The sequence below is a fragment of the Homalodisca vitripennis genome, chromosome 8, assembly GCF_021130785.1.
Source record: "Homalodisca vitripennis isolate AUS2020 chromosome 8, UT_GWSS_2.1, whole genome shotgun sequence".
Classification (NCBI taxonomy): Eukaryota; Metazoa; Arthropoda; class Insecta; order Hemiptera; family Cicadellidae; genus Homalodisca; species Homalodisca vitripennis.
In genome coordinates, this window is record NC_060214.1 from 79296846 (window position 1) to 79585203 (window position 288358).

Sequence of the window (288358 nt, forward strand, 5' to 3'; positions counted from 1 at the left end):
TCATTGGACTTAGTTCTTAAAAAGTTTTCAGCTGCTTCCGGAGTAACAGGATATTCAGGGTCAGTAGAAGTAGGGGTTCGCCCTTTAACGATATCTTATGAGGACTATATATAGCACTATTTTTATTAATTACTTTTGAAGAAGAATGTAATTGTTCCTTCCTCTTCCGGCCAATATGTGAGGGGAACACGTACTCTCTCATACATATGCTTTAGAAACCTTTAACTCTAGAAAATGACCCACTTCACTCCATTTTCAAGATTGTGGAAATAATATATACAATTCCTAAAGGACTTCTCGGGAACTGTTGCTTCATCTTAACCGGACACATAGCGGTTAATAGCGCTCGTAAAATATGTTACAGAAATAATATAGTTTAAACCGATTCATACCATCGGATATTTAAATATTTAATACTATGTGTTAGAGTAATAGAGCCGTTAATATCAAAAACGTTTTATATCGTTATTAAATTAAATTGCTATCGGAAAAGAATATTGTATTCAAACACTGTATTTCTTTTGTATCTCCATTATTTTTTACGGTTTAATTCACAATGATAACTGTTTATTGACTTTACATGTTAATATCACAAGGAAATGGACAAATGTTATATTTACCTGATTTCACTAATCTGCTAATTAGCTGAGAGTCAGTGAAGCCCAACCGGGTGACTGAAAACTTTCCACTTTTTTTTTAAATATCCGTAAAATATCCTGAGAAAGAACTGGCCTCATCATATACTTGATGTTTTTATAATGTTATAAAGGCAATATCGATATCGGACGATAGTTCATGTCACTCCATGCAATTTTGCTAAGCGTCATTGACATTTTTACATTGTTCATATTGGTAAAAATGATGGCAGACGAAAATTTCGCAGAGTAAGTATAGTTCTAAACAAACTAATAACCATACCGCATATCAACATGTAAGTAATATCGTATGTAGGAAATACCTATTATCACATACTACAAAAGCCATCTTATAAAGCCTGTTACTTGAACTTTGGTGTAGCTTACTTTAATTTTTTACAATAATTATTATTTAATCACATCGTGGGTAATATTGTTGATTCCTATTTTAGACTTATCCCCACAGTAAAGAAATAGACTCATAAACTAATATTTTGAGAGGCGTATAGTTTTGTAACGAATAACGTAGAAAGTATTTTAAGTAATGTAAATTTCTCAGTTTTACCTTAGTGTATCTCGTTTAACATTGAAATTTCAAAATGTCATCAATTGTTACATTTCTACATTATAGAATGGATAAAGCATATCACTTTGATCTGAAATAAATATATACAACACGATATTAGAACGTTTACTATGTTTCAGTGAGATAAAAATATTTAAATGAAAAACAATTATCACAATAATTGCTATTTTAATTGTAAAAATAGACAGCTGAAATATGGTGCTAGATACGGAAAGATATATAGAATGCTTATATATTTTTTAAAGATGAAAATGCTTAACGTAAATTTTATAGTTAGTTAACACACTGTGTGAAGCAATATACAGTCAAGATAAACTCCGAGTTGATATATGTCAGTTGATGAACTCACATGAATTGCCGTTCTGGCAGCTGACGGTTCAAGATAGATCTCAACAACATCTGTCACCAAAGTGATCATCTCAAAAATATTCTATGTTCTATGTATCTTTTGAGCACTTTTTAGATATGGCGGTAAGGATTTTAATTTTTTTTCTCATTATTTTGTTTATAAAACCCTTAATTATAAATCATTGCAGGTAATTAAATGAATCTAATGTAGTATTCTAGTATTAGCCAATTTATAATGTATAAGGAAGCAAGCTAGTCTTAGAAATAGAGAAACTATTAAATAAATGTTTTCCATTAAGGGAATTGATCGTGGTATATATAAATAACTGGATGTAATTCAAAATGTAAAGATATAAAATTATATTTCATTTTTAGAACTTTTTTCGGTAAAAGAATTTAAAGGAACGAAGAGACACGTAATTACTTCTTTAGCTTTCTCCTAATAGTTATATCAAAGTTTAATTTCTAAATTATCGAGAAATAGAATTTATATGCAAAATCTGTTTATTTTAATCCAATAATCAAAACTATTGCTAATTTTATCTGTATCTCCTTATTTTTTATAATGTTTTCATAGTTAATAAAAGTCAAATTTTTAGAAAATTCTATTATTAAACAGAACATAAAAATTTTTGGAAATCTTATTTGGATGAGTAAAAACCAAATTATTTGTGAAATTAGGATTTCTATGAAATATAATTCTATGAGAATCTAAAACAAAATACACAGGACTCAAACACGTGGCTTTTATTTTCTCTTCTCATATAGCTTTGTCAGTAATAGGTATAATTCCTAGATAATCCGATTGGTTTAATTTATTATCTAAATAAGATTAACCCCTACTGTATACGGTAGTTTTAATTTTAATTTATACAAGTTTTTAGAATTAAAATACATTATTATGTATCAATATCGACAACTGTTTTCAGAAAGGATATAAACCTAAATCACATCTGGTTGGGATTTTTGTTTTTAAATGTTATAAGATAGGAAAATCGAACATGCGTTTCGTAACAAACTTTAAGATACAGCAATTCTGGAGAGTAATTACATATGTTGAGTCACATGTAAAATGTCATATGATTGAACCGAGTTCACTTACGAGTCTGATATTACTTCGATTTACAACCTTCATGTTTGTACATATTACTCGTACTCATTTAATAATGCAGACTAACACCCATCCTAATAAAAACTAATGATATACACTATCATCGAGTGTGATATTGCCTAATAAAAAATAAATTTTCCTCCAAATATCTTATATCTTTAGAACATTTTTTTCTTAAAATACCGTGCAAACATATATAAAATAAAAATTTAGTTGCCCTTTGTGTGATGGGCTTTACTACTGTTTGGCTAATGCAATGTATGAACTATAGCACCTGCAATATAACCGTCAGAAATTCTACATCTGTGATTACTTAGACCATTTTCAACACTCGAGAATGGGCGAATAAAATGTAACAGTTCTATTATGATAATTATTATAAATTATAATTTACAGAAAATAAGCAGTACTTTTAAGTATTATTCTTAATTCGTAACTTAAGCAGCACTTGCAAACTCACCAGTTTTTAAATTCCAGGTAACAGTAAACTAGACAGTGTACTATCAGGGTTAACTCTTAATTATAACAAAGGGCATAACGAACAATTTTTTCTCTATTATCCGTAAAGATAACAAAGTAAACAGTTAAATATATTTATGCGATTTAATCACTTTAATTTAACAAATATTAGATCTATCGAATCTCTTATAAACCTATTTAAGTACGATGTTATTGTATTTTTAGGATATATTTGGGATAATCCAATTTTTAGAATAGGGTAGGGCGATTTCAGCAAATTTGACTAATAGTGTTGATAAATTGCGTTTATTTATTTTACCTAACTAGATACTATATATATATATACATATATATATATATATATATATATATATATAGTATATATACAGTATCCAATCATATGTGAGTAGATAAGGTTATAGTAATGTCCAAACTGATCGACCAAACACTTGGTTCAATTAATTTTCTTGCAGACCTTAAGTTTCTTGTATTTACATTTTTAATACAATAGTGAAATAATGTTTCTGTCTAGTTTAACAAATCCTCTGGTTAATTATACATCTTCATGTACTCGACACGTCAGTGAACTAATTCGTGGTTGGTAACCTAGTTAAACTATAACTATACCATGGATCAATTTAATCGGATCAAAAAACCTTTCCTGGTGATAATCAATTATTTGTTTTGTTTCCTTTTAAATAGGTAAGTTTTAACCCTGAAAAATTAAAGTAAAAAATCATTTGATCTATTGGGATTCATCCTAACGTAATAAATCAATAGTTTAGTTGATAAAAACAATCGTTATGTTGCCAACTGTAAAGGCCATAATTAAGTTTATAAAACTCTCTTTATTTTTTTAACATATTATATGTTATATATCTACGTTTGTAAAAACAACATGTTATAGATTTTATGCTTTACCTACATGTGTTACTAATTTCTCTGCTTGTGACAATATTAATTCTTCAATATATTCCAATCCAGAATTAAATAAGATATTTAGTATCTTTTTTTATAAGTTTTAACTATTGGCTAGTGGTGGATGTGAACAAGTTAATTCATTGTTCCGTTCCAGAAAGAATATGATTTGCTGAACAAAGCGTAAAGGGATTACCCAATCGGAGGTATAACAGCCAGATGTGCAGTTCACTACCGATAACACACACGTGTGCTTGCCAAATATCTGCGGATATATCATACACGTTTTGGTGACTATAGTTTGCGTTTTACTGTGGTTTACGTAGTTATTGTACATATCTTGTATAATAATATACAGGGTGGAAAAAAAAGTATGGAAACGCTTTCACTAATTTTGTATGGCTTCACTTATACAAATTAAATTTTGTACATCATCACTTGTATTAAGAACCTAGTTTTTGAGACCAGTGGGGACATTTTATCTTTTCAGGGGGACGGTCCGTGAGGAGTCGGAAGAAAATCTTAAATGTAAGCATAGGCCGAGTTTGGTATCAAATTAAAGGTCTAGTAAAGAGAAACTCATTACCGCAAAACCACACTTAAAAAGGTTGACCTTATCCAGAATACGGGTCGTATGAATTTCATGACAAAGAAATTTAGTAATTTTGTCTTGTGAAGTAACTAATTTACTTTCAGTAGTATGTTTTATGTCGGTTATGTAAATTTTAAAAACAATTTCCAACAAAAAAATTATTTTTGTTTACCTCTACATTTATTGGATAACAGTAAATAGGGGTTTTCCTGTCTTGTCTTCAAGAAACGGAGAGTATTCAATAATACCACCGTAACTCCTTATCAACATGAGGTCAAGGTCCAGTCCCTCCAGCCCTTTTATCTCAGGCAAACATAAACTGGTTTAGGCAATACAAACAGTACTGTCACAGAAAACTCCACAGTTTTGTATTTTTAATATCAGCTTGGTTTTTAGTCTACGTTATAATTTCGTCCACGTAAGATAAAGTTGAAAGTCTTCATTAGAAGGTACTGCGATAGTTATAAATTTTTTTACTTAAGTGTTTACATTTTATTCTACTAGTTTTTAAAAGCAATGTCGCTTAGTGAGTTTGAGAGAATCACGCTGCTTATGATGCGTGGGTATGGATATCTAGTTCGTCCCTATGAAGAAACAGTTTAATGTTTAATGACACTTTTCTTGATAGGCCCCCAATTAGTAAGTCAACAGTGTTTAAGACAGTAAAAAGATTTGAAGAAACTAGAACAGTCAAAGATCGCGAAAGAAGTGGCAGGCCTAAATCGGCAACAAATGAACAAAAATCTTTGGATGTACTCCAAACATTTGTTGAAAATCCCAGCACCTCGGCCAGAGTGGCTGCAGAAGATCTTGATATGAGTCATACCTCAGTGTTGAATGTTTTACACAAAAACAAGTATCACCCTTTTAAAGTAACCCTAACCCAAGAACTTGCAGAGGATGATTTTGATCGAAGGACTGAATTTTGCGAAATAATGATGAGAAAGTGTGAAGAAATTCAACATTTTTTAAGTTCGATAATTTTTCAGATGAAGCTACATTCTTTGTTAATGGACAAGTTAATAGGCATAATTGCCATTACTGGGCCGACCATAATCCACACTGGATGATAGAAGGCCACACACAAAGGCCTCAGAAAGTGAATATGTGGGCTGAAATAATAAACAATAACATTTTAAGACCGTTTGTGATAGATGGAAATCTAACAGGCGAAATTTATTTCAATATGTTGACAAATAACATTTTGCCAGCAGTGCGTGCTCTTCTTGGGGCAAATTTTAATGCAGTATGGTTTCAGCAAGATGGAGCACCGCCCCATTACTATTTTCGGGTGCGCAATCTGTTAGATGAAGTGTTTCCTAACCGTTGGATTGGTCGCAGGGGTACCGTTGAGTGGCCGGCTAGGTCACCGGATCTTAATCCACTAGATTTCATTTTGTGGGGCTTCTTAAAAGATAATGTGTATAAAACTAAACCAGCCAACATTGAGGAGCTGACAAATCGTTTATTAGAAGAAGCAAGAAGAATTACACCCGAGATGCTTCAAAATGTGACTGCAGTAGGTTTTTTTATAATAGACTAGCTCATTGCCAACAATTGTTCGGAGAGCAGTTTGAGCACCTCATTTAAAAGGTATGGTTATTTTTTGTAATACATAGATAATTTTTAATTTAATTCTTTTGGATAATTGTGTTCCATAAAGTGTCATTTTCAGTCAGAACAGTTTACTTGAGACTGTGAAATTGCGGAGAAGTAATAATTAATCAAACGTTACTAATGAAATTCAAACGGCCCGTACTCTAGATAGGGTCAACCTTTTTAAGTGCGGTTTGCGGTAATGAGTGTCTCTTTACTAGACCTTTAATTTGATACCAAACTCGGCCTATGCTTACATTTAAGATTTTCGTCCGACTCCTTACGGGCCGTCCCCCTGAAAAGATAAAATGTCCCCACTGGTCTCAAAAACTAGGTTCTTAATACAAGTGGTGATGTACAAAATTTAATTTGTATAAGTGAAGCCATACAAAATTAGTGAAAGCGTTTCCATACTTTTTTTTCCACCCTGTATAAAGGAATTTTCTGCTATGTTACAATCTAATTTTAAAATAAGTTATTGTTGTGTTTTTTTTTTTAAACGAATAGTCCTTCCGACTTGGTGGCAAGACGAATGCAGATTTGTGAACTGAAATATCATTAAATAATTTCTTGCGGTATTTAAAGTTAATCGATATTTCAAAAAAGGTAAAAGAATTAGCTGCTAAAATGGTTTGCAAGCAATTCAAAATACTTTTCTCAATGTTGATGAACTATACTGTGCTTTTTTTAAAGATTAAATGGCCTACATATTAAAGTATTAATCTGTAGAACGAGTTTAAAGGATTAAATGATTTACCAAGTTTCAACTTTATTTTTAATTGACGTTTATAGTTTCCGCAAGACGCATTATATAGCATTTATGTATATATACACTCTGGAAGGCCTGGGTGGTTTTCCGCTCTAGATGTTAAATTGTGGAAGTAAATATCATCTGATTCTGTAATATCTAGAACTCCCAGATAGCCAAATTTGGCGCAGTGTAGCGTGTACAATTAAGCCACGTCGAGCGTGGTTGCTGCTTCTGAACGATCCAATCCGCCTGTCCGGCCGTTGGTGATGCATAGAAACTCACCTTTAAGCCCTTTGATCCCAGTTTACGTCTTGGACAGGGCTTGTTATTCATATATTCATCAGTTAAAATAATAATATATGTTACAGTTTTACTTTACTTGATCTGACATCAGTTCTATCGATCTGCATTAAAAATCGATATGTTGTTCGGAATGATGTTCATACGAGGTGTAATCAACCTCCTTATATACCGTCAAACTTAGAGAAGCGGTAGTTAAGGTCGGATTCTGCAGGCCAGACATTGATGTTACTGCCAGTGTGTCCCCAAGTACTTCATCTCTTATCGCTTATCATTGATCCAACTAATAGTTCAGAGTCGAAACTCGGTTCCTTATTGCTAAAAAAATTAATTCTATTAAAAACCCAAATACATATCTTCCTACAGGAAATTCAAGTTGTACTTAAATATTTAGATAAATTTACTACTTCGACATAAAACCTTCAAAAGTCATATGAATGTTCTTCGTAAGTGCTACTATAAAGAACAAAAACAGTAATCTTCACAAAAAATTTATAACAGCTTTTGGATTAATTACTCACCTACGAGGGACATCTCATCGGAAAGCTCTTGTATTCATTACATGAAAACTTTGGCAAGTATATGTCTGGTGAGTCATGGTAGCTATAGAGATACTTCTATTTTCTTCGAAAACCCTGTATCAGAATTTCTAACGCTTTCTTAGCTCAGGCATTGTCTCTTCATTCTGTGTAACCAGGTGTACGGCTTCCTAGATACATAATTTCAGTCTTACCGAATTTAATAAACCTTTTTATATTATATTTATCTCGGATAACTTTGATGAGAGTTTATATAGCTCTTAAATTGGTGTTAATTTTAATAGTTATGTGTGCGCAAGGAAATGTTTCGTTTGAAAATGGACTTAATACAGTGCAAAATCAATTGTTTTATATTTGTTAGGAGAAATTTATATTCGACACTCAAAATATCTAGAAAATGTTTAAAAAAAATTTTGATTTATTTAAATTTAACTATTAATCTAGCTTTTTTTAAGACACACAACTCCCCATGTCTGCTGCGACCAATGGAGTGTCGGCTGTCGCCCCTCAACAGAGACTGAACCATCAGCACATCACCTACGCGGAAGCAGCTAGGGGATCGCCCACGTTAGGCAGTGATGTGCAAAAGGGACGCTCTCCGGCTTCAAAAAACTTGACAATGTCACACTGTACGAAGCAGACATAGGCATGACTTCGGATCCAGTCTTGCAGCAAAAAAATGACCAAAATCAAAATTTTCAAAAACCTCAAAAAATTCAAAATTCAAATTCAACCCAAAAGATTAAATTGGTTCACCAAAACGCACAGATTGCAACAAACAAAATTGATGAATTGGCTTTAATGTGCGTAGAGCAAACACCAGATGTGTTTATAGTCTCTGAGCACGGATTTTCCCCTGAAACAATCCACCTTTTCAAAATTCCAAATTATTTTTTGGCAAAATATTTTCTGTCGAACATGCTTCAAAGGGGGTGGTGTGGCAATCTTTTTGAAAAAATTTTCCAAATTTGAACCTTTCAAAAATTAACTGCAGTGCTGACATGGGTTTTGAAGCCGATGGCATCAAAATCAATTCCAATTATTTCGGTAAAATAACAGTCATTGGGATGTACAGATCCCCCAATGGCTGCATTAACTCCTTTTTTGAAAAACCTAGAACAGCTCATGAATTTTATTTTTTCAACCTCAATGAAGTTTCTCATAATCGGCGACCTCAACATTAATGTAATGGACCTCACCGACCCCCTCACCCAGCGGCTGCGCGATATTCTGAACTCCTTCAACCTAAATTGGTCTGTGAATTCACCAACACGGGTGACCGCTACGACGAGCACAGCCATCGACAATGTGATCACCAACATTCATGACACCACGGTCTCTGTTTTAAACACTGCGATCTCTGACCACTTTGCGCAGGAGGTCCTGGTTCATGGATGCAAGCTGGAAAATCAAAACCCAAAATATAAAATTGCAAGATCTGTCAATTTTAAAAACATTTGCCGACTGAATAAATTGCTGGAGCGCGAGTCTTGGGCATTTTTAAATGAGTTTGAGAATGTTGAGGACAGGTTTCAAGCTTTCAGTGATAGTTTCAATTATTATGTGGATGTTGCTTGTCCGTTTAAAAAAACTAAACAAAATCAAAAACCACGGAAAAATGGCTGGTTGACTAAAGGAATTCTTATATCTCGAGACAAGCTTAAATTCTACCACAACATTTTTATTCGAACCCAAAACGAAGATTTCAAAACTTTCTTTAGAACATACTGCAGGATCTATAGAAAAAGTCATATAAGCCACCAAAGCCTATGACATCAATAGAGCCTTAGGTAATTTTTCAAAAAAGAAAATTTCTCAAAAACTGCTTGGAAAATTATTAACAACCTTTCTCGAGATATAAACTCAAAAAAGTCTTCCCAACCGATTGCAATCAAAATTGAAAACAAAATTTACGAAGATCAATTTCAAGTGGCTAACCAATTCAATAAATACTTCTCTACCGTGGCTACAATGAACTCGTCATTTAAAGAATCTCAGTCACACGGAAGAGAAGTCAGTGATCCGGTTGCATCCATGGCCTTGGCCCCTGTGTGGGAGGGGGAGGTAGCAAATGTCATACAGAGGCTGAACACAAAAAAACCAGTGACGCCAATGGTATGTCAGTATGGCTACTCAAACGTTGCTATAAACACATTTTGAGACCGCTCACAAAATTGATCAATTTCTCATTTGAAACTGGAAATTTTCCATCTTCTTTAAAGACTGCCAAAGTCATTCCGATTTTCAAAAAAGACGATCCTTGCCTCGCAAGCAACTATCGTCCAATCTCAATTCTTCCTGTGTTCAGCAAAATTTTTGAAAAAATTATTCTATGAAAGACTGGAAAGCCTTCTAGAAAAAAACAAAATTCTGAATCCAGAACAATTTGGATTCCGAAAAATCAAATCCACAATTGACGCGGTGAACAGCCTTCTGGACAATGTTGTCGATGGACTGGAAGGTCGTGAACATGTGCTAAGCATATTCCTCGATCTTTCCAAAGCCTTTGACTGTGTGCATCACGGGCCACTGCTGCAACAGTTAGAAAAATGTGGCGTCCGGGGTCTCCCACACTTATGGCTCACGTCTTATCTAAAAGATCGAGATCAGCGTGTGATCCGTGTGAGCGTCGTTTCCAGCAAAATAAAAATAAAAATGGCTCATGGTGTCCCTCAGGGATCTATCCTTGGACCTCTCCTTTTCCTGATTTATGTCTGGAGATTGAACTCAGTAATCCAACTTGGGGCACTGGTTAAATATGCTGACGACACGACTCTCTGTTTCAAAAGCAATTCAAAACAAGACCTGGAAATCAAATCTTTTGTGGGATTGAACGCATGCATTCAATATTTCACAGAATTGAACAACAAACCAGTCAAAATCAAGTGTCATCAATTTTTGTCTTCGTCAGCATGATCATGCGATGCGACCTTCTGTCTTTGCGGATGATGCCCTTTTAGTGGATACAGATTCCACAAAGTTTCTGGGGATGTTCCTTGACAGAGGACTGACTTGGAATGATCATGTTGATAGCATCTGTGCTAGAGTTACCACAGGCATATTTGCCCTACGGCACCTAGCAAAGTTCTGTACCCTAGAGGTTCTAAAAACGGCCTATTACGGCCTAATCCATTCACATCTTGTGTATGGATTAAGACTCTGGGGAGGATGTGCCAAAAACAAAATGGAGCGGGTTTTCAGGCTCCATAAAAAAGCAGTCAGGATAATTTTAAAACTGAATTATAGAGAGTCGTGCAGGGCATCTTTCGTCCCCGAATGATGCCATCAATCCAGCTCCCGCTGGGATTGATGACATTTCCCTGCCTTTACGTTTTTGAGGTGATCGTGTACTGCAGATCGAGATGTGCCTTGATAAGTGGCAGGGACGTTCACCAATATGAAACTAGAGGCAGGAACAACTTGCGAACTCATCAACACAGACTGGCATTATCGCAACACCTCCCTCAGCAGGTGGGTGTCAGACTAATCAACAAGCTCCCTGAGGATATCAAAAACTCCAACAACCTCAATCAATTCAAAATTCGTCTCAGACGCCTGTTGGGTCTAAAGCGTTTTACTCGATTTATGAATTCATGACGAGCCGTTGGGATGATTGAAAATCATGGATCCGAAGTCTGTGTGATTGTGTCGTGAGAATGCTGTGATGTAAGTATGACTGTGAGTGAATGTGTAGTTAGGATATATTTTATGATGCATTTGACTATTGCAATACAATGTTACACATTGTCAAACATGCAATAAAGAGATTATGAATTATGAATATGAACAAGTTTAAATATTTAGAGATAAATGAGATTTTCATAGATTTATTAATGTATTTTCTTTTGAAAGAAAATTATTAATACAGGCCATTTTTATTTTCCTTTTATATATACGTACTTTTATATCTAATAATCATAAAATCTTTTGTATTTGTGTCTAAGCCTGTTGTGTTTTAATAATGCAACAATTTGTATGATAATAAAATTTCTAATTATTTCTAGATAAGTTTTTTGTTAAATAATTTAATTTCGGCAGTTAGGTCTAAGGTAAATGAAATGAAAAATTAAAATCAAACCAAACGTATAAAACCACACTCAGTATTATTCTTTTTTAAATATCCAACTCAATCTTCTTTTTTTTAATTTTGGACATTAGAAAGAACTTATTACAGTCCTAGTACTTTATACTATGCAATATACTGGGGTGTACTCCTGCTTTATGTATTTTTTGAGGCAGAATAATTTTACAACGTTACACACATTGTATATTTTAAAAATCGGAGCCCCAAGATATAAAATTTTAGTATTAGTTCTAGTGTGTAAAAAGTGATAAAAGTTTCAACATTTTTTCAATTTATCACATGACTTAATATGCCGGAGATTTCTAGGGGATAGGGGTTGCTAATATTTACCTGTCCAAAAGGACTATTAGTATATATTTATATAAATGTACTCTAAAACGTCCAATAAATTATGATATAACAAACATACTAGACATTTTAGTATCTATATTGTAAAGAACCTTATCTTTCACAAATTTTGTTTCAAAACATAAATTTTATCTTCTTAATTAAATCATTATATAATATTATACACATATTTTTAATCATGTAAGTAAAAGTTCATTATATTTAAATGGAAAGCTGTATTTTCCAATAAATTTACTAAAGAATAATTCAATGGCCTATATATCAAGCAAATATAGACATTATTCAGCAAAAACATGTGGTCTATTGTGTGCGTGGTCAGAGTTGGGAACACAACCTTTGATTCGCGGATAACTTTCTTCACTGACCGTTAATCGCAATTAATGTAATATATGTACGAGATATATTGTGCTTGCATACAGTTAGTTTTTACTATTCATTTATATTTATAAGATAAACCATAGTATTATCTAATAAATAATATGAAATTAAATTATTATATTAAAGTTTAGCAAATAGTTTTTTTAAATATATATAATTATAGAATTTTTATTATTTTCTACGATTTACATATTATGATCATTGCTTCACGTAATTACAGATAGACAGGAATTTTGTAACTATCATGAAGAATGATTTATTTATTATTTCTGGCATGCTAATAACAACTACCATTATTAATGACTTAATAATAGTAGTTATGTAATTATTGTAATCACATTATTTATACAATGATGATTGTTACAAACGTTTTTACTTGATTTTTATTTAGGCAGCTCGCCACTCCAATCTTTCTAAATAATCTAATGTATTATATTCGTATCTATAGTCATCTAAGAGAATCTATCTGGGTCAAGTACAGAGACAAGATACGTCCTATATACGTTATTTTATAATATTGCGTGACAATTTTTGCGCAATTTAGATAGCAGTACTCATTTGTTTTGATATTTATTTACTTATAGTTATAATATATATTACTCTGGCTTATTACAATATCCAAGAAGAGAAAAGATCAACTCCTGCTGGTTTATTAGTTGTAGGTGCACCTTCTGCTTTTAGCAAAGACGGATGTGTTTCTTAAATCTGGACAAACCTTTAAATGTTAGGGAACGTTACATAACTAAGCAAAATTTCGAGATATTTAGGTGAATGTTGTCTCCTGCCCGCTTTACTACAATAGAGCTAGCCTTAAATTTTTTCCAGGATGACATACACAGTAGCCTCTATCCCTCCTGAATAAATTTCTCAGATAACTCCTTTTCTCTAAAAACCCATCCTGAATGTCCTATTATTCAAGAAGCTTACATGACGATCACATTATAACTAATGACAGTGAGAGTTTACTCAGATTTTTGACCTAAGAACACAATGCAATAGTATGAAACAAGCCTATCAAAGTATCGCTTAGTATACCCTTGCCTTATAAGATCGTTAATTTATAGATAGCTAAAAAATTGTATTTTGTTAGTTTCTTGCTAATTGCTCTAATTATACTTGAAATGTGTAAAAGCCGGATTATTAGATACAGTTAAAGGTTATGTCTGAAAACTAAAACCGTAAAAATATATTATGAGACCTGTCACTTGTTGGAGTTGATATGAAGTACTAATGTTAAAGTTCAGCTCATATTTACCATTCCCTTAGTGCAACTTTGTATATCTGTGGACAGCGTCCGTCTGTAGAGATTCAATTCAAGTCAAGAATGAACTTTGTCAAAAGGAACTTTTTTAACGTTTTGGTATCAGACCTAGACAACAAAATCAAGTGCAATGTAGATGAGGGTGTTATAACTGCCAAATCAGATGCACAAGTGTATACACTAAAATATTTTAGTACGATCCCTAAACATGGGGAAGCAACTCATTTTACTACACATCATTTACTAGGTTAGTAAGGTGGGTTGGTACAAAGTAATGTAAAAGTTTATAAGTGATGTAGGAACATAGGAATAAGGTAAATTTTTTTACAATAAAATCCTTAATTATAAGTCATATTTTACATTTACATAGGTTATATAGAGCCAAACAGTAATAAAAATAGTATTGAACTCAGAAATGTGTATAACTTTTAGACAGAGTTCATTTATTACGCACTATTTAATTAACGGCATGTCAGGATTACTTCTTCAAGTCAGAAGAAACTGCTTGTAAAACGTTTTTTGTGACTATAAACTTTACCGAATCCGAGACTGAGGGTCTATTAGTAACGGGAGCAATAGAACGGGAAAGTAATGAAATATTAATAGTTTACGTTCTGAGGAGGCTCGTTAGGTGGTGTAAATGTGCCATGGCAAGTAATACTGTGTTACAGGATACGTGTAAGGTGTTCCATTATATATCTCAATCATAAAACAAAACAAGAACAGATAATTGTGGAGATTGAGTTTATGGCTTTCACCACCTATTTACTAAGTTTATAATCGATAATTTCTAATTATAAATAAAAATAAACAATCAATTTAATGAGCGAACGCCAGAATTTGCCTATATGCGATATATATTATATATATATATATATATATATATATATATATATATATATATATATATATATATATTAAGTTGAAACTGTAATTCCCATTTATATTGTATTAAAACACACTTGGTGTTTTTATAAAGTGCCACATCATTTATTTATGTATTGCAATAATAATTTTAAAATTAGACACACAAAAAATAAAATAGGCCATGTTCTTGTTTGTTTTTTAGAATAACGTAACTTATGGTGTAGCGTTTTATTATTGGCCTCTAATAAGGTTCTACCATAGGCTGAAGTATTATAATACGTTAGTATATGATTCCAGTGCTCTGTTTATAAAAAGTTAAATTGATTGCTATAGGTAATTCTACAAATTAATACTGAAGATAAATATATCTAAGCTGCCGACTATTGACCACGGTTATGAAAAATTAATTGGATAAGTTAAATGTCTGTACCGGTTTACGTGTTTATTTATGTCTTCTAATTTATTCTTAGATTTGAATGTTTAATGACCTTATCGAAAATGAAACTATCCAAGTAAGAGTATTAATATATATGGCAGCATCTAAAAATCTTTCAAGCTTTGTGGTTGTAATTGGAGATGTTTCATATTATTGGAGATAGAGGATATATTTTTGCGGTCAACCAATAAAACTCAAATAGAGCTAGAAGCTCAAAGGTATGATCTTCTCAACAGTCACCACCTTTTCTATTTTCCAAATGACTATAAATATACTAAAGAATACATAGATATTGATATTTTCACAGGCTCTCACTTTTTCAGTTGTACTCCATGCTCTTCTTCTACCTTAAATCTTAAGTAAAAAAAAAAAAATTAAAACTTGTGTGGATCTTGATCTATAGGGATATATTTTTATGTGTTACATCGAAGTGGGTTATGTGTTACATTTTCCATTAGAGAGCTCCAAAGTAAATCATATAAATGACAGAATTTTTCCCTTAATGCCAGAAAACCTACATTAATTATAGTATTTGTCCTTAATATTTTAACTATACTCGGTTTTAAGTAAAGTTCTCACTGACTCTTTGTTTAATGTTTCTAAGGAGAGTTTATTTACTTTAAGCTTTAAAAGTATTAGTTTGTATAAATTTGTAGGTATAAACTACCCGTATCTAGATGTGTCATCTTCTATATAAATGTCATAAATTAAGCAACACATTTTGCCATTCTTGATGAAAATACTCTTTTTAGGATTAAGATTTATTCACCCATTATTATATACGTAATATATTTCAATGGGATTACACGTTTAGTGCACTTTCGGCAGATCAAGAACTCTGGCAGGTTCCTGCCTCTGTGATAAACCAAGTGTGCAGAATCTACCATTGTTAAGAGCATTTATTTTATAAATTTCAGCATATCCCGTTACCTCTTTACTCGTCTATCTAGCAGAGAGTGAAATACACATTGCTCTTATACAAACAGACATCCATTAGAGAGAAGAGTTTCCACGATAGCAATAACTGTATTACACCAACTAAACATTATGTAAACATTGGCAAAGGGTTGCGTTTATTTTATATCCTTAGCATTCATACTATACGTGTAAATTTTTAACATATTTAAATTTTTTTTTTATCGAATAATTAGCTCGAATTATGTTGATCGTATTTTCAACATTTTAATATTATTTGTTATTAATTACTAATTGAAATAATGCATTTTTGCCAATACTATAGGATATAAATAAACAACAATTTTGACGCTACAAACCAACAAAAACAGCTCGCTTGAGTAGTACTTACGTCAAAGTATCTATAATGCTAGATAAAAATCCACAAATTTAACAACAGGTATATATTTAAAAATTACTAAATAGATCAGGCCAATTGTAAAGATTTTCGAAACTCACCAACATTTTTTTGGTACTAAGTCGACAACGAATCCACAACTCGACTAAGTTGTGGATCACAAATATATATGATTAATACACATGAAAATCTCTAATTTACCTGTTCAAAAAGTTATATTAACTCAATGATACATATGTTTTTACATAATTTCTATCAAAATCATAATAACTTGTCTGACCATTTCCCTAGATATTTAAAAAGAATGATAAGAGACTGCAAGCATTATTTTGTATATGACAGAGTTTATTAGGAATCTGATTGAACATATAAAAGTATATTATATAAAAGTAAAAGATAAAATTCACGTGTAACTTGAATTCAAAATATATATTCAATAGCAATATAAGCCAATTCAATAGTTAAAAACGAATATACATTATGTATGAACTGTATCTGTTAACTATTTTCTTGTATATTCAGTCACTGTATACGATCACGTAAATTTGAAAGTTAAAAAGAAGCTTTTAAACTAATTTTTTAAGCAATACAGATTTCATTTTCATAATGTATAATGTATTACTTCGAGTAAAATATATTACAAATGAATCAATAAAATGCTGTTCTATTGGTTATAAAACATTGATAAATATACGTACATTTATAAAACATTTCAATATTATCATAACATTTTTATTGCATAGTCTGAAGTACTTCAAACAATAAACGGTTCTGAAATATCACTATTAGAGCTCACTTATAATCAAAGTTAGCTCCTCTCTCAGGGGTATAATGGAGTTGACTTGTAATATCATCGGACCAACTGTTACTGACTGGACTATTAGAAACCGTAATTTATATTTTATTGTAACTAGACTTGTTGGATTTATAACATGAGCACTCCCAGGGTTTTCTTTACTATAAACAGTGTAATATATATATTATATATCTAATTGGTGTATGATTACACAAGCTTTAAGATAAAAACAGACTTTAGCATATACCTTTTTGATATAAATTTTAACTTAAACTTCAATTTTAATAACAATCCTTTTCATGTAGGCTTTATATTCTTGGAGAAGATGCATTTAGTTAAGTAAACTAGATTATTAGCCCGAAAATCGTTAAAAAAATCTATTTTAAGCAGTATTGCTTAATCTTTTTCCGAAAATAGAAACCTGATGTATAAAAGTAAAATGTACATTTGATTTTTACAATTTATATATATATATATATATATATATATATATTGTATGCAGAAAATAAATGCTTAGAGGCTTCTTTAAACTAAATTCAAAATTCAGAAAAGAAAAAAGATAAGTTTTAAGTGTCAACCATGTAAAGACAAACGATGTAACACCTGCAAAAATTATGAAATCGTCTAATTCTTTTACCGGTAGTAAACTAAGAAAACTTAACCTATTAGAGGAGAAATTAATTGCAAAAGTAAAAAATGTCATTTATCAATTAACATGTAAAAATTGTGCAATGGATTATGTTGGATTGACAACAAATCCATTGCACATAAGAATGAATAATCATCGTTGTTCGTCTAAAGAGTAGGATGAAAAATTGGTTTCACAACACGCATTAGGCCACCAACAAAATTTTGAACAATGCTATTCACTGAAAGGTATTTGCAAAGTACCCGAAGATGGAAACAAAATTTACGTACAAAATTTAGAACAGGCACATCAGTTAATATTAAAATCAAAAGTACCGTTCGGTCTGAATAAAAGATGAAATGATAAATTGTTATTATTATTTATTACTTGTTCTAAGTTCTTTTTCTAAATTCTTTCTCTGTTCATGATATTTCTCTTTGATTTTAATCATATGATCAAAAATCCATGTTTATTTATTTATGTACATTTTTATTTATTTATTTACTTTTGTAAAATTTTGCTTGCTGTGTTGTTATTTTTTATTATACCTTTTTGAAAACCGCAAAGGCGAAATATTAAAGGAAATTTATTTAGTTCATTTCTAAACGTCATAAACTAATTGGGAACTAACCACATTAAAAGACGTAACTGAGAGTGGTCATTTTTCACCATTTACTAAAACCAACAGATCGTGTCAAAGTAAATTGGCATAAAAGTATATAAACATACAGAATAAAACCTTTCCTTCGCCCGTGCTTAGCCAATGAATATTTAGTTATGTTATCTAACAACACAGTAAATGTGATACTTCTGGATTATAATACTATAATATTGTTATCAGTAAGTTACCAAATCTGTAATAAAGTACTTTTTTAGTCAATCACATAATTCCATTAGTAACCTGTATGGCTTCAATTCATAAAGTCATATTAAAGAATTTACATTGGTTTTAGTCCATCTTAAAATGCAATACTTAACATTTAAAATTTTGGCAGTAAATTTTATCTCAAAGGAATTACAATTTTATGCGATATATATTATAATTCAAATTTAAGGAATAAACGAGAATACACCTAACGTAGCTATAGAAGGAAGGCTTGATTCAATTTAATTTTGAGTTTAACTCCAGTTCAAATTCCTTTTACTGCAGCGTCTGGTATCTGACACTGTTTTCAGACCCTGACTGCTAAAATCTGGAGTCATGTTTGTCTGAAGAGATGCGAAAGTAGCTCAAAACGAAAAATTTACATCGTTTCGACCTTAAAGACACCTATAAATAGTTGAATTGGTAGTCTCAATTTCTCATCAGGTACAAAATTGTGTGCACTTCGATGTGATATACATGATCGCTAATCGTATGTAAACATCGCAATGGCATCGCAAGTATATTTATACTGTAACCAAGCATTTTCACTAAACAGTTTTCAGATTTGTGTAATATTATTTCATGTGATAATCTTTCTTGTTGAATCTATTTTTTAAACAAACCTAATTTATAATAAAATTTAAGAAAATATAGAGTATAATGTATGCACAGTTGTTGCATTGGTGGTATGTTAACGTGGGTGCTTTCTTTGTTTAATAAAAGTACCTCTAACAAGATGCCTGTCGACCATAAACTTTAACAAACAAGGTTTGTAGTTGGATGTGCGCCAGGACAAGCGCAGCAGAAAGGATTTAAAAGGACTTTTATAACCACGTTTTTATGAATACCTTCTTTTATACAAATTAAACTCAAAATTAATTGGTTAATTTGTATTTTTATGTTAATAAAAGGACGAAATAATATATCACAAAAGTATAAGTAGTAGTTATCTTCATACAAGTATCGTCTGTTTAAGCCATCTTTAGTCTATAGCTTATAGATTCAGTCCATGAAATTAATTATGTAACTTGCCTTACATCTTATAGTTTACGCCAGAAATAATACAATATAATATGCAATGGTTGACATACAACTAATATAATAACTCATTAAAAACCGTCAACTATATTTTATCTCTGAGACTAGTCAATGATGGAGAAAATGACGTCCTGTCAGTATGAATGTACAATAAGTGTTAAATGAGTTAAAACTTTGTGTGAACTGTATCACTCTGCTACTTCTATAACGGTATTGTAATGGTTAATGTCGGTCAATTTAGAGTCCCATTCTCTCTATGGGATTGACGTAGCCTAATCTATAAGGAACTAGTAAACAAGTGGACTATGACATAATCACATTAGCAATAAAGTATAATACAGTATAATGTTGTGTGTGTGTGTGTGTGTGTGTGTGTGTGTGTGTGTGTGTGTGTGTGTGTGTGTGTGGTGTGTGTGTGTTGGAACAGTTACTTTCGTAATTAGTTCATTTTTTGAAGTTTATTTTTGTCGATGGAGGGATTGTGAAGGAAACAGGATTTTTCCAGACATTTGCCATCATTCAGTGAAAGTTTATTTTAAACTAGTTTGTAATTATGTATTAGGTTAGTTCTTTACCTGAAGAAGAGATCAGATTGCAGATCTCGCAACGTAGTGTTACTGATTCTTGTTTCACTTCGTAATTAGCATATATTGCTTTAGCAAAACGTTGGAAATTATTAATACGGACCTCAAGTATTTTTTTTGACACAATAACATTTTAAATTTTTTTTAACTATAGTTCAATATTTGGTTTCCCGATTGATTTGGTTTGAATAATAAATACTGCTGTCGCACCAATGCATTGTGAGTAAAGAGATAAATGTATGTAAGCTTTCAAGAGATTTGTGTTCAAACAGCATTCAACATTTGTTGTTCCAAACTAACGCATGCTAGATCTGAATTACCGACATGAATATTTAGCTAGCTGATGAACCTTACATATCCAAAAGTTCTATAAACATAGGAAACTAAGACGAACTGTTAAATGTTGAATTAATTCGTGTATAAAAACCTTATAAATCTATAATTTTTATCTAAACTGATTTATAAAATAAAATGTTCTTTTTAACGGGTTTGTTTATTACATATATTAAATATATACATACATTTAAAATAATATTAAATGAAATAATACATATATTAAATAATATATACATGTATAACATATTATATTAGATATATTATACGTGGTCCTCGAATCACTTTCTTGATATTACATATACCGCAAGGTTTCATTAGTTATCTGTATATGTAATTCTACAACATTGTGTAATTTAAAACGCTGGCTACCTTATGATTTATCTTTGCAAAATGTAACAACAATAGTCGACTAGTTTCATAAACAAAAACAAAGAAACATTTTCCACATAAGAAGATTAATTTCATAGCATTTAATGTACTAATTTAATACGAGGATAGCTACGGAGGCCCTAAGATTACATTAATTTAAGTAATGGATATCATGACTTTTAGAATAGCTTTCTATTTAAACACTAAATCCAGTACTGTGATGTGTTAGATGTAAGATAGTACTACCTCTAGTCAATTGATAGATTGACTGATGAATCCAAATAAACTGAAAAATGTTAACTGCTGTAAGACTGTCTTTAATATTTTACCATAGGCATACAAATAAATAACGATATCACTAAAAAGAATTTTTATGCATTATAGTTTTTTGTTTATTACTTAGATATTAATATATAACTTTAAAAATGTCAAATACTAAAAAATTTCCTAAATTTTTTTATTTATAAGAAATTAAAAGTAATGAAACAGATCGTATCTTGCTGCGTCTGTTTGTTTTCTCAATAAAAGGCACCTTAACCGCATTTAAGTCAAAGGCGTTATACGGGACTAATATATAAGTTACATTGCTTCCTGTTAGTAAGTTTTTATCGTAACATATTACATAGAACTTAAACCTGTTAGTGTTATTTTAAAATCAGCAAATCAGGTATATCAAGTCACCATTTATATGTATTTGAGATACTAAATTAACAATTCTGTGTTATCAGGGAAGCAAGAAAATCGACACCGTTTAGTCAGAAAATGCATACCACAGCCACTGTGATTTCATTCAGAAAAATATTTTATGGTCGTATATATATTATTAGTTTTAAAAACCTTTCTTATTAAAGAATAAATTCACGTCACACAATAATATTAATAATAAAATTCTATGCCGATTAATAAAAGTAAATAATTTATTATTTAACATTAATAATAATAATGTTACATTCATTAAAAGAGACAAACCATTCTTCAACAATATTTAATTTGTTAAACGAAACATTTCGACATCCAAGACATCACTGTCAGGTGCGTGTCAAACAACTTAAACTGTGTAAATAATTTTACAATTTCAAACAATTATCAGCTAAATTAAGCTTAATCAATTATTTATATAATGATAAAAAAATATCAATGTGTGTTTAAAACTTCGGGTCAAAAAGATTTTAGCTGTATTTTAAAGGAAAGGTAAATTTGTAATCGGTTGAAAATCATTGTTAAATATTTTATTTTCATTTTTGTTTTATATATAGTATATCATATGCGGCGATTTCTTCTTATTTATATACTGACTTTAATAATATGATATTTTTAAAGGTGTGATTTGTTTCTAATGCGTGATAGGCAACGGATGATATTTTAGTTTGTCTGTATTTATAATTCATTGTTATTTACATTTAATGGTTCTTTTCGTTTCAATGTACATCTTGTCACATTCTTTGCAGTTATTACGTAAATTCTTCTTGCACTTTCATCTAAAATTTCTTTTCTTGGATTTTCAAGTAGATTATTTGTCTTATCCGTTGTAAAAAATTTATATCAACAAGAACGTAAGTTAGTAGTAACATTTTTATGTATTTATAAAATGGAACACTCTTTTTTTTCTTAGTAAACTGTCCATTTATGTAGTTGTTCATATATTGAAAACTGTCATGTTTTTAAAATTTGTTCGTTTATTCATTGCTTTTTAAATGTGTTGTTGGTAATCTGTTTAAAAACCTATTTTGAAAATAAAACTTAATTATTTTTGACCCAAACTATCAAACATGTATTAATGATTATTGATCTTTTAATCATACTAGTCTTTCAGTAAGCTTTACTAGTTTTTATATTGTACAAAACATTTATACTGTTTCTAATTGTTTGATTCAAACATAACGATGACATCTTGGATGGTGAAAGACATTGTATGGTAAATTTAAAGATATGTATATTTTTGTATTTCAATAAGGAGATCCTTCCTCAATGTTGAATATAATTTATATTTCCCTTTAAAACAGATATATTTCTATAATTTTTTAGTGAATCGTCAGGAAACCTGAAAGATATTAAACATCCTGACGGTTTCAAGAGCTTTTCCTAAAAATGTTACAGACGCCTTATTACAGCTATAAAAATAATTGAATGATGTAAGAATGAAAGTTGTATGAAATAAATTTTTTACTGAGTTATAAATTAAAATAAATGACTGAACCCGCTGTTATTAGAGGTCTGAACATTTTCACAGTTGTCATCAAGGTAATTTGCTTAGGAAGAGGTACGAGTATATTTTCCTGAAATTAAATTGGGAACTTTAATTATCTTGATCTTTTAAAATGACTTTATTCTACTGAGCATAGACGTATTTATTCGGCTTAGGTAAAAGACAGGTAATTGCACAAATTGTTATGGGTATTTTGTAACAATTATTATTATTCTAATAATCCGGGTAGGTTAAAAGATGTACAATTTTGTGTTATAACGTTGTTTTCCAATTCTATTGTCCATTTCCGTACATTTTTCATATATTTAATCGTTGAAATAATTATGTACGTTGAATTGTATAATTGTTTTAAATCTATTTTAACACTATTTTCCTTAGTAGGAAGTAATTTGTTAATTTAAGGTGGATTATTAGTTTATTTCTGTTAGTTTCATGAGAAAATAATTAGGTGTTAGGGTGAAAGTGATATTTATATAAACTACTAACATTTATAATTCCATTCCGTGTTCGAATTTAATGAAAAATTTTACTTTTAACTAATTATTTCACTAATATTTTTTTAACAGAGAAACGTATATGATATATATTCTTTTAGTAGTGTGAGAGTATTTTTTATCATTATTAAACGATGTTGAATAATAGTTTCAATAAAAAACATAAAAAGCCTCTTACGATTTAAGTGTGAATATATTATAATAAATCCTTTGTTATTTATTCATTAAAGTGAAGTTTTATTTAATTTATTAAAAGTAAATGTACTGTTTTGCCTTGTTTTTAGGTATAAACTAGTAAGAATTATTCATAAAATTTTCAGTCAGCAATAAAACAAACTTATTGAGGTAAAGCACTCCTATTTTCCTCCAGGAAAATGCTGGTATAACAGTAACAGGGTATATTCACGCACATTTAGTTCCTATAAATTCTTACAAGTCAACGAATTATAAAAATAGTTGACCCAAATGATCGAAATAATATTCAAACAGGCATTATTTAGTTGAAAAAATCACACACTATACATGTAGAAATTTAACAAACAGCAATAAAGGATTGAGAATAGTAAGAGAGATACTGTACACGGTGTCGGAAAAAGAACATATTTATTTTAAAATGCTATTTATTTTAATCACAAACATTTTAATAACACCAAAACAATCATCCAACATCCCGATGAGAATCCTAAGCAATTATTTTTTTTAAATAACATAGGAAAGATTATACTTCTGCCCTAATACACATTAAGATCTTCTCTTTGAAGTTCTCCATAATTGTTGTCAAATAGTCCTGTGATACAGGACCAACTGTACAGCACATAGTTTTTTTTATAAAGTCATTGTAAGATGGAAGTTGGCACGGTGATGTTTGTCTACTTAGAAAAATTATATATAGGTACAGCAAGTGGTTTTAATTGTAACCCGGTAATTCAATATTATTGTTAAATCCATATAAATAAGGAGACTTTGGTGAAGAGGGGTCTTTACTGTGGGTAATCAGTTTACTGATTTGTCTAATAAGTATTAACAGGATATATATAATCTCAACACTAATGACAAGAATTGGTGCATGAAAAATTTGTGTAACAATTTGGTATGTCAGCGTGGGTTACTAACCATTTTGGGTCAGCATAGTTGACTACCATTATTACTAAAATCACTGTTGCGGGTGCATATGATGAATGAGTACTACTTGCATAAATCTATAAATTACATCTAAACCATTGCTAAATTTGTCAATAATCAATTAGTTAATGACAAAATGTATGTCATTTGTCGTTTATTCTTATTATATTTGCAACCTTTTGAGTAAATTAGCAAGAAGTTTTCAATATAACTGAATAGGTTAAAGTTTCTTTTGATTAAACTTGCCTCTACTGTACTTGGTGGGGTTTTTTTCCACCTTGAATATTCAGTAAACGTCTTTGAAACACTTTGCATGCGATTGATTATTCAGTTAAAGTAATTTTCTCATTCCTTATTTAAAGAAAAATATACTATAGCTTTATAGACATTTTCCTTCGAAGTGCTGACTTTTGTATTCTATATACTTAAAAGAAACTCCAGTAGAATTCAAGTTGAATCGAGACAGAAAAGCAATAAATGTAACTATTGCTTATTTTATTGTAGCGCTCTTTGATTTTTCCGTGCTTGTTTTTACAAGCAAATTTTTCTTTGCAGCTAATTAGAAAAGCAATTAATAAAATACATTAATACAATAATATTATTTATCCTAATCCATTACATAAAGAAATATATATAATATATATATATATATATATATATATATATATATATAATATATATATAATATATATAATATAATATATATATATATATAATATATATAATATAATATATATATATATATATATTTATAAGTTTAAATTCTTAAATTTATAAAATTTAAAAAATTAGTAATTTAAATTTTCACTGTAGTACTGTAGTGCCAGGAAATTAACAGTAACAAATAAATTGGCAACACAAATTTTCAGTTAAGCAGTAATAATTAAACGCTATGATTGACTGTACCATTTAATAAATTACTGGAAAACCTATTACATCCTTAGATTTAAAACTCCTCGATGTAGTTGTGATGTATTAAGAGATAATTGTTGTATATTATGCGTTTAGCCCGTTATGGACTCACCCAATATTATCAACGTTTCGATAAATTTTACGGGTTATAACAGTAATTATTTAATTATAATAGAATCCAAATAAACACTATATATATACAGTTTATTTGCAGTCACATGTGTTCCAGTAAATGATCTTCTATAGAACAGAGTTAAAATTATTGTAATATATTTACACTTAATGTTTAACAAGTCTACATATTCAGCTATTTTTTACTTAACAATATATTTCTTCAGATATAAATTTAGCATTACATTAAGTAATATATTAAAACTTTTACGAAAACTTCTTTGTTGAAAATTCATTCAAGTATGTTTATTTATAAGTTTTGAAATAAAATCTATAAATATCACTTTTTTCATCAACATTATTTATTCAAGTTTTTAATTCGGCATTGTCGGAATGCTACACACCGTAAGTTACGATGTTAACTTCTAGATAAATTGTAATATGTGTTTACATATTAACCCATTGTGTAAAATGTTATACAGTTTAATTCAATTACGATAAATTACACTCATATTTATTTTTTCTTAATTGACTGATGATGAAACAATACATAATTAATGTTTTATACTCTCATTTGTGCAACCATTATTTGGTGAATTTCTGGATAGGCTAATTTGTCTTCCCGAAGTTAAACTTGATATGGGATTCCTTGGAGATACATTTGCATAAAAAATGCAATGGTGATGTACTGTATATCTTTTTACTTCTTTCTGAAATTGAATAATTTCAAATTACCCATAAACTGCATCCCTAGTTTGAGGAAAGGCAACTGCTGCATACTAAAAACATTTCCGTACCTAGGTAATTTATAAAAATATGGAATATAGATATATATAGATAGATATATATTACTTACGACAAACAATACAGAAAAATATATGGAAGGATTGGATACATAAATATATACATATTATATATATATATATATATATATATATATATATATATAATATATATATATATTTATGTATCCAAATATTACATATATTATTCTTTATAGGTTTGTGGATTATCACAATTGAAGCAATGTAATGATTTTATTTTCTTTCTTATCATAACAGTTATACACAAAATCTATTAACATTTTGTCACTCCTTTCTGGAATATTGAGTTAATTTTATAACATGAGGAAATATTAGTTCTCGGATCGATAGTTTGTGTTTCTCACTCTGCAGTGATGGATGATCGTGATTCATCTTATATTAAGTCGATTACTAAGTCGTTTATTAGAGAGCTGCTGTTGTTGGCGCAAGTTCGCCTGGTTCTATATGTTCCATGAAAAACTATGATGTTAGAACATTGTCGTTTATAAAACATAGTTTGTTTTTGTGTAAGGAATTCTTGTTATATTATTATATCCAAACTAAGTATATTGTATTCGCATAAACCGGTGGCATTGCACGTAATTTCATATTCTACAACTGGTATGTCATAAGCATTTCTTTTATAATAGTTTAATACTCTTGAAAATGATTTACTATCATTTTAAGTTATGCTCAACTCCTGATAAAATTCAAAACAATTAAAGGTAAGTTTATAGATCATTGTTTTGTTCCCTAAAGTTGGACTGCGAACGAATTTTTATGAGTACCATATAAATAGACAGATTTCTCTGAAAAATTCCATAATATTTTAAAGATTAGTTCCATAAACAAGACGAGAGTGAAGGAATATTGCTTCCGTAGCATTCTCAGTGCAGCACATGCAGTGTGACAGAACCTTATTACAATTTTGAATTTGAAGTAGACTTGTTTATGGTACGTATTATTTCAGCGTTTGTTGCAAAGTTCAAAAAGCACACCAAATTTCTACTGGTTCATATTTTTGGTTTACCATCTAGTGAATCATTCATTTTCAGATTAATTATATTTCAAACATGCCACAAGAGAGTTTCCTTAATCCAACGGCATAAAAATTATGTACATACTTGGTAATAAGAAGCCTACGTTAGTCACTAACTGTCTACTTCAGTCTCATGTGTCCATCTTCAAATCTACGTTATTCCAGGTGCCTAAGGAAACGCTTTTAACTGTATCCCCAATAAATATAATATCCGTTGTTTTTAAAAGTCTACTGAAATTAAAATTAATTTTATATCGGAGTTTTCAATATTCTACTTGCAATATAAGGATGTTTCTGACCAGTATTAGCGTTTGCATTTTTGCCCCGGCCAATATAATATATAAAAACCATGTTTAAAAAGTTTTCTTTGGTTAAAAAAGGCTTCCTGTATAATAGTAGCGTTTTTTCGTAATAATATACACACACGTGTAAAATTTTCACCTCTAAAATAAAGATAGATGTTTGAAAGCAACATTAAAGTTTTTTCTATAGATTTAAATTTCTTTACACCTCTACGTTTGGTTTTAATAAACATGATTACGTTCCCTATGTATAAAGCGACATATATTTAATATTTCATCTTTCTTTTATATATATGCAAATAATTTGAACCCCAAATAATTTATAATCTTTCATAGCAATTATTTATTTTGTTTGTTAAGAGCCTAATACATGTTGCTTAAAATTCATCGTCTTGGTACATCGGGAAGTTGGAGAAATAGTAACGAATGCGTGAGTAATTTAGGGGTTTGCTTGTTATATATATTTGACTTATACTAAACAACTGAGCTGAATAAATAAAAAGAATTAGGGATTAAAATACCTCCTCAGAAGTAAAATTTATTTTTATGTTCAAAATTTACAAAGCGTAGCTTTTAGAAGGACTTTAACTAAACGACGTTAGTCAGGTTTAAACTAAGTCATGTCTGTTTTTAAATCAAAAGATACATTAGGCATCATTTTTGATACGTGAAACCTAAAAGGTTTAATTTTAAAAACGATTCAAACATTTCATGTGTAATATTATTAATATAGGTAATTTTAGGTTTACCAAATAACACTGAAAATAAAGTTTCATTAAAAGAATTTTGAATTTAATTTACAAACCTTATAAAAAATTTCCGTCAGACGAAAGTAATTCAAGTTATTAAAAAATAAAATTTAAAATATTTCTATAATGAGAGTTCCAAAAACTTCAACCATAAATGAAAGTAATTAAAAGTTTTAGATATAAAAATAGTTTAGACAATTTAAATTTCCTTCTAAAAAACAATAGACATTTTAAACAAACGAAAAATATTGTACATTTAAAGATTCGATTGCTCTACTGAAAAATCTAACTGAATTTTCCAGTTCAAAAGCTCTTGTTGTTGTCACTGGCACAGCTGTTTAAACTGTATCAGCTGACATTGTTTCTGGTTGACACACGGTTATCTGAAGCCGTCAATCATCCATCCAGTCCCACTCGTGCAATTGAACATCGTGATACTGTATTGTCATTGGAATTCATAAAGGAGTGGTAATTAAAACTTTTTCTATTCCGTTCCAATTAGTCTTAAATATATAATTTGACTTTATTATAATCAAACAATCTAAATGGTTAATATAGCATACAAAAGTGTTTAATGCAGCTAACAAAGTAGAAAAAGACATATAATACTTTTTTAGTTCTTAATTGTAGTATTTTAATTAAAAATTCAGCTAGTTTATCTTAAGGTACTATCTAGGTTAGGGTTGAAAAGAATATGATTAACAATTCTGTCAACTAAATTCACATGTGCATTATACACTAGCTCGGTTGTAAACTTTGTACTTAATCTATACTAAAACTCTTATAAAAAATTATATATTTTTTAAAAACGTGTTTATAGTTTAGTGATATATTAGGAATAATGTTCACACTTTTAATAACTTCAAATTGTTCAAAATTGACATAAGTTGAATTTTTGCATACCTGTAAAATTTTTAAAATGTTCTCAGTGGTTTTGCATATGACCAGTATTATTGAATAGGTCTCTAATGCTGTTTTATGTTCGTTAAATTTAATTCCGAATACGCCTCGTTTTCTAATGTAGTGGTTCTGACATTGGTGGCATTGCAATATGCATAACTCACTCTTGTTACGTTTTTAATTTTGATATTGGTTCCTTGAATTACGTAACTTTTTATTATGAGGCCGAGATTATTAGTACAGGTTAATTTGGTTTGTTTATTTATTCCATATTGTTTACACTAACCTAGTAGGTACCTAAAGATGAATTCTCAGAATTTAAAAATGTACATAATAAAAATAAATGCGTTTTATATGTTTAAAATATAACCTCCATATATATAAATATATGTTGTGTCTTCCGTTAGTTTAAAAACACTTAATACTATAACTCAGCTTGCTAAAACATAATGTTGTATGCCCTGAAATGTTAAAGGGTAAGACCAAATAAGGCCATTTGTTTATCATACGTGATTATAATATTAAACTATACATTTAATGCCAAAAATTGGTCATAATTTGTCATTTATATATAATGAAACTTCAATCTTATTACTAGTAATTATTATATGTATCACATGTATACGCCAGCTGATATTACTTTAAATAAAATAAAATGGAAAATTCTAGTAAAATGAATAGCTATTTGGTTTTCTTTAATTTATATCAAAAATGTTCTCAGCGTTAAGGGTAAATACATACCGTAATTTAACTTGTGATGAATATAATATACAGAGTGAACCAGATCTGATCTATTACTGATTATAAGAAGGGTACAAAAGTAAGTATAGGAATTCCGTTTTCAATTATTAACTCCCTCCATCCTTTGTGATTAAATAACTACTTCATACTTAAAAAAATCTGTAAGTGGTAATTTTGGGAGTTTGGTCGATTTTACGTTTTTTTTATATGTAAACTTTGGTCATGTTGTACCTCATTTTAAAAGCTTTTTGACACAGAATTTTTTAATGCTATCAATTTATCCTACTGTAAATACCCAAGGTGTTAAAAAGTTTAAGAAATAAAATGCTTTAACGGGGTATTTTACTGTTACTTTATTGAACAACTCATGAAACTCTAAATTTAAAATAATATTTTGAGGACCTACCCTTTTAAAAACATTTTAGAAAGTTCAACTTCTGTTATTAATATATTATTTAAATTTAATAATATGTTAAGTTAAATCTAAAAACCTACACAGCTGTATATGTGAAATAAAACCATATAGTTAGCATTTTAACGATACAGTATGATATTTTATATGATGTCATAGTTTTTTTTTTTATATTCAATTAAAGGGAATATTTTCTGTAGGTATGGAGAAATGATATGGAAGAGATTAGAACTAAAGCTAGCATTTTGAATTCGTTAATTGAGTAACATGTAAAGGTAGCTCCATAAATGTTTAAATATGCAGAAAATTGCTTTAATTTTAAATTTACTCATAATAATTAAGTACAAAAATCACACAAACCAATGATATAGATAAGGAACTGGAACCCTTTAAGAAGGAATTAATTGAAAAATACCTGTTAAAGATTAGACATCCTCATGAAGTAATGTTATATTCATCTTTATTTTGTATTACGTATAAAACCTGTTACGGAGTAACACTTCACACCTTCCTTTTAACACAAGGTTTAACTGCTCCGACGCATGTACTGCTCTTGACGATGCCTTTCGCAACTAAAACCATTAATCTTTCGTTACTTTCCCACTCTATTGGTCCCGAGACTAATGGACCCTCACTCTCTGATTCGGTAGAGTTTACCTTCACAAACATGCTACTAAACGTTTACATTCACTAGCAGGATTTTTGCTCACAAGCCAAAAATGAATTGGATTTGTGGTAAGTAATACAGTTTATCACTCTTTAGTATTTCTATATACATCTAAGATAATTTTAATTAATATTATATTATTGAAATTTCATGTAAATTAATAAAAGTTAAAATTTATAAGGTTCAGTTCTGTTTTCTCCGAAGCCTTTTTCAAATCATGTCCAATCGCCTTTTATCAATTTTATCTCTTCAAAAGATACGAAACGAAGGTACTACACATATGTCTTTTAAATCGTAATTTAAATGAAACTTATTTATCTGCTATGGTCGTGTTTTATATCATAATCACTTCAGCTATGTATGGTAATAATAAGAGAAAGCCATTCTCAATCCAAAGCGATACTGGCATTAGGAATAGTGATAAAACAGTAATATTAATCTCTCACATAACTACTAATTAACAGAGAAGTTGTACTTGCTGGTATTTTCAATACAATATATTTCCATATTTCTTTGAAAGGCCAATATTAGCCTATTAAATATCGTATTCGCTTGTAGTCACTTTTACATAGGAGGGTAGTACGAGAAAACGTTAACCAACAAAGTAAATATTTTAATCCATGATATCTTGTTATGAAATAGATAAATTAAAAAGAAAACTATAGACATGACCTCGAGTAATTTGGTTTAACTGCTTTAACTCCTCAATCTTAGTCAAGAGTTTCACATACATGTGAAAACATACCTAGATTTCATCATATACTATATGATAATGAAATATTGATGTACCGTAAAAATTTGTAGTAGTACCTTACATCTTACCTTAACTTGCTCTTGCCAGAATTCAATGATGTATCATGCCAAATTTTAAGTCTATAGGTTATATCGTCGGGCATCCGAACGTCCAGTTCAATTGATTATTGATTTATTCACTTATTTCCTCGTAGCTATTGTGGGTACTTATAATAAGAATTAAAAATGTTTGCAAAAGTTTTATAAAAAATGGACAAACATCAAAAATCGCTAAACTCAAAGTTGCATACATACAATTCAAGCTTTATGCAACACTTCTATTGTAAAGACCAATTCTAAATATTATTTACAACATTTTATAAAACCAATAAGAAAAAACTGTAAATGTTTTCAAATAAGGTATTCGATACTGATGGGTTTCTTGGCTTTGCGATGTGGCACATTAACAGCGGTTTAAGGGAAAACGGAAACATGAACAATGACATACCTCAGCGAAACTTCTTTCCCAAACTACTGCCCTATAATAAGCAGAGTGATCTGTCACAAAAAAATTTATAAAATCGATGCTTTTCATTCACCAGAGATATCCGTGAACATTCTGTTTTCTTTATCAAGGCTACAACACAAATTCAGCTATGGCAATGATAATGAATGTTACCGACCGGAAGTAGACTTTATTTTACCGATGTAGCCTTTTTCAGTCCTACGTATGTACTATATATATTTATATTTTCTTCATACAGATTACAAGAAAAACTCAACTGTGGGACTGGAAATTTTTAGACCGAAAACATAAATCAAGGATTAGACTTTTGGCGATGTACGTTTCCAGACCTATGTATTTTGTCAGCGCTTGATTAATTTAAATCTTTCATCATAATCACAGCACTGATTATAACTGAGTGTTTCAACTTTGCTAATTGTTTATGAACCGTCTGCTATAAACTTTTATTATATGTGTTTAAAGTAATGATTTATAAAGATAAAAAACATACAATTCATATTTGTACAATAATTTATAATATTTAAAATAAATTTGTCTTGTGAGGCTAGTAATATTTAGTACTTGTTGATTATAATAAATTGTAAGTGGTAAAGTTGTAAATAATGTTTCAGTTTTATTATACTGTTATAGTAAATATTGATTTGTATCTACTATTTTATATGCACTATGAATAAATATATTTATTACATAAAGAAAACTCTGAAACTAAAATAATGTATTTGTATAATGTAGCATATATTTTATAATAATTTAAAAAGTGATTAATGGGAGCAATATGAGGTTAACTATGCCTTATATTCTACTCTGGTATGTTATGTTTAAAATATCTATTTCGTTAAATATACGCTATAATATGCACAAGGATCACGAAAATGTTCATATCTTCTTTAACAAATGCGAAACATGAAATCTCGGAGAATCCGACATCAAGGAAATGGAGTATCAGGTATAAGAGAAACATTCTCTGCATACCGCATTCTCTGGCTATTGTGATATGTTACGTTTATATAGAATCGGTGGAATTTACTTTTCTTCTTTCTTGACATAAACACTGAAATATTCGAGTATGTTACAGAATAGTAAAATAAATAAATATATATGATAGAATAAGGTAATTATAGGCTGAGTTAAATCGATATAATTTTATATCATGTTGACTCTTCAATATACTTAATTTTCATTCCGTAATCTCAAACACTATTGGACATTCTAAAATGTGTATATATATATATATATATATATATATATATAATATATATATATATATATATATATATATATATATATATATATAGTTAAATATTTTAGTGACTCCTTTATGATTTTAAATTATTTATTATTCTTGGGTGGTTTTTCAAGGTACAGTATGATCTTTACCACTTAAATATAGGTTTAAAAAAGTCCTAAAACAGACAATAAATTCTTATCCGTTTATTTTTTATGTCTGCTTTTATGATGACACCATATCACGAGAAATAAGTATAAAATTATTATAGACTTATAATCTTACCTGAAGCTTGATTTCTATAAAAGCAACATAGGGTTTATGACTGTAAATGTCACTCCATTAGAGTTGGCTGAATTTCGTCGTTATTGATATCACACAGTACCTTGGTTTAAAACCACAGCATAAATAACTGTTTAAAAAAATATTAGTGAACTAGTATAATGTTTTAAAATGTGAGATATTAAAACAAACAGCACTTTGAAATAAGCTCTCAATGTGCAGTTTTACATGCAAATTCAGGGAATCTGTTTTCAAAAACGTGCTGTAGCGTAAAACTGCTTTGTTTAAAATTGCAAAATTAACGTTTTACGTTATTTACAATGCAATATATACCAGGAATTCATTAATGTATTCAAAATTTAAATATTGCGCTATCAAAAAATGTAATTGTTGTTCGGTGTGGCAATACAATACAATTAAAATACTTTTACAGAAATGTTGACATGTATTCTGTTGTCATAAATTACTAATTCCATTCTCTCCGCTCGGTAGTCATGTACACATAATGAAGGTATTCAATACATGTATTATTTATTCTGTATTTGACCGAATTCTATTGCATTGGATCAAAAAATATGTTTATGTGTTTGATCTGTCTGTCTAGATATTTTAAAAATTATTTATGGTGTTATTTTTGTAAGTTTAACCTTTAGTTTATGATTATATACTTAAATGATAAAACGTTCCTTTTATTATGGGTGGTTTTTTCCTTTGTGGAATAATTTTGTAATATCTTTATTAATTTAATTACTTAAACCATTTTCAACAGATATGTTTTAATTTAATGCATATAAATAATCGAATTTGGATCACTTGTTTATTGGTAAGTAGTCTAACCACATGGATACAAAACATACTAGATTGTATGTAGGTTTTTTAGTTGAATTAACAATAAAAGCTGAAATCGTATAAACAAGACCAACTCTATCGGTAATCCCACCAAATGTAAGTTAAGTACTTTTATTCGTTTCCACCTAACAGAAAGGAATAGTGCCATAGAAAACCATCAGAGAATGCACCCTTTTTATGGAGAAAATACCATGCGTCATGGTGTTGTACACAAGTTGTGGAAAACCAAAGATACTGACTGACACAAAATCACCGAATGGTAATTTCTCGAATAGATTCCTAATGTCACAGTTGGTTATTTTTACATTTTTTTAACAAATGATTTTAAACATTTCAAAAAACTCAATAATTATCCAAATAGTTGCTGTTTAGATTTTTAACTAAATTATTTATATTTTTAAAACAGCTTTCAAATTCTTCAATAGGTAATACCTACAGACAAAGTTTAGTACATTTAAAATATTTATCAAAATATAATTTGATTACTTGGGAATCTCTCGAGTAATTAATTAACTCGCTACAAGGAGATGGAATTCTGCTATAGAGATTCAACTGGAATAATCTGCTTAACCACAGTACGTGGAATAGACTGAAAGGGCGCGTATTCAATAGCCATTCAGCTACTTCCTTGCTTTGGCAAGTTTTGGCTTGAATGTTCCCAGTCTATGTTCTTACATTCACAAATACTAATTTCTTCAATTTCATTTTCAAAATGGAAATGTAATATATAATTTTTACAAAACATTTTTTACCATTTATAACTATACTTATACTACTCTTTATATCTGTCTGTCAGCATGGTGACTCGAGAACATAATACTCGAAAGTCTGGATTAAGTTCCATAAGTATATAAGGTACACCTAGAACGATAATGGAGCAAGTCGCTCCCTAAATGTTCCTGATCATTGGCAAACATTTTAACATTAGTATTATAGGAGACTATACTATAATGAGAAATTTCAAAGACAGTTAGAATAGTAAACATGCTGATTGGAATCGTGCTTCATTTTAACCAATGTATAATACAAAATGTAGCTTTATGAAATGAGGAATATACTGGAATTTACTGATGGAATTCGTGGCCAAGCCTGTTCCACGACAAGGGCTGTGGAATATTCCTTCCTTCTCATATTTTAAAATCCAATTAAAATTTAATTAGTTAACTTAACAAAATGAATAAAGCAATATGATCCTATGGCCAGTTATTATTTAACTGAAATATATAATGAGTTGGCCTCCATAATGTATATCGTAATACTAAACGATACAATGAAATGAAATGAAAATTCCTTTATTTAAACAGGCAAAGTTAGGGCCTCATGGCCCTTTCTTACACTTAACCTGTCTGATCAATAATTATTCACAAATATTAACACTAATCTACCTTACTAAATACATTAAATTAAACATTAATCTAAACATTAAAAAATTATAAATATGATACTTCTAAATAAAAATATAATTATACAATCATAACACTCACACTCCTCACACACAATGCCAGCACCATACCCACAGACCCCTAGGACGGACCCGCCCCGACCAACCGTTCATGGTACAAACGTCTCAGTGCCGCCACAAACCACCGATCTCCCTCAATGGAAGTGATTTCTGGAGGGAGGGAGTTCCACAGACGACAACCCATCACTTGAAAAGATCTATCAAATACTACAGTCCTGTGTTGGGGCATTCTTAAGGTACGAGAACCAGAGCGAGTGCTTCTTACACTATCATGAGATATAAATTGAAAATAGTTTGAAAAATATTTTTGGAAATCCAGATTGTAAAATTGAATGAACTAAATTTAGTATTTTTATTGATCGTTGTTCTTTTAATTTCAAAATATTTCCTTGAATATAGTACGGTGTAATGTGTTGGTCTCGTCTCACATCATAAACGTAACGTAAACAGTAGTTTTCAGTCCTTTACAGCTTCTCACTAAGTGCTACCGTCATGTCATTCATCACAGAGTTGCAGTAATTGAAGTGTGGAAGTACTAGTGATTTTGTCAACAGTAGTTTGATCCGTTCAGGTAGAAATCTTTGTAAGCGTTTCAGTGAGTGGACAGATGCAAAGACTTTTTTACATATATCCCTCACCGCTTCCGACCAAGTCAATTTCGAGTTAAATGTCAAACCAAGATTTTTCACTGTTTCGTAGTATGGTAGAGTAGTTCCGTCAATAATTAAGGATTAAATAGTGTTCGGGTCCAAAAAGTTCCGTAAACGTGTGTGGCATATAAGTATTGGTTTGGACAATAAGTAATAAAGCCTTGTAACTGATAACCATTAGTATAAAAAAACTCAGTTAGTGACTTTAAATAACTTTAATTAAGATATTATGAAAACTATTCATGAAAAATGCTAGTTGATCATATAGTTCCCTCATACTTAAATTTCTCCATGGTGTCAGATATTTATTAAGGTTTCATGGTAGTGGCTATTCGAACTTTGGAAATGGAATGGTTATATATCCGTTATTATCATTTATAGCAGGAAAAAATATATATCTCAGATCATTTACAATAAATTTTGTTCCAACGTGTGTTTTATATCACGTCAAGTATTCAGACAACCGGCGCAGAGGACTTTAAATAGCATACAACTTTGTGAGATTAATCTGTATAAAAAATGCACCAGTTGTCGCATAAAAACTATTTGTAAAGATAACTATATATTTCCGTAAAATATACACACTAAACTTTATATATAGCATTTTTACGTAACTCATATGAGTTCCTTACTTAGTCTTACACTATATATGGTTTCAAGATGGCGGCTATTCGCATTTGGGATAATTCTTTATTAAAAGTATTTGTCAAGATAAATCAAAATTTATAATTTTAATAAAACTGGTAGCTTCAATCAATATTTATCATACTTATTTCTCTATAACCTTCCAGTTTTTAGCATAGTGGCCGTTTAGTTATAGAAGTATAAAATATCAGTGGATATGTTTAGAAACGAAATTTCCGATAAATTTTAAGTCCCAAGTTTTTACAAATAAATTTATATGGTTATGAAAATGTCTGTCTGGTCAGTTTTCAAGATTATGAATTTTCTAAATTTTTCTATGTTACGTTTGTATTAAAATTCAAACATTAAATTATATTGTCACATTAGTCAAATTAGATTAGAATCAAACAATAATCCCATAATACATCTTGAGTAGGACATTTTAGAGTAAAGTCTCGTATGAAATATACCTTTCTCCCCACTGAGCCGGAAGGGATATTGATATAAATTATGATTTCGTATTTATACATGAGAAATGTATTGTGGTTCATCCTTACAAAACCAAAATACTGTTTACATTAGCAATATACTTATCAGGAAACTTAATTGAAACCTTACGAGTGAAAATATTTTTATAGCAGCATTAATCAACAATATTTCATCAGTTTAATAATAAAATATTTTATAATGTTTAAATAGATTTTTGAAATCTTTAATGTAGTGTCAGTTAATTACAATAAATAGCCAGTTCCATGCCAAATATACTAAGAATTTGTCGTACATCAATAAAACTGTGTCTATAAATTATATGAATTAGTATTTTTGAAGAAATTAACTGCAAAATATATATACCACCTAAAATACATAGAACTTTTAAATAAGTATGTATTATTGCGTGTAATAATTTCTTACTTTGTTTCAATACGCCACTACATTTCTATCGCTTTTGTTATTGAAGGTTCAATGGAAGTAGGGCTATAGAACAAAGGCTCATATTATCGAAGCTATCCTGTATGTATGTGCCGCTAGCGTAGTGTAAGCTACCGAACCTGCAATATCCGCTATTCTGTTACACAATCTCTGTCACTTTGATCTACGATATCGATCCCTATGTATCATTACGCCTAGAGATGTAAGTTTACAAATGTGTATGATAGATTCTATTGACTTATGAGTGGATATATTTAAATCCTCCTATATAACAACTTTCAGACCAGCCGAGAACCAGAAAATCCACAAAGAACGTATTACGATATTACTTAACATTGTTTACATTTTATTTATAACAAAGGTATATAAAATACAGAATATTGAGCCTCTACACAGCATCTGAGATATATTAAAACCTATTTCGAATAGTATAATGGTTTATTTTATAAGAGTTGGTAAAAGATTTATCAATTTAGGACGCATATGAGTTTATAAGGTCAATTTTGATTACAGTTTTGTATATATATACATAACAAATTTATATAAATAATAAAAATCAATTTTACAATATTAAAAGATTATCATAACAAATAAATATACTTAAGAAAGCTAACCGCTATTTCTATCCACCAACCACAAGTGAGTTACGTACTTTTGAATATTTCAGGGACCTGAGACCATTTCAAGATACACTAACAGTTGTTTTGGTTACATTGTTTCTAGTTTTTGAAAACGTTGTTTATTAGAGTAGTCACGCCATTATACTTGATATTAAAACATCGTAAAGGGATGGTTAATTTTCCTAGTTTGGTTTAGGAAGATCTAACAAAATTATAAAAAATCTTCTTTAAAAACTTCACTGTGTTGAGCGCAGAGTAAGAACATATCCATACAGGAAATACAAAGTTTCAGTGACAACATACTTTTAACTAAATATAGACTATGCAGTGTTTGTGCAATACTGTAATGGAGATGTCAAAGATAAAGTTACTGCCTCAAAATTTTCTAAATTTGTAAAACTGACTAGATTTCTTTTATATTTTATCAGAACTAGGCTTTTCAGACCAGTGCATTGCATGTTTATATATTTCTTTGATCAGGGAAACAAGCCAAGCTCATTATGGGCATTACAAATACAATTTACTCGAACAAGAAGTGGTTGTACCTGTGTTGAGCCTTCGTAACTTTTTGTGAAGTTAGGGGTAAATTATATTCAGTGATAATTATAAAGTTTTGTATGTTAAAATTATAGCTAATATATTTTTTGCCTTTTAAAACATTGCAGATCGTTAACTGTAAAAGTTAAAACTTTTTTTTAACTGCCCTGAATATATCTATAAATTTTAATTTGTTTTCTGTGTTCCTTATACCCCCTAATTTAGTTAATGTTATATAGAAAAAATAATAAAAATATATTATTTATTTGATTACCGAAAAATTGCCAAACGTTTCTTGTTTTAAATGGCGTAACATGTTGTTTTTTTTTATTAGAGATTCTTAAACTCGTGATTGATATAAACTTTCTTGATAATTGCAGTAAAGAAGAATAACCTATTTCTAACTCTTCGCAGACTGGGAAAATTACGAGATAAACATTGTGAGATAAACTCTCGCAGTTCTTAACTTTCATTGTTTTATCCGTTGCCAATATTAAAGTAGCACTCTTTGTTGGAAGGTTTTTTCTAATTTTCACACACTAAAATATCTGGAAAAATACAAGCTTTTAAATACAGCTACAGATCTTTTTTAATAATGACTTATTTATTAAGAAATAGAGCAAATATTTAAAGCAGCTTCATTACGCTTTTATTGTTTCGTAACAGTTTTTTTAATGAGTACTTGAAGATATATTCTGTTATTGTTTTTTTATAAAGAAAAAATATTGTTCCTTCTTTTGCTAATTATTATGTTTGTTTTTGTTTTTTAAACTATGCTCTAGGATTATGTATTTGTTTCAGGTTTATTAAGTTATTTATACAAAATATTATATGTTGAACTCAGTACTGTGTTTAAAGTACTTTATCGTATCAATTTTAAAGTCCTAACCAAATGTTTATAAACCAATATAACTAATTCAAGAAAGCAATGAGGATCTGAATATTTTAAACAGTCTAGTTTTCGTAGTTTTATTTAATATTTTTAATAGGTATTTGTGGGCCTATAAAAGTACAATATAAACTTGTATTTAATAAAATAATTCTTTAAAGCGTAATAAATTAAAATATTACTTTTCAATTAAAACCCACCTTGTTTTCTAAAATTACATTCATCCAATGTAATAAACTCTTCAACATTTCTATTGGCATCATACTTTTATTAGACAATTTTTTACTTTGCTTTGTGGATAAAACTATATGGTAATCAATAACTTATAAATGGTTTCATTTGAACCTAAAAATATATTATATTCCAAATTCTATTTTTACTCGGTAACATATACAGGATGTTTGATTATGAAAATATAGGATAACAAGGTGACAAATATTTATGGGTGTACAGGTTAGTCTGTTATTAATTCCATTTCTTCTGTTATTATATTCTGTCTCAAACTAATACTTACTATTTCTACTTTAATATTCGTGAATATTCAGCATACAAATGAACGTTACATATCCAATAATTCTGCCAACGTTACAATATAATTCCCAACTGTTATTCAAATTATTAACAACTTTCTGCAGCTACGTATTCTGTAGTAAAGTGCATATCTTATAAAAGTGGATTTGTTTTGTTTGCATTAACAGAGCAAACATATTTAATTAACACACAAAGGGAATTATTTACTTAAATCAATCGTAATTTATTAATCCTTATGTTATAGTACATAACTTCATTCTATTCCAGGTTCTGTAGAAGTTGACTATCATAATACGTAAAGGTGAATACATAAATAGAAGTGAAAATTTGTAATAAAGTTAATATTATCTTGTTAAATTGCTACTGGATTGTTATATATATGTGTACAGGTATTCAACTGAGATTTTGTCACTGGCAACATTAGCACTACAGAAATATTAACGTAGTGTAATTTATCGGGACAGCCAAAATTAACGTTGTTTTGTAGCTGGTATATACTCGCCAGCCAGGTAAACCTACATTGGGTAAAACGGCAACAGTGTCACTCATACGAATATCCAGGACCTACAGAAAATTATGAGTTATTGGTGTAGACGCTTGGTTCAATAGGTTTAGTCTACTACAACGGATGATTGTTGGATAGGGTCATGCCTTATTATTTTTAAAGGCTGAAATCAGCTAGGCTGTATTTAAGAGAGTGCTGTCCTATGCTAGCTTTCACTGGAAGATGATTAAACAGGGATAGCAACCCCTTCATCCAAGGTGTTACTACATATATAGTCCGCTAACCTTCCTAATATTCTAGCAAAGATGCTCGCAACGAAGCTTAATTTAACTATCCTAATTATTCTGTCACTCCGAATGAAAGTTCAAAGTAAATTTTAGGACTAAGTGAAATGAGAGGTTGTCTTTAAGCTTCTTGTTCTAAATGTAAAGATGTTAACGGTAGTTTTAATGTTTATGTTTTAATGAACTTTTGGATGTACTTTTTCTAAAAATATGTGCCTTAAAAGGATGTACTTTTGAACCCGAATTTCACCAACTGGTATTTATACATTATATTTTCATCTTAAACGTTAACAATGTGTAAAAGCAAATTGACGTGTAAATACGAAACATGGAAACACTTTATTTTTATATGACGTAAAAAGTGGTTATACGAGAGCTGTTGCAAATAACTGTTGTGCAAATTGCAGATATCCGTAAAACTTCTAACTTCTCGTATCATCTATAATGTAAATGCACTAGAATTACCGTATTTTATGTAGAAATTTTACTTTTAGATTTGCTGTCAGTCAAATCAAGTTGAACAAACATCTTTTTAACGGGTAATATTCCCTTAAAATTATATTATAGTTGATTTACATTCATCAAAGGTTACCCTGTTTTATGAGCTACTATGATACGAAAGTATACAAGACTTCCATAAACGTTACTAAAAGTAATAACTAAAAGCTATAAGAAAATATGTTGAGTTTAACTATTAGAGCGGTTTAGCTCACTTGTCACACCAGACTGTTTATTATTCTTGGAAATATATTTACAGAAGCTACCATATTTTATATATCAATATCAGATAAGAAGGGGTGTGTTTCAAGCGTCATTTGAGTGATAATGTTGTATTTGTTGTAATGTTGTGATTTGTTGTAATGTTGTTGTAATGTTGTATAAAATGATTTTATATAACTATGGTAAGTTTCAAGGTCATCTTAAACTTCTACTACAGTAAAAGCATTAAGGACGACTACTGGATTAGGGCAGTGTCACCTCCATTGGCCCGCTGATAAATCAATAGTAGGCAATCTAATCCAACATGAGAACAGGCCAGATGCTGCAAAATCCTTACCTGGCCTGTACCCAAACGTAGACGGAGAAGAATAAGCAGTGTAACTGGTAAGGGTGTTTTTAGTGCTTGTACATTTTCTAATATTTAGCAATGCAATATATTTTAATAGTAAGAAAATAAAGGCGAGCTAATTCAGCTAATTATGAGAGCAAATAACTTATAATAAGATTTAAAATATGAATACAAATATATATTTAATACTAGAAAAGTACTAAAAACAGGTACAGAAACAACGATTTATTTTGTAACAAATCTTTTTACTACGATAGTCCCAAACAAAATAATATTGGTTTGTTTATTAATTTTTGAGGAAACAACTTTAATGGTCAGCGGCAATATTCTATGGAATTTAAAATCAAAACAATAGAATATCACACACACACACACACACACACACACACACACACACACACACACACACACACACACACACACACACAAACTTACATATATAATTTATACGTATGTTATATATTTCCTTTGTATTTTTTTATATCGTAACACCAATTAAGTTTCTTATATTTATATAAAGCAGTAATTTTTGGGGATTTTTTAAAGGTTTGTAAGTGATAATAATACAGATTTATATTGTAAATAAACATAATTTTAGTTACCTTTTGAAATGTGTGGTTAAATATTAGAATGGATCCCTGTTTTGCTTTAAGAAAATATTTATTATATTAATATTAACACTTTAATCATTACACATTTACATAAATTAAATATAAAGGCCAAATTAAATCATATGTCACATTGTTGTCTTCGCAGAGCCGTGAACATATCTTTGTTGTAATTCGTGTATGTTTCGTGAAGATGAAATTATAATGTATTTTTTTATAATTCAGTGATTAATCAAGCTGTCCAAGGAATGCAATTACCTATTTCAGACAGTTTTATAACTGGTCTCCGAGCTACCAACATTTATTAAAAAAACACCTTTATCTCTCTTAGTTACTAAGAGTATTGTAAACTTCCATCATAGGTTTAAAAAAACTAAACAAAATCAAAAACCACGGAAAAAATGGCTGGTTGACTAAAGGAATTCTTATATCTCGAGACAAGCTTAAATTCTACCACAACATTTTTATTCGAACCCAAAACGAAGATTTCAAAACTTTCTTTAGAACATACCGCAGGATCTATAGAAAAGTCATACGAGCCGCCAAAGCCTATGACATCAATAGAGCCTTAGGTAATTGTGAAAATTTCTCAAAAACTGCTTCGACAATTATTAACAACCTTTCTCGAGATATAAACTCAAAAAAGTCTTCCCAACCGATTGCAATCAAAATTGAAAACAAAATTTACGAAGATCAATTTCAAGTGGCTAACCAATTCAATAAATACTTCTCTACCGTGGCTACAATGAACTCGTCATTTAAAGAATCTGTCACACGGAAGAGAAGTCAGTGATCCGGTTGCATCCATGGCCTTGGCCCCTGTGTGGGAGGTGGAGGTAGCAAATGTCATACAGAGGCTGAACACAAAAAAAACCAGTGACGCCAATGGGATGTCAGTATGGCTACTCAAACGTTGCTATAAGCACATTTTGAGACCGCTCACAAAATTGATCAATTTCTCATTTGAAACTGGAAATTTTCCATCTTCTTTAAAGACTGCCAAAGTCATTCCGATTTTCAAAAAAGACGATCCTTGCCTCGCAAGCAACTATCGTCCAATCTCAATTCTTCCTGTGTTCAGCAAAAGTTTTGAAAAATTATTCTATGAAAGACTGGAAAGCTTTCTAGAAAAAAAACAAAATTCTGAATCCAGAACAATTTGGATTCCGAAAAAAACAAATCCACAATTGACGCGGTGAACAGCCTTCTGGACAATGTTGTCGATGGACTGGAAGGTCGTGAACATGTGCTAAGCATATTCCTCGATCTTTCCAAAGCCTTTGACTGTGTGCATCACGGGACACTGCTGCAACAGTTAGAAAAATGTGGCGTCCGGGGTCTCCCACACTTATGGCTCACGTCTTATCTAAAAGATCGAGATCAGCGCGTGATGATCTCGAGCGTCGTTTCCAGCAAAATAAAAATGGCTCATGGCTCAGGGATCTATCCTTGGACCTCTCCTTTTCCTGACTTATGTCTGTAGATTGAACTCAGTAATCCAACTTGGGGCACTGGTTCAATATGCTGACGACACGACTCTCTGTTTCAAAAGCAATTCAAAACAAGACCTGGAAATCAAATCTTTTGTGGGATTGAACGCATGCATTCAATATTCCACAGAATTGAACTTGACAACAAACCAGTCAAAATCAAGTGTCATCAATTTTTGTCTTCGTCAGCATGATCATGCGATGCGACCTTCTGTCTTTGCGGATGATGCCCTCTTAGAGGATACAGATTCCACAAAGTTTCTGGGGATGTTCCTTGACAGAGGACTGACCTGGAATGATCATGTTGACAGCATCTGTGCTAGAGTTACCACAGGCATATTTGCCCTACGGCACCTAGCAAAGGTCTGTACCCTAGAGGTTCTAAAAACGGCCCTATTACGGCCTAATCCATCCACATCTTGTGTATGGATTAAGACTCTGGGGAGGATGTGCCAAAAAACAAAATGGAGCGGGTTTTCAGGCTCCAAAAAAAGCAGTCAGGATAATTTTAAAACTGAATTATAGAGAGTCGTGCAGGGCATCTTTCGGGGAGCTGGGATTGATGACATTGCTCTGCCTTTACGTTTTTGAGGTGATCGTGTACTGCAAATCGAGATGTGCCTTGATAAGTGGCAGGGACGTTCACCAATATGAAACTAGAGGCAGGGACAACTTGCGAACTCATCAACGCAGACTGGCATTATCGCAACACCTCCCTCAGCAGGTGGGTGTCAGACTAATCAACAAGCTCCCTGAGGATATCAAAAACTCCAACAACCTCAATCAATTTAAAACTCGTCTCAGACACCTATTGGTGTCTAAAGCGTTTTACTCAATTGATGAATTCATGACGAGCCGTTGGGATGATTGAAAATCATGGATCCGAAGTCTGTGTGATTGTGTCGTGAGAATGCTGAGATGTAAGTATGACTGTGAGTGAATGTGTAGTTAGGATATATTTTATGATGTATTTGACTATTGCAATACAATGTTACATATTGTCAAACACGCAATAGAGAGATTATGAATTATGAATTATAGGTTACATGGGGTATTGTGTTAAATATATATTTCATACTACTGGTCTCATCTTGTTTTTAAATGTATTAATTCAGCAATTTTCCAGGTGCCATCATCGTTACTAATAAGACTAAGGAAAGATTTTAATTAACGCTCAGCCTAATCTTATAGTGTGAAATGAACCATCATCAATCTGATTGTTAATAAATAAAGCTTAATATATAATCTCAAATCTACAGATCTGTTCTACTTTGATATATATATATATATATATTTTGCTAAATTTCTCTTTACCAAGTTTTTTACATAAATTCGCTGAACTTAAATTCATAGTTTGATTCTTCCTAAACTTAAAATAAAATAATATACGCTTCATTAAAATACGATTTATATTAAGTATACGTACATTGACTAACTATTATATAATGAAACTTTTACTACCACAATGAACGTCTTATGCCACCATATTTTATGGCCTGACTTACAAAATATTCGTTCCATGTAGATATATTGGTAGACTCGTGTTTGAGTTTAATATTGAAATTTAGCAATTCTTTGTAAGTGAACATTTTACACTAGCTCAGTATTGTAATATAGAATAATGCTATATTACATAATATTACAACAATGTAATTTAATTATTATTTTTTTAATTTCTATTTCAAACATTTGGTTTTTTTATGTCCTTATCTTACACTAATGTATGAAGTACAAACTGATTAAATTAAATTTATTTTACAGAACATTTTGAAAACATACAACAAATCAGAGAAAATTATTGGAAAATTATATGTATCCTCACGCATGTATGTCTAAAGTTGTTTTGGTTATTATATCACAGTTTTAACCATTGCTAAGTCTTCAAGCAAACCTTAAAATATCATCTTTCCTCACAAAGATTCAAAATCATTGTAATGGTATAGTTTGCATATCCTAATAAATTAGTTTCAGTAAAAAATATTACTTTTATATCATTAAAGTTCTAAATGTATATAAGTCTTCAATAATCTTTAAGACCTTTGAGTTAAAACAGCATTCAACATATGTTATTCCATACTAATGCATGTTAGTGCTGAATTAGTCTACATGAATATTCAGTTTGCTGATGAACATCACATACCCAATAGTTATACATAGGTAGTAAACTAAGACCAACAGATACTTTGAACGCAGTTTTGTTGGATTTGAAACTGTATGAGTTTTGCACTTCAGGTTCAAAAACTTAATTATATTTCCGACACTAATTTTGAGTTTGAATTCTTCCTGCGATCAATAAAATATATTAAAAAGTATATAATGAGAGTTATTTTATTTTACCTACTCCGGTTTTAGTATTTTTTGTCTCAGGAATAACTTCTCTGATACAGTTTGTTTTTAAATTGTTTATAGCAAACAGAACTAAATCGGTACTAAGCAACAGGATTGTTAAGTAAAGTCACCAAGAATGGTGTCGTTCTAGTCAAAACATTACAACTTTACTGAGAGAGAATACAGTAAGTTTAAAATATAGAGGTCATGTTAATTTCCAATGTTTAATTTTAATTACACAGATTTGTTTATGTTGAGAGGAGTCCATTACCCTTAATACGTTTTCTAGAGTTAGACAATAGGGCCTATGTTTTATCAAAAACCCAAGAATGAGACATCAACAGCGAATGTATTGAGTTAATAAATTTCATCGTAACATGAATGTCGTTAATGCTGCAATATAATTAGGAAATAAGATATTATGCAACCTTTATGAACTCCGAGTTCCACTGATTTATAAAGGGACAAAAATAAGCCAGAGGAGTTATTTATCTGGGGTCCTTATTGTTCCAGATAAAAAAGATTGAAGCTAATCGAATGTAATTCCTCTTACGCCATTATGTGAATGTCTATTCAAGACAAATACTTTTGAATTATTCATTGTTTTCAGCGCAAACTCGTTTTAGAATAGAAAATTTAAGAAAGAGTGCGCATGCTCTTAGAACGAACTTTTACTATTATTGTAATACAAAAAGGACGTATATCCTTCATCGTATTATTTAACTTTAAATCAATTATCTACAATAAATTGTTTTTAAATACATATTCTTTACCTTAGATGTTATATTTTTTCAGGTAAAACTATTAGATTAGCTGTTACAGAGTTAATTATTTTAGGAATACTTATGAAAGAAATGGTGTGAATTTAACAAGAACACCGTTAACAATATTGAATTCAAAATATTAACATATATAATATAAAGCCTGTCTATATATAACTAAAAAATTAACCACAATAAGTTGCCTACACGTACATCCAGATCATTGCTATCACTGATTCAATAATTATATTTTTTGGCAACAAAATAAATAATTGTTAATAGAATATCATCAAGGAAGTACAGTTACTTCATGTGTCGTATAAAATTTTATTCGGTTGTGGCAACAAAGTAAAATGTTTTGCAACATAAAAATAAAGACAGAAGGTATTTTACTCTTTCTTTTATATTTCTTTTCTTTTTTGTAATGCACTACTTTTTTACATGACGAAGAGGATATACGTTAAACCTCTAAACGTCGTGTTCTAAATTTTCCAACGAATATCGTTGTCTAATGTCAAAAATCGCATTATCCTTTCAATATATAAAAGGTTTGACTTACAGCACAGTTCAAGCATCATCAATCATGAAGATTTAAATAAAAACTCAATCACGTACTCTCTTTTTAGAGGAGCAGTGGTCTAGAGCTAATCGCACTAGTGTTTATTCTGATAAGTCACATTGGGTTAGGTTTTATGGAGCGAAAGAAATGAAAACTTTTAAGTAACATATAAAGTATTTATTATCCTACTTTTGTCTCTTCTAAAAGTTTGATGCTAGCCAAAGATATGATATTAAAAATAAGACTGCCTTTAAAACTACATTGAAATAATCATCGAAGGATATTTTAGGTTATACTAATAAATACTCAGGATAAGTTTTGGTCACGAAAGTTGTGTTATTTTATCATGCTAATTTATTATAATAAGTAACTTAAAACCTTTTATTATAATAAGTAATAAATAAATAAAGTAAGTAATAAATAATAAAGTAAAAGTATATGGATAGTAAAAGTAAATAGTAATAGTAAAAACGCAATAGTAAAATTTAAAAAAAGTAAATAAATAATAAAGTAAACAATAAATAGTAAAAAATAATATAAAAATAATAAATAATTTATAAAGCTTTGTTCTAAAGGTAGAGGTAGAAGATATAGGCTTCTTTTTTTAATAAGTGTTCCATTTTAAAATTGTACTGTAACAAATCTGACTAAAGAATGTAGTTTAAAACGATTATTATACATAGAAATGTGATGTTGAACCATTCAGTAATACATCATTGAATTTATATTCCATTCCAAATTAATATGCAAGTTAGAACATTGGACCTAGAACACTGTCAGAATTTAATTAGCAAGTCTAGACCGCAGACAGTTTGGCAGTGTCATAGTGGTAGCGATAGCCGGAGAATTGGTGAATGTGGGAACAATTGCATTGCATATATGAGGGAACAGACGGTTTATTTAGTTAAATGTATGATAACTTATATAATTATCGCAGTGCTTTATAAGTCATAATCAAACATTTCTATTATATTTGATATACTTACTTTACAAAAATAATATGTCTTTATGAAGCTTTTTGTGTTCACACAACTTTCATTCTAAATCTTATATTTCTATTGTGTTAATGTTTCTCAGAGCATCTTTATTCCGATGATTTAAATCCATAACATGGATTATCTAAAGGGTTTCTATATTTTAAATATGGGATTAAAATGTTTCGAAAATATTTTCATTTGTTATTATCACCCAATCATTTTAAATAATTTTAAACAGTTAGTTAAACTGTTTATGTTAGTTATGTTAGATAAACTAGTTATGTTAGTAAACCATCATAAAATTCTAATAACATAACACTGAAGGAGTTTTATAATTTTATCTGATAAAAGCTTAATACAGTCTAAAATAACTACATTGCTCATGAAAGTGAATCTAATGAATGTAGTTAAAATTGTATCTTTCTTTATAAATTCCAATGGAAAAATGTTCGCGTATCAATTCAAATATCATTCCTTAACACACATGTAGTTCAAATTAAAAAACTACTTTAAATAATTGTTGTTCAAAGACAATTAAAAATAAAATATATCTCCTACGGCAATAATTTATAATAATGATAATGTAAGCAAATGGGTCGTAATCAAATAAATCATTTTAAGACACCATCTCAAGTCATATTGAAAAATGAGTTAAGCAATCGGATTACGTTCACGAAATGAACTGAAAATTTATAAACGACAAAATTTTTTTCGTTCTCAATTCCGAAAATGAATATTTAAAGTGAGTTAGCTCATTCCCCTTTAAAAAGGCCCGTCTATATAATTATGTTTTTTCTGTAACCAAACCAACCGAATACCACACAGAATGTGTGTAGCAGAATAATTACACAGAATGTCCTCGCGATAACCCATTATTGAGACCGGTCGCGTTTTCAGATCGTGATATGGATATGGACCATAAACAAGGCATATTATGTAAAAATTAACGGATTTTAGAATTGAAAAGTGCTTCAAGTAAAATTTGATCCAACTCTGAAAATGGATTATTTATTAGTTTGAGCAAGACAACTTCCTGGTTTTATTTAAAAGAGCCTTAGTTGCACTAATTTTAACAAGATGTTCATTTCATCTCAAGCAACTATCGTCCGTTGTTTTTTTTATTGTTAGTAAAACATTTAAAAAGGTTTTCGAGGCACTATTTTAAAATTTTCTTGACTGTTTTACCTGTAACAAAAAACTAGCTGTACACAGTTGGCTAGATGTAAGAGGCATCCAAATAATAACAAAAACATATCCTCTTACGTTTTACAAAGAATACATTTTTGTTCACCGTTTTTCTGTCATAGCTTGCTTCAACATAGGGCGAACACAGGGCAAAATATGAAGCGTTATAATCTTGGGCAATAAGTCTGCTGACCTAAATCTTATTACTCATGTAGCAAAAACGTCCAAAAGGAAGAATATAAACATCCTTAACTCATGATAATTATAAACTTAAAACCAGAATATACGCTGCAGTATTTTCAATGAGAGAAATACACTTTTCGCACAGATATTAAAAAAACTCAGCTATCGACTTTATGTTAAGCGTGCAACTGCAATAGGATCTGTATAACATTTATTATACAATCGTAAACATTGTTTTTGTAAGTATTTATAAATATTATTTGATTGTGTGAAGGTATTTTAAAACAAATATTGCAATTTAAACCCTGCTATATTTTTATACTCGCTGTAGCAGAAAAGACAAAATATTCGTCATTTAATAACATAAACAATGCATACCTTCCTTAAAGTTTTTATTGAATGCGTTAGTACCAGTTTCAGTGTAACTTATAACTATATCAGTAGGTATGGTTTGGTAAAATATTATATATATTATATTAAAATATATGTCCTATTCAGTAAATTATACTAAACATTTTCAGTGTGAAATATGTCAGCATTTTTATAGGTTAGTAAATTAAATAAAAAACGTACTGAAACCATATAACTTTACACTTTTACTCTTGATGTAAAATGTTGTTAATTTATCAAATTATTAGGATTTCAGTTTGATTAATCTTTTTATTTTTCGCAATAGTTGGTTCCATTTAAATGTTTATGTATAAAAAATAAACCATAATGTTCTAAATAAATTAAAAGGATCGAGTTAACCATTTTTAAATAGACACCAAATAATTTTATCTTTTTAAAGCCATTGTATTAAATATTACATTTTTATTGTTATAAATCTTGCAAATACATCGTTGCTTTTATATTTGTTGTATTCTAAAAATGCATTACAAAAAAGGCATAATTTGGAGGTATATTTTCTTATATTTAGAAGCCTAGGGAGAAGTCATAACACAGCACATTTCTTTGCCTTATCACCAAGCCAGATGGTAAAAGACAACGTAACATAAAAATATCACAATATTAGTATTTAAATATTACATTTTTATTGTTATAAATCTTGCAAATACATCGTTGCTTTTATATTTGTTGTATTCTAAAAATGCATTACAAAAAAGTCATAATTTGGAGGTATATTTTCTTATATTTAGAAGCCTAGGGAGAAGTCATAACACAGCACATTTCTTTGCCTTATCACCAAGCCAGATGGTAAAAGACAACGTAACAAAAAAATATCACAATATTAGTATTTAAGATTTAAGGTGATTATAGTCTCCACTTTGAATTGAAGATTAGGTTAATATTCAAATTCTAAAACAACAATTTTAAACTTAAATTAGATTACAAAAGGCGGACGTAGACGCATTTGAACAAAATGGTGAATTTAAACGCCCGAAAATAGGCACATTTTAATCAAAATAGGCTGTTCAGTCCTACGTATGAATATATTCTTCTTTATTGGGAGAACAAGGCAAAATCTATATGGTACTTGAAATATCTTAGAGAGGAAGTATATGACAAGGGTTAGAGGTAATCACTGTTTGTGATCTAGTAGGTTTCTGAAACCTATTCATTTGTATTTTTTTATCCGTGTAACTAAACAATCAATAATTAAGTAATATACCCGGTGTCCCACTAAGAAGTGTAAACGATTTTATACAAGTTGCAAATTTATGCACCGAACATTTAATTTAAAACTCAAAAAAATTCATTCGATAGGTTTAAAAATATTCTGTGGAACTTTTAGCTCCCTATCAATTGTTCAATCCAAATTGATGCATTTTGAAAAACTATACTTTAAAAAGAGTAGAACAGTATTTTTGGTTTTGTAAAATTATTTATTGTAATATTATAGAGAGATAAAGCATTTCAATCAGAAAATTAGACCATTACCTATTAAAAAATCTACAATTACAGTATAAAATTATGTAATCCATCCACAGCGACACACTGATAACAGCGTTTACACAATGGCAGTTAAATCTGGGGGTCGGGTTAGCCAATCTAAAAAAATCACTTCTACAAGTAATAAAACTGCCATAAGGATGGTCATTTACTAATCGAAAGGAAATAAGAAGGAGCACCATCTTGTCGGGAGATTTTTTTATCCATATCTGGATGAGTAAAATGAGGCAAGACTTGTTCATTTGAAACCTGTTCATACCTATTTCTATTCATTTTACTGTCTGAAATGTCGTAAGATAGCACCCTATTACAACTGACAGCTGCCCAAGTAATTCCTTTTGATTAGAGTAGAGTCTGTTCAAGAATGTGTGGATTACCGGTGTTGTAATACATTACATACTCATTACATACTGAAAAGAGTAATAATTTATAATTTAAAATATTTATTAAAAAATAACTTGTGTAAAATTAAATTATTGTTTGGTAGTACACTTATGATTTAATTTTTGTATCGAAAAATTTGAATTACAAAATGCACGTTGATACCATATACAGTAGTAGAAATCTATATCCAGGCTATAACCACAAATATTTAAAAAATACTCTTATATAACTAAAACACTTTTAGTAATTTATATTTAGATCCAGTTTAAATCAATTAATACATGCATTTAAAATTATAACAATCACATCTAACGAGTGATTAAAAATATAGTGTATATTAGAACTAACGTTCGGGAAGGAACTCATCGTTTAATGTTAATGGACTGTGATCGATTTCATGTTCTCTATATAAATCCTGAGAAGTTTATACACATGATATAAAACAAAAACCGAAGTAATTTAGTTGTACTCTTACTTTTAAGTTTTTTTTTTAAAGGAAGTACCTTTAAGATTTCAGCTCACCTTCTCATAATGATTTCTTCAATTTGTTATTACTTTTATACTTATTTTGCAGCAGATTCAATATAATACTGTCGAAAGTTTGACTTGTTATTACTAGAAATTTCTGAATGTATATAGAATTTAAGATTTTTATCACTATTAGAAACGACTTTTAGCAATTATATAGCAGGTAGTGAAAGTCAACCTTTATTTGAAAATCCTGATCATGTATTTTTACCATACACGAATAAAAGTGATTTTACCATTAAACCATGTCAAATAGCCATAAGTTCAAATCATAATATTGTATTAAAAATTTAAAGTTCCTAGGAACTAGATTTGATATATTTTAAATAAATTATTAACTATGTGATTATTAGCTAAGCATGGAGTACTTAATTTTGTGAAAATTTCAATTCTGTCTGTTCGTCCATATGACAGTTGAATAGCAAGCTGAACTTGGATTTAGGTTAACGAATTTTATATTCAACATACCAGTATGGCGTTATGATTTAGATATTATATAAAAATAATTGAACCATATTAGTATAAATCATTTGTACACTATAGGTTATAATTTTTGTATCTCATAGCAATAAGACTTGGTATAACGACATTAAACTTTTTTGAGTAATATTCCATAATTTATAGCGTCAGATTGAAAATTTAATTATTTGGTTAATTACTGAGTATAAAAAGAATGTATAACCAAAGGGAGGTATAACACCAGATCTGCAGTTTACTACCGATAACGTAAAGCTCCTGTTCATCCCAAACCCAGCGTATCATTCGGTGGCCATTTGCAGCATTTTGCTGTGATGTAAATATATATATGTAATAAATATATATAAATAAATATATATGTGATGTAATAAACCCTTAAAGTAATGAAACTAAATAATCTAAATAACAAGGAACTTTAATACCAAACCACCCCTGCACTATTTAAGATAAAATGAATATTATATAAACGAATAATTTTTTTTGTTATGACAAGAGATGGTACAAAAATTAAGGCAGGTTAAAGGGTTGTATAGTTCATGAATGCATTCACTATATATATGATTGCGAAGAAATCATTTTTGCGAAAAAAAGAAGAATTTAAGAAAATTGAATCGGATCTCAGAAGCAATGGATACCCTCAATTAGTAATTAATAAGTGCAAACGAACCAGAAGAATCATTCCTGAGTCAGAAAAACAGAATTGTGATAAATTTGCGTTTATGTCAATCCCTTATGTGCCGGGATTATCGGAGAAAATTAGAAGAGTAGGTAGAAAGTACAACATTAGAACCGCGTTTAAAACATACAACACTCTTAGACAAAGTCTCGTAAAAAACAAAACCAAAAAATGGCACACAGGATTCCAAAAACTGTGTTTACAGTATAAAATGTAGTTGCAATAGGGAATACATAGGCGAGACAAAAAGACCACTAAACGTAAGGATAAAAGAACACAAAGAAAACACGAGAAAGGGTTTCACAGAAAAGTCAAAAATTGCACACCATTGTTGGTCCGAAGACCATCATATGAATTGGGATGAAGCCCACATAATACATCGGGAACCACATTTCTTCAAAAGGAAATTAATTGAGGCAACATACATTAAATTGGCAGACCAACCAATCAGTCAACCATCAGTCGAGATTAGGCCGCTTTGGTTGCCAATTCTAAAAAATGAACTAAAGAGAAAACCAAAAGTATGAAACGGATCGGATATTTGTAATAAACCAATGCGGAGTCACAATATGGTTTTAAGAAGTTCATCTCGCATGAACCAATAATAACGAAAGGGCCCATTCCTGTTCCCCTTCCCTTGTATTTCCGCCATCTTGTTTTAGCCAGCCGTCACGATTACCATTGGCTAGTCCTTCTGGTCAGTCGTAGATGGTTAGTAGACGAGTGAAGACGTATTGTGACCTGTATTCCGTAGTTTAGTTAATGATTAGTGTTTTGTATAGTTTTGTATTAAGTGCATGTCTTTAGTGTTAGTGAAGTTGACAAACAACATGTAGGTTGTGATTAATGACTTAGGCGTGCCACAACGCTTTAGTAAGATTTGTTTATTTTAATCTAGTTTGTAATTATGTATTAGGTTGGTTCTTTACCGGAAGAAGAGATCAGATTGCAGATCTCGAAACGTAATGTTACTGTTTTCTTGTTTCACTGAACGATGGCAAATGTCCGGAAAAATCCTGTTTCCTTCACAATCCTTCCATCGTCAAAATAACCTTCAAACAAAGGACTTATTTCATTTTGAATAATTCCATATTGAGGATCATTATTAAGGAACGACAAAACGAATAGGATAGTTTTGTTTTAAGTACTGGAAGATATAAGGTTATATTTTTAAATGAACTACATACAACAACAAGAAAATTATATTTTGTAACTAATTACCATGTAATTAGATTAATAATGTCACATTTGTTTAATTAAAAAGTAGTTTAAAAAGTTTTTTCTTTAAATACAAATTAATAAATAATTATCATGCAATGCCTTAATTAATTTAATATTACGATATTGTTAAAAAAGTACTTTGTTAATTTATTGAGTATATGCTACAGCAAATATTCTTTTCGAAATTCACTAAAATTACTCTATGGTTTATTAAGTAAGCTTTATGTTATTAAGGAGTTTCATGTTCATTCATTTTAGAATGTCCGCCTCTACTTAACGAAGTGTTAAACGTAGAGTGAAGTTAAATTAACTACTGAGAGTTAATTGGATGCCCGCAGATTTAATTAAGTCTGAGTTGCTTCTTACATATCTTGGATAATAGAACTACTACTTACTATGTGTAATCTATGTTTAATCTTCCATAACACCTTTTTAAGGAAAAGCATTACTTTTCTTTAAGAGTAAGAAAATAACAAAATGTGCTTATAACAATTTTAAACTATTTTAGTTATAGGAAATACCTTTAACAAAATTGTATTGGATGTAAAAAATTTTTGATTTCATCTCATTTACAACAACGGGCAATTATACCACACCACGTTCCGTGTCAGGTTTTGCTAAAATTGCATTTCACATCCCAAATCTATAATTAATTTCATTTTCTAGTCATCTTAAACGAGGCTCTGCCTAATGTCAGGGTTGTGATAGGTTACGGCAAATCTCAGCTAACTACATATTAACCATGCTAGTGAGTATACAGATTTGTTTTGAAGAAACAGTAATTTTCTATATGGGATCAATTGCAAAGATATCATATTTTCCATATTATTATATGATTGACCTTAGGGATGTCAAACTACATTTTCAAGTGAGATTTCAAAACCAGGCTGTAAAGACCACATGCAGCAACGTTTTGGTTTGTAGGAAGGAAGTTCGTTTCAGGAAACAAAATATTCGCAATCCAAACCATTGGTCTTAAAACTTACCTTTTGATCCTAACTTCTAGTTGTGTAATGGTACTCAATAACATATCTTACACAAGCTGTGTAAGTACAGTAGTGTCAATAATATGGCCATCACTAACCTTACAGCTATTTAAAAAATCCAGAAAAATCATTGCTAATGATCATCTTCGTAAAAATTCCGATAGGCTGAAACAAAACCCTCTTGGCGCAATCGTCTAGCGATTTAGTTTACACAACTATCAGCTCTGCCAAAGTCACCCGGGGTAAAAGTAATGTACAAAATTTCATTCAGTCTCGGTTCATTTAGTTTGTTAATGTTCCGTTGTGAGTTAATATTAGAAAATTCAATAATTGAATTTTATTATTAGCTCTACCTAGCCAAGGGACTAGATACAGTCATTAAAGATTCTGTCTTCACTTCAGTATCCGGTACTGTTAATTGTGCATTATTTTTTTAATATTTAGGATACAGCCTACCCTACAACCACATACATCCTCTAAGAACTTGATTCAGATATATTTTAGGTTAACATAATATTCAAACAAAAAACACAAAAACAAAAATTATACGGGAAGCGTAATTAGTAACATTCATTAAAAGGTGGGAGGATACCAAACCCACAACATTACAATTCTATAGTTACGCACAGTATATTTACTATTACTATTTCTATATATTACTATTATTATCTATCTAATATTATATTACTACTTCACTTCCATTTTTTCTAATTGTACTGAGTTTGTTTAAAACGTTATTTCATCGATTTAGTTAAATTATCTATATTAAAATGAATCTGCTTGCAAAATTGTGTTGACCTATACTGTTCAATCTATACTCTGTCTGTGTACAGATTACCTATGTACAGACGGAAATAGTGTTTAATGATTTTAAGGGATCACTGGAAGTCCGAGATCTAGGAGTTAACTAAAGGATTTAATAAGAAGTCGGTCATGTGTTGTGTCGCCTTGTAAGTATTTTATTTACATTAAACACACATTAAACAAAATTTTTCCATACGACCGGAATTAAATTTGAACTGTTACTGTTTTAAGTAATGCAATAAATAGAATTTATAATTTTAAACCTTCATAATATATTTCAAAAATAGATAATTGTGATTTATTGCATAATTAGGAGTTATGAGGAAATTCTAAATAAAGTACTTATTAACATAACGAGCAGTAAGTGTAACCATTATTCTTTCACATTATCCAACACTACTCTACGGCTTGTTAAGAAAATAAGAAGTAATTAATGAGTACAGATTGCATACTTTTCAACTTGCCCGACGCTATTACTGTGACTTAATTAAGAGCCCGTAGATTTAATTATCTTTGGGACACGTGCCGTACATTTCTTTATAATACAAAGCGGGTTAAATCACTGATAGTCTAATTATGGTAATAAAAATGTTATTCTAAAATATTCTTCCTTTCTAATACCCTCTTCAGCTAAACCTTATGATAATCTTTTATGTTTTAAGAATAAGGAATCCATTTTTTAAAAAGGATTGATCAACAGCTTTTGAAATAGTTTATATATGTGGAGTGCTTTTTTTCTTAAAATAATGAACTTGTATGTTGACAGACACCCCCGCAAAATTGTATTATACTATTACAAATACATTATTATTAATATTTCTAGAATTATAAAAATGTATTCAAAATTTTACGATAGAAGCAAAATAATGTAGATAAAAAACAGTAGGAGCAAACGAAAGGATGTATAATACTTATTATATATACTATAATATTTACCAAATTAAATACAAATTTCAGGCTTTGAAAGCTGGTTCTCAAATAACAAAAAAACACAATCTTATGAGAGATTATGAAATAGATTGAGCAATGATATAAATTATTGGGAAAACAGTTTTAAACCATAAGTTTTTTATAAAGTAGAGATATTTATAAAAAAGACTTGGGAAAATATAATTTAGTATTTCTAGGGGCGGAAAAAAGTAATAGTCATAAAGCTATTGAGATAACAATATTTTATCTTTCCTTTGTAGAAGGCACTGAAAAAATATATAAAATTGCAATAGTATTTTGAACAAATTAGTACACACAAAGTACCAATGAAAGTATTGTGGATGATATTAAACAACAATTATGAATTCATAAGTCTAATACCATCAAAATAAATCAAATTACAAATGATATCAAGTCAAATAAGATTTCAAATAAAAAGAGAGTCCGAGTGAAAAATTATCAAATTGTTGTAAATGAAATAGCTGCTTCCTTAACAACCGTTATAAACAAGTCCGTAACACAAGGAATTCTTTCTGAGTTTTAGAAAACAGCTATTTTAAGACGAATATATAAAAGTAAAAGGAAATAGTTATCGTTAAATTCCTGTGTTCTCGGCTCTATAAAAGGTAATATGCAAATATGTTGCAGAAACCTGAACAATTACTTAGACGACATCGATATACTTATTAATAAACAATTAGGATTTAGGAAAGATTACACCTTAGAATTTTTATTCCAGATTAAGTAAGCGTAGCATACATATATACCGCGTTGCCGATACCTGAACGACTACCTTGTCACCGTTCGTTTATCACCACTGAGATTGCTGTGGAGACGTCATAGAAAAGTCTCTTTAAATATTGATAGTTACAATATAATAATTAGCTTGTATAAACAGAATATTTGAACAGTTTGTGTCAACAATGTAAACGACGAATATGTTACCGTACGATACATTTAAACAAGCACAATGTTTGTTATATTAACAGTAAATGTGTGTAACCTTTACTGACTACACTTATCCATAAAACAAACATTGTGTTCCTAACTCTGACCACACGCACAATAAACAAACGAATATTTACTGTATGAGACTTTTATTTAGAAGATATATGGATCAGCTATTTAATATGTGGTGGGTTGAAAATAAAACTACATCTACGTATTTTATTGGATGTGAATAATAACAGAGGTATTAAGCAAGGCAGTTAGTATTTTAGATTATTGTTCATAATTCGCAATTCCATCAGGAATAACTAAACACACTAATGGAACGTCTGATCTAAGTTTAATTGTGTTACTATTGTCTAAGTACTAGTGAGGGCTAATACTCGAAGTGATGAACAAATTTCATTTTTTACGGTATGTATACTGATAGTCGAACTGACCTATATACCTGTAGTTGTGCACGAAGGAGCATTTCTGTAAATTACAAATGTGTCAAATTTCCCCTTTCTAGGACAGCGGGGTGTTAAAAACAAAATATTTTTGATTTTGATTTTTAGTGGTTCCTATGACTCTTATTTTAGATTTGCCATGGGTTAGAGTATGTTTTGAATTGATAAATTCTTTTCATGATGGCAAAGTAATGTTTAAATCACTGCTAAGAACAAAAGAATCTTTAAATACGTAAGCCTGAAAAAGATCACCTCAGTTAAAATGCGTATATTTCTAATTCTTCAAATCTACTTCCAGTCTAAGACAATTAAGGTGCAGTAGTATCGTTTGCATTGTTACACCGATTATAAAAAATATACACTAGTATAGGTAAAATTATATTTCGCTCTAACAGAGTCGACAACATTCTTATAGATATATGAAAATAATTACTTAGAATTTAAAATATCACTATATTATTCAACATTCGTTTTAAAATAAAGTCAATAGTGGGTCTAATTTAATGTTTGTTATACGTAGAAAACACCATCGGAAAGTTTAAAATTAACAGTTCTTAGTGATTTCACTTTTTAACCCCAGTGCACTTTTAAGTAAAATGTCATAGTTAAAAATCCTCATGACGTTGAAAAACAAAAAGTACATTTCTCCTCATGCTCGAAAATGTATATTTCACGCCCTATGGTAGATTGAACTGCATTCAATCACATTTATTTCATTTGAGATCTTAAAAGACTATGCGTGTAAAATCTTGTAGTTGTAAGACATTGGAAAGCTTAAAATTAAAATATGTTTCTCCTAGGGTTGAAACCTCATTATAACCCCTTTGGGGATTGATATTTTAGGAAATTATTTCGTTTTTTCTCTTGAAGCAATTAAGAATATGTTTACCACATTTTATCTTCTTTAGATGTTGAGAGACCAATTAATTAAATCATGGTTTGCTGATGTAAAACACGTGATCGCATATATATATATAGCTGTCAACAACATGTCAACAACAATAGCTTTCTGGTCTGTGAATTATAGTTGGGTTGTTAAAATACTACTTGACTTGCCGGTCCATTAAGATACTACTAGTGCAAGAGGCCCCATATTTTGTTTTTCGATTATTTAAATAGGGTATATAAGTTTTTCATTATAATTTAATATAATAAAACTGCAACCTACAGTAGTGAACTACAATTCAGCTCAAATTAGGTAAAGAACTATCATGTTCAAACGTAAATAGTCTGTGTTGAATATTTGAAGCAATTAAAACTATATATTTAGTATTAAACGCATATTTTTTCCTTACGACCGGAATTATATTTGAGCTGTTACTGTTTTAAAGTAACACAATAAATAGAATGTTTAATTTTAAAATTTTATATGTTTCAAAAATTTATAATTGTGGCTTGTTTGCAGTTAAGATGGGTTATGAGGAAATTGTAAATAAAGTACTTATTAACATAACGAGCGGTAAGTGTGAGCATTATTCTTTCACATTATCCAACACTACTCCACGGCTTGTTAAGAAAATAAGAAGTAATTATAGAGTACAAATTGCATACTTTTCAAGTTGCCTGGTTCCATTACTGTGAGTTAATTAAGAGCCCGTACATCTAATTATCATTTGGATAATTGCCGTACATTTCTTTATAATTTAGAAAGCGGGTTGAACCAAGAATAGTAATTTAATGAAACATATATGACACACACAAACACAAACATAAATATGTGTGTGTGTGTGTGTGTGTGTGTGTGTGTGTGTGTGTGTGTGTGTGTGTGTGTGTGTGTGTGTGTGTGTGTGTGTGTGTGTGTGTGTGTGTGTGTGTGTGTGTGTGTGTGTGTGTGTGTGTGTGTGTGTGTGTGTGTGTGTGTGTGTGTGTGTGTGTGTGTGTGTGTGTGTGGAGCACTCTTTTTCAAGGAATAATGAAGTTATATTTTTCCAGACACCCCCCGCTAAATTGTATTATACTATTACGAAACCGTTATTATAATAATTTCTAGAATTATACAAATTTATTCAAGAATGTACGATATAAGCAAAATAACAGCTTGGATAAATAACAGTGGGTGCAAATGAAAGGATGTGTAATATTATATATATAGTATAATATTTAACAAGATGAATCAAATTAAATACAAATCTCCGGCTCTGAAAGCTGGTTCTTAAATAACAGACAAACACAATTTTATGAGAGATTATGAAATTGATTGAGCAATGATATACATTATTGAAAAACAGTTATAAACAGTAAGTTTTTGATAACTATAGAAATATTTAATTATAGAAATATTTATAGAAACTCTTGTGGAAATATCATTTAGTCTTTTTAGTGGCCGTAAAAAGTAATAGACATAAAGCTATATAAATTTAACAATATCTTATCATTCCTTTGTAGAAGGCATTGAAAAAAAGAATTGTACAAAATTACAATAGTAATGAAAAAATACTAATGAAAATATTGTGGATGAAGTTCAACAAAATTTGCGAATTCATAAGACTAATGCCATCAATGAAATACAAATTACAGACGATATCAGGTCAGATAAGATTTCAAGTAAAGAGAGAGTCCGAGTAAAAAATTTTCAAATTGTTGTAAATAGCTGATCCCTTAACTACCCTTTTAAATAAATCCGTAACACAAGGTTTTCTTTCTGAGTTTTAGAAAACATCTACTGTAAGACGAATATATAAAAGTAATAGGAAAAAGTGACATAGTTACCGTTGAAATTCTGTCTTCTCGACGCTATAAAACATTTATTATGCAAATGTGTTGCAGAAAACCTGAACAATTACTTAGACGACAACGATATACTTAGTAATAAACAATTGGGAGTTAGGAAAGATTACAGTAAATAAATGTTAATTCAAGATTAAGTAAGCTTGTCATACGTATATACGGCGTTGCCGATACCTGAACTACTGCCCGATATTCATCACTGTTTGTTTATCTCCACTGAGATTGCTGTGGAGACGTCATATAATTGTCTCTTTAAATATTGATAGTTACAATATAATAATTAGCTTGTATATACAGAATATTTGAACAAGTTTGTGTCAACAAAGTAAACGACTAATATGTTACAGTACGATAAATTTAAACAAGCACAATGTTCGTTGTATTAACAGTTAATATGTTTAACGGTTACTGACTACACTTATCCATAAAACAAACATTGTGCTCCCAACTTCGACCACACACGCACAATTAATAAACGAGTATTTACTGTATGAGATCTTATTTAGAATATAGATAAGTTATTTTTATGTGGTAAAGTTGAAAATAAAATTACGTCTACGTATTGTAATGGATGTGAATAATAACAGAGGTATTAAGCAAGACAGCTAATATTGTAGATTATTGTTCATAAGTTGCAATTCCATCAGGAATAACTAAACACACTAATGGAACTTCTGATCTAAGTTTAATGGTGTTACTATTGTCTAAGTGCTAGTGAAGCCTAATAGTCGAAGGGATGGAACAAATTTCATTTGTTACAGTATTTATACTGATAGTCTAGCTCACCTATATACCTTTAATTGTGCATGAACGAGCATTTCTGTAAATTACATATGTGTCAAATTTCCACTTTCTAGAACAACTGGATGTTTAAAAACAAAATATTGTTTTAATATTGGTTTCTAGTAGTTCCTATGACTGTTATTTTTAATTTTCCTTGGGTTTGAGTACTCGTTGAATTGATAAATTGTATTTATGATGGCATAGCAATGTTTAAATCACTGCTATGAACAAAAGAAACTTTAAATACGTAGGTCTGAAGCGTATATATTTTTAATTCTTGCAATCTACTTCCAGTCTAAACAGTTAAGGTGCAGTAGTATCGTTTCCATTGTTGCACTGATTATAAAATATATACACTATTATAGGTAATATTATGTTTCGCTCAAACAGGGTCGATACAAAATTCTTATAGAAATATCGACAAAAATTTCTTAAAAGTTAAAATATCTCTATATTATGTACCCTAACGTTCGTGTTAAAATATAATGGTCAATATTTATAGCGTATCAAAGCTATAGGAGTTTCTTAATTTTCTCTGCATCGCAAAGTCAATCCCTATGGATGTTTATAATTCTCTTAATTATTCCTCCCATTATCTTTTTAGACTTTAAGGCACGTGAGTCAAATTGAAAATCTGTTACACATAATATTTTTTTCTACGGGTTTTAATACCATCGGTAAGTTTAAAAAATAAATAGTTCTAGGGGATTTCACTTTTAAACCCGGTGAACTTTTAAATAAAATGTCATATTTATGGATCCTCATGACGTTGAAAAGCAAAAAATACAGTTCTCATTATATTTGCATAAAAGAATTTGTATAAACCCATTTTAACTTAGCTGCAATTAATGAAAAATACTCGATCCTGCAAAACTCAAAATAGAATCTCTCACTTGCCGGTCCATTAAGATACTACTAGTGCAAGAGGCATCATATTTTGTTATTCAATGATTTAAATAGTGTATATAATTTTTTCATTGTAATTTAGTATAATAAAACTGCAACCTATAGTGGTGACCTATAATTCAGCTCAAATTAGGTAAAAAACTTTCATGTCTACTAGGTTTGTGTAATTAGTAATGTTTAATTATTAATACAGTTTTCAATCAGGCTGTGACGGGAGTAATTAGCATACTAATAGGTAAATCAGAAACAATATAAACTTTTGAAGCAGTAAGGTAATTAAATTATACAGTGCTCGAGCCTTTCGGGTTGTTATATTCTACTAAAGGCCAAACTATGTATGAACTAAGCTTGACAGGTTTGTTATAATTTAACTTCTTGCTATTAACCCAATAAGCCTCCCAAATTTGAGAAAATTGTTGTAAAATAATTTATTAGTAAGTATAGCGCAATAGGTGTTAAAGATTTAGCCTGTTTAAACATACACTATTGTATTTATTATAACACAAACCTTCTTAAAGTGTATAAGAACATTACTTATCACTGTAATACGTAATAAATCCCGTATATATATTAAACGCAATTTTAGGTTCGAATGTAACTTCAAAAGCAAAGGCATTGTTATCTTGATTACTTGGAATCTCTAAGGAATGAATTTAAACCAAAATCGCCACGATAAAAACCAAATTTTATATAAGAAGCTCTAGAATTGCAAAGCCAAACATTTAATGTAATAGTTCAAGAGATCCTGAGTATTCATAAAAGTTTTTTTCCCAAAATGTTTATTGACAAGGGAAGACTTTATGCAGAAGCAATATACTATCCATTACCGCCACTCCTTTACTATTGCTCCCTCAGTTGCTCATATTCTAGTTTTCATTCTGTTTAAAACCGTATCGGATATAATATAATAAATATAAACATTGGTAAGGCGTTAACTTAAAGGTCCTGATAACTTGATTTTAATGGTATATAGACTTCTAAACAACTTAATATGTACCTTCAATGCGACAGGAGTTATTTACAGAGTTTGTGACAGTCAGAGTAGTAGGACGCAGAAAATATGTTGAACCTTTTCTGTAACGGATGCATCTACTAAATAAATTTCAGGGAGTAATTAATTTCTTGTTTTCATTATATCTTGAGCTAATATAACAATGTGGACGTCTAAACAATGTACCTAACCGTTTGTGTATCTATCGTTCGGATTTATCTTTGATCTTAAACACTAGTTATAACGAGCTATTGAAGTAATTTTATGCTATCCGGATCAAATATATTTTAAAACGAGCTATTGTGGCAAGGTTTGATTTAATGTGATGTAGAGTTTAGCTCCAGTTCACCTTCATCTTACATCAAAGTCTGAAATCTGACGCTCTCCCAGACTTTATTTCTAGAATTTGGAGTCAAATTCGTTTGGAAACAAAAAAGCATCATTGACGTATAAGCTCAGAATGAACTCTTTACATCGCTTCCACATCAGAGACACCTAGAATACAAAATATAGTATAATGTATAGGTATTCTAATTGGTTCGTCAAATACACAATTGATAATAATATATGCTCACGGTGTCTCTTTATTTAAGAATGAAAATTCTAACGTAATGACTTACGTATACCAATTTTATTTAATGCTTTTATGTTTAATAGTGTGTACTTTGTTATATTTACAACACTATATATGATCTTCAACCTAAAAAAACTACGAAATATGATAAGACTATCAAGAGGTCGATTAGCATTTTTTTTGTATGGGCTATTTATATACAGGGTGTTTTAGACTAGTAGTGGAAATATCATAGCAGCTACAAATTATTTTATAGAACTATTTTAGAGTATATATTATTATCACCACACCATTAGTATATATCATTTATCGAAATAGATCGTTTATGTTGGTTTAGTAAAATTTATTTGCGTAGGCTACTAATTTATGATATTATTTGTAAATTAAAATATTAAATTATAACTTAGATCCATTGCAATATTTTGGAGTTTTAACGGTTTTTAATGTATTTTACTAAATTAGAATAGTTTTAATAAAAATGTATTTATTAAGTTCATAATAATATAGTTGTTTTGTTACAAAAACCTCTGTTAATTTTAATTTAACTTTACATTGTGTTGTTATATGTCAAGTTTGGTTACTTATAAAACCTCACATCAACATAACAAGCTTATTTGGCCAAATACTGCATACCATATGGCATAGGGTGGCCATCATTCGTCTCTACAGTAATTTACCTTATTATATCAATATAGTTTTTACGGAAATGGTGTTTTTATCGATGAAAATAACATGATAATAACAGCTCTCATCACGAATCATCAATTTTATTTTAAACATTTATTATTGATTTTATTACGTATACAGGGTGAGTTTTAAGTCCCTTCCCCCCCTATTTTTTTTTTAAACCGTATAAGTTAGGAGGTTTAAAACTCCGTACATATTCGTTAGACCTAAATATCTTGTTTTTCATGGGTTCATTGACTCTCCACCTCCAATGTGGGACGGTCCACGAGGAGTAAGCCGAGATTCTTAAATGTAAGCATAGGTTGATATGCACATCAAATTAAAGGTCTCTGTAAGTAGAATACAATGCCGCAAAACCGGACCTCAAAAGGTTAATCCTAATGAAAATTACAGGGTTCATTTCAAAACAATTTTTCTATTGCTGTTTATTCTTTAAAAGAAACTTTATTTTGTTGTGTTTAATGATTTTAAGGGATCACTGGAAGTCCGAGATCTAGGAGTTAACTAAAGGATTTAATAAGAAGTCGGTCATGTGTTGTGTCGCCTTGTAAGTATTTTATTTACATTAAACACACATTAAACAAAATTTTTCCATACGACCGGAATTAAATTTGAACTGTTACTGTTTTAAGTAATGCAATAAATAGAATTTATAATTTTAAACCTTCATAATATATTTCAAAAATAGATAATTGTGATTTATTGCATAATTAGGAGTTATGAGGAAATTCTAAATAAAGTACTTATTAACATAACGAGCAGTAAGTGTAACCATTATTCTTTCACATTATCCAACACTACTCCACGGCTTGTTAAGAAAATAAGAAGTAATTAATGAGTACAGATTGCATACTTTTCAAGTTGCCCGACGCTATTACTGTGACTTAATTAAGAGCCCGTAGATTTAATTATCTTTGGGACACGTGCCGTACATTTCTTTATAATACAAAGCGGGTTAAATCACTGATAGTCTAATTATGGTAATAAAAATGTTATTCTAAAATATTCTTCCTTTCTAATACCCTCTTTAGCTAAACCTTATGATAATCTTTTATGTTTTAAGAATAAGGAATCCATTTTTTAAAAAGGATTGATCAACAGCTTTTGAAATAGTTTATATATGTGGAGTGCTTTTTTTCTTAAAATAATGAACTTGTATGTTGACAGACACCCCCGCAAAATTGTATTATACTATTACAAATACATTATTATTAATATTTCTAGAATTATAAAAATGTATTCAAAATATTACGATAGAAGCAAAATAATGTAGATAAAAAACAGTAGGAGCAAACGAAAGGATGTATAATACTTATTATATATACTATAATATTTACCAAATTAAATACAAATTTCAGGCTTTGAAAGCTGGTTCTCAAATAACAAAAAAACACAATCTTATGAGAGATTATGAAATAGATTGAGCAATGATATAAATTATTGGGAAAACAGTTTTAAACCATAAGTTTTTTATAAAGTAGAGATATTTATAAAAAAGACTTGGGAAAATATAATTTAGTTTTTCTAGGGGCGGAAAAAAGTAATAGTCATAAAGCTACTGAGATAACAATATTTTTATCTATCCTTTGTAGAAGGCACTGAAAAAATATATAAAATTGCAATAGTATTTTGAACAAATTAGTACACACAAAGTACCAATGAAAGTATTGTGGATGATATTAAACAAAAAATATGAATTCATAAGTCTAATACCATCAAGATAAATCAAATTACAGATGATATCAAGTCAAATAAGATTTCAAGTAAAAAGAGAGTCCGAGTGAAAAATTATCAAATTGTTGTAAATGAAATAGCTGCTTCCTTAACAACCATTATAAACATGTCCGTAACACAAGGAATTCTTTCTGAGTTTTAGAAAACAGCTATTATAAGACGAATATATAAAATTAAAAGGAAATAGTTATCGTTAAATTCCTGTCTTCTCGGCTCTATAAAAGGTAATATGCAAATATGTTGCAGAAAACCTGAACAATTACTTAGACGACATCGATATACTTAGTAATAAACAATTAGAATTTAGGAAAGATTACAGCTTAGAATTTTTATTCGAGATTAAGTAAGCGTAGCATACACATATATCGCGTTGCCGATACCTGAACGACTACCCGATATTCATCACTGTTCGTTTATCACCACTGAGATTGCTGTGGAGACGTCATATAAAAGTCTCTTTAAATATTGATAGTTACAATATAATAATTAGCTTGTATAAACAGAATATTTGAACAAGTTTGTGTCAACAATGTAAACGACGAATATGTTACCGTACGATACATTTAAACAAGCACAATGTTTGTCATATTAACAGTAAATGTGTGTAACGTTTACTGACTACACTTATCCATAAAACAAACATTGTGTTCCTAAATATGACCACTCGCACAATAAACAAACGAATATTTACTGTATGAGACTTTAATTTAGGAGATGTATGGATCAGCTATTTAATATGTGGTGGGTTGAAAATAAAACTACATCTACGTATTTTATTGGATGTGAATAATAACAGAGGTATTAAGCAAGGAAGTTAATATTTTAGATTATTGTTCATAATTCGCAATTCCATCAGGAATAACTAAACACACTAATGGAACGTCTGATCTAAGTTTAATTGTGTTAATATTGTCTAAGGACTAGTGAGGGCTAATACTCGAAGTGATGAACAAATTTCATTTTTTTACGGTATGTATACTGATAGTCGAACTGACCTATATACCTGTAGTTGTGCACGAAGGAGCATTTCTGTAAATTACAAATGTGTCAAATTTCCCCTTTCTAGGACAGCTGTGTGTTAAAAACAAAATATTTTTTATTTTGATTTCTAGTGGTTCCTATGACTCTTATTTTAGATTTGCCATGGATTAGAGTACGTTTTGAATTGATAAATTCTTTTTATGATGGCAAATTAATGTTTTAATCACTGCTAAGAACAAAAGAATCTTTAAATACGTAGGCCTGAAAAAGATCACCTTAGTTAAAATGCGTATATTTCTAATTCTTCAAATCTACTTCCAGTCTAAGACAATTAAGGTGCAGTAGTATCGTTTGCATTATTACACCGATTATAAAAAATATACACTAGTATAGGTAAAATTATATTTCGCTCAAACAGAGTCGACAACATTCTTATAGGTATATGAACATAATTACTTAGAATTTAAAATATCACTATATTATTCAACATTCGTTTTAAAATAAAGTCAATAGTGGGACTAATTTAATGTTTGTTATACGTAGAAAACACCATCGGAAATTAACAGTTCTTAGTGATCCTCATGACGTTGAAAAACAAAAACTACATTTCTCCTCATCCTCGAAAATGAATATTTCACGCCCTATGGTAGATTGAACTGCATGCAATCACATTTATTTCATTTGAGAGCTTGAAAGACTATGTGTGTAAAATCTTGTAGTTGTAAGACATTGGAAAGCTTAAAATTCAAATATGTTTATCCTAGGGTTGAAACCTCATTATAACCCCTATGGGGATTGATATTTTAGGAAATTATTTCGCTTTTTCTCTTGAAGCAATTAAGAATATGTGTACCACATTTTGTAATCTTTAGATGTTGAGAGACCAATTAATTAAATCATGGTTTGCTGATGTAAAACACGATCGCATATATATATATATATATATATATATATATATATATATATATATATATATATATGCGATCGTGTTATATATATTTGGTTTACGATTCGAGCCACTAGGCAAATAAATCATCCAGCCCTATATCTCCTAAATAAACACCTCACTCAGTAAATGCAGGTTTTTTATTGCCTGTATAGTCAGGCTCGGGGAAACAATGGTTGCTCAGTGTATAACTGCTATTACACACCGTTAAATGTATTTACTGGTAATATAAATAGTATTCTGCGTCTAATTTTTTTTTTTTTCAATCACCAACTACACATGGAGTAGATTGATACGCCTGGATACGTTCTAAACGGATTTAGATATCCATGTAAAACCTTCACGATAATTATTAAAATGCCTTTTTGAACTTTTTTAGTGATTTTGAACACATTTCCTCCCAATAAATTTTGATTTTCAAATTGCAACCCCTATTTTGTAACATTTCTAAATTTCTAATTAATTAATTAATTAATTTCTAAAATTTCTAATTTCTAAGTTCTATTTTATAAATATAAACTCAATGAGATTAACAATAGACTTCTACGCTGTTTCTTGTAAAATGCATGGGCAAATAGCACACAAAAATAGGAATCTTTAGGAATAATACCATTGTCTTGCGCTTTTAAAAACAATTGTGAGTGATATCTTTTAGTAAGACTTTGAGCTGGCCAGCTTATCCCTTTACGTAATACTAATGTTTCTGGTGTGCGTAGTTTAGGTTATTTGGTTCGTGCATGGTTTTGGTTTGACTTTTTGTAGGTGACATCACAATGTAATGGGTTTATTTGCCCATAACTTTCGCTAGCAATGTTATAGAAACGTAGACCTATGATTGACTAGGTTTTAAAATAAAGATAATGTGTGATTTAATAATCCCTTAAATTATGGCAATAAAATAATTTTTAATGTATGTTTCTAAATAATTGGTTCCTTTTAGGTTGGTTATTTTAACTTACATATGCAGATCTCATAATTTTGGTAAGAATATAAAACAAAAGATTAGTTATTCTTACACTTATAAGAGTGGCTGTTTTGTATGTCAAATGTTCGGTCAAAATGCATTACGTCTACATACCTTGTATTCAGAATCCTAATATTTTCTTCCTACTATGCCTAAATCTTTAACAGACCTTATCCAGAAACATAAGGGGCCACCCTTCTCAGAACTTTTATTTCTAACATCGATAATCGTTTTTTGAAGGCACGTCTGTAAACCTGATGCAGTATATTTGTGTATATTAATGTTTTATTTATGTTTCTATGCCATTTAAGATTATGCAGTTAGGAAAGTTCTCTTGATACAGACATCTTGCTGAAGTACTATTGCAGCGTCCTAAACCATACATTAAAATGCATGTCTTCTAATTCAGAGTTTGAATACACATGAATATTACCTTCCATTTTTGATAAATGAAACACACAACACAAAATCACTAATAAAATGGATGGAAATAACTGGTTAAAATAATTAACACAAGCACATACTATCTTTACAGTTTATTGTTTTATTCAACAATGAGGTGACATATGCCATATAATAATAAATTACCAGGTGATTATTTATTATTTAAAAATTTTTAAACAGATGTTGTTTAAATGATTAATTATTACCAGCTGTTACCAATCAGATACTCATTCCTTATTATAAAACGGCAAAACATTGCTTTGTAGTGTAATACGTGTGGAGTCAATTTCATAACTTCTTTACACATTTAGTTAACTTTGCTTATTATGGTTGTTTTCAGAATTAAATTCTCCACAATCTGCATTAGGAAAAACCATTTGTCTATTGATTATTTAACAATGTTATTTGACATCAAACATTTAAGACGGTATTATTGTTATTAGATTTTTGGCAAATTTCGTACTTTTTCTCAAAAAACTGTTCACACTACAACCTCTAGCGTGGTTTTATTTGATTTCTCAGGTGATTTTCCTTATATATCCATCTTATTGGAGTTAAAACTTAGAAAAAAACCTTTCAGAACCATTTAATTTCACCAGGTGATCTGAAAACAAAGCAAAATATTTCGCCAGCCATTACTCAGTAATGTAGCGTCTCCGGACCTACTTTATATAAATTATTTTCTTATTTTTAGTTCTAAAGTCACGTCTTAAAATATTTTAACATATTTTTGACTCACCCTGTATATCTGGAGACAACATTAAATTTTATTTGGATTTATCACGTGTTTTCGTACTGACTGGAAGGAGAAGGGTTGTCCGTCCACATGCGCTGGCTGCACTTCAAGCTACTCGTACATAATTCAATCTTTAATCCTGCTAATTCTGAATGAAATATGGAACTGAACTAATGGTTTCAATCAAGTTAAAATGTGTTCACAGGCATTACGTTTGAGTTTCATACACCCAATTGAACCGTTACACCATTATAAAATAGTTTTATTAGCTTCAGAAAAAAATAAAGTTAGTAACACTGTCTTTATTTATTTTTGTTTGTTATGTACTCAAGCTAAAATTATATTTCTTGTTTCAAATATAATATTACTTTTGAAATATAACTGTTAGTTTACGATTTGTAAATCCACATAATTTTGAAGTAACACCCAAGGCTCTAGAGCATTGGTTCTCAACCTTTTCAACGCTGCGACCCCCTTTTTAGGTTGAGAATTTTGGCGACCCCCTTCTTGTAACATCGTAAAGTAAGCCTTTGTATGCAAAAAGACAGCAATAATTAGTTTTAAAAAACATAAAAAAACACTATTCAAAACTATATAAAAATGTTAGTGAAATTAGTAATATTAAGGTAAAAAATGTAACGAAAGTAATTTTAATCATTTTCAGTTCTTCAATATCAAAGCAGGCAAAGACTGTGCCCAGTGTATTTACAGAACTGACGCGTGGTGTATTTAAAGCCGCGGAGACAGCCTGACATGGAGCTGCGCGCGCAACCATCGCACGGCGCAATTCGTCCTCCGACAAGCCACTGTGCCAGTGTGCCAGTCGACTGCCTGACGTCTTGAGAAATAGTGCGTACTTTGATCTTCAAATTGAACACTCAAGTTTTAGTATTAATAATGGATAAGTTTTTAAAAAGAGAAGCTTCATGTAGCAAAAGTAGTTCCGAAGTCTCAAAACCAAAATACCGAAAGTATGATGATGCATAATAAGTTTGGTTTTACTGAATTTGAAAACAAACCTCAGTGTGTTATTTGTAGTGAATTTTTATCATTTGAAAGCATGAAACCTTCAAAAATGAAGCGTCATCTTGAAACTAAGCATTCTGCGCTGAAAAACAAATTAGTCGAGTTTTTCCAGAGAAAACTGCTGTCCCTTCGCAGTCAACAGGTAAATATTAAAAGTCATACTGTTGTTAGCAAAAATGCCCTCAAAGCTTCGTACGACGTAGCGCTAAAGATTGCTAAAGTGGGGAAGCCACATACCATTTCTGAGGAATTAATTCTTCCTGCCGCAATCGATATGGTTTCAAATATGATTAATCCTTAAAAAGCTGACAAGCTAAAAAAATCCCACTATCAAATGACACTGTGTCACGACGAATATCAGACATGGTGAAAGATGTCCAGAACCAGCTAAAGATGCAAATAAAAGAAAGCACATTTTTTTTCGATTTAATGCGACAAATCAACTGACATTGCTAACTGTGCTCAGTTTTTGTGTTTTATTAGGTATGATTGCTGTCACTCTATTAAGGAAAATGTATTATTTTGCAAATCTTTGCCAGACCATGCCACAGGTGAAAGTCTTTTTAAAGTGTTCATTGAGGCAACTGAACTATTTGAAATTGATTGGAACAAATGTGTTTCAATTTGTAGTGATGGTGCGGATGTAAAAACAGCGGATTGATTGCCAGGTTGAAAAAGTTAATGCCAAATGCAAACTGGTGCATTGTTTTTTACATAGACAAGCTTTGGCAGCTAAAGGAATGCCGGATGACTTGCGTAAAGTTTTGGCTGAGGCTATCAAAGTTGTTAACTACGTCAAAAGTCGACCATTGCAGAGTAAATTACTTGAAAACTTGTGTGAAGAGGTAGGAGCCCTGCACAAACATTTGCTATTCCACACCGAAGTGAGATGACTGTCCCGGGGTAAGGTGTTGAGTAGGCTGTTTTCATTGAGATCAGAAATGTTGCTTTTTTATTGGACAGTAAACATGAACTTTCCCATTTTTTCAGCGATGAAAAATGGTTAATAAAGCTTGCTTACTTAGCTGATATTTATTCTCATCTCAACATTTTAAACTCATCCCTACAAGGACCAGAAACAACTATTTTGTATGCTCAAGACCGAGTAAATGCATTTGTAAGAAAACTTACTCTTTGAAATACAAGAATAAAAGATGAAGACTTTGAAAATGTCCAACTTACACAAGAATTCAAGGAGTATGTCTCAAGTATTGGTGACACATCCATTGACACGTCATCTCTCTCATTACTCATATCATCACACCTTGAAGCCTTGATAAAGCAGTTGAATGATTATATTCCTGTTTAAAGATACAAGTGGATCTGTGTGGATAACAAAACCATTTTCCGAAAAAGCTGTTCAAAAAGCTGAATTGAATGCTGGCCTCCACGATGAACTGATAGATATATCAAGTGATCAGGCATTGAAACTAACTTTTGACGATGTTTGTCCCGACAAGTTTTGGCTAAGTATAAAGAAGGAACACCCAGAATTTACAAAGTAGCATTGAAGATTTTGATACCTTTTTCTACTTCTTAAAATTGTGAAAAGGGATTTTCCACAATGGTGAATTTAAAAACCAAATCAAGAAATCGTTTGGCACTGGAAAATGATATTATTTTGTGTTTGACAAAAATCAACCCAGACATTCTACAGTTAGTTAATTCAAAGAAAGCTCAAGTTTCTCATTAAGTCATTCTGCTGGACTTTTAAAAAAATGTATTTTTTGCAATGTATATTGTGTAGTGTGCCTTTTTAGAGTTAACAAATTTTGTCTCACAACAATAAGGCCTACGTTACGATACAAGCGGCGCGGCAGGCACCATCATTTTTAGCAGCGATGTTGAGTCATTTAGAGCTCCATTTGTTCCTTTTTGTTAATTATAGTTGTATTTTTAAAATAGTATTGATTAATTGTAAATTCATTAAATATACTTATTGTATTTAACAAGCGGACTCAACACAGTTTCTAAATAAGTACATGGTCGCTTCATTTGATATTCGCCGCTCATATGGTATATATGGCCTGAGTTTTTTAGTTTTTTTTTTTCATTTATCACCTTTCTCGCGACCCCCCCCTGACCCGTCCCGCGACCCCCCTGGGGGTCGCGACCCACCGGTTGAGAACCACTGCTCTAGAGTATTATTGCTAGGTTGACATTTAAAATATTTAGGAATATTTTAAAGCAGAAAACTGAGTTGTATTTATTTTTTTCGTTATGTAATCAATACAGCTAAAATTATATTTCTGGTTTCATGTATACAATTACTTTTGAAATATAACTGTGTTATTTTACACATGTAAAATTCACAGCACTAATTTTGATATAACACTCAAGGCTCTAGAGTATTAATGCTAGTGAGATATTTGAAATATATGGGAATATTTTAAAGAGCAAAAATAAAAACTTTAATTTATAATAAAAGGACAACCTCAACAGGTAGTTTACTCTGATAAACCCTGTTTTCGTTAGGAAGAATGTAGTTATAAGAAATATTAATTCTAAACGGCCCTTTTATTTACACATTTATTTATGAATTATAAGCCATAAAATTAATAAATTACCCATTAACTATTTTCATACATAATATTAAATACTTAGGAAAGAATAAAGATGTAGGGAATACAACGTTTGTTTAACAAAACCACCTCAGGTTAAAGAAACTTCAAGTAAAGTATGACTTTCTAAACAAAATATTTTAAAGCAGAAACCTCAAAGTTTTATTTCGGCTTAATCAAAGGCCAATAAGGAGGCAAGGATCTGGAGTTGTAGTTGAAAGCATCTTTCTCTCTTGAAAAGCTTTTGTATAACGCAAACTTAAGATGTCTGATGCTTGTTACGCTCTTCGTATATAGCAGTTTTAACTGTTAAATCCTTTAGAAAAATCTTGTATTCACTTTACAATGTGGTACTTAAGAGAATTATTCATTACGATAACTACGTCAAGATAACTGGTTTATTTCCGAAAGGAATCATTTATTCGGAAAATTTGTATTCAGTTACCAGTGATAGTAAATTAAGTACATTAAGTTGTAGTTTTCCGGGTTACCCTGTTTACTTGGCTTTCTAGAAATTCGTATGAGAAATATACTAGTTAAAGAAACCACTTTACCACGAGCATATTGAAAGGAATTAAATATCCATTTAGATTAGGAATATTTTGAAACTTTTCACATTTATTAAGCTATTTTGATATATAATTGAATGATCATTATTTTTTTTATGAATATTCAATAAACTGTATACAATAACTGCATTTTTCTCTACTCACCCCATGCTTTTATTTTAAAGCTTTGTAGCTAATTATCTTTGAATCTCAATAAACTTCTTTTAGATTCAACCCCTAATTTTTACAAGTAGTATTAGTCATGCTTAAAATTATCCGACATATAACGTGAAACACATTAAACCGGTTTGATTTCATACTATTTTGAAAGTACTACTTTACCATCGTTATCAAACAAAAAACCATGGGTATCTCGTAGTTATTTCTTAAATTTGTTGTTAGATTTTACGGGAGTTTTGGAATACATACTTTTCCTAACTGTGCCAATGTAAGGTCTTGAAAAATGAAACAATATCTACAACATAGCAAGCTATTTTTTAATTTGTGTCTGTTTTACTGACTGTAATATATCACTGAACAATTGAAAATGTCCGGAAAATAATCACACAGATTATTTTAGACTGTTTCCTTCTTAAATAATCTAATTAAAATACGTTTCTCTGTAAGGAAAACTACCTATTATTAAAAAAACCTAATTACGTTATATATATATATACTATTTCACTTATTGAAATGAAAAACGAAGATTACAAGGCTTCTATATATTTCGTGGGATTTAATACCCACATCTTCAGGAAGCATAATATAAATCAAGAAAACAAGAAACAAGAAACACAACAAATAAAATAACCAAAAATGTAAATACGCAACTAAAACATTTGAAAACCCAGCTGATATATCATTAATGGCACAGATGGAAATTTGGAAAAGTTAAAATTATCTTAAATTTAGACCATTTGGGTATTTTGATTTTAAAAGTAATTGATGTGCTTGTTTCAGATTTTTTAATTTTAATCTATTTAAATTGTCTTCATGACAAGGGAAGACCTTATTAATGCCTTTAAGGTTATAACATTCTTCAATTTTGTCTTTTTTGTGCTCAGCAGCATGTTTGGCCAATGGCTTCTCCTTGTCCATAACATATATATATATATATATATATATATATATATATATATATATGATGTTTATGGTTAATTATATATATATGATTATATATATAGAATCAAAAATAAATTACGTCAAGTAAATTCAAAATTGAAAATACCCTGGGATTCTTGTGAGCAACAGGGTTAGTTCTAAATTACAACTGCATAGCTTCTTACATTTATTCAAATATATATTTTCTAAATTCTCGTCTTGCTTTCCTTCAACTTAAGAATAACCCCCAATTAAACGCAAATGCAACACTTCATTTTCGTTTAAATTGTAGCACACATCCGTCCAACAACTGAACATATAAAGTTGCTATATGGGCCTTTTTAATTTTCGTGTAAATACAATTAAAAAAATTCCTCCCAGTTAATTGTATGATACTCAAAAGCAATCATTAATAATGTCGCGCATGTAAGAGCTTACTAATAATTATAAATTACACTGTTCGTTAAAACGAACACATTCTAAATGCTTCACTGCATTTTACCGAGACACTGGACACCTTTTTAGTTCACTAGTACGGATTCTTGAGAATATAGTTTTCAACCATATATGTGATGTAGATAGATACCAAAACTTGACCATACATGCTTATTCTCAAGTAGTGTGGTAGGTCACTGCTAAAATATTGCTGCAGTTCACAAAAATGAGATAGATAGCAGGAAAATGCACATAACAGATAAGGTAAGGAAAGAAAGTTTGTACTTGTCTCACATGACCAAATGACACTCTTCTTTGTGAAATACTACAGACCTACACCTATCACTCATGTGGTAGATGATTCAAGAGAAACTGATTTGTTGTAGAAATATTGTGTCGAATTCCTAAAACTATGTAGAAAATTCTAATAGATATTTAACAGTTATCTAAAAAGGGCCTCATATCTTCCGAAAAAAGAAAAAAACAAGTTCTTACTAAAGAAACATAAAACATTTTTAAAGTAAGCCACGCACGGTAACAGAAAATGTATAGGACTTGGTAAAAGTGTGCAGAATATAGGTAGTCGTGAATCACATTATAGTAGAAATCATCATAAAAAAATACTTAAAACTCCAAACCTCAGCCATAATGTTATAACTGTTTTTACATGGAAAGAATGGAAGAAATTTAAGCTATACGAGTTACATAATTATTTTATACAAATTAAACTATGGTTTTACTATACTACCTACGGATGTACGTGGTTTCTGCTATTAATTTAACTAAAGTATAACTGAAAACTAATTTAAATGGCGAATGCTAAACTAGCAACGTTATTCGTCAAAATAAATATATAAATATTTAAAAGATGATCTTCTTGAGCAATGCAGTTTCGCTTTTATAATTTAACTATTAACAACATTTTCATTGCTGAGGACAAATTAAACGATCTAGATTTTTAAACCGATTAATGTGTGTACCTTTTTATTAAACACCGAGCAACGGTAGCATTATTTTATATCTTGAAACTGAATCAAAAAATCTTGAAAACGTTGGTTCTTTTGTTCATAATCTTATTAAACAAAAATTGGAAGTAATTTTTACATTCAAAAATTATCTTTCTTTTAGACAGCGCACGGGGCTAAAATTTTTAATGTCATCGTTATTTGTTGCTTGACAATGGATCTTAGAGTAACTATGCCTCATCGTTACTAGAGGTCATAGCTTTTACCAGTATTATAAAAATTTTTGAATTAGCTAAAAAATAGTTTAGTATTTTTCTAAGTTTTAATGTAATGTTTTTCCCTCTTAAAATGTCTAATCATAGGGAATATATTATATATTAAAAAAAATACTTAGAACATCTAGGAGAGGCACATCAGTTAATATTAAAATAAAAAGTACCGTTTGGTCTGAATTAAAGATGAATTGAAAAATTTTTTTAATGTATTATCTTTTCTAAATTCTTTCTTTGTTAATGATATTTCTCTTTGCTGTTAATCACATGTTCAAAAATGTCTGTTTATTTATTTATGTCAATTTTTATTTATTTACTTACGTTAATGTTGTCTGCTGTGTTATTTTTATTATACCTCTTTGAAAACGGCAAATGCTGAAATATTAAATTTGATACCGAGAAGTCTAATAATTGTTATAAGTAGATATGAATGTGAGGGATCTAGCTCACTTTTGGGACAGTCAGAAAATCAACGTAAAATACTGTTTAAAGGACAATAAACTAATCTGTAACTCACGAATGAAAAATTAACCGAATATATAGCTGTTTTACTGTTCATTGTAGGCTTCTAATTTCTTAAGCTGTTTTAATGAAAAAATCCAGAAATCTTAATGAAAAATCTATAAACGGAAATAATGAAATTTGCTAACATTCGCTCAACAGAAAATAAGACGATTTTTACTGAATTTCTTTAATATCGTTCTTAATCACATCATAGGCTAAAAATTTCTCAGAAACCACAACCACATAACAAATCGCGTTTGTAACAGCATTTTGAAAATCCATATTGATAATTATATCGTTCTTTGAACTAGAAATATTTGTCAAACTCTTTGTTGTATCAATGACATAAATGGGTCTATTTGCTATAAATTCTTTGGGGTTGTAATACATTTCCATATTTTTGTAGTAAACTTTCTTAAAATCTTGATACATCTGATACATGATTCTGAAAAGACCACCGGAAATGTTTAAATTTTGTAATTCATCTGGATAATAAGAACCATTCAATTTTACTCTGATATTTTTTACATTCAAACTATCGAACTTTGAAGGATTTTTTTCTTGATTATTCTGTCTATCTGTTTGAAAACCAATGATAACGAACTTGGGATTGAAGATATTTCTATAAATATTTGTGATATCGAACGAATAAGTTGTTCCGGAAATACCTTTTTGCTCAATACATTGCCAATCTAGAAAATTAAACGTGATGTTTTGAGAGTTTATAATTTCATCAATCAACTGAATTTTACTCGTGGTTTTGTAATCAATCATCGGAACTCTAATGAAAAACTCGTTAATTGTAATTTTGCCATCAACAGGCATAACATTTCCAGTTGCAGTCTTCAGAATCACATCATCGTCTTCTGCTCTTATAAAACTTAGATAAAATCCTCCTTTATAGATCGGAATAGTAACATTTTCAAAAAATCCTAAGCCGAAATGTGCTAAATCACCGACCGCTTCAAATTGTCCAAATTTAAAAGTTGATTCAAAACTGTTTGAAAATACATCACTTTTGGAATAACAAATAGTTCCTTTAATTGTGCTTAATTGGCCACAGTTTTCGACTTCTTCTATCAATTTATTGTGTTTTCTTACTTCAATCTTAGAAAATAAAAACGGTATAAAAATTATCGATTAATCTAACATTATCAGTTCCAAGATATGCTTGACCATCTTGTTTTGTTAAAGTTCCAGAAATATAAAACTGGAAGTTAGACGAGCAAAAGTTATCTCCAAAATCAATATTAAACTCAGTTCTTTTATTCGGTTCATTCAAATGTTGTTTACTAATTGGATAGAAATTTTTAAACTCCGCCCTTTCAATATCACTAGCATATTTTCTGTAGTCCGCCATTTAATAAGAGAAAATTTAGAAATTTTAAACATCGTGTATCATTTTTTCATCGATCTAATGTACGTTTTTATAAGAAAAGATATAAATTTTAGTCATTTTTAATGATCTACTTCGTCATATTCAGGATTCTCTTCCTTAAATTTTGCGATCTCGGTCACATATATCAATAAAATCTGCACAGGATAGTAACCGCTATCTATAATATTGTTCCAATCAACTGTATCTTTATTTTCATCCAAAAACTTTATACTCAAGTGTTGATAGAGACAAAGAACAGACATATGATCTTTTAATTGATAATGTATATTTTCTTGAATGAACTCTGATGATAAAGTTTGATATTTAGCAATGTTATACCAATTCAATTTGTTTACGTATAATCTCATCATATCTTCGGATAATTCATATTTTTGAGAAATGTCATCCCAATGTTCTTTTTTCAAATCTCTTTCGTGTTGCATGATAAAAAGATCGAAAGCACTGTAATGTCCCGCCATCTCTATTTATTAGGAAATATTTCAAAATCAAGTTTTTATAAATTGGCTCTTTTTTGCGTTACATTCAGTACATTTTCCAGAAACTCTTTTAACTCCATTGATGTTTGCATAGTATTTTATATCATTTGTTGCAGTTTTTGCCTTACACCTCACACAATATATGAGCGCCATTTATTTAGGGAAAATTTATCGTGCATGAAACCCTACGCGAATACCTATTTCAGTAAGATCTTCCTCCATATTATTAAGTTTTTTTTCTAATTTTTGAAATTTGACAGCATAAGAATCATTGTATTCAACAAATTTATGACCAATATTCTCAAAAGTTTTCGTAGCATCTAAACTAAACTTATCAAAAGACTCTTTAAAATTAGTAAGTTTTTTCATTAATTTCACCAACATCGTCTACTGATCTTCTATTTCTGGCTTCTAACTTGTCATAGACTTCTGTTGTAAAATCTTTAACATGCTGTTTATGATTCTCGTAATTTTGTTTTAGTTCATTAAACATTTTAATAGGATCTTCTAATTGAATCATTACAACAACATCAAATGGATTAATTCCTTTACTAACACCGCTAATTCTTTTTCCTTTAAAATCTAAGGCATTTTTAACATTCGGATCATGTAAATCAACAATATCGATGTTTTCTGATAATTTTAGAGGTTTTAAAATTTGTTCTTTAACAACAACATCATGTTTGTCAATACCAGGTCGAACACCGACAATTCTTTTCTTATTAGCCAAACTAACATAATTCTTTTCAACTTTGATCGCTTCAGTAATTTCATCAGCTTTTTTCGATATCAGACATTAAATTCGTAAATAATTTTTTTTACACCATCATCAACTTCTTTTTCCAATGTTTTTATTTTATCAGCAACTTCATTTGAACTCATGAAATTCGCAAGTTTGTTATCATATTCTGCTTTAAAATCTTCAATCTCGACAGCAAACATATCTGAATCTGGAAGGTTTTGTAATAAATTTTCTAACTTGTTATCAAACTCATTTCTCAAACTATCAAAATTCAAACTATTATCTACATTTTGAATAATTTGTGTTCCAAATACGTCAAAAATATTTTGTGAATCCATATTTATTGCTTAATAATTTGTTAACAACTTCTTTAAAATCTTTACCAGTACTCAGTTTCATTCAACACAAAAACACATAAATGACCACAAATTGGGGGATCTTTATAGTCTTGAATCTGAGAATCATTGTAGTAGACGCTTGATTTTTTCAAATATTTAATCAATTCTATAGGTGGTTTGTCCTCAATTCTTCCATACGAATCAAAATAACATGCATTCTTATCATTTTTATAATAACAAATCCAATGCGTTCCACTTCCCATAATCGAGTCTAAATTCACAATTCCACATTCAAATTTCTTAACTTTTTCAGGTAATGTATCTCTCATGAAGATTCCTCTAAAATGTTTAATATTTTTGCAGATTTCTTCCAATTCCCCGAATGTTAAAGGTTTAAATTTTTTTTTCAATGTTTGATTTCACGTAATTCAAAGTTTTTTTCATCTAATCCAGATCCTGTAACATCTTCCAACTCTTTATCTAACCAATTTAAAATGTTTCGAACAATAGGAATCACATCCTTTTTAACGATTGGAGCAGCTTTACGAACATAAGGAACAACATTTTTAACAACTGGAATATTTTCTCCAAAATCTAATAAATCTTTCAAAAGTCCACCATTTTTGAGTTCTTTCAACTGATTATAAGAAAATTCTATTCTGGTTCCTTTATTGTTTTTCTTATGTTTTTCGAGTTTATTGTATTGTCTATTTGTTAAAAATATCTTATCTTCGCCATTTTTTAGTTGATCTATTTTAAATTGAATACTAACGGGTATTTTCTTCTTAAAAGCGGATTTTATTTTTTCTTTCTGATTTTTGCTGAAATTTACATTCACCTCCATTTATATAGTTTAAAATTTCAAGTTCTCTTCGATTCCCATTCCTAGTTTTCTCTTCAAAAACATTGCTCCAGCTGTTGGAAGCGCAACAAAATCTTTCACCTAAACTAGCATCTTTTGATAAAAATCTATCCATTGCCTTATCTTGCAAAACTTTATCTGCGATATGTCTGGAATTTGTGTCTCTATGTTTTGCATAAAAAATATCGTGTTCCATAGCAGCTTGATCTAATTTATTTATACCAGGATCTCCTCTTTTTAGTCTTTTTTCGAGTTTTGTGCCAGGCCCCAGATACTGATAGGTTGGTACGTGTAATTCAAAAGGTAAATTGTTGATAAAATCATTCAAAAGTCCACTACCCTCAATCATAGATGAACTTATTGCCGGCAAAACTCGTTTTAAAATATTTAATTCCATCAGGTTTTTCAATCATTTCATCAAGTTTGTTCGAAATAAAATCTTTAATCGCTTTTCTTTTCGTTCAAAAAATTGTTGTTTCCAGCCTTTTCTTGAGCATAAATATAATTAATAATTCCATCGAGTTTTGTCAAATCGTCGATATATCTGTATTCAATCTTATTATCACTGTATTTTCTCACACCTGATCCTTCGATTCTTTTTTCCCAAATTGGTTTAATCAAATTGAGATATTTTTTACCTTTACTTGACTTTGGTTTCTTAGTTGATGGATCATTATTTTTGTAAATTGAATCAGATTTCCATAAAATTTCAGTATACTTTTTCAAGTCTTCTTCAGAATATAAACCGTCTTTTGGAACATCAGTGCCTGTTAATAATCTCCATAAACCTTGAGTTTCCTTCATATGTTTTTTCATTAATAATGATATCATTATGCTCAAAATTCACGGGCAAATTTCCAATCATAAAACTTTTCTTTTTTTCTGTCCCAATACAAACCAAATTTATCATCCTTTGCTCTAGGAAGAAATTTTTTACCAATTTCACCAATTATTATATCCGTTGTTCCAGGACTTATTGGTTCAACTATGGTAGAGTCTTCAATGATTCGAGGTCTAAATGGTGTTGAAGATGGTAATTTTGGCAATTCAAACTCAGATTCTGGTATCGAAATATCAGCAAATTGTCGTACAACTGGAACCAAATTCATCAAATTTTGATTATCGCTTAAAACATTTTCAATTTTGCCCTCAACATTTTTTATTGCAGATGTTACAGGTTGATTAATTTTTTGAATAAATTCTTGTTCTTTTTCATCAATTCGAATCTGTTCTTTAAATTCTTTGATTAATTTCTTTTCTATTTGATCAAGTTTTTTCGCTTCTTCAGAAGTTACGTTCGCCATTTATTTAGGAAAATTTTGAAACGTAAACGTGGAACGTGGAAACGTGAACACGAAACGTGAACACGGAACGTAAAACGTGAACGTGGAACGTGAAACACGAACGTGAAACATGAACGTGAAACGTAAACACGAACGTGAAACATGAACGTGAAACATGAACGTGAAACATGAACGTGAACGTGGAACGTGAACGTGGAACGTAAAAACGTGAAACATGAACGTGAAACATGAACGTGAACGTGGAAACGTGAACACGAAACGAGAACACGAAAACGTAAACGTGAACGTAAAATCATGAAAACAACTAGATTATCACACGTTTATATTGGAAAATTTATTCAAATATTTACCATTTTTAGGCTTCAAAGTTAGATTAATAGTTAAAAATCCATAGTCTTCTTTCCAAATTTTATCACACAATTCATTAAAGTGGTTAAAACTCATATCAGATCCCACATAATTGTTGTAAATCTTTCTCGAATAGTGATCGTCTTGCTTAAAAACACACAACATATTCAAATTATTTCTAATAACTTGTTTATCAACCTTTGAAAAGCATTGAGAAAGATAGATACAAGATATGTTTTTGTGACGAGACATTACGAAATATTCCTTAATAACGTCCTGATTTTCCAAAATACAATCATCAAAAACGATTAACGAATTGGGTTTACATTCGCTTAACGGAACTATGTCCTCAGAAGCATTATAAAAATATGATATTTTCTTACTTAAGTTCTTCTCAATATTTTCAAATCTTTCTTGTAATTTTTTATAGGCGTCTTGTTCTAAAGATTTACTAAAAACATACAAATTGGAATAAGGAATCAACCTATTGTAGATAAAATTCAATAGTAAAGTTGTTTTTCCACATCCACTTGAACCAACAATTAACAATCTGATTGGTTGATCTTTCTTATTTTCTTCAAACGTTTGAAGTTTTATCTGATCTTTTTGCTTTAAAAATTTCTCCATTTAAATAGAAGATTTTCATCTTGAAGCAACGCTTGCGAAAATGAAGCTGTTCAAGTTGACTTCAGAAAGCTCTAAATTAGTTTTAAACTTGGAACATCCTATACACTTAGAGGAAGAATCAAATTATTTTATCGGTTTAAGCGGTTTTTATTCTGACAATTTTGTAATAAATATTAGTGAAAGTTCTCCTTATTGTATAGGATTTAGTGAGAAGAACATAACAAAATACTATGGTTTAAACAAAGGATATTATACTTTCAATCAAATAAAAAATTCCCTTAAAAATTATCTGAAAACATTCAAACAATCAGATAAATCTTTAAACTTTGACGAAAACATGTTTGAAATGCAAAAAAATTATCTCTCTAATAAAATTCAAATAAAATCACCAGTAAGAATAATGTTTTCAGCAATTATTGTAGATTTGTTAGGGTTTGTTCAAGAAACTATTGAGCCAAATCAGGTATATTTAGGAAATAAAACGCCAAAATTTAGACCGTTTGATGTAATTGAAGTACATTGTAATCTCGTTGAACCTAGTTTTGAAAATCATACCGAACATTTACACAAAGAATCTGAAATTTTGTACACTTTTTTCCCAAATGTTGCTTATGGATCAAAAATCAGTGAAAAACCGAATGAAATCGATTATATTCCAATTAGAAAAAATATTAAAAGAATTCAAAAAATCGTCTTAACTGTTCAAGACTCTGAGGGAAATTTATTAAATAATGAGAGTAAAACAACAATATATTTAAGATTGAAAAAGGAATAAAAATGAGTTGATGATGATGACAAAATTCAATATTTTTACTTAAAAAACAAGAGTCTATGCCATAGACCCTTTCAAAATCTTCATCCTGACACTGTTTTTATCAATGAATCTGGCCTTCATTCTCAAAATAAAAATTACTAGTTAAATTTCTTTTCTATCTAAATGGAGTCAGTTGTAGACCTACTCAATAATCAACTTAGATTTAAAAGCAAACATATCTTTACAATTGTTGACGAAAATAATGAATTTTGGTTTAAGGCTACAGATGTTGCAGAAATATTGGAATTTAAAAAATACGAGACAAGCTATCATAGATCATGTTAAAGAAAAATACAAAAAAAGCTTTGAAAACATAGATTCTGACAAGGGTATCGAATCGCGACTCTTACAAAAATTACATCCAGACACTATTTTCATCAATGAACCAGGCATATATTCTTTAATACTGAAATCTAAAATGAAGATTGCAGAAATGTTTCAAGATTGGGTTTTAGAAGAAGTTTTACCAAGTATTCGTAAATTTGGTTGTGTACAAACTTGAAAACGAAAATAAGCAGTTAAAAGATGAAATAAAACAGTTACAAATTTTCAGGTCAAATGAAATCCTTGAAAATAGAGAATCAAGAATTGCGAATGGAATTAATGAAGAGAGATATGGTATGTAAAGATTTTGATAAGAAAAAACACCATGTTTTTGTATTAATTAAGAAGAATCACATGTGGGAATGGCCTTATTATGTTATCAGAGCTCAGAAAACGAGAAATACCAAACCGATTAAAACATCTAAAAATAAATTATCCTGAATTAGAGATTTTGTTCATTGATGACGAACCAAATTCTATCAATCTGTATAACCAAATGAAAGAATCTTTGAATATTTTATACAACGGAAATCATTTTACTACAAATATGGCAGAATCTCGACTGATTTATAGAATATCTAAATTACACGATGAAAATGTTAATAAATTTTATTAAACTCTCGAATTATGATATTTTGTTTGTAAATGTTTTTGAAGATAAGGTAACCATTGAATGATTCGTCCACACTCGCAAAGAGTCGGTTTCTTTTGACTTTCTCGTTTAATTCTTCTAGCACAATCTCTACAAAAAAGCCTTCTTGTTATCTTTAATATAATGCCAATCGTAAAATTTGGAAATATCCTTAATTTCTTTACAAACGCAACATTTTTTCTCTTCTAACGTTAATTTTTCTAATTTATCGTATAATTCTCTTGCATATTTTTTATGACAATCCTTACAATAATAGTATAATCCATCTTTGGTATTCCTTATTTTTATGAAAAGCTTCAAAATCTTTAAATTCTTTGCACCTTGAACATTTTTTTTGAGCCTCCATTTATATAGAAAAAATCTTTGACTTTCTCAATTCATATTCATAAAACTTTCCGGTTATTTCTTCATTATTTAAATCTTTTTATACTATAAGTTACAGGATCTGTGTTATTAATTTGATAAATCACAAAGATTTCTCTTGACCAATTGTTCTTATATTTGTTCGAAAATGTTTGTTTTTTACTAACAATTCTTACATGATCATTGACTTTAAAATTTAGTTTTTCGTGTGAATTTCAGGTGGAACATACTCGAAAACTGTCTCTAATAACTCCTTTTTCGGCATCTTTATCTACGTCCTTTAGGCTTCATTTTGATTGTGCTATGAACAGTATCGTTATATTTCTTTACGATTTCTTGAAGAATATCGATCCATTTAAAGTTTTTATTAATCTCAAAAATTACTTTCATTCTCTCATTTTGAGTTCTGTTATATCTCTCTACAATACTTGATTTCTCTTCGTTTTCAGTATGATAAATCTTAATGTTGTATTTCCTCAAAACATCGTTAAATTCTTTATTTTTAAACTCTAAACCCTTATCTGTATGAAGTAGGTTAGGAGGTTTGTGATTGATCCTTATGGCATCTTTTACTATATCTTCGAAAGCTTTTGAAATATCCTTGCCGTTTTTTTTTCTTTTGATAGCTCTTGACCAAGCATATTTTGAGAAAGTATCAATAACATTTAACATATACTTAAATCCATCATTTTGATCTGAATAGTTAGACATTATAACTAAATCTGCTGCCCATAAATCGTCAATTCCTAATGTTATAATTTTTCTCTTTTTAAACTTTTTTCGTACTGGTGCATGAATTTCTCTAGCTTCAATCTCTATCTCATCTTTAGTCTTCAATTCTTGCTTAACAGGTTTTGGATTTGGATTCTTTATAAACTTACTCTTGTTTGTCTTACATTTTGAACATTTTGCAGCAATTCTATACAATCCATTTTGAGTTTGAACGATTTTTGAATCTATATTTTTCGTTTTCTTTTTACACTTGTGACAGTGAATTAAAATCATCTTCCATTTACATATCAAAGTTTCCAAGTTTATTATTTAATTCGTCTAATATATCAGATTTTGCTTCATAGCCATACGGTACTGTATCGATCTTATTTTTCTAGGACAATTCTCTTATCATCTTTAGCGTTCAGTGCTAACTTGTTTATAGTGACGGTGTACAACTCATGTTTGTAGCTTTTGATTACTGTCATCTCCCTAAATTCTTCTTTATCTTCGAACAAACATTTCTTCAAGTTTTCGATATTTATTGTTTTATTTACAACGCTTCTCTTAATTCCTTTACACCTAACTGGGTTTTTATCTAGATATTTGTACGAGTACATCTTAGACCTTAAACCACAAAATTCTTCTAAAACTTCGCTATTTAACTCATCTTTGAATTTCCCTATTACCTTCTTATTTTTAGTAGTGAAACATTCGTGATCTTTTGGATAATCACTTGTATCAAAGTCATCTATATTTTCTTTAATAATTTTAAAAGGATCTCGTTTCAATTCTAGGAAATAACTGTCTGTATCCATGTAACACAGATTCAAATCTGGATCAAACTTTCTTTAATTTGTTGTAATAAAACTCGTACATTAGCAATTTTGAGAGGTCGAGAACTGAAAATCCTATGTAAATCGGCTTGTTAAATTTTACTTTCTGTTTGTACATGTGACTCGCTATACAGTTGTCGTCAAAGATGTTAAAGCATTTGAAATTTGTTTTCTTAGCTTGTTTCATTGAAAAATTTCTTCATTTCCAAGCTTAATATCACATCTGTTTCTCACATTTTCCATAGATTTTCCAAAAACTGAGTTGTTCATCAGCTTATAAAAGTCCTTTTCAAAGTCGCTTGTAGCTTTGGTTCTCATGTTTGTGTTAAAAATCAATGTATTCTTTCATAAAAGGCTTCTGATCGAATGCAATAACTCTATTCACATGTTTTAACACCATTCCTTGTTCGAGATAGAATTTCAAATTTCTCGAATGAACAACGTATTCAGTTTTATCCAGTAGAGTTGTGCAAAGTTTGTTTTTAAAATGTTCTGGAGCAAGAGGTAAATCCTTGTGATGTTCGTGTAAATTTGTTGGATATTCTAGATCGACTTCAAGAATATAGCCATAATCTTCGTCGCCAGTGAGTTCCAAAATTGTTTCTTTCCATTCTGCTGTTGTATTCGTTTTAGGATCCATCCACTTGATTTCGTTATATGGTAAATTTTGCATAAGTCCATACCCATAAAGGTTGTTTGCATCGACGTACAACAAATAGTTTTCGGGCTTTGTCTTATCAAAATCTTTTAAATATTTGTTATTTGCTTTCACATATCGTTTAATACACTGAGAAATGCCTCCGCGAATACCTTTTTCGATCATCAAATACATATTATAATCACTAATTAACTGTAATTCTATCTTCGTTAATTTTAACATAGCGTCCCATGCAAGACTGGGAGCTGTTAGATAGTGTGCTGGATCAAGTTTATAGCAATTCAAACAAATATTCCTAAAATTTTCAAAGATATCAGCGAGCAATGAATCTTGAATGTTATAGAGATCAGAGTAATTTCCTAGATTTTTTACTTTTAATTTGTTCCATACATTTAAGTAGTGTTGAAAATCTTTCTCAGATATGCTCTCGTCTGTCAAAAGTGAATAGAAATCTTGAATTCTCAATTCTTCTGTGTAATCAAGTTTTTCAATACTGTCGATAAATTCGTAAGGAAATATGCCTTTTCCAGATAGAATTTTAAAGATTTCTTCTTCGTCATTTGGTTGTCTATCTAGAATTGCGTTCAGACCATCTTGTATAAAATGATTTGTATGTTTGAAATCATCTTTTTTGAGGTTTTTAGCTAACTTTTCTATAGACGATGCCATAAATCTGAACGTATCTACGAAAGAAAACTTGATGAACTTTCTTGGTTTATCATCTTCAAACTCATACCCATATCCTGAATTTACTGAATAATTTATGTATTTTTCATCGGTGTTTGCGATCAAATCAACGTTTCCATATTGTTTAGCCAATTCTTTTATGTACAAATGAGAATCGTAATTTGACATATTGTGGCAGAAAACGGGAATATATTTTGAGGAAATTTGAGATTCAAGTTACAAGATAAATGAGCAGCACCTCGAAATTTACCTGTTAAATGACAATGATCTCGTACTTTTTTTCTTGTTTGATTATCAAAACCCTCACATTCACAAATATGACAAAGACTGGAATTTTGATACGAAATTTCTTCTTCTTCAGTTTAATTTCATGGGTTTTTGGTTCTTAGAATTATATTTTTTAGCTATGTATTTCGATAATTTATTGAGCTCTTCAAACAATTGTTTTGGAACATTCGGCAAATCTTCTTCATTTTTGGCTCGATAACATATCGGTTTGTACATGCGATTTGTCACATTTGACACTAAATATAGAGTAAAACCATAAGGAATGTGCTTCTGAATCTTGGTTGTAGTCGACTTTTGCGGATTGTTTTTTGCATGTGAGAATCTTCTCTAATATGCTTTCAAAATCCATATAAATAACGTAAGGATGAGAAAATTTCTTTTGATAATTAATAAATGTTGTTGTTTGACCTGGAAACGGCATAATTGGCTTACAAACTTCGTGATTTTTACAAATTTCTAAATGGTCTGTTAAATCTCCAGATTTGTAGAAATGGCTTAAACATCTTCTGCATAGAAATTTTTTATTTTTACACTTAGATAACTGAGAGAAAACGAGCTTATTTAAATCTGTTATCAAAACATAATGAGATTTGTCATCTTGTTTAACATACAATAAATCGATTTCTAACTCGGCATCATAAATTTCTGAAATTTGTAACGGAACAATATTGAGTTTTTCATCAAAACTATAGACATTTACAGACATTTTCGGATAATTATACTTTGCTTTACTGCTTCGTTTTTCAAATAATTGTATATCTTTTAAGGACATTGAATACTCGAAACCTGAAAATATCTCGTCATTTACAAATTTCTCGTATTGCTTTGCTCTGTCAGCATTCTTTTCAGGTTTTTCAATAGCGCATCGGATAGAATAAACAAAACAGAAATCATCTTTATTTTTGATATTTACACAAGCTTTCTTATCTTTGATTTTCTTTGGCAAATCGATATATGATCCTGCATTCATTATTTCGTGTTTATTAAGGCTCAAAACTAGTTGTTTTGCAGCTTTTAAATGTCCATCCAGAACCCTTATTTGGATGATTTGTCTGTTCTCGATGTGTTTAATTTATTAAATTGCTTAGTAATAAAGTCGTTTACATCAAAGATCTCGTCTGCTTTTATAGTAAAGTACATTGGACAAGTTTGTGTTTCACCGCTCACTAAAGTTCGTTCGTATTCGCATTCTAAAGAGAGGTATCCTTTACTATTTTTCACAGTTTCTTGAAATTTTTCGATTAAACTTTTAATTTCTGGGCGCAAAATAGAAAGATATTTGTAAATTGACATGAAATTGTCGTTCAAGTTTGTTAAAATGTATTGCTTGAAAAGACCGTGTATTGGAGGATAAAACTTCTACATCAATGATATTTTCAGGTTTCTCATTAAGAGTTTTGTCAATTTCTTCGATCATTTCAGACTTAGTTTTTATCGTTTGTTTCAATGGACAATTTCTCAGCGATTGATTGAATTTTTTCATCTTTAAATAGATTGAGATCTTTTTTACTTTCCTTAAAATTTTTTCTTTAGTTCACGCAATTTTTCTATATTGTACATCTTCTCGTGACCATCGATTTGATTCTCTTTAGCCCAAGTCCTCAAATAATTTAGTTCTTTATTATAAATTTCTTTGTTCTTCAAATGATTTTTCGACTTATAATGTCGGGTAAAATGATGTTCGAAAACATCTTTTTTGCAGTACGGGCAGGATATCTTTTTTCCTCTCCATTTAAATAGGGAAAATTTGAATCTGCCAAGTTTTACTTTTTAGTAAAATATCTTTTTATTAAGCTGAAAAATAGCAATAATTCAGTAGATTTCTAAGGATTTTTATCAAAATTTGATAAAAATCAGCACAATTTATGGTTGAACAGCCTTTGATTCTTCTATTTAAAGAAGAAAAATTTGTTTAACTAACACTTTGAAAAGTACAGATTTTTACTAAAATTTGATACAAATCAGCACAATTTATGGTTAAACAGCCTTTGATTCTTCTATTTATATAGAAAAATTTTTATTTAGAGATTTTTTAAAATTTCAATTTTGTAGTGATTTTTCGAGAAATATCGTTCACATTATCAACTTTAAAGCTAAAAATTCGCAATAATTAGAGAAATTCAGTAGATTTTCAGGATTTTTCAAAAAAACTCTAGTATATATGCACCTTAAGAGCTGTGGTTTTGACCCCTAAAAACACGTTTTTAGGGTCAAAACCCCGGTTTTTTTGTGTATTTTGGAAGTATAGTGTTGATTTTTCACCTTAAAAGTGCAGAAGTATTAATTTTTTTCTATGTAAATGGCACTGTTACAAGAGTTGAATAAGGTTGGTGATTTAACATTCAAAGAATACAAGAAATTAATAGAATTAGAAGAAAATAAGAAATACAAAATTGTGAATTTGGAGAAAATGAAAGATAAATTCGGGTTTACAATAATTGCCGAGTTGGAAGATTGTAAAGTACACTTGCCAAACAGATTTTTGACTGTTTTGGATGAAAAAAAAGATTAAAGAATTGAACAAAAATGAAAAATTACACTTGGTTGTTTACTGGAAAGAAGACTATTAAAGATAAAGACTGTGTTACAATTAACTTCGTGGAATAAAGATTTCGAAGATTTCTGGATTTTTTCATTAAAACAGCTTAAGAAATTAGAAGCCTACAATGAACAGTAAAACGGCTATAGATTCGGTTAATTTTTCATTCGTGAGTTACAGATTAGTTTATTGTCCTTTAAACAGTATTTTACGTTGATTTTCTGACTGTCCCAAAAGTGAGCTAGAACCCTCACATTCATATCTACTGTTATATATATAATATATATATAAAACATGTATGAACACATATATGTGTGTGCGTTATTTTATTTAACCTGATTTATTATGAACATGCTACCATGATGACATCATCACAACGTCGTGTAATAAAGAACTTAATATCCTGACAGTACAAGCAAACAACATGAAACATAAAGTGAATTGTCTTCAAGAAACCACATCCAACAAGTAACAGTTTACCTGTGTGACTGTCACTGATTGGAACAGTTTGAGGAACTGTTTGTGGTAACTAGAAAGATAATTTTAAAAGCGTTTTACTATAATTTCTCATCATAATAGGCCTATACAATTTCGCAATGAACAGATTCGGATTGATTTATGGGCATTGGTAATAGAGTGCTTTAATTGAAACCTTACACTTCTTCATCAGAATTCATAATGTTTAAAATTATTATTTTAACAGAGTTAGAGTATGCTAGATTGGTTTATGAGGTACAGTTAACTATATAATGGAAAACTGACCAACTCTCTGGAAAAAGACAGCTAAAACTGAGAGTCTGGTGGTCGGTTGGTCAGTTGATCTTACTAAAAGCCAGTTGCCAACTCCATTATACCTCCGAGAGAGCAGCCAACTTTGGTAACAAGTTAAGACTAATAGTGATGTTCAAACGTCATTATAAGGTAACTTCTCCTGGAACATTACAAACCATAGAGTACACCTGTTCTATTGCTCTTTAAATAAACAAGTACATTGATATAATTAATTAACATTGGATGCATAACGTTAACTATATTATTTAGAATTATTTTATTATGTAAGTATTTATATGCACACCCTAGTGCATATGCGTACACCTAAGTACGCCACGCCATGTATATTTGTAGATGTTAGGCACACATTTCAAAGTTCATGGTTAATGTGACTCATATAGGTAAACGACATGTGTCATTGTTGTCAACGTTAAAAATATTTAGTTTTATGAAAAATAAAATTTTACCCAAGATTTTTGATGCAATGATACATAAGAAAAAGTGTTATAAAACTGAAAAGTGTTATATAACGCTCAGCCAAATCCAATTTATCTTATACACTATCGTAAAATTAAATGAAAGCTGTAGAAATGAGGATTTACGGCTGAAACGTAGTTGTACTGATTTCTTACCACTATATTTCATCGTCAAAAACAAACAGAAACAAGATAACACAATTTATAAGTAAATAGTTGTTTTCCGTGGCTTCACACACTTTTAGTAAACGTTACCCGTGTATGTGCACTTCTGGCTCAAGTAAAATTATATTTCCAACGCCGATGTACAGTTTGCTTTGTTGCGACGATCAAGAAAATCTGTATATGTTTATAGCCATTGTACACGTACATGTGTTTTTATTATAAAGTGGTCTAACACTCAAGCTTTAAGTTCAACCAGAAATTTATCTTCAAGACAATATACATCATAACTTAGCGCCTTCAAATAGTGTTTGGCTATTAAATATTCTGAACTGTCAAGTAATTGCAGTTTATAATGCGCAGGTGCTTTGAAAACTATTATCTTTGGCAACACCACCTGGAGGCGGGTTACATCAATAGACATAGCATAGAAACCTTCTTCGTGGAAAAATACATATGCATACACATTTTCGTAATGATCGGTCAAATAGATTACAATTCCATAAAGGACAAACACACAGACATTCATTTATATATATATATATATATAATATAGATTTAGCTGTTAAGTACGGATTTACGCACAATTTTAAATTCGAAGTCCTTATACTACTTAGTAAAAGCATTTATGATATAATATGATGGAGTTCTATGAAATTTCCACAAACGTAAAGAACTATACATCAGGTTTATTATTAATTACTGCAGTGTTCACGGTTAAGAACACAAGATTTTAACCTGTATCTTATTTTATGTTTTGGCTATGTAGGAGTATTTTCTGGTTGAAATTAATTACACAGTATTTCCAACGCCATTGCTGCGTTTTTCCTGTGTTGCTCTGATAAAAAAATATCAAAAACGTAGGTTATAGAAACCTGTTTTGGTTTACGTCTAGCCTCTGCCGTATACTATAAGTTTAAGAAACTTCTGGAGCCATAGTTGAGTTTAACTGTTGTCTCGATGAGGAAAACACAGTTTGCGGTATAAATATAAATCCTTACTAAGTTTCTAATTACTTTTTAAAAAGTTTTGCATTATAGACATTTTTTTACGGGCTATAACCTGGAAAACACTAATATTGAAGCATTTTAGTGTTGATTTTCCAGTTTTCCCTTAAACCACGGTCACAGTATCATATCACAATGTAAAGAAAAGCCCACCAGTTTCGCGTACCTTAAGTGAAAAGATTTACAGGGTTGTTAATTATGGGTTTTTATAACAACGATTAAGTAGGGTTTCCCAATGGTTTAGACGGTTTAACATATAACACTAGTATTGCGTAAAATGAAAGCCTTCCAATAACAGCAAACATCATAATATAATATAAGCGAATAATCATATGTACCACGTCCATACTTTGTGAGGATACAGGAGATAACATGGTAATCCGTAGATACCGTGGGTAATGGTCGTTAATTATTGTAAAGTTTTTATAACAATAGTATGCTATGGCTCATTTTCACATCAGAGTTGTTCGGTGAAAGAAAAGAGTAGGCAATCACTTAATTATTTAAAGTACTTTGAATATCAGATTTAAGGAGATATTCCTTGCATGTCCTTAGGATCAAACTAAGCGACTTGTTGTACATATAATCACATGATGAATTTTGAACCCGTTTGGTGTAAAAACATGTACTAAAAACTGCTGTAAATGTGAATGTGTAAAAAACTGTTCAACATTAATTCTTGAGTAACTGGTATTGAAGATTCGATTTTCGAACAAAACTCGACGTAGTACACGTTTGAAAAAATACATTGTTTTATTTATAATAAAAAACTTAAATTATTCACTTAGTATAAAATCTAAAGAAAACACTCATTGCAATCAGTCTTAAAATAACGTCTGCGCTTGCTTCATTGGTCATATACTGTTACTAAATATCCTGTCACTATGGCATGATATTTAGTGATGCATAAGGTTAGTGGTAAAGGCTTCCTTTGGTCGAGGTCTTTTAGAGAGAATAGACGCGTAGGATATATTTTTCCTCAGTCATCATAGTCATCCAAGAAAATTTTGGAAGACTATAAATTAAGGGAGCTTCAGGCCACTACATTAGTTATCTTCTTACTTAATTATAACCATCAATCAATACTTTTATAGCAATATCGCAACGTTAACAGTTATTAATGTACCGCTTCTGTACATCATCGGATTTCCCAGATGTAATTGACCTGTATAGGTTGAACTTTAAGTTATAGATCAGTGAAAATTGAGCTCCCTTTGGAAATTTCAACCATTAGTCGATAAGAAATGGTTTCGCATTGAATGAGGTTCCCATACATAGTGGCTGTATAGTCACAAATTATAAAACAATAATGTTACAAAAACAGCATATACTCGTAGTTTTTAAAATTATACACCAGACCCTTTAGAAAAATACAGACCACTCCATTGGTTCAACTAATCCCCAACGTAAGCATAGCTACAACATTGAATGATTAATCTTCTTTTCTGATCCAAGCGAGAACGCCTCCAGTAACATTGCTGTAACATGTATTACAACATAGTGTTAAACGATGCTTTACGACTTTTCAGGGTACTAATTATTTTCTAAACATCCGTTTTAGATTCCAATTATGCCCTTTATACCTTTATAATTGTCCGCAAGTCTGTTAAAATTAAATTTGTAAGACTTTCAATATTCGTATGAATGATTTGATGAATATAGATAGCGTCACATAGTAAAATCAGTACATTTTAACTGTTATTATTTATTCCTTGTTAATTATTCTATGTAAGGGTCACATAAAGACAAAATATTAATATTGAAATCTAAATTTGGTTTTATATTGAGTTTGATTTACAGCAGGTAGTCATAACAACACACATTATTGACATTTTTAAGAACACTGGTTTGTAGATTCTAGTTCCTTGATGATTCCAGCCAAATACGATGCATGTTTAAATATGCTAATCATTATCAAGTCAACTAACAACTTAACCGTTCTGCATAATCTATAAGTATCTAGAATGATATTTAGTAATACAAATGTGCCTAATCAATTTAATGAGATATAAAACAATCTCGGAATTTATGTATAGAATTTTCCCCCTCATTTCATATCTGAGATTCTCGTTCGCCATTTCTTTGGTTTGGTTTGATTAACTTATATCATACTATTCGCTTTAAATCACACATTCAAAACATAATTAAAAACTTTGTTAAGGTTAAAGATTTTACAACTGTTTTTGGTAGTTATACATAATATATTTATAAAAATAATTAAAGCCTTTAACGGAAAAATAAGTTCAGTCTAGCTCAGTCTGCCGATAAGACGATCTGAACATCACTCTCGTCGAGGCTTGTTTTCACCTGACGCGGTGCACTACTGTATATAATTTTAGTAACGTTTTTTTATTAACTTAAAAATTTCTATAATTTCACATGTCGTGTGGGATTGGTACCTATTAGAAATCGAAGAAGGATGATGATGTGGAACAAGAGATGAAATTGTCCGGCGGTTATGAAAAATGATTCCACTCTCGTTGCATCGTAGATTGAAGGTTGATGGAAGATAACCCCAATCGTTTAGGGACTAGAAGTGTAGGAACTGTACAATTACTCCTACTGCTGACTTTAAGCTGGACTGTGCAGAATTTCTCAGTGCCCTAAACGAGTTTCAAACAGCAAGTTTTAGACGAATATGATAACGAATTTTTATTATAAATATATGGGTTCTTGAAATAAATACTTAACAATATTTCTAGAAAAACTAGATATTTATTTAAATTATGAATATTATAAACTTTTCTCATTTATAAATGTCTGTTTAAAGGTTATTTTTGACGATGGAAGGATTGTGAAGGAAACAGGATTTTTCCGGACATTTGCCATCGTTCAGTGAAACAAGAAAACAGTAACACTACGTTTCGAGATCTGCAATCTGATCTCTTCTTCAGGTAAAGATTCTTCAGTCGTAGGTGGTCAGTAGACGAGTGAAGACGCATTGTGACCTGTATTCCGTAGTTTACTTTTAATGATTAGTGTTTTGTATAGTTTTGTATCAAGTGCATGTCTTTAGTGTTAGTGAAGTTGACAACAACATGTAGGTTGTGATTCCTGACTTAGGCGTGCCACAACGCTTTAGTAAGATTTGTTTATTTTAACTTAGTTTGTAATTATGTATTAGGTTAGTTCTTTACCTGAAGAAGAGATCAGATTGCAGATCTCGAAACGTAGTGTTACTGTTTTCTTGTTTCACTGAACGATGGCAAATGTCCGGAAAAATCCTGTTTCCTTTATAAATGTCTCATTTATTATTAGTTATACTTTGTAAAACTGGCCACGCTACTGGATTAAGCGGTCTGTTTTATTTCTCACACACTCAGCTAATTATTTATACATGTATTTCAATATTAGAAATAAAAGGTTTATTCACAATAATTTTTCCTAATTCGGTAGAACTTAATTGAAAATTAAAGTATTATTGTTAAGTAAAAAAATGAATTAGGGATATTACCACATTTTTTGTTCTATATTACACATTAAATACATAATAACGTAATTTACAGAACAAACACCGATATGGTCCATTAATAATGTCCAAGAAAGAAAAGAAGAGGAATGCTAAATTAATAAAATCTTGAATGTTAATTAAACCGTCAGTAATAATGTTAGACGAGTTCGGATGAATAAAGTTTATACTTGTTACTTAATTAATGTTTTCCTAACAAACACTGGAATATCATTAGCAAATAAGAGTCTTGAAGTGTTTTACAAACTGTTCATTAGAATGATAAATACTTTATTTTAAACATCTGTTTCTTACATAGTAATCGTATCTGGTATTAATATAGTAGTATTACCTTGAGATTTTAAACAAAAACCAAACATGTTTTTTATGTTTAGCATAATGATAATACTGTAAATACAACAATAGTAATTTTCTGGAACCAAAAATTTAAATTATATTATATATATATATATATATTTATTTATTTATTTATTTATTTTAAAAAATATACTACATAAAAAAACTACATAAACTATTTGACAGCCATAATATATGACATTACTGTAACAATAGTAACTAGTTATGAACACAAGCATTGTAGTATGAACTTGTGATTTTAAACATAGACGCAACATATTTTCCTAGTTTTATATTTAGCACAATGATAATAAATACAATAGCAATAATGTTTCAGAACCAATTAAGTAAATTATATTGTATAGTCCGTATTTAATAATATACTAGCCATCTAAACTATTTGAAAGTCCAAATATATCACATTACTATAACAATAGTAGATAGATGAAACTATTTAAAGAACCCCTAATAGCCTCAGCTCACTTAGAGTAGGCTGGCATTAATGTAACGAGATCATATAGATGGAACTATTTCAAGGGCCCCCCTCCAAAGAGCCTTAACTCCATTAAGAGCAATTTCCAGTTGTAGGGCCTTGAATTTTATCCAATAAGACCAATTTTAACCGTCAAATGCATTATAATATGGTCGTACAATTAGGGTTGATGTATGACCTTAAAGATATGATTAACAGACATTAAACTGCGTAGTTCAGGGATTGAGACAAGCCAAGAACTTCCGGATGAGCCCGGAGAAGGTCCTGTACCGTTTGAGCTCGGGTGAAAAGAAAATTGTAGTACCAACTTCCTTAGTCCAGGAGATAATTAGGATCAATCATGATTTGCCCACAGCCGGACACGCCGGAGTGGCAAAAACACTAGACCGGGTGAAACAGAAGTTCTGGTGGAGAGGTATGGAAAGAGACGTTATGAATTACGTCAGGACATGTCGTAGCTGTAGCCAACGAACGAATTACGGTAAAGCGAAAGCGCCCCTGGGTGACGTCTTCAACGAACCCCAGGAGCCCTTCGAAGTGATAGCGGCAGATATAGTTGGTCCTCTGCCCATTAGCGAATCCCGCAACGTTTATATTCTCAGTGTTATGGATCACTTTTCCAGATACTGTGAGTTTGTTCCACTGCCAGATCAGACCACCGAAAGTGTTTGCTCGAGCACTAGTGCAGAGGGTGATAACCAAGTTTGGCGTGCCAAAGGCCTTAGTTACCGATCAAGGAGCTAACTTTTACATCCGGCTTAATTAAAGACTTATGCAAATTTCTGCACGTTCGAAAAATCCAAACTACTGGTTTTCATCCTCAGAGTAATGGCAGACTGGAGCGGGTCCATTCCCACTGTGATGAGAATGTTGAGTCATTTTGTTAACCGGAACCAGACCAATTGGGATGAATACTTGCCTTATGTCACCATGGCCTATAAACTCCCAATCTCATGAGAGTACTGGGTATTCTCCGTATGAGTTAATCTTTGGTCGGAAAATGGAGGTTCCTATGGAAGCGGATCTGAAGATTACGGATGAGACAGATATATATGACCAATCATATCGAAGCACTCCGGGAGAAACTACAGGAAGCTTACAAGGAAACTGCAGTGCTTAAAGCCAGAGCCCGAGGCCGTAATGAAAGTCAGTATGATAAGAAAGCTAAATCAACCGAATTCCGCGAAGGGCAGTTTGTATTATTGCAATGTACCCAGTAATAGGACGGCATCGTGTAAAGAAATTATCAAAACTATGGAAAGGACCATATCCCATAGTTAGAGTGGTATCACCTCTAAATGTTGTTCTTCGAATACGAAAGCGAGAGGTCGTCGTGCACGTGAACCGTATCAAACCTTATAAGGAACGTCCGCGTCCTTCGACCGCGCAGAAAGAAAAGCAAAACGAGAATAGTTCCAGTGATGAAGAGGTAGATGATAGTGGTCTGCAGAACTTAAACGGAGATGTAAAGGGTGACGATGAAACCCAAGCCCCGGTAGCAGTAGCCGGGCCTGCAAGTATCGGACGCCCAAAACGGAGTAAGAAAGAACCCGCGAGATGGGGTGACTTTGTTAGACTTTTGAAGAGCTTTGGAATAGTTGGGGAGTAGTGCTCGCTACATAGCCTGGGAAAAGGTGGATATCGAATTTGATCGTGTCACATGAAATCATAGATGTTCTGTTGTAGGCCTTTTAGGCGTTTTGTTGATCCTGGAAGGTGTCCTCTGCTTCCACCAGGGTGTCATATTCGAGAAAGAAGGGGACGTTTTACTTACAGACAGCTACTGGACTGTGGTGCTCCAGTACAACCTGACAGGAGTGGAAGAGGAAAAACAGAAATCTAAGTATAATCTTGGTAAAGGTAAGAGGTTCAGTATGATGAGTTTTTCCAAAATCTTCTCTCGCAAAACAACAGCTTACATACCATAGTGCATGACCTTGAAACCAGTTTCAGATACGAATATTATGGACTACAAAAGATGGTGACCGACTACGTTGGCAAAACGAGTGACTTGGTCACTCTGCTGCCGCGTACCCAAAAGAAGCGCGGTCTGTTTGATGCCGGTGGTCATGTACTAAAATTCTTGTTTGGAACTGTAATCGATAGCGATTTGGAAGTTATGAATAGTAAGATAGATGAGGCCAATATAAGGAATGACGAAATGTATCACGACACGACAGATCAATTAACTGTCTTAGATAACATGCACTCAGAAATTTTAAACCATTCGAGGGTAATAAATAAAATGATTTACATCTTGAAAGCGTATCACCAAGTGATGCATGACAACATGGCTCAAAACTCCAGAACAGAATCCGTTTTTCCCTCAAGTTTGTTTAATACTCTTTTCCAATACTTAAAATTAAGTTGTGCCTTGTCAGAAATTAAAGATGCCATTAACCTTGCTGTACAAAGAATGAATCAACTTCACCAAGCTGTAGAGGACTTGGCTGCAAATAGGATGACTAGCAACCTATTACCCCCTCATCAGTTCCTAGAGGTCCTGAAATCTGTAAAACAGGTTATACCACCACCTGCAAAATTATTCTTAGACGTTAAGTTAGAAAACCTCCATAGCTTCTATAAATTTGCAATAATCAAATCGTATGCTACGGAAACACAGCTTAGAGTACTCATTAAGCTCCCATTGAAAAATGATAACCAAGTGTATGAAGTTTTTCAATGTAATAACTTATCCTGTTTTTGACCCTTCTCTGAAAAGATGGGTGAAGTGGGAAGTAGACGACCAAAAATTAATAGTTAGCAAGGACAGACAAACCTATACCGTTTATTCATCTGACCATTACCGAAGTGAGTGTAGTTTCGGCCCTTTAACAGTGTGTCCTCTGTCGGAAGTATTATTTAATGTACACCAACGACCAAATTGTCCAATTGAACTTTTGCTGAAAGAGAAAATTACGTTGTGCACTAGAAAGTTGATATCCGGCCTGAAATCCCCAGTCCTAATTAGAACTCCAACCCGATGGATCTATACTACCTCGGGTGAAGCCAAAGTAGTATTGAATTGCTTTAGACGGGATGCTGGTCTAAACGTTAGTACAACCATTCTGAAAGGGGTGGGTGAAATTCCGAATCGGGATCGATGTGACCTGATTGCAGACGGGTACAGGATGCCTGCCCGATTCTTCGGCAGCTCCTGGCACTCGAGCGATTTTGGAAAGATAACTTTTCCTGAAATAGATGGGATATATAGTAAAGAAGAAACCGAACTGTTGAATCAGGACGTGAATGATACTTTGAAGGTCCTCCAAGCATTGGATGACCAACTTGGCACTCTAAGCGTAAAGGAGTATTCTTTAGAGAGTACTTTCCAGCACCTCAGAGTCAATCGTTTTAAGCATCGTATAGTTAAGCAGGTCATATTGAGTGGATCTACGATTACTGTGTTATTAATTGTTGTTTTTATCTGTTTGAGATATCGAGTACGAGTTGCCAATCTGCTCCGTGCCAGCCTGAGAGGTAGCCGACGGCACCCCGAAGCTACCCGGACCGATGCAGAACTCAGAGACCTTGGGAAGTCGATTGTCCCAGATGAGCAGACCGTTAGAGAGAGTAACCAACCAGAACGAGAGTTCGTGCCAGGAGGATCTGGTATTATCGCATAACCGAAATCCAAGCTTGGTGTGTACTAGCCGTTACGTATGTGTCAGACGTATGAGGATCCTACGAACGTAAGTGAATTCTAATATTGTGTTGAGCTCAACCTGAATGAGGAACTTTCGACAGTGTTTCGAAATTGATGTGTCTCCGTGTGAACTTACAAGGGTCGACCCATGGTGCACTTATCATAGGCCTTGAACAGGAAAATCGAATTTTTCTAATATTGGGACCATTTACAGGGGTTTAGTTAGTAAGTAACAAGATTTTGCCATGTTTCGTCATAGTATAAATTTGTAACATTGTAAAAATTTAACGTTGTATTATTAATGTGTAACGAGTAGTCGTAGGGTTTCGTTGGAGGCTGGTAAGGGAGAATTTTTCATAAATTAATATTATGATCAATATCCAATGAGTGATATCTGGTGTCCACAGAAAGGTAAAGCCGGCACCCCCTTCCCCTTATACCCATTCCCATCGCTTCCCAATACTGGACTGTGGATGCCTAAAGAAAATAAATAAATTATTAAATTATTAATACATGATGAGCACACAGCAATTAAGACTGTGGTAAATGCCTTGCTGTGGGATCTCCCGGGCCCCATCAGCAAGACAACTGCTGTACCGTTGCCAGCCCTACCAAAATGTTACGCAAGCACTTTTAATATTATTTTAAATTAGCTCACGAATAGTACTCAAACTCCCAATAGTATATAGATGATTGTTTAAGGAAATTATAAGTTGTAATTCGTGAATGTTTTTGCTGTTCAAGTGAGCTAAAGAGTACTTGATGTTTTAATGTGTTGTTATGTTAAACATATGCATGCCTCTAAATTTAGCTTCCATAATGTTAGATTAAGAAAATATCAAGCGAACAATTTTTGGCACTACTAGGTGTATGGCAATGCCAACGACTTAAGGTAATGGTTAAGCGACTTAAGGTTCTGTTATAAGGGTTTTAGTTGCCTCGTTTTGGCTATTAATGGCAGTGTATATGTCAATTTGTATATTGGTATTTTTTAACTTAAAATGTATTCTCGTTTTAGTAGTAAGACCTTGTGACTTAACAACTGTTTCAATTTTAAAGGGGTGACTGACCTACGGCGGCCCCGAGTGAAAGCCCATGCGGCTTCACCTATACTGGGCAAGTAGCGGTTAAAATTTCCTAATCGACACACTTAAATACCTTTTTTTGTAATAATTGGACCTTAACAATCCACTGTGGTGTGCTCGAAAAAAAAAAGAAAAAAAAGGGGTAGGAAACTAAAATTAACAATCTCCTCCTTCTCCATAATCCCGCAAATAGTTGTTGTGTCACTAAGGGTTGTTGTTTAAAACATGTTTGGTTGCCTAGTGTTAGAGTGTCTTTCTTGTTGTGAGCGTATTAATTATAGATGTCACTATTCAACAACCATGTTACTTTAATTATTTATGTTAAATTTTATTTCGTTTTCTGAAACGAAATTTGTTATTGCTGAGTATGTTAGTCAACCTTGAATTTTGAAGTTTATTTTTGAATTAATGAAGCTTTTGTTTTATTGACTTTCTGTGAAGGGAGAGGCACACCCGAGCGACGTATGTTTGCAAGTTTCCATCGATTTTTAGCAAGATATGTTAGTACAAATTTAACTTCGAAAGAGAGTCCAGATAAGGACATCCAACATTTTTTTTCTTTTTTTCTATTTCAATATCTAAATACCAGTTGAGATTAGCTGAAACAAATTCCTGAATCAATTAAAAAAAAAAAAAAAAACAAAAAACAAGGGACACCTGTAGAACACTGGACTTACCGTTTTATGTTACCTCATGCTGAGGACAGCATGGTCTAAGGGTGAGGGGTGTGTGACGGCCCATTAAGAAAGCCCCTGACCATTTGACACTGTGAGGTCAATATTATTATTGACCAGTGAAGTACTACAGTATTTATATTGTAGTATTACCAACCAACGATTCTTCATTGTTCCTAACAGTAAAATGTAAGTACTATTACTTACAAAATATCTACCGTCACCTAAATTATTAAAAGGAAATAAGGAACAGTGATTATTATATATTTATTTAGTAAGATATAAGTCCAAGTAATAGTTGCTCGGAATATTCTAGTTGATCTCAACTGAGTTGTTAAGCGGAAGTAGCCCGATACCCGTGGCAGCTTTAGCTGCAGCTGGCTGAGGAATTTGCTGATTCTGCTGACTCCAGCCTGTGTCTGGCCAAGTTGTGTCGTTTCTAGACTCTGTTACGCCCAAGTAAATCGTTTGGGAGCAGCACCGTACGGAGTCTAGTCCGCCATTTTAACAAAAATTTGTAGCGAAAAAGTATGTGCGTGGGGTGAGTTGATCGCCGGTACTCGCACGTAACGCGTCGCTCCGTGTTTGCCCTTCCCTCTAAAATCTTAAATTTGTAACCTACTGTTTCGCTGATGAGTGATTAATATATTTTAAAATTACAGTTTAGGGAATGTGAATAGTATTGTAATAATTATTAATGTGAAAGGTTAAATTAAAATCAGATTTTTGCGGCCAACAGTTTTCTGATTATCTAATTCCCAAGTCCCGTCTCGTCCGTTACAAGTGGTGTCAGGTGTGAAGGTGCGGTTCAAAAGTCCGTGATTGAATTGTTTCCACGTTTCTGCGAGTCCTACGGAGCTGAGAAACCCTGTGGAGATGGGACTGCGGATCATCAGCGATTCCAGTAAGTAAAAATAATCTATTACGCTTAACCTAAGCTAGCAATAATAATCAGCTAGCAGATTAATTAATAGTTCTTCTATTCAAAATTTATTTTGTATATTTTTTTAGAGGAAGGGCACAGATATTAATCAATTAGTTGAAATTTGAAAATAATCTGGTAATATATTATCAATTTAAATTAAAGCATATTTGGAAGACGTATTTAAATTTAATAGTGATGCATTGATCTAGGCATCAGTTCAGACTATCATAAAGGCAGTGAAGCCTGACAGTCCACGTTAACTGCTACTTATTCTTAGTTAACAGTATTCTAATTATAACCCTAACCTGTTTAACATACAATAGAAGCTTTTAAACTAACCTAGTATTAGTATAAACTAATATTAGAATAACCATACCTAGTGTGTTAAAGTGCGTTGGAAGCCGTCTGGGCGTCATTGAAAATGGCTGATAATTAATTATAATTGATTGATTGAATTTAATGTCAAATTAAAATAAATAGAATAATAATAACTTGAGACATCGACTCTGAAAAATATAGAGTCGCATTGTGGCTAATTTTCCATGTCAGGTCAAAAGACGCCAGCGCATTTGACATACTATAAAAATTAATTAATTATTGATTGTTTATTATTTATTATTGATTGCGATAGTATGAACTTACAACATAAGTAGTAGAATCAAAGCAAAATTAGAATTGAACGGTTACCGATTCAATAAGTGATAACTAGCTATTCTATGATAATTTCGGGATTTAATTCGATATTTTGAGCTAAGGACTTAGTCGAAATTTTTGGACTTTACTGATTACGGTAGGGTGCCTATGGCGGTGTGAGGAATAGCTTAGTGACTAATTCAATATTAAAACTTGTTATTGACTAAAAAGTTTATTCATAAATCAGGAACTAAATTTATCGACTTTTAAATTAAAAATATTAAACGCTACGTGGACTTAGGCGTATAACTGTGATGATTAGTTAGACATTTGAAGAGATATTGCGTGAGGGTATGATTTAATGACGAGTAATTAAAAAAAAAAATTAATTGATTAATTGAACGTGACAATTTTTAAAAATTATTTGAAGAGTTGAGTTAGTGTATGGAATTTTCATTTCCCCTTTGGAATTTAGTATTGGCATACACTATGAACGCGTATCTCTTGAAAAAGGAAGAGAATCAATATGAATTGAAAATCCGAGGACAGCCTACTTCCGGTACGGCTGAGGATTTAAGAAAACGGCTGACGAAGTGTGTTAAGGCAGGTACGCCTATTGATCAGGCTGTCTTAGCTTCCTTAAATGTAGATGAGGAACTGGAGGCCTGTGAAGATAAATATAAGTCATTGGCTGCCTCCGCGAATGAATATGAGGGGGACTATACAGACACTGAAGGTCAGCGTCTTCAAGCCAGGATGTGGCATAACTATTTAAGGGCGGGACGTATACCAATAGGCGCATTAGGTGACAAAAGTATCGCAAAACGTCATGAGGTGTTAATGGATAAGACCAAAGAACTGTGTGACGCGGCCGAAGCCAAGAAAGGCGCGGCAAACGCCGAAGCTGAAAATTCAACAGCCGAGCAGACCCCGCGGCCCAAAAATGCGGATGTGCAATCGCCTCCAGAGGCAACAAGCCACATCACTGTCGGTGCACTTGCTCGACAAATAGATTCAACCGTCGCGATCACACCGCAACAAAATTTTAACTTAACGTCATCCGCACATAGTAGAGGAGTGCCTGTGTATAAATGGGGCTTACAATTTGACGGCCAATCACAGAGCGTAGGGGCGTTTCTGCAGAGAGCAGAAGAACTGCGCAGAGCTCGAGGGGTCACCACAACCGAACTGTTTGATTCGGCAGTGGATTTGTTCACGGGACCTGCCCTAACGTGGTATCGATCCACGATAGGCCGTCTCAGAAACTGGGAACAGCTGTGTAGGGATATGGAACTGGTCTTCCAACATCCTGACCATGACATATACCTACAGCAAGAGATATTCAATCGAGTTCAAGCCGAAACGGAACCCATTGACTTATTTATCGCTGCGATGGAGGGGTTTGTACAGTCGCCTGTCAACACCCGTAGTGGAAGAAGTAAAGCTTAGGCAAATATTGCATAACTTACATCCCCAGCTGCAAGACCGGCTTGCTCTTTTTGATGTTACCTCTCTTGAACAACTGAGAGTGATGGGTAGAAAGGCAGAAGCGGGACGCTTGAGGTCCGTCACCACGCGTGCGGTAACATCTAACGTGGGTGTACTCGAACCAGACTTAGCATATCCTCCTCCTCCTCGCGGGCCGACTCGGGGCAATGCCCGTCCCACGCCTGAACGCAAGGTGTTCCAGGCAGCCAATACCTCAGATATTACATGTTTTAATTGTCATATGAAAGGCCACATCTCTCGGGACTGCAGGAATAAAAGAGAGGACCGCTCTAGTCGAATAACGTGCTGGCGTTGCAACAAGGCAGGCCACATACAGAAAGATTGTAGAGTTCGACTAGACTCTAAAAGACCTCATTCGGGAAACGGGAGCGGGGTAAGTGGATCCACCGACACGAAGCCCCGGAATTAAAGGAAGCTGTTTCGCAGCTACCTACTAAGGTGAACCTAAATATGTGTACGACTCGTAAGAACTGCACTACTGAGAAGCAGGTCAGGACCGTCCCCGAGATTCGAGATGTGGTAGATGAACTTGTAGCCATCGGTAAGATAGAAGATGCAGAGGGAAAGGTCCTAATTGACACTGGAGCGCAGGTTTCCCTCGTAAAAAGAGGAGCCTCATCCGCTGAGCTCACCAAACCAGACGTAATTTTGAAAGGTATTTCTGGTAGGACATTGAAAACTTACGGGCGACAAGAGTTGACTTTAAAAATGAAACCGGGCGTTGAAGTGGTAGGAAATTTTGTGGTTGGGAACCTCCCTAAGGGATACCTAGCCGTACTTGGTTGCGATATTTTGGGCAAAGGAAACGGAGAAATAAATGTTGAACATGGTCTACTTCGGTTGTATGGTGGAGACATTTGGTTAAATCGGATAAAGAAAGGGGAGGCCGTGCCGGATCCTAACCGTCCCTCAGCTAGCTGTGCACCTCCAAAACAGCAACGCTATGTGTACTGCTGTAGCGATGTGAAAAATTCCGCCCCGGTGTGAAAAGATTATCCAAGTGAAGACTAACCGATGTGCCACCGGTTCCGACGACTTAGAAGGAAAGGACGTGGTGATTGAACCCCCTGACTTTATCATGCACGGTGTTTATCTTGCTCGAACCCTGACAAAGGTAAAAGGAAACCGCTGTTGGGTCAAGACCGTAAACGCAAGTGCTGAGGAGTTAACTCTACCCAAGAACTTGAAGTTAGGAACGCTCGACAGAGATTTCAACCCAGTGGAGGGAGGAAATCCTGTGCGACAAAAACTACTAGTTTTAGCAGACAGTCATGGTCGTGGACTCCAGGAAATACTATCCGAAAGACTACCTAGAAATTTTGATGTAGAAGTCTTTTTCATGCCCAATGGAAAACTAAAACAAGTAACCTCGAAATTTGGTAGTACTATTGATACATTGACCGAGAACGACACGGTGATCTTGATAGGGGGAACAAACGATGTTGACAAGTGTGCGCCTTACCCGTTAACCCTGAAACAAGCATTTGAAAATTTTCCGGTGAAGTGGAAAGCGAGAGTAACTGTTCTGTCGATATTTGACCGCTATGATCAAGACCTCAAATCCGAACTTGGAGATGCCAACGGAATTCTTAAATCCATCATTCAAAATTTAGCTAAAAATAGAGATAAAATTCAACAGGGTAGGATTGAATTTCTAGACCTCAAAGGAAAATTAAGCCATAACATGTACACAAAGCACGGGTTGCATCTGAACCAACAGGGTAAAGTGAAATTGGCCACTGTTGTGCGCGACATAGCACTTCATAGCTACAAAAGGCCACAGGCAAGAGTAGGCATGGTGAGTCGTTCTGACGAGTCCGACTTAGAGGCGTGCTTGGACGAGAAGCTTAGGCATCTGCCAAGTCACGAGCGAGACCTTGTGAAGTCCACTCTCATGGGATTCAAAAATGTTCTTGCTCACAGTGAAGACCAACCTCTGGGTTGTACTTCGGCAGTGACACATGTCATACGAACCGGGAATGCAGCCCCTATTTACAAAAAAGCGTATCGCGTACCATACCATCAGAAGGCCACACTTGACGAATTAGTTAAAGATCAACTAAACAAAGGTATCATTGTTCCTAGTCAGAGCGAGTGGGCATCGCCTGTAGTACTTGTGCCTAAGAAATCTCCCGACGGTACCCCTAAATTAAGGTTTTGTGTCGACTACAGAGGACTTAATGCGGTGACCACCCCTGACGTGTACCCCCTCCCGAACATCACAGAAACACTTGACTCACTTGGCGGGTGCCAGATGTTCACGACGTTAGATCTCCGGTTCTGGGTATCACCAGATTCGAGTTGACGAAGATAGCCGACCAAAAACAGCATTCAATGTCCCCGGCGGACATTATGAGTATCAGCGTATGCCATTTGGACTAAACACGGCTCCGGCCACTTTCCAAAGACTAATGGACTCAGTGTTAATGGGCTTGAAAGGTGAGAAATGCCTTGTCTACTTGGATGACATAATTTTGTTTTCCAGGGACTTGCCTTCACACCTGGAAGCCCTTCGTGAAGTGCTATCGAAATTACAAAATGTGAACCTGACAGTACAACTTAGTAAATGTAATTTTGTGGTCAATGAAGTCAGCTATCTTGGTCATGTAATCACTAAGAAAGGTGTTGAACCCGATCCTGGAAAGGTATCGGCTGTAAGGGACTTCCCTGTGCCCACTACGGTGAAGGACGTGCGCTCTTTCCTAGGTTTGGCTGGCTATTATCGGCGTTTTCATTGACGGTTTTGCCACCATTGGACGTCCACTATTCGAGTTGACCAAACAGGATAGCGAATTTGTGTGGACACCAGAATGTCAGGAGGCTTTTGATCTCTTAAAGACAAAACTAATATCTGCCCCTGTGTTGATATACCCTGACTTTACCAAGCCGTTCATATTAGCGACAGACGCGAGTACTGTTGCCTTAGGAGCAGTCCTCTCACAGGAGATAGATGGCCGGGAACACCCCGTAGCGTACTGTTCTAGAACATTATTCCCAGCCGAGAAGAACTACTCGACAACCGAGCGCGAATTACTTAGTCTAGTCTGGAGTACAAAATATTTCAGATGCTACTTGTTGGGGCGTCCTTTCAAAGTAATCACCGATCACTCCGCTCTAAAGTGGATGATGTCGCTGAAGGACCCTAGCAGTAGGCTGATGAGATGGTCGTTGCGACTAGCTGAGTTTGATTTCACGGTAGAACATAAAGCCGGAAAAAAACACACTAACGCGGATGGGCTAAGTCGCGCAGTGCGAGCGGTTAAACAGGAAGTGCTCCCTGTCGTTGACCTTGAGTTAATTAGAACACGTCAACGCGAAGATCCCGTAGTTCAGGGTTTGAGACAAGCCAAGAACTTCCGGATGAGCCCGGAGAAGGTCCTGTACCGTTTGAGCTCGGGTGAAAAGAAAATTGTAGTACCAACTTCCTTAGTCCAGGAGATAATTAGGATCAATCATGATTTGCCCACAGCCGGACACGCCGGAGTGGCAAAAACACTAGACCGGGTGAAACAGAAGTTCTGGTGGAGAGGTATGGAAAGAGACGTTATGAATTACGTCAGGACATGTCGTAGCTGTAGCCAACGAACGAATTACGGTAAAGCGAAAGCGCCCCTGGGTGACGTCTTCAACGAACCCCAGGAGCCCTTCGAAGTGATAGCGGCAGATATAGTTGGTCCTCTGCCCATTAGCGAATCCCGCAACGTTTATATTCTCAGTGTTATGGATCACTTTTCCAGATACTGTGAGTTTGTTCCACTGCCAGATCAGACCACCGAAAGTGTTGCTCGAGCACTAGTGCAGAGGGTGATAACCAAGTTTGGCGTGCCAAAGGCCTTAGTTACCGATCAAGGAGCTAACTTTACATCCGGCTTAATTAAAGACTTATGCAAATTTCTGCACGTTCGAAAAATCCAAACTACTGGTTTTCATCCTCAGAGTAATGGCAGACTGGAGCGGGTCCATTCCACTGTGATGAGAATGTTGAGTCATTTTGTTAACCGGAACCAGACCAATTGGGATGAATACTTGCCTTATGTCACCATGGCCTATAACTCCCAATCTCATGAGAGTACTGGGTATTCTCCGTATGAGTTAATCTTTGGTCGGAAAATGGAGGTTCCTATGGAAGCGGATCTGAAGATTACGGATGAGACAGATATATATGACAATCATATCGAAGCCCTCCGGGAGAAACTACAGGAAGCTTACAAGGAAACTGCAGTGCTTAAAGCCAGAGCCCGAGGCCGTAATGAAAGTCAGTATGATAAGAAAGCTAAATCAACCGAATTCCGCGAAGGGCAGTTTGTATTATTGCATGTACCCAGTATAGGACGTCATCGTGTAAAGAAATTATCAAAACTATGGAAAGGACCATATCCCATAGTTAGAGTGGTATCACCTCTAAATGTTGTTCTTCGAATACGAAAGCGAGAGGTCGTCGTGCACGTGAACCGTATCAAACCTTATAAGGAACGTCCGCGTCCTTCGACCGCGCAGAAAGAAAAGCAAAACGAGAATAGTTCCAGTGATGAAGAGGTAGATGATAGTGGTCTGCAGAACTTAAACGGAGATGTAAAGGGTGACGATGAAACCCAAGCCCCGGTAGCAGTAGCCGGGCCTGCAAGTATCGGACGCCCAAAACGGAGTAAGAAAGAACCCGCGAGATGGGGTGACTTTGTTAGACTTTTGAAGAGCTTTGGAATAGTTGGGGAGTAGTGCTCGCTACATAGCCTGGGAAAAGGTGGATATCGAATTTGATCGTGTCACATGAAATCATAGATGTTCTGTTGTAGGCCTTTTAGGCGTTTTGTTGATCCTGGAAGGTGTCCTCTGCTTCCACCAGGGTGTCATATTCGAGAAAGAAGGGGACGTTTTACTTACAGACAGCTACTGGACTGTGGTGCTCCAGTACAACCTGACAGGAGTGGAAGAGGAAAACAGAAATCTAAGTATAATCTTGGTAAAGGTAAGAGGTCAGTATGATGAGTTTTTCCAAAATCTTCTCTCGCAAAACAACAGCTTACATACCATAGTGCATGACCTTGAAACCAGTTTCAGATACGAATATTATGGACTACAAAAGATGGTGACCGACTACGTTGGCAAAACGAGTGACTTGGTCACTCTGCTGCCGCGTACCCAAAAGAAGCGCGGTCTGTTTGATGCCGGTGGTCATGTACTAAAATTCTTGTTTGGAACTGTAATCGATAGCGATTTGGAAGTTATGAATAGTAAGATAGATGAGGCCAATATAAGGAATGACGAAATGTATCACGACACGACAGATCAATTAACTGTCTTAGATAACATGCACTCAGAAATTTTAAACCATTCGAGGGTAATAAATAAAATGATTTACATCTTGAAAGCGTATCACCAAGTGATGCATGACAACATGGCTCAAAACTCAAGAACAGAATCCGTTTTCTCAAGTTTGTTTAATACTCTTTTCCAATACTTAAAATTAAGTTGTGCCTTGTCAGAAATTAAAGATGCCATTAACCTTGCTGTACAAAGAATGAATCAACTTCACCAAGCTGTAGAGGACTTGGCTGCTAATAGGATGACTAGCAACCTATTACCCCCTCATCAGTTCCTAGAGGTCCTGAAATCTGTAAAACAGGTTATACCACCACCTGCAAAATTATTCTTAGACGTTAAGTTAGAAAACCTCCATAGCTTCTATAAATTTGCAATAATCAAATCGTATGCTACGGAAACACAGCTTAGAGTACTCATTAAGCTCCCATTGAAAAATGATAACCAAGTGTATGAAGTTTTCAATGTAATAACTTATCCTGTTTTTGACCCTTCTCTGAAAAGATGGGTGAAGTGGGAAGTAGACGACCAAAAATTAATAGTTAGCAAGGACAGACAAACCTATACCGTTTATTCATCTGACCATTACCGAAGTGAGTGTAGTTTCGGCCCTTTAACAGTGTGTCCTCTGTCGGAAGTATTATTTAATGTACACCAACGACCAAATTGTCCAATTGAACTTTTGCTGAAAGAGAAAATTACGTTGTGCACTAGAAAGTTGATATCCGGCCTGAAATCCCCAGTCCTAATTAGAACTCCAACCCGATGGATCTATACTACCTCGGGTGAAGCCAAAGTAGTATTGAATTGCTTTAGACGGGATGCTGGTCTAAACGTTAGTACAACCATTCTGAAAGGGGTGGGTGAAATTCCGAATCGGGATCGATGTGACCTGATTGCAGACGGGTACAGGATGCCTGCCCGATTCTTCGGCAGCTCCTGGCACTCGAGCGATTTTGGAAAGATAACTTTTCCTGAAGTAGATGGGATATATAGTAAAGAAGAAACCGAACTGTTGAATCAGGACGTGAATGATACTTTGAAGGTCCTCCAAGCATTGGATGACCAACTTGGCACTCTAAGCGTAAAGGAGTATTCTTTAGAGAGTACTTTCCAGCACCTCAGAGTCAATCGTTTTAAGCATCGTATAGTTAAGCAGGTCATATTGAGTGGATCTACGATTACTGTGTTATTAATTGTTGTTTTTATCTGTTTGAGATATCGAGTACGAGTTGCCAATCTGCTCCGTGCCAGCCTGAGAGGTAGCCGACGGCACCCCGAAGCTACCCGGACCGATGCGGAACTCAGAGACCTTGGGAAGTCGATTGTCCCAGATGAGCAGACCGTTAGAGAGAGTAACCAACCAGAACGAGAGTGCGTGCCAGGAGGATCTGGTATTATCGCATAACCGAAATCCAAGCTTGGTGTGTACTAGCCGTTACGTATGTGTCAGACGTATGAGGATCCTACGAACGTAAGTGAATTCTAATATTGTGTTGAGCTCAACCTGAATGAGGAACTTTCGACAGTGTTTCGAGATTGATGTGTCTCCGTGTGAACTTACAAGGGTCGACCCATGGTGCACTTATCATAGGCCTTGAACAGGAAAATCGAATTTTTCTAATATTGGGACCATTTACAGGGGTTTAGTTAGTAAGTAACAAGATCTTGCCATGTTTCGTCATAGTATAAATTTGTAACATTGTAAAAATTTAACGTTGTATTATTAATGTGTAACGAGTAGTCGTAGGGTTTCGTTGGAGGCTGGTAAGGGAGAATTTTTCATAAATTAATATTATGATCAATATCCAATGAGTGATATCTGGTGTCCACAGAAAGGTAAAGCCGGCACCCCCTCCCCCTTATACCCATTCCCTATCGCTTCCCAATACTGGACTGTGGATGCCTAAAGAAAATAAATAAATTATTAAATTATTAATACATGATGAGCACACAGCAATTAAGACTGTGGTAAATGCCTTGCTGTGGGATCTCCCGGGCCCCATCAGCAAGACAACTGCTGTACCGTTGCCAGCCCTACCAAGATGTTACGCAAGCACTTTTAATATTATTTTAAACTAGCTCACGAATAATACTCAAACTCCCAATAGTATATAGATGATTGTTTAAGGAAACTATAGGTTGTAATTCGTGAATGTTTTTGCTGTTCAAGTGAGCTAAATAGTACTTGATGTTTTAATGTGTTGCTATGTTAATCGTATGCATGCCTCTAAATTTAGCTTCCAAAATGCTAGATTAAGAAAATATCAAGTGAACACTTTTTGGCACTGCTAGGTGTATGGCAATGCCAACGACTTAAGGTAATGGTTTAAGCGACTTAAGGTTCTGTTATAAGGATTTTAGTTGCCTCGTTTTGGCTATTAATGGCAGTGTATATGTCAATTTGTATATTGGTATTTTTTAACTTAAATGTGTATTCTCGTTTTAGTAGTAAGACCTTGTGACTTAACAACTGTTTCCATTTTAAAGGGGTGACTGACCTACGGCGGCCCCGAGTGAAAGCCCATGCGGCTTCACCTATACTGGGCAAGTAGCGGTTAAAATTTCCTAATCGACACACTTAAATACCTTTTTTTGTAATAATTGGATTTAGCAATCCACTGTGGTGGAAAAAAAAGAAAAATAAAAGGGGTAGGAAACTAAAATTAACGATCTCCTCCTTCTCCATAATCCCACAAATAGTTGTTGTGTCACTAAGGGTTGTTGTTTAAAACATGTTTGGTTGCCTAGTGTTAGAGTGTCTTTCTTGTTGTGAGCGTATTAATTATAGATGTCACTATTCAACAACCATGTTACTTTAATTATTTATGTTAAATTTTATTTCATTTTCTGAAACGAAATTTGTTATTGCTGAGTATGTTAGTCGACCTTGAATTTTGAAGTTTATTTTTGAATTAATGAAGCTTTTGTTTTATTGACTTTCTGTGAAGGGAGAGGCACACCCGAGCGACGTATGTTTGCAAGTTTCCATCGATTTTTAGCGAGATATATTAGTACGAATTTAACTTCGAAAGAGAGTCCAGATAAGGACATCCAACATTTTTTTTCTTTTTTTCTATTTCAATACCTAAATACCAGTTGAGATTAGCTGAAACAAATTCCTGAATCAATTAAAAAAAAAAAAAAACAAAAAAAAAAGGGACACCTGTAGAACATTGGACTTACCGTTTTATGTTACCTCATGCTGAGGACAGCATGGTCTAAGGGTGAGGGGTGTGTGTGACGGCCCATTAAGAAAGCCCCTGACCATTTGACACTGTGAGGTCAATATTATTATTGACCAGTGAAGTACTACAGTATTTATATTGTAGTATTACCAACCAACGATTCTTCATTGTTCCTAACAGTAAAATGTAAGTACTATTACTTACAAAATATCTACCGTCACCTAAATTATTAAAAGGAAATAAGGAACAGTGATTATTATATATTTATTTAGTAAGATATAAGTCCAAGTAATAGTTGCTCGGAATATTCTAGTTGATCTCAACTGAGTTGTTAAGCGGAAGTAGCCCGATACCCGTGGCAGCTTTAGCTGCAGCTGGCTGAGGAATTTGCTGATTCTGCTGACTCCAGCCTGTGTCTGGCCAAGTTGTGTCGTTTCTAGACTCTGTTACGCCCAAGTAAAATCGTTTGGGAGCAGCACCGTACGGAGTCTAGTCCGCCATTTTAATAAAAATTTGTAGCGAAAAAGTATGTGCGTGGGGTGAGTTGATCGCCGGTACTCGCACGTAACGCGTCGCTCCGTGTTTGCCCTTCCCTCTAAAATCTTAAATTTTTTTAACCTACTGTTTCGCTGATGAGTGATTAATATATTTTAAAAGTACAGTTTAGGGAATGTGAATAGTATTGTAATAATTATTAATGTGAAAGATTAAATTAAAATCAGATTTTTGCGGCCAACTAGTTTTCTGATTATCTAATTCCCAAGTCCCGTCTCGTCCGTTACAAGTGGTGTCAGGTGTGAAGGTGCGGTTCAAAAGTCCGTGATTGAATTGTTTCCACGTTTCTGCGAGTCCTACGGAGCTGAGAAACCCTGTGGAGATGGGACTGCGGATCATCAGCGATTCCAGTAAGTAAAAAATAATCTATTACGCTTAACCTAAGCTAGCAATAATAATCAGCTAGCAGATTAATTAATAGTTCTTCTATTCAAAATTTATTTTGTATATTTTTAGAGGAAGGGCACAAATATTAATCAATTAGTTGAAATTTGAAAATAATCTGGTAATATATTATCAATTTAAATTAAAGCATATTTGGAAAACGTATTTAAATTTGATAGTGATGCATTGATTTAGGCATCAGCTCAGACTATCATAAAGGCAGTGAAGCCTAACAGTCCACGTTAACTGCTACTTATTCTTAGTTAACAGTATTGTAACTATAACCTTAACTTGTTTAACATACAATAGAAGCTTTTAAACTAACCTAGTATTAGTATAAACTAATATTAGAATAACCATACCTAGTGTGTTAAAGTGCGTTGGAAGCCGTCTGGGCGTCATTGAAAATGGCTGATAATTAATTATAATTGATTGATTGAATTTAATGTCAAATTAAAATAAATAGAATAATAATAACTTGAGACATCGACTCTGAAAAATATAGAGTCGCATTGTGGCTAATTTTCCATGTCAGGTCAAAAGACGCCAGCGCATTTGACATACTATAAAAATTAATTAATTATTGATTGTTTATTATTTATTATTGATTGCGATAGTATGAACTTACAACATAAGTAGTAGAATCAAAGCAAAATTAGAATTGAACGGTTACCGATTCAATAAGTGATAACTAGCTATTCTATGATAATTTCGGAATTTAATTCGATATTTTGAGCTAAGGACTTAGTCGAAATTTTTGGACTTTACTGATTACTGTAGGGTGCCTATGGCGGTGTGAGGAATAGCTTAGTGACTAATTCAATATTAAAACTTGTTATTGACTAAAAAGTTTATTCATAAATCAGGAACTAAATTTATCGAATTTTAAATTAAAAATATTAAACGCTACGTGGACTTAGGCGTATAACTGTGATGATTAGTTAGACATTTGAAGAGATATTGCGTGAGGGTTTGATTTAATGACGAGTAACTAAAAAAAATTAATTGATTAATTGAACGTGACAATTTTTAAAATTATTTGAAGAGTTGAGTTAGTGTATGGAATTTTCATTTCCCCTTTGGAATTTAGTATTGGCATACACTATGAACGCGTATCTCTTGAAAAAGGAAGAGAATCAATATGAATTGAAAATCCGCGGACAGCCTACTTCCGGTACGGCTGAGGATTTAAGAAAACGGCTGACGAAGTGTGTTAAGGCAGGTACGCCTATTGATCAGGCTGTCTTAGCTTCCTTAAATGTAGATGAGGAACTGGAGGCCTGTGAAGATAAATATAAGTCATTGGCTGCCTCCGCGAATGAATATGAGGGGGACTATACAGACACTGAAGGTCAGCGTCTTCAAGCCAGGATGTGGCATAACTATTTAAGGGCGGGACGTATACCAATAGGCGCATTAGGTGACAAAAGTATCGCAAAACGTCATGAGGTGTTAATGGATAAGACCAAAGAACTGTGTGACGCGGCCGAAGCCAAGAAAGACGCGGCAAACGTCGAAGCTGAAAATTCAACAGCCGAGCAGACCCCGCGGCCCAAAAATGCGGATGTGAAATCGCCTCCAGAGGCAACAAGCCACATCACCGTCGGTGCACTTGCTCGACAAATAGATTCAACCATCGCGATCACACCGCAACAAAATTTTAACTTAACGTCATCCGCACATAGTAGAGGAGTGCCTGTGTATAAATGGGGCTTACAATTTGACGGCCAATCACAGAGCGTAGGGGCGTTTCTGCAGAGAGCAGAAGAACTGCGCAGAGCTCGAGGGGTCACCACAACCGAACTGTTTGATTCGGCAGTGGATTTGTTCACGGGACCTGCCCTAACGTGGTATCGATCCACGATAGGCCGTCTCAAGAACTGGGAACAGCTGTGTAGGGATATGGAACTGGTCTTCCAACATCCTGACCATGACATATACCTACAGCAAGAGATATTCAATCGAGTTCAAGCCGAAACGGAACCCATTGACTTATTTATCGCTGCGATGGAGGGGTTGTACAGTCGCTTGTCAACACCCGTAGTGGAAGAAGTAAAGCTTAGGCAAATATTGCATAACTTACATCCCCAGCTGCAAGACCGGCTTGCTCTTTTTGATGTTACCTCTCTTGAACAACTGAGAGTGATGGGTAGAAAGGCAGAAGCGGGACGCTTGAGGTCCATCACCACGCGTGCGGTAACATCTAACGTGGGTGTACTCGAACCAGACTTAGCATATCCTCCTCCTCCTCGCGGGCCGACTCGGGGCAATGCCCGTCCCACGCCTGAACGCAAGGTGTTCCAGGCAGCCAATACCTCAGATATTACATGTTTTAATTGTCATATGAAAGGCCACATCTCTCGGGACTGCAGGAATAAAAGAGAGGAGCGCTCTAGTCGAATAACGTGCTGGCGTTGCAACAAGGCAGGCCACATACAGAAAGATTGTAGAGTTCGACTAGACTCTAAAAGACCTCATTCGGGAAACGGGAGCGGGGTAAGTGGATCCACCGACACGAAGCCCCGGAATTAAAGGAAGCTGTTTCGCAGCTACCTACTAAGGTGAACCTAAATATGTGTACGACTCGTAAGAACTGCACTACTGAGAAGCAGGTCAGGACTGTCCCCGAGATTCGAGATGTGGTAGATGAACTTGTAGCCATCGGTAAGATAGAAGATGCAGAGGGAAAGGTCCTAATTGACACTGGAGCGCAGGTTTCCCTCGTAAAAAGAGGAGCCTCATCCGCTGAGCTCACCAAACCAGACGTAATTTTGAAAGGTATTTCTGGTAGGACATTGAAAACTTACGGGCGACAAGAGTTGACTTTAAAAATGAAACCGGGCGTTGAAGTGGTAGGAAATTTTGTGGTTGGGAACCTCCCTAAGGGATACCTAGCCGTACTTGGTTGCGATATTTTGGGCAAAGGAAACGGAGAAATAAATGTTGAACATGGTCTACTTCGGTTGTATGGTGGAGACATTTGGTTAAATCGGATAAAGAAAGGGGAGGCCGTGCCGGATCCTAACCGTCCCTCAGCTAGCTGTGCACCTCCAAAACAGCAACGCTATGTGTACTGCTGTAGCGATGTGAAAATTCCGCCCCGGTGTGAAAAGATTATCCAAGTGAAGACTAACCGATGTGCCACCGGTTCCGACGACTTAGAAGGAAAGGACGTTGTGATTGAACCCCCTGACTTTATCATGCACGGTGTTTATCTTGCTCGAACCCTGACAAAGGTAAAAGGAAACCGCTGTTTGGGTCAAGACCGTAAACGCAAGTGCTGAGGAGTTAACTCTACCCAAGAACTTGAAGTTAGGAACGCTCGACAGAGATTTCGACCCAGTGGAGGGAGGAAATCCTGTGCGACAAAAACTACTAGTTTTAGCAGACAGTCATGGTCGTGGACTCCAGGAAATACTATCCGAAAGACTACCTAGAAATTTTGATGTAGAAGTCTTTTTCATGCCCAATGGAAAACTAAAACAAGTAACCTCGAAATTTGGTAGTACTATTGATACATTGACCGAGAACGACACGGTGATCTTGATAGGGGGAACAAACGATGTTGACAAGTGTGCGCCTTACCCGTTAACCCTGAAACAAGCATTTGAAAATTTTCCGGTGAAGTGGAAAGCGAGAGTAACTGTTCTGTCGATATTTGACCGCTATGATCAAGACCTCAAATCCGAACTTGGAGATGCCAACGGAATTCTTAAATCCATCATTCAAAATTTAGCTAAAAATAGAGATAAAATTCAACAGGGTAGGATTGAATTTCTAGACCTCAAAGGAAAATTAAGCCATAACATGTACACAAAGCACGGGTTGCATCTGAACCAACAGGGTAAAGTGAAATTGGCCACTGTTGTGCGCGACATAGCACTTCATAGCTACAAAAGGCCACAGGCAAGAGTAGGCATGGTGAGTCGTTCTGACGAGTCCGACTTAGAGGCGTGCTTGGACGAGAAGCTTAGGCATCTGCCAAGTCACGAGCGAGACCTTGTGAAGTCCACTCTCATGGGATTCAAAAATGTTCTTGCTCACAGTGAAGACCAACCCCTGGGTTGTACTTCGGCAGTGACACATGTCATACGAACCGGGAATGCAGCCCCTATTTACAAAAAAGCGTATCGCGTACCATACCATCAGAAGGCCACACTTGACGAATTAGTTAAAGATCAACTAAACAAAGGTATCATTGTTCCTAGTCAGAGCGAGTGGGCATCGCCTGTAGTACTTGTGCCTAAGAAATCTCCCGACGGTACCCCTAAATTAAGGTTTTGTGTCGACTACAGAGGACTTAATGCGGTGACCACCCCTGACGTGTACCCCCTCCCGAACATCACAGAAACACTGGACTCACTTGGCGGGTGCCAGATGTTCACGACGTTAGATCTCCGGTCTGGGTATCACCAGATTCGAGTTGACGAAGATAGCCGACCAAAAACAGCATTCAATGTCCCCGGCGGACATTATGAGTATCAGCGTATGCCATTTGGACTAAACACGGCTCCGGCTACTTTCCAAAGACTAATGGACTCAGTGTTAATGGGCTTGAAAGGTGAGAAATGCCTTGTCTACTTGGATGACATAATTTTGTTTTCCAGGGACTTGCCTTCACACCTGGAAGCCCTTCGTGAAGTGCTATCGAAATTACAAAATGTGAACCTGACAGTACAACTTAGTAAATGTAATTTTGTGGTCAATGAAGTCAGCTATCTTGGTCATGTAATCACTAAGAAAGGTGTTGAACCCGATCCTGGAAAGGTATCGGCTGTAAGGGACTTCCCTGTGCCCACTACGGTGAAGGACGTGCGCTCTTTCCTAGGTTTGGCTGGCTATTATCGGCGTTTCATTGACGGTTTTGCCACCATTGGACGTCCACTATTCGAGTTGACCAAACAGGATAGCGAATTTGTGTGGACACCAGAATGTCAGGAGGCTTTTGATCTCTTAAAGACAAAACTAATATCTGCTCCTGTGTTGATATACCCTGACTTTACCAAGCCGTTCATATTAGCGACAGACGCGAGTACTGTTGCCTTAGGAGCAGTCCTCTCACAGGAGATAGATGGCCGGGAACACCCCGTAGCGTACTGTTCTAGAACATTATTCCCAGCCGAGAAGAACTACTCGACAACCGAGCGCGAATTACTTAGTCTAGTCTGGAGTACAAAATATTTCAGATGCTACTTGTTGGGGCGTCCTTTCAAAGTAATCACCGATCACTCCGCTCTAAAGTGGATGATGTCGCTTAAGGACCCTAGCAGTAGGCTGATGAGATGGTCGTTGCGACTAGCTGAGTTTGATTTCACGGTAGAACATAAAGCCGGAAAAAAACACACTAACGCGGATGGGCTAAGTCGCGCAGTGCGAGCGGTTAAACAGGAAGTGCTCCCTGTCGTTGACCTTGAGTTAATTAGAACACGTCAACGCGAAGATCCCGTAGTTCAGGGTTTGAGACAAGCCAAGAACTTCCGGATGAGCCCGGAGAAGGTCCTGTACCGTTTGAGCTCGGGTGAAAAGAAAATTGTAGTACCAACTTCCTTAGTCCAGGAGATAATTAGGATCAATCATGATTTGCCCACAGCCGGACACGCCGGAGTGGCAAAAACACTAGACCGGGTGAAACAGAAGTTCTGGTGGAGAGGTATGGAAAGAGACGTTATGAATTACGTCAGGACATGTCGTAGCTGTAGCCAACGAACGAATTACGGTAAAGCGAAAGCGCCCCTGGGTGACGTCTTCAACGAACCCCAGGAGCCCTTCGAAGTGATAGCGGCAGATATAGTTGGTCCTCTGCCCATTAGCGAATCCCGCAACGTTTATATTCTCAGTGTTATGGATCACTTTTCCAGATACTGTGAGTTTGTTCCACTGCCAGATCAGACCACCGAAAGTGTTGCTCGAGCACTAGTGCAGAGGGTGATAACCAAGTTTGGCGTGCCAAAGGCCTTAGTTACCGATCAAGGAGCTAACTTTACATCCGGCTTAATTAAAGACTTATGCAAATTTCTGCACGTTCGAAAAATCCAAACTACTGGTTTTCATCCTCAGAGTAATGGCAGACTGGAGCGGGTCCATTCCACTGTGATGAGAATGTTGAGTCATTTTGTTAACCGGAACCAGACCAATTGGGATGAATACTTGCCTTATGTCACCATGGCCTATAACTCCCAATCTCATGAGAGTACTGGGTATTCTCCGTATGAGTTAATCTTTGGTCGGAAAATGGAGGTTCCTATGGAAGCGGATCTGAAGATTACGGATGAGACAGATATATATGACAATCATATCGAAGCCCTCCGGGAGAAACTACAGGAAGCTTACAAGGAAACTGCAGTGCTTAAAGCCAGAGCCCGAGGCCGTAATGAAAGTCAGTATGATAAGAAAGCTAAATCAACCGAATTCCGCGAAGGGCAGTTTGTATTATTGCATGTACCCAGTATAGGACGGCATCGTGTAAAGAAATTATCAAAACTATGGAAAGGACCATATCCCATAGTTAGAGTGGTATCACCTCTAAATGTTGTTCTTCGAATACGAAAGCGAGAGGTCGTCGTGCACGTGAACCGTATCAAACCTTATAAGGAACGTCCGCGTCCTTCGACCGCGCAGAAAGAAAAGCAAAACGAGAATAGTTCCAGTGATGAAGAGGTAGATGATAGTGGTCTGCAGAACTTAAACGGAGATGTAAAGGGTGACGATGAAACCCAAGCCCCGGTAGCAGTAGCCGGGCCTGCAAGTATCGGACGCCCAAAACGGAGTAAGAAAGAACCCGCGAGATGGGGTGACTTTGTTTAGACTTTTGAAGAGCTTTGGAATAGTTGGGGAATAGTGCTCGCTACATAGCCTGGGAAAAGGTGGATATCGAATTTGATCGTGTCACATGAAATCATAGATGTTCTGTTGTAGGCCTTTTAGGCGTTTTGTTGATCCTGGAAGGTGTCCTCTGCTTCCACCAGGGTGTCATATTCGAGAAAGAAGGGGACGTTTTACTTACAGACAGCTACTGGACTGTGGTGCTCCAGTACAACCTGACAGGAGTGGAAGAGGAAAACAGAAATCTAAGTATAATCTTGGTAAAGGTAAGAGGTCAGTATGATGAGTTTTTTCCAAAATCTTCTCTCGCAAAACAACAGCTTACATACCATAGTGCATGACCTTGAAACCAGTTTCAGATACGAATATTATGGACTACAAAAGATGGTGACCGACTACGTTGGCAAAACGAGTGACTTGGTCACTCTGCTGCCGCGTACCCAAAAGAAGCGCGGTCTGTTTGATGCCGGTGGTCATGTACTAAAATTCTTGTTTGGAACTGTAATCGATAGCGATTTGGAAGTTATGAATAGTAAGATAGATGAGGCCAATATAAGGAATGACGAAATGTATCACGACACGACAGATCAATTAACTGTCTTAGATAACATGCACTCAGAAATTTTAAACCATTCGAGGGTAATAAATAAAATGATTTACATCTTGAAAGCGTATCACCAAGTGATGCATGACAACATGGCTCAAAACTCCAGAACAGAATCCGTTTTCTCAAGTTTGTTTAATACTCTTTTCCAATACTTAAAATTAAGTTGTGCCTTGTCAGAAATTAAAGATGCCATTAACCTTGCTGTACAAAGAATGAATCAACTTCACCAAGCTGTAGAGGACTTGGCTGCAAATAGGATGACTAGCAACCTATTACCCCCTCATCAGTTCCTAGAGGTCCTGAAATCTGTAAAACAGGTTATACCACCACCTGCAAAATTATTCTTAGACGTTAAGTTAGAAAACCTCCATAGCTTCTATAAATTTGCAATAATCAAATCGTATGCTACGGAAAACACAGCTTAGAGTACTCATTAAGCTCCCATTGAAAAATGATAACCAAGTGTATGAAGTTTTCAATGTAATAACTTATCCTGTTTTTTGACCCTTCTCTGAAAAGATGGGTGAAGTGGGAAGTAGACGACCAAAAATTAATAGTTAGCAAGGACAGACAAACCTATACCGTTTATTCATCTGACCATTACCGAAGTGAGTGTAGTTTCGGCCCTTTAACAGTGTGTCCTCTGTCGGAAGTATTATTTAATGTACACCAACGACCAAATTGTCCAATTGAACTTTTGCTGAAAGAGAAAATTACGTTGTGCACTAGAAAGTTGATATCCGGCCTGAAATCCCCAGTCCTAATTAGAACTCCAACCCGATGGATCTATACTACCTCGGGTGAAGCCAAAGTAGTATTGAATTGCTTTAGACGGGATGCTGGTCTAAACGTTAGTACAACCATTCTGAAAGGGGTGGGTGAAATTCCGAATCGGGATCGATGTGACCTGATTGCAGACGGGTACAGGATGCCTGCCCGATTCTTCGGCAGCTCCTGGCACTCGAGCGATTTTGGAAAGATAACTTTTCCTGAAATAGATGGGATATATAGTAAAGAAGAAACCGAACTGTTGAATCAGGACGTGAATGATACTTTGAAGGTCCTCCAAGCATTGGATGACCAACTTGGCACTCTAAGCGTAAAGGAGTATTCTTTAGAGAGTACTTTCCAGCACCTCAGAGTCAATCGTTTTAAGCATCGTATAGTTAAGCAGGTCATATTGAGTGGATCTACGATTACTGTGTTATTAATTGTTGTTTTTATCTGTTTGAGATATCGAGTACGAGTTGCCAATCTGCTCCGTGCCAGCCTGAGAGGTAGCCGACGGCACCCCGAAGCTACCCGGACCGATGCAGAACTCAGAGACCTTGGGAAGTCGATTGTCCCAGATGAGCAGACCGTTAGAGAGAGTAACCAACCAGAACGAGAGTGCGTGCCAGGAGGATCTGGTATTATCGCATAACCGAAATCCAAGCTTGGTGTGTACTAGCCGTTACGTATGTGTCAGACGTATGAGGATCCTACGAACGTAAGTGAATTCTAATATTGTGTTGAGCTCAACCTGAATGAGGAACTTTCGACAGTGTTTCGAAATTGATGTGTCTCCGTGTGAACTTACAAGGGTCGACCCATGGTGCACTTATCATAGGCCTTGAACAGGAAAATCGAATTTTTTCTAATATTGGGACCATTTACAGGGGTTTAGTTAGTAAGTAACAAGATTTTGCCATGTTTCGTCATAGTATAAATTTGTAACATTGTAAAAATTTAACGTTGTATTATTAATGTGTAACGAGTAGTCGTAGGGTTTCGTTGGAGGCTGGTAAGGGAGAATTTTTCATAAATTAATATTATGATCAATATCCAATGAGTGATATCTGGTGTCCACAGAAAGGTAAAGCCGGCACCCCCTTCCCCTTATACCCATTCCCATCGCTTCCCAATACTGGACTGTGGATGCCTAAAGAAAATAAATAAATTATTAAATTATTAATACATGATGAGCACACAGCAATTAAGACTGTGGTAAATGCCTTGCTGTGGGATCTCCCGGGCCCCATCAGCAAGACAACTGCTGTACCGTTGCCAGCCCTACCAAAATGTTACGCAAGCACTTTTAATATTATTTTAAATTAGCTCACGAATAGTACTCAAACTCCCAATAGTATATAGATGATTGTTTAAGGAAATTATAAGTTGTAATTCGTGAATGTTTTTGCTGTTCAAGTGAGCTAAAGAGTACTTGATGTTTTAATGTGTTGTTATGTTAAACATATGCATGCCTCTAAATTTAGCTTCCATAATGTTAGATTAAGAAAATATCAAGCGAACAATTTTTGGCACTACTAGGTGTATGGCAATGCCAACGACTTAAGGTAATGGTTAAGCGACTTAAGGTTCTGTTATAAGGGTTTTAGTTGCCTCGTTTTGGCTATTAATGGCAGTGTATATGTCAATTTGTATATTGGTATTTTTTAACTTAAAATGTGTATTCTCGTTTTAGTAGTAAGACCTTGTGACTTAACAACTGTTTCAATTTTAAAGGGGTGACTGACCTACGGCGGCCCCGAGTGAAAGCCCATGCGGCTTCACCTATACTGGGCAAGTAGCGGTTAAAATTTCCTAATCGACACACTTAAATACCTTTTTTTGTAATAATTGGACCTTAACAATCCACTGTGGTGGAAAAAAAAAGAAAAAAAGGGGTAGGAAACTAAAATTAACAATCTCCTCCTTCTCCATAATCCCGCAAATAGTTGTTGTGTCACTAAGGGTTGTTGTTTAAAACATGTTTGGTTGCCTAGTGTTAGAGTGTCTTTCTTGTTGTGAGCGTATTAATTATAGATGTCACTATTCAACAACCATGTTACTTTAATTATTTATGTTAAATTTTATTTCGTTTTCTGAAACGAAATTTGTTATTGCTGAGTATGTTAGTCAACCTTGAATTTTGAAGTTTATTTTTGAATTAATGAAGCTTTTGTTTTATTGACTTTCTGTGAAGGGAGAGGCACACCCGAGCGACGTATGTTTGCAAGTTTCCATCGATTTTTAGCAAGATATGTTAGTACAAATTTAACTTCGAAAGAGAGTCCAGATAAGGACATCCAACATTTTTTTTTCTTTTTTTCTATTTCAATATCTAAATACCAGTTGAGATTAGCTGAAACAAATTCCTGAATCAATTAAAAAAAAAAAAAAAACAAAAAAACAAGGGACACCTGTAGAACACTGGACTTACCGTTTTATGTTACCTCATGCTGAGGACAGCATGGTCTAAGGGTGAGGGGTGTGTGACGGCCCATTAAGAAAGCCCCTGACCATTTGACACTGTGAGGTCAATATTATTATTGACCAGTGAAGTACTACAGTATTTATATTGTAGTATTACCAACCAACGATTCTTCATTGTTCCTAACAGTAAAATGTAAGTACTATTACTTACAAAATATCTACCGTCACCTAAATTATTAAAAGGAAATAAGGAACAGTGATTATTATATATTTATTTAGTAAGATATAAGTCCAAGTAATAGTTGCTCGGAATATTCTAGTTGATCTCAACTGAGTTGTTAAGCGGAAGTAGCCCGATACCCGTGGCAGCTTTAGCTGCAGCTGGCTGAGGAATTTGCTGATTCTGCTGACTCCAGCCTGTGTCTGGCCAAGTTGTGTCGTTTCTAGACTCTGTTACGCCCAAGTAAATCGTTTGGGAGCAGCACCGTACGGAGTCTAGTCCGCCATTTTAACAAAAATTTGTAGCGAAAAAGTATGTGCGTGGGGTGAGTTGATCGCCGGTACTCGCACGTAACGCGTCGCTCCGTGTTTGCCCTTCCCTCTAAAATCTTAAATTTGTAACCTACTGTTTCGCTGATGAGTGATTAATATATTTTAAAATTACAGTTTAGGGAATGTGAATAGTATTGTAATAATTATTAATGTGAAAGGTTAAATTAAAATCAGATTTTTGCGGCCAACAGTTTTCTGATTATCTAATTCCCAAGTCCCGTCTCGTCCGTTACAACATGTCGTGTGGGATTGGTACCTATTAGAAATCGAAGAAGGATGATGATGTGGAACAAGAGATTGAAATTGTCCGGCGGTTATGAAAAATGATTCCACTCTCGTTGCATCGTAGATTGAAGGTTGATGGAAGATAACCCCAATCGTTTAGGGACTAGAAGTGTAGGAACTGTACAATTACTCCTACTGCTGACTTTAAGCTGGACTGTGCAGAATTTCTCAGTGCCCTAAACGAGTTCAAACAGCAAGTTTTAGACGAATATGATAACGAATTTTTATTATAAATATATGGGTTCTTGAAATAAATACTTAACAATATTTCTAGAAAAACTAGATATTTATTTAAATTATGAATATTATAAACTTTTCTCATTTATAAATGTCTGTTTAAAGGTTATTTTTGACGATGGAAGGATTGTGAAGGAAACAGGATTTTTCCGGACATTTGCCATCGTTCAGTGAAACAAGAAAACAGTAACACTACGTTTCGAGATCTGCAATCTGATCTCTTCTTCAGGTAAAGATTCTTCAGTCGTAGGTGGTCAGTAGACGAGTGAAGACGCATTGTGACCTGTATTCCGTAGTTTACTTTTAATGATTAGTGTTTTGTATAGTTTTGTATCAAGTGCATGTCTTTAGTGTTAGTGAAGTTGACAACAACATGTAGGTTGTGATTCCTGACTTAGGCGTGCCACAACGCTTTAGTAAGATTTGTTTATTTTAACTTAGTTTGTAATTATGTATTAGGTTAGTTCTTTACCTGAAGAAGAGATCAGATTGCAGATCTCGAAACGTAGTGTTACTGTTTTCTTGTTTCACTGAACGATGGCAAATGTCCGGAAAAATCCTGTTTCCTTTATAAATGTCTCATTTATTATTAGTTTATACTTTGTAAAACTGGCCACGCTACTGGATTAAGCGGTCTGTTTTTATTTCTCACACACTCAGCTAATTAATTTATACATGTATTTCAATATTAGAAATAAAAGGTTTATTCACAATAATTTTCCTAATTCGGTAGAACTTAATTGAAATTAAAGTATTATTGTTAAGTAAAAAAATGAATTAGGGATATTACCACATTTTTGTTCTATATTACACATTAAATTACATAATAACGTAATTTACAGAACAAACACCGATATGGTCCATTAATAATGTCCAAGAAAGAAAAGAAGAGGAATGCTAAATTAATAAAATCTTGAATGTTAATTAAACCGTCAGTAATAATGTTAGACGAGTTCGGATGAATAAAGTTTATACTTGTTACTTAATTAATGTTTTCCTAACAAACACTGGAATATCATTAGCAAATAAGAGTCTTGAAGTGTTTTACAAACTGTTCATTAGAATGATAAATACTTTATTTTAAACATCTGTTTCTTACATAGTAATCGTATCTGGTATTAATATAGTAGTATTACCTTGAGATTTTAAAACAAAAACCAAACATGTTTTTATGTTTAGCATAATGATAATACTGTAAATACAACAATAGTAATTTTCTGGAACCAAAAATTTAAATTATATTATATATATATATATATATATTTATTTATTTATTTATTTATTTTAAAAAATATACTACATAAAAAAACTACATAAACTATTTGACAGCCATAATATATGACATTACTGTAACAATAGTAACTAGTTATGAACACAAGCATTGTAGTATGAACTTGTGATTTTAAACATAGACGCAACATATTTTCCTAGTTTTATATTTAGCACAATGATAATAAATACAATAGCAATAATGTTTCAGAACCAATTAAGTAAATTATATTGTATAGTCGTATTTAATAATATACTAGCCATCTAAACTATTTGAAAGTCCAAATATATCACATTACTATAACAATAGTAGATAGATGAAAACTATTTAAAGAACCCCTAATAGCCTCAGCTCACTTAGAGTAGGCTGGCATTAATGTAACGAGATCATATAGATGGAACTATTTCAAGGGCCCCCCTCCAAAGAGCCTTAACTCCATTAAGAGCAATTTCCAGTTGTAGGGCCTTGAATTTTATCCAATTAAGACCAATTTTAACCGTCAAATGCATTATAATATGGTCGTACAATTAGGGTTGATGTATGACCTTAAAGATATGATTAAACAGACATTAAACGGGTCTACTTTTTTCTTGCAATTTGTATATTTTTTGGGAGTTTAAATAAATTAAAAAAACTATTATTTATTTAAACTGTGTAGCAAAAATATCAACTAAGTTATTTATTTATATGCGTATTAATGATTTATAATTTTATATCTATCCATAATTATAAATCATCATATGATATTGACGATTAATCAGGTACAAAAAGTGTTTTAGTTTGCAGGTTTTTCCTCATAGGGTTAAATAGGACAAGATAGTCAGCAGTACCCGGCTCTTGATACGTGTAAACGTCACACACCGATCTCGTTAAATACAGTATAACCTACATGGAGATCACATGTAGTTCACAGGCTTGTTAGACCATTATAGCACTCTAATATTGAGAGAGGGCTTCCTGACTAATCCCTCTAACATAAAATACAAATAAAATTACAACCCTCATCACAACCATCACTTTAATTTGTTAAGTGAACGGAACAGTAAGGAATAGTAAAAATAATTGTTTAACCACTATATACAATTCTAAACCTGGATAAGTACAAGGTTATTTAGATAATGTCATGATAAAGAAAGTCGTACCTCGAAGTACTATGGACGTCTTTATTATTATAGCGAACGTACTTGTTTGTTCGTCGGTTCGATATCTCTTGCTAGAAAGATAATTGGAAATCGGTAGATAGTTTTCTGTTAGTAAATAATGTACGTTATTGCCGATCGTAGATACGAACGTCACAGAGCATTCAGTAGGTTTGTCTATATGTTTGTCTGTGCGGTAACTTTTGATTAGAAAGAGAATTGTATCTTGATATATAGGTTTTTATTGACACAAAAATTAAAGTTATTGACGGTAATAGAATCAAATACGAGATAGCATTCAGTCCGTTGGTCTATCCGCCTGTGTGTGTGATAACTATTCATAGACAAAGATTTGTATCTTCATCTATAGGTTTTTATTGGCACAAAAATTAAAGTTATTGACGGTAATAGAATCAAATACGAGAGAGCATTCAGTCCGTTGGTCTATCCGCCTATGTGTGTGATAACTATTGAATAGAAAGAGAATTGTATCTTGATATATAGGTTTTTATTGGCACAAAAATTAAAGTTATTGACGGTAATAGAATCAAATACGAGAGAGCATTGAGTCCGTTGGTCTATCCGCCTGTGTGTGTGATAACTATTGATAAAAATAGAATTGTATCTTGATATATAGGTTTTTATTGGCACAAAAATTAAAGTTATTGACGGTAATAGAATCAAATACGAGAGAGAGCATTCAGTCCGTTGGTCTATCCGCCTGTGTGTGTGATAACTATTGATAAAAATAGATTTGTATCTTTATATATAGGTTTTTATTGGCACAAAAATTAAAGTTATTGACGGTAATAGAATCAAATACGAGAGAGCATTCAGTCCGTTGGTCTATCCCCCCGTGTGTGTGATAACTATTGATAGAAAGAGAATTGTATCTTGATATATAGGTTTTTATTGGCACAACAATTAAAGTTATTGACGGTAATAGAATCAAATACGAGAGAGAATTCAGTCCGTCTGTCTATCCCCCGTGCGTGTGATATCTATTGATAACAAGATAATTGGAAAATTGGTATATTGGTTATTCCTGAAAAAGATTTACGTTATTGACAACCGTTTATTTGAAAGTCACACAGCATATTTGGTTCGTCTATCTGTCCGCCTGTATGTGTGATAACTATTGATAGAAAAGATGATTCTTAACTGTGTACGTTTATGTTGGACAAAGTACACGCTAATACCAATCATGGTTTTGAACGACAATAATCATTCGGTCCGTCAAATCTCATCAAATCAAATAAAATCTTTAAATATTGCTCGCAACAATTTCTTCACATTGTATGGCAAACGTCATAATTATTTCTAAATTTTAAACTCTCTTACCACACAACTACCATATTCAAACTTACATAATTTTTCATACATTCCAGTCTCATTCATCCTTCGCCAATTTCAACCCACTTACAGAGCTGGAGTCAGTTATCTAATTGGGCGGTATCCCAGTTAAACGCCAGAAACTCGTCAACGCTGTAGAATGCCTTTGACACCAGAAAGCGCTTAAGACGAGCTTTTTACGCCTTGGGCGTTTGGGCGTTTTTAATAGAATTTGGTAATCTGTTGATGAAGTGAACACCTGCCTGCGAAGGCAAGTGCTCATAAACTACCGTTTCTGTTTCTTCCAGTTCGGTAGTTATCTCTGCCTCTAGTCACATACCCGTGTATATCATGTCCCCTGGTAAGGGCACATTTAGACAAACAGAACAAAGATGTTTCTAAATTGTAGAGACTATGCAAAGTCAACAGTTTCAAAGTTTTGAATGCTTTCCTGCACGACTCTCTGAAATTCAACTTTGCAATAATACGAATCGCTTATTTTTGTAATTTGAACACCCTTAGGAAACTATTGCCTGCACAGGCCCCCTACAACACCGCCCCATAGGAAAAGTGAGAGTGAATTAGCCCATAATATGCCGCAATCAATAGGACTGGGGCAATACCAGGCCAAGGACCTCAAAACATATATTCCTGAGGACAGTTTGGTACACACATGGTCAATGTGGTTATTCCATGTCAACCCTCGATCGAGGAGTATTCCAAGGAATTTTGCGGAGTAGACTTCTTCCAATATGGAATCTGCCAACATGACAGCTGACCCACACTGGGAGTCCACTGGGCGCAGTGCGAAATTTAGCACGTTGGATTTCGAAGAATTTGTTTGAACAAAATCTGTCTGTCTATCTGTCCGTCTGTGCGATACCTCTTTATAGAAAGATAATTGGAAATTGGCATATAGGTTTCTGTTTGTACCATGAAGCACATTATTGACGATCATAGATTTGAAAGTCACAGAAAATTTGGTTAGTATATCTTATCCGTCCATCTGTGCGATAAGTCTTTATAAAAAGATAATTGGAAATGGTTATAAAGGTTTCTGTTGGTACCAACAAGCACATTGTTGATGATCATAGATTTCAAACGTCACAGAGTATTCGCTCTGTCCGTCTGTCGATAAAATTACGAATGTCGTCTGTTTTGGTATTCGGTTGCTTCAGTGTATACGAGCAATTGTTTCAAACCGATATGAACCATTTTCTGACCGATATGCACCTCGGACTCTGAAAATGTTTCTAAGTCCACAACTCGAAAAAATAAAATTTTCTCAAAAAATCACCAAGACACACTTTAGGCCGAAAACACTGTCTTCTTGCCCGCGACGTGGGCCAAACTCCGGTTTTCCGCACTTTTGCAAACCGATATGAACCTCTACCGGCCGGAATTTGACCGTGTCGAGTTGCGTCCCGACGTTTGTCAAAAAAATTCGATAGATTTTCTTCCAAACACATTTAAAACACGTACGAGATTCCATTATAGGCGTTGACAAAGTTTTATCGAGCCGTCTTCGAGAAAATACTCATTACCAAACCGATATGCACCTCCAAGAAGGGTCCCTCCCTTTCAAAACATGAAAACTTTAAAAGTCCCGTAACTTTTTGAAAGAAAAATCTTAAAACTCAAATTCCAACTGCTGATTATAGGTAACGCGGTTTATTTCATTTTAACATTCGACAACTTTCTTCTAAAACCGTTATTTTATACGAGTTTTTCACCCTGGAAGCAAACCGATATGAACCTCCGGAAATTTTTCAAAGTCCAAATTTCGCATTGACCAGCCATATCTCGATAAATAATTTTTCTACGGCCAAACACCGAGAGGCCGAATATGCTCAACAGATGCACGCACACATTGGTCATTTCATCGGTAATAATTTATTTTTACTAACAGATATGCACCTCTGACTCTGAAATTTGTTAAGTCCCGAAGATTTTCGAAATAGACTTACGAAATCAAAATATCGTAATTGTAATTAGAAAACCATTACGTAGCAACTGTTTGATACTTGTTGATTATACACCTTTCGAAGTGTTTTATGGAAATAATGTATGAACATTATCAAATTTTGTTTTTTACAGATATTTTTATAAGGCTTAACCCATGTAAAATTTATTGAATAACTAATAAAATTAAAATATAAGTAAATATATTAGCATAGTAACTTTTAAATAACAAATTTAGAAGAAAGACTTTTAGCAGAATTAGTCTATGTTCGGCAAATTTATTTGTTAAATGAATTGTTTTTAAAATTAATAAAAATACATTAATAAGTGAAGGAGAAAAGATTTGCTTTCATTAAGTCATTAAAATGGAAGTGTATTACTCAATTTTATTTTGATACTAATTAAACCATTATATATTTGATTTAAATCGTATTAACATGTATAAAGTCTTTTGTGCGTCCTCCATAGATTTTCAATATGCTAAAATATTCAACCAGAAATCAGGTTAAGAAAATCCATTGTCATTGCAGGTGTAGAAAATTAAATTCGAATAAATTCTCTGTGCAGTAACCTAAAGCAATGGCATTGTTCATTATTTTGTTTATGGTTTTAGTTCATTTTAAATATACGGTGGTTTTACTATATTTCAACAGACTCATAAATTATGGATAGTGTGGACCAGTTATTAAATCTATGTGTAATAAACATGGTGCACTAATCCTTTCTGGAGCATCTAGATTAAGTATCCTATTCTCACAAAGGATTTACTTATAACTTTGTGTGTAATCTAGCTAGAAAAACTTAACTATGTGAAATACAACTCATTACTATTGCATTAATTTAGGCAATCCATGGTTATCAACAAGTTATTAACGTACACATTTTTACAGATAATATGATAACTAGATTGACAAGTATGGTAATTTTAATAAAAACAATATAAATAAGTCTTAAAATAAATCATACTTTTTAAAAAACCCTTCAGCAATTTGAAACTATAAAAAATATAAAAAAACAAACCTATTACGTGAAGTATAACAGTTTTGTATTGTGTTCTACATCAAATTCATTTTATATAAAGTGATGAACAGGTGATTTTAAAAATAGTAGAAATATTTTAAATTTTATAGAAGCCATGAATATAAGTAGAAACTAAAGTTAAATATGTAGATTATCAACACTTGTACGTCAAGAATTTATAATACAAGAAAACAAAAACATTACGGTGTGCATATATGGATGACAAATGGATAGTTATTTGAGAATCTCAACTTTTAAAATAAGTGTTAGTTGTAATTTCGATATATAATTAACGTGTAATATTTGTCATAATTTAATTAGGTTTATATCATACTGTAATAAAGACAGTAGTTGACAATGTATATCTTATTATCTTATTATTATTATATGAATAATAAAATGTGATGCATTAAAAAAATCATTACCAAAGATTGTTCATAAATTTTACTTTTATTAAAGAAACAAAAACGATATATAACATTATGATTTTATTTTCTACCAGTAATGTGACTAATTAAATACATTTTGTTTCTTCAAACTGGGACTTAAACCGCACGAACTTAAATAACCTTATCCATTGCGTAATTGTTTTTAGCCTCCTAATATAGAAAATGAATCGTAAATAATTACATTTCTGATAATAGCTAGCCGTCACAAAATGCAAAGGTAAATATGAGATTAAAGGTAGATAGAATGAAAAACAATTTCCTTGTATAGTAAAAAAAACTTATTTTGTAATTTAATAGAAGAAATACACTCTGTTAAGTAGAAAACTTCAGAATATCTTCAGTGTTATGAGATCGAAGTATGCGATATTTGTTCTGGTTTCATGAACTGATAGACAAGCTTGAACCTAATCCTCGTTTAAGTCGGCGTCGATTGACGTCTAGATAAATCAGTCTGATTTAGTGATAGGTAAAAGTAAGCTGATATATTCTACGTTAATTCCTCCTAATTGATATACTCGTAGTTTAAAATAATAATTAATTGGATTACAATATACACAGCTTATGCATCATTGAAATATACATAGGTTAATCAATAAGTAACATTTAACATTCCATTTTTCTATAATACTTTATGAACTAATTTAATTTAATAGTCTATACATTTGCTGTGCATAGTAAATTAATAACTTAGTATTACAATATGAGTTTTATAATGTAATATTTAGTTTGTATTGTTAGCAAGCGTATTGCGTACGTCCGAAACTTGTGGAGGAATAATAGATTACATTGTTATTCCTACACTTTCATAAGTGTGTGGTATCGATTTTATTGTCTTTTATAATGTTTAATATCAACAGTATGAATAAATAATATTAAAATTCAAAAGTTTTCATTCTTTGCAATGAAAGTTATTAGAGCAATGTTACAAGTCCCTACGCATTAACAAATTATTATTTGTAATTCGCATGTTTTAAATTAATTACAAATAGTAATGGCATAGCCTTACTAAGAAATAATCTTATTATTTTAATACCATTGCATCAAATAATAGATGGTATGGTCATTTGGAAATTAAAGATAAATGTTTAATGTACAATACAATATATCCTATATAGTTGCCATAATAGAAACGCATGAACAATTTTTTGTTTTTGTTTTTTTATATATCAACATAGACTCAATTTCGACACTGTATAATTAAACAATATCTAAATTAATAGCTGTATTTATTTGCATTGCATCTTTATCTCTGTTATCGTTTGTTTTTATCCTTCAAAGATTAACGCATTAGTGATTTAATTGTAATAATATATGTCTAGTCACTGTAGTTCTTGATTCTTTCTGCTCTGTCAAGTTGAACTCTGTTGAAGCTGGAATGATAAACTGTAAATACTTGCAACTGCTAACCGCTTGTCTCTTCTTCTTTCAAAGAGGTAAGAAAAACCATAATATTTATTTTATTTTACATGTATACGTTATAACTAGTTCACGTGACACTTGAGAATCACTCATTCCGCAGGATATTTTCATTCATTTTATACGGGATATTTTTGAAAAACTGGATTTCCTGTATCTCATGTACGTTTCTCATTATGACCAACGACTCATAATTTACGTAGCCTTTTAAATGAAATTTTTCCACCCTATAACCTTATAATGTGAAGGGCGTCATATAATAAAAATGAAATCGGCTGATTCACACCAATTCAACCAAATTTCAAAAATATATCATTATACCTATAAATACGAAAGAAATTTCATTACAAAACTGTCTGTGAGATCTATTATTTAAATATGAATTAGACCCTCTGCACTTAAATAAGATTAGTATTATATAACAAATGAAATAACCTTAAATATCTTTTTTGTTTAAAGTCATCATAAATCATAGTTTACTATGTAAAATTATACTTGACTGCCAAGGAAAAAGATAGATATTTACAGAATTCAATACAATTTCTACTCAAATATAACGCATTGTTACCCATTTAAGTTTTATCATTACGCTCTTATCAAGGTATCTTTGGTGAGACAGTTAAAAATCTCTCCATAGTTTTAATAGTAACAGTTGTGTTTTATAGAAAAAACAACTATAACATATATTGGCAACAATAACTATAATATATTGGCAAAACATAAAAAAGTATGATGAAAATAATTTTAGGTGTGTTTTTAAACTTTAATGATGAATTATCTATTATAATGCAAAAAAATAGTAATTTTGTGAGAATTAATCAATTTTATTTTGAAAAATAAACAAACGCAAAGAGTGTAAATTTTTATTCTTACCATTATTTTTATCCTTTGGCATTGTCATTATTCATTGAATTTTTTGACATCAAAAAGGTACCTTTTTAATATTAAAACGCTCATCTTTGTTACATAATAGCAAAATCATTACTTATATTTATTTAAGTCATGTCTTAATGATATTTGCTGGACTACCTTAAAAATAAAACGCATTCTTGTTACACCAGTCACATGTTCGATGGTGAAAGAGATTGGTATTACCAAGAGGCCCAGTCACAATCCGTGTCAGCGTCCTTGTTTCCCAGGGGACGTGAAGACCTGCTACTACAGGTTCTCCATAGAGTGGTACTGGGCTTTTGGAAAAGCCTGCTATGACTGTCCTCGGACCCTCACTGACTGCTACAGAAAAGGATTGTGTTCCAGCTGGCGGAGTCGAAAGGTTCATCACTGTCGTCAACAGACAATTGCCTGGCCCTAGTATTGAGGTTTGAATTCCTTATAATTTACATTAAAATCATCATGCATAAGTTTCCAAAAGATAGACACAACCTATTAAATAACATTATACAGTTTGTTATAACGTAGCACAGGAAACAATATTTTTATATTACGGTACACTCGTTTTATAAATTTTAATTATATTGAAAAAAAAACAGTCTGGTACTCTTTATATCTCATAATAGGACATAGGACACAATCTCTGCAGAACACCTTTTTCCTTCATCAATTGTGGCGACCTTCAAAACAATTGGTAGAGTCTATGTAACAGGGATATTGGTCATAGATTCTAAACAGTCAAAATAGATAGTACACCTACCCTAAAAGGGATTTATGAAGGAAATTTATTCACTAAATTGATAGATTTTTTACAGTAGAAATACTTATTTCTTAATATGTATTTGTGCTTACCCTTTATGTTGTTATTCATTCTTCGAGCTAGTCAAAATTTTCTAAAAACGTTAGTTCGGTATTATATTTATTCTAATAAATCATGACCTGTGATAATTAATCGAAGTAAATATTTTATTCCCAGCTTGTCAACAGTTTAAAAAAGTACGTAATTTAAAGGTTAATACGATTAGTCTACCTTGAGTAATACGATTTATTAACAAATTTTAAATGCTTGTACTATAAGACAAGTGAATTTACGAACACAAGAAATCTTATTCCTAAAAAAAATATAAATATAAAAAAATGTTAATATTATACGCCCTTAGAATTCAAAGCATACCAGTAAAAAGATATTTCAAGGTTTAACTGATCCACTAGGTTTGCCATGGAGATAAATTGGAGGTGGGAAGTAGAAAACATGATGGACGACCAGACAACTTCCATACACTGGCACGGCCACCACCAGGTCAAGACACCCAACATGGACGGGGTGCAATTCATCGCCCAGTGTCCCATATCGCCTAATCCTGTGTTCCGATACACCATGCAGGTCACCAATCCTGGTACACACTTCTGGCACGGCCACATAGGTTTGTTAAAAATACAACTATCTACATTACTCAGTCTCCTTGTTTTCAAAATCCACGGTGGTCACTAATCTTAGTCCACATTTCTGGCACAACCAAATCGGGTTGATAATAATACCAATACCTAGTAAGTAATATCCACGCCTTCAAAACTCCACTGCACCTTAGTGGCTACTAATCCTAGTCCACATTTCTGGCAAAACCACATCGGATTGATAATAATACCAATACCTAGTAAGTAATATCCAAACCTTCAAACTCCACTACACCTTGGTGGCCACTAATCTTAGTACACATGTCTGGCACAACCACATCGGGTTGATAATAATACCAATACCTAGTAAGTAATATCCAAGCCTTCAAACTCCACTACACCTTGGTGGCCACTAATCTTAGTACACATGTCTGGCACAACCACATCGGATTGATAATAATACCAATACCTAGTAAGTAATATCCAAACCTTCAAACTCCACTACACCTTGGTGGCCACTAATCTTAGTACACATGTCTTTCACAACCACATCGGGTTGATAATAATACCAATACCTAGTAAGTAGTATCCAAACCCTCAAACTCCACTACACCTTGGTGGCCACTAATCTTAGTACACATGTTCTGGCACAACCACATCGGATTGATAATAATACCAATACCTAGTAAGTAATATACAAACCTTCAAACTCCACTACACCTTGGTGGCCACTAATCTTAGTACACATGTCTGGCACAACCACATCGGGTTCATAATAATATTAATATTTAGTAAGTAATATCCAAGCCTTCAAACTCCACTACACCTTGGCATTTTTTTTTCCGTCACTCTTCATTTATATTTAATATTGTATTATTACTTAAAAATTTTAAAATATTTGTTATACAACACTTTTTAGACATAACTTTTTATTATAATTATAAACACATAATTAATTATACTCCTTGATATGTTGCAATATATTTTAATCTTAAACACATTGATTTATAATGAATACAATTTTATTATAATTACCGGTAATAAAACAAAACATACACATGGGAAGTAATAATAAATAGTATATAAATTGTAAAGATATACTTATATAACCTTTATGGACTTTATAGACATCCTATGGTTTTGTGCAAACTTTTATATTATATGTTACGATGTTTTCACATTATAAGAATTTCAAATCTAAACTATATACTTTATAGAAAAACAAGTCAAACTAGAGGTATATCTATTGTTAGTAGGCAGGTATCCTCTGTGACAAGTTTCCTCATGATAGTTCTAGGCCCAACCGTCAGAACGCGCTAGACATTTTTTCCTACAATATTTCAGGTTTTTTTATAATTTCCTACTCTATTTTAACTAAACATGTAACGAATTTACAGAGTTCAATAATTTAACTAAAGTTTAGACATCTAGGTTGGCAAAAGAGCAGCGGCGTATTTGGACCTCTCATAGTCAGATCTGCTCCGAGTGCTGAAGCCTCTCTCCTCTACGACCTTGACCTGTCAGAGCACACCATCCTCATTAATGACTGGACTCGTGTAACAGTCATGGCCAAGTTTCAGATGTTCGTACAGAGCAATGGAAACAAAAGTCCTGAAGCAATTTTCGTCAATGGAATGGGACGCTACTATATCGACTCTAACCGGCTTACTCATACTCCCCTCGCTGTCTTTACAGTGCATTAGGTAAGGCATTAGCCGCTGCTAAAACTACGTTCTTTTCCTCATTTTTTGGAATATTAAAATAGTGAAAGATTTTTTTAGATTTACATATGATTATAGTTTTGAAAACTAATTTTACAATAAATAAAATGTACATAAAATAATTGCAGGTTAAAGATTGTATAGTTAGAAATATTTCTTATATATTGCATAGTACATCAAATTATAATTACATTATCTGATAATCAGCCATAAACCAACTGATTATCGTGTGTAAAAGTGTGTAGTCTTCAGGCTCATCTTCAAGAACTCATATATTTAGTTTACACACAAAATGATTACTATTATGTTAATATTTCAGTACAATGTTAATCCGTAATTAATGAGCCACTTGATTCCATACAACAGTTACTGAGTTATATGATGATTAATGCCATCCATTGTGTTTTGGCTGAACAACATTTTTTGGATGTCTCTTGTCACAAAATATCTTAAAAAAAAACTAATCCGTAGACTAGAAAGCGTAATTATTAACCGTAAGAAAATTATGCCCTCGTGATCTTAACATTTTGTTTGTTTCAAGTTGGATTTCAAACACTTTAAATATTAATGGAAACCATATTGCATACTGCATCTATAAAGGGGTTTTATGTCAAGTAATATTTTGGTAGAATAAATGATTAATATAACCAAGTCTCATAGTTTGCTAAGTTTAGTCACGTTTCTCTTCCTGCAGCAGTAGCTGAATGGCCTTTGATCCCAGGTCAAAGATATCCGTATGTAGTATTTTTTTTACATAAATACCTCGTGTCTGTACCGTAAACCTTGATCAGGTATCTTCTATTTAATAGGATTCTCGAAACAGCACAAATCGATAAGCAAAGGTCGAGCAGTTTATAAATATTTTTTACATTAAATAATTTTATTATAGTAATCCATTTAACCCAACAGGCTTTTGTGGGCTTTTTTGTGGGTGGGTTAAAAAGTTATTCTCGAATTTTGCTCTTAAAAAAAAGAAATCTATAACTTTATTACAAAAAATTAAAACATAATAGTTTATACTCAAAGAATCTGCAATCCAGAAGTTTTAGTAATCTTCAGTAATCAAATTTTCAAAACAAGACATATTGACTAAACATGCCTTTATAACCTACGAGCCTAAACGGAAGAACCATTTGCTAACTCTCCGCCCAAAACCTAACAGAACCTCCTGCTCGCCAATAAATTCACTGCATTCTGTGGAAATGTACTGTAAATTATTAATATCCAAAGGTCTTGAATTCTATTTATATTGTTATGTTTGTAAACATAGTTGGTTGATGTCAAGTTTAATTCACACAAATAATATGTTTATAAAAAAATATAAAAAACAACCATTTATTGCACGATACTATACATTTCTTTTCCAGGGATTCCGTTACAGGTCCCGGTTAATCAACTCTGGAGCCCACGATTGCCCAGTGGATTTGAACATTGACGACCATAACCCATTACTGCTATTGCAAGGGAGTGTGACGGTTCTGACATACGTATAACCTGTTACAGGTTTTGTACAAAAGTAGTAGTTAAAAATCCAAATATACATATTAAACCTTGAAAATCCTCGGAATGGTTCTAACTACTGATTTTGATATTTTCTTTATATCTAACTCTCTTTTGAAAAGAAAAGCCATTTGATCTATATAGTTACACTTTACCGAATGTATATTTCCATGTATATTCATAAATATAAACAAAAATTATTCATGTTTTGGATCCATAGTTATGCTTGTTTAGCGTTATTATTAAGGCATTGCTTATTACAGTTATCACTCTTCCTTTAAATACTAATAATCTATCGTCTTCATGTGCCTATTATTTAGCTATACCACGTTTTATGGTTTTTTTTACTTTAGTGAATTGTTTACTTTTATTTATTTTTTTATCTATCTATTTAAATTTAGCATTTTGAAGTTGTTGACTTAAGTTTTTTATTTTTTAATACACGATATACAATGATTTATATTACAATGTGCTCATCTTGGTTAGCATTATATACTTTTATTATCAAGGCTTTGTTATAATATTATATCATAATCGTATTAAGTGGTGTATAGCCGTAAATAAATATAAATTTTTTGCTATAAAATAAATAATGAATTAGTTTTAGATTTCAAGAATAAACATTTTGTGCTAAATTTAGTGTTATCTGGACAATATTATTATATTTTAAAATTTAAATGACACAAGTAACAAGTTCAATTATATAATCTAAGAGACATTTCTCAGCGTAAGACTAAATAAACACACAAAATGACATTATCCATCTGTGTGTTAACCGTAATGCCTAACGGTAAGAATCATCTTACAGACTAATAAAATATAATATGCAAAAGAGCTTTGCAGTTTTATTCTAATTTCTTAAACACATTTTACACTAGTGACGTATTTCTAAAACTTTTGCTTTTAAGGTTAAATGCACTTGGCTCATAAGTAGATTTTACTATTTAAACTTTCTAAACTACTACTTATGTGAAAGTGCCTTAATATCAAAAATTAAACGTGGGTTGCATTTGAGAATGAACTACTGAATATCTATGGATAGTGACGATAATTTTCTATATATAATTTCCTCTGTTATGCTAGTAATGGGTGGACTTTGTCAGTTTTTTTATGTTTGAATAATGTTTTAAGGAAATTATTCCTTAGTAGGGCTAAATAATATTCGTTTTATGCCTCAGTATATGTTTTATTTCAGACTGGAATGGTATATTATGATATTTTGGGTGGTATTTTGTCTTTTGCTTCCAGCCATACTGGATTAAATTGTAGTTCTTACAGTAAAGCTATACGCTAGCAGCAGCCAGATTAGTTACTTTCAGATTGAATGTAGCGTCTAGTAAATGAGTTTACCTTTCTATATCAGGAATTGACGTACTTCTGTAACTTGGCAAGAATTTGTGTGTAAAGTATACAATTTTCAAATCGTAAAAGCCCAAATCACTTGCTACGTCTGAAATAATTTATATTTCTGGAGAAATTACTCAATTTTAATAACATTTTCTTAAAAAATAATTAATAAAAATGTCTTAGGATCAGGCTATTTGTGACAGTTATCTAAAACATTATACCGTGCGAGTATTAACAGTGGGCCGAGAGATACATCGCTACCTATTGTTAATTTTTAATGGTAATGAGCAATAATTGTATCTTTAAAAAGTTCAAAATTTTAATCTACTAACTATGTACTAATCGACGACGATTCGAAAAAAATAACTATTCTATTACTATCAGAACCTAGTGTAAACAATGGAATCGTACGATTGTACTGACTCCTTTATTATTCTGTGTACATACTACTTCACGCACTTTACTGATGTTGTATGCTTCTTTATTTAGATATCATGTAGACCTTATAAAAACAGAAGGGAGTTTTTAAACCTTGGATTAAAAGTCTTCGCTGAGGCTCAGCTAATAACTTCCCATTCCTTAAAATAGGAGTTTCTTTAAAGCAGTGGATCAAGTAATGTCTAAGATTCTTACGCCTGAGTTTTATGAAAAGCTTTCTCATTATTATAGTTAAATATTATGATATGAATCATGACAAAACTTACTTGGTGTCATTTTCAATACTCAAATTAAATTTGAAAGTTAGTATATGATATAAGTAATGTAATCAGGCATGTTAAATGATCAAATAAGCTAAATACTAGCTATTTTCTTAACAAAATCACGTTATAGTAATAATAATTATCTTGAAATTTATTCAAAAATTTGATTTTTTTCTAGCAATAAATAACACTTTGTGAACGTTCTTCATGATAATCCTTCAAAATTCTGTTACTTTCATGCATATTCAGTTTGGTTGTAAGATCTTCTTTCAAGACTCTTGGAGTAGCTGAAAAATGTTTTAAACATTAGGAAATGTTATTAAAACAATACTTAAAATATACCTTATATTTTTGACGAGGCCTCTTTGTTGGTATTTTAATATTAACTGTAGTAAGTATGTTACAAATATTTATATTTGGACCGATAATGAAACCTTAGGTTTTGAAAAGGCCTCGCCAAAAAATAAACTACATTGAAAGTATTTATTTAATAATACTTACTACTATTTTAATATCTTTGCTTCATTATATAAAAATAATGGTGCTATTACGTCAAACACTGATACGTTTACTTGATATTACTACATAATTAACACTCGGTGAAGGTTATACTTATAAAAGGATTCGCAGTAATTATTTTAAAAGGTTCTCATTGCAAAGAAAATTATTATATTGCAATTATAGGTTACCGAGTACAGTGATTACTTATCAAGTTGCAAGATATACTTCACAAACAATCGATTCCATACCAATCGATTTCCAAAGTCATTACGTAATAAGAAAACTGTGATTTGATTACAAAAGCACACGCACCAAATGAAAAACACAACTCTGTTACAAACGTATATATCTCGTCAATCATCAATAATTATAAAGGGGTCCTGAAAGTTCTTTAAACAGTCTAATACATTCTGTACTTGTAAACGTACAAACATGAAAACTTTCTACAGTGACATAGGGCATAAAAATAAACGTTTTTATGCAGGTCCGTAGCTCTTTACCGCCTCAGGGACATAATGAGTCAGTGGGAACAAATCATAAAGGTAATCATGTGAGTCAGCATGGCCAAGAGGAGTCGGTATAAAATGTTTAATGCTAGCATAGGTTAATATCCAACACAGAATTAAGTAATTAAATTGTTATAGGATGTTTTAAATGTTTTTTTACACTGAACTTCTTGGGAATATCCCAGACTAAGATAAAACGCTGTAACCACGTTGTTTTTATACCTACTGGAATACGCGCAGCTTCTTATACAAAACGTTGTTGTACTTTCGATGCATGCCTCTAAGAATTCTTATTGCGGAAATGAAAATAATTAAACCCTTTTTCTGAATTTTCTGTTAGAGTTAGAGTTCAAAAACTAAAAACCACTTTAGAATCATTGAACCACGACTATTTGGAACGTATAAAGCTTTTTAGTACGGTTTTGCGGCATATGTCTTTGCTTGACTAGCCCTTTAAAACTGTATTTTACACATCGAAGAGTGCTTACATGTAACATTTTCCACTGAATCCTAAAGGGCCATCCCGTTGAAGTAGGGAAAAGCTACTGATTACTTCAAAAAGTTCATTTTTATTTTTTAAGTCACTCTACAAAGTGTTATGTTTGTATGTTTACGAGAACAGAAGGTATTAGGACGGTTGCAAGATTTTGCAACAACCCTGCAACGTGTACCGAATGACGATAACACACGGGGGTGGTGACTTCTGAGGTCGTAGTAATAAATACTCGAATTGCAAAGTTTACTCATAAGTTCAATTTAATTTACTAAACCTTACAAGCACCACTTTTAGATGGTAAATTAAATATATGCCTTGCCACGTTGCTGCCAATTAGAATATAAGAACTAAAAATGTATATCTTATAGGTGGGCCTAAAATATCCAATGTTCTCTGGAATTATGCCTACGATGTTTTACTTCATAAGACATTAAGATTTTACTTCCCTTCGCAATGTGTAGACTCACAACCCGGGTGTCGGCGTCTTGGCACGAGGCAATGAATCTGTAGTCTAAGAAGGGTTATTTCTAGTCGGTGGTTACTAGAAGATGAGTAGAAGTTACGAAACTGGTAGCCATCTACTCAAATAATATGTGCCCTGTGAGCCGTGAGACACGTGGGACACGTGAACTCGCCTAAAACAAATTCGCGACGGTATTAGCCATTTAATTATACAAATTACTTATTACAACAACGTGCTCGCCAGAAGGACGACGGCACAAATTGTATCTATTTCAATCAAGCAAATAAAAGATCTTCAAGGGTAAGTTTCTTTACTATTTACAACTTTACTTTACGTTACATTCATTTTTTTATACGTTTGACATGAAAGGGCTAATTTAATAATACGAAAAGATAAATTTTACTTACGGACAAAGCGCGCGAGGTCTGATCGGTCACATAGTTGGGCTGCTACAAAGGTTTAGAAGAAAATTTTTATACGCGTGCCAATTACGTAGTTACTCCGCCGATAATTTAGTTCCGGAACATTGGATAAAAATAATATTAAATTATACTGGCTGACTAGGTTGTGAAATTTACATTATATAAAATTTAATTAACGGTACAATCGTTAGTAAATTGGTATCGATTATTTTTCATGCCTAAGGTCCAGGTGGTTCCTTTACCCCAACGACACACTCTAATCACATTTGATATCTCGGTACATTTTTGGATTCTATAGAATAGCGTAGAGGGAGTGGTTATATACGGGATGATCCACAACTCTTTAACAATATTTTCAAATATTATTTCCTACAAACTACATACCAAAATATAATGTTTGAACTTTTAAAAAAATAATAAATACCCGTGCTTTGAATTAATTTTAACTATTTTAAATTTTAAAGCTGCTTCTCGTAATAAATTTATACTTGGTATAAAGCTTTATGCATTAAAACATAATAAATGATAATAATTTATTTTTTTAAAGGGTGCGTTTTTAGCATGTCTAAAGGTTAATATCTTAACATAGTATACAAAAGGATAATTAAATGAAAGATATGTTTTACAGTTTGTTTTAAGGCTGGTATGTAAATATCTTAAGATGAGCAGATGATAAAAAGGGAGTGTTATTATTTTTATTTAGACAATTTAATTTCAAATCCAACAGTATAAATTATAAGAAAATTATATACTATATAAGGGACACTATTTACTTTAAAAATTAAATTTCTAAAATATTTTTCATTTTGTCACACCACAGCCCTGATAATGAGCTTCAAAGATTTTTTATTTTTATTTTACCTTCTTTAATGCGTTGATTCCATTGCATTGTTGAATTGTGATCATAATATTAAATTTTTTGTAGAAATATATGTTTAATTAAAAAATAAATTGTAAAATAAGTGCAAACAAAAAGATTTTCATGTTTATTCACATAGGATGACTAATAAATGCAACCTACGTTTTTATACTGAAACTGAATAAAAGATCAAATACGGAAATATAAAGCTAACTTTTGTGGCATAGTTCCAAATTTGTAGTCCAACTGGTAGTAGGATTATTAAACGCCCATTGTTTGATAGTGAAAAAAGTTTTTTAACTGCAGAATTTGTACTTTTAATTAAATATTTGTCATTTTTTCCTCTTTATAAATAAAAAATTATGTAAATTCATTAGCATTCCTTGGTAACGGATTTTATGTTGTAGCTTGTACATATTTTTATATTTCAATATTTTTTATCATAACCTAACCTAGGTCCTGCAATACAGAAGGATATGATAGTGTAGTGTTATTACAAACGAAATTAAAGAAAATAAATTTTAAGCAGCCGATTTTTTTTCTTCACTATTAGTGGCTGTCACATAACAACAATTGGCATTGCTTACAGCATAGGTTTTTTTAAAGAAAATTAACTTCTTTATTTATCAAAGTACTTTCTTAGTATCGTTGTATCTGTAATTAAACTGTCCAATTAAAATGTCCTAACAGTTCCTTTATTAATATTCGTTTAGTTCAAAAAGCTTGCAACGTGTGTGTGTGTGTGTGTGTGTGTGTGTGTGTGTGTGTGTGTGTGTGTGTGTGTGCGTGTGCGTGTGCGTGTGCGTGTGTGTACGTTGAAAGCTTTTAAAAATAAGCCATTATATAAATAAATCATTAAAAATATTTTTTTTAATTATGCTTTTAATACATTAGATTGTATAGAAAGTTCCAATTTATTGCAAAAAGCTGTTCTCAAATTTAAAATATTTAAATGAAAATTTCATATTAGTGGCAATAGTGGTTACTGTTAATTTTCAAAGATTTTATCTAAATCTAAATATTTTTAAAACAAAAAGTTTAAATGTTTTGGAATTCAAAGGTATTTCTTTATTTGAATTCGGAATTTATTTCCCAGATGTTTGTATTTTTCTAAAGGACTACCTAAGTTAAGATGATAATTTGCATATTTGGCAAAAAAAATAGAATACAATTCTTTCCTAAGGAATTTTAAACATAACTAAGGACAATACCCATACACCCATTAAACCTTTATGCTCGATTCTAACTGAACATCTTATTTAGCATATAATAGAACACTTAAAAGCATAAAAACGCTAAGCCGATAATTCAAATTAACGACACATATATTAAAAGTATCTTGCAGTATATAAATTGTAAATCATTATTTGTACAGATAAATTTACGGATTCTATTCATAATGAGTAATAGTTAGGGGGCAAATTATGAAAGAAACATAATGTATAAAACAATCTAATATAAGAAATACGTTGACATAATGGTTCCTTTCTTCATGATGAGTTAAAAAGCGTTTCTGTACGTGATATTAAATTGGTTTGTAGTGAGCTCTTGTCTTGGAATTACATTGTTAATCCAAGACTTGATAACTTTTAATTTCTTCCTTTTATTTTGGAACAAGAAGTTCATGTCTTATATACCACTACGATAGCTTGTAATGGATATGTCTGAACAGCTTATTAAATGGTTAGTTATATATTGCAACATACACAATACTCAATACTTCAAGACCTTGCAAACAAACAAACCTTCTGATCAGACATTAACGAGTAAAATGTACAGGAAAATACACAATTTAACTTTAAAGATCATAGGTACTGCAGTTAAATATGTAGAAATTGGCATTCAAAGCAAAAAATAATCTGTTATTAAAATAATTTTTAAAACTTACATTTTACTATTTTCTTTAAATTAGATGTAAATAAGCTTCAGAACTGATATATTAACACGCTATGTATCAATTTGCATTACATATATTGAATAATTCACTGTTATAAGAAATCATTATAATTGGAATATACCTTACACCTACCTAGATTAAGATATTTTTTAATCCTTATTTGCTTAAAATAATAATATGTTGCCAAATACAATAAAATATTGCATGTGAGGTTTGTCAAGGACTCTACACCTTTAAACTCCCCTGATACGCATGCAAAATTAGTTTAAATACTGTAATCAGAGACATTATCAGCAACATCATAAATACTATTCTGAAAATTCAATCACTAATATAAATTGTTTTTTAGGTGAATACATACTTTAAATTCTTCAACGTTTTTTAGTTGACTCCCTGGTGTCTTATACCGGTGAACGTTGGGACTTTGTCTTGGAAGCTAGAAGTCCTATCAGCAATTACTGGATGCGGTTCACCGGTCTGCAGGACTGCGCCGAGGAGTTTGCAAAGGTCCACCAAGTCGCCATACTTCACTACAGAGGAGCGCCAGAGAGGGAACCTAAAGACCCTGTTGGATACAACATTCACGCGAAGGCCAAATTGGTAAGATTTAAATAAGTATGATGTCATCCGCAATTGTTTCCCTAGTATATCCATAAATAACGCCATCGACGCCTCTTGAAGCTAAATATGTTTGAAAATTGTGTGCACCAATGTCCTAATCATCATTTACGTTCACATCGGTGACCCCTATAAAACAACCATGGGACCACAATTTATCCAAACTATGAATTGAATTATCTTTTGAAATATCATATTGAAACCGGAGCTAAAAGTTGGTGGCTGATTTCAAAAGGATTTAAAATTCTTGCAATGTTCTTAAAAGACGTTGGATTAGAGGAATATTTAGTATATAAATTGTTATGACTTTCAAAAGCTATCCCTTTGTAATTTTGCACACATCTACAGCCACTTTAATACTACCAAAATCAGGTATAACTATAATATTATAATTTATATTATTATTATTTATTTATATTTATATTATAACTATAGGTATAGTTTTGTAACTAATTTCATTTTTCTGGGATAATATCTTGGATAGAATAAGCACATAAAGTTTTGTAAAAGAATTACTCAACTGTAACGACCCAAATCTAGTTCTTACAATTTATTCCTGTTGGATCTAACATTAATGTCATTACCTATATTCCAATTAGAGCATTACAAATATTGTACTGGAGAATAAATCATCAAAAACTGTCATAGCAGTCAAAGATTGCGTTATTTTTATAATCATAATTGGAAATTATCAATGGTTAGAATTGCAAGGAATTAACTAACGATTGGAGTTTTTAGAAATAAAACCCAAGACGTAAGTGATTTTAGATTTTCGCAAATCTTTTTAGGCTCTACCTTAATTTATATCATCATATTCTTTTATTAAAACCATGTTGTTATCATAGTTTGATATTTTAATCTAATATTGTACCATACATTTTAAACATACTTATTTAAAATGTTTGAATTCTCCCTCTTGATTTGGTTCTTCTATCAATCACCAATATTAAAAGGTTAGATTTTCATTTACATACTTCCATTACCATTATCCTATTCCCCTGTATTACCTAAACATCTAGACGTACGTCCGACATTGGACCATGATGGAAGGCGACTTGCCACCCTCTCCTTTTTCTTATCGGTGAAATTTTGTGGATCTTCTTTGGAACGAACGTTACTCAAATTTCTTGAGCAAGGTCTTGAACAATCTGAGTAGTAGTCTTGTCTTAAATTTTCTTGCCTCGCGCTGAGACACCATTAATCTCCAGATTCACACGTCACGCATATTTTTCAATGTCATTAACCGTATCAGTAAGGCTTTATACTGTCTCCTCTTTATTAGCTAACTCCCTTGTTATATCACAAAATTATTTTATTTCTTTTAGGATACTATTGTACTTACTTGGCATGAAGTCGAGTGCCTTTCCTTGATTGACCAGTGGAATCATCTCCATACATTTATTCGTAATGTCACTCACCACTAAGTGATCTCCTTGAGACTGACTTGATTTTTGCTTTTAGTACAGACCCATTCACTTTGACCTGACGTAATCCTTTGCAGGACTGGAGTTTCATACTGCATTCATGAATGTGGTAACCTACAATGAATATAGTCACTGCCAGTAAGTAGGCTATCTTTACTCTTGCTACACTTTAAACTCGTCTCATCATTTGGCATTAAAATATTAACAAAAGTAAATGTGGGCTTGTATAACACATCAATATATGATAATTAAGTAAATTGAAGAGAAAATATAATTTAAAATGTACAAAAATATTAACGGCAAGTAAATCGTCATACGTATAACTGATTATAGTTTCAACTAACACCGTGCTAAAACTGAGAACTGTATAAAGTAACAACAAATATCAAAGAATAATATAAATATGGTTCATCAAGATTTTCATTGTGTTAAACATGTTTTATGTGTCCGTGTATTTTTATAACCTGTACTTTTTACATTCCTTCATACCAAATTGCTTTAAATTTTCTTTTTTTCAGCAATTGGATCGTCCAAACGTCGCTCTCAACCAAACCGGTACTATAAGCGTTCCCGCGCTAATAGCAAGCAATACGTAGAATAAAAGACTCCGTACTACTTTATGACCAAGATATGTCTCTGCTATTGTCCTAATGACTTCAATAAAGCTGTACATACGTTGTATGCTAAACACTACCTTTATGGATCCAATCAAGGTAGGGTAAAAAATACATTTGGACATTGCACTTGTATATGTGATATTAATACAGTTTAAATCGTTCTGTAGAAGTTATATCTTCTATTTAATATCTAAATTGGCATATTCTATTACATATTTAAAATTTCAATTTCTATGACATACTTTTATGTGTATTAGTAATTTATTATTTATAATTTAAAGATAATTAGGTAATTATGAATCTAACAAAACCAAATGCGCAAAAACCGATACTTAAGGTATTAACTTTACATTTTATATCGAGGTAGCGGAGGTTATTTTTGGCCAAAATACAAATATCATAACATATAATCCCAATAGACTGTAACGAATGTTTTTACTCCATTTAACTGAAAATCCAGCAAGGACCACAAACTAACAAACTCACTTTTAAATCATTGTTAATTTATTTATATAAGCCTATAAAGTGTTTCAATACTTTAGAAATAACATTCACTCATACGCACATACACACGTGTATGCATATACTCATATTACAGCGTTATGTAATTTTTTTAAATTGTATTGTTAATTTATTTAATATTTTCATTTTAGGAACAGTGCACTAGCACTGTAAAAGTGTTGCCGTTCAAGTTTTTATATATACTGCTGTCACTCAAGCCATAATATGTTTTAAATTATATTGCTTTACTCAGATAATGTTTGGTTTCGTTTTTTATAATGATTATAAATTATCAAATCAAAGAAAAATACCCTTCCACCTTAAAAGTTTTAAAGCAATAGGTCCAGGAAGATACAGGTTTCATTGAATGCCATACAGACACAGAGAGAAAATACCTTTTTGATATTTGAAACAGGTATTACTCCAACATATAGGTGCGGTTTGTTATTTAACATTAAATATGTTATTGACAATGGAAGGAATAACATGATTTCCATCTTAAATGATATAAGGAATCACTAATACTACGTTTATATATATGTAATCTAACATCTTCCTCAGCGGGAAAGTCATCATAACAACGTTTTTTTTAAATACAAATAAATCATATTAAGCCGTTGTGACATTTTTTAAGTTAACTCCACGTGATGTGTATTAATCTAGTTTTTGACATGAGAAAGAGATGATATATCAGATCTTGAAACGTAAATTTAATGTATTCTAGTACAAGTAAATGATTCTGAAAAACCCACTGTTTCTATGAAAATATATTTGGTAGGTGTAAGTATTCAGAAACGCACGAAAAATTAATTAGTTTGGAAACGTAATATACTATATTGTAATAATGATTGTAAATAAAATACAGTGTGGCTTCTACTCTATACTTCATTTTAGGTTACTAACCTCTTAGTCATGCAGAATCACTGAGGTCATGAAATCTCTTAAATCGTTTTTATGCTGGAAAAAATATTACCCAATATATTTTAATCTGCTGATCAAAAGATATGTATTATATATATATATATATATAAATAAAATATATATATATATATATATATATATATATATTATATATATATATAAAATATATAAATAGATTAAATACTGTGCGGACAAACAGTTAATTTTTTATTGTGATCCATAAGATGTTTTAATGCCAAATCTTAGGTTGATCCACGCTGTGTTTAGGCCTTATAATAAACCGAAAAAGGACACCCCAAAACTAAATAATCATACATCACATTTACTGCTAAAAGTACAAATGCCTAAAACGTGCAAACGCCTCACTAGGGCCAGGAAGCTTTACACTAAGCCCAAATAGAGTAAAGATCATTTTGAATTTTTAGTGAGGAATAAGCCTGGAGCTTTTTCACTCTTATTTATTCTTAAAACTGATAAAAGGATTTTGCGGGAAAAGAAAAAACAATAATGTAAAACCATATAATAAGCGTTTTAATCGGTTTAGTAAAAATCGATATATACATCGCTTTTATAGAACATGGCAAAAATAAATACTAGTAAAATTTATTTTTCAAGTTTATTAATACATGTTCTAAGTAACTTTGTGTCTTTTGTTTTACCTGTTTCAGTGGACCCCAGTTTCCAACCACTCACACCTCAATTCAACCACGTAATCCGTTCAAAATTCCGCAATCTCCATTGTTAAGCCAATACAGCTGATGTTGACCCTAGTATTTTCTGTGAAAACCACAACCTTACCAACTGCAATAAAACATTCTGATGAGTGTTTATACGACATAAAAGTTGCAACTAACAGCAATGTGGAGATTATCCTAATCGACATAGGTAAGCCTAATTTCCAGTATTTATTTTATGATTCCCCTAATCAGTTTATAGTATTTAGTCTTTGTTTAAAACGTGAAAACATTAACTGTAGTCTAGGCTAGATTGTACTGTGTTATTTCATAGATAACTAACTACCGCTACTAGTTTGATTCGCAAACCAAAAACTTTTAGACTATAATAAACATTATAGTAATTTATAAAAACAATACACATTTTTACATTTAGGCGTTTTTAGGTTTTCTTCTTCAATTTGCAATTACAATTACATATTTTCAAAACTAAAAAAAATATGTAACATTCTTTTATAAAACACGCCGTAAACCTTTTATACTATGTTCATTAAAAATAATTTTAATTAATTCTGTGCATCCATTTTCCTTCAAATAAAAAATTTCTTTTCCAGTCTCTTTAGTTGGTGTAAAACTACACCTTTTCTTAAGGATAAAGGAAAACAAACATTTCATTTTGTGTAAATATATGTAGGCAAGAAGTCTGAATCCTGGTTTAACACAAATTACCGCAGAGAAGTTGCTAAAAAGTTCAGGAAAGTGCAAAGATTCTAAAGGAAACATCTGAATGCATATAGCTCAAAGTTTTGTTTTATCCTGGTTAAAGGCCAATAAGACGGCTAGGATTGGAGCCGTAATTGAAAGCTTCTTTCTCTCATGGAAAGCTTTTGAATGACGTTAATTTAGGATGACGATACCCTTCTGGTCTTTTTTTAATGTTTTCTTTCGCAAAAGGTTTGTAACTGAATCGGGTTTTATATTCAAGTAATGCAGGTTTCTTATAATACGCATGTTTAATTAGAGATTATTTAATATTAAATTTAAAAATTCTAATTCATTTTAAAAGTAACATTACAGGCATAAACAGAACACTAAGCTCATGGAAAAAAAATCCTATGTACTATTGATCCATGTTACAATTAAAATATATTTCATTCAGGTTTAAGATTTTTAAGAAGTGGGACATTTTAGCTGAAAGCGGAATTCAGTTTGCTATTATTTGTTTATTATTTTTCATCCCAGAGTAAAGCAAATAAAAAACTCTAAGATATAATTATTCTAAATGGTATCTATTCTGAACATATAGAGTTCCATAATTCATTATTGTGGATTTTTTACAATTAGAGATTATAGGAGTTATGTAACACTTTGAATCTTCTATCTTTTTTATTTCGTTAACTACAGTATATTGTAATGAATTATCATTTATGAGTAATTAACCGACCTTTACCCATATTTCTTACTTCCTACGATACACCCAATTGTTTTTCCGGGAATTACATTGCAATCTACTTTTTCACACATACAAAATTTGAATCAGTGCGCAAGAAATACAAAATTAGAAAAATTGCAGAAAATATAGTTATTCTCACCTGCATAGCAAGGCTAATTATCACAGTGTGTAGCGTTATCTCAAAGGTTGTGTACTGTATTTAATATTTGTTATATTTATATACCTCAACTAAGGCTCCGAACGTGTACACATCTTCGCTCTAATGCTGTAATTACACGAATGGTATATATTATTAGAGTAAAAAAAATTTACTGATTAATAACACCTATTGTTTAAAAAAAGTTTATTTATATATAACAAAAAGGAATTTCTTCTTTTTATTACCTTACTTCGGATTATCAATGAATATTTGACAAGAAATAATTATTCGAGATGGTCAATTCATTCTCAGGATTACCGCTTAGCAACAAAATTTGCAATTCGTTTTTATTTACAAGATGATGTATAATTTAAAGGATCGTTAATGCAGGTAAATAAGGTAAGGCATTATTTAAAATATAGTTTAAATTTTGAGTAGTTAGTTGGATAAAAATATAGTTTACACTAATACTTAATCTCAAAATAACTAATTTTCACACTAAAATAAAAGTGAATTCCCTACTGTATAGTTTTGGCATCTCGCTAGTTTTGGATTTAATACTATACGTTGGAATTATGACACTTATTTATTTACTAACATTTTATGGATTGTATTGTCCGAACATTTAATACTCGCCCGTATAATTTCAAGGAGAAAATTTCGACGTCAACCACCCTATACACTTGCATGGCTATGCCTTCTATGTGTAATAGGAATGGATCGACTGGGAGAAAGTGTAGACGAGACGAGGAGCTGAACAGAGAAGGGCGGGTAGTTCGGAATCTCGAGAATCCCTCCTTAAAGGACAGTGTAACAGTTCCTGATGGTGGTTATACCATAATTAGATTTCATGCAAACAACCCTGGTAGGAACCAACATTGAACTTACTTACCTCATGTTATAAAAAAAGGATTAGTAAGAACGTCTGCAAGGTAAAGTTGAAAGAAATTCTGTTGGTAAAAAAAATATTAGACTATCAGATCTGGTTCGAAACGTTTTACAGTTAATAAATAAATAATTACTCTATATTATAGTAAATATATTACGAAAATATATTTATTTACGTTAAATACTTAAGCAAGTGTAAGCTATCTAATAAAAATATACACCTAAGTGTCAAAAAAGTTTTTCGTGTGAAAGGAATTTTGTGTTTCCATGTATGTGTGTCTGTCTGCCTGACAGTCAATGCAGTCCGTATGTCTGCATGATATTTCAAAAACCGACTGACCATGTAAACTTGACATTTTGCATAAAGCTTCATATCTATAATATAAATTTGAGTTAAATTGTGGTGCATTTCAATTCATAAAAATATAGTAAGCGTTAGTGAACATTTTTACATAGGTCGTACGGGTAACTATGAAGGAAAAAATTTTAGAATAAATAAAGTAGTAAGCAAACTAAGTACAACGGTGATACATTTTAAAATGTAACATGTTAACACGTGTAGTCTACCAATTGAAATAATGTTTTGTGACTTTAAGTATGCACCTTTTTCATAGACTAAAAATGAAAATAATATTTCAGTTGAAAGTCAATAAATATGAAAGAAACTTGATTTCTTAAAAATTCTACTAGATTACTATGTAGAGCCTTCCTTAGCTCACCTGAACTTTTACTATTAAAACGATCCTATGAAAACCTGTCAATGAAAAATTCATGTAAATGTATGATATTGTAAGATATATTAAAAACTACTGCATCTTTACACATACATTTTGCACTTTAGTTCAATTTTATTTGTATGTATTCATAAACTAGACCTATCTACAACTGTGATTTTCCAACCATAATATTTGGCTGATAGTCATTGACCCTATTACACATAGAGTGACATATTTTATCTTTTCGATTCAAATAAATGTAAATATTTCAGGTTAGTTTGTCTTTTGTCTGCTTTACATGTCCCAAAGCCATCTTGAAAATGAAATAACCTATAAACGTCAAACTTAGCAGGCATTCTGAGCGAAGCCTGCTCACGACATGTAAATATTTAAAAGAATACACATATGTATCATATAAATAAGCATAAATAGTTCAAATTATTCAATCTCCCGTTACAAAATTAAATCCAAACCACGAAGCTTATTCTATCTAAGTCCACCAGGCTGTGAAGAACCGGTTAAACATCTCGAAAAGGGCGAAATGACAATTATTGATAATGTGCTTTATTGTATTATAACCTGCTCCTCCATCACATAACGTACCGCAAGCTATTTATCATCTGGTTAACATGCACTGCATCTTTCCAGACCAGATCAAAATCTGATACTAAGTAAATTTATTTTCCAAGGAATATTCGAACAAGCCAATGCAGTCCTTGGATTGTAAATCAGAAACTTGTTCAGAATAGAATATTGATAAGACTAAACGGAGAATTTTACCGTTTCAAAAAGGTCATTCATCGTAATAATTAGATTAAAATAAAATAATATAATAAAGATAATTTCTGAAAATCTTAGATAAATTCTTAGTTCTGGTTTTACCGTATTTGTAGTTTGCATCCAGTTATGTAAAACTTATAAATCGTTTGTAAAGTGTGAAGTAAATACAATGTTTTTATCTACTAAAAATGAAGAGAAAATTTAAAACTGTTTTTAGGTTTCTGACTGTTTTCACTGTCACATAAGATTGTTCACATGGAATTTTGGGGATGGAATGATGGTGTTCAAGGTTGGGAAAAGTTGAAGAGTTTCCTCCAGTTCTCAGACGGATTTCCAATGTGTGGTAATTTTATAAATGACTCAAAATGAAAAGTACAATACTTACAGCTATTAGCTTTTCGTTTGACAATATAGCTATTGAATTTGTTAATATAGACCAAAATAAATAAATATAAAAATTGCATATATACATTGCAGAAATTTGGAAAGAATAAACAAAATTCACGGAAAGCTTGTGTTATGAGCTCTCTAAAATTTAATTTTTAGAGACTATTCAAAAACTTGTTAATGTTCATTCAAAGTATTAAAACATATTTTTCTCATAATTGTTGCAAACCTTTGGGTTCATGTCACATAACCCCCTATGTAATTACGAAACACAATTAAATCCATTATTCATATTTACAAAAGACCACATGCAACATTATACATAGTTTTATACAATTATAATGCATTACGTCTTTACGCATATACCGTAAACATAATTTGTGTAGTAAAACAGAATAATTTAACTTATAACTGTAATAAACTTAAATAAAAGGTGCGTAAAAATTTAAAGATAATTATATTAAATGATTTGTTGTTATTTTAAAATTTTGAGTTAATATTACTTAGTTTTGATAATATGCCTGGGTTTGGATATTTTATATTGACATGTGTAATGAAGAAATAAGTAGTTTTTGTCATTATGCGTATGTATGTAATTAATGTTTTAGTTTGCTTTAGAAAGTACCAAATCTTCCCCCCCCCCCACCCCCCCCCCCCCCCACCCCCCCCCCCCCCCACCCCCCCCCCCCCCCACCCCCCCCCCCCCCCACCCCCCCCCCCCCCCACCCCCCCATTCAGTCGAGTCTTGGCGATTGAGGAGTACGTGTAGCGGTCGAGTTAGTAGCTGAAGTTTCTTTCTCTAACCCAATAGTTGGGATTTAGAGTAATTTATTTTTCGTGGGTAAGTCAATTTGAAGTATTTATTTAAAATTTTTAGTGCGTTTTAAGATCCGATCTGCCTCCGTAATCTTCAAAGTAGTTAAGTCCTGTACCAGCGTATAGTTAATATCTTTTATTTTATAATACTGTATTAAAAATTTCTAAAGTTTCCCATCTTTCAGAGTCTGAAAATTTAATTCAATTTTTTGAAGTTTTGTGAATTAAATTTTGGTGATAAAGTAAATATCAAGTTTTGTGTTATATTAATTTTGAGTATTTTGAGGAAGAGAACTTTTTATTTTGTTTTTGTTAATTTAAAACCATTTTTTGGAGAAGTATATACATTTTTAGTTTAATTTTAATTTCAGTACCTTTTGATCAGACTCTTAATTAGATTTGATTGATTGAGTGATTTTTGAATAAAATTGAATCAAAAGTTTTGTAAACTTTGTAAACTTTTGGGGTGAAACTTGAATTTCGGAATAAACCAAGTATTTTCCGAAAAGTTGTTTAATTTATAAAGTATTAGCTCCATATAAATTACAAAATATGTGCTGTAAAAAACGGTACATAATTTGCGCCAATCTGCTATTTCTTTTTGAGCATAAACTTGTACAACAGGTTATTTACAGGAAAGAACTTGTAAACTTGCATAAACTTGTCTGATACCTGTAAGTGTGTGTAACTTGTATAAGACTCGTATAAGACTTGTATGAACTTGAACATTGTGTATAAACCTGCATAATTTTGTGTAGTGAGTAAGACTTAGGACTTAGAATAATATTGTGAGTTTGGAATATTCGATTTATTTTAAGAAAATTATTTTAAAATAAAAATGGAGCTAGCGCATGTGGATCTGTTGCTCAAAAAGGAATTAATATTTGAAATAAATTTTAGGGGCGGAAATACTTTCGAAAACGACACTATGTGAATGTTAGGAAAATGTGAAGGTCCACTTTGAAATTTAATATTAGGGACAGGGCTTGTAATCTGAAAAGGGGTTATAAAATAATTATGGTTATAGAAAGGTTCAAGAACAATGAGGACAGGAGAAAGGATTATTGTTGAGAGCGTCCTGTGTAAATTGTAAAAAAAGGTCCGGATGTAATCAAGCTGGAATAACTCGGCCCCTTGTAAAAGTATTTGTTCAGAAGAGTCCGTATCGTAAAGTTTAATTTAAGTGAACCCGATAAGTGAAAGCGAAGTGACTCTGATAAGTGAAAACTAAGTGGGCCCGATAAGTGAAAGAGTTTATGACACGGCAGTAAAGATAGGACTGGGCAATATGATTGAATATTTTCATGTTAAATGCTTATCAGAGATAACAGGGAAATATTGATCCTGGTAAAATGTGTTTTTTGTTTTAAAATAAAGATAGCTTGTTTTCTTTTTTTTCTTAAGGTGCATAAAGTATTAACAAATAATAAGATGCATATTTCTAAATTAAAATATAAATACAAAATGTGAAATTTTAGAACTCAATAAACATTAACTCCCCCGCGCAAAGGTCAGTATGTTTTATTTTCAGGACAATTATATTGTTAAAAAGGAATTGAAGATGGGTCTAAAAACAATAAAATGACAATATAATTTATTTCCAAATTAACTTCAAGAATTGATTATATAATTATGTATTAATTTGGCCCCAAAACACAAAACAAGTTAAGTATGAGAGTCCAGTAGTTTATTATAATAATACAAATAAATATTGGAATATGAAAGGGGTGATGTGACGACGTTTTTATTTCAGCAATTGTATGGCTAAGATGAGAAGTCATAATATAAAATGCCAGTGTAAGTGTGTGATAGGAGTGTTGTTGTAAACCATGTAATTTTCAGGGACAATGAACGGCATTAATGGTGTATGAAATTAATACACAGAGGTATTGTGATATATCATGAGATATATTTCTTCCCTGTTCCTTCAAATGTAGAAGGACAGGGTAATTTTGGTAATGTTGTGGTGTTGTTGTCCCCTGTTCCTTCCAATAGAGAAGGACAGGGTAATATTTTTTGGTGTACAATGAGTTGTATTGATAGTGATATTTCTTCCCTGTTCCTTCAAATGTAGAAGGACAGGGTAATATTTTTTTTTTATCACTATATGAGGTTTATTGTGTGTAAACAATTGATTATTGTGCCATTGTCATCCCTGTAAATTGATTGTATTGTAATTAACAACATCTGGTAATGGTTTACATTCGTGACACTGGCGCAGGCGTACAATAAAGAACACCGTGAAAGACTGACAGCCATACAATTATACGGAGGGAATATTTTGTAAAAGGAATGTCCTCCAAGAGCTCAATGCCTCGCTGGCTGAAATTGTTATTAGATTGGAGGAGCAGGTAGCAGTGCTATTAGCGAACCAGAGCCAGCCAACCACGAGATCAACGAGGCCGCCGCACTGCACCGGCCGCACAATCATTGGAGAAGCTACCTGCCTCGACTCCTCACCTACCACCTCCCTCTGCGATGGCTACCTGGGGAGCCACACTGGACGTCGGACACTCCTACCACATCACCCCTCGGACTACACATCACAGCCTCCACGTAGTGATAAGTACAAAAGAATTGTTATTTAAAAGTGTGCATGTGGAGGGATATTATTGTACTTAGTCCGGGATGAGTGTTTAAAGGTTTAGGTTCCTACCGTGATTGCAGCTTCGGGCTAGGGAAAATATGTACCATAGTTCAAATTCATTTATGCTGAATCGCGGTAGGAAGTAGGCTCTTATTAACTAGACGCGGTGCGGGGACATTGTTTGTTCAGTTGGACCGGCAATCAGCTGATCGGTCAGTGACGTATCGGGTGATGCGTTCCTCCCGGCTCGCGTTCAGTCGAGTCTTGGCGATTGAGGAGTACGTGTAGCGGTCGAGTTAGTAGCTGAAGTTCTTTCTCTAACCCAATAGTTGGGATTTAGAGTAATTTATTTTTCGTGGGTAAAGTCAATTTGAAGTATTTAAAATTTTTAGTGCGTTTTAAGGTCCGATCTGCCTCCGTAATCTTCAAAGTAGTAAGTCCCGTACCAGCGTATAGTTAATATCTTTTATTTTATAATACTGTATTAAAAATTTCTAAAGTTTCCCATCTTTCAGAGTCTGAAAATTTAATTCAATTTTTTGAAGTTTTGTGAATTAAATTTTGGTAATAAAGTAAATATCAAGTTTTGTGTTATATTAATTTTGAGTATTTTGAGAAGAGAACTTTTATTTTGTTTTGTTAATTTAAACCATTTTTGGGAGAAGTATACATTTTTAGTTTAATTTTAATTTCAGTACCTTTTGATCAGACTCTTAATTAGATTTGATTGATTGAGTGATTTTTGAATAAAATTGAATCAAAAGTTTGTAAACTTTGTAAACTTTTGGGTGAACTTGAATTTCGGAATAAACCAAGTATTTCCGAAAAGTTGTTTAATTTATAAAGTATTAGCTCCATATAAATTACAAAATATGTGCTGTAAAAACGGTACATGGTTACAATTTATAAATGATACTTTGAAAAACAGTCCTTACAAAGAGGTATATTACATTCCACACACATGGTATTTGTTCTCTTTTCGACTTTATTTTCAGAGCAACTTTTGCACCTCCTTCAACTGGTAAATGTGAGCCAACATTTACCATGTATTTTGCCCTTTTCGATGGTCTCCCACAGCTCATTCTTCTTTTCACTGATGTTTTTTTCCGTCCTTCACACAACAGCTGCTCAGCTAGTGGAACAACAAATGATAGTAAAGAGGTTTTTTTATGTTGAATCTCTTGATATAAAATCCAAGCATTTACAACAGAAGTTAGCAAGAGCTTATAAAATACCTTCTTCCACCACTTCTTAGATTTTCTGTCAAAATCATAGATACTAACTTTCTGATCGTAAAGATCTACACCGCCCATGATTTCGTTATAGAATGCAGTTGATTCAGGACGTGGGACTAGTTTTCTCGCCATTTTTTTGCATTCGCTGAACATTTGTAACAGTATCCTTGTGGAAATTGCTGAGGACCACAAATTCTTTTGAATCCTTCCACCTAGCAGCAAGGACACCAAGATCATTCCCCAAAAAGTCGAACTCTCCCTTTTCCAGCTTTTTATCAAAGTGTGGCATGTTTTTTTCTACTAATACAGGTAGCAACACAAGGGTGGCTGATGGTATTCAGTATGTTTACAGAAGTAAAAAACCGATCAAACGATAGTGCAACATTTTCTTCATTTCATTTTCAGAAGTTACATTATTACATGTTACTGATGCAGCAGGAAGGACTGATGATGCTGCTGGTAACTCAGAGATTGCATCCTCCAACTCATGATCAGAAAAGGGTACATCCTGCTCACTATCAGAATTGTCTGTCGGAATATATTCCGGATCATTGTCACTATCGTAAAATAGTTCGCTGATTTCAGAAGGAAACTCATTCAGTTCCTTGTCAATTTCACTTGAGCCTAAATTGTCACCCATATTAATTCCTATACCAATGGGATATATTTGTTCCACTGTCCTCTACCATTGGGACATATGTGTCCAGTGAAACAATTACAAATTTATTTCACTGAAAAATTGGTTAAAATCTTATACCAAATATAAAAACTACTTATACGACCAACGCGAACACCAAGTCTACCTCACTAATGAACTAAATAACACGTTTTAAACATAGTAGACAATTATTTACTAACATTACATGACCATAACCTCAAACAAACACACGTTTTTGCAACAATATGGCCAGTATAAAAAAGCTGTTGCTAGCAAAGTTGAAGCTGTGGAGCAGCTGGTTGCCAACCTAACAAAAACTAAATACCCCACTTACATAAAAAACACTTAAATTTACCTTTATGTTCATACAAATTATTATTTATATTTTTTCTGTTTTGTCTAGAACATATGTGTCCCAGTAGTAGTGAAAGGGTTAACAATGCACAAGTTCCAATGGAATCCATTAATTAAACTCAGTATCAATTAATAGAAATTTTAATGAAAATCAACACCAATAATAGATCAACGCCAAGCTATCTTTTTTTACATTTAATCTATTCTCACTATTTAGTATTTATAAGCCATTAAATGTTCACATGTCCAGCCTTAAAATTAAAAATGAATAAAATCATTCAATTAATTGTGTCCTTCAAGTTCTCAGTGCTAATATTTTCAACACAAACTCAAAATTAAAATCTTCATTAAATTTCAGAATAAAATAATCTTCTTCAAATATAAAATGAACCAAATAATTAAATAAGACTTCTTCTCAAAATAAAAATCAAACAAATTAAGGTAATATTAATAATTAATATATGAACAAAGACAATGTCCAACCAGTTAAACTCAAAGTTGTATCAATTACAAAGTTCTTATTTCCTGTAATTTTCCAATTTACAAGATTATTGAATTATCCAGAATAATCTGCTTGGTTTTTTATATTAAATTTAGGCACTTGTAAAATATATATATATATATATATATATATATATATATATATATATATATATAATCTCAAAGTATAAAATAAATTTTCTTTATCAGTAGGCTATTCCAACTTGAACAGAAAAATATCATCAAGTAATTTTCTATTTAAATGTTAAATTCTAACTTTCACAGTACCTCACACATCTCCTGAAGACTTCACCAACAAACAAACAAAAACTGTTATATATTACTTAATTGAAAATACAAACTTTAAATTTTGAAAAGAATTTTAATCTTAAAACTCAACCTTCTTACCGAAAAATCTAAACGGCAAGAGTAGGCTATCACTTCTACACGAACTTCTCTCTCTGAGCACCCCGCAAAGACTTCCCTTTAAAACCTGCTTGAATCCACCGGAAGGATCTAGAAGTGCATACCACCGTCTAATCAACCTAACATTGGCCAATCAAAATTGAGCAAACACAAGGTCTGAACTGGATGGTATCTATCCAACCCAGACCTGTAACTTATACTCAATACCTAGAGACAAAAGGAAGCTTCTAGGCATTCCTCGAATCCGAATCAACAAGAAATTCAGCACTGCTAGAAGGATCACAATGTTACAATTCACTTATTATATGAATTTACAATTCTCTTAATAAAATATAAATATTCCTATAAATAATTAAGCAATATAGGAAGCATCCTATAAGTGTTAACCCTAATAAGTTCTTGTTATTGCAAAGTAACTTATAGTAAGAAATACGTAAGATAACTATATATACGTATATAAACAAATATATATGTATATATATATATATATATTTGTTTATATGCATACGTGTTTTGTGTATATACATGTATTTTTGTTAGTGCTAAAACCCGCTATAAAATACTATTTATTTCATGTTACATTTAGGTTAGTATAAAGTTAGGTAGTTCAAAGATATAATATACGATTGATATTCAAAAATGTGAGAACTTACAGACTGACAAAACATTAACAATCGCCAGGTGCTATAATGGTCTCATTTATTATACAGGAGGATTCTAGCGCCGTTCTTGCAGTATATTTTGCTGTACATCAACACTTGTTTTCTCTCTCCGAAATCATAAACATATTTTATAATAAGATCTTCATTGCTTTAAATATTAATTTACTATACCTTTTTATGACATTTCTTTATATTTTTTTGGAATTTTTAACTTTAAACCACACATAAAGGTTTTAGGTAGACTGTAATATGTGAAAATCTATGTAAAACATATGAATCACTGGTATTGATAGTTATTACGTGATATTTATTGAATATAGTATTTGAAACTTGCGTATTAGAAACGTTGTGTCCCTTATTAAGTGCTTACCTATGAATACTACTTCTTTAGTTACTGAAATTTCACTAGTCACTATCTAACACGTGTGACGGGCTGATTATAAATCTGAAATACTTACATGTAGGGCCTTATTTACTGCAAATCTTTTTAGTAATATATAATTGGCTGAGCTTTAGCAAAGCCTATTACTCGTAGGGCTTGCAAAATTTCATTTCTATCTGCTTGTCTGTTCGCACGATATCTCTAAAACAAACTTTTTCGTTAAAGACTTATATATACCCTTGTTATTTATTACAACAATGAGATAGATTTATGGTGGTTGTCATTCTAGGAGATTGTTCTAAGAAAAATCCAATATTTTTACATTTTTTTACGGATCAACAAGATGGAAACAGAGGAATAGTAGAACTAACTAAATCAAATATCTTTAGATGTTTACATGTGAATTTCATCCGTGGAGCAAAAACGATAGAGGGAAAATCATAATCGGTGACACGATTTTGTTTCAACATACGCTTGAGTTGTACAACTCCCCATAGTTAGTTTTATTTTATTATTTGAATAAATACTACTATGAAACATAACTTAAGGGCACCCGAAATCCCATTTAACGACAATGTTAACTTTATGTCACATATCTCTGTAACCACAGCACTTAGAAACCTATTTTTTTTATTTTAAAGCTAGGTGCATTGTTTAGTTCCGCGTAGATTTTTGTGAAGGTAGACTAAAAGAAACATATGTTTTGAATTTTTTTATGTGTTACAGAAAAACATTTCTAAAAAATGGTTTTTAATATTTTTTTTAATTTGTTTTTTAACATATTTTAATGAAACTTTACCAAGAACTTGATATTACATATCTACAAATACTTTAACAATTTGGGTTCTCTAGCATGTAAGGGTTCTGAGATATTTGACATCAAAAGTTAAAAAGCCTAATATTCGGGAAATCGCAAAAAACCTTTAAAAGGCTTTCTTCATTTCAGATAAACTATGACAGTTCCTCCTAATTGCAAACCCATATAAGGTCTGAAGTTTTTGGACACCAGCATTAGTTAGTCGGTTTTTACCACTTAGCGGCTTTCCGTCGGCTGACTTTTCTTTCTTTGACGTTTCTTTTAGCTTACGCAACCGTGTGCCCATACGCTTTTGCACATGCCCGATACACTCTAACTTATCAATCTTCACATCATCTCCATATAGTTTAGTTTGAAAAACAACCCCGTAAGCATTGGAGTCACCATCTCCCAAGTACTGAGTATATCGAACATTGCATCGAGCTACTGAGCGGTCGAACATTTTGAAAGCGCCCTCCACCTCCATAACCCCACTTGTGCTAATATAGTTTGCTGTGCAATCTTCACTGTGAATATTCTTATCCCTAGACTTGCACAAGCAGTGTTTATTCAGAGGATAAATATCGAGAACTTTCCCAGTGTCGACGGAAGTCAGAGAAAACTATCCCGTTGAGCGAAACGTGTCCTCGTTTCTTCTGCCACGAACCGTCTAATGCTACACAAAGGTCTCTTTTCTGGGGATTGTCATTTGTGCGCACTGCCTGTTCAGTTTAATCTATCATTGAAGGTTCACAAACACTTCGACATGCCTTTGCTATAGGTTTTACGTAGCTGGAATACAAAGATGGAGAAGGCGGTAAGTTCATAGCACCGCAGAGAGTTCGAGCCGCTACAGGACCTTTGCCTAACATCCTCATACCATATACCAGTCTTACATTAAATTCATATATTTTATTAGTGGATTCACTTTCAGAATTAGGCCTAGCTACTTCACAATTGGCAGAAAATGTTTCAGCTTTGCAATTTGTACAAGAGAGTTTGAATTCACTGACTAACCCCACTATGGACTTTTTACTTAGTTTCAATTTGCAGTGACCAAACTTACATACTGCTACTTCATCTAATAACTTTTAAAAATCTGCCAATTCTAAAAATATCATAATGCCAATTGTCTTTTGTAACTTCTTAGTAAGATAAATTACTTTGCAGTTTTACCTTAGAACCAGAGGGCTGAGTAGGACAAGGCCTACTTGGTGTTAGAAGATTAGGACTAGGGCTTGATACAGATAACCCTACAGCACGCAGTTTGTTTTTATTTGTGTTGTAAGTCTTATACTTAGTACGTATTTTCTTTTTATTTGCCATTTCAACACTATATATAAGGTAAAACTGCAAAGTAATTTGATTAGATGGTGGTATGCACTTCTAGATCCTTCCGGTGGATTCAAGCAGGTTTTAAAGGGAGTCTTTGCGGGGTGCTCAGAGAGAGAAGTTCGTGTAGATAGCCTACTCTTGCCGTTTAGATTTTTCGGTAAGAAGGTTGAGTTTTAAGATTAAAATTCTTTTCAAAATTTAAAGTTTGTATTTTCAATTAAGTAATATATAACAGTTTTTGTTTGTTTGTTGGTGAAGTCTTCAGGAGATGTGTGAGGTACTGTGAAAGTTAGAATTTAACATTTAAATAGAAAATTACTTGATGATATTTTTCTGTTCAAGTTGGAATAGCCTACTGATAAAGAAAATTTATTTTATACTTTGAGATTATATATATATATATATATATATATATATATATATATATATATATATTTTACAAGTGCCTAAATTTAATATAAAAAACCAAGCAGATTATTCTGGATAATTCAATAATCTTGTAAATTGGAAAATTACAGGAAATAAGAACTTTGTAATTGATACAACTTTGAGTTTAACTGGTTGGACATTGTCTTTGTTCATATATTAATTATTAATATTACCTTAATTTGTTTGATTTTTATTTTGAGAAGAAGTCTTATTTAATTATTTGGTTCATTTTATATTTGAAGAAGATTATTTTATTCTGAAATTTAATGAAGATTTTAATTTTGAGTTTGTGTTGAAAATATTAGCACTGAGAACTTGAAGGACACAATTATTGAATGATTTTATTCATTGTTAATTTTAAGGCTGGACATGTGAACATTTGATGGCTTATAAATACTAAATAGTGAGAATAGATTAAATGTAAAAAAAGATAGCTTGGCGTTGATCTATTATTGGTGTTGATTTTCATTAAAATTTCTATTAATTGATACTGAGTTTAATTAATGGATTCCATTGGAACTTGTGCATTGTTAACCCTTTCACTACTACTGGGACACATATGTTCTAGACAAAACAGAAAAAATATAAATAATAATTTGTATGAACATAAAGGTAAATTTAAGTGTTTTTTATGTAAGTGGGGTATTTAGTTTTTGTTAGGTTGGCAACCAGCTGCTCCACAGCTTCAACTTTGCTAGCAACAGCTTTTTTATACTGGCCATATTGTTGCAAAAAACGTGTGTTGTTTGAGGTTATGGTCATGTAATGTTAGTAAATAATTGTCTACTATGTTTAAACGTGTTATTTAGTTCATTAGTGAGGTAGACTTGGTGTTCGCGTTGGTCGTATAAGTAGTTTTTATATTTGGTATAAGATTTTACCAATTTTTCAGTGAAATAAATTTGTAATTGTTTCACTGGACACATATGTCCCAATGGTAGAGGACAGTGGAAACAAATATATCCCATTGGTATAGGAATTAATATGGGTGACAATTTAGGCTCAAGTGAAATTGACAAGGAACTGAATGAGTTTCCTTCTGAAATCAGCGAACTATTTTACGATAGTGACAATGATCCGGAATATATTCCGACAGACAATTCTGATAGTGAGCAGGATGTACCCTTTTCTGATCATGAGTTGGAGGATGCAATCTCTGAGTTACCAGCAGCATCATCAGTCCTTCCTGCTGCATCAGTAACATGTAATAATGTAACTTCTGAAAATGAAATGAAGAAAATGTTGCACTATCGTTTGATCGGTTTTTTACTTCTGTAAACATACTGAATACCATCAGCCACCCTTGTGTTGCTACCTGTATTAGTAGAAAAAACATGCCACACTTTGATAAAAAGCTGGAAAAGGGAGAGTTCGACTTTTTGGGGAATGATCTTGGTGTCCTTGCTGCTAGGTGGAAGGATTCAAAAGAATTTGTGGTCCTCAGCAATTTCCACAAGGATACTGTTACAAATGTTCAGCGAATGCAAAAAAATGGCGAGAAAACTAGTCCCACGTCCTGAATCAACTGCTTTCTATAACGAAATCATGGGCGGTGTAGATCTTTACGATCAGAAAGTTAGTATCTATGATTTTGACAGAAAATCTAAGAAGTAGTGGAAGAAGGTATTTTATAAGCTCTTGCTAACTTCTGTTGTAAATGCTTATAGGAGTAAATGCTTATAAATGTTGTAAAATTTTATATCAAGAGATTCAACATAAAAAAACCTCTTTACTATCATTTGTTGTTCCACTAGCTGAGCAGCTGTTGTGTGAAGGACGGAAAAAAACATCAGTGAAAAGAAGAATGAGCTGTGGGAGACCATCGAAAAGGGCAAAATACATGGTAAATGTTGGCTCACATTTACCAGTTGAAGGAGGTGCAAAAGTTGCTCTGAAAATAAAGTCGAAAAGAGAACAAATACCATGTGTGTGGAATGTAATATACCTCTTTGTAAGGACTGTTTTTCAAAGTATCATTTATAAATTGTAACCAAACAGAAAAAAAATCTTAATTTTGTAATATTAACAATGTTTTGCACAAAAAAAATAATAAACTTATATTTTTAAAAAACAGTGATTATTGTTTACCTATACCATTGGGGCAAATATGTCCCATTATTAAATACCACTGGGACATATGTGTCCCATTAAAAAAAAGGTCATAAAAAATAGTAAATATTAAAATAAAAATAAAAATAAAAATTACATGTTATAATTTAATAAAAAGGAACAAGATTATAACAAAATAAAAAAAAAATAAAAATTGGTAGTGAAAGGGTTAAAATAAAGAGTTATTAGTTTACAACCCAAATGATCGCTCTTATACTAAAACAAAAATAGTTGTAACTGGTTTATAGAAATTAACCTTACTATAGACACTTTACATAATTATAGGAATATGTTTTGAAAAGTGTATACAAGTACGTCAATAAGCGTGAATTATCTCAAGTAAAATGTTATTTTACACCAGAGTCCAATAGTAAGTCTTTATTTTTAGCCATGAAAGGCATATTTTTATTATTACTCAACCCACTATGTTTCAGCATAAGGATTCATTCATTACAATTTTTATGTCTCAGTTGTATTAAACTTTTGTCTTGCTAGGAAAAAATATCTAAAATTTTTTATAATAATATAAATTTGATTTGAAATACATTTTTGTTGTGCCTAATAAGTTTTCTTGATTATGTGTTCCAAAGACATAAATATTTCTTATATTCCTTAACATAGTAATAACTACCTAAGATATAGATGTAATTTTCAAAATTTTTTGTTTATGTAATAAGAAGTTTAGAGTTTGTGCAAAAAGTTTTTAAAATGCGATCTCGTACCTAAAAAAAACTCTTTTAAGCGTGAAATGATGATAGGACACCAACAACCTGTAATATAAGGTAACTAAACAAAATTAATTACCAATGAAGTGAAAGTGCAATAATTCTTGTGTGCGTTAGTTACTGTGTATTATATAAAAATGAATGTCTCTTTCAAGGTAGTATGCATCATAGTAAAAATATAGCACATTGATATACGTATGGCAAACAATAATTTTCCAACATGCATTAATCAGGCATCAATCTTGATCGATGAAGGTTCTTCAGAGCGACAGCTACAGTTTTGTGAATAAATTTGCTATGTTGGAGTGCGCATCAACATCACTATACAATGCATCATTAATACATTATAAAAAAATGCCTTTAAAGTACTTATTTATAGTATAAAATTAACGCATTATATAGTAGTAGGATGCATATTCGATAAAATTACTAAACAGTAAAACAAGTTGAAAACCTATTTAGTACATAAATTTTAATTCAAAATAGCATGTGAAATAAACATTGAAACATATGTACCTCAGCACTTTTTAAATGTCAAAGTAAGTTAATAAACTCCGAATCGTAACCTGATATGATTATTATATGTTAAAATAATATATAAACATAACGTATTCTTACTACATTAATAATAATAATGCTAACTTCTTTGTTCCATAAATTGTCTTGTTGCATGTCTATGAAATAGTTTTTTACCTGGAAGGTACACAATTAATTCGTTTATTTAATGAGCTAGGTCCAAGGAAACAGAGGAATGGTTTACTTTGATGCGTAACCAACAACGTGCCTCTCGACAAAACTCTGTTGATGATGTAATTGACATTCTATTCAACTTTAAATTGAAAATTATTCAAAACGTTATTCCAGGCCTGCTAATTATTTTACGATTTAATATTTCTGATGTGTACAATTCACTTGTTTAGAATTAAATGTTTATAAGACGCACAATATTTCTTTCCAAAAGATTATATTCCATGGTATTGTTTGACTCTGGAAATGGTTAACTAAAAAATATACTCTTTTTTATATACATAAATTTAGGCAATAATTTCTTATTTTTATATGACATAAATAAAAAAAACCGTACAAAAAATATGTAATGTAAATATATTGTGCTTATAAAAGGAAAGCGTCGTGTTTCTGATTAATAAAAATCGAAATGTTGGACTTCCGACGTTTGCCAACGTTATAGGTTAAAACAAAATTCAACATGACGTTTCGAGGATTGGTAGTATCGTACTGTAGTCTGTGCTAGTGTGATGTGTGATTGTGATCCTTGCACTTGTGATTTGCGCTCGACACTTGAATCCTGTGAAGTGACACCGAATAGACTAGACTCCAAGCAGTTTTTAGGTATTTTGAAACCTTTTCATTCCCTCCTTTACTTATTTCAGTTCGTAATTTTTGTATGTATTGATAACTCCCCTATCTGAAGAAGGGGTGGGTTCAAAATTCAATTCAAATCAATTCATTTCAAATGTCCAAAATCTAGTTATCCTTCTTTTTCACTAACTAACTTTAACCAAAGAAACGCAGTTATATTCTTTGTGGCAATAATGTTGGTACAACCAGATTTTGTACAACTAGACAGTTATAATTAAAGTGATAAATTAAAAGTTAAAAATGCAAAATATTTTTTTAATAAAACAGATTACTGAGTAAATTAAATTTAATTACCAAAGCCGAAGGAAATAATGAACTCAGAGTGGAACGTGATTTATTCTGTGAACGTAGATTTGTAAAGTTATTTCATTTAACTTCCCTGATAAGGTCGTCTACTAAAGCCTCCTTTTCTTAACAACTATTTAATAAAGAGTGCCGTGACTAATTCAGATTGCTTCGTATTGTTCTAGAATATAGTGTAAAATTATATCGTAAGAAAAGTACATATTATACAAATATTTTATTACAATATAATTTTGTAATATATAAATAGTTAGAAATATACGAAAAAATGTAAATTAAATAAACGACTCAATAAGGATTTTTTATAATACACTGAACAGAACTTATAGTGTATAGAAGAAGGTCAAGAAAAACTCGTATAGCCTATGTAATTTATCCAAAATTTTGTGTTTTGATGGATAAATTTTGCTTATTTCTCATTTAAGCAACAACATATTTCCATTTAATGTTAATGCAATAGTAAGCAATTCAAAAAAGTTGTCTTTGTCTCGAAAAAATATCTTATTACTCATTTTACAGGTAAATACTAAACGGATAACTGCATTTTTTACATTTACATTATTTACATAAGCATGCCAGGTATTTATTCATTGTCTTTTGTCTATTGCAAGAGAAATATCTTATACCAGGAGTATATTAGGACTGTAAATATTTGCTTTTTGAATATAGGTTTTTCAACATATGTATATTATCTGCAAACAATTACTTTGAATTCAAAATAAACACCATTCGAAATATCACTTTACATGTGAAGCTCTGAAACACTATAGTCATATGCACCTAAAATGTGCCTACTTTATTTGCATAATTAGATAGTGCTACACCATGTATTATATCAGATGTATTGAAAAGGTCAGGACGGCAACCTTATTGTCCTCCTTATTCCTAAAATGGTTCAATTGTTATCGAAATTTTTGGAGATGTTCAATACAAAAGTATTGGATATTAGATATCATTTTGAGTTATTTCACATCACGTTATAAAACCTGACGGCCCTTCAACCACTGTTCTTTAAAATTATACAGTAACCTGGTAAAGATATTTTAATATATACCTAAAAATATTTAGTTGCTACATATTTTCCGTAACTTATTTTATACAATAGAGGCTTTTATATCCAAACCACAATCTATGAGCAATGGTTTGGCAATGTTTAAAGAAAAAGAACAACCACACAGGAAAGCATGGTTTTTTAGAAAAAAAATGTATTTTATTAAATATCGAATCATCGAGTCTTCTAAAAAATATCGCATACAAATCTGTATTAAAATACAATTACTTATATCAGTATGTATTATAAATATTGGGATTATGATGAAAGATATAAAAGTACATTGCCGTATTACACTAAGTTCTCTAACGTAAAAAACTCGTATATTGTTCCCCATTGCCTGCACGTTGTACATCGGCCAAAGTCAACAAGATTATTTGATGAGACAATGATTTCCAACAGTATGCCGAATCAGCCCATTGTGTGTTAATGATACCTTTATACTCGTAAATTTAGTAGACATTTATTTTTTGTTTATTTAAGTATAAAATGTACTGAATTTGTAATATTTATGTATTAAGTATTGTCATATTAGGTTTTAATACCCTCTTTCTCGTACTAGATAGTGTGTGCGTCGTAGCTTCCGCCAGAGGTGACATGTTCCGATTGGGGTAGCTTACTCCTAAGTTCTTGTGTTGGTTTCTCTCTAAACATTTTTCTACCCCCGATTTCAGGTTTTAGTGTTGCTGGGGGGGAACCTCCATTTTTAAGTACTATCGTATTACCTACAAAAAATTATCTTAAACATTTTTAAAATTATAAGTTACTTAAAAATTTTACACACACCTATAATGACGAAAGAATATATGAATTAATTTTAAAATATATACAATTGCTAGTTCCTACCTTACACTTCGTATCATATTTGATATAATCTTGAAAATGCATTTTAATAATCCTTTGTACTATAAATTTAGGGTTATTTACATGTGACAATGTAAAATTATTTAAATATTTTTCCAACATACACCAATACAAACAAATATAATACAAATAAACTGATTTTTCTACCAACTATAAGTGTTTCTTTAAATAATTTCTTTTTGTATTAGTATTACTACAATTTGACACTGTTAATTTGTAACAACAACAATAAAAAATTATTTAATTTATCACAATAGAGTGTCTTGTATCACGATCAATTCTTAAGAGCAATTTAAAAAACTATAAATAAACCGATTGTAGGCATACAACAAAATACTCACAAGAGACTCTTAGTTATTAAGTCAGTTTTATCTAACGGTTATTATTTATTCATCTCTACTAATATTTCATAAATCAAGAAAAAGCTCAAGAACCATAACCAAACACTTAAAAGTCATTTGCATTTATCATAAAATACACCCTATATTTTACCAGAAAAATTGTATTAAACTTAAAAAAAATATACAGAAATCTCTTAATGAACAAGACTGCAATCAAAGTGAATAAAATCCTATTAAATTTGAGCATTGTGACATGGTAATTTATGAGACTTTAATAAAATGGGTAATAAACCTGACAACTCAAGAAATAGTAAACCCTTATACGACCTTATATAGATTATGTATAAGGATAAGCTGTTTATATGTATTCTTGTATTTATGATGTAGAAATTAATTTAGAAAATACTTGTTATAAAAGTGCCCTTTTCTGGTTTCAATCAAACAATAATAAACGTAATCACTTCTAGAATTGTAGGATATTGTCCTTGATTATGTTCGTAAATGCTTTGAAAAAGCTCTTGTAAAACAATAAGATAGTAAAGTCAGTTTGTATATGATATTCTTTGAGTAGATCCGGATTTTATTATATATGCATGTTTTATTGTTTATGCAGGTTTAGTTAACATATAGTATAGATATATGAAATAATTCGGTGTTCGTAAAAGTAGTTTAACCTCCCCTCGTTATAGCTTAAATCCTAGTTTTGCTATAATTTGTATGACATATCGTTCTCTGTATTTACACCCAAATAAAATCACCCATTTCGAGCAGTAATTCATATTCCAACTCTGATTATATTTACCAGGAAGAGAGTATATACAACATTTCGAATTGTTCGTGATTGAGGTGAGAACAGTAAATATAAATTAAGCATGTACATAACACGCTACACAGGCTACTTAGACAACAAGCAGGGTGTGAGAAACATTGTAATGAGCTGTTTATTCTTGGGGTTAATACATGAGAGTATCAGATGTTACACATTATATTGATATACCATGTAGTTCGTTTTGAACTATTTTACGTTAGTTATTGTTTTCAATTATTTTAGAATAATTTCAGCATCCATCTCTATTTTGAATAAAAAACAACTTTTAATCTTAAAATGATTCTTGGCTGTAAAAGTTACAAGTATATATATATATATACTTGTAACTTTTACAGCCAAGAATATATATATATATATATATATAATAATTTTTATTTTTAGTATATTACTGTACAATTAAAACAAAGTGTTTTTTAAAACATTGGCACTATATTTCGGTGAAAACCGTCTTTAGGTGCAAACATTTTATAAAATATAAAAATATAAAAGAAAACAGTACAAACGAAAGTATATAATCAGTGAATAAATAATAATAAAATACAGATGACATGAACTAAACAATTTTTCCATTATTATGTTGATTTCAAATTTAGACTTTTTTTGCTTAAGTTATCTGATGTTGAGTCCATGTGGAATTTTGCTTTCTAAAACCAATTTGGTGTGCTTGTTCTAATGTTCTTAGGTAAATTGGGTTTGAATTTGTATGTACTTGCCGAATGGGTTTGACTGAATATGTATTTTCAAAAGTTTCATTGATTTATACCATGAGTCACGACAGTTTTCTTTAAATCTTGGTGTTTATAATCAAATCGGTGTCCTGTCATTCTTGTCCTCAAGGTATTTGTTGTTGAGCCAATTTCTGGACATTTTTTACATTTCAATTTCGTAAATCACATTTTTAGATTCACAAGACAAGTTGCCGATGATAGGATATGCCTTGCGTGTTTTGCTACTAGTGAATTTTGAAGAATTTGGTAACATTTTACAAATCAAACATCTTGGTTTATTACACGGATGTGATCCTTTTTGTTTTGGTATTGAGTTTTCATTGGTGTTTGTCATTGGTAATTTAGATTTGACCAATATATCTTTAAGAATAGGAGGTCTTTTAAAGATTACTCTAGGAGTTGTTTTAAAAATATCATTAGTTGAACTAGAATTTTGTAAGGTATTATATATGTTTGGATGTATATATTTTCAACAAAATTTTGACAACCCCTAATTATTGCAAACGTTGCTATTTAGTTCTATCTATTTGCTTTATAATTACGAAAGATATTAGATTTAATCTTGGTATTTGGGATATAATTATTGTTTATTAAAACAATTACTGAGATATATTAATTATATGTTTTAATATTTATTATTTATATAAATATATATAATTATATTTATTGAATATTATATATTTGTTTAATTAGGTAAATTCATTGGTACACTTGTGGAAATATTAATTATTTTATCTTTAACGGAAAGCAACGTTGTAAACGTACGAAATATTGTTTAGCCAGATGTAAAATATGTGTTACATGTTTCCGTTTACAACCTTTTTCAATATCCACAGCTTTTTTTGTAGCTCTTATGGGTTTGTGTCCTTTATAAACAGTACTATTGTCACTGTTTATATGCTTTACGTTGTACGTTAAAACATATACGCATATTGAATTTGCTCTTTTAACGTAGAAAGATAATTAAAATAAGAATCCAACGTGTTTATTTTAACTCCCTGTGCTTCTCACTAATTAAAGCCCCATCTAGTTAGTTTTATTCAACATCTTTGTAATGTTTTCATATTTATATAACAGGTTGTGATCTATACCCCAGTCATTTTATGGTGTGTGGTAGGTTACAAAGAGTTTTTTGAAAATCAAATACCATGGTTGTGTTGGCTATCCTTTTACTACAAAATGCTATATAGAGTTGTTAAGTCCTTTTAGTATACATTTTATATAAAATACAACACTCCCAAATTAACTGGAAATAAAATATTTTAATCGAGCATCAACTGTATAAATGCCAGCGGAACATTGTAACATCTTCTATCATGTTGGTATATTACAATATCTCTCCTCATTTACTACAAATTGTATCTAATATAATACTGGGCGTCTCTATTTTGTATTTACAATTCATTATTATAACACCATAATTAATTTAAAATAAATTAATATATCACGTCCAAAACCCTCACAAGATAACAACCACAACACCAAATGTAGATAGAGCATACAAAAAATATAAAGATAAAATGAGCATAAATAAATAGATAAAATAATATTTTTAGCTGAATATAACTAAAGTTTGTAACGAACAACTTTTGTAAAGGTCTGATCCGCTGTATAAATGAAGCAAATGCATATTTAATGATGGTTCCTCGTTGTCTGCACATTGTTTATCGGCTGGAGTGAACAACCACAGTTATTTGATGAGGGAATGATTCCCAACAGTACGTTGGATCGCCCTATTGCGTGTTAATGAGGGCTGTGTGATTGTCTATGGTTTGTCACAATCCCTGGTAGATGCTCGTAAATTTATGCATTATTATGTTCTTTCTAATTTCAATAAAAGTAATTAGCGCTTAAGCTTTATCATTTATTTACCTTTTGGAATTTTCTTTAAAACATTTCTATTAGAAAGAACTTGAAACATTAACAAAAGTATTGTTACAGACTTCTTTAATATTTAAATTTAACTGAAAAACCCATTAATCATGTAAATATAAATATCTTATGAATAAGCTAACCTTTGACAGCCTCAAGTGAATAGATTTCTCTTATCACTGCATTAGGGGACATATGCATTAAAGTCATATTTTAAATTTTCAAGGTATAAGTAATAAACATCATGGTCCATATCTACGAAAAATGGATTAATATATAACAATGATATCTTATATAATAAAATATATAAGTATCAAAATTTTGGCTATTATAGGCTTAAAATCAAAATTGAGAACCAAAGGTTATTGTAAACCAGCATAATAAAAATACACAATGTCTTCATAACATAATAACTGGAAAATCAAGTGTTAAAGTCAAGTAAGTAGATTTGTCATATCGCTGCTTTGAGGAGGCATTTACATTGGAGTCATATTTTTTAATTTCCAAACTGTAAGTAATGGACATCGTGGTTCATATCTACAAATAAAGAATTACGTATGTAGTTTATTAAACTGGGATCAATGTATAACAAATCAAATTGTGAGTACCACACTTTTGGTTATTTTCGGCACAAAATCTAAATTAAGAACCAAGGATCTTTTTTAAACAAGATATAATCACAGCACTCAAAAAAACTTATGCTGGATTATTGATCGATATGGATCCATGAAAGCATTACGCTAAGCCTAATCTCATTGATAGACATGCACTATCATTACATTAAACTTAATCTTTTCGATATTGAATCAATTTTAAGAAATATTTAAAGCGCTAGCACGTGTGTGACGTTCCCAAGAGCGACTTAATGTATTTCTGTTCTTTTTCATATTTTTGCATTGTGGATTTATTTCTTTATATATTAAATACTAAATTATCATAATATTTTCATCATTTAACTTTATACCAATTTAAGTATATTTTTTTAATTTACAAGTATGACACATTAAAATATTTTCTTTTTACCAAATTATTGTTACTTTTCATTAGCATTATAAAATATATGTTATATGAGGTTTAGTAGTAGAAAGAGCCTAACAGCAGTAAAACATCGCTTTGATAATGGTATTTCTATATTATTTCTCATAAAAAGTGTTGCTTAATTTGTATAGTTACTAAATGAGAATTTTCTTTATACACAATAATAAACATGATCCATTCATGTGTTTGGGGGAAGATTGACCCTTGAGGCTGCGGTCCTGATTGATAGTTTACAGAACTCTGCTGTAAGATTTGTGTACGGCCTGAGAAAATTTGATCACGTTAGCCAGTATCGCCGTACAGCAAGGATCCTTCCGATAAAGTGCATTTTCAAACTTCAGGTGGCTTACCCTGTTCACAAGGTGTTGATGACGGGCTGAGATTACGGACTGTCATACTCGGCAGGACGCCATGCTGGAGGTGTCCAGGGTCAGGCTAGAGATGGGAGGAATGGATTTAGATACTTTGGCCCCCAGATATACAACAGCGTCCCTCAGTCTAAAGGCTTATGGATATTCCTCGTTTAAAAACAATCTCAGACTGGCTTTTGAGGAGGAGTGTACCACCCCTAAATAGCTGTTTAATGTAATGTATTATCGGTTTGATTAGTTTAATTTTTTATTTCTAAGATGATGATAGATAGATTTGTATGTGCCTTGATTGAAAATGTATGACTTGAGTTATTTTGAAAAACAACAATGTAATGTTGAAAATCGCTTCAAATAAAGACGTTATTTGTTTTATTTGATTTATTACGAATACTTTTAAATTCGTTTAATTATAAAAAATGGTATATTTTTATATTGATATTGACTTTCTCCTAGTGAAAACAAATTAATTAAATTAAATTTCAATAATTGATAACGTTTTTATAAAAAAATTTCAGGATACCTTCTAAAGAAATTAAGTTAAAAAATAAAGAATGAGTTTCTTCCTTCGTTTGTAGTAAAAAAACATTACAAGTCAAAAATAATTATAAAAAATAACGGCGTTTTTTACTAAATAAATTGTCAGTAACAGAAGAAGCAATATTTAAAAGGCTTGAAGATTTCAGCTTTGTTGCTTTCTTAAGCAGGAAGTCATTGTTAAAATGCGGATCTTGAGAAATGTTTGTCTCTCTGCAAGAGTAAATAAAACCATAATTTACTTTCAGCACTGGGCCGGATTAAAGAATAAAACGAGAAAAGCATTTGAGTATTTATTCTATTTATCTCCGTAGATGCTTAAAGTTCATTTAAAAAATGCTAAGGTATAAATTAATTATGTAAATACTTCAGCCGCGGTCCAGTAGTAATTTTTTCAGGACTTCAGAAATAATAGTATAAACATAATACACTTTCACAAACTTAGTTTTCTAAGCCTTGGCGAAGCCTATTACTGTAGGGGTTGGACACGTTTTATTTCTGTATGTCTGTGATTAAATATTTATAAAAAAGGAACAGAACTGTAAACATTAAATATTGAATAAAACCTCGTTTCTAAACATGAAAAAATCAGATTTAATGATAGTGCTTGTCACTCCTATATATTTGACTGAGCGTTAGCTAATATTTTGACATTTTTCTTATAGGTTACCATTGTTAAAACGAGAAAAGTAAGAAATAAAACTTGTTAAAACATACTCAATTGAACTAAATGAATTTTGAACATGTAATTATTGTGAGTTATTTGATCAGAACAAAAAGATTATCTTAGGAATAAATTGGTGCATAAAGTTTAAATGCTGTATATTCTGCTTAGATATTAACAGGAGATGAGGCAAACTCCTATTCTGTGTGGCTTTATATTTAAGTACCAATTGTATGCTTCATATCTTAAGTACGTAGGAATATATATGTGCACGTTACTTTTCTTTAAACTGTCATTACTACGTCTTAGGGAACAGTATTTTTGATAAAGAACTTGTTTCTGAAACTTTACATAACACAAATATACACAGGTTATCTAGGTAGATATTTTATCAGGTATTTTGTACGAATCTTCATTTATAGTTACAGGTGAATTAACTCGCTTAAGGTGCATGGCATCCATTGGATTTTACTAACCGTCATCGAAGTCTATCTCTTAGTAGCAGTTTTTATATTCTGTCTGAGTATGAACTTAAACACATTGTTTCTGTCTGATTGCCATTTTGCAGGTTTTTGTCTTTTACGATCTATAGTCTTAAGTGAAACCTAATATATGGCACATAGTGTGGCACTCTTACCTTGATTGATGGCGTTCTGGTTTATTAGTGATAATCGTCATTAAAAATTAACAAATTGTCATGGTAGGATTGGGTGATATATATTCGATAACTGAACAGCAAACAGTAAGTTGACAATGAACATTAATCAATAAGAGTAATGAAGATGACAGAAAACCTTGAACTATATATTGAGGCAAGCAAGTTTCATTCTGTTTGATAGGTTTATTTTTGGAACAATAAATACAGTTTGATGGTGAGTGTTACTAGATGAATATAAAATTTAAAAAGATTCGACTATGGGTATTTCATCATTATGTAGTGGCTATGTAAAATATTTTACTTGCATTTGTTGTTGCTAATTCATAGGTGGTCTGCCATATGTTATTTTAAAAACGTAATATTTATATTTAAAAGAAATATGAATAAAGGTATTAAGAATAAGAAATTATATCTACTCCTGTCTTGATTTTTCCTTATTTAAAATTAAAAAAGTGAAATCTGTTCTCCTGTAAACATTATTTGTTGTATAATATAAATAAAATTATAAATTTTGAAGAATATAATATGTTTTTAACATCACATATATGGTCAAACTTACCTAGTAACACTCTTAAAGCCACAAAGTGTGTGACAGGAAACAAATCCTTAATTATTCAAGTAGTCAGTAATGATTGTTTGGGAGGATAACAGTTAAAACCCTGATCTTGAATTATACGCTTAGCTGCCATTTTAATTGGGCTTTTGATAGGGTAAACATATTCATTGACGTACTGAGCCCGATAGAGGAAATACAGGTTTTACTTCTCCTGTAACCCCTCCATACATTCCACAAAATTAAGTCTGTCAATGGTTTTTATTGACAATCAATTGAAAACCTAATTAAACATAATAAAGTCGTTTTTCAGGTTTCAAATTGACTTTGATAAAGTTTGTATAAATATATTTTACAGTTGATTCTGAGAAATATCATTAGTGGGGAAATTAACTATTTTATTTATATTATTATTTGATTTTATACAGAACTAGCATCTATCTCATACTCAGGCCATTAAAAATTATGATAAAGTAAAATATAATCTGAAACTACTAAAATTTCAAACATACATTATGTAAACTACAAATATCTTGCTCAGTCGTGAAACATACCGTGTATGTGGAAATTAACATTATTATATGCGATATCTCGCAAAATGAAAAAAAGTTTTTTTAATGAATGAGAATATTAATTAATATAAATAATTCAAAAATATAGTTCCAAGGCATTGTCAGATAACTGATAGTCTTGAGTATGTGTCCAAAGGGTAAACAGTTCATTACAATGTTCCTCACATCCTGCTCGTTATCTACTTTCCCTGTGTAAGTACCTGCTAAAATTATGTTTACAGTTATCATCACTCTGTGTACTTCCTCTCTTTTATTAACTGCCTTAGAGGATTCATCCAAATAATATTCAATAATAAAATATTCCATAAACATTTAATGACAAAAAGTACTTGCTCCGGGACTCGAACCCGGATTTTTCACTTGCATATTTACTTGAATATCACTATAGTTATCAATTATTTTTAATCACGTATTACATTTTTGTCCAATGCATTTTGTTAGCAGTTCTATACTGACACAGTTTCATTACATGCAACTAACTTTAAAACGTGTTGGAAAAGCTTCACTACGTGTGTAGAAACTGCTATTAAAACGTTTGTGACGGTGAACTCTAACGGAATCCGAGAGTGACGGTCCATTAGTCTCAGGCTCAACAGAGTGGGAAAGTAACGAAAGATTAATGGTTTTAGTTGCGAAAAGCATCGTCAAGAGCGGTACATGCACCGTGGCAGTTAAACTTTGTGTTAAAAAGTAGGTAAGAGATGTTCTATTCTTTATCTCAAACTTTAAACAATAAAGGAATATATGCCAAATCAACAAACTAAAAGTGCAGCTTGTATTTGTTGAGTTTGCTTAATCATGGAAAAGCAAATCAAAGAAGAAAATAACACATGACAGTTAAACCTTTTAATTTTTAAATACTTAAAAGAACAGTTAAAATGCTTGATAACTGTTATGTTTATTCTAAATAACAGTACTTATGCCGGGGGCGGGTGAATTGAAATAAAGAACACTTTTACATTTCTTAAAACACGGCCACACGAGGGGTGGTGTGGCAAGCGAGACTGGGAGTTAACTGACTCCCGGCTCAAGGAATGCTCGGACGAGGCAGTAACCAAAGGAGAGGGGGGTCAGGTGATCTCGAGTAGCCAATGCCGTTTATTCAAAATCATACGATTAAAACAGCCGACACATTACGTCATATGGGGTGAGGGGCACATGTTGCAAATATATCTAAACTTACTAGATAATGATACAAAGAATATTCATATATAACAATAACATTAGAGAAAGTTGACAAATATCCTTAAAATCTTCATTTGAAATTGCGCCTACTTGCCTGGATGGAAATCAATTATAAGTCTTGCTTTATAATTAATTTTCTAAGTATTATAAAATTATTCCTCTGGTTATTCAGTTACAGAGAATTTCTGGATATAGAAAGGTCGCAGTCAATTACGGTCACTCATATACAACATACGTATTCTGTCTACAGGCAGGTGTCAACCTCTGTAAGTTATCGACCTCTGGTAGCTATCGAACTTCAGTAAATCCTGACGTATTGCAATACTCAGACCTTTTTACTAGTTTATGGTAACTCGCGTTCTCCGACAGCTCCCGCTCCCTAAGAGGTCCTGGCCACTGGGAAACCTTGGAATATTAGAACTTGGTGTCTAGCAGATTTCAGCCTTTAAAAATTTTCTAGCCTCCGTAGTCTCACGATTTTGCAGACTCCATTATTCCATCCCAGTTTATTTTTTTACGTATCCTGCTACTCTTGCATATCTTGAAAAAAAAGTCAATGAAGTATTAATACCAAAAGAAAACAGAGCCATTACAGAGAAGAGCGTTTACTATACATAGAAATAACTGTATTATTTAACCTTAAGCAGAACTCCTGTAAACATTGTCAAAACTCGGGTTTAACAAATATACTTATTATTTTGTATATGTGTTCAATTATAATCCATTAAAAAATATGTCATAAAGATACTCTGTTCATTAAATACTTATGAGCTTCAAATATATTATTTGAAAACAAGTCATTAATTTAGTTGCAATGATAATATTCTGATCCTCCAGTTTCATATTTTAGCTTTCTAAATTCAAGTTCAGTGACTATATTTTTTTTACTTTCAATTTTAGTATTTTTTTATTTCTTACAAATATTAAAACCCATAACTTGATATATAATAAATACTACTTTTTGACTTAGGTAAAACTTATAAACACTTGCCGTACTGTTTCTTACATGTCATTATCTGGAATGCATCTAGATAAAAATTCACAAATATACTACTATTACTGATAACTAAGACACATTTATAAGTAACCAAATTCTAACGGCCAATGATTACTATTTTTTACAACCAACAACCTGGATCACTTATATTTTGCACTAGTATACGCGAGAAAGTTTGGATTAATAGTTAATGTTTTGCATGTATTTAAAAGACTGAGATTATTCTCCGTAGTTAGTATTATTTCTTAAATAATAAATATAACTAGGATATATTTCAATAACGATCATTACACTGTTGCTGATCGTTATACTACTTATTTTAACAATTACTGATAAGAGATATGGCAAGGTATGCGATTGGTCACTAATAACTAACATTAGTACAGTACATTACCTCTGATGTACTAAAATAAATTTATAAAATGGAGTACTTTACTACTTCAAACCACATAATTATAAAGATAATTCTCTTGAACAATTTATTCTGTACGTTCTTTAATACAAGTATTATTTTCATATGTAATTTTAATTAGATAAACGTTTCTTACGAGTTGTTTTTTGCACGTGTTACTAATGATGTCAGATAAGTATATACTTATCACAAAGGGCTTCTGAACAATACTTTGAAATAAGTGAGTAGTTTTTAAATTTCATATATACTGTACTTAATTATAAACGTATTAGGAAAACAACTTGCCGGTACTTTTTATGGAATACGGTCAAGCGCATCTGTAGAAATTTGAAAGTGAATAACTGATTGACCTCGTAATTTATTAAGTAAGGCATTCAGGGCTTTTTAGTTTCTTATTAAAATAATAATAAAATGAATTACATGAAATTATCTCTCTTGTTAGTAAATCTTTATTATTATTGTTTCATACCGTTGCCCGAAGCACTTCAGAAGATTACCTCAAACGTTTATAGAACTTCACTGCTAGAGCTAACTTATATTCAAAATTAACTCCTCTCTCAGAGTCCTAATGGAGTTGGAAACTGACTTGGTGCAAGGCAAACTGACCAACGGTTACTAACTGTAACACTAAACACCACAGTTGGTATTTGACTGTCCCAATGGCTAGGTTGATGAGCACCTAAGGTTTTAAAACTATTAATGTCAAGATTCATTTATAATTATACCAATACGGTAACTTACATTATAGTTATAAACTATGTATTAATCGTTAGTTTCATTTGAATTGAATCCTTGTTCCGAGATTTGAATTTATTTGAGACTACATCAATATGGTTACCGTATAAAACTTAATATAGCGTAATTTCTCATTCATTTTTATTTAAAAACACTGATGAAATTACTCATAATCTCCGTTCCTTAACTTCCAACTTATGTACTTGATCTTAATTTAGAATTTTATGTTAAGGAATTAAAATGAGGTATTACATTATTTAACTTCTTAAATTCCTAAAATTTCTAGAGAGTTAAAGGATATTTAAAAGTGTTTCTTAATTACTGCTCCAATCATTCCCACAGTTATTTAATAATAATTTTTTAATATTTAAATATAATTAGAAATGTATTGTAAATAAGTTATTTTTTTAATTGTGATCGAATTATCTTACAAAACTAGGAAATTAAAATAGATGCATATTTTTTGTTAATTCTGGACATAGAGAGGGCCGGAACTTTTCACAATTCAGAGCGCTATCCAAAGGTCTGTGATAACCAGAAGGATTTTGCTAAACCTTTTATAGTTTTTATCTTACATGTTTTAAAATAAATAAAAAACTATGTATAGTTTTAATTAAATTATGGAGCGTTAATAGCCGGGTCGTAACAATATAATAGTTTTAATCAAGATGCCCAGAATAATGTGATAAACAATATTTTTTATATAAGATTTTTTAAATGCGATTTTTACATAAGAAGTGAGTAGGAAATAAATGCGTTTAGTAGAGTTTTATTACTATATTACATATACTATAAAATTTATATGAAAAACTGAGATTTTACAGGCTCTTTTGCTTGTTTTATAGTTTCAGATGTCATATATTAGGTTATAATATTCATAAACCAGCCACTTCGATGATTCTATTGCTGAACCTCAAAATAACTGAATAGCGTTACCTCTGAGTTGCCTTCCATCAACCCTAGTTGTAGACAATTACTATGATAAGTTAATTGATTGCCTAATTAATTTATATTTAGTGCACTGGGTAATAAATTTGCGTAGCAAGAAACATATACTTCTGCAGAAGATATTAAATAAGTTTCCTTAATTAAAATACATTTCCCTATCGATTAATACTATTTAAATAAGGGTGAGACCAAACTATCTGAACCTACACATGTTATTACTAATCAAGGGGACAAGAGCATGAATTCTGTTTATGATTTTCTACAGTTTGCAAATAGTTTACTGCTGAAAAAGCACAAAATATCTTACTTCATATTTGGTACGTTTTCACACTGCCTAGGAGTTCACATTGAATACTTTTTATAAATAAAACATATATTTAAAATCTAATATTTACAAGGACATATACACTTTAAATCGTATTTTTATTGGTTTTATTATTAAATTATCAACAGATATATACAGGGTGTTCAGAAAAGGTTATAAAAAACTTACGTGTCTGACATTACTTATGACAAAAATATACTCCTAAACATAGGTCGAGAAATGTGTCTTGTCGTTGAGCTGGACGCAACCATTTTGTATTTTTGTGCAAAAGAACTATAATCTATATAACTAGTAAAGCTATATTTACCATACTTTCGAACATAGGCTATGATAAGTAAAACAATCTTGTTGTAAAATCTTCAAAGACACAACCTATTGTCCAAATTTATATATAATTCCAAAAATTTAAATTTCAACGAAAACCTGATAACGCATACGCTAGCATGACCACTTAAAATGTATGCTTGCAAATGTATTGCTGGAGCAACAATCACTATTTTCAGTTGAGAGGCATCACACGTTTTCGAAGATATTTTTTTGCAGCAATATTTGATTGCTAAGTTAGAAATAATATAAAATTAATGTATGTCTATCAATTGATGAAACAGGCGTTCTTTGATGTTTCCTGAAATATTACAAGGTACCCTACGTCACTTGTCACGTAAACGGCTTGGCTGAGACTACATATGTAGCTGTGTTACATGCTAAGATGTAATATGACTGTAATAAATTTTTTCACATATATTTAATCTGCAGTTTGGTTAATTAAAATATTTTTAAAAATGTTCTTTAATGATAAACCAAATCCCATGGAGTGGCATACACCGTCCAAGACGATATTGCTTACATAGAAATCAAGTGTTATGCAAAATATTTATTCTATACATCGTCTTGTTCTTGAGATATCAGCGGACAGCAGATGGATAGAAATAAACTTTTTACGGGTCCCCGAGTGATAGGTTTTTGTAAAATTTTCTCACAATTCACTAAGTATTTTGATGAAGAACTACTTAAATAAGTAGTATTTATATAAATAGTACTTCATAAAAAGCAAAGAGAAAGATTTCCTACTGAGCACAAAGTGTGGTACAGATACACAAAGTGTGCCTACAGTAAAGCAGGAAAATTTTAAACTTACAGTGATTTCCCTCGTGTCCGGAATCATTGTCACACACATGCCAGTTCGTGCCATCTCACATTAGTGTTTTATGGGTTATGCAGTTTTCTTCATTTATTTATATTTTTTGAGGGATAGTAGCAACAGTGTTTGGTTTTTAAATTTTTAATAAATAACCTTACTTAAACATATGCAATACAAATGAATAATAATTACATTCTTGAAGCTCTTGTCTTATTGGAAATTATCTATTAATTTAAACAAACTCTCCAATAATATAAAGTTTTTATTTTTGTGAGGCCTTTCGTACTCAATGAGTACATCTTCGGAATGACACAACTGAATAAAAGTAATAATAACAATTATTAAAAATAAAAACTTTATATTATTAAATGAATAATAATTTGTAAATTTTTTACATTAATTATTGGCTGAAATTCTGTAACTTGTTCTTAATTGTTTTAAAGTTTGCGATTTGAATTATTTTATTTTAATTATGTTAGTTGTTATTTATAATTTGGATACATGGTAAATGTTCTTAAGTACACAGACTTTCATTACCTTAAAGATTACTGTAAAAAAAATTAATTTATAAGGGCTACAAAATCTAATATAAATGCGATTTTATAAAGTGTGTAAAAAAGTCCTGCACTGGCTCACTGACTCATGAAAGGTTATAGGTAAAGCATTAAAACTTGGTACATCATTACTCACTTATAAATGTATTTTTTGAAGTAACGGCCAATTTTGCCATGTCAGAAGGATGGCCGCAAGGATATAAAAGAAAATCTTAAATGAGAACATATGTTAAGTAGTATATCAAATTAGCGGAAAATAATTTAAACTGTAAAAATTTCTGAATAAATATACCCGCAAATATAGGGTATCTGCATAATCTCAGAGAAAGAATTCGATTATTTTTAATTCGGTCATTAATTAAAAACTATTCGACAGAATTAACCGATTTCAACGTAAAATTATAAATAAATTATTGATTTTTTTTAGCATGGGTTGAAAAGTTCACCTTGCCACGTGAATAACAGCATCGCATTGGCAGTCCGTTATCGTGAGTTCGATGTCTGTGTCGCAACTGAAGGCACAGTGAACAATGATAGTTTTCTCTGCTTCTCGCCCTACATTTTACATAAACGAAAGAAACGTAAGCTGAAGCCACGAGCTCAATTAATTGTACTTACGTGGTTGTGTCAGATATAAATATGCTACATATTATATTTTATTGCTCAAGATAACTATAAAATCAAATTTCATTCTTTTGTGTAGCATGTATTTCTGAAATCTGCAATCTAATATCTTCCAAAATTATTAACGTAACTCATTAATATAATATTCTATAGAATAAACTAATCGTATCAAAGCTGTTAGGTAACACAAAAAAAATCAAATACGTACATAATATCTCTTGGTATGCATTGAAAAAAACGTTAATTAATTATGAAACCACTTCAATAGCCTTATGTTCAAGGACATGAACTAAAAATTATTAAGGAATGTGATTACTAGTAATTCCTTCACACATTTCTTTTTAGAAGTAATCATATATTGCAAAGACAAAAAATTCTAAATACATAAAAATAGTTATTAGCTTATGCACAATGTTATACAATCTACGGCAGATAGTACGAAATACAAGTATACCTACTTGTGTTACTTTGAGCAGCCGAAATCAATTTCCGGCAGAATCATTGTCTTTCGTTGACATTTTTGTTTTTAATACTTACGGTAGGTGTGTCATGTTTTGCAAACTGATATGTAGAAGTACATAAAACCTTTTTTATTTATCACTGTGTAGTGAATCTTTTGCATACAATTATATTACGAATAAAATGTTTATAGGTTACAAGCAAAATTACAATATTATTATTTATCATATATCTGGAATGTCTATAATAAAGAAACTTATCCTTTCCGTAATTCGTATCATTAGCATTACCAAAACAGAACTTAACGAATTCTGATCAAAAATTGCTTAAAACGATTTTAAAATGGCAGTTTAAATTTATATCCTGGGATAGCAAAACTGATATAATTTTATTTTAACACCCCAAACCATCTTGAATAAAATCTATTTTTAATAATTGTAGTTAGGTGAATTTAAAAATGTCTTCTTGTCCTATGAAACTATTGTAGATAAAAACAAACTTGTAAGGGCCTATAACAAAAACAAATTTAAAGAAAAGGAAGATCCGAAAAAATTTTAAAATACATACTTAAAAATACTTTCAGGGGAATAGCAATTCCAATCCAATATATTATTTAAATGTATACTTTATTCACAAGTAATTCAACAAGTCTCTTTAACAAGAATAAGGTTCATAACTACTAACTAATCACTTCTATATATAATTCATAACGAAAACTATAAATAACTAGAGAAAATATGTTACAGTAGTAATTTTATAAATATTATTCTTTAGGAAAAATTGCATTTTTCAAAAAATATTATACGAAATTCTTGAAAGTATGTTTTAAGTATCTCAAATGTTGTAATCATTATAACTATTTTAAACTACCGGGAAATTTTAACAAATAAGTTATAAAATTTATGATATTATAATTTTAAATACCTGTTAGACAACTACATAAGTCTATTCAGTATTATTCAAGATAGCCTGGAATATTTATGAATATTAACACTAGAAGGATTATCACAGTATTTTATAAAGTTCGTTGGACTCAAGTCATTCGTTCATCGGTAAAAAAAAGGTCTGATACTTTCCTGTCAGTAATACAATAATTAGTAAATATTAAGAGCTTCTTGAGCATGTTATCTGTGATTCCAACATACTTAAGGGCATTTATAATCGGTTTGCATTAAACAGAACTTACAAAGGTATACTGAACAAGGAGATAAAGGGGAGGATCGTAATGCACTGCTTATCATAGGAGTGCAATCTAACCAGTATCAGGGTCTAGAAATTAAGATCTAGATCACCTTACTCACTGATAAATTAGCTACTATTGAAAATGTTTTTGTATTTTTTGATTATGCTTTTTTTCAGTTGCACCATAATGTTTAAATTTAGGTCTATAGTTTAAATTATAAATAAATATAACTAAAGGCAACTTTAATTATAAATATTTTATATAGATTTTGTTTGCCCTTTATTTGAGTTTTTTAGATTATGAATAGCTTTGCTTCAGTTGCTCTATAATGTTTAAATTCATGTCTATAATTCAAATTATTAAAAAATATAACTAAAGCCCACTTTAATTGTAAATGTTCTATTCAGATTGTCATGGCCCTTTATTTGTGTTTAAAATTATCCAAAAACTATATTTTACGTTTGAAATTAATATAGAGCCATCATAATGATGCTTCTGTTAATAATTTCGCTTACACATATATTCTTTCAAGTATGGTTTTACTATATTTAAAACTTTTCACTTTAATATATACCTTATAGACAATATATTCACTACAATATCTGTTTAGTGTTTTTATGTTTGTTATTGTTGTAATAATTTTTAGAATGAAGGAATGTGCCAAATGTCATGTAGCAGGCCTCGTTGAGGTTAAATGTAAAACTACGCTAAAAATGTCAGTAGCTCACTTCATCCTAAAGATACCCTGCAGATACGGTAATAAACTTTTTAGCTAATAATGAAGTTTCAAGCAAAATGTAGTAATTAGATGCTAATTGTAGGTTCTTACGGATATATATGATACATAAGTTATGTTAGTTAGTTATTATGTATAAATATGTTCATGGTGCTCAGTTACCTGGCCATAATTCGATCAATTTCGGTATATTTTGACATATTGAGATGTTAAGCTATGTTGGCCTTATTAGTTTCACGTTTGAATTGAATTACCCATAGCCGAATAAAACATTGACGTTTACAGTACACTAAATCCAATGTAGTGACTATCCACATCATCGAACTAAATTTCCTAGTGTTGAAGTATGATTTCATGCAGAATTACGAACTTGTAGGTCAAGTTGTTTAATATATATCGTACAAATAAATATAAATTACTCCACCCCTAGAGTGAAAGCCTTTTCCAACTATTCCGGAATTAATATACTAAAGTGCGTACGGCACACTGAGAATTACCGAACAGAAAATAAAACCCATTTATAATAAAAGTTAGCATAGAAGTTTTTTTCTTTTTAGAACGCACAAAATATTATGATTATTTTACAATTATATTGCATTCGGGATACGTTTCATTTGATAAATACAATTTTTTTTTAATATTCAATTTCATACTTTTGTAAGTTTATTTGTCCAATACCTATCTTTTATCTTAGAAAAGACATGTAAAATGTGGTTTGTAAGGCTCTCCATGCTATAGAAACTTAGCTGTTCTTATATCACACGTAATAAGGAACACTTACTTCGGAAATAAAAGCGTTTTGATTAAGACTTTGTAATTAACCTAACATAAGATAAGTCACGATAATCCATCACTGCAGAGTACGAGCGTAAACATCCCTTCGGTGGAAATGAATTTCTTTGTTACTTCCAAACAAAACGTGCTTGAAAGTGATGATTATAATATTTTATCTTTACATTTCAAAGTGCTGAAGTATACAAAACTACTGATAGAAGTCCTGTTTTTTATTACATTATTTAAAAACAAATTAAACTTAAAAGTCCAACATTTTTCCATATTTTCATTGGGTTTTGATATTAAAATTCAAACTAACTTAGTAAAATTATTAAAAGATCTATTTTTGTACTACAGTTGTGAAACCATTGGAGATAGAGACAAACTTTAAACGTAGAAAATGTTTACTTTTTAAAGACCTTTCTAATGATGTACAACACAACCTAGGTTGCTATTTTAGTTTTTTTAGATTGGGGCTGTTAAGTATTTCAAAATTCTTTGTATTTTTAAAATGTGTAAATTTTGGGGTAGGGTGGCATTTGATGATATTTTTTGATAAGCCGTCTCATCATTAGTTTTGAATAAAAATACCGTCTCTCTACATTTGTCCAGGTAATTGCAATAAATTTACCCACAAACCCCTGACTTTTTAACGTTTTAGTGTACCCTGTACATAAGCGGCAAGATAGGTTCAAACTTTTTGCATCAAAATAATCAGTGAAGAAATACCTTTAAAATGAGGTATAACTCAACATACCTTTACATTTGAAAATCTTCCAAAAACCACCCCTACCCCCCCCAAAACTACCCTTTTGGGGGGTTTTAGAGAATTCAAAATAATTTCTCCAAATTCTTTGGGGTGGAAATAGGGGGGTTTAAGTTGTTACGAATAATCTACCTCGTTTGGTTTGGCTGCTATACGTACTGTACGGGTAGTTTGCCTCACCCTGTATAGTTAATTTCAAAAAGGAAGCGAGCAGTAAAAGAAGGCCTAAGAAATTGGAAATACGGTAAATTTAGCCGTTCTATAGGCTGAATATATTACTTTCAAATACGAAACCGTACTGGTGAGAAATATTCCATTAGTTGTAGAACACAAAAATACAGGTAAATAAAGGACTAGCCAGAGCGCTACAGGAGTAAAAAGAGCAGAATTAGTTGGGAGAACTGCCAAAAGTTTTTTTTTAATTCAACATCATCTGCGTATTAGTCATTCGCTTGAGTTTGTGTTATATACGGTTATTTATTTTTTGGTATGTTATGTTAAACAATAAATTTATTTTATTTTTTTTAATCGCAGGCAGATGTGAAGTCACAGTTTGTTATTTTATTTCTTAGACTGGTTGCAGACTCCAAAATCGATTGCTGATCGTCTTCAAATCTTGGGTTCATTAGACAGTTTAAAATAGATAATCTTTGACGTAACAGGTTTACGAATAAAGTGCAGGCCATGTCTATAAATTCCGTTTAGTTTTCTTATATCCTAGATAAATAAACAAAATTGATCGATTCATGATATTATTTTCGTTCTTCTCATCTGTATCCCAAACTTTTTTATACGTCTTCATGTCATAAATTTAAATCGGACGATACAACTTGGTGTTCTCAATTCACAGTTCAGTATAACAGTTTTGTGACTATTGCCTTCGTGCAATACCTTCTTTTATGATAAAATCTATTTAAATGTTACCCAATTCGTTCCCAACAATCTAATGAAATTAAAATCAAATCGTTTATTTGTCATTGAAAATATGCTATGTCATTGACAAGGTCAAAATTAACATAACAAAATTAATATACTAAACTAACTTTTTTATTAATTATACTACATTCCTGTCAGATAATAAATCATTGCTAGAATAGCATTATTTGTTTAAACGAAGCCTTTTCAAATTTTTCCGGAACACAGATATACTCTGTTCAGATCTTAGGTACACCGGCAAGTGATTAAATAGTTTAATTGCTGAGCCCAAAAATTTTTTTATGTTGTCCGATGTTGAGGATTTGGCAAGCGGCAGATATCCCGCAGAGAGTAACCGGGTTGTGTGTAGGAACTAGAGTTGAGCGATTTGTTTCATGAAGTACGTGGTTTCTAAAATGAACATACTGGGAAATGTCAGAATGTTGTTTGCACAAAATAGACCTTTGCACGATGGTGATATTTGAGGCAATTATCCTCACTGCCTTTTTTGTTTCCGGAATACGTAATGAGTCCTAGTAGATTCAGCCCCCCAAATTGGCAGACCGTAGGTTAGATTAGGGTAGATACAACCAAAATATGCTGCAAAAAGTATTTCCCTATTAGAAAAGTGAGAGTCAACGCAATAGAAAAATTACACTACTCAATTTTCCACATACCTTGTCTATATGGTGATGGTATTTGAGATTACAGTCGATGACCAGCCCAAAAACAAATCTATTGACTCAGATGATGAGATTTATGAGTCTCCTATCATAACACAGAAATTCGAATGTGCGAAATGATCACAATTACGTATGCTAAAGTCAATGAATTTAGTTTTTGTTGTATTGACTGCAAAAAATTTATCCTCTAGCCACTGCAAAAGGGAAGCACCCTAAATTAATGCATCTATTTCAAGATATTCTCGGTTCTTATGACAAAGATTGAGCGAGGTATCATCGACAAACAGGCAAATGTTACCATTACTTATGCTACTAGAAATATCATTTACATACAGTAAGAACAGAACAGGCCCCAGGACAGAGCCCTGGGGCACGCCTGCCCCCACTGATAGTGTAGATGAAGCCTGACTACGAAGGCAGCCCAAGTCATTAACAAAAGGTAACTCTACCAACTGAGTGCAACCCAAAGTGAAAGACGATATCCAATCATAAGCAATTCCCCTGACTCCATAATGCTGTAGTTTGTGTAACAATATGTCATGGTTGACTACATCAAAAGTCTTACTAAGGTCTAAGAAAATCTCAAATGAATGATGTTTTTTGGTCAAGGGCCTTAGGTACATTTGCACATACTACAGGCATAACTAATTTAATGTGTACATCTCGTATGTAACTACATAATCCAGAAATCTCATTAAGGCAACTCACACACACGAACCGCCTCGAGTGGGTAATCTGAGATAAGCTCTCAGAGTTGACTTTAAACGTTTTGCTTTTAACTCATTCTGGAGGTAAACTGGCATTAAAGAGCTTTGCAGTGTCTTAAATGAAGCTTCATATTTAGAACATAAAACTACCTCCGTCTTACACGAAGTTATGAAACATTTTAGCACACCCTTTGGAAATAAGTACGTTTTTCCTTAGTATAACACGTTAAAATAAAACTAACCACATGTAAACCCAATTTAGTTTTCACATAAATTTATTATTTTTGTAATATTAATGACATTTAAATAATTATTACACCTTTTTGGACGAAAAAACTATGATTTTTATTTGTAGTAGTTTTTATATCTTGTTAAATTAGAATAAAAATATGAAGCTGTCATTGGACTTAGTTCTTAAAAATTTTTCAGCTGGTTCCGGAGTAACAGGATATTCAGGGTCAGTAGAAGTAGGGGTCGCCCTTTAACGATATCTTATGAGGACTATATATAGCACTATTTTTATTAATTACTTTTGAAGAAGAATGTAATTGTTCCTTCCTCTTCCGGCCAAATATGTGAGGAGAACACGTACTCTCTCATACATATGCTTTAGAAACCTTTAACTCTAGAAATGACCCACTTCACTCCATTTTCAAGATTGTGGAAATAATATATACAATTCCTAAAGGACTTCTCGGGAACTGTTGCTTCATCTTAACCGGACACATAGCGGTTAATAGCGCTCGTAAAATATGTTACAGAAATAATATAGTTTAAACCGATTCATACCATCGGATATGTAAATATTTAATACTATGTGTTAGAGTAATAGAGCCGTTAATATCAAAAACGTTTTATATCGTTATTAAATTAAATTACTATCGGAAAAGAATATTGTATTCAAACACTGTATTTCTTTTGTATCTCCATTATTTTTTACGGTTGAATTCACAATGATAACTGTTTATTGACTTTACATGTTAATATCACAAGGAAATGGACAAATGTTATATTTACCTAATTTCACTAATCTGGTAATTAGCTGAGAGTTAGTGAAGCCCAACCGGGTGACTGAAAACTTTCCAACTTTTAAAATAATATATGTACGATATCCTGAGAACGAATTGGCCTCATATACTTGATGTTTTTATAATGTTATAAAGGCAATATCGATATCGACAATAGTTCATGTCACTACATGCAATTTTGCTAAGCGTCATTGACATGTTTACATTGTTCATATTGGTAAAAATGATGGCAGACGAAAATTTCGCAGAGTAAGTATAGTTCTAAACAAACTAATAACCATACCGCATATCAACATGTAAGTAATATCGTATGTAGGAATTACCTATTATCACATACTACAAAAGCCATCTTATAAAGCCTGTTACTTGAACTTTGGTGTAGCTTACTTTAATTTTTACAATAATTATTATTTAATCACATCGTGGGTAATATTGTTGATTCCTATTTTAGACTTATCCCCACAGTAAAGAAATAGACTCATAAACTGAAATTTTGAGAGGCGTATATTTTTGTAACGAATAACGTAGAAAGTATTTTAAGTAATGTAATTTCTCAGTTTTACCTTAGTGTATCTCGTTTAACATTGAAATTTCAAAATGTCATCAATTGTTACATTTCTGCATTATAGAATGGATAAAGCATATCACTTTGATCTGAAATAAATATATAAAACACGATATTAGAACGTTTACTATGTTTCAGTGAGATAAAAATATTTAAATGAAAAAACAATTATCACAATAATTGCTATTTTAATTGTAAACATAGACAGCTGAAATATGGTGCTAGATACGGAAAGATATATAGAATGCTTATATATTTTTTAGAGATGAAAATGCTTAACGTAAATTTTATAGTTAGTTAACACACTGTGTGAAGCAATATACAGTCAAGATAAACTCCGAGTTGATATATGTCAGTTGATGAACTCACATGAAGTGCCGTTCTGGCAGCTGACGGTTCAAGATAGATCTCAACAACATCTGTCACCAAAGTGATCATCTCAAAAATATTCAATGTTCTATGTACCTTTTGAGCACTTTTTAGATATGGCGGTAAGGATTTTAATTTTTTTTCTCATTATTTTGTTTATAAAAACCTTAATTATAAATCATTGCAGGTAATTAAATGAATCTAATGTAGTATTCTAGTATTAGCCAATTTATAATGTATAAGGAAGCAAGGTAGTCTTAGAAATAGAGAAACTATTAAATAAATGTTTTCCATTAAGGGAATTGATCGTGGAATATATAAATAACTGAATGTAATTCAAAATGTAAAGATATAAAATTATATTTCATTTGTAGAAATTTTTTCGGTAAAAGAATTTAAAGGAACGAAGAGACACGTAATTACTTATTTAGCTTTCTCCTAATAGTTATATCAAAGTTTAATTTCTAAATTATCGAGAAATAGAATTTATATGCAAATCTGTTTATTTTAATCCAATAATCAAAACTATTGCTAATGTGTATCTCCTTATTTTTTTTAATGTTTTCATAGTTCATAAAAGTCAAATTTTTAGAAAATTCTATTATTAAACAGAACACAAAAATTTTTGGAAATCTTATTTGGATGAGTAAAAACCAAATTATTTGTGAAATTAGGATATCTATAAAATATAATTCTATGAGAATCTAAAATAAAATACACAGGACTCAAACACGTGGCTTTTATTTTCTCTTCTCATATAGCTTTGTCAGTAATAGGTATAATTCCTAGATAATCCGATTGGTTTAATTTATTATCTAAATAAGATTAACCCCTACTGTATACGGTAGTTTTAATTTTAATTTATACAAGTTTTTAGAATTAAAATACATTATTATGTATCAATATCACAACTGTTTTCAGAAAGGATATAAACCTAAATCACATCTGGTTGGGTTTTTTTGTTTTTAAATGTTATAAGATAGGAAAATCGAACATGCGTTTCGTAACAAACTTTAAGATACAGCAATTCTGGAGAGTAATTACATATGCTGAGTCACATGTAAAATGTCATATGATTGAACCGAGTTCACTTATGAGTCTGATATTACTTCGATTTACAACCTTCATGTTGGTACATATTACTCGTACTCATTTAATAATGCAGACTAACACCCAGCCTAATAACAACTAATGATATACACTATCATCGAATGTGATATTGCCTAATAAAAATAAATTTTCCTCCAAATATCTTATATCTTTAGAACATTTTTTTTTTCTTAAAATACCGTGCAAACATATATAAAATAAAAATTTAGTTGCCCTTTGTGTGCTGGGCTTTACTACTGTTTGGCTAATGCAATGTATGAACTATAGCACCTGCAATATAACCGTCAGAAATTCTACATCTGTGATTACTTAGACCATTTTTCAACACTCGAGAATGGGCGAACAAAATGTAACAGTTCTATTACGATAAATATTATAAATCATAATTAACAGAAAATAAGCAGTACTTTTAAGTATTATTCTGAATTCTTAACTTAAGCAAACCTTGCAAACTTACCAGTTTTAAATTCTTAGTAACAGTAAACTAGACAGTGTACTATCAGGGTTAACTCTTAATTATAACAAAGGGCATAACGAAAAATTTTTTTCTATTATCCGTAAAGATAACAAAGTAAGAAGTTAAATATATTTATGCGATTTAATCACTTTAATTTAACAAGTATTAGATCTATCGAATTTTTATGATGTATTTGGGATAAATCCAATTTTTAGAATAGGGTAGGGCGATTTCAGCTAATTGACTAATAGTGTTGATAAATTGCGTTTATATATTTTACCTAACTGGATACTATATATATATATATATATATATATATATATATATATATATATATATATATATAGTATATTTACAGTATCCAATCATTTAAAATATATATATTATATATATATATATATATATATATATATATATATATATATATATATATATATATGTATAAATGGCAATAGCCTTATTTAATTTCAATAAACATTGAATCACAAAAAGTACTTGCTCCGCCGGGAGTTGAACCCGGATCTCTCACTTGCCGGGTGAATGTGCTACCATTACACCACAGAGCGCTTACTTTTTCCGATTCAATTATTTTGTATTTGGCCATATCTGGCGGAGCAAGTACTTTTTGTGATTCAATGTTTATTGAAATTATATATATATATATAGTAATATGTGAGTAGATAAGGTTATAGTAATGTCCAAACTGATCGACCAAACATTTGGGTAAATTTATTTTCTCGCAAACCTTAAGTTTCTTGTATTTACATTTTTAATACAATAGTGAAATAATGTTTCTGTCTAGTTTAACAAATCCTCTGGTTAATTATACATTTTCATGTACCCGACACGTCAGTGAACTAATTCGTTGTTGGTAACCTAGTTAAACTATAACTATACCATGGATCAATTTAATCGGATCAAAAACCTTTCCTGGTGATAATCAATTATTTGTTTTGTTTCATTTTAAATAGGTACGTTTTAACCCCAACCCTGAAAAATTTAAGTTAAAACTCATTTGATCTATTGGGAACCATCCTAACGTAATAAATCAATAGTTTAGTTGATAAAACAATCGTTATGTTGCCAACTGTAAAGGCCATAATTAAGTTCATAAAACTCTCTTTATTTTTGAAACATATTATATGTTATATATCTACGTTTGTAAAAACATGTTATCAATTTTATTCTTTACCTACATTTGTTACTAATTTCTCTGCTTGTAACAATATTAATTCTTCAATATATTCCAATCCAGAATTAAATAACATATTTAGTATCTTTTTTTTATAAGTTTTAACTATTGGCTAGTGGTGGATGTGAACAAGTTAATTCATTGTTCCATTCCAGAAAGAATATGATTTGCTGAACAAAGCGTAAAGGGATTACCCAATGGGAGGTATAACGGCCAGATGTGCAGTTCACTGCCGATAACACACACGTGTGCTTGCCAAATATCTGCGGATATATCACACACTTTTTGGTGACTATAGTTTGCGTTTTACTGTGGTTTACGTAGTTATTTTACATATCTTGTATAATAATATATAAAGGAATTTTCCGCTACGGAACAATCTAATTTGAAAATACGTTATTGTGTGTGTTATTTTAAAACGAATAGTCCTTCCGACTTGGTGGCAAGACGAATGAAAATTTGTTAACTGAAATATCATTAAATAATTTCCTGCGGTATTTAAAGTTAATCGATATTTCAAAACAGGTAAAAAGTTAGCTGCTAAAATGTTTTGCAAGCAATTCAAAATACTTTTCTCAATGTTGATGAACTATACTGTGCTTTTTTAAAGATTAAATGGCCTACATATTAGAGTATTAATCTGTAGAACGAGTTTAAAGGATGAAATGATTTACCAAGTTTCAACTTTATTTTTAATTGACGTTTATAGTTCCCGCAAGACGCATTATATAGCATTTATGTATATATATACACTCTGGAAGGCCTGGGTGGTTTTCCACTCTAGATTTTAAATTGTGGAAGTAAATATCATCTGATTCTGTAATATCTAGAACTCCCAGATAGCCAAATTTGGCGCAGTGTAGCGTGTACAATTAAGCCACGTCGAGCGTGGTTGCTGCTTCTGAACGATCCAATCCGCCTGTCCGGCCGTTGGTGATGCATAGAAACTCACCTTTAAGCCCTTTGATCCCAGTTTACGTCTTGGACAGGGCTTGTTATTCATATATTCATCAGTTAAAATAATAATATATGTTACAGTTTTACTTTACTTGATCTGACATCAGTTTTATCGATCTGCATTAAAAATCGATATGTTGTTTCGGAATGATGTTCATACGAGGTGTAATCAACCTCCTTATATACCATCAAACTTAGAAAAGGGGTAGATTAGGTCGGATTCTGCAGGCCAGACATTGATGTTACTGCCAGTGTGTCCCAAGTACGTGATCTCTTATCGCTTATCATTGATCCAACTAATAGTTCAGAGTCGAAACTCGGTTCCTTATTGCTAAACAAAAAAAATAATTCTATTAAAAACCCTAAATACATATCTTCCTACAGGAAATTTAAGTTGTACTTAAATATGTAGATAAATTTACTACTTCGACATGAAATCTTCAAAAGTCATATGAATGTTCTTCGTAAGTGCTACTATAAAGAACAAAAACAGTAATCTTCACAAAAAAGTTATAACAGCTTTTAGATTAATTAATCACCTACGATGTACCTCTTATCAGAAAGCTCTTGTATTCATTACCTGAAAACTTTGGCAAGTTTATGTCTGGTGAGTCATGGTAGCTATAGAGATACTTCATTTTTTTTTCTAAAACCCTGTATCAGAATTTATAACGCTTTCTTAGCTCAGGCATTGTCTCTTCATTCTGTGTAACCAGGTGTACGGCTTCCTAGATACATAATTTCAGTCTTACCGGATTTTATAAACCTTTTTATATTATATTTATCTCGGATAACTTAGATGAGAGTATATAAAGATCTTAAAGTGGAGTTTTTTTAAATAGTTATGTGTGCGCAAGGAAATGTTTCGTATGAAAATGGACTTAATAGAGTGCAAAATCAATTGTTTTATATTTGTTAGGAGAAATTTATATTCGACACTCAAAATATATAGAAAATGTTTTTAAAAAATTTTGATTTATTGAAATTTAACTATTAATCTAGGTTTTTGAAGACACACAAGTTTAAATATTTAGAGATGAATGAGATTTTTCATAGATGTATTAATGTATTTTCTCTTGAAAGAACAATATTAATACAGGCTATTTTTATTTTCCTTTCATACATACGTACTTTTATATCTAATAATTATAAAATCTTTTGTGTTTGTGTCTAAGCCTGTTGTGTTTTAATAATGCAACAATTTTTATGATAATAAAATTTCTAATTATTTCTAGACAAGTTTTTTGTTAAATAATTTAATTTCGGCAGTTAGGTGAATTAAGGTAAATGAAATGAAAAATGAGAATCAAACCAAGCGTTTAAAACCACACTCAGTATTATTCTTTTTTAAATATCCAACTCAATCTTCTTTGTTTTTTTTAATTTTGGATAATAGAAAGAACTTATTACAGTCCTAGTACTTTATACTATGCAATACACTGGGGTGTACTCCTGCTTTATGTATTTTTTTAGGCAGAATAATTTTCCAACGTCACGCACATTGTATATTTTAAAAATCGAGCCCCAAGATATAAAATTTTAGTATTAGTTATAGTGTGTAAAAATTTATAAAAGATTCAACATTTTTTCAATTTATCATATGACTTAATATGCCGGAGATTTCTAGGAGATAGGGTTTGCCAATATTTACCTGGTCGAAAGGATTATTAGTATATATTTATATAAATGTACTCTAAAACGTCCAATAAATTATGATATAACAATCATACTAGACATTTTTGTATCTATATTTTAAATAAGCTTATCTTTCACAAATGTTTTTCTAAAACATTAATTTTATCTTCTTAATTAAATAATTATATAATATTATACACATATTTTTAATCATGTAAGTAAAAGTCCAATATATTTAAATGGAAAGCTGTATTTTCCAATAAATTTACTAAAGAATAATTCAATTGGCTATATATATATAAAGCAAATATAAACATTATTCAGCAAAATCATGTGTTCTATTGTGTGCGTGGTCAGAGTTGGGAACGCAACCTTTGATTCGCGGATAACTTTCTTCACTGACCGTTAATCGCAATTAATGTGATATATGTACGAGATATATTGTGCTTGCATACAGTTAGTTTTTACTCCTCATTTATATTTATAAGATAAACCATAGTATTATCTAATAAATAATATGAAATTTTGTTATTATATTAAAGATTTAGCAAATAGTTTTTTAAATATATATAATTATAGAAGAATTATTATTTTCTACGATTTACATATTATGATCATTGCTTCACGTAATTACAGATAGACAGGAATTTTGTAACTATCATGAAGAATGATTTATTTTTATTTCTGGCATGCTAATAACAACTACCATTATTAATAACTTAATAATAATAATAGTTATTTAATTATTGTAATCACATTATTTATACAATGATGATTGTTACATACGTTTTTACTTGATTTTTATTTAGGCAGCTCGCAACTCCAATCTTTCTAAATAATCTAATGTATTATATTTGTACTCTATAGTCATCTAACAGAATCTATCTGGGTCAAGTACAGAGACAAGTTACGTCCTATATACGTTATTTTATAATACTGCGTGACAATTTTTGCGCAATTTAGATAGCAGTACTCATTTGTTTTGATATTTATTTACTTATAGTTATAATATATATTACTCTGGATTAGTACAATATCCAAGAAGAGAAAAGATCAACTCCTGCTGGTTTATTAGTTGTAGGTGTACCTTAGCAAAGACGGATGTGTTTCTTAAAACTGTACAAACCTTTAAATGTTAGGGAACGTTACATAACTAAGCAAAATTTCGAGATATTTAGGTGAATGTTGTCTCCTGCCCGCTTTACTACAATAGAGCTAGCCTTAAATTTTTCCAGGATGACATACACAGTAGCCGCTATCCCTCCTGAATAAATTTCTCAGATAACTCCTTTTCTCTAAAAACCCATCCTGAATGTCCTATTATTCAAGAAGCTTACATGACGATCACATTATAACTAATGACAGTGAGAGTTTACTCAGATTTTTGACCTAAGAACACAATGCAATAGTATAAAACAAGCCTATCAAAATATCGCTTAGTATACCCTTGCCTTATAAGATCGTTAATTTATAGATAGCTAAAAAATTGTATTTTGTTTGTTTCTTGCTAACTGCTCTAATATACTTGAAATGTGTAAAAGCCGGATTATTAGATACAGTCGATGGTTATGTCTGAAAACTAAAACCGTAAAATATATTATGAGACCTGTCACTTGTTGGAGTTGATATGAAGTACTAATGTTAAAGTTCAGCTCATATTTACCATTCCCTTAGTGCAACGTTGTATATCTGTGGACAGCGTCCGTCTGTAGAGATTCAATTCAAGTCAAGAATGAACTTTGTCAAAAGGAACTTTTTTAACGTTTTGGTATCAGACCTAGACAACAAAATCAAGTGCAATGTAGATGAGGGTGTTATAACTGTCAAATCAGATGCACAAGTGTATACACTAAAATATTTTAGTACGATCCCTAAACATGGGGAAGCAACTCATTTTACTACACATCATTTACTAGGTTAGTAAGGTGGATTGGTACGAAGTAATGTAAAAGTTTATAAGTGATGTAGGAACATAGGAATAAGGTTAATTTTTTTAGAATAAAATCCTTAATTATAAGTCATATTTTACATTTACATAAGTTATATAGAGCCAAACAGTAATAAAAATAGTATTGACCTCAGAAATGTGTATAACTTTTAGACAGAGTTCATTTATTACGCACTATTTAATTAACGGCATGTCAGGATTACTTCTTCAAGTCAGAAGAAACTGCTTGTAAAACGTTTGTGACTATGAACGTTACCGAATCCGAGACTGAGGGTCTATTAGTAACGGGAGCAATAGAACGGGAAAGTAACGAAATATTAATAGTTTTCGTTCTGAGGAGGCTCGTTAGGTGGTGTAAATGTGCCATGGCAATTAAATACTGTGTTACAGGATACGTGTAAGGTGTTCCATTATATATCTCAAACATAAAACAAAACAAGAACAAATAATGGTGGAGATTGAGTTTATGGTTTTGACTACCTAGTTACTAAGTTTATAATCGATAATTTCCAATTATAAATAAAAATAAACTATCAATTTAATGAGCGAACGCCAGAATTTGCCTATATATCGCAATACATTAAGTTGAAACTGTAATCCCCATTTATATTGTATTAAAAAACACTTGGTGTTTTTATAAAGTGCCACATTATTTATTTATGTCTTGGAATAATAATTTTAAAATTAGACACACAAAAAATGAAATAGGCCATGTTCTTCGGTTTGTTTTTTAGAATAACGTAACTTATGGTGTAGCGTTTTATTATTGGCCTCTACTAAGGTTCTACCATAGGCTGAAGTATCATAATACGTTAGTATATGATTCCAGTTCTCTATTTATAAAAAGTTAAATTGATTGCTACAGCTAATTCTACAAATTAATACTGAAGATAAATATATCTAAGCTGCCAAATATTGACCACGGTTATGAAAAATTAATTGGATAAGTTAAATGTCTGTACCGGTTTACGTGGTTATTTATGTCTTCTAATTTATTCTTAGATTTTAATTTTTAATGACCTTATCGAAAATGAAACAATCCAAGTAAGAGTATTAATATATAAGGCAGCATCTAAAAATCTTCAAGCTTTGTGGTTGTAATTGGAGATGTTTCATAGTATTGGAGATAGAGGATATATTTCTGCAGTCAACCAATAAAACTCAAATAGGGCTGGAAGCTCAAAGGTATAAGATCTTCTAAACAGTCACAACCTTTTATATTTTCCAAATGACTATAAATATTCTACAGAATACATAGATATTGATATTTTCACAGGCTCCCACTTTTTCAGTTGTACTCCATGCTCTTCTTCTACCTTAAATCTTAAGTTAAAAAAATATTGAAACCTGTGTGGATCATGATCTATAGGGATATATTTTTATGTGTTACGTCGAAGTGGGTTATGTTTTAAATTTTCCATTAAAGAGCTCCAAAGTAAATCATATAAATGACAGAATTTTTTCCTTAATGCCAGAAAACCTACATTAGTTATAGTATTTTTCCTTAATATTTTAACTATACCCGGTTTTAAGTACAAGTTCTGACTAACTCTTTGTTTAATGTTTCTAAGGAGAGTTTATTTACATTAAGCTTTAAAAGTATTAGTTTGTATAAATGTTTAGGTATAACTACCCGTATCTAGATGTGTCATCTTCTACGTAAATGTCATAAATCAAGCAACATATTTTGCCATTCTTGATAAAAATACTCTTTTTAGGATTAAGATTTATTCACCTAATATTATAAACGTAATATATTTCAATGGGACTACACGTTTAGTGCACTTTCAGCAGATCAAGAACTCTGGCAGTTTCCTGCCTCTGTGATAAACCAAGTGTGCAGAATCTACCATTTTTAAGAGCATTTATTTTATAATTTTCAGCAAATCCCGTTACCTCTTTACTCGTCTATCTAGCAGAGAGTGAAATACACATTGCTCTTATGCAAACAGAGATCCATTAGAGAGAAGAGTTTCCACGATTGCAATAACTGTATTACACCAACTAAACATTACGTAAACATTGGCAAAGGGTTGCGTTTATTTAATATCCTTAGCATTCATACTATACGTGTAAAATTTTAACATGTTTACATATTTTTTTAAATCGAATAATTTGTTTGAATTATGTTGATCGTATTTTCAACATTGTAATATTATTTGTTATTAATTACTAATTGAAATAATGCATTTTTGCCAATACTATAGGATATAAATAAACAACAATTTTGACGCTACAGACCAACAAAGACAGCTCGCTTGAGTAGTACTTACGTCAAAGTATCTGTAATGCTAGATAACAATCCCCAAATTTAACAACAGATATACATTTAAAAATTACTAAATTGATTAGTCCAATTTAAAGATTTTCGAAACTCACCAACATGGGTTTTTTGTGCAATAAGTCGACAACGAATCCACAACTCGACTAAGTTGTGGATCACAAATATATATGATTAATGCACATGAAAATCTCTAATTTACCTGTTCAACAAGTTATATTAACTCAATAATAATTTTTTTTACATAATTTCTATCATAATTATAATAATTTTGCTGACCATTTCCCTAGATATTTAAAAAGAACGATAAGAGACTGCAACGCATTATTTTGTATATGACAGAGTTTATTAGGAATCTTTGATTGAAAAATCTTATAAAAGTAAAAGTTATATTCACGTGTAACTTGTATTCACAATATATATTCAATAGCAATATAAGCCAATTTAATAGTTAAAAACGAATATACATTATGTATGAACTGTACCTGTTAACGATTTTCTTTTCTTGTATATTCAGTTACTGTATACGATCACGGAAATTTGAAAGTTAAAAAGAAGCTTTTAAACTAATTTTGTAAGCAATACACATTTCATTTTCATAATGTATAATGTATTACTTCGAGTAAAATACATTACAAATGAATCAAGAAAATGCTGTTCTATTGGTTATAAAACATTGATAAATATACGTACATTTATACACATTTCAATATTATCATAACATTTTTATTGCATAGTCTGAAGTACTTCAAACAATAAACGGTTCTGAAATATCACTATTAGAGCTCACTTATAATCAAAGTTAGCTCCTCTCTCAGGGGTATAATGGAGTTGACTTGTAATATCATCGGACCAACTGTTACTGACTGGACTATTAGAAACCGTAATTTATATTTTATTGTAACTAGACTTGTTGGATTTATAACATGAGCACTCCCAGGGTTTTCTTTACTATAAACAGTGTAAAATATATATATATATATATATATATATATATAGGTGTATGATTACACAAGCTTTAAGATAAAAACAGACTTTAGCATATACCTTTTTGATATAAATTTAACTTAAACTTCAATTTTAATAACAATCCTTTTCATGTAGGCTTTATATTATTGGGAGAAGATGCATTTAGTTAAGTAAACTAGATTATTAGCCCGAAAATCGTTAAAAAAATATATTTTAAGCAGTATTGCGTAATCTTTTTTCGAAAATAGAAACCTGATGTATAAAAGTTAAATGTACATTTTATTTATTTGTATATATAAATATATATTGTATGCATAAAATAAATGCTTAGAGGCTTCTTTAAACTAAATTCAAAATTCAGAAAAGAAAAAAAGAAAAGAAGAAAAGTTGTAAGTGTAAACCCTGTAAAGACAAACGATGTAACACCTGCAAAATTATAAAATCGTCCAATTCTTTTATCGGTAGTAAACAAAGAAAACTTAACCTATTAGAGGAGAAATTAATTGCAAAAGTAAAAATGTAATTTATCAATTAACGTGTAAAAATTGTGCAATGGATTATGTTGGATTGACAACAAATCCATTGCACATAAGAATGAATAATCATCGTTGTTCGTCTAAAAATTAGGATGAAAAATTGCTTTCAAAACACGCATTAGGCCACCAAAAAAATTTTGAACAATGTTATTCACTGAAAGGTATTTGCAAAGTACCCGAAGATGGAAACAAAATTTACTTACAAAATTTAGAACAGGCACATCAGTTAATATTAAAATCAAAAGTACCGTTTGGTCTGAATAAAAGATGAAATGATAAATTGTTATTATTATTTATTACTTGTTCTAAATTCGTTTTCTAAATTCTTTCTCTATTCATGATATTTCTCTTTGATGTTAATCATATGTTCAAAAATCCATGTTTATTTATTTATGTACATTTTTATTTATTTATTTATTTTGTAAATTTTGCTTGCTGTGTTGTTATTTTTTATTATACCTTTTTGAAAACCGCAAAGGCGAAATATTAAAGGAAATTTATTTGGTTCATTTCTAAACGTCATAAACTAATTGGGAACTAACCACATTAAAAGACGTAACTGAGAGTGGTCATTTTTCACCATTTACTAAAACCAACAGATCGTGTCAAAGTAAATTGGCATAAAAGTATATAAACATACAGACTAGAACCTTTCCTTCGCCCGTGCTTAGCCGATAAATATTTAGTTATGTTATCTAACAACACAGTAAATTTGATACTTGTGGATTATAATACTATAATATTGTTATCAGTAAGTTACCAAATCTGTAATAAAGTACTTTTTTAGTCAATCACATAATTCCATTAGTAACCTGTATGGCTTCAATTCACAAAGTCATGTTAAAGAATTTACATTGGTATTAGTCCATCTTAAAATGCAATACTTAACATTTAAAATTTTGGCAGTAAATTTTATCTCAAAGGAATTACAATTTTATGCGATATAATTATAATTTAAATTTAAGGATAAACGAGAATACACCTAACGTAGCTATAGAAGGAAGGCTTGATTCAATTTAATTTTGAGTTTAACTCGAGTTCAAATTCCTTTTACTGCAGCGTCCAATATCTGAGACTGTTTCAGACCTGACTCTTAAAATCTGGAGTCATCTTTGTCTGAAGAGATGCGAAAGTAGCTCAAAACGAAAAATTTACATCGTTTCGACGTTAAAGACAACTATAAATAGGTGAATTGGTAGTCTCAATTTCTCATCAGGTACAAAATTGTGTTCACTTCGTTCGATGTGATATACGTGATCGCTTATCGTATGAAAAAATCGTAATGACATCGCAAGTATATTGATACTGTAACCAAGCATTTTCACTAAACAGTTTTCAGATTTGTGTAATATTATTTCATGTGATAATCTTTGTTGTTGAATCTATTTTTTAAACAAACCTAATTTATGATAACATTTAAGAAAATATAGGGTATAATTTATGCACCGTTGTTGCATTGGTGGTATATTAACGTGGGTGCTTTCTTTGTTTAATAAAAGTACCTCTAACAAGATGCCTGTCGACCATAAACTTTAACAAACAAGGTTTGTACTTGGATGTGCGCCAGGACAAGCGCAGCAGAAAGGATTTAAAAGGACTTTTATAACCACGTTTTTATGAATACCTTCTTTTATACAAATTAAACTCAAAATTAATTGGTTAATTTGTATTTTTATGTTAATAAAAGGACGAAATAATATATCACAACAGTATAGTAGTAGTTATCTTCATACGTGTATCGTCTGTTTAAGCCATGTTTAGTCTATATCTTATAGATTCAGTCCATGACATTAATTATGTAACTTGGCTTATATCTTATAGATTACGCCAGAAATAATACAATATAATATGCAATGGTTGACATACAACTAATATAATAACTCATTAAAACCGTCAACTATATTTTAACTCTGAGACTAGTAAATGATGGATAAAATTGCGTCCTGTCAGTATGAATGTACAATAACTGTCAAATGAGTTAAAACTTTGTGTAAACTGTATCACTCTGCTACTTCTATATCGGTATTGTAATGGTCAATGTCGGTCAATTTAGAGTCCCAATCTCTCAGCCTAATCTATAAGGAACTAGTAAGCAGGTGGACTATGACATAATCACATTAGCAATAAAGTATATGTGAAGGAAACAGGATTTTTCCGGACATTTGCCATCATTCAGTGAAAGTTTATTTTAACCTAGTTTGTAATTGTATTAGGTTAGTTCTTTACCTGAAGAAGAGATCAGATTGCAGATCTCGAAACTTAGTGTTACTGATTCTTGTTTCACTTCGTCATTAGCTTATATCGCTTTAGCAAAACGTGGAAATTATTAATACGGACCTCAATGTATTTTTTTGACACAATAACATTTATAATTTTTTTTTTTTAACTATAGTTCAGTACTTGGTTTCCCGATTGATTTGGTTTGAATAATAAATATTGCTGTCGCACCAATGCATTGTGAGTAAAGAGATGAATGTATGTAAGCTTTTAAGAGATTTTTGTTCAAACAGCATTCAACATTTGTTGTTCTAAACTAACGCATGCTAGATCTGAATTACCGACATGAATATTCAGTTAGCTGATGAACCTTACATATTCAAAAGTTCTATAAACATAGGAAACTAAGACGAACTGTTACATTTTGAATTAATTCGAGAATAAAAATCTTATAAATCTTGTTTTTATATTTATATTTCCTTAATAATTTTTATCTAAACTGATTTATAAAATAAATGTTCTTTTTAACGGGTTGTTTATTACATATATTAAATATATACATACATTTAAAATAATATAAATGAAATAATACATATATTAAATAATATATACATGTATTAAATATTATATTACATGTTCATTTATTTTATTTTATTTTCTTGCTATAAAACAGGAAATACACCCAATTACATTATAGCTGTACAAACAAATCAAAATGTTAAATAAGTGGTTTGAGTCCAAGTCCCATATCCATTGTATCACTGGAATATTTATAAGCAAAATAACTATAAATACATATTATTCTAAACGTTACATAGGCACTATTATAAATAAATAAACAATAAATAATACACATTCAGATAAATAACAAATACAGTATATGGTAATGACAATATCAGGAAATTAGTTTTAATAAATTAATGGAATTTTAATTAAAAATTAATAATAAATCAATATTTAATAAATATAGCTTGAATTTAAGAAATTGTAAAAGGAAAAATATACTATGAAGGACTGGTATACAAAATTAATGAAATGCATTTCTCTTCAAAGATATTTAAACTGTCAACGTGAACATCAATGTCGGATCCACCCAAAAGCATTGCGTTATAACCCCTCATCGTCCGCAACAGAGGAAAAGACGATCGCATCATTATGCGTGAGTGAGGTAAATTAAACAAAAACTTTCTGCTGTTAAAGTTCGGTACGCGATAGCTGAGGGTCCCCAAACAGTACGCGCCATCCACCCGACCCCGGACTAGGCCCCACAAATGTACTTGCTCCAAGACCCGCCTCCTCAGGCTCAGGCTCGTCAACCCAAACATCTCCAACAGCTCATTGTATGGAACTAAATACGTGTAAACATTAAAACACTTGAAATATAAATATCTCAAAAACTTCTTTTACACTCTTACAAGCATATCATTATAAATTAAATGTGTAGGATTCCATACAATGGCGGCGCTTTCAAGTCTCGATCTGTCCAAGGATGTGTACAACACCATAAAAGACCCGATGTTTCTAAAATTCGCACCTTGTCTCATAATAAAGCCCATCATTCTACTCGCAGCATTCACGCAAGTTTCTATATGAGTACTGAACTATAATTCGTTATCAATTGTAACGCCCAAGTCTTTAACTAAATTGACTCTTGTAATTGACTGTCCATTTAAATTGTAGTTGTGTATTATGGAACTATTTGATTTGGTAAAAGACATTACGTGGCACTTTGCGATATTAAAATTCATTTTATTTTAGCTAGCCCATTTATACACATTATCCAGATCAGCTTGTAGTATTTCAGCGTCCCTTATTGAAGAAATGTAATAAAAAATTTTAAATCGTCATTAAATAACAAAGACTTTACTGTTTTAACGTGGTCACACAAATCGTTAATCATAATTAAGAATAAACAAGGACCTAAATTTGACCCTTGAGGTACCCCAGATTGCACCAAGAAATTAGATGACAAATAACCCTTATAACATACAAACTGTTTTCGGTTTATTAAATAAGAATGAAAAAAATGTATTAAGTTACTTGACAATCCATAATGGTGGAGTTTTTTCAATAAAATCAAGTGGTCGACTGTGTCGAATGCCTTGGACAGATCAAGATATATTGCATCAGTCTGGGTCAACGAGTCCAACCCCAAGGAGACGTAATCCGTAAAATTTAATAGGTTTGTGTTAACTGAGCGTCCAGGCAAGAAACCATGTTGATTAGGAGATACGTATTTACTAAAAAAGTTCAATAAATATTTGTAAATAATGCTTTCAAATATTTTAGCAGGTGTTGACAAAACGGCTACAGGTCTATGATTTTGTATTTTGTATTCCTTCCCGCTTTTAAAAATAGGCTTTACTTTAGTCAATTTCCATTTTCAGGAAATGTGCTTGATTTTAAACTTAAATTGTATGAAAATGTAAACGGTTTGATTAAAATATCTTCACAGCCTTTGAATATGTATTGAGGTAACAAATCTGGTCCTGAAGTAGTTTTAGATTTCAACTTTTTAATAGCCAATTTAACATCCTGGTCGGTGACCTAGTCCAGATTAAACAATCGCCACCCGTCATGGGGGTTTCTTTCATTGCCATCTCCACAGTTGGTTCCACTTGGTAATCATTATACACCGAGCTAAAATAGTCTTTAAAACCATCAACAATCAAACTACCATTATTTAATTGAATACTATTATTTTCCATCACAAATAAAGTTTTATTGGCTGACTTTTTACTCTTTATAAATTTCCAAAACTGTTTACTATCTCCAACAATATTATTTTCCGCTTCATGAATAAAGTTATTATAAGCAACTTGTATTGTTATTAATTAGCTATCTGTATATGTAATTCTACAACATTGTGTAATTTAAACGCTGGCGACCTTATGATTTATCTTTGCAAAATGTAACAACAATAGTCGACTAGTTTCATAAACAAAAACAAAGAAACATTTTCCACATAAGAAGATCAATTTCATAGCATTTAGTGTACTAATTGAATACGAGGATAGCTACGGAGGCCCTAATTTAATTTAAGTAATGGATATCATGACTTTTAGAATAGCTTTCTATTTATACACTAAATCCAGTACTGTGATGTGTTAGATGTAAGATAGTACTACCTCTAGTCAATTGACAGATTGACTGATGAATCCAAATAAACTGAAAAATGTTAACTGCTGTAAGACTGTCTTTAATATTTTACCAGAGGCATACAATAAATAGCGATATCACTAAAAAGAATTGTTATGCATTATAGTTTTTTGTTTATTACTTAGATATTAATATATAACTTTAAGAATGTCAAATACTAAAAAAATGTCCAAAATTTTTTATTTATGGGAAATTAAAAGTAATGAAACAGATCGTATCTTGCTGCCTCTGTTTGTTTTCTCAATAAAAGGCACCTTGACCGCATTTAAGTGAAAGGCGTATACGGGACTAATATATAAGTTACATTTCTTCCTGTTAGTAAGTTTTTATTGTAACATATATAGAACTGGGACCTGTTAGTGATATTTTAAAATCAGAAAATCAGGTATATCAAGTCACCATTTATACGTATTTGAGATACTAAATTAACAATTCTGTGTTATCAGGGAAGCAAGAAAATCGACACCGTTTAGTCAGAACCACAGCCACTGTGATTTCATTCAGAAAAATATTGTATGGTCGTATATTATTAGTTTTAACCTCTTATCAAAGATAAATTCCTGTACACGTCACAAAATAATATTAATAATAAAATTCTATGCCGATTAATAAAATTAATAATTTAATATAATAATAATGTGTACCGAAGGTAGTTTACAACCATAATTGTTAAACCTATTTTCGTTAGTGGTCAACCACGTGGTGATTCTAACACCAAACCAAATTATATTCCCCCCAAAGGCCCGGATCGGTCATTATGCTGGGACACTCCTCTAGCCAGCTTTGATTTAGAATTCCAGATTAATATTACCCCATAATTAAAACCCCCTAAAAATTAAAACATAGATTGACCCTCGATACCCGAACCATGCTGCCCGTATTTCCCGATCCCCACAACCCCCACGATCCCCCGTCTAACCTGCCTAGCCCGCCATAAATTATTGGCACCTAAATTGTAATAAAAATATGTATCGAGACTTAATTTAATCTACGTCCAACTCACGGATACCCATCCAGTCTCCAACGTCCGTCAGCGTACACGTCCGCTCACTCCTCCACCAAAAGAGCGTACTCGACCAAATCCGTTCACCGATAATCGGCCTGATTGTGCCCGTTCCGATCCTCGGTCAAAGGTCGCCCGATTAGCTCCTGCACACTGACCGACCCGATCACCGTGGCGGTTACATGCCACAAATGTTACATTCATTAAAAGAGACAAACCATTCTTCAACAATATTTAATTTGTTAAACGAAGCATTTCGGCATCAAAGATATCACTGTCAGGTGTGTGTCAAACAACTTAAACTGCATAAATAATTTTACAATTTCAAACAATTATCAGCTAAATTAAGCTTAATAAATTATTTATATAATAAAAAAAAATCCATGTGTGTTTAAAACTTCGGGTCAAAAATATTTTAGCTGTATTTTAAAGGAAAGGTAAATTTGTAATCGGTTGAAAATCATTGTTAAATATTTTATTTTCATTTTTTTTATATATAATATATCATATGCGGCGATTTCTTCTTATTTATATACTGACTTTAATAATATGATATTTTTAAAGGTGTGATTTGTTTCTAAAGCGTGATTGGCAACGGATTATGTTTTAGTTTGTCTGTATTTATAATTCATTGTTATTTACATTTAATGGTTCTTTTCGTTTCAATGTACATCTTGTCACATTCTTTGCAGTTATTTTGTAAATTCTTCTTGCACTTTCATCTAAAATTTATTTTCTTGGATTTTCAAGAAGATTATTTGTCTTATCCGTTGTAAAAAATGTATATCAACAAGAACGTAAGTTAGTAGTAGCATGTTGTGTAGTTTTAATTTATTGAACATTTTTATGTATTTATAAAATGGAACACTCTTTTTTTCTTAGTAAACTGTCCATTTATGTAGTTGTTGATATATTGAAAACTGTCATGTTTTTAAAATTTGTTCGTTTATTCATTGCTTTTTAAATGTGTTGTTGGTAATCTGTTAACAACCTATTTTTGAAAATAAAACTAAATTATTTTTTAACCAAACTATCAAACATGTATTAATAATTATTGTTCTTTTAATCATACTAATCTTTTAGTAAGCTTTACTACGGTAATAAGCGTTTTTATATTGTACAAACATTTATACTGTTTCTAATTGTTTGATTCAAACATAGCGATGACATCTTGGATGGTGAAAGACATTGTATGGTAAATGTAAAGATGTGTTAGAATTGTGTTTTTTTAGGAGTATATTTTGTTTTCCAATAAGGAGATCCTCCTTCAATCTTGAATATAATTTATATTTCCGTTTAAAACAGATGTATTTCTATAATTTTTAGTGACTCATCAGGAAACCTGAAAGATAGTAAACATCCTGACGGTTTCAAGAGCTTTTCCTCAAAATGTTACAGACGCCTTATTACAGCCATAAAAATAATTGAATGATGTAAGAATGAAAGTTGTATGAAATAAATTTTTACTGAGTTATAAATTAAAATAAATGACTGAACCCGCTGTTATTAGAGGTCTGAACATTTTCACAGTTGTCATCAAGGTAATTTGCTTAGGAAGAGGTACGAGTATATTTTCCTGAAATTAAATTGGGAACTTTAATTATCTTGATCTTTAAAATGACTTTATTCTACTGAGCATAGACGTATTTATTCGGCTTAGTTAAAGACCGGTAATTGCACTATTTTTTATGGGTATTTCGTAACAATTACTATTATTCTAATAATCCGGGTAGGTTAAAAGATATACAATTTTGTCTTATAACGTTGTTTTTCCAATTCTATTGTCCATTTCCGTATATTTTCATATATTTAGTCATTGAAATAATTATGTACGTTGAATTGTGTAATTGTGTAAAATCTATTTTAACACTATGTCCCTTAGTAGGAAGTAATTTGTTAATTTAAGGCGGATTATTAGATTATTTCTGTTAGTTTCATGATAAAATAATTAGGTGTTAGGGTCAAAGTGATATTTATATAAACTACTAACATTTATAATTCCATTCTGCGTTCGAATCTAATGCAAAATTTTACTTTTAACGAATTATTTCACTAATATTTTTTTAACAGAGAAACGTATATGATATATATTTTTTTAGTAGTGTGAGAGTATGTTTTATCATTATTTAAACGATGTTGAATAATAGTTTCAATAAAAAACATAAAAAGCCTCTTACGATTTATGTGTGAATATATTATAATAAATCCTTTGTTATTTATTCATTAAAGTGAAGTTTTATTTAATTTATTAAAAGTACATGTACTGTTTTGCCTTGTTTTGAGGTATAAACTAGTAAGAATTATTCATACAATTTTCAGACAGCAATAAAACAACTTATTGAGGTAAAGCACTCCTATTTTCCTCCAGGAAAATGCTGGTATAACAGTAACAGGGTATATTCACGCACATTTAGTTCCTATAAATTCTTACAAGTCAACGAATTACAAAAATAGTTGACCCAAATGATCGAAATAATATTCAAACTGGCATTAGTTAATTGAAAAAATCACATACTATACATGTAGAAATTTAACAAACAGCAATAAAGAATTGAGAATAGTAAGAGAGATACTGTACACGGTGACGGAAAAAGAACATTTTAAAATGCTATTTATTTTAATCACAAACATTTTAATAACACCAAGACAATCAGCCAACATCCCGATGTTGGAATGTGGCATTAAGAATCCTAAGCAATTATTTTTTTTTAAATAACATAGGAAAGATTATACTTCTGCCCTAATACACATTAAGATCTTTTCTTTGAAGTTCTCCATAATTGTTGTCAAATAGTCCTGTGATACAACTCCAACTGTACAGCACATATTTTTTTTATAAAGTGATTGTAAGATGGAAATTGGCAAGGTGATGTTTGTCTACTTAGAAAAATTATATATAGATACAGCAAGTGATTTTAATTGTAACCCGGTAGTTCAATATTATTGTTAAATCCATATAAATAAGGAGACTTTGGTGAAGAGGGGTCTTTACTGTGGGTAATCAGTGTACTGATTTGTATTAACAGGATATATATAATGTCAACACTCATGACAAGGATTGGTGCATGAAAAATTTGTGTAACAATTTGGTATGTCAGCGTGGGTTACTAACCATTTTGGGTCAGCATAGTTGACTACCATTATTACTAAAATCACTGTTTAATCAGCGGGTGTATATGATGAATGAGTACTACTTGCATAAACCTATAAATTAGATCTAAACCATTGCTAAATTTGTCAATAATCATTTAGTTAATGATTATTAACAAAATGTATTTCATTTGTCGTTTATTCTTATTATATTTGCAACCTTTTGAGTAAAGTAGCAAGAAGTTTTCAATATAACTGAATAGGTTAAAGTTTCTTTTGATTAAACTTGCCTCTACTGTACTTGGTGGGGTTTTCACCTTGAATATTCAGTAAACGTCTTTGAAGCACTTTGCATGGAATTGGTTATTCAGTTAAAGTAATTTTCTCATTCCTTCTTTAAAGAAAAATATACTATACCTTTATAGACATTTTCCTTAGAAGTTCTGACTTTTGTAATCTATATACTTAAAATAAACTCCAATAGAATTCAAGTTGAATTGACACAGAATAGCAATAAATGTAATTATTGTTTATTTTAATGTAGCGCTCTTTGATTTTTTCCGTGCTTGTTTTTACAGCAAATTTTTCTTTGCAGCTAAGTAGAAAAGCAATTAATAAAATACATTAATACAATATTATTATTTATCCTAATCCATTACATAAAGATATATATATATATATATATATATATATATATATATATATATATATATATATATATATATATATATAGATAGATAGATAGATAGATAGATAGATATATTTATAAATTTAAATTCTTAAATTTATAAAATATAAAAAATTAGTAATTTAACTTTTCACTGTAGTACTGTAGTGCCAGGAAATTAACAGTAAAAAATAAATTGGCAACACAAATTTTCAGTTAAGCAGTAATAATTAAACGCTATGATTGACTGTACCATTTAATAAATTACTGGAAACCTATTACATCCTTAGATTTAAAACTCCTCGATGTAGTTTTGATGTATTAAGAGATAATTGTTGTATATTATGAGTTTAGCACTAAACTGCAAAGAGCACAAAATTACTGCGTTCGCTTTCTGTTTGATTTACGTCGAAGGGATCATGTTACACCATATTTTATTCAATCATAAATTGTAAAATTAGCTGATTCAAGATTTATTCGAATTTTGTCATTGTTGTACTCTATTATTAATAAGGATTCACCAAAATATTTATCTGAAAACTTTCAGTTTTTGGCGGTGAGTGGCGCAAGAGAAACTCGGTCTGTTGCACTAATTCTCAGAATTCCCATACACACAACCAAAACCTATAACCGATCCTTCACCGTTACCGCCTGTAGATTGTGGAACTCCTTACCAGATCCTGTCAAACAAATTGAGAGCCGAAAACGGTTTGTGGCGGAGCTGAGACGAAAATACCTGGACCGGATGATCGGGCGGGCGGCAGGGCTAATCTTTGAATCGTGACTGTGTGAATGGAAGAGTGAATGGAATACTGTATTTTACGGGTTATAACAGTCATTATTTAATTATAATAGAATCCAAATAAACACTATATATATATACAGTTTATTTGCAGTCACATGTGTTCCAGTAAATTATCTTCTATAGAACAGAGTACAATTATTGTAATATACGAGGGCTGTTTTTTTTTCAACTTCCGATGTGATATAAAAATAAAACTAGGGAGAGTAATTAAATAAATTTATTATCAAAAGTTAGGTACATTATTAGTTACTTTTCAACATAATCGCCATTTAAATTGAGGCATTTTTCATACCTGGGTACAAGCTTCTTAATACCTTCTTCATAGAAGTTTGCCGCCAGTGATTTGAGATGGGTCTTCACGGCGTCTCGCAGCGCGTCGTCTGTTCGGAAGCTCTGCCCTCCTAGCATCTTCTTCAGTTCCGGGAAAAGGTGATAGTCACTCGGCGCTAAGTCAGGACTATACGCCGGATGGTCAAAAACATCCCATTTAAAACCGTCAAGAAGACGCTTTGTCAAAGCAGCACTGTGAGGACGGGCGTTGTCATGAATGAGCACTACTCCCGATGTGAGCATTCCTCTCCTTTTGTTCTGGATAGCTCTCCGCAAACGTTGTAACGTACCGCAGTATCCTTCCGCATTGATTGTGGTACCTTGCTCTAAAAACTCAACAAGCAATACACCTTTTTGATCCCAAAACACTGTGGCCATAATCTTTTTGTTGTTGAAAGTTTTTTTGAATTTTTTGGGTTTGTTTGGAGAGTTTGAATGCATCCATTGTTGGGACTGCTGTTTCGTTTCTGGGGTGTCGTACAGAACCCATGTCTCATCTCCTGTCACGATTTTGATCAAAAAATCTTCGCCATCAGCTTCATAGCGGTTCAGAAAAGACGTTGCTGACGCCATTCGCCGAGCTTTGTGGTCATCAGACAACATCTTCGGCACCCATCGCGCACAAAGTTTTTTGTAGCCTAACTTTTCAGTTACGATAGAGTATAGGGCTGACCTTGAAATCTCAGGAAACTGATTGGATAGCTCCGTAATCGTAAACCTTCGATTGCTACTTACACTTTGGTCAACTCGATCAACGAGGTCTTCGTTTGCGACCGACTTTCGTCCTTGGCCCCCTTCATCATGAATGTCAACTCGTCCATCTTTAAATTTCCTACACCAATCACGCACTGCACTGTCACTCATAAAGCTTTCACCGTATACTCGTTCCATTATACGGTGAATTTCTGCTGCAGATAACCCTTCAGCTTGCAAGAAACGAATGACACTTCTCAACTCACACTTGGCGGGAGATTCTATCATGGTAGCCATGTTTATGTGTCGCTAGATAAATTGGAAATGGCGTCGGCCGTCTGAAATTGAGTGAGGTTGTAGTGGGAGAGGTGCGCAGTCGACTGCCGCGCATTGCTGGCCGATACCGCTCGCCCAGCCATCTAGCGGCACGATCGGAAGTTGAAAAAAAACAGCCCTCGTATTTACACTTAATGTTTAACACGTCTACATATTCAGCTATGATTTACTTAACAAAATATTTCTTCTGATATAAATTTAGCATTACATTAAGTAATATATTAAAACTTTTACGAAAACTTCTTTGTTGAAATGTTCATTCAAGTATGTTTATTTATAAGATTTGAAATAAGATCAAAATTATTTATTCTAGTTTTGAATTGGGCATTGTCGGAATGCTATACCGTAAGTTACGATGTTAACTTCTAGATAAATTGTAATATGTGTTTACATATTAACCCATTATGTAAAATGTTATACAGTTTAATTGAATTACACTCATATTTATTTTTTCTTAATTGACTGATGATGAAAAAATACATAATTAATGTTTTTATACTCTCATTTGTGCAACCATTATTTTGTGAATTTCTGCATAAGCTAATTTATCTTCCCGAAGTTAAACTTGATATGGGATTCCTTGGAGATACATTTGCATAAAAAATGGCGATGGTGATGTATTGTATATCTTTTTACTTCTTTATGAAATTGAATGATTTCAAATTACCCATAAACTGCATCCCTAGTTTGTGGAATGGCAACTGCTGCATACAAAAAACATTACCTTACCTAGGTAATTTATAAAAATATAGAATATATATATATATATATATATATATATATATATATGACTTACGACACACCAATACAGAAAAATATATGCAAGGTTTGGATACATAAATAAATATATATATTTATGTATCCAAACATTACATATATTATTCTTTATTGGTTTGTGGATTATCACAAAAGAAACAATATAATGGTTTTATTTTCTTTCTTATCATAACAGTTATACACAAAATCTATTAACATTTTGTCACTCCTTTCTGGAATATTGAGTTAATTTTATAACATGAGGAAATATTAGTTCTCGGATCGATAGTTTATGTTCTCACTCTGCAGTGATGGATGATCGTGATTCATCTTATGTTAAGTCGATTACCAAGTCGTTTATCAGAGAGCTGCTGTTGTTGGCGCAAGTTTACCTGGTTCTATCTGTTCCATGAAAAACTATGATGTTAGAACATTGTCGTTTATAAAACATATATTTTTTTTGTGTAAGGAATTCTTGATATATTATTATATTTAAACTAAGTATATTGTATTCGCATAAACCGGTGGCATTGCACGTGATTTCATATTCCACAACTGGTATGTCATAAGCATTTCTTTTATAATAGTGTAATACTCTTGAAAATGATTTACTGCCATTTTAAGTTATGCTCAAGTCCTGATAAAATTCAGAACAATTAAAGGTAAGTTTATAGATCATTGTTTGTCCCCTAAAGTTGGACTGCGAACGAATTTGTATGAGTACCATATAAATAGAGAGATTTCTCTGAAAAATTCCATAATATTTTAACGAGTAGTTCCATAAACAAGACGAGAGTGAAGGAATATTGCTTCCGTAGCATTCTCAGTGCAGCACATGCAGTGTGACAGAACCTTATTACAATTTTAAATTTGAAGTAGACTTGTTTATGGTACGTATTATTTCAGCGTTTGTTGCAAAGTTCAAAAAGCACACCAAATATCTACTGGTTCATATTTCTGGTTTACCATCTAGTGAATCATTCATGTTCAGATTAATTATATTTCAAACATGCCACAAGAGAGTTTCCTTAATCCAACGACATAAAAATTATGTACATACTTGGTATAAGAAGGCTACGTTAGTCACTAAGTGTCTACTTCAGTCTCATGTGTCCATCTTCCAATCTACGTTATTCCAGGTGCCTAAGGAACGATTTTAACTGTAGCCCCAATAAACATAATATCTGTTGTTTTTGAAAGTCTACTGAAATTAAAATTAATTTACATCGGAGTTTTAAATATTCTACTTGCAATATAAGGATTTTTCTGACCAGTATTAGCGTTTGCATTTTTGCCCCGGCCAATATAATATATAAAAAACCATGTTTAAAAGTTTTCTTTGGTCAAAAAAGGCTTCCTGTATAATAGTAGCGTTTTTCATAAAAATATACACACACGTGTCAAATTTCACCTCTAAAATAAAGATGATGTTTGAAACCAACATTAAAGTGTTTCTATAGATTTAAATTTCTTTACACCTCTACGTTTGGTTTTAATGAACATGATTACGTTTCCTATGTATAAAGCGACATATATTTAATATTTCATCTTTCTTTTATATATATGCTAGGGATTGCAAATAAATTGAACCCCAAATAATTGATAATCTTCATAGCAATTATTTCGTTTGTTTGTTAAGAGCCTAATACATGTTGCTTCAAATTCATCGTCTTGGTACATCGGGAAGTAGGAGAAATAGTAACGAATGCGTGAGTAATTTAGGGGTTTGCTTGTTATACGAGTATATGTTTTACTTATACTAAACCACTGAGCTGAATAAATAAAAAGAATTAGGGGTTAAAATACCTCTTCAGAAGTAAAATTTATTTTTATGATACAAATTTACAAAGCTTATATTTTAGGTTTTAGAAGGACTGTAACTAAACGAGATTATTTAGGTAAAACTAGGCCATGTCTATTTTTAAATCAAAAGATACATTAGGCATCATTCTTGATACGTCAAACCTAAAAGGTTTAATTGTAAAACGATTCACATATTTCATGTGTAATATTATTAATATAGGTAATTTAGGTTTACCAAATAAAAGTGAAAATAAAGTTTCATTAAAAGAATTTTGAATTTAATTTACAAACCTTGTAAAAATTTTCCGTCAGATTAAGTAAGTCAAGTTAATAAAAAATAAAATATAAAATATTTCCATAATGAGAGTTCCAAAAACTTCAACCATAAATGAAAGTAATTAAATGTTTTAAATATTAACTTGTTTAAACAATTTAAATTTCCTTCGAAAAAACAATAGACATTTTGAACAAACGAAAATACTGTACATTTAAAGATTTGATTGCTCTACTGAAAAATCTAACTGAAATTCCAGTTCAAAGCTCTTGTTGTTGTCACTGACACAGTTGTTTAAACTGTATCAGCTGACATTGTTCTGGTTGACACACGATTATCTGAAGCCGTCAATCATCCATCCAGTCCCACTCGTGCAATTGAACATCGTGATACTGTATTGTCATTGGAATTCATAAAGGAGTTGTAATGAAAACTTTTTCTATTCCGTTCCAATTTGTCTTAAATATATAATTTGACTTTATTATAATCAAACAATCTAAATGGTTAGTATAGCCTACAAAAGTGTTTAATGCAGCTAACAAAGTAGAGAAAACATATAATACTTTTATAGTTCTTAATTGTAGTATTTTAATTCAAAATTCAGCTACTTTATCTTAAGGTACTATCTAGGTTAGTGTTATAAAAATATGATTGACATTTCTTTCAACTAAATTCACATGTGTATTATACACTAGCTCGGTGGTAAAGTTTGTACTTAATCTATACTAAAACTCTTTTAAAAAATTATATATTTTTTAAAACATGTTTATAGTTTAGTGATATATTAGGAATAATGTTCACACTTTTAATAACTTCAAATTGTTCAAAATTGACATAATTTGAATTTTTGCATATCTGTAAAATTTTAAAAATGTTCTCAGTGGTTTTGCATATGGCCAGTATTATTGAATAGGTCTCTAATGCTTTTTTATGTTCGTTAAATTTAATTCCGAATAGGCCTCGTTTTCTAATGTAGTGGTTCTGATATTGGTGGTATTGCAATATGCATAACTCACTCTTGTTACGTTTTTAATTTTGACATTGGTTCCTTGAATTACGTATGAGGCCGAGATTATTAGTACATGTTAATTTGGTTTGGTTATTTTTCAATATTGTTTACACTAACCTAGTAGGTACCTGAAGATGAATTCTCAGAATTTAAAAATGTACATAATAAAAATAAATGCGTTTTATATGTTTAAATATAACCTCCAATACTTAATACTACTCAATACATACATATATATATATATATATATATATGTGTGTGTGTGTGTGTGTGTGTGTGTGTGTGTGTGTGTGTGTGTGTGTGTTGTGTTTTCCGTTAGTTTAAAAACACTTAATACTATAACTCAGCTTGTAAAACATAATGTTGTATGCCCTGAAATGTTAAAGGGTAAGACCAAATAAGACCATTTGTTTATCATACGTGATTATAATATTAAACTACACATTTATTGCCAAAAATTGGTCATAATTTGTCATTTATCTATAATTAAACTTCAATCTTATTACTAGTAATTATTATATGTATCACAATACGCCAGCTGATATTACTTTAAATTACAGAAAATGGAAAATTATAGTAAAATGAATAGCTATTTGGTTTTCTTTAATTTATATCAAAAATATTCTCAGCGTTTAAGGTAAATACATACCGTAATTTAACTTGTGATGAATATAATATACAGAGTGAACCAGATCTGATCTATTACTGATTATAAGAAGGGTATAAACGTAAGTATAGGAATTCCGTTTCAATTATTAACTCCCTCCATCCTTTGTGATTAAATAACTACTTCAAACCTAAAAAAATGTATAAGTGGTAATTTTGGGAGTTTGGGCGTTTTTACGATATTTTTATATGTAAACTTTGGTCATGTTGTACCTCATTTTAAAAGCTTTTTGACACGGAATGTTTTTATGCTATCAATTTATCCTACTGTAAATACCCAAGGTGTTAAAAAGTTTAAGAAATAAAATGCTTTAACAGGGTATTTTACTGTTACTTTATTGAACAACTCTTGAAACTCTAAATTTAAAATAATAGTTGAGGACCTACCCTTTTAAAAACATTGAAGAAAGTTCAACTTCTGGCATTAATATATTATTTAAATTTAATAATATGTTAAGTTAAATCTAAAAACCTACACAGCTGTATATGTGAAATAAAACCATATAGTTAGTATTTTAACGATACAGTATGATGTTTTATATGATGCCATAGTTTTTTTTATATTCAATTAAAGGGAATATTTTCTGTAGGTATGGAGAAATGATACGGAAGAGATTAGAACTAAAGCTAGCATTTTGAATTCGTTAATTGACTAACATGTAAAGGTAGCTCCATAAATGTTTAAATATGCAGAAAATTGCTTTAATTTTAAATTTACTTATAATAATTAAGTACAAAAATCACACAAACCAACGATATAGATAAGGAACTGGTTATGCCCTGTCTCCAATAGATAAACCGAAACACTCAACCAAAGAGACATATACATAACAAAACTTAGGCTACTAATATAGCACTTTCCCAAAAGATTTTTTCGAAAAACACCAAATCCTTGACCCAATTAATAACGATACTAACTAAGATCAATGTACATATACAAACACTGTTGAAGTATTCTACACTTACTTCCTAAAATTGATCTTGATAGATGCCATATATTTGTAAACATCGGAAGGACAAACACCGACAAAGAGGTGTCGGTTCCGGAATATGGACAAAATCAACTATGGTGATCTTAACTATATATATATATATATATATATATATATATATATATAATATAGTAATTGGTGAATGATTGACGGCTTCAGATAATCGTGTGTTAACCAACAACAAGAACGTAGAATTGGAAATTCAGTTAGGTTATTCAGTAGAACAATCGAATCTCTATTTTTACAGGAATTTAATTTTTTCAAATTGTCTTGTTTTATTCAATCGAGAAATTAAATAGTTTATATATGTTATTATACAAGGCTTTAAAATAATTTGATTAGGTATTGAAGTTTTTGGAACTCTCATTACAGAAATTGTTAAAAATTTTTTTAATTAAAATGACCTACATCAGCTGACGGATGCCTAATAAAAGATTGGTCAAAATTGTAATTTTAAATTAAAAATTATTTTTATTCAACTCCTTTTCCAGTGTTATTTGGTACAAGGCTTTAAAATAATTTGATTAGGCATTGAAGTTTTTGGAACTCTCATTACAGAAATTGTTAAACATTGTTTTAATTTAAATGACCTACATCAGCTGACGGATGCCTACTAAAAGATTGGTCAAAATTGGAATTTTAAATTCAAAATTATTTTTATTCAACTCCTTTTCCAGTGTTATTTGGTAAACCTACATTACCTAGTTTAAATATTCCACATAAAAAAGGTAAATGGTTGTAGAACTAAACCTTTAAGTTTCGAAGTAAATATATTATGCCTAGTGTCTATTTTGATATGAAAAACAGTCATGATTTAGAGTTACTTTTAAAAGCTAAACTATGAGTTGTGTAAATTTATATATATATAAGTACATAAGAGCGTATGTATACCTATATTTTACGCTCTTGTCACTCTATAGATGTGGAGCGCTAAAGGTATTAGACAGGTGCAGATTTGGGGGGAGGAGTTAGTGAGACATCTCATAATTGCATATAAGTGTACCATACAAGCTATAAATAACAGGACCAATAAATAAAACTAATACTCAGAGCTGACTATCAGCCTGCCTTTAGTTACAAGGAAGGCTTAGAATAAATCCTTTACAGTCATGCTCAAAACAGTTGCCGGCCTCTACCAAATAAGAGATAATACAAGCAATCATTCAGTAAAAGGAATTATACTTAAACGTTCTTATTCTTTAAGAAAATTTAGACCCACATATAAGGAGCTAAAGTATATAATTCCGAAATAATAAACTATACTAATACTTCCAATAACAGAATAGAGCATGCCATGTTCGCCAGAACTGTGGGCCTGGTATTGACTGATGAGCAATAGTGAAATAAAGCGAAATTATATTGCTTTATATTACTCTATTGTCACCGAATCCTGGGGAACATCTAAGGGCGGAGGAGGTAAAATGGATTCTAAAAGCAACCATATGGCAAGATATAAGTTATATAAATAATATGTAAAACGTGTTAATTAATACTATTAAAACCCTTTAAGGAGGAATTAATTGAAAAATACCAGTTCAAGATTAGACATCCTTATGAAGAAATGTTATATTCATCTTTATTTTGTATACGTATAAAACCTGTTACGGAGTAACACTTCACACCTTCCTTTTAACACAATGTTTAACTGCTCCGACGCATGTACTGCTCTTGACGATGCCTTTCGCAACTAAAAACCATTAATCTTTCGTTACTTTCCCACTCTATTGGTCACGAGACTAATGGACCCTCACTCTCTGATTCGGTAGAGTTTACCTTCACAAACATGCTACTAAACGTTTAGATTCACTAGCAGGATTTTTGTTCACAAGCCAAAAGTTAATTGGATTTGTGGTAAGTAATACAGTTTTATCACACTTTAGTATTTCTATATACTTCTAAGATAATTTTAATTAATATTATATTATGGAAATTTTATGTAAATTAATAAAAGTTAAAATTTATAAGGCTCAGTTATGTTTTCTCCAAAGCCGTTTTCAAATCATGTCCAATCGCCTTTTATCACATTTTATCTCTTCAAAAGATACGAAACAAAGTAACTACACATATGTCTTTTAAACCGTAATTTAAATGAAACTTATTTATCTGCTATGGTCGTGTTTTATGTCATAATCAGTTCAGCTATATATAGTAATAATAAGAGAAAGCCATTCTCAATCCAAAGCGATACTGGCATTAGGAATAGTGATAAAACAGTAATATTAATCTCTCACATAAATACTAATTAACAGAGACGTTATACTTGCTGGTATTTTCAATACAATATATTTCCATATTTCTTTGAAAGACCAATATTAGCCTATTAAATATCGTATTCGCTTGTAGTCGCTTTTACATAGGAGGGTACTACGAGAAAACCAACAAAGTAAATATTTTAATCCATGCTATCTTGTTATGAGATAGATAAATTAAACAGAAAACTATAGTGATAACCTCGAGTAATTTTGTTTAACTGCTTTAACTCCTCAATCTTAGTCAAGATTTCACATACATGTGAAAACATACCTAGATTTCATCATATACTTACTATATGATAATGAAATATTGATGTACCGTAAAATTTTGTAGTAGTACCTTACATCTTAGCTTACCTTACTCTTGCCAGGATCCAATGATGTATCATGCCAAATTTTAAGTCTATAGGTTATATCGCCGGGCATCCGAACGTCCAGTTCAATCGATTATTGATTTATTCACTTATTTCCTAGTTGCCATTGTGGGTACTTATAATAAGAATTTAAAATGTTTGCAAAAGTTTTATCAAAAATGGACTAACATCAAAAATCGCTAAACTCAAAGTTGCATACATCTACAATTCAAGCTTTATGCAACCATTGTAAAGACCAATTCTAAATATTATTTACAACGTTTTATAAAACCAATAAGAAAAAACTGTAAATGTTTTCACTTAATGTATTCGATACTGATGGGTTTCTTGGCTTTGCGATATAGCACATTAACAGCGGTTTAAGGGAAAACGGAAACATGAACAATGACATACCTCAGCGAAACTTCTTTCCCAAACTACTGCCCTATAATAAGCAGAGTGATCTGTCACAAAAAAATTTATAAAATCGATGCTTTTCATTCACCAGAGATATCCGTGAACATTCTGTTTTCTTTATCAAGGCTACAACACAAATTCAGCTATGGCAATGATAATGAATGTTACCGACCGGAAGTAGACTTTATTTTACCGATGTAGCCTTTTCAGTCCTACATATGTAGGCTACTATATATTATATTTTCTTCATACGGATTACAAGATAAACTCAACTATGGGACTGGAAATTTTTAGACCGAAAACATAAATCAAGGATTAGACTTTTGGCGATGAATGATTCCAGACCTATGTATTTTGTCAGCGCTTGATTAATTTAAATCTTTCATCATAATCACAGCACTGATTATAACTGATTGTTTCAACTTTGCTAATTGTTTATGAACCGTCTGCTATAAACTTTTATTATATGTTTTAAAGTAATGATTTATAAAGATAAAAAACGTACCATTCATTTTTTTACACTAATTGATAATATTTTAAATAAATTTGCCTGATGAGGCTAGTATATTTAGTACTTGTTGATTATTAATAAATTGTAAGTGGTAAAGTTGTAAATAATGTTTCAGTTTTATTATACTGTTATAGTAAATATTGATTTGTATCTACTATTTTATATGCACTATGAATAAATATATTTATTACATAAAGAAAACTCTGAAACTAAAATAATGTATTTGTATAATGTAGCATATATTTATAATAATTTAAAAAGTGATTAATGGGAGCAATATGAGGTTAACTATGCCTTATATTCTACTCTGGTATGTTATGTTTAAAATATCTATTTCGTTAAATATACGCTATAATATGCACAAGGATCACGAAAATGTTCATATCTTCTTTAACAAATGCGAAACATGAAATCTCGGAGAATCCGACATCAAGGAAATGGAGTATCAGGTATAAGAGAAACATTCTCTGCATACCGCATTCTCTGGCTATTGTGATATGTTACGTTATATAGAATCGGTGGAATTTACTTTTCTTCTTTCTTGACATAAACACTGAAATATTCGAGTATGTTACAGAATAGTAAAATAAATAAATATATATAATAGAATAAGGTAATTATAGGCTGAGTTAAATCGATATAATTTTATATCATGTTGACTCTTCAATATACTTAATTTTCATTCCGTAATCTCAAACACTATTGGACATTCTAAAATGTGTGTATATATATATATATATATACTATATATATATATATATATATATATATATATAACTATATATATATATATATATATATATAGTTAAATATTTTATTGACTCCTTTATGATTTTAAATTATTTATTATTCTTGGGTGGTTTTTCAAGGTACAGTATGATCTTTACCACTTAAATATAGGTTTAAAAAAGTCCTACAACAGACAATAAATTCTTATCCGTTTATTTTTATGTGTGCTTTTATGATGACACCATATCACGAGAAATAAGTATAAAATTATTATAGACTTATAATCTTACCTGAAGCTTGATTTCTATAAAAGCAACATAGGGTTTATGACTGTAAATGTCACTCCATTAGAGTTGGCTGAATTTCGTCGTTATTGATATCACACAGTACCTTGGTTAAAACCACAGCATAAATAACTGTTTAAAAAATATTAGTGAACTAGTATAATGTTTTAAAATGTGAGATATTAAAACAAACAGCATTTTGAAATAAGCTCTCAATGTGCAGTTTTACATGCAAATTCAGTAAATCTGTTTTCAAAAACGTGCTGTAGCGTAAAACTGCTTTGTTTAAAATTGCAAAATTAACGTTTTACGTTATTTACAATGCAATATATACCAGGAATTCATTAATGTATTCAAAATTTAAATATTGCGCTATCAAAAATGTATTGTTGTTCGGTGTGGCAATACAATACAATTAAAATACTTTTACAGAAATGTTGACATGTATTCTGTTTTCATAAATTACTAATTCCATTCTCTCCGCTCGGTAGTCATGTACACATAATGAAGGTATTCAATACATGTATTATTTATTCTGTATTTGACCGAATTCTATTGCATTGGATCAAAAATATGTTTATGTGTTTGATCTGTCTGTCTAGATATTTTTAAATTATTTATGGTGTTATTTTTGTAAGTTTAACCTTTAGTTTATGATTATATACTTAAATGATAAAACGTTCCTTTTATTATGGGTGGTTTTTTCTTTGTGGAAAATTTTTGTAATATCTTTATTAATTTAATTACTTAAACCATTTTCAACAGATGTGTTTTAATTTAATGCATATAAATAATCGAATTTGGATCACTTGTTTATTGGTAAGTAGTCTAACCACATGGATACAAAACATACTAGTTTGTATGTAGCTTTTTTAGTTGAATTAAAAATAAAAGCTGAAATCGTATAAACAAGACCAACTCTATTGGTAATCCCACCAAATGTAAGTTAAGTACTTTTATTCGTTTCCACCTAACAGAAAGGAATAGTGCCGTAGAAAACCATCAGAGAATGCACATTTTTTACGGAGAAAATACCATGCGTCATGGTGTTGTACACAAGTTGTGGAAAGCCAAAGATACTGACTGACACAAAATCACCGAATGTTAATTTCTAGAATAGATTCTTAATGTCACAGTTGGTTATTTTTACATTGTTTAACAAATTATTTTATACATTTTAAAAACTCAATAATTATCCAAATATTTGCTATTTAGATTTTTAACTAAATTATTTATATTTTTAAAACGGCTTTCAAATTCTTCAATAGGTAATACCTACAGACAAATTAGTACATTTAAAATATTTATCAAAATATAATTTGATTACTTGGGAATCTCTCGAGTAATTAATTAACTCGCTACAAGGAGATGGAATCCTGCTATAGAGATTCAACTGGAATAATCTGCTTTACTACAGTACGTGGAATAGACTGAAAGGGCGCGTATTCAATAGCCATTCAGCTACTTCCTTGCTTTGGCAAGTTTTGGCTTGAATGTTCCCAGTCTATGTTCTTATATTCACAAATACTAATTTCTTCAATTTAATTTTCAAAATGGAAATGTAATATATAATTTTTACAAAACATTTTTTAGCATTCATAACTATACTTATACTACTCGTTATATCTGTTTGTCAGCATGGTGACTCGAGAACATAATACTCGAAAGTCTGGATTAAGTTCCATAAGTATATAAAGTACACCTAGAACGATAATGGAGCAAGTCGCTCCCTAAATGTTCCTGATCATTGGCAAACATTTTATCATTAGTATTATAGGAGACTATACTACAATGAGAAATTTCAAAGACAATTAGAATAGTAAACATGCTGATTGGAATCGTGCTTCATTTTAACCAATGTATAATACAAAATGTAGCTTTAGGAAATGAGGAATATACTTGAATTTTCTGATGGAATTCGTGGCCAAGCCTGTTCCACGACAAGGGCTGTGGAATATTCCTTCCTTCTCATATTTTAAAATCCAATTAAAATTTAATTAGTTAACTTAACAAAATGAATAAAGCAATATAATCCAATGGCCAGTTATTATTTAACTAAAATATATAATGAGTTGGCCTCCATAATGTATATCGTAATACTAAACGATACAATAAGTAATAAAGCCTTGTAACTGATAACCATTAGTGTAAAAAAACTCAGTTAGTGACTTTAATTAACTTTAATTAAGATATTATGAAAACTATTCATGAAAAATGCTAGTTGATCATATAGTTCCCTCATACTTATATTTCTCCATGGTGTCAGATATTTATTAAGGTTTCATGGTAGTGGCTATTCGAACTTTGGAAAAGGAATGATTATATATCCGTTATTATCATTTATAGCAGGAAAAAATATATATCTCAGATCATTTACAATAAATTTTGTTCCAACGTGTGTTTTATATCACGTCAAGTATTCAGACAACCGGTGCACAGGACTTTAAATAGCATACAACATTGTGAGATTATTCTGTATAAAAAATGCACCAGTTGTCGCATAAAAACTATTTGTAAAGATAACTATATATTTCCGTAAAATATTCACACTAAACTTTATATATAGCATTTTTACGTTACTCATATGAGTTCGTTACTTAGTCTTAAACTATATATGGTTTCAAGATGGCGGCTATTCGCATTTGGGATAGTTCTTTATTAAAAGTATTTGTAAAGATAAATCAAAATTTATAATTTTAATAAAACTGGTAGCTTCAATCAATATTTATCCTACTTATTTCTCTATAACCTTCCAGTTTTTAGCATAGTGGCCGTTTAGTTATAGAAGTATAAAATATAAGTGAATATGTTTAGAAACAAAATTTCCGATAAATTTTAAGTCCCAAGTTTTTACAAATAAATTTATATGGTTATGAAAATGTCTGGTCAGTTTTCAAGATTGTGAATTTTCTACATTTTTCAATTGTATTAAAATTCAAACATTAAATTATATTGTCACATTAGATTAGAATCAAACAATAATCCCATAATACATCTTGAGTAGGACATTTTAGAGTAAAGTCTCGTATGAAATTTCAAGTCGTCCTTTCTCCCCACTGAGTCGGAAGGGTTATTGATATAAATTATGATTTCGTGTTTATATGTGAAAAATGTATCGTGGTTCATCCTTACAAAACCGAAATACTGTTTACATTAGCAATATACTTATCAGGAAACTTAATTGAAACCTTACGAGTGAAAATATTTTTATAGCAGCATTAATCAACAATATTTCATCAGTTTAAGAACCAAATATTTTTATTCAAGAACTTACTTATAATGTTTAAATAGATTTTTGAAATCTTTAATGTAGTATCAGTTAATTACAATAAATAGCCAATTCCATGCCAAATATACTAAGAATTTGTCGTACAGCAATAAAACTGTGTCTATAAATTATATGAATTAGTATTTTTTTAAGAAATTAACCTCAAAATTTATATACCACCTAAAATACATAGAACTTTTAAAGAAGTATATATTATTGTATGTAATAATTTCTTACTTTGTTTCAATACGCCATTACATTTCTATCGCTTTTGTTATTGAAGGTTCAATGGAAGTAGGGCTATAGAACAAAGGCTTATAAATGTAGCTATCCTGTATGTATGTGCCGCTAGCGTAGTGTAAGCTACCGAACCTGCAATATCCGCTATTCTGTTACACAATCTCTGTCACTTTGACCTACGATATCGATCCCTATGTATCATTACGCCTAGAGATGTAAGTTTACGTATGATAGATTCTATTGACTTATGAGTGGATATATTTAAATCCTCCTATATAACAACTTTCAGTCCAGCCGAGAACCAGAAAATCCACAGAGAACGTATTAGGATATTACTTAACATTGTTTACATTTTATTTATAACAAAGGTATATAAAATACAGAATATTGAGCCTCTACACAGCATCTGAGATATATTAAAACCTATTTCGAATAGTATAACGGTTTATTTTATAAGAGTTGGTAAAATATTTATCGTTTTAGGACGAATACGAGTTTATAAGGTCAATTTTGATTACAGTATTGTATATATGTACATAACAAATTTATATAAATAAGTTAATAAAAATCAATTTTACAATATTAAAAGTTTATCATAACAAATAAATATACTTAAGAAAGCTAACCGCTATTTCTATCCACCAACCACAAGTGAGTTAAGTACTTTTGAATACTTCAGGGACCTGAGACCATTTCAAGATACACTAACAGCTGTTTTGGTTACATTGTTTCTTGTTTTTGAAAACGTTGTTTATTAGAGTAGTCACGCCATTATACTTGATATTAAAACATCGTAAAGGGATAGTTAATTTTCCTAGTTTGTTTTAGGAAGATGTAACAAAAATTATAAAAAATCTTCTTTAAAAACTTTAATGTGTTGAGCGCAGAGTAAGAAAATATCCATACAGGAAATAAAAAGTTTCAGTCACAACATACTTTTAAGTAAATATAGACTATGCAATGTTTGTGCAACACTGTAATGCAGATGTCAAAAATTGTCTAAATTTGTAATACTGACTAGATGTTTTCCATATTTTATCAGAACTAGGCTTTCCAGACCAGTGCATTGCACGTTTATATATTTCTTTGATCAGGGAGACAAGTCAAGCTCATTATGGGCATTACAAATACAATTTACTCGAAAAAGAAGTGGTTGTACCTGTGTTGAGCCTATGTAACTTTTTGTGAAGTTAGGTGTAAATACTAATCAGTGATAATTGGAAAATTTACTATGTTTAAAATAATAGCTAGTATATTTTTTGCCTTTTAAAACATTGCAGATCGTTAACTGTAAAAGTTAAAATTTTTTTAAACTGCCCTGAATATATCTATTATATTTAATTTTTTTTCGGTGTTCCTTAAACCCCCTAATTTAGTTAATGCTATATAGAAAAAATAATAAAAATATATTATTTATTTGATTACCGAAAAATTGACAAACGTTTCTTGTTTTAAATGGCGTAATATGTTGTTTTTTTATTAGAGATTCTTAAACTCGTGATTGATATAAACTTTCTTGATAATTGCAGTAAAGAAGAATAACCTATTTCTAACTCTTCGCAGACTGGGAAAATTACGAGATAAACATTGTGAGATAAACTCTCGCAGTTCTTAACTTTCATTGTTTTATCCGTTGCCAATATTAAAGTAGCACTTTTTGTTGGAAGGTTTTTTCTAATTTTCACACACTAAAATATCTGGAAAAATACAAGCTTTTAAATACAGCTACAGATCTTTTTTAATAATGACTTATTTATTATTATTTATGTATTGTTTCGTAACAGTTTTTTTAATGAGTACTTGAAGATATATTTTGTTATTGTTTTTTTATAAAGAAAAAATATTGTTCCTTCTTTTTCTAATTATGTTTGTTTTTGATTTTTAAACTATGCTCTAGTATTATGTATTTGTTTCAGGTTTATTAAGTTATTTATACAAAATATTATATGTTGAACTCAGTACTGTGTTTAAAGTACTTTATCGTATCAATTTTAAAGTCCTAACCAAATGTTTATAAACCAATATAACTAATTCAAGAAAGCAATGAGGATCTGAATATTTTAAACAGTCTAGTTTTCGTATTTTTATTTAATATATTTAATAGGTATTTGTGGGCTTATACAAGTACAATATAAACTCGTATTTAATAAAATAATTATTTAAAGCGTAATAAATTAAAATATTACTTTTCAATTAAAACCCACCTTGTTTTCTAATATTACATTCATCCAATGTAATAAACTCTTCAAACATTTCTAATGGCATCATACTTTTATTAGACAATTTTTTACTTTGCGTTGTGGATAAAATTATATGGTAATCCATAACGGTTTCATTAAATATGGTTTCATTTGAACCTAAAAATATATTATATTCCAAATTCTATTTTTACTCGGTAACATATACATGATGTTTGATGATGAAAATATAGGATAACAAGGTAACAAATATTTATGGGTGTACAGGTTAGTCTGTTAATAATTCCATTCATATATTCTGTCTCAAACTAATACTCACTATTTCTACTTTAATATTCGTGAATATTCAGCATACAAATTAACGTAACATATCCAATAATTCTGCCAACGTTACAAAATAATTCCCAACTGTTATTCAAATTATTAACAACTTTCTGCAGCTACGTCTTCTGTAGTAAAGTGCATATCTTATAAAAGTGGATTTGTTTTTTTTGCATTAACGGAGCAAACATATTTAATTAACACACAAAGGGAATGATTTACTTAAATCAATCGTAATTTATTAATCCTTATGTTATAGTACATAACTTCATTCTATTCCATGTTCTGTAGAAGTTGACTATCATAATACGTAAAGGTGAATACATAAATAGAAGTGAAAGTTTGTAATAAAGTTAATATTATCTGGTTAAATTGCTACTGGATTGTTGTATATATGTGTACAGGTATTCAACTGAGATTTTGTCACTGGCAACATTAGCACTACAGAAATATTAACGTAGTGTAATTTATAGGGACAAGCAAAATTAACGTTGTTTTATATCTGGTATATACTCGCCAGCCAGGTAAACCTACATTGGGTAAAACGACAACCGTGTCACTCATACGAATATCCAGGACCTACAGAAAATTATGTGTTATTGGTGTAGACGCTTGGGTCAATAGGTTTAGTCTACTACACGGATGATTGTTGGATATGGTCATACCTTATTATTTTTAAAGGCTGAAATCAGCTAGGTTGTATTTAAGAGAGTGCTGTCCTTTGCCAGCGTTCACTTGGAAGATGATTAAACAGGGATAGCAACCCCTTCATCCAAGGTGTTACGACATATATAGTCCGCTAACCTTCCTAATATTAGCTGCAAAGATGCTCGCAACGAAGCTTAATTTAACTATCCTAATTATTCTGTCACTCCGAATGAAAGTTCAAAGTAAATTTTAGGACTAAGTGAAATGAGAGGTTGTGTTTAAGCTTCTTGTTCTAAATGTAAAGACGTTAACGGTAGTTTTAATGTACTTTTGGATGTACTTTTTCTAAAAATATGTGCCTTAAAAGGATTTATTTTGAACCCGAATTTCACCAACTGGTATTTACACATTATGTTTTCATCTTAAACGGTAACAATGTGTAAAAGGAAATTGACGTATAAATACGAAACATAGAAACACTTTATTTTTATATGACGTAAAAAATGCGAAGTGGTTATACGAGAGCTGTTGCAAATAACCGTTGTGCAAATTGCAGATATCCGTAAAACTTCTATCTTCTCGTATCATCTCTAATGTAAATGCACTAGAATTAACGTATTTTATGTGGAAATTTTAATTTTAGATCTGCTGTCAGTCAAATCAAGTTGAACAAACGTCTTTTTAACGGGTAATATTCCCTTAAAATTGTATTATAGTTGATTTACATTAATCAAAGGTTACCCTGTTTTATGAGCTACTATGATACGAAAGTATACAAGACTTACATAAACGTTACTAAGAGTATAAACCAATGTAATAACTAAAAGCTATAAGAAAATATGTTGAGTTTAACTATTAGAGCGGTTTAGCTCACTTGTCACACCAAACTGTTTATTATTCTTGGAAATATATTTACAGAAGCTAACATATTTTATATATCAATATCAGATAATAAGGGGTGTGCTTCAAGCGTAATTTGAGTGATAATGTTGTATTAGAATGTTTGAAATTATTTTATATAACAGTGGTAAGTTTCAAGGTCATCTTAAACTTCTACCACAGTAAAAGCATTAAGGACGACTACTGGATTAGGGCAGTATCACCTCCATTAGCCCGCTGATAAATCAATAGTAGGCAATCTAATCCAACATGTGAACAGGCCAGATGCTGCAATGTCCTTACCTGACCTGTACCCAAACGTAGACGGAGAAGAAGAAGCAGTGTAACTGGTAAGGGTGTTTTTAGTGCTTGTACATTTTCTAATATTTAGCAATGTAATATATTTTATAATAAGATTTAAAATATGACTACAAATATATATTTAATACTAGAAAAGTACTAAAAACAGGTACAGAAACAACGATTTATTTTGTACAACGAAAAGTCTTGTTACTACGATAGTCCCAAACGAAATAATATTGGTTTGCTTATTAATTTTTGAGGAAACAACATTGATGGTCAGCTGCAATATTCTATGGGAATTAAAATCAAAACAATAGAATAACACACACACACGCACGCACACACACACACACACACACACACACACACACACACACACACACACACACACACACACACACACACACACACACACACACACACACACACACACACACACACACACAAACACACACACTTACATATATAATTTATGCGTATGTTATATATTTCCTTTTTATTTTTTGATATCGTAACACCAATTAAGTTTCTTATACTTATATAAGGCAATAATTTTTGGGGATTTTTTAAAGGTTTGTAAGTGATAATAATACAGATATATTTTAAAACATAATTTTAGTTACATTTTGAAATGTGTGGTTAAATATTAGAATGGATCACTTATAAGGTCTAAGCTTTTGCTTTAAGAAAATATTTATTATATTAATATTAACACTGTAATCATTACACATTTACATAAATTAAATATAAAGGCCAAATTAAATCATTACCTGTATGTCACATTGTTGTCTTCGCAGAGCCGTGAACATATCTTTGTTTTAATTCGTGTATGTTTGGTGAAGATGAAATTATAATGTATTTTTTATTTTTCAGTGATTAATCAAGCTGTCCAAGGATAGGGCATTCCTATTTCAGACAGTTTTATAACAGGTCTCCGAGCTACCAACATTTATCAAAAAAACACTTTCATCTCTCTTAGTTACCAAGAGTATTGTAAACTTCCATCATAGGTTACATGGGGTATTATGTTAAATGTATATTTCATACTAATGGTCTCATCTTGTTTTTAAATGTATTAATTCAGCAATTTTCCAGGTGCCATCATCGTTACTAATAGGACCAAGGAAAGATTTTAATTAACGCTCAGCCTAATCTTATAGTGTGAAATAAACCATCATCTATCAGGGTTTAACCCCAGACCTTTATTCATATAAGTTTGCTTCTCGTTACGCTAAAGTTAGTGTTTTACACTGCAACGTAGTAAGTTTCCTAAAACTTTATTCTTTCGTGAATGGTACTCATTATAAAAATATATTAATTAAATATTTAATGGAAAATGGATTTATTTTAGTATGGATATATATACTTGGCAAAGAGAAATTTAGCAAAAAAATACATATATATATATATTTTTTTTTTGCTAAATTTCTCTTTACCAAGTTTTTTACATAAATTCGCTGAACTTAAATTCATAGTTTGATTGTTCCTAAACTTAAAATAAAATAATATACGCTTCATTAAAATACGATTTATATTAAGTATACGTACATTGACTAACTATTATATTATGACAGTTTTACTATCACAATGAACGTCTTATGCCACCATATTTTATGGCCTGACTTACAAAACCATTCGTTCCATGTAGATATATTTATTGATAGACTCGTGTTTGAGTTGAATATTGAAATTTTGCAATTCTTTGTAAGTGAACATTTTACACTAGCTCAGTATTGTAATATATAATAATGCTATATTACATAATATTACAACAATGTAATTTAATTATAATTTTGTTTTATTTCCATTTCAAACATTTGGTTTTTTTATGTCCTCATCTTACAGTAATGTATGCAGTACAAACTGATTGAATTAAATTTATTTTACAGAACATTTTAAAAATATACAACACATCAGAGAAAATTATTGAAAAATTATATGTATCCTCAAGCATGTATGTCTAAAGTTGTTTTGGTTATTATATCACAGTTTTAACCATTGCTAAGTCTTCAATCAAACCTAAAAATATCTTCTTTCCTCACAAAGATTCAAAATCATTGTAATGGTATAGTTTAGATATCCTAATAAATTAGTTTCAGTAAAAAATATTACTTTTATATAATTAAAGTTCTAAATGTATATAAGTCTGTAATAATCTTTAAGACCTTTGAGTTAAAATAGCATTCAACATATGTTATTCCATTCTAATGCATGTTAGTGCTGAATTAGTCTACATGAATATTCAGTTTGCTGATGAACATCACATACCAATAGTTATACATACGTAGTAAACTAAGACCAACAGATACTTTGAACACAGTTTTGTTGGATTTGCAACTGTATGAGTTTTGCACTTCAGGTTCAAAAACTTAATTATATTTCCGACACTAATTTTGAGTTTGAATTCTTCCTGCGATCAATAAAATATATTAAAAAGTATATACTGAGAGTTATTTTATTTTACTTCTCCGGTTTTAGTATTTTTTGTCAGGAATAACTTCTCTGATACAGTTTGTTTTTAAATTGTTTATAGCAAACAGAACTAAATCGGTACTAAGCAACAGGATTTGTAAAGTAAAGTCGCCAAGAATGGTGTCGTTCTAGCCAAAACATTACAACTTTATTGAGAGAGAGTACAGTAAGTTTAAAATATAGAGGTCATGTTAATTTCCAATGTTTAATTTTAATTACACAGATTTGTTTATATTGAGAGGAGTCCATTACCCTTAATACGTTTTCTAGAGTTAGACAATAGGGCCTATGTTTTATCAAAAAACCCAAGAATGAGACATCAACAGCGAATGTATTGAGTTAATAAATTTCATCGTAACAAGATTGTCGTTAATTCTGCAATATAATTAGGAAATAAAATATTATGCAACCTTTATGAACTCTGAGTTCCACTGATTCATAAAGGGACAAAAATAAGCCAGAGGAGTTATTTATCTGGGGTCCTTATTGTTCCAGATATAAAAGATCGAAGCTAATCGAGTGTAATTCCTCTTACGCCATTATGTGAACGTCTATTCAAGACAAATACTTTTGAATTATTCATTGTTTTCAGCGCAAACTCGTTTTAGAATAGAAAATTTAAGAAAGAGTGCGCATGCTCTTAGAACGAACTTTTACTATTATTGTAATACAAAAATGACGTATATCCTTCATCGTATTATTTAACTTTAAATCAATTATCTACAATAAATTGTTTTTAAATAAATATTCTTTACCTTAGATGTTATATCTTTTGCAGGTAAAACTATTAGATGAGCTGTTACAGAGTTAATTATTTTAGGAATACTTATGAAAGAAATGGTGTGAATATCTACAAGAACACCGTTAACAATATTGAATTCAAAATATTAACATATATAATATAAAACCTGTCTATATATAACTAAAAATTAACCACAATAAGTTGCCTACACGTACATCCAAATCATTTCTATCACTGATTCAATAATTATATTTTTGGCAACAAAATAAATAATTTTTAATAGAATATCATCAAGGAAGTACAGTTATTTCATGTGTCGTATAAAATTTTATTCGGTTGTGGCAACAAATCAAAATGTTTTGCAACATAAAAGGAAAGACAGAAGGTATTTTATTCTTTCTTTTTTATATTTCTTTTCTTTTTTGTAATGCACTACTTTTTTACATGACGAAGAGGATAGACGTTAAACCTCTAAACGTCGTGTTCTAAATTTTCCAACGAATATCGTTGGCTAATGTCTAAAATCGCATTATCTTTTCAATATATAAAAGGTTTGACTTACAGCACAGTTCAAGCATCATCAATCATGAAGTTTTAAATAAAAACTCAATCACGTACTCTCGTTTTAGAGGAGCAGTGGTCTAGAGCTAATCGCACTAGTTTTTATTCTGATAAGTCACATTGGGTTAGGGTTTATGGAGCGAAAGATATGAACATTTTTAAGTAACATATAAAGTATTTATTATTCTACTTTTGTCTCTTCTAAAAGTTTGATGCTAGCCAAAGATATGATATTAAAAATAAGACTGCTTTTAAAACTACATTGAAATAATCATCGAAGGATATTTTAGGTTATACTAATAAATACTCACGATAAGTTTTGGTCACGAAAGTTGTGTTATTTTATCATGCTAATTTATTATAATAAGTAACTTAAAACCCTTTATTATAATAAGTAATAAATAAATAAAGTAAGTAATAAATAATAAAGTAAAAGTATATGGATAGTAAAAGTAAATAGTAATTTTTTTTTTAGGGAGAGGCAGGAAAAATGCAATTACGCACACAGGTGGCCAGCCTGTAGTGTGGGACTCCCCTAAAAACGGGTTTACCCACTAAACAACCTCCTCTACTCTTTAGGATTCTAACCTGGGATTGTTTATCACATTACTTCAGGCTAGGCCTAAATTTGGCTTAAGCCCGTGGGGCTCGCTCCTTATCCAGCCGCTCGGTCAAGGGATCTGGGCCACTTCGCGGTCCAGATCGGGTTTCTTTTCCAAGAGGATGCCCCGGACGAACTGTGACAAACAATCCCAGTTCCCCTCATCATCCATTATCTTTTCGCAGACCGTATCCACCGATAAATCCCCGAGTTTTCTTGTGGCCTCCAGGCGGGGCCTTTCCCAACGCGGACAGCGGAAGAAGGTGTGTTCCGCGTCGTCGGGAACGCCCGGGCAGTACATGCAATCCGGTGAATCGGTCTTGCCCATCCGGTTCAGGTACGACCTGAAATAGCCGTGACCTGTCAGGAACTGCGTGAGGTAGTAATCCACCTCGCCATGCCGCCTTTCGACCCATGGTTGAACCTGCTCGATGAGTCGCGCAGTCCATCGTCCTCGGGTTTCGTGCTCCCAGCTGTGTTGCCACTGCTGGAAGGTTCGGGCACGCTCTTCGGATCTTGCTGCGTCCTTGGCGATCTCGCCTTGTCTCTGATAAATCGCCTTCCTCTCCCCTGCCAAGAGCTTGACAGGAATGATTCCGGCAACCACCAGGACGGCAGGCTCGAATACTGTCCGATAGGTGGAACACACCCGGAGCGCAGCTTGACGCTGAACCCGGGCGAGTTGCAACCTATAACATTCCTTGATAAGAGCGTCTGCCCACACCTCTGCCCCATAAAGGAGTACGGACTGGACTGCGGACATCAATAACCGTCTTTTGCTAGACCGAGGACCCCCGACATTGGCCATCAGCTTACTAAGATAAGAGACCACCTTAGCAGCCTTGTCCGCCGAACGGAAGATCTGGTATCTCCAGCTTAACTTATTGTCCACCATGACTCCGAGGTACTTGGCGGCACGCGTTGACTGGACCACTTCCCTTCCCACTCGCAGCGGGACGACGGTGTCAATTCTCTTCTTTGTGAGAATCACGATCTCCGTCTTGCTCAGAGCAAGCGAAAGACCGTGATCGGACATCCAGGCGTTGACAACTCGCATGACCTGGTTCAACTTTAGCTGGACCAGCTCAACGTTGCGTGCGGCGATGAGAGCCGCAACGTCATCGGCGTACCCAACTAAGACAGTTTCCTCTGGCATCTCAAATCTCAGAAGGCTGTCATAAGCGATATTCCAGAGATCCGGGCCGAGTATTGAACCCTGCGCGGCACCAGAGGTGACTCTTACCGTCCGCGCTCCGTCTCGAGTGTCATATATCAGACGCCTAGAACGGAGGTAGTCCTCGATGAGCCGCAACAGATACGTTGGAATTCGGAAGGTGTCACGAAGTGCATCCAACATATCGACTCATCTCGCCGAGTTGAAGGCATTCTTGACATCAAGCGTAACAAGAAGCACTACTCGGCGGGAGAAATGGTTGTGGCTCTCGGCTCTTTCAACTGCTTTCTGTACTTCCGTAATCGCGTCGATTGTTGATCGTCCCTTTCTGAAGCCGTACTGACGAGGGCAAAGGTCCCCGACAGCTACCACGGCAGAAATCAGGCGGGAATGGATCAATTTTTCAAAAAGTTTTCCAGCCGTGTCCAGCATGCAGAGAGGTCTGTAGTACGACGGCAGCTCTGGATCACCTTTTCCCTTGCTAATAATCATCAGCCTGGCGGTTTTCCAGGGAGATGGAAACACTCCTTCAACCATCTCGCTGGGAATCCCGTCCGGGCCGGGAGCCTTGTTGCTCTTCAGGGTGAGAACGGAGGTTTCCAACTCCTCAAAGTAAAAAGCGGAACGCTCTGCACCCGTTCAAAGTCAACTAGTGGTCGCTGTGGATGTACAGGAAACAGGGCAGTGACGATCCTCTCCATGGTGGCGCCCTCTATGATGGAGGGTGGAGAGAGGGCGCCGAGTTTCTGGGTCACAACTTTGTAACCCAAACCCCAAGGATCGGACTCGACGTCGTCCCGAAGTTTCCTCCAGCTATTCGCCTTGCTCCTGTTGATAGCTCGGCGGAGAGACTTTCTCGCAGCTTTGTAGACATCCGACTTACGAACTCTATCTGCAGGAATTCTCGCTCTAGTGGCGGCACGTTTTGCTCTAAGGCATGTTCTTCTGAGCTCCGCAATCTCTTCAGTCCACCAGTAGACGGGTTGCTTGTCGCGGCGGAGTTTCAATAGACCGGTCACAAGCCGAGACAAAAAGTTCCATCGTGGATGTTACTAAAGCTTCGGCGCCAGCCTCACCAGGATTCGCCTGCGCTCCCCGAGAGATGACCTCGGTGAACTTGACCACGTCCTGTTTATTGGTGTTCCATCGGCGTGGCCTATCCCGGGATGCGGAAACTCTACGGTTTAAATCATGCAGATCAAAAACAATGTACTGGTGGTCACTACCCGTGTAGTCCTCCACCACCCTCCAGCCAGAGATCCTCGAAAGAAGAGACTCAGATGCGAAGGTTACGTCAGGAATCGTGCCTCTCTGCCCGGGGCGCCTGAAAGTAGGCGTGTCGCCCTGGTTGAGGACGACGAGCCCGGCCCTGGCGATGAAGTCCAAGATGTATTTCCCCCGGGAGTTGGTAGAGGGCATACCCCACTCGACGGCCCTCGCGTTGAAATCACCGCCAACGACAACGTGCCCAGTGGTGCCGAGCACGCTCTCCTCCAAACGATCAATCTTGTCGCGGAAGTCTTGGATGGCCTCGTTTGGGGTGAGGTAGCAACTGAAGAAAGTTACATCCCTACACCTTATCCAGACGAATCCTCGGCCACGTCCGTGACTCCGCACCATGACTTCTTGTGAGTTCCGGGCCAAGAAAGCAGCAGTATCTAGACTGTCTGGGATCCAAATGCCTGGGTCCCTGTCCCGATACTGCTCGCTGACTAGGAGCGCGTCGACACCGAGTTCTCGGGCGAGCTGATTTAGAAGATTATCAGCCCCCCAGGATCTTTTAAGATTGGCCTGTAGGATACGGATTATTGGCCTCTGCCTTTTCCTTGTTCGAGTGTGGATCTAAAAACACCGCACTGACCAGAACCAGGAAAGTGACCAAGAGCCTTCCCAGCAAAACCTGTCTCCTTGCAGAGGAAACAGAAGAGACTCGAGGTGCAGTCTTTCTTCTTATGGCCTTGGTCTCCGCACCGGAGGAAGTTGAAACTTCGGTCGGGCCCTCTGCAGGTACGGGAAGAGTGACCGAACGCTAGGCACCGGTAGCATCTTTGCACAATGACCCTTTGTTTGAGCCTGCAACTCACCCATCCGACTCTCAGGTGCTGGAGGCTAAGCAGCTTATTAGCGTGCTTCTCGCCCAATTCAGCAATTGCCATACGCTGCTGGCTCCGATTTGGTTTTGTCCACCAGACCTTGAGACCTCCCGTTTCTCCCGGTAGTTCTGGAAGCGCCTTCTTTAACGCTTTGATCACCTCGTCTTCTGTAGATAGAGCGTCTAGGTCTCGGATCTCCACTGATCATCTCGGTTGAAGGGTTCGAATTGAGCCTTTGTCACCAAGAGCGGTTTTGAGGGAAGCAGCAAAACTGTCCTTGTCCCTCGATTTTCCTAGTTCGAGGAGAACATCCCCGTTCTGGGTTCGTCGGATGGACTTGATTGTAGTCTCCGTCCCTTCCGGTTTCGCCTGGGTTTTAATCTGTCCTAGGACATCGGCAAAAGATCGCCCCCCTAAGGGTTTGATCAAAATCGCCTCAGCCCTAGTCTTCTTGAGCCTGGGTCGTGAAGGCTTCCTGGAAGTTTTGCTAGGGGTCTCCTTAACCGGTTAAGAGAATTGGACTTCCTTCTTCCCTTTTGCAGGCGTCTTTTTTGAGGTAGCCTCGGCGCGCTTTGGCTGTCTTCTCTCCTTTTTTGACAGGCGTCTCTCCCAGTTCCCCAAAGGTGTTTGCGGGGCGGGCCCCTGCGAGTTGAGATGTGTCGATGGGATTGACGCTGGGATTAGAGCAGCTGCTGGTGCAAGAACCCCTACCGGAGCAGGAACTAAAGCAGCAGCCGGAACGTCCTCAGTCTGTGTGGAAGCAGAGAAGAAGACTGGATTCGGCGCTGGATCCAATTCCCTAAGCTCAGGGCTTCCCGGCGAAGAACCTCTCTGCCGCTTTACTCGCTTTCTGGCTTGGGTCTGAGACTCAGCAAGTGGACCTAGCCGTGGTAGCGATAGCCGCAGAACTGGTGAATGGGGGAACAATTGCATTGCATATATGAGGGAACAGACGGTTTATTTAGTTAAATGTATGATAACTTATATAATTATCGCATTGCTTTATAATTCATAATCAAACATTTCTATTATATTTGATATACTTACTTTACAAAAATAATATGTCTTTATGAAGCTTTTTGTGTTCACACAACTTTCATTCTAAATCTTATATTTCTATTGTGTTAATGTTTCTCAGAGAATCTTCATTCCGATGATTTAAATCTATAACATGGATTATCTCAAGGGTTTCTATATTTTAAATATGGGATTAAAATGTTTCGAAAATATTTTCATTTATTATTATCTCCCAATCTTTTTAAATAATTTTAAACAGTTAGTTAAAACCATCATGAAATTCTAATAACATAACACTGAAGGAGTTTTATAATTTTATCTGATAAAAGCTTAGTACAGTCTAAAATAACTACATTGCTCATGAAAGCGAATCTAATGAATGTAAGTTAAAATTGTATCTTTCTTTATAAATTCCAATGGAAAAATGTTCGCGTATCAATTCAACTATCATTCTTTAACGACACACATGTAGTTCCAATTAAACAACTACTTAAAATAATTGTTGTTCAAACACAATTAAAAATAAAATATATCTCCTACGGAAATAGTTTATAATAATGATAATGTAAGCAAATTGGTCGTAATCGAATAAATAATTTTAAGACACACCATTTCAAGTCATATTGAAATTGAGTTAAGCAATCGGAACATTATTGAAAATAACATAAACGACAAAATGTTTTTTCATTCTCCATTCCGAAAATGAATACATAAAGTGAGTTAGCTCATTCCCCTTTAAAAAGTCCCGTCTACATAATTATGTTTTTTCTATAACCAAACCAACCGAATAGCACAAAGAATGTGTGTAGCAGAATAATTACACAGAATGCCCTCGCGATAACCCATTATTGAGGCCCGTCGCGTTTCAGGTCGTGATATGGATATGGATCATAAACAAGGCATATTATGTAAAAAATTAACGGATTTTAGAATTGAAAAGTGCTTCAAGTAAAATCGGATCCAACTCTGAAAATGGATTATTTATTAGTTTGAGCAAGACAACTTCCTGGTTTTATTTAAAAGAGCCTTAGTTGTACTAATTTAACAAGATGGTCATTTTATCTCAAGCAACTATCGTCCGTTGTTTTTTTATTGTTAGTAAAACATTTGAAAAGGTTTTCGAGGCACTATTTTAAAACTTTCTTAACCGTTTTAAAAACCCGTAACAAAAACTAGCTGTTCACAACTGACTAGATGTAAGAGGCATCCAAATAATAACAAAAACATATCCTCTTACGTTTTACAAAGAATAAATTTTAGTTCACTGTTTTTCTGTCATAGCTTGCTTCAACATAGGGCGAACACAGAGCAAAATATGAAGCGTTATAATCTTGGACAATAAGTCACCTGACCTAAATCTTATTACTCATGTAGCAAAACGTCCAAAAGGAGTAATATAATCATCCTTAACTCATGATAATTATAAAGTTAAAAACAGAATACACGCTGCAGTATTTTCAATGAGAGAAATACACTTTTCGCACAGATATTACAAAACTCAGCTATCGACTTTATGTTAAGCGTGCAGCTGCAATAGGATCTGTATAACATGTATTATACAATCCTAAACATTGTATTTTTGTAAGTATTTATAAATATTATTTGATTGTGTGAAGGTATTTTAAAACAAATATTGCAATTTAAACCCTGCTATATGTTTATACTCTCTGTAGCAGAAAGACAAAATATTCGTCATTTAATAACATAAACAATAATTCATACCTTCCTTAAAGTTATTATTGAATGCGTTAGTACCAGTTTCAATGTAAGTAGGTATGGTTTCGTAAAATATTAATAAAACTTTCAAAGCTTTAATGTCCTAATCAGTAAATTATACTAAACATTTTCATTGTGAAAATATGTCTGCATTTTTATAGGTTAGTAAATTAAATAAAAAACGTACTCAAACCATATAACTTTACACTTATACTCTTGATGTAAAATGTTGTTAATTTATAAACTTATTAGGATTTCAGTTTGATTAATCTTTTTATTTTTCGCAATAGCTGGTTCCATTTAAATGTTTATATATAAAAAATAAACCACAATGTTCTAAATAAATTAAAAAGGATCGAGTTAACCATTTTTAAATAGACACCAAATAATTTTATCTTTTTAAAGCCATTGTATTAAATATTACATTTTTATTGTTATAAATCTTGCAAATACATCGTTGCTTTTATATTTGTTATATTCTAAAAATGCATTATAAAAAATTATAATTTAGAAGTATATTTTCTTATATTTAGAAGCCTAGGGAGAAGTCATAACAGAGCACATTTCTTTGCCTTATCACCAAGCCAGATGGTAAAAGACAACGTAACATAAAAATATCACAATATTAGTATTTAAATTTTAAGGTTATTATAGTCTCCCCTTTGAATTTAAGATAGCTATTTTCTATGGTACACGGTAATCAAACTATCAGGTTAATTCTGGTATATTACATTTATAGTTTAATATTTATGAATGAAAAGCATAATTTTCTATCAATTCTATCTATCAAGGAATAAAATCATTTATGCAGTTAAATTTTCGACATAACCAACATTATTCACGTTAAATACATAGTTTAATATGAAATAAGTGTTAAAAATTTACAAGTTTTCGATATCAGTGCAAAACCCTAAGGGTGTTGACATGTTACAAATTGAGTTTAGTTAATTACCTGGTTACCTTAGCAACAGTTCTCTTTTGATCTGAATTTATTGTGACATTCATTCATTTCATAAGAAAGTAATGATCAAAACAAAACAGGAAAAAAATTCTTACTGGATAACATATGATCTGTCAATAAGACTTTATAACAACTTTGATAACATCAAAACTGTTTGCATTTATATTAAAAATAATGTTACTAGGACATAAAATCGAAAAAAGAACAATACGGATGCTTAGTAGAAAAGATTAAAAAAATAATGTATTACATTTCAATAGAAGACAGGCTGTAAATTACAGCTGATTACCACATTCTGTGTTATTCACTGAACTTAGATTTGTAAACTTAAATTTTTACAGTTAAAATCGTTAAATATTTCTGATCACCCTTTGCTCTCGTTCAAAAACACCGGCCTTGTTAAAAGCATCTACAAATAGAACTGTTAATAATGTAACTTCACAACACTATAATACACACTACTTAAGCAATATATGTAAAACACAAATTGTTTACCACACTAGCATAAATAATTAGATTTTCAAAGTAATATAAATGAAGTTTAATATAAAACCCTTATGAATTTGTAAGTATATTTTGTCTTGTTAATAACACAAAGTGGTAGTTTGAAGTTAGGAAATATATCCATAGTGTGTATTTTATGTTTTACATTTTATAGCTTGTACATTTCGTTAAAAAGAGTTGTGTAATTACGTAATAATTTGGAAAAAAACTCTTTTAGACCTGTCCTTAAATATAATATTTAAGTAACATATTATAACCCTAAGTACTAATGTTTTAATGATAAATCGTTATGATAAAATTGGGGTACAAGTTTCAAATCTTCAAAAATAGAATCTACGTATGAGCTATTGTTATTTGATAAACTATGGTTTTGAGACAAAATTCCATTTTTATAAAACTTACATAATATCAAATGTTTACAGTTTAGTACAAAAATTAAATTTTAATACTTGATTTACTTCAAATTGGTACTTTACTAAATTAAATTGCAATTTATATTCTTACGAATCTAAGTTAGTTTCGGTTCTTACAGTACTTGAATTCTTTTAGGTCAAAAAGGGAATTCAGATAGATAAATCTTTTCTTAATAAAAAATATGATGATTATTCACTTCAGTATATATGACGAATATATAAAAAAAATGGTAGCGGTATACATTAGATTGCCCTTACAATGTTTAATGTGTGTTATATTGAGCTTTGCCATCGATATTAAAACTTCTAACAAAGTTACTGGTAAAGTTATATAAATAAATACAAATGAATGGCAAACCTGTGTTACTGAGCACTAATCTCGAGAAATTCTGAAGCAATTTATATATATATATATTTTTTTATTTAAATATTGCTTTGGAATAGGAAAAATGCTTATAAAAATAAACATCTGTAAAAAAGCCTCGAATACTAAATTCATTAAAAAAATGGTAATATTTACGTTACATAATACAAATTAAGTTCATACAAAACAGCTTTTTACACTTTCAGTTGAAGTTCATAAAAGAGACAAATATTTTGTTTGCAATTAAAGTTTTCTCACAGTTTTTGATCAGTAATAATACAGATATCAAAGAAAAAGTTAATATCATAATATTATTCTAGATTGCGCCAGTAACGAATTTAAAACTTCTAATATACTATAATGAGATGAATTTTTTCACTTAAGATACACGAAACTGGTGAACATCCTTGGTAAACGATAAGGCATTTTAAAAATGGCTCAAATAAAAACAGAGAAATAAACATAACAGTGCCACAACGAAACACTCTTTTACCGACTAACATGCAAAATAATAAAACTTTTTAAAGCAAAGCCTTGTTAACGGTAATTTTTAACTATTCCATGAAAAATTTTGCCAAATAAACTATCGTTTATATTTTTTAAACTAGGTACTAAGAACACACTATTCCTCGATCAGTAGTATAATGCGGAAAGTAAATGAAAAGTTAATATTCAAATTCTAAAACAACATTTTAAACTGAAATTAGATCACAAAAGACGGACGTAGACGCATTTGAACAAAATGGTGAATTTAAACGCCCGAAATTAGGCACATTTTGATCAAAATAGGCTGTTCAGTCCTACGTATGAATATATTCTTCTTTATTGGGAGAACAAGGCAAAATCTATATGGTACTTAAAATATCTTATATGACACCAAGTATATGACAAGGGTTAGAGGTAATCACTGTTTGTGATCTAGTAGGTTTCTGAAACCTATTCATTTGTATTTTTTTATCCTTGTAACTAAACAATCAATAATTAAATAATATACCCGGTGTCCCAATAAGAAGTGTAAACGTTTGATTTTATACCAGTTGCACATTTATGCACCGAACATTTAATTTAAAACTCAACAAAATTAATTCGATAGGTTTAAAAATATTCTGTGGAACTTTTAGCTCCCTATCAATTGTTCAATCCAAATTGATGCATTTTGAAAAACTATACTTTAAAAACAGTAGAACAGTATTTTTGGTTTTGTAAAATTATTTATTGTAATATTATAGAGAGATAAAGCATTTCAATCAGAAAATTAGACCATTACCTACTTAAAAACCTACAATTACAGTATAAAATTATGTAATCCATCCACAGCGACACACTGATAACAGCGTTTAACCAATGACAGTTAAATCTGGGGGTCGGGTTAGCCAATCTAAAAAATCACTTCTACGAGTAATAAAACTGCCATAAAGATGGTCATTTACTAATCGCTCGACAGGATTTGCGAAATAAGAAGGAGCACCATCTTGTCGGGAGATTTTTTTATCAATTTCTGGATGAGTAAAATGAGGCAAGACTTGTTAATTTGAAACCTGTTCATACCTATTTCCATTCATTGTACTGTCTGAAATATTATTTATTGTAATATTATAGAGAGATAAAGCATTTCAATCAGAAAATTAGACCATTACCTACTTAAAAACCTACAATTACAGTATAAAATTATGTAATCCATCCACAGCGACACACTGATAACAGCGTTTAACCAATGACAGTTAAATCTGGGGGTCGGGTTAGCCAATCTAAAAAATCACTTCTACGAGTAATAAAACTGCCATAAAGATGGTCATTTACTAATCGCTCGACAGGATTTGCGAAATAAGAAGGAGCACCATCTTGTCGGGAGATTTTTTTATCAATTTCTGGATGAGTAAAATGAGGCAAGACTTGTTAATTTGAAACCTGTTCATACCTATTTCCATTCATTGTACTGTCTGAAATGTCGTAAGATAGCACCCCATTACAACTGACAGCTGCCCAAGTAATTCCTTTTGATTAGAGTAGAGTCTGTTCAAGAATGTGTGGATTACCGGTGTTGTAATACATTACATACTCATTACATACTGAAAAGAGTAATAATTTATAATTAAAAATATTTATTAAAAATATGGCATGACCAAATAACTTGTGTAAAATTAAATTATTGTTTGGTAGTACACTTATGATTTAATTTTTGTATCAAAACATATGAATTACAAAATGCACGTTGATACCATATAGTAGAAATCTATATCCAGGCTATAACCACAAATATTTAAAAAATACTCTTATATAACTAAACACTTTTAGTAATTTATATTTACATCCAGTTGAAATCAATTAATACTTGCATTTAAATTATAAAAATCACATCTGACGAGTGATTAAAAAATATAGTGTATATTGGAACTAACGTTCAGGAAGGAACTCATCGTTTAATGCTGATGGACTGTGATCGATTTCATGTTCTCTATACAAATCCTGAGAAGTTTATACACATGATATAAAACAAAAACCGAAGTAACTTGGTTGTACTCTTATTTATAAGTTTTTTTTTTTTTAAGGAACGTAGTGTGGGACTCCCCTAAAAACGGGTTTACCCACTAAACAACCTCCTCTACTCTTTAGGATTCTAACCTGGGATTGTTTATCACATTACTTCAGGCTAGGCCTAAATTTGGCTTAAGCCCGTGGGGCTCGCTCCTTATCCAGCCGCTCGGTCAAGGGATCTGGGCCACTTCGCGGTCCAGATCGGGTTTCTTTTCCAAGAGGATGCCCCGGACGAACTGTGACAAACAATCCCAGTTCCCCTCATCATCCATTATCTTTTCGCAGACCGTATCCACCGATAAATCCCCGAGTTTTCTTGTGGCCTCCAGGCGGGGCCTTTCCCAACGCGGACAGCGGAAGAAGGTGTGTTCCGCGTCGTCGGGAACGCCCGGGCAGTACATGCAATCCGGTGAATCGGTCTTGCCCATCCGGTTCAGGTACGACCTGAAATAGCCGTGACCTGTCAGGAACTGCGTGAGGTAGTAATCCACCTCGCCATGCCGCCTTTCGACCCATGGTTGAACCTGCTCGATGAGTCGCGCAGTCCATCGTCCTCGGGTTTCGTGCTCCCAGCTGTGTTGCCACTGCTGGAAGGTTCGGGCACGCTCTTCGGATCTTGCTGCGTCCTTGGCGATCTCGCCTTGTCTCTGATAAATCGCCTTCCTCTCCCCTGCCAAGAGCTTGACAGGAATGATTCCGGCAACCACCAGGACGGCAGGCTCGAATACTGTCCGATAGGTGGAACACACCCGGAGCGCAGCTTGACGCTGAACCCGGGCGAGTTGCAACCTATAACATTCCTTGATAAGAGCGTCTGCCCACACCTCTGCCCCATAAAGGAGTACGGACTGGACTGCGGACATCAATAACCGTCTTTTGCTAGACCGAGGACCCCCGACATTGGCCATCAGCTTACTAAGATAAGAGACCACCTTAGCAGCCTTGTCCGCCGAACGGAAGATCTGGTATCTCCAGCTTAACTTATTGTCCACCATGACTCCGAGGTACTTGGCGGCACGCGTTGACTGGACCACTTCCCTTCCCACTCGCAGCGGGACGACGGTGTCAATTCTCTTCTTTGTGAGAATCACGATCTCCGTCTTGCTCAGAGCAAGCGAAAGACCGTGATCGGACATCCAGGCGTTGACAACTCGCATGACCTGGTTCAACTTTAGCTGGACCAGCTCAACGTTGCGTGCGGCGATGAGAGCCGCAACGTCATCGGCGTACCCAACTAAGACAGTTTCCTCTGGCATCTCAAATCTCAGAAGGCTGTCATAAGCGATATTCCAGAGATCCGGGCCGAGTATTGAACCCTGCGCGGCACCAGAGGTGACTCTTACCGTCCGCGCTCCGTCTCGAGTGTCATATATCAGACGCCTAGAACGGAGGTAGTCCTCGATGAGCCGCAACAGATACGTTGGAATTCGGAAGGTGTCACGAAGTGCATCCAACATATCGACTCATCTCGCCGAGTTGAAGGCATTCTTGACATCAAGCGTAACAAGAAGCACTACTCGGCGGGAGAAATGGTTGTGGCTCTCGGCTCTTTCAACTGCTTTCTGTACTTCCGTAATCGCGTCGATTGTTGATCGTCCCTTTCTGAAGCCGTACTGACGAGGGCAAAGGTCCCCGACAGCTACCACGGCAGAAATCAGGCGGGAATGGATCAATTTTTCAAAAAGTTTTCCAGCCGTGTCCAGCATGCAGAGAGGTCTGTAGTACGACGGCAGCTCTGGATCACCTTTTCCCTTGCTAATAATCATCAGCCTGGCGGTTTTCCAGGGAGATGGAAACACTCCTTCAACCATCTCGCTGGGAATCCCGTCCGGGCCGGGAGCCTTGTTGCTCTTCAGGGTGAGAACGGAGGTTTCCAACTCCTCAAAGTAAAAAGCGGAACGCTCTGCACCCGTTCAAAGTCAACTAGTGGTCGCTGTGGATGTACAGGAAACAGGGCAGTGACGATCCTCTCCATGGTGGCGCCCTCTATGATGGAGGGTGGAGAGAGGGCGCCGAGTTTCTGGGTCACAACTTTGTAACCCAAACCCCAAGGATCGGACTCGACGTCGTCCCGAAGTTTCCTCCAGCTATTCGCCTTGCTCCTGTTGATAGCTCGGCGGAGAGACTTTCTCGCAGCTTTGTAGACATCCGACTTACGAACTCTATCTGCAGGAATTCTCGCTCTAGTGGCGGCACGTTTTGCTCTAAGGCATGTTCTTCTGAGCTCCGCAATCTCTTCAGTCCACCAGTAGACGGGTTGCTTGTCGCGGCGGAGTTTCAATAGACCGGTCACAAGCCGAGACAAAAAGTTCCATCGTGGATGTTACTAAAGCTTCGGCGCCAGCCTCACCAGGATTCGCCTGCGCTCCCCGAGAGATGACCTCGGTGAACTTGACCACGTCCTGTTTATTGGTGTTCCATCGGCGTGGCCTATCCCGGGATGCGGAAACTCTACGGTTTAAATCATGCAGATCAAAAACAATGTACTGGTGGTCACTACCCGTGTAGTCCTCCACCACCCTCCAGCCAGAGATCCTCGAAAGAAGAGACTCAGATGCGAAGGTTACGTCAGGAATCGTGCCTCTCTGCCCGGGGCGCCTGAAAGTAGGCGTGTCGCCCTGGTTGAGGACGACGAGCCCGGCCCTGGCGATGAAGTCCAAGATGTATTTCCCCCGGGAGTTGGTAGAGGGCATACCCCACTCGACGGCCCTCGCGTTGAAATCACCGCCAACGACAACGTGCCCAGTGGTGCCGAGCACGCTCTCCTCCAAACGATCAATCTTGTCGCGGAAGTCTTGGATGGCCTCGTTTGGGGTGAGGTAGCAACTGAAGAAAGTTACATCCCTACACCTTATCCAGACGAATCCTCGGCCACGTCCGTGACTCCGCACCATGACTTCTTGTGAGTTCCGGGCCAAGAAAGCAGCAGTATCTAGACTGTCTGGGATCCAAATGCCTGGGTCCCTGTCCCGATACTGCTCGCTGACTAGGAGCGCGTCGACACCGAGTTCTCGGGCGAGCTGATTTAGAAGATTATCAGCCCCCCAGGATCTTTTAAGATTGGCCTGTAGGATACGGATTATTGGCCTCTGCCTTTTCCTTGTTCGAGTGTGGATCTAAAAACACCGCACTGACCAGAACCAGGAAAGTGACCAAGAGCCTTCCCAGCAAAACCTGTCTCCTTGCAGAGGAAACAGAAGAGACTCGAGGTGCAGTCTTTCTTCTTATGGCCTTGGTCTCCGCACCGGAGGAAGTTGAAACTTCGGTCGGGCCCTCTGCAGGTACGGGAAGAGTGACCGAACGCTAGGCACCGGTAGCATCTTTGCACAATGACCCTTTGTTTGAGCCTGCAACTCACCCATCCGACTCTCAGGTGCTGGAGGCTAAGCAGCTTATTAGCGTGCTTCTCGCCCAATTCAGCAATTGCCATACGCTGCTGGCTCCGATTTGGTTTTGTCCACCAGACCTTGAGACCTCCCGTTTCTCCCGGTAGTTCTGGAAGCGCCTTCTTTAACGCTTTGATCACCTCGTCTTCTGTAGATAGAGCGTCTAGGTCTCGGATCTCCACTGATCATCTCGGTTGAAGGGTTCGAATTGAGCCTTTGTCACCAAGAGCGGTTTTGAGGGAAGCAGCAAAACTGTCCTTGTCCCTCGATTTTCCTAGTTCGAGGAGAACATCCCCGTTCTGGGTTCGTCGGATGGACTTGATTGTAGTCTCCGTCCCTTCCGGTTTCGCCTGGGTTTTAATCTGTCCTAGGACATCGGCAAAAGATCGCCCCCCTAAGGGTTTGATCAAAATCGCCTCAGCCCTAGTCTTCTTGAGCCTGGGTCGTGAAGGCTTCCTGGAAGTTTTGCTAGGGGTCTCCTTAACCGGTTAAGAGAATTGGACTTCCTTCTTCCCTTTTGCAGGCGTCTTTTTTGAGGTAGCCTCGGCGCGCTTTGGCTGTCTTCTCTCCTTTTTTGACAGGCGTCTCTCCCAGTTCCCCAAAGGTGTTTGCGGGGCGGGCCCCTGCGAGTTGAGATGTGTCGATGGGATTGACGCTGGGATTATAGCAGCTGCTGGTGCAAGAACCCCTACCGGAGCAGGAACTAAAGCAGCAGCCGGAACGTCCTCAGTCTGTGTGGAAGCAGAGAAGAAGACTGGATTCGGCGCTGGATCCAATTCCCTAAGCTCAGGGCTTCCCGGCGAAGAACCTCTCTGCCGCTTTACTCGCTTTCTGGCTTGGGTCTGAGACTCAGCAAGTGGACCTAGCCGTGGTAGCGATAGCCGCAGAACTGGTGAATGGGGGAACAATTGCATTGCATATATGAGGGAACAGACGGTTTATTTAGTTAAATGTATGATAACTTATATAATTATCGCATTGCTTTATAATTCATAATCAAACATTTCTATTATATTTGATATACTTACTTTACAAAAATAATATGTCTTTATGAAGCTTTTTGTGTTCACACAACTTTCATTCTAAATCTTATATTTCTATTGTGTTAATGTTTCTCAGAGAATCTTCATTCCGATGATTTAAATCTATAACATGGATTATCTCAAGGGTTTCTATATTTTAAATATGGGATTAAAATGTTTCGAAAATATTTTCATTTATTATTATCTCCCAATCTTTTTAAATAATTTTAAACAGTTAGTTAAAACCATCATGAAATTCTAATAACATAACACTGAAGGAGTTTTATAATTTTATCTGATAAAAGCTTAGTACAGTCTAAAATAACTACATTGCTCATGAAAGCGAATCTAATGAATGTAAGTTAAAATTGTATCTTTCTTTATAAATTCCAATGGAAAAATGTTCGCGTATCAATTCAACTATCATTCTTTAACGACACACATGTAGTTCCAATTAAACAACTACTTAAAATAATTGTTGTTCAAACACAATTAAAAATAAAATATATCTCCTACGGAAATAGTTTATAATAATGATAATGTAAGCAAATTGGTCGTAATCGAATAAATAATTTTAAGACACCATTTCAAGTCATATTGAAATTGAGTTAAGCAATCGGAACATTATTGAAAATAACATAAACGACAAAATGTTTTTTCATTCTCCATTCCGAAAATGAATACATAAAGTGAGTTAGCTCATTCCCCTTTAAAAAGTCCCGTCTACATAATTATGTTTTTTCTATAACCAAACCAACCGAATAGCACAAAGAATGTGTGTAGCAGAATAATTACACAGAATGCCCTCGCGATAACCCATTATTGAGGCCCGTCGCGTTTCAGGTCGTGATATGGATATGGATCATAAACAAGGCATATTATGTAAAAATTAACGGATTTTAGAATTGAAAAGTGCTTCAAGTAAAATCGGATCCAACTCTGAAAATGGATTATTTATTAGTTTGAGCAAGACAACTTCCTGGTTTTATTTAAAAGAGCCTTAGTTGTACTAATTTAACAAGATGGTCATTTTATCTCAAGCAACTATCGTCCGTTGTTTTTTTATTGTTAGTAAAACATTTGAAAAGGTTTTCGAGGCACTATTTTAAAACTTTCTTAACCGTTTTAACCCGTAACAAAAACTAGCTGTTCACAACTGACTAGATGTAAGAGGCATCCAAATAATAACAAAAACATATCCTCTTACGTTTTACAAAGAATAAATTTTAGTTCACTGTTTTTCTGTCATAGCTTGCTTCAACATAGGGCGAACACAGAGCAAAATATGAAGCGTTATAATCTTGGACAATAAGTCACCTGACCTAAATCTTATTACTCATGTAGCAAAACGTCCAAAAGGAGTAATATAATCATCCTTAACTCATGATAATTATAAAGTTAAAAACAGAATACACGCTGCAGTATTTTCAATGAGAGAAATACACTTTTCGCACAGATATTACAAAACTCAGCTATCGACTTTATGTTAAGCGTGCAGCTGCAATAGGATCTGTATAACATGTATTATACAATCCTAAACATTGTATTTTTGTAAGTATTTATAAATATTATTTGATTGTGTGAAGGTATTTTAAAACAAATATTGCAATTTAAACCCTGCTATATGTTTATACTCTCTGTAGCAGAAAGACAAAATATTCGTCATTTAATAACATAAACAATAATTCATACCTTCCTTAAAGTTATTATTGAATGCGTTAGTACCAGTTTCAATGTAAGTAGGTATGGTTTCGTAAAATATTAATAAAACTTTCAAAGCTTTAATGTCCTAATCAGTAAATTATACTAAACATTTTCATTGTGAAAATATGTCTGCATTTTTATAGGTTAGTAAATTAAATAAAAAACGTACTCAAACCATATAACTTTACACTTATACTCTTGATGTAAAATGTTGTTAATTTATAAACTTATTAGGATTTCAGTTTGATTAATCTTTTTATTTTTCGCAATAGCTGGTTCCATTTAAATGTTTATATATAAAAAATAAACCACAATGTTCTAAATAAATTAAAAAGGATCGAGTTAACCATTTTTAAATAGACACCAAATAATTTTATCTTTTTAAAGCCATTGTATTAAATATTACATTTTTATTGTTATAAATCTTGCAAATACATCGTTGCTTTTATATTTGTTATATTCTAAAAATGCATTATAAAAAAATTATAATTTAGAAGTATATTTTCTTATATTTAGAAGCCTAGGGAGAAGTCATAACAGAGCACATTTCTTTGCCTTATCACCAAGCCAGATGGTAAAAGACAACGTAACATAAAAATATCACAATATTAGTATTTAAATTTTAAGGTTATTATAGTCTCCCCTTTGAATTTAAGATAGCTATTTTCTATGGTACACGGTAATCAAACTATCAGGTTAATTCTGGTATATTACATTTATAGTTTAATATTTATGAATGAAAAGCATAATTTTCTATCAATTCTATCTATCAAGGAATAAAATCATTTATGCAGTTAAATTTTCGACATAACCAACATTATTCACGTTAAATACATAGTTTAATATGAAATACGTGTTAAAAATTTACAAGTCTTCGATATCAGTGCAAAACCCTAAGGGTGTTGACATGTTACAAATTGAGTTTAGTTAATTACCTGGTTACCTTAGCAACAGTTCTCTTTTGATCTGAATTTATTGTGACATTTATTCATTTCATAAGAAAGTAATGATCAAAACAAAACAGGAAAAAAATTCTTACTGGATAAAATATGATCTGTCAATAAGACTTTATAACAACTTTGATAACATCACAATTGTTTGCATTTATATTAAAAATAATGTTACTAGGATATGAAATCGAAAAAAGAACAATACGGATGCTTAGTAGAAAAGATTAAAAAAATTATCGATTACATTTCAATAAAAGACAGGCTGTAAATTACAGCTGATTACCACATCCTGTGTTATTCACTGAACTTAGATTTGTAAACTTAAATTTTTACAGTTAAAATCGTTAAATATTTCTGATCACCCTTTGCTCTCGTTCAAAAACACCGGCCTTGTTAAAAGCATCTACAAATAGAACTGTTAATAATGTAAAATCACAACACTATAATACACACTACTTAAGCAATATATGTAAAACACAAATTGTTTACCACACTAGCATAAATAATTAGATTTTAAAAGTAATATAAATGAAGTTTAATATAAAACCCTTATGAATTTTTAAGTATATTTTGTCTTGTTAATAACACAAAGTGGTAGTTTGAAGTTAGGAAATACAGTATATACATAGTGTGTATTTTATGTTTTACATTTTATAGCTTGTACATTTCGTTAAAAAGAGTTGTGTAATTACGTAATAATTTGGAAAAAAACTCTTTTAGACCTGTCCTTAAATATAATATTTAAGTAACATATTATAACCCTAAGTACTAATTTTTTAATGATATAATCGATATGATGAAATTGGGGTACAAGTTTCAAATGTTCAAAAATAGAATCTACGTATGAGCTATTGTTATTTGATAAACTATGGTTTTGAGACAAAATTCCATTTTTATAAAACTTACATAATATCAAATGTTTACAGTTTAGTACAAAAATTAAATTTTAATACATGATTTACTTCAAATTGATACTTCACTAAATTAAATTGCAATTTATATTCTTACGAATCTAAGTTAGTTTCGGTTCTTACATTACTTGAATTTTCTTAGGTCAAAAAGGGAATTCAGATAGATAAATCTTTTCTTAATAAAAAATATGATGAATATTCACTTCAGTATATATGACGAATATATAAAAAAAATGGTAGCGGTATACATTAGATTGCCCTTACAATGTTTAATGTGTGTTATATTGAGCTTTGCCATCGATATTAAAACTTCTAACAAAGTTACTGGTAAAGTTATATAAATAAATAAAAATGAATCGCAACCTGTGTTACTGAGTACTAATCTCTAGAAAGTCTGAAGCAATTTATATATATATATTTTTTAATTTAAATATTGCTTTGGAATAGGAAAAATGCTTATAAAAATAAACATCTGTAAAGAAGCCTCGAATACAAAATTCATTAAAAAAATGGTAATATTTACGTTACATAATACAAATTTGTTTCATACAAAACAGCTTTTTACACTTTCAGCTGAAGTTCACTAAAGATACAAATATTTTGTTTGCAATTATAGTTTTCTCACAGTTTTTGATCAGTAATAATACAGATATCAAAGAAAAAGTTATTATCATAATATTATTCTAGATTGCGCCAGTAACGAATTTAAAACATCTAATATACTATAATGAGATGAATGTTTTCACTTAAGATACACGAAACTGGTGAACATCCTTGGTAAACGATATGGCACTTTAAAAATGGCTCAAATAAAAGCAGAGAAATAAACATAACAGTGCCACAACGAAACACTCTTTTACCGACTAACATGCAAAATAATAAAACTTTTTAAAGCAAAGCCTTGCTAACGGTAATTTTTAACTATTCCATGAAAAATTTTGCCAAATAAACTATCATTTATATTTTTTAAACTACTAAGAACACACTATTCCTCGATCAGTAGTATAAAGCGGAAAGTAAATGAAAAGTTAATATTCAAATTCTAAAACAACATTTTAAACTTAAATTAGATTACAAAAGACGGACGTAGACGCATTTGAACAAAATGGTGAATTTAAACGCCCGAAAGTAGGCACATTTTAATAAAAATAGGCTGTTCAGTCCTACGTATGACTATATTCTTCTTTATTGGGAGAACAAGACAAAATCTATATGGTACTTGAAATATCTTAGACAGGAATTATATGACAAGGGTTAGAGGTAATCACCGTTTGTGATCTAGTAGGTTTCTGAAACCTATTCATTTGTATTTTTTTATCCGTGTAATTAAACAATCAATAATTAAATAATATACCCGGTGCCCCACTAAGAAATGTAATCGTTTGATATTATACTACTTGCACATTTATACACCGAACATTTAATTTAACAATCAAAAAAATTCATCGATAGGTTTACAAATATTCTGTCGAACTTTTAGCTTCCTATCAATTGTTCAATCCAAATTGATGCATTTAAAAAAAACTATACTTTAAAAACAGTAGAGAACAGTATTTTTGGTTTTGTAAAATTATTTATTGTAATATTATAGAGAGATAAAGCATTTTAATCAGAAAATTAGACCATTACCTATTAAAAAATCTACAATTACAGTATAAAATTATGTAATCCATCCACAGCGATACACTAATATTTTCATTACATTAAGGGTTTATTTCATACGATCAGACTAATATGTTTGTCTTGTAACCGTCTCCTGCTCAATTACCTTGTCTTTATTACTCATCGTTATGAGTGATAACCACCATTATGAAAATCGATTTTAGTAAATAAAAAAGCCATAGTGAAAATTCAAGCATAGAGTTAGTTAATTCACGAGAAATCATTTGGAAATACAGACGGACCGGAATAATGTTTTTCAAGCCTCTACAGTTAAAACTTTTGTTCATTGCTATTGACCCATTTATAAATCATCAACAATAATCTATAATTTGTATTTGCATTGTTTAATAAACTTGTTAATACACTATATCCGTTAAACGACGAGGTTCATCTGCAACCTATCAAACAGTAAATCACTGAGCTGTAAATGTTCTAGATTAAAACAACGTCCGGTCAATTCATGTTTTGTTGACTTTGTGGTCGCAGTTGCAAACACAATGTTTGTTTTACGGATAACTGTCGTCACTCAGAGGTAAACACGTGTAGAGTTAATATATTAAGCATTGTGTTTGAAACCCATTACATTGCTGATGACGCAAACTTCGTCAAATATTCCTTTATATACAACTGGATATATACACGCCAGTCTTTTGTAAACCTACAATCTGCCAAGTATATAAGTTGCTCGTAGTCTAATGTTTAAATAGTTTTACACATTCATCAAATATTATTGCATTAATTAATGTAATATCGTGTTATTACGATACCTGTTTGTGTCGTGCTTGTGACGGTAAAGTTTACCGTATCTGAGAGTGAAGGTCCATTAGTAAGAGGAGCAATAGAGCGGGAAAGTAACGAAAGATTAGTGGTTTTAGTTTCGAAGACGTTCGTCAGCCGAGGTAAATGTTCTAAGGCAGCTAAACATTGTATTCCGAAATAAGGTGTGAGGCGTTAGTCTGCTCCATTATAGTTTGATAACCAAACAATTACAGGTATAAGTTTCAATCTTACGTAATATTTACTTTATAGCGTTTTTAACATTTAATCCTAAAACATAAAAGTCACTAATAATATATCTTTAATATAATAGTAATTTTTTTGTTATACATTTTAAATAACAATTATAAAATGTTAAGTAAAGTTCACTATCAACCACCACCTGTTCATGCCACCTGTCACTAAATTTATTTAGAGAAAATTTCGTTATCTTTAGCTTATATTTTATCTAAAAAAAAAAATACCATGTCTGGTTAAAAATCCTATATAATGCTGCTTAGACAGTTTTTATAGTAAAGTAACAGATTGTAAACGGAAAGGAAGGTTTATACATAGTATAAAAGTACGTTTATAATACTTAGGATTCATGATTTTTTTGCATGTTATTTTCTACTCCTTTTTACTTCTTTTAGTTACTCATTTAAAACGTGCATATTTTATATATCCCTATACTTATTTGACCAATAGAGAAAGTTTTTTTTAATTAATCTTACCCATTTTTATATTTACAATGTACATATCAAAAATTTTACTAATTTTTATTTTAATAAATGATTATATTTAATTTACATATTATGCAAGTAAATATTTTTGCATGCTATTTTATAACCGCTATTTGTTTGCAGTGTATTTGTCACATATTGTACCTTATTATGTGCACTAGACCTTTCAACTTCGTGGACTCAGCTCCCACGCACAGGTTACGGCCTATGTGGGAATTTTGTCATTCCAAAGTATGCTCAATATATAATTTGCATGTGATGAGATAAATAAATTGGATCTGATTTGATTTAGCGCTGAGGTGTGTTACTAGAGAAAACATTAATACAACGTGAAAAATCATGTAACACCCATTACAACAAACAATTTACTAAACATACGTTTAAGTTTTTAATAACTAAAATCATAATGTTTAAATGATGTTTAATAATGCGTTTTCTTTGTAATAATTTCAAACAAAATAAAGTAACAAAAAAATATTTTCTTAAATTGAACTTAGTAGAAACTTACGCTCTACAATTATATTTATAATTATGATGTACTTAAGTCATTAGCAATTAAAATACTCCACATACAAGAACGAGAATGTAAAATTAAAACAAATCAAAATAAATGTACAACAATTATTTTATATCCAAATAACATCGCACCTCGTGTTGTACCAGCCTTTGCTGAGGATGCACACAACATTTCCAATCAATAGCGCTTTTATTTGACTGGTAGCTTCAACGACACAGCCTAATTCTATAGTTTAGACAAGCATAATAGAACTCAATCTTGAATATGTATAAATGCAGTTTCATGTAAAATTTCAAGTGTGCAGATGAAATCTACGTCAAGATATCGTGCCATATGATACATTCAGATTTTTCTTTTAAGGTGTGCGTTCCATATCAGACTATAGTAATAAAAGTCGACCGATCAAATCGTCATAAAATGATGTTTTATTAGTTTCAATCGTAAGGATAGATGTTTTAATATATCACATGTTTGAATCTATTACGTGAGTTTTAATTTTGTTTACACATTTATTTATTCTCAAATGGTAAATGTGCCCCGTATACATTGATTCTTAATTTTCAAATATTTCCTACCTGACAACTCACTCCACAGGCCGAATGTTCACTTTCCGTATTTCAACGTATGGCTTTGGATTAGTTATCTTTAGCTTAACATATACAATCAAAGCTATCACAACATCACTTTTAGCCATAAATGATTGCAAAATTATTTAATATTAAGTGAGAATAAATACACTTATTTTATTTTGAATAATTCAATATTGAGGATCATTATTAAGGAACGACAAAACGAATTTAGTTGTAAGTACTGGAAGATATATGGTTATATTGTTAAATGAACTACATACAACAAGAAGAAAATTATATTTTGTAACTAATTACCATGTAATTAGATTAATAATGTCACATTTGTTTACTTAAAAACTAATTTAAAAGGTTTTGGCTTTAAATACAAATTAATAAATAATTATCATGCAATGCATTAATAAATTTAATATTACGATATTGTTAAAAAAGTACTTTGTTAATTTATTGAGTATATCCTACAGCAAATATTCTTTTCGAAATTCACAAAAATTACTCTATGGTTTATTAAGTAAGCTTTATGTTATTGAGGAGTTTCATGTTTATTCATTTTAGAATGTCCCCCTCTACTTAACGAAGTGTTAAACGTAGAGTGAAGTTAAATTAACTACTGAGAGTTAATTGGATGCCCGCAGATTTAATTAAGTCTGAGTTACTTCTCGTACATATCTTAGATGATACAACTACTACTTACTACGTGTAATCTATGTTTACTCTTCCATAACACCTTTTTAAGGAAAAGCATTACTTTTGTTTAAGATTAAGAAAATAACAAAATGTGCTTATAAAAATTTTAAACTATTTTAGTTATAGGAAATACCTTTAAAAAAATTGTATTGGATGTAAAAAATTTTGATTTCATCTCATTTACAACAACGGCAATTATACCACACCACGTTTCGTGTCAGGTTTTGCTAAGATTGCATTTCACATCCCAAATCTATAATTAATTTCATTTTCTAGACATCTTAAACGAGGCTCTGCCTAATTTCAGGGTTGTGATAGGGTACGACAAATCTCAGCTAACTACATATTAACCATGCTAGTGAGTATACAGATTTGTTTTGAAGAAACAGTAATTGTCTATATGGGATCAATTGCAAAGATATCATATTTTCCTTATTATTATATGATTGACCTTATGGATGTCAAACTATATTTTCAAGTGAGATTTCAAAACCAGGCTTTAAAGACGACATGCAGCAACGTTTTGGTTTGTAGGAAGGAAGTTCGTTTCAGGAAACAAAATATTCGCAATCCAAACCATTGGTCTTAAACTGACCTTTTGATCCTATCTTGTAGTTGTGTAATGGTACTCAATAACATATCTTACACAAGCTGTGTAAGTACAGTAGTGTCAATAATATGGCCATCACTAACCTTACAGCTATTTCAAAAATCCAGAAAAATCATTGCTAATGATCATCTTCGTAAAAGTTCCGATACGCTGAAACAAAACCCTCTTGGCGCAATCGTCTAGCAATTTAGTTTACACAACTATCAGCTCTGCCAAAGTCACCCGGGGTAAAAGTAATGTACAAAATTTCATTCAGTCTCGGGTGACTTGTTAGTGTTCCGTTGTGAGTTAATATTAGAAAAAGTTATGGTTGCATGTAAAGTCGGTTTTACGGGCGAAGATTTTACGTGACAACGTCTTTTTCTCGGTAGAATATTTATTGATATGAATATTATTAAATTGCACAATAGGAACAAGGAATTGAATGAAAATAAGAATTGCACAAATTTTAACTATAGAAATATATTTTGTTTACTAAAACATTGTACATAATTTGAAATTAATTAAAATTTGTTATTGTAAATGGTAAAGTTGAATAAAACATTTACTAAAATTGGAATTTGAAATTCTTGCTAAACACAGTTAAATTCTAACTCCGCGCGTGGTGATTGGTCGGTTTAGTTCGTTTGTTTGGTCGCACTGTTATGACAGGTTAGAGGATATAATTTGTTATTTTAAATGTTTGACTAGCAATACGCGCTGTTTCTTCTCAATCGACTGAATTACGATTGATTGCAGAGTGATTTAAACTAATAATTTACTTAACACTATCAACATTTGTCAATAGTATGACATAACCTATAAACTCAGTTTCTCAACTTTTGTGTCAATCTAACAATTAATCAATCAATCATAGTTTACGATAATGAAATATCAGTGTACAATTATTTACCTTTATTGTTGTAGTTGTTGTAAATGACGAATCTAAGCACTCCACATTTTCACGAATAAACATAGTTATCTGCTTTATCCCGTGCGGCGGACCCACAGTTATCTGCTTTATCCCGTGCGGATCCCGTGCGGCGGACCCACTGGACGGGCATCGTAACGTTACCGGGCGTTACACTTTTTCATGAGTGACTCCGAGCCGCAACCTAATTTAAGACGTTGTCACGTCAAAATTCAATAATTGAATTTTATTATTAGCTCTACCTAGCCAAGGGACTAGATACAATCATTAAAGATTCTGTCTTCACTTCAGTATCCGGTACTGTTACTTGTGCATTATTTTTTTAATATTTAGGATACGGACTACCCTACAACCACATACATCCTCTAAGAACCTGATTCAGATACATTTTATATCATAATAGTCAAACAAATAACACAAAAACAAAAATTGTACTGGAAGCGTAATTAGTAACATTAATTAAAAGGTGAGATGATACTAAACCCACAATATTACAATTCTATAGTTACGCACAGTATATTTACTATTACTATTTCTATATATTACTATTATTATCTATCTATTATTACATTACTACTTCACTTCCATTTTTTTCTAATTTTACTGTGTTTTTTAAAACGTTATTTCATCGATTTAGTTAATTTATCTATATTAAAATGAATCTGCTTGCAAAATTGTGTGACCTATACTGTTCAATCTATAGTCTGTCTGTGTACAGATTACCTATGTACAGACAGAAATAAAATATTTCCAGCTCCTTCGCGAACGCTCAGCATATATAATGTAGTATGTTTAAATATAATTTGTGTTAAAATACAAGTGCATACAAATTTAATAGAGAAAGTTTGATAGTAAAACTCGTTAAATTTGTAAGAGAATGCATGATAAATATTGGTTAATTTTTACACCTGGAGTGTATGAATTTGCATCTTAACTTTAGAGAGGAGTAGTGTTATATTACACCTCGTAAGTATTCCTACACTTAACGTATTTATAACGGGAGGGGAGCTGAACTCAAAATTCACATTGTAAGTATCAGCATAATTACTGTACTAAGTTCTATATCCCACTTTGTATCATCAAAGAACATTACGGCGAGTATCATAGCGATAATTACTTCTGCGGTTATTTAATTACCTCCCGGTAATACAATTGGAGGGGGGTTTATTAAAATTAACTCTATACTCATTAACTTTTTTTTCTTAGTAAAATCTTAAGTAAAATTGCACAATATAAAAGAATAGGTATGCATTGTTTGTTATATGTACTTGAGAATTATAACAAGTTAAAACAGTACAATTTCAAATATAGTATTTACATGCTATCTGGTACTAACCACCGTTATATGTCACAAAAATACAACGAATGTTATGTTAATACTGTATGTACATTTATTTTCTTAATAAATTGAGGGGTTTTCTACCCTTAAAAACGATGACCTATAGAAATACAGTTTCGCGCGTAATTGACTAAACTTTAAAACATAAGTATAGTAATATTTGTTTAAATATTCTTAGGTTAATTTAGATATACATTTTAAACGACGTAATGTTGAGGAAAAACATTGTTGTAGAAACATTATTTTCGGTCTAGTTAAAGTGTTATACTTCAATAAATACGTGATTTTCATCATAACTCAACACACCCAATTACTTTTGAAAACGGTTATGGCCTGAAAGCAGCGTCTATGACTTGTTGTGTTTCAGTCTATTTTAGAAAGTAGTAATTAGAACTATTTAAACGACATGTTTCACATTAAGATTTCATCAGTAATTACCTAATCTACTAAGTATTCGAGCCTACGAGAGTTAATTTGTACAAATTAACCCATTGTTTTAAGTATTTCACACAACTTGGCATGTAATTATTATCTATTCATTGAAAATAAATGACAGAGAATCTTTTTAGATTAAGCCAGGAATACGTTACATCTTTCTATCTGTGTCACCCTAAATGAAGTAAAATACATTAATACACGTTGATATTAATACAACGGTGTTAAAATTAATAAATATTGTTCCTCTTGTAAACATTTATATGCAATATTTATAAGTGTGTATAATAATAATTATTCTTTTAAAAGCTTCCTAAGCGCTAATCACAATCAAACCTTGCACAACTCAGCTAAGGTATTATTTTTAATATTCATTGAAATCCGTGGTAGTTTTTAACTCAGTGTATGTTTAGAAAAGTTTCCACAAATGTTATATGTTTATAATGAGAAAATATTAATTCTTGTTGAAACTTACATAATAATTCTTTCCAAATAGTGTCTAACATTCATATATTGAAGGAAATTTTATTTGAACTGTGTGTAATCAGTATTGAAATGCAGATTGCGTATACAAAATTAGTATGAACTTTTTAACTACAGATTTCACTAGTAACAAATTAAAATATGTAATGTATTTAAAATAGTATTTAAAGATTCCTATCAAAATCAGTTTCATAAATAAAGCTGTAATTGGTCCAGATGAGGTACTTGAAAGTAAAATTCTTTGATATTGTGATAAGATTTTATGGTATCTTAAGAAATAACTAGGAACTAAACACTTACACGCATAAGTATTCTTTAGTCCAAGAATGGAGGTCGAATGACGTCTTTGTAGTTGGTCGATGTTGGTTCTCAAAACCTAAGCGATAAACTTTTTTTAGTGATCGAGATAACAATGCAAATTACAAAATTACACTGGAAATACAAAAGGCCGGAAGAAGGATTTACCGGTCGTAGTAAACATTCTTTTTACTACAGTAGCCTTCTCAGACCACGGTATTTATACCCAAAATACTTCTTTATTTTGTACTTCTTAAAGTATTTTATTTACTTTCAAGTGAACAAAATCTTTTTGACATAATCTTGATAACGGTCTACTTATTTATATCTTAAAACGGTTATAAAATTTTTTATAATTAACTATACAGATTTTTTACCGATACTTGACGAATTAATATTACGATAAAACCACAAATAATATGTTTCAAATTGCAAAAAATTCCATTAAGTTAAATTAACGTCTTATTTTAAGAGGCGAAGTTAGGGCTAAGAATCCCTCTCTAACACTTAATCTGGGGACAAACAGCTTAATGGTGACTTTTAAACCGCTACCAATGGCCGGGCAGGCTGCTTGAAAATACAGAATCGCTAAGCGGCCATCCATCCAAGCAGCAGTCACAATCGACGTTGTTTAATTAGGGCCTTAATATAATTTAATGCCATAAAGATGATATGAATTATGGACACTGTCCAATAAATATAATAATAGGAACCTTAAAGTAACAGCTACTATAGAATGTCGGACAAGTCCTGGCTTGTCATTATCGTAAGGCACCTTCTTTTGTTCGTCTCACAAACATGGTTAGGATGAAGTAGCTCTTGCCATATACAAAAATATTAACGAGTAATAAAGCTTTTCTGGTCTTACCTAATATTTTACAAGGTATAAAAATACTTATACTTTCATTTTTATATGCTCTTCTTTACACAATTGCTCAACTTCCCTGCTTTAAATTCCTGTAATTTGTAAATGAGCAAAAAAAATTCCTTTATTCAAGATCTTTTCCATGATTAGGACCCAAGACCTTAAAACCTCATGGATTACGTACACAAACGCGATAAATATTATATCACATCGTTTGTGAGACAAAATCGGATGCAGAGTAGAAATCCAACTGTTAGACTATCCAGCAGGCCACTATAAGGGAAACACAGTTTATACGGCAATCAAAATACTGTGTAAATAACTAGTTAATACACTAATTTCTCATTATTTACAAGTTACCACGAATGGTTATCTTCTATGCTTTTGGGCAATAACGTGGGACTGGTCTCTAAATGACCAGTTTTTTTGTATTTGCCTACATTTTATAGTAGTTCTTTATTAATAATTAAACCCTGCTGATTTCTTTATAGTAAATAAAAAAGATTATTTTAAATTATTCACACAAATATTACATAATACTTTTGTAATAATACATATAGTTAGGTAAATAAAAACTGAAAATAAAAAAATATCAATACAGTTAAAATATTAAATGATAAAGTTAGTTCAAAAACATGTGAAATAATGTTAAACCCCAAGTTAATATCAATCACTCATATAATGCTGTTCGGCTGGATGACGCCAAAAATGGATCTCAACATCTGCCACCCAATGTGACAAACTAATTGTGTTCTCAGTTTGTTTTAAGGGGACTTGAACGCTCCATATAAACCCATGTTAAATTAGGTACTTTTGTGTCCCATTATCTTAGCAAGTAATAAAGATACCAACCTGATATTTTTATCACTTACTATGTGGTCCTATAAAAAGCTACTGATCTATTTTTATGAACTTATAACTCTGTTTGGCCAAGTTATGATTTTTTTTATCTAGCGAGTTCAAAATAACCCTGAAATATAGACTATTTTTCAGTAAAATGAGGCCTAATAAGTCAATACTTGTTATAATTGTTTCTTTGTAGATCAGTAGCATCATAGATAAGTACTAAACATCCTGTAAAAATTTCAGCTTGTTATCTTTAGTATTTTCAGAGAAAACGGGTCATTTGTGTGAAAAATCAAAATTTTCGGGAAAACGCAAAAAACCAAAAAATTTAGATAAAAAGTATATTTTTCACAATACTTGAGCTCTAAAACCCTCCAGGAACATAATTTTCATCATTCTCCTCTTCCTCTCCAAGAGCTCTCCTTCTTTTCTTCACTCGACTTTCCTTGGTCATCGCTACTACCTAATTTCTTCTCAGAAGAACTGGGTGGCACTACAACTTTTGGAGTAGTAGGCCGAGGCCTAACTGTTGAGTCTTCATCTGGTGAAACTTTTATAAAAACCTATTACCTTTATTGGTACGTTTTTTAAAGATTCCTTTAGGTCTAGTCATTATATTATCAAAGATCACTTTGAAATAAAAGTCTATAAACACTGAGTCAACTTCCAATAATAACAAATTATTGTCAGAACAACAAAGTTGCTAGGTTACAAACAATTGACAATAACAAAACAAGCAGACATCTGTCAAAACTGCTAAGGTCGTAGAGAAACAAAACCTAAGAGTAAGTAAATAATAAATCAGTAAAATCAGCACTATAAGAAAGCTCAACACTGGATACAGCCGTCAATGGCGTTGCAGAGGCAACTTCAAAAATTTATTTGAAGCATTTAGAAATTTTTGTGAGTGATAATATTAATATCATTGTATTCCGAAAATGTCAAACTACAATAAAAAAAAAATAAAAAATATATGTTAAAAATAATTTTTTTTTGTCCAAGTCCCCTTAAAGCCAATTTAAAGCTATCTTAGAGTAATATTTATCTTATTTATGATAGATATATACAAGTTACTTGATGAGCTTTGCAGCAAGGCCTATCACTCGTAGGACTGGACAGACTTCATTTTTGGCTGTGTGTCTGTCCATAAGATTAATCGAAATTGAACGAATGTATTGAATTGGTATTTTAAATGAATTTCCCATTGTTATATGGCCAACACTTAGTTCGACGATAGTATACGTTATTAATTTTTCTGATCATCAGTTAATCTTCTTACATGAAAATTATTGTTAGCAAAGAAAAAATAGCAAAATAAATACAATTAAACAAGCTAAGTACAACCAAAAGACATTTAGCATGAGGCATAAAGTTTATTCGTACGGAAACTAATGAAATAAATACTAAGTGGAATGTCAATGTCAAAAGTTACTGCAGCTACTCCTACGTTGTAGTGCTCTCCCTGACTCCATGTAACTTTTATTATTTTAATACTGGTATGAAACCTAACCTAATAAGAGAAATTTAATGTATTTTGTATAAATATATCTCGATAAAGATTGAACATGTAGTCGACATTCATTCATAGACAAGATGATACATTTAATGAGTTATACATGAGTTCTATGATGTTATATTATTTCTAAACGTGGAATTTGGCTGAGCGCCAATTGAGCATATCACTTTGTAAGTTTAAAAATTTTCACTTTCGTCTGTATAAGGTATGTACAAATGTATTTATGCATGATTAATGTCTGTGTATCTGTGTGCAGGACATCTTGAGAATGAATTGAGACATAGTATATATCTGCATACATCCTCTCTAACAGCAAGCATAAACTAATTTTATTGCGTAAAACTAGCAAAAATATATCCTTAAAGAAATAAATTGGCTTTTATTACTATAAAATAACAAGCCTTAAAATATATCTGATCTTGATTTATTTCTGATTTTTATTCCTACCTAGTGTTATACAACTTGAGTATTGTTGAAATTGCTGGTTTATAGGTCACAAACGATATCAGGTGGGTACCTAGCTTTGGAGTATTGCCAGTGAATCTCTGTATATTCAGATCTAAGCCCCCCCCCTACTGCTAGTACATAATAAGTTTTATTTGTTGACTTTCATTCCCAGACCTATAGATCCCGTTATCAGCACTAATTGGATCACCAGATATAGTTAACACGACTGAGATTTCGGTAAAACACGGTTAATAGAAGTAAATGCCATTAACCTATATATTCCGTTCTTGCACTCATGTTTTCAAAACGAAAGAGTTTCATTTTTACTGTCGGAATAGCGGAAACCTTGCATTAACCTGGTATTTATTCTAAAAATTATAATATACAATATTAAGATAACGATGATGAACCTGGGAGACAAATTATGATCTCTTCTGTTTATAATAGATATAAAAATGTCTGTAAGTCGTTCTTTTCCACAACGTCTAGACCAATACAACAATATGCACTCGTCAAAATATTAAAAATCAGATGGTGGACGCACGAATATGGGCATGTGTGTGTATCTACAGTATGTTGTATACAAGTTCGACGAAGGTTGCAGTCATCTGATTTTCTTGTCGTATTTGTAAAATTGGCACGTAGAATTTATCTTAGCACTTTTTCTGGAGTACTTTACATTTATCTGTTAACGGTGACTTATATCAAAGAAGAACAAGAGCTTTTGCCTCACCGGCCACAAAATAAATATAGAATTCCATTTCAGTTTATTAAAATATAAACTAGTAAATAAAAAACCTTTGCAACTGAACTACTCTGTTCCTTAACATTCACAAGAGTACCACTCTGAATCACCATAAGCTCTTGAATTCTATTAGTTCTTAGCTCATTGTCGGCTAATCTTTTTAAACCTATCTGACACCAACAGCTTTCAACCTGTACCCCGTTATAGCAAAGAAAGAGAGAAGAGAAAGAAAGAGAAAAAAATCCAATATTTTTGGGAAGTCATTACGCTGACAGTATTTTAATCAGTTGTTTTGCACATTTTAAAGATTAAACTGTCCTAAATCTGTAACAAACTTTTAACATCAATGGAAATTGATACCATGATCTATAATTTACAAACCTTAAGTTTTATGCCCACAATATGATGAAATGCATATTGAAATAATATATATCCCAATAAAGTATTGAAATCATTAAAAATAGAAAAACAGTAAAATTTATTTTTTACACTCTGAAATAACGTTTGTTTAATTAGTAAGGTACAATACATTAGGCATACAAAAATGAACTATATATATATATATATTTGTTTGGAGGAAGGATTGTGAAGGAACCAGGATTTTTCCGGACATTTGCCATCGTTTAGTGAAACAAGAAATCAGTAACACTACGTTTCGAGATCTGTAATCTGATCTCTTCTTCAGGTAAATAACTAACTTAATACATAATTACCAACTAGGTTAAAATAAATAATATAAGTACATATATATATATATATATATATATATATATATATATATATATTTATTTATTTATTTATTTTAACCTAGTTGGTAATTATGTATTAGGTTAGTTCTTTACCTGAAGAAGAGATCAGATTGCAGATCTCGAAACGTGGTGTTACTGATTTCTTGTACATATATTTCACACAAGGAGAGTGGGTAACTATAAAAATAAATAAATAAATATTATATAAGCAGTAAATGGGTTTAACAGTGAGTGATGACAGTTATCGCATAACAACATTGTGCCCCAGCCCTGACCACACAGGCAATAAAACACGTGCATTTACTGAATCAGGTCTTTATTTGGAAGATATATAGGTCGGTCATTTATTGTTTGCTGGTTCAGATATTACACAATTTCTATGAATTATAGTGGATGTAACATAATATGAAGTGTTTTAATCAGGAAAAGAATAATAAATTATTTGTGTATCATATTAATTTTCCAACGAATTATTATTATTGTATAATGTAAGGAAAGTTCAATAGTTTTATTTCAAAAAGTATTGATTTTATGATTTTTCTTTGGAATTTTCTATTCACGTGTATTATACCCTACAGGAAATTCGAGTAATACTTAAAACTGTTGTAATTCTAACTATCATTATTTCATAAAGGTCCTATGGACTTCCACACAGTCAGTTCTTTGCCGTCTTGTTTATTATTACTCAAGAAATACATAATCACAAATACAGAGACCACTGTATTTTTATAATAATTTAATTACCGTTATTTAATAAATTTTAATAGTAATACAATATCATATCTTTCAATAGCACGACTGGGACTGAGTAAATGATTGACGGCTTATGTTGTACCGTAGTTGTAATTATTTATGCTGAATCACGGTAGGAAGTAGGCTCTTTGTTACCTAGACGCGGTGCGTGGACATTTTTTGTTTAGTTAGACCGGTACATCAGCTGATCGAGATGACTACGGCGATACGTTCCGACCCGGCTCGCTGGAGAGAGAGGGGGATCAGTTGAGTCTTGAAGCCACGACGAGAAGGTGCAGACGTCGAGTAGAGCATCGGTGGTTCTTCCTCTAATCCTATAGTTTTAGGATCTAGAGTAATTCTTTTTATCGTGTGTAAATTTAATTCAAGTTTTTAATTTTTCTTCAGTGCGTATTAAATCCCTATCATCCTCCGTAATCTTCAAAGTAGTAAGTCCCGTACCAGCGTTTAGTTAGTATCTTTTATTTTTATACTGTTGTAATTAAAATTTCTAAAGTTTCCCATCTTTCAGAGTCTGAGAATTAATTCAAATTTTGAAGTATTGTGAATTAAATTTTTGTCGTAAAGTTAGAATCAAGTTTTGTGTTATATTGATTTTTTTAATATTTTGAGAAGAGAACTTTTTATTTTATTTTGTTAATTTAAACCATTTTTTGAGAAGAATACATTTTTAGTGTCATTTTAATTTCAATTCTTTTTTTATCAGACTCTTAATTAGATTTGTTCAATTGTGTGAAATTTTGAAGAAAATCGAATCTAAAGTTTGTAAACGTTGTCAAATTTTGATTGAACTGTAATCTCGGAATAAATCAAGTATTTCCGAAAAGTTGTTTTGATTTTCGAAGTATTAGCTCCATATAAATTTAGAATATGTGCTATAATAACGGTACAATGTCAATGTCAACAATAGCTTTCTGGTCTGAGAATTATAGCCGGGTTGTATATTATACATCCGTTTTTCAATTACAGCAGGTTTATTTTCTGGATTCTCTTTACTTTTTTTCAATAATGGATTAAATTTCAACCCACGAACATTACATTAAAGATTTTATGTTGTGTTATGCAACAATTATGATCTAAATATGTACAGAGTATGCCACTAAATCTTTTTTAAATAAATTATACGTGATTTTTATGCAAACAAATAAATAATAATTTATTTTTTTAATATACCTGCATAAACTCAATTCAGTTACTATACTCATTATATTTGCATAAAATAATTTGTATAAACCCATATTAACTTAGTTGCGATTAATGAAAAATACACGATCCTGCAAAACTCAAAATTGAATCTCTCACTTGCCGGTTCATTAAGATACTACTAGTGCAAGAGGCCTCATATTTTGTTTTTCAATAGTGTATATAATTTTTTCATTGAAATTTAATATAATAAATTATAATGCAACCTATAGTGGTGACCTATAATTCAGCTCAAATTAGGTAAATCACTTTCCTGTTTACTAGGTTTGTGTTATTAGTAATGTTTAATTATTAATACAGTTTTCAATCAGGCTCTGACGGGAGTAATTAGCATACTACTAGGTAAATCAGACACAATATAACCTTTGAAGCAGTAAGGTCATTAAATTATACAGTGCTAGAACCTTTCGGGTTGTTATATTCTACTAAAGGCCAAACTATGTATGAACTAAGCTTGACAGGTTTGTTATAATTTAACTTCTTGCTATTAACCCAATAAGCCTCCCAAATTTGAGAAAATGGTTGTAAAATAATTTATTAGTAAGTATAGCGCAATAGGTGTTAAAGATTTAGCCTGTTTAAACATACACTATTGTATTTATTATAACACAAATCTTCTTAAAGTGTATAAGAACATTACTTATCACTGTAATACGTAATAAATTCCATATATATATTAAACGCAATTTTAGGTTCGAATGTAACTTCAAAAGCAAAGTCATTGTTATCTTGATTACTTGGAATCTCTAAGGAATGAATTTAAACCAAAATCGCCACGATAAGAAACAAATTTTATGTAAGAAGCTCTAGAATTGCAAAGCCAAACATTTAATGTAAAATAGTTCAAGAGATCCTGAGTATTCATAAAAGTTTTTTCCCAAAATGTTTATGGACAAGGGAAGATTTTATGCAGAAGCAATATACTATCCATTACCGCCACTCCTTTACTATTGCTCCCTCAGTTGCTCATATTCTAGTTTTCATTATGTTTAAAACCGTATCGGATATAATATAATAAATATAAACATTGGTAAGTGGTTAACTTAAAGGACCTGATAACTTGATTTTAATGGTATATAGACTTCTAAACAACTTAATATGTACCTTCAATGCGACAGGAGTTATTTACAGAGTTTGTGATAGAGTAGTAGTAATATGCGTCCGCCGCAGAAAATATGTTGAACCTTTTCTGTAACGGATGCATCTACTTAGATGCAACTACTAAATAAATTTCAGGGAGTAATTAATTTCTTGTTTTCATTATATCTTGAGCTAATATAACAATGTGGACGTCTAAATAATGTACCTAACCGTTTGTGTATCTATCGTTCGGATTTATCTTTGATCTTAAACACTAGTTATAACGAGCTATTGAAGTAATTTTATGCTATCCGGATCAAATATATTTTAAAACGAGCTATTGTGGCAAGGTTTGATTTAATGTGATGTAGAGTTTAGCTCCAGTTCACCTTCATCTTACTTCAAAGTCTGAAATCTGACGCTCTCCCAGACTTTATTTCTAGAATTTGGAGTCAAATTCGTTTGGAAACAAAAAAGCATCAATGACGTATAAGCTCAGAATAAACTCTTTACATCGCTTCCACATCAGAGACACCTAGAATACAAAATATAGTATAATGTATAGGTATGCTAATTGGTTCGTCTAATACACAATTGATCATAATATATGCTCACGGTGTCTCTTTATTTAAGAATGAAAATGCTAACGTAATAACTTACGTATACCATTTTTATTTAATGCTTTTATGTTTTATAGTGTGTACTTTGTTATATTTACAACACTATATATGATCTTCAACCTAAACAAAACTACGAAATATGATAAGACTATCCAGAGGTCGATTAGAATTTTTCGTATGGGCTATTTATAAATAGGGTGTTTTAGACTAGTGGTGCAAATATCATAGCAGCTACAAATTATTTTATAGAACTATTTTAGAGTATATATATATATATATATATATATAATATAAAATAAATATGTTAACTTTATGTTTATATAATATACTATTATCACCACACCATTAGTAAATATCATTTATCGAAATAGATTGTTTATGTTGGTTTAGTAAAATTTATTTACGTAGGCTACTAATTTCTGATATTATTTGTAATACAATTCGTAGTATAGTAATTTGTTTGGCCAAAGAAAATATTAAATTATAACTTAGATCCATTGCAATTTTTGGGAGTTTTAACGGTTTTGATGTATTTTACTACATTAGAATAGTTTTAATAAAATTTATTCATTCAGTTCATAATAATACTGTTGTTTTGTTACAAAAACCTCTGTTAATTTTAATTTAACTTTACATTGTGTTGTTATATGTCAAGTTTGGTCACTTATAAAACTTTACATCAACATAACAAGCTTATTTGGCCAAATACTGCATATCATATGGCACAGGGTGGTTATCATTTGTCTCTACAGTAATTTACCTTATTATATCAATATAGTTTTTACGGAAATGGTGTTTTTATCGATGAAAATAACATGATAATAACAGCTCTCATCACGTATCATCAATGTTATTTTAACATTTATTATTGATTTTATTACGTATATAGTCTGTGTTGAATCATCTAAAGCAATTATAACTGTACAGTTTACATTAAACAAAATTTTTCCATACGACCGGAATTAAATTTGAACTGTTACTGTTTTAAGTAATGCAATAAATATAATTTATAATTTTAAACCTTCATAATATATTTCAAAAATAGATAATTGTGATTTATTGCATAATTAGGAGTTATGAGGAAATTGTAAATAAAGTACTTATTAACATAACGAGCAGTAAGTGTGACCATTATTCTTTCACATTATCCGACACTACTCCACGGCTTGTTAAGAAAATAAGAAGTAATTAATGAGTACAGATTGCATACTTTTCAAGTTGCCCGACGCTATTACTGTGACTTAATTAAGAGCCCGTAGATTTAATTATCTTTGGGACACGTGCCGTACATTTCTTTATAATACAAAGCGGGTTAAATCACTGATAGTCTAATTATGGTAATACAAATTTTATTCTAAAATCTTCTTCCTTTCTAATACCATCTTCAGCTAAACTTTATGATAATCTTTTATGTTTGAAGAATAAGGAATCCATTTTTTAAAAAGGTGATCAACAACATTTGAAATAGTTTATATATGTGGAGTGCTTTTTTTCTTAAAATAATGAACTTTTATGTTGACAGACACCCCCGCAAAATTGTATTATACTATTACAAATACGTTATTATTAATATTTCTAGAATTATAAAAATGTATTCAAAATTGTATGATAGAAGCAAAATAATGTAGATAAATAAAAGTAGGAGCAAACGAAAGGATGTATAATACTTATTATATATACTATAATATTTACCAAATTAAATACAAATTTCAGGCTTTGAAAGCTGGTTCTCAAATAACAAAAAACACATTCTTATGAGAGATTATGAAATAGATTGAGCAATGATATAAATTATTGGGAAAACAGTTTTAAACCTTAATTTTTTTATAAAGTATAGATATTTATAAAAAAGACTTGGGAAAATTAATTTAGTTTTTCTAGGGGCGGAAAAAAGTAATAGTCATAAATCTATTGAGATAACAATATTTTATCTTTCCTTTGTAGAAGGCACTGAAAAAATATATAAAATTGGAATAGTATTTTGAACAAATTAGTACACACAAAGTACCAATGAAAGTATTGTGGATGTTATTAAACAACAGATATGAATTCATAAGTCTAATACCATCAAGATAAATCAAATTACAGATGATATCAAGTCAAGTAAGATTTCAAGTAAAAAGAGAGTCCGAGTGAAAAATTATCAAATTGGTGTAAATGAAATAGCTGCTTCCTTAACAACCGTTATAAACAAGTCCGTAACACAAGGAATTCTTTCTGAGTTTTAGAAAACAACTATTTTAAGACGAATATATAAAAGTAAAAGGAAATAGTTATCGTTAAATTCCTGTCGTCTCGGCTCTATAAAAGATAATATGCAAATATGTTGCAGAAAACCTGAACAATTACTTAGACGACAACGATATACTTAGTAATAAACTATTAAGATTTAGAAAAGATTACATCTTAGAATTTTTATTCGAGATTAAGTAAGCGTAGCATACATATATACCGCGTTGCCGATACCTGAACGACTACCCGATATTCATCACTGTTCGTTTATCACCACTGAGATTGCTGTGGAGACGTCATATAAAAGTCTCTTTAAATATTGATAGTTACAATATAATAATTAGCTTGTATAAACAGAATATTTGAACAAGTTTGTGTCAACAATGTAAACGACGAATATGCTACCGTACGATACATTTAAACAAGCACAATGTTTGTTATATTAACAGTAAATGTGTGTAACGTTTACTGACTACACTTATCCATAAAACAAACATTGTGTTCCTAAATGTTTGACCACACGCACAATAAACAAACGAATATTTACTGTATGAGACTTTTATTTAGGAGATGTGTGGATCAGCTATTTAATATGTGGTGGGTTGAAAATAAAACTACATCTACGTATTTTATTGGATGTGAATAATAACAGAAGTATCAAGCAAGGAAGTTAATATTTTAGATTATTGTTCATAATTCGCAATTCCATCAGGAATAACTAAACACACTAATGGAACGTCTGATCTAAGTTTAATTGTGTTACTATTGTCTAAGTACTAGTGAGGGCTAATACTCGAAGTGATGAACAAATTTCATTTTTTACGGTATGTATACTGATAGTCAAAAATCTATTTTAAATTTTTATTAAAAAAAATTATAATTATAAATTATTTTACAAAAAATTAATAAATTTTTTATTTACAACAAATTAAATAAAAACTTCTTTTTTTAAACTTTGTTCCGCTCTAAATGTGAACAAAGGTCTAAATAGTAGTGTCCTAAAGTTTGATGATGATAGCATTAAAGGTTTCTGAGAAAAAGGTACATAAAATTGGCCAAATTAACATGGGAAGGATAGGGCATACCGAACCCCCTAAATTATGGCAATAAAATAATTTTTAACGTATGTTTCTAAATAATTGATTCCTTTTAGGTTAGTTATTTTAAATTACATATGCAGATCTCATAATTTTGGTAAGAATATAAAGCAATAGATTAGTTATTCTTACACTTATAAGAGTGGCTGTTTTGTTTGTGAAATGTTTAGGTCAAAATGCATATACGTCTACATACCTTGTATTCAGAATCCTAATATTTTCTCCCTACTATGCCTAAATCTTGAACAGACCTTATTTAGTGAAGTCTCTTCATTCCACATCAAACTGTTGTCTAGATAATTTTCAAATGTATAGAAACATAAGGGGCCACCCTTCTCGGAACTTTTATTTGTAACATCGATAATCGTTTTTTGAAGGTACGTCTGTACACCTGATGCAGTATATTTGTGAATATTAATGTTTTATTTATGTTTCTATGCCATTTAAGATTATGGAGTTAGGAAAGTTCTCTTGATACAGACATCTTGCTGAAGTACTATTGCAGCGTCCTAAACCATACATTAAAATGCATGTCTTCTAATTCAGAGTTTGAATACACATGAATATTACCTTTTATTTTTGATAAATGAAACACACAACACAAAATCACTAATAAAATGGATGGAAATAACTGGTTAAAAAACTTAACACAAGCACATACTATCTTTACAGTTTGTTGTTTTATTCAACAATGAGGTGACATATGTCATGTAATAATAAATTACCAGGTGATTATTTATTATTTAAAATTTTTTAAACAGATGTTGTTTAAATGATTAATTATTACCAGCTGTTACCAATCAGATACTCATTCCTTATTATAAAACAGCAAAACATTGCTTTGTAGTGTAATACGTGAGGAGTCAATTTCATAACTTTTTTACACATTTAGTTAACTTTGCTTATTATGGTTGTTTTCAGAATTAAATTCTCTACAATCTGCATTAGGAAAAACCATTTGTTTATTGATCATTTAACAATGTTATTTGACATCAAATATTTAGGACGCTATTATTGTTATTAGATTTTTGGCAAATTTCGTACTTTTTCTCAAAAACTGATCACACTACAACCTCTAGCGTGGTTTTATTTGATTTTTCAGGTGATTTTCCTTATATATCCATCTTATTGGAGTTAAAACTTAGAAAAAAACCTTTCAGAATCATTTAATTTCACCAGGTGATCTGAAAACAAAGCAAAATCCTTCGCCAGCCATTACTCAGTAATGGAGCGTTTCCGGACCTACCTTTATATAACATTTTTGTCTTATTTTTAGCTCTAAAATCACGTCTTAAAATATTTTACCATACTTTTGACTCCCCCTGTATATCTGGAGACAACATTAAATTTTATTTGGACTTTATCACGTGTTTTCGTACTGACTGGAAGGAGAAGGGTTGTCCGTCTACATGCGCTGGCTGCACTTCAAGCTACTCGTACATAATTCAATCTTTAATCCTGCTAATTCTGAATGAAATATGGAACTGAACTAATGGTTTCAATCAAGTTAAAATGTGTTAACAGGCATTACGTTTGAGTTTCATACACCCAATTGAACCGTTACACCATTATAAAATAGTTATATTAGCTTCAGAAAAAAATAAAGTTAGTAATACTGTCTT

The 288358-nt window shown here is 31.8% G+C and overlaps 1 pseudogene; it reads left to right on the forward strand.

Moving 5' to 3' along the window:
- Nucleotides 1-8304: 8304 nt before the first annotated feature.
- Nucleotides 8305-159396, forward strand: LOC124368245 (annotated as a pseudogene).
- Nucleotides 159397-288358: the final 128962 nt, after the last annotated feature.